This window comes from Rhipicephalus microplus, chromosome 3, assembly GCF_043290135.1.
Source record: "Rhipicephalus microplus isolate Deutch F79 chromosome 3, USDA_Rmic, whole genome shotgun sequence".
NCBI classification, from domain to species: Eukaryota; Metazoa; Arthropoda; class Arachnida; order Ixodida; family Ixodidae; genus Rhipicephalus; species Rhipicephalus microplus.
In genome coordinates, this window is record NC_134702.1 from 31,747,206 (window position 1) to 32,035,563 (window position 288,358).

General features: G+C 45.9%; 7 protein-coding genes across 9 annotated transcripts; 4 read left to right on the forward strand and 3 right to left on the reverse strand.

Annotated features, from left to right (window-relative positions):
• Positions 1-10,499: 10,499 nt before the first annotated feature.
• Plod (procollagen lysyl hydroxylase) lies at positions 10,500-160,598 on the reverse strand. 2 transcript variants are annotated; one of them, XM_037428339.2, is made up of 22 exons: positions 160,457-160,598; positions 159,573-159,692; positions 159,390-159,487; positions 157,951-158,087; positions 152,787-152,901; positions 151,721-151,766; positions 150,576-150,599; positions 145,903-146,015; positions 144,312-144,375; positions 142,483-142,580; positions 141,763-141,861; positions 140,620-140,751; positions 133,431-133,552; positions 130,588-130,689; positions 129,515-129,640; positions 20,871-21,009; positions 17,770-17,883; positions 16,234-16,302; positions 15,562-15,666; positions 14,894-15,040; positions 12,218-12,346; positions 10,500-10,789 (listed from the first exon to the last, which is right to left on the reverse strand). In XM_037428339.2, the coding sequence occupies exons 1-22, from the start codon at positions 160,542-160,544 to the stop codon at positions 10,634-10,636; spliced, it is 2,343 nt and encodes a 780-aa protein (XP_037284236.2). In that variant the 5' UTR covers positions 160,545-160,598; the 3' UTR covers positions 10,500-10,633. The 2 variants fall into 2 exon arrangements, with proteins under 2 accessions (XP_037284236.2, XP_037284247.2); XM_037428350.2 differs by lacking the exon at positions 150,576-150,599.
• On the forward strand, positions 72,651-121,695 carry LOC119177011 (immunoglobulin domain-containing protein oig-4). Its single transcript, XM_037428362.2, has 4 exons — positions 72,651-73,045; positions 108,516-108,789; positions 120,500-120,649; positions 121,441-121,695. The coding sequence occupies exons 2-4, from the start codon at positions 108,604-108,606 to the stop codon at positions 121,609-121,611; spliced, it is 507 nt and encodes a 168-aa protein (XP_037284259.1). The 5' UTR covers positions 72,651-73,045; positions 108,516-108,603; the 3' UTR covers positions 121,612-121,695.
• Positions 160,599-169,350: 8,752 nt separating the features above from the next.
• Positions 169,351-205,705, forward strand: LOC119176984 (guanine nucleotide-binding protein subunit beta-2). 2 transcript variants are annotated; one of them, XM_037428320.2, is made up of 9 exons: positions 169,354-169,649; positions 175,713-175,772; positions 178,441-178,586; positions 180,826-180,889; positions 183,080-183,303; positions 185,207-185,336; positions 186,530-186,601; positions 187,647-187,863; positions 199,583-205,705. In XM_037428320.2, the coding sequence occupies exons 1-9, from the start codon at positions 169,647-169,649 to the stop codon at positions 199,687-199,689; spliced, it is 1,023 nt and encodes a 340-aa protein (XP_037284217.1). In that variant the 5' UTR covers positions 169,354-169,646; the 3' UTR covers positions 199,690-205,705. The 2 variants fall into 2 exon arrangements, with proteins under 2 accessions (XP_075745306.1, XP_037284217.1); XM_075889191.1 differs by lacking the exon at positions 186,530-186,601 and having other exon boundaries at positions 169,351-169,649.
• LOC119176977 (guanine nucleotide-binding protein G(I)/G(S)/G(T) subunit beta-1) lies at positions 201,612-241,981 on the reverse strand. Its single transcript, XM_037428311.2, has 8 exons — positions 241,677-241,981; positions 240,090-240,169; positions 223,461-223,606; positions 220,908-221,201; positions 215,396-215,525; positions 212,431-212,502; positions 210,506-210,722; positions 201,612-207,562 (listed from the first exon to the last, which is right to left on the reverse strand). Exons 2-8 carry the CDS (start codon positions 240,144-240,146, stop codon positions 207,456-207,458), a joined length of 1,023 nt encoding a protein of 340 aa, XP_037284208.1. The 5' UTR covers positions 240,147-240,169; positions 241,677-241,981; the 3' UTR covers positions 201,612-207,455.
• Positions 241,982-243,682: 1,701 nt separating this feature from the next.
• On the forward strand, positions 243,683-243,949 carry Mocs2A (Molybdenum cofactor synthesis 2A). Its single transcript, XM_075889192.1, has one exon. It carries the CDS (start codon positions 243,683-243,685, stop codon positions 243,947-243,949), a length of 267 nt encoding a protein of 88 aa, XP_075745307.1.
• Positions 243,950-244,019: 70 nt separating this feature from the next.
• Mocs2B (Molybdenum cofactor synthesis 2B) lies at positions 244,020-244,899 on the forward strand. The gene has a single exon (XM_037428330.2). The coding sequence runs from the start codon at positions 244,020-244,022 to the stop codon at positions 244,458-244,460; it is 441 nt and encodes a 146-aa protein (XP_037284227.2). The 3' UTR covers positions 244,461-244,899.
• Positions 244,900-250,518: 5,619 nt separating this feature from the next.
• On the reverse strand, positions 250,519-284,125 carry LOC119176968 (beta-hexosaminidase subunit alpha-like). The gene is made up of 13 exons (XM_075889193.1): positions 283,764-284,125; positions 281,796-282,111; positions 280,058-280,126; positions 279,855-279,904; positions 278,588-278,698; positions 277,799-277,897; positions 275,307-275,445; positions 273,032-273,224; positions 271,794-271,950; positions 268,706-268,901; positions 259,715-259,805; positions 252,735-252,839; positions 250,519-250,764 (listed from the first exon to the last, which is right to left on the reverse strand). Exons 1-13 carry the CDS (start codon positions 283,857-283,859, stop codon positions 250,680-250,682), a joined length of 1,707 nt encoding a protein of 568 aa, XP_075745308.1. The 5' UTR covers positions 283,860-284,125; the 3' UTR covers positions 250,519-250,679.
• Between the last annotated feature and the right edge of the window lie 4,233 nt (positions 284,126-288,358).

A 288,358-nucleotide genomic window follows, 5' to 3' on the forward strand; every position in this document is an offset into this window, starting at 1 on the left:
TTGTAAATAACCAAGAATATATCAAGGTGCAAGGATGGCAGACGAAGAGAAAAGAATGTTTACGAGCGCTCACTTCGTAAGTCGTCTTTCCCGCGCTCTAGGATATTTACAACAAATAAATATAAGAATAGATCAATACGAGCAATCCCCCATCATAATATCTCTGTGTGAATAGAGCTACGGAAAACGTCCTTATGTTCGTGATGTGCCTGGAGACGGTATGAGAATAAGGAACACGTACTGTACCCCATGACCATGTTCACTTTTTACGGCGAGCCTTTACGAATGTTTCTCCTGATTGTGTTGACGATGCCCCCTTTTCACCACATTAATTTACGTAAGCTTTGCCACTGGACGCATCTATACCAAAGTGCGGGAACTCCACATACCTCATGGTCACGGACGCCGTTCATTGTCCCGGGGTGTAGACAAAGGATGTGTGTTTAGAAAAAATGTTTAACGATTTCGAGTACGTCGTACTCAACTATGGGAGAGCATCCCGTCCCGCTAAAAGAATACTTCAAAAACAAGCGCCTTCTTGCCATTGTGTAAACGAGGACATGCAAAACAAATAAAACCTTAAGCAGCTTCGCACTATAGAGGACCCAAGCCTGAAGGAAGGCACAGCTGGACGACCGTCTTTTTCTCTCTCTATTTTCTTTTCTTTTTTTTTTAGTCTCATCTCTGTTTTTTTTTCCTTTAGCTTTGTCCCTGTTTACTTCTATTTACTTTTTCACTCATCTATTTCTTGCACGTGCTTTATATCTTCCTATCTCGTTCTTCTCTTTCTTTTCCTCTTTGTTTCGCGCTTCCTGTATTTTTTCTATTTTTTGCTCTCTTTCCTCGATTCTCTTTCTGCTCTTCCTCTTTCTTTCACCCTATTTCTTTTTTATGTTATGCTTTACTCTCCCCATCTTACTACGCTTTCCGACCCCCTTGCTATATTATACTACAAGCTTATGCTGTACTTTACAAGCGTGCCTTGACACCTGAGCAATGTTCTATTGTGTAAAGATAATATTTTCTTCTGGGACGTTCGTCAGCGAACTCTCAAGCAAGGTTTTGCCATTATTTTTCACACTATATATACTTTATCTTTTACATCTGGTGATAAAGTGCTCTTTGACAGGTTCTTCCTCGTGGGTAGGCACATCAACGAAGTTAAAAAAAATTCACTGCATATTCACGGAGTGAGTGATGATGAGTCGAGCGATGCGTCCGTCCATCTGTCCATGCGTCCATCCGCCCATTCGTCCGTCCGTCTGTCTGGAGGGCCGCGGCCCTCCGCTTCGTTTCGTCCACGCCCCACTAACAATTCGACACGTACGGCGGTGATCCAGGAGACTGAAAAAGACACTCGTTTCCCGTGCACCCAGGCACAGCCCGCGCAGCAGCCAATCGGAGAGTTGCGGCACGCGCGCCATCTAAAATATCCGCACTCAACTGCAGTTTGTATGTGGATGGATGGATGGATGGATGGATGGATGGATGGATGGATGGATGGATGGATGGATGGATGGATGGATGGATGGATGGATGGATGGATGGATGGATGGATGGATGGATGGATGGATGGATGGATGGATGGATGGATGGATGGATGGATGGATGGATGGATGGATGGATGGATGGATGGATGGATGTGGCTGTACCCTTTAGATGGGGCGGTGGCTAGCGCCACCAAGCCGTAATACTTGATGAACCGAAAACTAGATTTATTTTTTTTTCTTTAAAAAGTGAGTTTGAGGATTCGTACTTTGCTGTGAAGGGTTTAATTTTCACTCGTGCCTTGACTTTAGCCACCAATCAGATAACCTCCTTCTAGTTAAGTCTACCAGCTTAAAGTCTATTTCGCCCTCCCTGTCCCTAAACACCAGTGCTTTGAAAAACTTTGCGTCTTCATCCAGAACTATAGGTTGAAGCCCTTTACAGAACATTATCAAGTGTTCGGCAGTTTCTTCTTCCTCTCCACACGCACTGCATACTGTGTCTACCACTTCGTATTTGGCCCGATATGTCTTGGTTCGCAGTACTCCCATCCTGGCCTCAAACAGTAGAGAACTACCCCGAGTATTATCATAGATTCTTTCCTTGGCAATTTTCTGCTTAAAAGTTCGATAGATATTTAGTGCGGACTTCTTAACCATGCCCATTCTCCACATGTCAGTCTCCGTTTCCTTCACTTTCTTCTTAACCGATAGTTATTTTTGGTTTGGCCACATGCTGTTTTCTAAGTATTTACCAGTCAATTTCCTGGTTCGCTTCCTCCATTTTGTATCGACATTCTTCATGTACAAGTAGCTGAAAACCTTCCTAAGCCCAACGCTTCTACTTCTGCGAGACAGCGCCATCTATTATACTGTTCGGGAGATACTGCCAGTTACGCCAGAAGCGGGACAAGGTTGGACCAAGAGGAGTTCCACTCCTAAGAAAAATTGAGGCACAGCTTATGAAAGACTATGGAAGACCGTATAGCACATATATGATGAAGTGGACATTAAATCGAGCTGGTACCCATCTTGGTAAAGCACTCGGCCTTACCACTTTTCATGTATAACACTCTCACTGTATTAAGGCGATTTGTGTTAGACGTCGAACGTTTCCTTAGTTTAACGTTTAAGGGCTTATTGTAGTTATTCGATTGTATGTGCCTTGTACTGCTTTTGCCACTTAAATGTATATTAAATAGGCATTTTAATAAGCATTCACGAAACAAAGCTAAACATAAAGTGTCTAGATAGCGGAATGTTAACGACGCTAACCTACGAGTCGTGGGTGCGCGAGTTCAAGCCCCACCTTCCCAAGAATTTTTTATTTTTTCGCCATGAATTTGTATTTCTCCCTCTGCACTCGTTCTCTTGCCTACCTGATTTATTGCATGCCACGCTGGACAAATCGACGCACGCGTTCAGAGAGCAAACCAGATGAGGACAAAGAGTGTGCGTGCCGGTCGAAGACGAGAACCTTCTTCTGCACTTAGCATGGTTTTGCATGGCCTCCATGATCAACCCACCGTTGACCAAGCGACAATGTCATGCAATAACGTCACCATATGACTGATATAACGTTGTGCGAGGTCATGCTGCTGATGTCACAAAATTTGGCAATGGGTGACGTTGCGATGCCGCCGTCATCACGTGATGTTTTTTTTTTGCGTCACTCGTGTTGACGCCGACGGTCGACTTCCGCGTTTGATGAGACGTTAAATCATTTCTCCAAAATAAAGTTAAATCACTGCAAATTATGGTCGTGTTCTTCCTCGAAGCAAAGCAAGCACAACCAATGGCACAACCGAGCTGTCACACTACCACTAAACCTATTTGGTTCAGCGGCGTTCAACCGCGACCGATTCGATAGAGACCAGAACACAGTTTCGGAATATATTTAGTTTATTTTGAATATTTTATATAAAAGAATATGAAGTAATCTCGAAAGTAATTGCCCTGAGTTGCACAAAATTAGGTCGACCACACAGCTTGTTAGTTATGCAGTCAAGATTCTGCCAGGCGAGGCAAAGCACGTGCGAGGGCTTTTCAATGTGGCATGTGCCATGGAGTTATTATTTCGGTAACAAAATATGTTCTCTGTGGTACGTTGCTGCACCATCTCGTACTTGCCCATAGTAGAGTACCTCGTACTCTAAATTGTTAACAACTTTATATAATCGCACTTGCGCCTTGGGGACGGCTTTAAGCTCTCCCATAGTAGAGTACCAAGTACTCTAAATCGTTACCCACTTTTAGATGCGGAAGCATCTTATACTCGCGCCTTGTAGTGCGCCGTCCGCGCCGTCCGCACCGCTTCTCGAACATTCGACAGCTGACGCGCGCGCATGCGCCGTCGCGCCGTCGCCCACTTTTCCACCATCTGTGCATCCCTTCCTCCTCTACACACCGCGCGCGCTTCACTCCTCCACCATCTGTGCACCCTTCCTCCTCTACACACCGCGTTCGACATCTACAATTCTCCTGATTCTCCAGAGAACGCGCATGTGGCGTCGCGCTTCGAGAACATTCAACAGCTGACAGTGCATGCGCCGTCGTGCTGTATATATACTCAAGGTCGGCGCTCGCTCGCTCAGTTGCCGCTCGTCGGTTGGTTTGTACGGCGCGTCGACGTCCAAGGTCGCGGTGAAATGAATTCCAACGAATCACAAACACAATGATCGACGTCCCTTCGACCAGCGCCGCCCTTTCGTATACGTGTGTACGTTTTCACTCATTTAACACCCCCTCCTACAACCACGTTAACCAATTTAGCCATCGACCCAAGTAAGTCGCAATTTAACACCCCATTTCACAACCACGTTAACCAATTTAGCCATCGACCCAAGTAAGTCGCACTTTAACACCCCGTTAACCAATTATATGGTCCGCATCCTCCTCAGTGTTCCCCCGAGGGAAGCTGCGGGCAATTTTTTTCTAACCCCTCCCCTTCCCATGATGTGAACCACTCGTTGTTCGCTCAAGTACCATGGGACGGCTTTTTGCTCTCCAATTATAGAGTAACAAGTATCTCTTATTCGTTAGCAACTCTTTCAAAAACACGTCGCCCATTCCTTCACCAATAGCTGAGTACGAAATACTCGAAATCGTTAATCAATGATTCTAAACACGTTCAAACTTTGAAGAACGTAGGGGCGGCTCACGACTCTCCCATAGTATAGTGTTCTAAAGCATTCACAGTTTCTTCTTAACACGGCTGTCTGCAGCTCCCCTTAGCCATTTAAATGCTTCTTAATGTGAATGCGTGAGTGCACAGTAATTGTCGTAAAGAAGCAAACAGAGGTGCTGAAAATTATTGATGGTTGCTTAGGCACCCTTTAAAAAATAATATTTTGCAAGGGATCTTTTCGATTCACGCTCTACATTCTATGCGCGAAGCATTTCTCCAGGCACTTTTCGCACGCGCGCGCGCGTGTGTGTGTCTGTCCATTTGTCCGTCTGTCCATCCGTCCATCTGTATGTCTGTCCGCCCGTCCGTCCGTCTGTCTGTGTGTCTGTCTGTCTGTGTGTCTGTCTGTCTGTGTGTCTGTCTGTCTGTCTGTCTGTCTGTCTGTCTGTCTGTCTGTCTGTCTGTCTGTCTGTGTTATCCCCCTACGTATGGGTGCTCTGGTGATCACCTCCTCAACTTGGGGTAAACCAAATATAGTATGGAATGGTAAGATCGCATGACGAATAGAACTCATCATGATCATCATCAGCCCGACTAAACCCGCTGTCAGGCAAAGGCCTCTCCCATGATCCGCCAAACAAACCGATCTAGTGCTTTCCGTTGCCACGTTATAGAACTCGCTGGTCATGATATGAATAATGCGGATGTGGACACACACCAACATACCCTCATACCATGGGCGGGTATGTGACACAGCTGATTTACAGTTTATACATACCCCTAAACGTCGAGAACAGACATTGGTCATTTTAACGCGAGAGCGGTAAGAAAAAAGCTGACATCAGCAGCGTTGACATAACGAATGCAAATAACAAATGTCAGGGTCCCAGCAGAAATCGAACACCGGCATTCCACGTGGCAATCAAGAATTCAAATACAGAGCCACGTCAGACGCCGGAACTGCTTTTCAAACAGACCCAAATGTTCATGAATTGTCAACTGTGGTTTCAGGACTCGCCATCACTGCAATTTTATGAAGATTACATAAGTGCTTCTCTGTTACAAGCCGTCACGTTGGGGTAACGTAAATTGCAGTTAAGCCATTCACTGAAGTTGATTTGTGTAGTTGTGTAGAGTAGAGCCTCGGAGAGTGGCCCTCAGCTACCACCCTAGCGAGCGCAAGCGCTACGTTTCAGCTATGTTGCTGTTGACATCGTTACGCAATAAAAATGCGACTGTTGAACATATCAACATTACATCATTTGCACATACCTTTAGCGTCATTTCATAACGTTTCGCTCGAAATAAAAAAAAAACACCATGACCTGCGCGGAAGGCGCAGCACAGTCACAGCGAAAGCTAAAAGAGCGGCTTTTCAGAGCCTTTTCGAAACATTTATTGGATAACTATACTGCAAGCACACTTGCTTGGTGCCCACTAGGGCATTAATAATAATACAAAAATTTGGGTTGTAGGCCGGCATTCGCTATGCTATTGTTCGTTATTTTTCTGGGAAGCGTGGTATCCGCTAAACACTCGCAAGGAATTATGTGCCAATTTTTCATGCAGTGGCTGACGACGATGAGCAATTATGGCTGAAGTGGGTATGCGCCACAGTTAATAGCGGAACAAGAACAAGCTTTTGTAGCCAGTTGGAGCATTGGACGGCCCACTCGTTGCGCTATTCGTATTGTCCGACGACTGGTTGCTCTTTCGCTGTTTTAAAACGCTTTATAGGTCGTAATAACGCGATGGCTTTCGCGACATCAAGCCTGCCTAAGGCGAGTTGTGACAACAAGTCACCAGCACCGGCGTAGCTGAAGGGTAGAATACTAAGCTGGCACCCGGGTTCGAGCCCACTGTGTCATTAGTGTTAATTTTTCGTTTTTCCGATTTCCCGCGATGCGATTACGGACACCAGCGGCACGACAGCGGACTACTGTGCGTGACCCGAGTTGCGATCTCATAGCAGCTTTCGCTGTAAAATTATAGCACAGTCACCGTCATTCTTCACATGACATCGATTCTCATGGTACGTGGTATCTGCCGAATTTTCGAAACTAGATTTTCAATATTCGTTTACGCAATTTTTTGAAACGCCTGGAAACGTTGTCTGATAAGTATAAAATTTTAGTTGTATATTCGCGGTGTGACCAGTCCCAAACTTTTCTTACGGCAAGATCCGTATACGACGGAAACGTTTCATGTCCCCGAAAAAAAATATAAAAACTCCCAAGCATTTCCCCGAGGGTGAACATGGTTAAGTGCGAATACACAGGGTGATGCTATGAGGGGTATTTATTAATTCGCACTATTATATTCATTAATCACACTATGGTGCCTTTATGGTGTAATGGTTCCTGGGAATTGCAATTTGATCACACGGGTCTCACGAGCCCTTCGCAGCGCCGCCTTGTCTTCCAACGTCGGCGAAACCACCGCGGTACCGTCACCTCCAACGACGGGTGCAGTGCTGGCATTCGGTTGTACTGCATTCGTTGTTGATGGTAGCGTTGCCTCCGGGACATCCATCGCACGACCCGCTCTCGACGGGAGACTGAGAGAGAAGGCGGGCGCGCGAGAGAGAGGGGTGCGCGCGCAGCTGCAGCGAGAGAGGAGAGCGGAGGAGCGAGCGAAGGGGGAGGGGGTATAAGGCGCGTTACTGACACCGATATCAGCGTCGCGTCCGTGGCTTATTCGGTAGAGCATCGCACTGCGGCCCGCCAAGTCCTCTTTCTTTTAAAGATAAAAGACTGCGGACGCCGCCGACGGCGGTGGATGGTTTGGGGTCGCTTATAAAGTGTATTCACACTTAATATTTCCGAGAGCTGAAGGAGGGGACCAATAAACGTGGCTGCGAAATGTCATCGGAATGACAGTCAGACCCTTTCATTTGATTGAATGAAGAACGCAAACACCTTGAACGCCTCGTCAAACGGAAATTTTGTCCGTCAGCGGCGATCATCCCACGGCGTCGCGGATGATCGAGTGATGCAAAAAATAATCACGAGCTGACATCATCATTAAAAACAAAAAGCTTTCGCTTTCGCGTCGTCTCAAGAAATTGCCCAACAAACGCTGTGAGTTTTCTTTTTTTTTGTTGTGATTTCAGTTAAACCTAGCTGAAGGGTAGTCTAGGAAAACATGACAACAAAAAAAACAGGCATTCTGGGAAACTGTTTATTTGTACAAAATATCTTTTTTTTTTTAGCCAGTTTTTCAACCACAAATCAGTTCAAGTATTGGCCAGAAATTAAGTCCAAAGAGCCATTCTTAGCAGTAGGGAAAGCTGCACCACTGTAAACTCAACAATGTACTATGTAGGCTTTCGATGGTGGCAGCTGCAACGTCAGGCTTATATACGACCATCAAGTGTTGCTTGGAGTATGAGCTAAACAGAGATTGCAGTTGAGTATTGGCAGCTACAATAAACCACTAGAAGAAAAAACAGCAGGCAGCAGAGACAAACACCAACTTAAAACATTGGCGCAACAAAAACATGCAGCACGTATGACTCTGGATACACCCAAATTTCATAAACTCATTCTTCTACATTGAATACAATTATGAAAACACTTGTCAGTAAACAAAGGCAAAGACACACATGACAACTGTTAACGCAACTATTACAAGGCCAATGCAGCAAAGTTTACCTACTGGGAAGCTTTCGGTCGGTTCTAGGGCATACAATAAACGCAGGGTCCTCCAACCAAGAAGAAAGTGGCCTTTATATTAAACCATCACTTGATGCTTATGCACTATCAGTTTTCGTTTTCCTCTCTGAGAACACTCTCAGCACTGATCATAAGACTAGACTACCAGAAAAAAAAAAAGAAAAAAAATGAAGCCCCGAGAAGCATAGACAGGCAGCTTGAGCAGCTTAAGAACACATAAAACAAAACTGCGATCCAAAAATAGTCCAAAACGTAAATAAGCAACCTAGTGGTTATGACAATTTGGCACTCCTAACACATGCCCATTCGGTGAGCTCAGAAATGGCACCCAGCACAAAGCTAGCATGTGCACATAGAATGACAGGCCATGAAAATCTCTGGGGAACATCATTTGCATAAATGTAGTTTCCTAGCTAACTCACAACTCAGTTATGGCTTCAATAAATTTTGACCCATAATCATATGCACTGACTACAATAATGTTTATTCCGGTCGACTCATGTCCTCTAAGCTACTGTGCTTGATGGCGTGAGTCAAGGAAATAACACTACTGCAAAAAAGACATGTTGTGCAATACAAATTTTGTGCACAAAACTTGATACAACAATTTGCAGTGTCCTTTCCAACAGATAGAAATGCAGCACATGTCATTATGTAGATGTGTGAAGGATTTATAAAATGGCGAAATATACCACGCAGAAATAACTGCATATACTAACGCATTGTTTTGGCTGAAATCAGTGACTGTACTGTGACATGTTATAAAAAAAAGGGTTTAAGTATACTTTACAAACATTTATTATGGCAAAATGACACAAAAGTGCACATATCCTTCACACAATCAAAATTATGGCTCATGCCTCAGCAATCTGTCAAATAAAAGCAAGAAGCAGCACCACAGGACAACGAATTAAGAAACAGTGTAGGAAGTTATGCTGATAAAGTGCAGTGTACAGAAACAAGAACTATAGGTGACTGCGTTGTCACAAGGTCTATAAATATTTGTTATAATATGGTACAATTTATTGCATGCCAAGTGGCAATGAATATGCCAGGCTCATCTCAAGATGACCATTATTTACTGAAAAAATAATTAGGTGCCAAACACAGGTAACAAACGTCCTTATAAAAACCACTACGCTGAAATCAGTCAGATCCTCTTAATACAAAAGCTACTATTGCTGAAATAAAGATGATTTAAAAATATGCAGCAACAATTTAGCAAAATCAGCCCCTACAAGTAAGTAGCATTTGGTCAAGAGAGAACTTAAAACACCTATTAGCCATTGCCGTGATGTACTCATTGTGCTAGGACACAGCGTATACAGTAAAAAATTTGACTAGATGCATAAATGGCAGTAGCAGGAATAAAATTGAGAGACAACTTATTTATAAAAGCAGGAATAAAATAGTACGAGATGGCACCAACTAGGACAAAAAAGTTCCTGTCAATCAATGAGAAAAATCCCACTATAAACTAGTGATCAAGACAGTGAAAACAACAGAGCACAAAATAAAGACTGATGGTTGTTACCCTAACACGTGCAGACATTAGGTGTAGTTAGGCATGTCATGAACTATGTACTGTTCCAAACAATAACAATATTTACTAGATGCAACAACTGCAATTGTATGAAGATAGCAGGTCGACGCAGTAACTTGTCTTGTGGTAATTCATCATCAGAAAAAGAAAGCAACTGCTTAGAGCGAAGATCTTGTGACATGAAAAACATGGCAACTTGAGTAAAATAAAGAATATAATGCACTATAGCATAGCAAATAATGAAAACCTTGCACATTATTTTGAATTTTTGAAAAGGAAGGTAGATGTAAAGGTGATAGTAGCAAAGGCAGTCATATCAGCCTTAAGTAGCATCATGACGCCATATAGCTTATTGCGAGACTGTTAAAGGCACATGTAAAAAAATACTACTCTCATTGTCAGAAACACTGTACCCTTTCACTCAACAGTACTTTCACACCTAGCAACACCTTTTCACATATCCTACAAGTGGTGACACCAGAAAAATGTATAAATTCTCGTCACATGTGAAAAAAGATAACAAGCAACTGTTCCTACACTGAACCTAAACATCCAGAGAGACTTCACAAAAACAGTTTCACTGGGAGCAATTCACTGGAAAACACTGAACCATCAGTTGCCTTCATGAACCTTTCACAGAGTATTATACATTGCAACTGTCACGAAGATTCAAGCATTGAAGCGCAACATATCTTCAACTTCAGATGACTCGTAGAAAATAGAGTAAGAATTTAAAGCTTTCATATCAAATGAACGCAACCTCATAATTGCACTCATGTGTGTAGAAACCAAAGCAGCATTTTTAGGGGTCCACAAAGGAGACCATAATGTACCGTGTTCCTTTCGTGACCGCAAGGCCTTCGTGATAATGTGTCAGGCGTCCGGGGTGCATCAAGCTCCAGCCACGTTTGAGGTCTACGACGCTGCAGTTGTACCTTAGAAAGTGGCAACCACCACCCTGGAATAAGACAGTATACATTAGAGTTTAGGTTAGCATGAAATTTTGCTTTGTTGAGAATCTTGGTTATATAATGCAAGTTACAAAGCACCATTCAGTAAATGTTTTACCATAGGAACTTTTAAAAGAGGCTAAGAAATAGTGGCCTGGGAGATTAAAGATAAGGCAATGACAGGATGATTAACAAGAACATCTTGATATCATCAATGAAGAAGGTAAGAAGAAAAGTAGAAATTATGAAGCGATTGAGGGGAAACACATGCACACTTTTACAACCTATATTTATGCTTACAGACAATCATAAGTCAAGACCATGTGCAGCACGATGGCCATCGATTCAAGCTACAACCAGGCGAGCTGACTTGTGTCCCAAAAATTCAGTGGCACCTACGTCACACATAGCTACTACAGCTTACGCAATCAGCATTACAGATTAGTCTGCCCATGTTATAAGATAGCAGGGATAGAAATAAATGAAATGTGAAGTCAGAGTGTGAGGAGACAGAATACCATCCCATAGCAGGGGTCATCTCTGTTAGCCTGAACCAGCCAAGCTTGGAAGCAGTAACCTTCTCCTGCTTTATCACATATGCCGAGGATCGCAAGCATTCGTATTGCGATTGTTACGATACCTTTGTTAGTTTGTTTTTTCTACATTTTTTATTTTCAGCACAAAGCATTTCTTGCATAAAATGATCTTGCATATGCTTTTCTTGCATAAAATGCACCTTGCATTAAGCAGTATTTCGTTGAAATCACTGCAGCAATGTGATCATATTACTGTTTCGGTTACTTTGGTGTGCTTAGCCTGGCAAAAAGCCGTAAACACTTTTAATTCACCGAGGCTAAAATGATAAGAAAAGTATCGCTGAAATAACAATTGTTATTGCCATACCAAAAACATCACGTATGAATGCAAACAAAACAGACACTCGAAGAAACATGGCGGCATGAATAGGTGAACAGTCATTGAATAGGGAATGCCAATGCAGTCAGTAATTCTAGAAAGGAACTTGTCAGTGACATTTCACCATGACAATAATAATAAAGAAATGTGGCTATCAGCTCTTGCTCAGATGTGAGCATAAATTCTCACAAAACCCATTTTCTCAACAGGACACAGGGAATGTTTTAAAATGGTTAAATATAGCTGTCCAGCCTGCTTTCATCAGCAAAAACCAAAAATATAACACCTAGAGCAGAGCAGTCACTCTGAGATGGATTTTCTGTTAACTATTCAATATAATAGCACTTTCTAAAATTTAGGACATACAGAGTGGATGCTCTAAGTGTGCTTCTGGCTAAAGCACATTGTAACAGCCGAATAACTACAATTGCCAATGAGGGTTTATCAAGTATGGACCAGATCAAGAGGGAATAACACAAACCTGAGCTTCCAAAGAAAGCATATCTCTCCAAATCACTCACCTCATAATCTATATGTGGTCTATTAAGGGCGATATTGATGGTGTATGTCGATGAGTCATGGTGGGGACGAAGGAAGTACTGCTCCTCAGGATGATAGCGAACAACGAAGTTCATGATCGCTTTTGGAGGCTGAAAAGCAGAAAATAGAACTTAAGTGCAAGCAGCAAACATAAAAGATGCAGTTCATGTGATCACTAGAGCTTGAAAACCACCTGGAGAGTCTGGTTGACAAAAAAGTTCACACCACCAATATGAAGGTTTTGAAAAGCCCCATTAGCACACGACAAAGTTATAAACAAAGAAATGTTTCAAGTGTCTCAGCTGTCACTAGAAAGAAGTATTTATGAACTCTAAGCATAGATTTTATGCACAGGGGGCTTATTAAGATGAAGCCTCCTCTTGGGCATGAATATATTCAGACAGCCATACCAAATTCTTCCCAAAGCATGACCTGTTATGAATACCTATAGGTATGTGAAAACGATTTTCACGGTAAGAAAGACAATGCAGTCTTCATGAGTGTTGTCTGAGAGACAGTGTGCATAGTGTGCAAACTGTCATTTCACAGGGCTCTAGTGGTCATAACTGAAGATGCTTCATAAACACATTTGATGTTTGGTTTGATGCAATGGGTGTTTAGTCTATAATTTAACAAAAAAGCTTTCTTACTTCTCTGTTGTAAATGAGCTTGAGTAAGTAGAAAAAACAAAAAATATGCAATAAAAGCTGTGAAGCTATAAAAGGAGGAACCTAAATACCCTTCTTAATTCATTCAAATCACGAATGTTCTAATAAGGATACAAAGATTGAGTAGCGTAGAGATAAGCATTTTTGTGGTGTTACAAGTAACAGTAAACCAGCCAACCTGTGAGCTTAAACTTTCAGGGACAAATCAAATGGGGGGAACAGGCAATAGAATGCTATTTTTGAAGCAAATCTTGCACTCAGTACTCATTTTATGGAGTGCACATACATACTCTATTAAGGCAATTTACTTGTAGAAGCACCACACGAGCAGCAGCAAATCTGAAGCACATAAACTCACAAAGCACATGTTTTTGTTTTTAGATGCCATGTTCCTATCAGCAACAATGAGATTGATAATTTAGTGTAATGACAAGGCTTATAAAAGATATGTTATGTAGGTAATATAATCATAGACAAAACATCTCCATTTCAGACACTTTTAGTAGTTCAGCTTAAAGTACAGCAATATCTGCTTTGATTTTGAGAGAAGTGTTCAAGCACAAGGCTATAAATGCTTCTTATATTGCCAATTTGTAGCAATTTTCATTAGGAACTTTTAGTCAGAATTTCAAACTCATTGAATTCAATTGAAATTTCATTCATATTGATGTAGGTGTTCTCAAAAAGTAGTTCTGCATTTACATATATTTGGCATCGTAATTATAATTTACCCCAAGCAAGGAAATATCCTGTGCATATACGTAAATAAATATAGACTGATAAAACACTCTTTCCACATTAGTACTTACTCATGTAACATATAGGAAAGCTCTGTTTCTGCCTTATAAGTTCTATTTATAAAAAAGAGCGAAAAATGTCACAATTCTGGCATAAGACCGAAGCAATGAATGTTATAGCAACACACTGGGCTGTTCTACAATATAAGGCTAGGATATTTAGGAACCATACGAAATGTAGTGAAGATGGTCGATTGTGGTTGAATTGACAGTGTTGCATTAACCACAACATCTAAAGAGGTGTTGTTGTGAATAGTTGACTGCATGATGTACAACAGGAAGCAAAGTCGAAGTTCAACATCGAGAAATGCCACAAGTCACTAGTTTTCATGTCGAAGTACATTAACATTGAAGTCTACAGTGACTATCACCGGCACATCCTGTAGACACACCGCACCGAAGTTGTGCAGCAAGAAGTTCATGACGCCAGTCAGCAAGGTTACTGGTGAGATGTACACTGTTGAAACGACGAAGCGGTGCAATGTTTTAATGGCAAATCACCACAATTTATCTGGGGCAGTGAGTTCAGTTTGTCCTTATAAAGTGATAGTGGCAGCACCCAGTTCGATGGGAAGAGAATTCACAGGCACGACAAGACCAGCAACTTGATGTGAGCAATTTTTGCTGTTGTTCAGAATGAAAGTGGAGACAGAGAAGTTTTGGAATGTCCCTTTCATCCAACTGCATGTGCTCCAGTGAACCCATCCCTCCTTTGATAAAGCCATGGAACCTGTACAGGCTTTGTTCAAGAATGTTTAAGTTCATTCACAGGAGGCATGTGTTAAATGGTGTATATACATAGCTCGCTGTAAGTGAGATCGACAGTATGAGTGACGTGGTACAGTTGGTTAATGCAGCACACTGAGGAGTGAGGTGTCACTGGTTCCAAACTCCAGTTGGTGCCTTGAAAAAATTTTTTTTTCCTGGTTAATTTTCCTCTCTGCCTTTTATAGCTTTACACAAACATATGTGGGACATGACAGCGACGAAAAAAATAACACAAAAGTGTCCATATTATTGCTATCGCAATAATATTTATGCCATTTTTTAAAACTCATTTGTGGAGCCTTCTTAGAGCGAACGCAAAAATGAAGTGTGCGTAAGATTACATGTTTATATGGCTTAATAGCATGCAGAAATGTTTTCTTCGCAAGTGTAGATCATGAACTCTTTAATGTGAGAAGCTACTCACATCATGGAAGTACCCCAGGAAAACTTTTTCTTGCACAGGTCTGATGTACTCTCTGAGAAAATAGAGCCAGTGCTGTTCTAAGCCAACTTGGTTCATGTGGATGTCCCTGGTTGGGACGTTTTCATAGCCACCAGCAAGACGTTCATCCTGCAAAGTTTCACCAGAAGACACAGTGAGAGGAATATACACAAGACTTGAGCAGAAAAATATGTTTGGCAACACTACAAATTTAGTACAACCTTTTCATTTTCAAAGGAACTTATGAGTGGTCATACTACACTGTGTGAATTCATTATTTCAACCATAGTTAACTCTTCCCACATTTGCTGGTAATAGAAAATAATTAAATTCTGAAACTCACTCTTAACACACAGCCATACAATTCAGATTATGCTCAATGTCCTACACAATAGAATAAAGAATAATTAAACTAGCGAACTTTTCAATCTCACTTTCTACTTACCCAAGTGTGGTGATTCTGTGGAAATTTTTTTTTAATTCTTTGATTAAGTTTTAAATTTGCAACATGTCCTCAATTTCGTTCATGTGTTTGTATGGTCTTTTCCTATTGAAACGGCCAGAGAAACCTCCTGTAACCTCAGGAGGAAGATAAAGAAATGCATATGCATATTTTCACGGTGCCGAAACGTGCTGAAAAACATTCTTACTTCATTTGTGCCACTGGACCACTTTCCGAAATTTTCCATTATCTGAATCAGATGCTCACAGAAGATCTCGGAGACCACTGGGAACCAGTACACATCTGGACAAGGCTGAAATGTTTGGAAATATTGCCAGAATAAGCATACTTTGCAACTAAAGAGCAGTCACTACAATATAACAAAGATTGAAATCATTCTGCAAAATCTTCATTACTGTACAATGGGCCTCATTTTACGACATCATTCCTGTTATGCTATCTGCATAAACGAAAGAAATCCTTAGTCTAACTGATATCATGCAGTCGTGCGCATGCTGTAAGCATTCTTACATCTCCTTTTCTAAATGTTTTCAATATGACAAATCCTGAACAAGACCATTCCTACTCTTCGCACACTATATTTTCATTATGCATGGAATCCATACTTTTCTGCCATATGAGTTTTTAAGCTAGGAAAAGAGTGCAGAGGTATGTTATTTCAACCTCAATCACTCATCACTAAGGTAATATCCAATATATCTGCACACAGTGCACTGGACAATGTTTATTGTCTTTGTACATTTGTTTGTTTTTTGACTGATTTTTTCTACAATCAATTTGAAGTCTTGAAAATATGTGAAATATATCAGACAAATAGAAATAAATAACAAATAGCAACAGGTGTTTTCTTGAACCTCACCATATCAACTTTGTAGCTGGGATCAAGAACTTTGGTGTAATTTTCATGAAGGTAACGTCGTTCCCAGTCCTGGAAAGAAACATGTGTGCACTCAACAGGAAAATATGAAATACTGGTCATGGTAATGGTAAACTGCAGAACATATTAAATGCTCTGACAATTCATAAATTGTTATTGTTCTAACTGGTAAGCTCTGATGTAGTTTCGAGGTTACCAAAACATTATCATAATTGTCACACGTATTACATTAACAACTACAATATGCAAAGACTTGGAAGAATTGGCTAGCTGTAGACTGATGCACTAAATCAAGGAAATAAATGCTAATGAACTTTATGCTGAATTTAAGAAGTCAATGGTAAATTCCAGGTCAGTCTTAACAGCTTGTCTGCACAGTTATATTGACAGCAATCTAACATTTTGGAAAAATCAACACATAGCTACAGCAGCACGGGTGTATGGCATACACTAATTTCAATGTAACAGAAATTTTAGCAACTAAAAAGCCTCAAAATGACAGTACCAAAAGAAGTAATACAAAAAATGTCCCCACCTTTCCGGAGGGAATCGTGAGGAAATGCGAATGCATTTCTTGCGCCGAGAGGGGGCACCGTTGCCATCAGACATTCACCTTCACCCATAGAGTTTCCCAAAATTAACTAGAGGGCACTCTGGCGCTGCGATCGTTCAGCGACCATGGGAATGATGGGTAGTACACATATTTGCCTAGTCTTTGTACTTGCGGGCGGCGTATCGTACTTGCGGCTTCGTTTATTGCTGGTTACGGTTTTGTTTTGAAAGAAAGAATGAACCCTTTTGAACTTAGGGACTTGATTCGAAATAGTAAGCTTAAAAGAACAAGGTTGTGAAGCGCAAACGGTGAACATTTGCTAATTTATGATTTCGCGAAAAAACAACTCCAAGCCACACGAACATACACGGAGCCAGAAGCAGGCCAGAAGTACGAAAATTAGACAAATGTGTGTGCTACCCATCATTCTCATGCTCGCTGAAGCGCCGTGTGTTGTAGCTCCCATAGACACTAGCGCCAGAGTTCCCTCTAGTAAGTATTGTGGGAAACTCTATGCCTTCACCGACTTCAGCCATCGCCACGAGAGGGGCCCAGCCAGCGAACGGTCGAGAGTGAAGCGCGAGTGGACGGGAGAGCGGGGCGCAGAGAGGAGAGAGAGCGAACGGCGAGAAGAGCGGCGAAGCACTGTACCTGCCCTCTCTTACACTCTCTCGCACCACATTCTCCGCTTGCTAGGGGCAAGGATAAGCGCGCACGCCCGCAGCTATTGCTATGGGAGAGGGAGTGAGAGATAACACCTGCCGGCGCGCGGCTGTCGGATGACTGACATAACCCGTCTAAGAAATGCATTCGCATTTGAAATGTTTTGCCATAATTGGAGTGATCACCCCAACCTCTAGAAAAATACTATGTGAGCAGTTCCGAACTTAAAGTAGTATTCATAATGAAGCTTCAGCTTATATTAAGTCGTCACCATTATTGCTTCTAAAAACGTAGTTACATACCTTTTGATTGCTGTAGATTTCATAGAAGTCTGGATTTTTGTGCCTAATGTCAAACGTCTCGGCGTTTATGAGGTGACCGTAGTTGTCCATGTTTGTCATGAACATAAATGTACCCTAAAATAGAAAAGAAAGGTCCAACAATTCACCACGTGAATAATACCAACTAAACGACATGTACAGCAGGCAAAGCATGTGAAACCACGGTCGGACTGGAGATACGAGCGGACGTCCCTTCTTTTTTTTTTTTTTTTGAAGGAACACCCTTCAGCTTCCCCAGCCCCGCAATGGCTAAACTTAGTTTTGACAACACAACGATGCCTCGGCTCTCGGAAAACGTTAAGAAAGAAACATGCAGCTAGCATTCAGTGAGTGGGTTCATCCGCATGGCACTGCTGTCCTGCAGAAAAACTCGCTTGTCGTTTCTCTACCTCGTCTATCAAAGTTGCTTCTCAGTTCAATTTCATTTCCCTTGATCTCATAATTGGTCCGCTTCAACCAAAAACTACAAACAAACGCCACCATTGTTTCCTTGCCTTCATAAACTGCTGCCCTAATACGTTCGTGCCTAATAGGAAAGGCACCCTTTATCATCTATTTTCCGTCTCTCGTTCATCACAACCCCAGTAGGCGCTTCAGCTGGGATGTATTCATACTATTTTAGGGTACACGGCTCAAACCCAAGGAAGCACGAGTCAAGTTTTAAAGGGGTACAGACACAAACATTCCGATATGTCTGTTTTTCCTGCAATGTGTTGCTGCAGGCCTATTAGTCAGAAGACGGCACATCGCTTACTACAGCACGCGAAAAGTAATTGATTACAGTCAGTTCATTACCAACCAGTCTCACTTTCTCTTTGGCAGAGATCCGAGAGTGACAAGCCGCGGCGTGTTTTTAACGGCATCCAGCGTTCGAAACGGCCAACATAACTCTGTCACAATTCGGCACTGCATGCACGCACAGTCTGCTCGCGTTCTTTCCCGTGCGATTGTGCCGCGCGAGTTCATTACAGTCATCGTCGCCATCTGGTGGTAACGACTTTCATGAGGCTTTCACGTGTTTACCGCGGCCACCGACTCGCGAGCAGCCACCGCATGTCAGCTTGCTGGAGCGAGCGCGGAAATGGCGACCATGATGTCATCATCCAGCTGGGCATCTCGGAGCTCGGCTGCACTGCAGCCGTAGCGAGAGTTTGGGGTCACTTCGTAAGATATAAACATCACGAGATTCGGCGTATAGCACTGCATGGTGCACGTGAACTTTATACGTATAAATCACCTTCCAAGTTGTACTGTCTACTGAGATTTGGTATATCCCATACGCACCTTTGGTGAAATAGATTCTGCAGGCAACGCTAACCACAAAATTTCACGTCAGTATTCCTTCATTATTTAATAATAAAGAGTAATTGCGCGGCAGCAACCAGTTGGATGTAACGGAATCGTACAGTATACGTCTATGCGGTAATCAAAGGATGCTGCGAAAGCCTATGACGTCATGTGGATGCAGTGAGCGAATTTCGAAATTGCGTCACCAGTTGAAAAGGAGAGCAGAGAATATTGACCAGTACCCGCCATCATGTACTATAATGGCACTCGACCACACACCCACAGTTTGCGGGAGCGACCTTAATAGAATGTCCCTCAGTGCTAACTAAAGGTCTGCAGTAAGGATGCCGTCCGGCCATGTGCAGCATGGTTATTATTCACCGCTACAGCACTCAATTTTGCAGCAACAGTGGTGTCACGACGAATCCCAGACACTGTGAGAGTTGATTTTACGTGGAACAACGACGACAGATTATCCCGCACAAACTTCAGTTGCCGGCGACAAGTGTACTTAAAAAAAAAAAAAAAGACTAGGAGAAAACGAAAACGATGCCATCGTTACGTCGAAAATATGTTCAATTAACTGCGTTTCAACAACCGGATTGGTTCCTGCGTTCTGTAGGGGCAGCCTAATCTAAGAGCTCCCGGCATCATTTACATGATTTTAACGGCTCAAGCACAATCTCCTAACGATGACCTTGTGTACTGTGCTTGAGCGGCTCTTTCAAACTTAAGAATGCGGTGACGGTTACACGTGTTCGTAGTTCGCTTTATAAAAGCAGAACTGAAAATTCGTTCAACCTGGTAGGATTTCCGGGTGCGAACACAAAGCAGCAAGTTCTCGCCCAGCACAAAGACGAGAGTTCAGCAAACCTGAGCGCAGCTAGGCAACTGCAAGAGCTGCAGTACGCAGTGCACACCATTTTAATGTAAACTCAAGCAACTTCGTATCCCTTACTTTTTGTTATTATTTTTGAACTGACCGAAGAGAAGTTTCCCGAATATCTAAGAAAACTGAACCACAAATTGCCCCTCTCTCTCTCTCTCTCTACGATTAAACTGACTCCTATTACACTTCCACTACCATTAAACCCGAGCATTTCAAACTTCGTGCTCGCTTGAGAAGTAGGCTGCTTCGGTTCCTACAGCCCATCAATAATGTAGTCCCAAACTTATTACTGGAACATACAATCAATCGTTTCAGTCGGTGGTGTCGGGAGCAAAACGCAATTGTCTTCGCCAAGGCGCTATATGTTTTTGCTATTACAAACGTCTGGCCAATGCAATTTCGCGCGCTGCAATATGAAGCCGTCATATTTTTATAGCAAGACGTCGTTTACGTATCGGGAAATATGGTGTTTTTTTTTCTTTCTTTCTTATCTTCCCACTAGGCGATCGAACTTTCGATTAGACAATGAAAACAAACAAGCGGCCGACGCTTTCTGTAGATTGGGTAGAGAATACAAGGCGCTCCGCACGACACTAGAAGATAAAATATCGCGCGCACAATGGACAGGCGACGTTAGGTTTTTTGTTGGACACTCAGTATACTGAAAGGAATGAAATACGAAGAAAGAGAGAGAGCGAGACAGCCTCCATATATAGAGTTACGGCAGGCTTAAATGAATAAAAAATGTATGAAAAGGAGTCAAAACCCAAGAACAGAGAGAAAAGGAGATACGATTTGAGTCGATAAAGGGATTGCAAAAGGAAGAAACAGAAAAGATTGAAAAAAAAAATAGGGACGGAGGAGAACCGGGCGTTCATAAACGTACCTTGTCGCGTATGTTCTTGCAGAAGGCCATGTCGGGATCCAGAAGACCGTTGATGAAGGATGGGAATTTCTCGCGCGACTTGACCAGCGAACCATTGATCAGGTACGCCCCGTTCACGAAAGGCACGTTCCATATGCCCCTGCACAGAACGAAAGAGGAGATGGTTAAAATAAAGGAAACGTCGTGACGGCGAACTTCTCTTCAAGTAAACAGTAACGATGGAGGGGTCCGACAGAGAGGTTGGACGCTGGAAGTGAGCTTTCGTGTACGCTAGGTGAAAGAAAGAAAGAAAGAAAGGAAGAAAGGAAGAAAGGAAGAAAGGAAGAAAGAAAGAAAGTCGTTAATCGAAAGACGGTAAGCGGACAAAGGCATCAGTGTGTAGAACAAGACCCGCGGGTGCTGGCACAATCGGTTCCGCATTGAGAACGAGACAGAGAAAAGAAAACAAGAAGAAATAAAGAGGCAGGTTGAGAGAGGCGTGCAGACGGTGGAAGGGAAGAAGGTCGTATCGGAGGAACACTAAATGTTATCGTTTTCCTCGAGCAAGAGTTTCCTTTCTGTTCAAAAAGTAAATGGTGGGAGCTTGGGAGAGAAAGAAAGAGAGAGAGGTGCCGCGAACGACCAGTGAAAGACGACGCGCTAATTACACGTTGTTTGGGCTCTCGCACATTCGCACGGCCCAATTGCTTTCGAGCAGTCGCGAGAAATGAACTCGAGGCAGCGAATTTGCGACGTGCGCTGGAAAGGACGTGTGATTATTATTGTTTCTTTTTATCGTTATTATATCAATCGTAGCACGACCGAGGCGACAGCGAACACGGAAAAAAGTGAAAAAACATTCCGCAGATTCGGTGCACGTATGAATTGGAAGTTGCAGTTTCTCGCGCTAAGGATAAGAGAAAACGCGATCTCCACGACGTGGTAAAATATTTTTGTCCGCCTCTATGTGTTTCTTTACGGGAATATGAATCAAACATCACTGCCCCTGGACTAGATTGAAAATATAAATACCCAAAATAAAACAACGGATGAATATGAGTAACAAAAGTAAGCGGTGGGATATTGTGAAAGTTCGAACGGTGCGTAGCTGGCTGTGGAGACAACAACAGAGTGTTTTATTAGCGCCGGTTCATGGTACGATAACCACGGTAGTACCGCACCTCAGTGGCCAGTACGTAGCTTTTGCAGGCGTTTAGGTATAGCGCAAGTAAAATCACTGTTAAGGGTATATAGCATGATGAGATTATTAAAACGTTTAAAAGAGGTCTTGAAGACTAAAAAAAAAAAAAAGACGCGAACACCACGAAGGTGGCATGTTATCGTACTTAGCGTATGGGGATACCGACGTTGTCCGCCGCGATGGAGCAGTGGACGAGATACTCGGCTGCTGACCCGGTCACGGGTTAGATCGCGGCCGCGGCTGTAAGATTTCGATGGAGGCAGAATGGCACATAACCATGTACTGTGCGATGTGCAGTGCACGTCGAAGAATACCAAATGGTCGAAATTTCCGAAGCCCTCTACTGTAGCGTCTCTCATTCTCATAGCTTCAGTTTAACATGTAAAAACCGTCGATGTTAGTATTATAACACCGGCGTAGTCGAAACACGCCAATAGTAACGCACATGTGACGTCATCTGAATAGCGTCTGCCTGCAACGTTGCGGAATCCCGGCGAGAAAGCTGCGCGTTATCAGCGTACACGTCTATAAGCTACTGTAAAAGTTGCTCTAAAAATCGCGCGTTTAATACTATGCCATAGTTTTAAATGTAGCGCGACTGAGGTATAAGAAGAAGAAAAAAAAAAAAAAACACCGCACCATCACTCAAACACGCACGCGTGCACTCATCAACGTACAGACACGCACGCAAATACATCGTTCAGCGGAACGAGGAGGTCCACAAATAACGATCTCGTTGCCACGACATCTGTTAACGTTAAGAAGCACACGCAAGAAAAAATCCAAGTTGGCACAAGACGTACAGCGCGTAGCTCAAACGTTGCAGTGCTAAGAACTGCCGTTAAAGAGAAGACAAAAAGAAGCAAGGTGAAATGGGGAGCGAGCATCGAAGCTTACGCAGGCAGAAACAAGTATACGCTCGGCTGAATGTCACAGCTGTTTTGTTTTTTTAAGAGGGGCAAATCAAAGAAATTAAAAGCCCGCACCGTTAGAGTGCTAGGTCGGGAGTAACTAATGGCTCGTGTAGCGGTGGCGCCCGCTATACCCACGCCTCCTTCAAACTCCCTCGAGTCAAACGGTTCGCTTGTTCCACGTCAGCTCACCGCGTCTCCCCTTCCCCTTACCTCCCACACCTTTTTTTTTTTTTTGTTTTCGTCTTCATTTCCGCAGTTACTCGGTCGGGTCTTTCGCTTTGCAGCGCGGATAAAAGATTGCGCCGTCCGCGGTCTTACCGTACGTTTTCACTGAACACTTTTCCTTGCGCTTGCTTTCGCGAAACAATCAGACGCAAGACAGAGATGGATCTAACTCTAACGGCTTCGGGAAGAAAGAGGCATAAAAAGCGAATGAAAACGCTCCTTGAAGCCTTGTTCGCGCGAAGCTCGGCCCTCTCCGTACGCCTAGCGTTCAATGACATGTTCAAGTGATTTCGCTCGGACGCACGCACAAACATGTGTGCGATTCCGGATAGTCTGGCTAATAATTCTCGGCGAAATCGCGCCGGACCTCAGCCGCGCACGCACACTCCCGAAATAAGGAACTTTGAAACGCACTCCGTATCCCACAGAACGAAGTGGCGGACTCGGACTCCGGATTACGTTGACAAATGCGCGTATTTCGCTCGTGGAAGACGAGAAAAGGCTTCGCTGCAAATGGCGATAAAATATTAAAAAAAATGTTCTGTGTGAACGTCGATCGGAGAAAAAAACCCCAAACAGTGTAGTGTTCTGCGCAGATAGGTTCTTTAGGAACGGCTTTGTCAAAATATGTATATAAAAAAGAAAGACATTAAAACGAACGAAGACACAGCGGACTCACAATTTACGCCGCAGTAGAAACATCGGCAAAAGACGCCTTCCAAGGCTCTATGCCATTTCGTTGCGAGTATATAGCAACAGTGAGACGTTCGAAACAATACAACAAAAGCCTACAGAATACAGTGCGGCGGCCGGTTTTGGGTAGGAATGTGCTATCGCATACGTAGCCATAGGCGCTTGTCAAATCGACCTACGCTACTGGCCTGTCACTGAGACTAAACGCAATAGCTGGCCGGTGACGTGATTTCTTCTGAGCCAAAGAAGTTACTTCAGCGAGGGGCGAAAGGAATAGACGCAAGCGCCAACTTGCAACTGAAGTTTTGTGTTTCGGACTCATTTACACCGAGAACCGTGTGCCCGCCAACCGGTTTCCAGAAATCACGACAGCCTTAAGTGATAAGTAGACAAGATAAAGGCACCGGCTGCTTTGAAAACTCGACCAGAATATTTCACTTGTCACCTACGCGTTCTACGCCTAGGTAGCACAAACCTTTTTTGGACAGGACAGTAGAACGAACGTTAGCACACAAAAAATTGTGCTATCCAGCTACAAAATGCGTCAGTTTGATTGATATGTGGGGTTTAACGTTTCAAAACCACTATATGGTTATGAGAGACGCTGTAGTGGAGGGCTCCGGAAATTTCGACCACTTGGGTTTCTTTAACGTGAACCCAAATCTGAGCATGCGCACACGGGCCTACAACATATCCGCTTCCATCGGAAATGCAGCCGGGATTCGAACCCGCGACCTGCGGGTCAGCAGCCGAGTACCTTAGCCACTAGAACACCACGGCGGGGCACAACATGCATCAGTGTCGAGTAAAATGTTATGTACGGGTTTCCATTTTGCAATGCAATAGGTGCGTTGATCTTGTTAGCTGACTATCACGTTAGAGTATAGAAAAGCCATAGTATATATGGACGGTTAGTCGGTTGCATACATTCGACACTTGCGACGCGCTCTTTGAACACGAAGAAATTTTTAGATGTCATGATTTTGCACGAACTAAAATAAGGACGCACGTCCTGGAATAAGATGTAAGAGGGGATAAAATTTTGTTCAGCTGTAGCTCGGGTCACTCTAAGCTTGTGAAAAGAAGTGTCGCGTATGCGTGCATGTTAAACACCTGCCAAAAGTCGTGTGACTTCATGGTAGCACGAAGTTTGATGAAGCAATTGAACAGACTCGGGGACAGCGCTTACCCTGTCGGCTTGACCACTTTCCTGCCTGAGAGGCTCTTAAAAAGTCTCAGCAAGAAGCATAGAACGGAAGTAGGACCAAAGGAGATATCGAAAGAGGAACCTATAGTTATCTCCTACGTCCAGGGTTATTCCGCGAAGACTGAAAAAAAAAATCGCAAGTAGGGGCATCTCCATGACCTTCACGGTACCTAACAAACCGATTTCATTGTGTCACCAAGTTGACGGCTGCAATCACAGGGAAAAGCATTCATGATTTGTTAAGGCTCTTATCAAGTCTGTAGCGTGCGAAAAGGCTGTTGTGTTCCTTTATCGTGCGGAAAACAGTACATTGGGCAAACCGGTAGGTGCCTTGACTGACGTTTACGCAAGCATAATTGCAACAATAAGCACATTGGTCACACTGGTAACCCATTGCGCCTGCTGCAATGGGTTACATTGCGCCTGCAATGGGTCAGCGACATCTCGATAACGTCACAGTTGCATCACGATCTAAAGACAGGAGGCCAACAAAAAATATTGAAGCTTTCACAACGCGCAAGTTTGGCAAATATATGTGTGTTATTGCGCCATCGATACATTTGACCGGCAATGAAGTTTCTTTTTTACGTGTGAATTTAGATAGTTGACAAGGCTAGAATTGATGATACGACGCAGATGCTTGCTCTGCCGTCGTAAATAAATATTCCGTATGAAGTTTGCGTTTGTTGCATTCATTTCATCACCTTTGTAAATAAGCTTTTTTTTTTGCTTTCGCTACGAAGAAATTACGGCAACTATAGGCCGCGAGCATGCACACTGATAACTAGCGTATCGTTGAAGTACCCTTTCCAAAAAAATAAGGGAGAGACAAAGCTGCTGTTTTCTATTACTCCTGCGCCGTGTAAACCAGTGGTGTAGCAAGGGGGTAGACCGCCGGTCCCGTCGGCCCCCCTCCTGAGAAATTGTTGTCGCCATGGCATACATAACGCAAAACGACCATTTGTCTGGCCCACCTCCGCTTCAGAATAGAGTGACCATCCTTTCCTTCAAAAAAAAAAAAAAAAAGAAATCTGCCTACGCCCCTGCTTTGCTGTGCCGTGCTTTTCGCCGACGTACTCGACGGAGCCGTGCCAAAAACGAATTGCATTTACCGAGTCATTGGAATTTTTTTCATGCTTCATTCGCACCTGATCGAATGTCTTTTCTCCGTCGCTTATACGCAGCTGTCGGAATCTGAGCTCATCTGAGTTTCTATTCGAAGGTAAGGCAACCTCAGGCGCTTACCACACAGCTTTTGCACCACGGCGAAGACGGCTGAACTATTCGTCCTGACACTTCACCGAAGTCTTCATGGCGTGGCTCCAATGGCCCCAAATAACGTATACGGCAATGAATAAAACTTAACCGGAGCCTGCTTTGCGTTCTCACGCTTCAATTTTGGCGATTGCTGCACCGAAATGCGGCTCAATTAAACGTCACATCAAATAGAGATTGCAACAACAACAAAAAAGGAAAAACTGTTCAACTTAATATTGCGCAGGGGCACACACAAGGGACAAGGCACTAGACATGGCGGCACAGAAAACCCGGAAGCAGTGCCTTCCCGGCATGCCAAGCGAGAGTGGTATGATATACGAAGGGTTGCACGCGGACGAGTACCACCTGAACGACACAGCCAACAACAGCACGCACTTTTCCTTTTCCGTCCTCGCGCTTGTTATCCGATAGGCAACAGCTGTCTTCGTCTGACTATGCCACAGCTATTAAAATAATGGAATTAATCATGGAAGAGACACCCATAAAAATCCGCCAATTACACACTATTGGCACGGCCGCTGGATAAAAAAAAAAAAAACATTCTTTTTTATCAAGCGGTCGTACTATACTGGTGCCTTTTGCGATCAGCAGATAAAGAGGAAGCGGATCGTACGACTTCTTTCGATGACGTCCGGTACTCGGAGATTACGCGCAACTTTAACGACATCTGTGGATACGCACTTACAATATGGCTCTCCTACATCGTGTCCCGGCGGCGGCGGCCGCATTTCAATCGAGGAGAAGTACTATAAAGGCCTGTCTGCTTAGAGTTCGGTGCACGTTACAGAACTCCGGGCGGTCGAAACCTCCGGAACGTCCATCGCAATCATATCGCGGTTTGCTAACGTAAAAACGCAATAGTTATTATTACTCGCTCTTGTAATCAGTTCACATGGGAAGGGGGACAGGCTGAAACAGTAACAGAATTGAGTCGCATGCCTGCTCGCCCTACGTACCTTTGTTAAGAAAGGAAATCGCGGATCCTGCTTTAATAGCACGCGTAAAATGAGCTTGGTTTCCTGGCAGTTGCAGTGTATACAAAAGAACCAGATCGAAGGTAATGAAATGGACACTTGCGAGTTTAGCGCTGTCTCGGCTCCTCTTCTTGTATGTCGTCTTCCCTTTTTTCTAAGTCGCAATAATTCACGTTGCTGTTAAAAAAAAAAACGCCAACTCAGCCTAATGACAGCATCTATAGAGCTTGCTATACGGCTGTTTATCAGGGACGCATAACAAGGTAAAAAAACTATGCTGTCTGCGCCGACTGCAAAACTGCATCTTACATCGCACCTTAATGTTTGGAAACCTTTCCGTAGCTGCGCGCAATATATATACGCCGCATCCATACAGAGCCGAACATTCCGTCTGTTTTCATGAAAGTGCAATGTCCCGCTGAAATCCTGCTGTTGCCGGTTCACCCCCCCCCCCCCCCTCTCCTCGGGACAATATGCTCGAAAAGCCGCTCTGAAGTATTTTGAAAGCATCCAAGCTGAACTGTCGGCTGCGTGGACAGACGTGAAACTACCTCCTCTTAACATCAACATTTTACAAGAAATATTGGCTTTCTTGACAAGACGCGAAGCAGCAGAAGGTTCTCTCAGACGAGAGTTTCGCGAAGAACCTTGAACAAAGCGCCAGAAAGCCCTTCCGCTTCAACGAAAAGTAGTCAACTTCCTTCAATGGTGTGTTCTCACAACATGCACGAGGAGCGCGCTGTGTAGGCACCAAAGTAACGCGCAAATTAGATAAAATTTCCCGGAAAGGCCGCCTTACAAACGACTAAAGTTCCATCGAACTTCTTGACTGTTTCCGATCGGCCAAGCACGACTTACTGCAAACACACGCGCGGAAAGAAGCTCTCGTAATCTTCTCGACGTACAACGCCAGGCTTGTCGCCGCAGACTGTTAAAATAAACGTGGCGCCAAAGCATATGCGAGACCACAAAAAGGTCCTCCTACGGACCAGAGAGAACACGCGCTACCTGCTATATTATTTCCGTATTTTTAAAATTTTTTGAGCAAAGAAATCTTCACCGCACCCCTTGAAAGGAAGGAATAGGTTGATTGATATGCGGGTTTAACGTCCCAAAACCACCGTATGGTTATGAGAGACGCCGTAGTGGAGGGCTCCGGAAATTTCGACCACCTGGGGTTCTTTACCGTGCACCCAAATCTGAGCACACGGGCCTACAACATTTCCGCCTCCATTTAAAAACGCACCCGCCGCAGCCGAAAGGAGAGAATGGGGACGAATGAGAAAAAAAATATGGACAGACCATAAAGGGCGGCAATGCAGAAAAAGACAGGGAAAAAGAGCCGACAGAAGCTGCACGACCCGGAGTGAATCAAAGGATAAAATTTAATCAAGGCACCGCTGCGCATGTATATGCTACAGGCCCGGTCCTGTCGCGCCTGGAATGCAACAGTTGGCGGAGCGCACGAAGGCACCCGCTGAATTGACTGCCCGTAGCCGGTTTTCTTCCTCTCCACATCTGGCCAATTATGCGCAACCCTTTCCTCCCTCCGCTCTTCTCACGCGCGCACAACTCGGTTAACGGCCTAACTGGCGCGATAAACTCGTTAAAACTGCTCACAAAGGGCGCCGCGGCGTCGTTACTGGGCAACGTCGTTTTTATACTGACAGACCTGCTCTTTCTCGCCCCTCTCTGCGAACAGCCGCCGTTTCCATAGCTACAAAGCCTAAGAGGAATACGAAGAAGCAGCCGAATGAAAACTGGAAACCCGTTTCTTTTTCCTTCGGTGGCGTTGCTTTTTTTCCGAGCCAATTTTTGCGCCCCGGGTTGTCGTATCAGGCGGAAGAATGGAGAAGCAAAAGAAAGTACAGAATCAGGGAGTACGCATCCAATCCAATGGAATTCCCTGCCTGCATCAATAACAAGCATCAATGAACCCATTCAATTTAAGAATGTCCTTAAAACAATGATTACCTAATTACCCCCTGTATGTTTGTTGAACAGTTTATTTGTATTGCTTTGTGCCTTCACCATGTAATAAAAATAAAATTAGTGTTATCATTTACTTTATTATGATGTGAGTTGTTAGGAGTAATAATCCTTGTACCCCAATTAGTGACAACATTTTTATGCCATTTGCTTTGTATTCCTTGTTTTTTTTTCATTGTTGGGCATGCCCTTCCCCTCTGAAATGTACTGTGTACCCTGAGGGTAAAATAAATAAAAAATGAAGAAAGGGAGGCGCGGTTGCGCCACTGCGAAGTGTGTGCAAGGGACGCGGGAGTTGTTGGACAATCGTTGGAGAAGCAAAAAAAAAAAGTGCGAGCTCGTAACGAGGACACAAAGCACGAGAACGGCGAGTCTGGCACAAACGTACCGCAATATATAAAAAAAATCGCGAACGTCGAAATAAAGATAGACACTGAGGGATGATTGTAACGTAGGTCGTAGTAGTTCGGTAGAACGAGACCCCAGGGATCTCACCATCTTCTGACATACACACACGTACGGGCGGACGTATTTCACAAACTAAAAGAACAGGACGACCGAGCGTCGGGACAGCGCGCTATACGACGTTCCACAGTCACTGTCCAGCCTAAACAATAAACATGCTTGAAGCCGTACGTTTATTTTTCCTTTTGACATTACCTCCCGATCTTAGCAAACAAGATGTCGAATAGTAGAGACAATATAATAATATGTCCGCCCGTGGTGTGCATGTTCTCCCGTTATCCGGCCGCATAACATGCCAGACGAAAGATATGAGAGGATGGAGAAGGAACGGGAATGTCTAAATGGAGATAGATAACAGATGTCAGAGGTGAAGCTGGAGAAAAGTACGCAACAGAAAAGAAAAAAAAATCAGAAGCAAGAAAAGCGGGTTGGGTTCTTGGTTTTCTTTTATGAAACACTTCTTATTTGTCCGTCTTGACATGAAAAAAAAAAAAAACCTTCCAGACAGAGAACGGGGGCGAGACGGAAGAATAGCGAGCACAGGAAAAAGATTACGACACGCAATTTGTGGGCAGACCAAAATAAACAGATAAATCTATAACAACGATGAACAAACACAAAAGCGGAGATGGTGCTCACGTATTAATCTCCCTTTTCGCTTATCATAGTTTAGTAAGACAGCGTCGTCAAACACGACACACACACATACAAAAATTCTTGATATTTTCGGCCATTGAAGTACTCCGGCATGTCTATAACGTGTCCAATAACGAAGCATGCCCTAAGTATACTACAACGCTAATGACAAAAGAAATGAATCAAGACAGAGTGCGGCCGTTTCGGTTATTGGGTATAAAAGTAAGCATTGAGAACTCACCCATCGAAACAGGGCCAGCAGGCCGTAGGGGAATAGAGCAAACAAATTGAGGCGAACAAGCCAGCCATGACCGAAACGCGCGGGAACAGGCGCCTCCCGCTCTCTCTCTCTCATACACCGAATCAGCGCTCTCCCTTTATCACTTTCAGTGGACCGCTCCTCCTACGCTTCGACATGCACCACCGGTAGCACCGAGGAGATACCCTCCCGCTCCTCCTACGTGTTCATCCTATCTCTCTTTTAAGGCTCCTATCATGCCCGCAGCGCTACTGGCAGCAGCAGCAGCAGCGCGCGTTTTTAGCCTAAAGTGCGGGGCTAACAAGTCCGCGGCGGCGGCCCTACACCGAAAGGCTTTTCGAGACCTCGTGTAGTGCGCTCCTCATCTCCCCACTGCCTCCTTCCTCCTGCTTCCACTGGTGGCCGCCGCTCCATTCGATTAAGGCCGAGCGAGCCGCTCTGCTCCTTGTATTCACCGCTGCTTTTTGTTTGCTCATCCCTACACTCCTACCGCCATCCCGAGACTTCCTTTTCCGAGCCTTGCGAGCCTTAGGCTTCGCAGTTGCGTGCATTGCACAGCGGAAACAAAAAACTAAACCACCCAAACAAAGAAAGCCGACAACCAGTTCCAAAAGGTCGGCGAAGGTACAGAGCTTGTAACAAAACTCTCATCTCCATATCCGTAAACGCGATAACCTTGTCACGTGTCTCAGACACTAGACGCGTTCCAACGTCCCTACACATTAGAGATGCAGCCAACGTTCAAGAGAAAAGCCACAAGACGCTTTTTTAGGGGACAAGACAGCCGGCTTTAACACCTGTTTTCACCTCATTCGTCCCCCTAACCACACTCCACCAGTGGCAAGAGGCGCTGAAAAGCCGGCACAGTGCATTTAGCGCGACGCGAGGTGCACCGAGTAACGCTGGTGAGCTACCGTGACAAAGGTAAGCCGGACATAAGGCGATAAACTAGTCTTGTTCAATGACGTACTTAACCATTTTACCGTTCCAAACAGACGCGCTCAGAAAGACAACAGACAAACAGACTCACAAATTCAGTTTCAAACACACACCTGAGGCAAAGGCAGGGAGTATAAGCTGACGATAAACAAATGGTTTGAGTTACAGTAGGAGATAATACAAGATGAAAACAGCAGTGGATACATAAAGCAACATAAGTCAACCATGTGAAAGTTGAGAATGTATGCACGTTGTTGAGCCCATGTAGAAAAAAAGTCACAGCTCTGCCACAAAGGCGAAGCAATGAAGGCGATAGCAACAAATTGAAAGGTCACGCGCAGAATGGAAAGCAGATCGAAACGTGCCCTGCGTTTCTCACGCACAAATGACGCACGAAACGTACTCACAGGTGCGGATGCACGCGAATAAGCGTCTCATTTGTTACTTCGCTGTGTCTGAAAAGCGCGAGCTTATCGCGAAAGTAGACTGCAATGATTGCAGTGTGCGCCCGGTAACTACAGTAGAATCGTTTCAGGTAAAGCCCGAGGGAAGCCAAGACGTACGATCCTCCCCTTCTTGCCACGGCGAGATAAGGGCGCGCGAGGGAGCATCGCTCCCCTTCTCTAAGCCGGGCAAAGTACGCGTAGGAGATTAGGCCGTTCGAACAGTTAAGGACGTGCTCCGAAGTGGCTTAGTGATTAACACCTCGCTTTCACGACGCAGAGGTCTCACGTTCGATTCCGCGCACCGGAGTGTTTTTTTTCTTTCTTGCATATTCATATATATATATGGACAGGTATACGATACGGTGAGCGACGCCGGCGGCAAAATCCAGCCGAGACTGTCCATATAATTGTTGCCGTAATAAAAAGAACAACAACAAAAAAGAAACCTACTTGTAGACTAATAGAAATAAAGAATAGGGTACAATTTCTAACATGGCAGATAGACCGTTCTAAAGGATCTCCGTGATCCTCCCAAAGACTGAAGTTGCGTTGCTTTCAGGGCGCTCTGCTAACACAAGCGTCCTCCCCCCCCCCTTTTTTTTCTCTATACTTGAACGAAAATCTATCGCATGCAGCTAACTTCACTGTACAGCACAGGTATACCGCGTAACAGGTAGACTATTTCTTTTTTTTCTTCTTCTTCTTCTTGTTTTGGGAAGCCTACTCATGACTGCAGTTTTCGATCAACCCGGTGTTCGTGTTGGCGCAGAGATTAACCTCTGCACCAACACGAACACGCAGAACGAGTACCCGATAGACCTCGGAGGCGTCGTCGCCAAGGGTGATTTCCTACTGCTGTGGGGTGGACCGAAGGATTGGTGGGAGGGAAGTAGGCAGCGGTGTACTTTACGGCGACGTAAAAGGTTGCGGAGGACGTGATCCTTAATTCGCCGCTTTCTTTCACGCTTCGAAACACTTCGCGACGGCTCGGACTCGCTCGCTGGATTTCGCGCCGACCGATTGTGCACCCGCGATCTCCGACGACAGCGCAGCTCTGGCCGACTGGCTCGCCCTACGCCATCTCCTGACGCCAACAAGAGCTCTCGTTGAGTGGTGCCCCGTCCTCGGACTTCTGCGACCGTGTCCATCTTTCTTATCTTCTCCTTACTTCCGTATGTGGCTGTGTCTGCGCCTCTCTCTCTTCCTGCTCCTCTCTCTATCGCTATACCTTTATTTTCTTCCTATTTTTTTATTCCCTCCTTACCCCCATCCCCTGCGCAGAACTGTGGAGGTGCCCTCCATTGAGGGAGTGAGAGGCAGTAACGGAACTGCGCTTATTTCTCCCTTTTCCCGTTTCAAAAGTCAATTCTTTCGAGACGGCTCGGAAGCTTTCCTTGTTTAGGCGCACCACGAACCCTCACTATTATTCGGTTATCCCAAGCGTCATCCGACTCATTTTGAAAGACTTCAACGATGCGTTCCCCTTTATTCGTATACGCTATATGCTGCGGGCTAACAAAGCTGTTGAGGAAAAAACGCTGGCGCGGTAGTGCCTTAAAATCTTCTAACTTTCGTAACCTCGCTTTTCGTTCCCGCTGGATGATGGTGAGCAGTGTATCCCTCACAAGAGAATGAACGGGGAATGCATGGGACCAGTGCTCGTTGCCTTTGTTGGAGACAACATTATGACAACAACACAAAGTGCTGGCGTGGAAGGGAACATTATTTAGAGTAGTTTAATTGCGGTGTAATAATTGATACATGTGTAAAGAATTTTAAGTAGATAAAGATAGAACTTGCCTACGACAGGGACCAAACCAGCAACCTTCGAATGACGCGTCCAGTACTCCACAAATCGAGCAACGGCGGCGATCGTCGTCCCGTCTAGTCTACCGGGTACTTCTGTGCATGCAAACCTGAGGGTAATAACTATAGCGCCGCTCGTATCCATGACGACAAGAGGAGAATGAACGACAGTCACGTAGCACAAGACAAACGAACGATCCCGATTGGTCAGATTTGAGCACTTCCAACAGCATTACTACAGCGACTGCGTATGCAGCTTCTACGTGGTAGGCATGTAGGGTGGATTATCTAACTCTGTAGTCATGCGACTTGTACGCCCACAGCTAAACTTTGAACATAAGAATAAGGAGCAATTTTAAAGGAGGAACGCGTACGACGCCTAAACTAGAACGAGCAGCTCTTTGCACATTTACCTCACCCGCTATTCTTTCTAATTAGTGAAATAGACGCACGTCCTCAACAAAGCGAAAGCTGTTAGTCTCTCATAATCATATCATTTTGAGACGTTAAAACCCACATATTAATAAAAAAAAAACATGACACATGTGTTAAGTGCAGCAATACATCCGACTCAATATGTTATCTTTCAGCAGAAGTGCTAACTGAACGCCTATACATCGAAACAACAATATTCTCGAAACACCAATAAATTTATGCGTTCATCGACGAAACGAGCTTTGGCAGCCGCTTGCCTAATCAGGGACTCGAAAACGCAGCACAAGACGCGCGTAGCACGAAATTTTTCTTCGGGCCGACGTTTACGACCACAAAGCGATTGACCTCTAATTCTTAAAATGTGTTATGTAAACTTCTTATGCTATTTATGTTTGAATTTTGTGTTTACAATTTCAGGTTGCTTGAAACCAATGTATTGAATATATATATTGTTTGTCAGTGCTGATGTCTAAGCTTTGCACTGTCACGGACTGCGGAGGGACAAGGGCCTTTGTCAGGCTGTTCGCCTTTAGCCCTTTGCCCCTGCAGTGAGCTCTGTATCCGGCTTACTGTAAATAAAAATACTACTACTACTACTACTACTACTACTACTACTACTACTAAAGGACATAGCGCCACCTACGGTTTCAACACACTACAAAAATAAACAAAAAATAACGATTAGACTAGAAGAGGCGGAACCCGAAGCGTCGGGTTTTTTTTACTTTTTTTTTTTTTCAAAAAGGATCGACGTACACACCATCGCAGCGGCCTCACGAAACTTCGCCGCCGTCGAGACTGATTGCACCCGCGATTCGCGAGAACACGAAGACGAAGACTCTCTTCGCGGCCCGATCGTGACAAAGTGCGCTTCGGGACGATGCGTCGCCAGCAGGAACCGAGAAAACGAATGGAAGTATACGCAACGCGTGTCCTTCGATATATGGACTTCAAGAGAGAGAGAGCTCGCGCGCTGCGATGCCAGCCGAAAGCGACGAAGACGCGGGGACGAAGAGCGACGATCATCGCCGCGGACCACGTCGACCTCCTCTTCACCGGGCTTCATCAACGTCGACATCACGACCTCCTTCCCGTCTTCTCTCTCTCTCTCTCTCTCTCTCTCTGCACCGATGGCGAAAACGCTCATCGCGTGCACGCGCCGCAACCTCGTCATCGTCATGAGAGCCGCCGCGACCACGTTGATCTCTCTCTCTCTCTCTCCTCTATCTTTCACACACACACTCATATATATATATATATATATATATATATATATATATATATATATATATATATATATATATATATATATATATATATATATATATATATGCACGAAGCGCACGAGCGAGTGCCCGCAGGATCGCACGCATGGAGGAAGCTATATATGGAAAGAGAGAGAGAGAGATAGGAGAGGAGAGAGTGCGACATAGCCTCGGGCGCTTTTATACCCCGATGCCAGACACTATCGTCCATCATTGACCGCTCGACATTTAGACGATGTCCAGCGCTTTTATGGCCACGCTCGCGATGGACGGTGTATAGGGTCACGGGCCAGACGACGCATCTAGTGGCACGTCAAAAGCGGCCGTATGATAACTTTCTTTTTGTTTTTTGTTTTCCCGGTGGGAATGGAGTTTTTTTTTTTTTTTCAATACGTCGATATTTGAATGCAGCGCGATTATACTACCCAACAAGGATCATTCTGTAAAGTAGATATCATGAGGGAAAAAAACAAAATGCGCAATCAATTATTCACCAAGATGTCGCTAATTATATAGCAAACAATGCATTGCTTTGGGGCACATATTGCACTTTATATAGGGAATACTGTGTATCGGCTTCGTGTCTGTTCTGTCGTCTCTGTTTAGATATGTAGTAGAATATCATACATTAATGATGCAACGCAATTGTTTCAATTTCTATTTCACTTACGACGAGAAACTGGCGAGTGATCTATCAGTAGCATTGCACTTGATTGTCATAAGGTGCGAAAAGCGAAGGCGTGTGTGTGTGTGGCACGTTACAGCGCAAAGCGCGTTATAACCGAGAAAACACGGTATCTGCGGCGTTTCGCGCGTGCTAAACTCTGCGTGACGTGTTTCAATCCTGTAGCCGCGCAGCGCGAGCGAATGTTTCACGAAAAACCTCGCGATGGTCTCGCAAATTGTAAAGCCAGCTTTATTGATTACTTCTTTCCTTTTTCTTCCCCTCCCTCACTTTTTTTTTTCGCGCTGCTGACCACCGTTGCAATGGTATAGTCGTTACGAACGATGTGGAGAAGCTATATGACTGCCTGAGAATACTGGGAATTAATAATAACAAATAATAAAGGTTTGGACACGTGCGTAACTTTTCTCGAGGAAATCTGACAGCTGCCTACATTTTTTTTTCCCCAAGCACGTTTAAAACGTGATTCAAAATAGAAAGCAGCGACACCGATATCAGCGTCGCGTCCGTGGCTTATTCGGTAGAGCGTCGCGCTGCGGCCCGCCAAGTCCTCTTTCTTTTAAAGATAGAGAGAAGACTGCGGACGCCGCCGACGGCGGTGGATGGTTTGGGGTCGCTTATAAAGTGTATTCACACTTAAAAGTTGCTCGCGATGTACCGAAACTCTGCAGCGTGACGCCACAAACTTCGTATCCTGCAATAGGTTTGTGCTCACACATGCCGGTTTCAATGACGTCATGCAAGCGCACCCGAAAGACGCTGGTACTGCGTGCAGACTCCAGACAAAGAAAGAAAGAAAGAAAGAAAGAAAGAAAGAAAGAAAGAAAGAAAAAAAGAAAGAAAGAGCAGCTAGGAAGCTTTCATTCAGAGATATCTGTATGCGTCCACCATATAATATTTTGGTGCTGTGCGATCGAATGGATTATTCTTTTTTCTTTTCAAGTATTTCGGCTCTCGATGAAAATTGCTTTACGCGTGTTGCTTTCGTAGCAGCCTCAACACGGGGCTACAGATCCTCCTGTTTGTAAAACTTTAGACGGACCTTCTATGTTCATTATTTTTGTTTGTGTGTGTGTGCGTGGGTGATTAACGCGAGCGTCGGTAGGCTTTGCCTAGACCTCTAGGCTTTTCGCAACACGAACAAGCTTACTAACTACGTTTAAAACCGTCCGGTAGTAAACGTACAGTTTCCACGCGTTATCCACGCGCTGTCGAGCTCAACCTATAGGCGTCAAGCTAAGCGCAAACCTAGCCAGCCGCGCCACGCAGAGCATACACGTCGCCCTGAAAGCGAGCAAATGTTCGCGCTCACACGAGAACACACTCGATTCAACGAATCGCGCGCTATGTAGAAACGAGAAACACACATACGACAGAAACGACGGTGTTAAGGGACAAACGGCGAAAGCGCAAGGATTTCCGCGGCTGGAATGACACAATCGATAATAACGCCGTCCATGAAACACGGAGACAGAGGCAAAGACGCGTGACACACACACACACACAGAGAGAGAGAGAGAGAGAACGCGTATCAAGAAGTATCTAAAAGTATATCTGAAGTATCAAAGTTCACAGGCAACGAACAGCCCTTCTTTCCACGGCCGAGAAACTTCCGCTCAATAAACACGCCCACGTCCACACGCACAAACAACGAACGCAAGAAATGAAGGACACGAATATCCGGGTTTGAGAAAGGAAGGAAGGGGGCTAGGTTGGAAGCAAAATCGCCCAACAGTGACAAGCCAGCGGCGTTTTTTCGGAACGCTTCGCTCCGCTGCGTCCGCTCATCCGAAACCCTCGGCGATAATGGTCTATGCCTCTCGCCGTCGCCGCCAACAATCTCCCTCTCCCCTCTCCCCCTCCTTCCCCTCTTCCTCAGCCCAGCCCTACTCACAACGGTGGCGAATCACTTGACGTATCCCGCGCAAGCGATCGCAAAAGATGAAGGGGGAAAAAAAGAAGGAAAAATGAGGCGTACAGGACGGAAGGGCAAGGACAGTTTCCGTTTTCTTGTGTTGCCTGCCCTTTCCTTTGGCAAGGGAGCGGCAGGGCACGTCTTAGCGTGACGCTAACGCACACCGTCGCTCGAGGGAATCCGGCTGTGCCCGCGGGCGACGTCGGTTCGTCGGAGCTTGCAGCGTAGCGCTCGGGAGCGTACGTAATCTGACGCGCACGCTCCGACTACCGGTGTGTGTGCTTTCTCCAACCATTATACTCTATCCTTTCCCCCCCTATCTACAGTCCTTGCTTTCGTTCTTCTCTAGCCGACTACGGTGTGAACGCAGCTCCGTGTTTCGCCTTAGTAGTTAGTCATGGCGAAGAGTCGCTTTCGAAACAAAACCACCACCATGCGGATCTCTAATCGTATAACTCTTAGAAAAACGCCGGGAGTTAAAAGTACAGCGAACGCGAAACCCACGCTAATGAAGAAGACACAACTCAACGCCCAGGTAATGCAAGCGAAAAGAAGGCATTCATACACGAGCTGCTGTTCACTCGTTCTTTCACAGCCCACTTATGATATCTAGGGTATCACGCTCTCAGAAAGCGAGCATATGTATGCATTAGCGCCAGGCGATGAGGAAACCAACGACTCGGAAGAAAATACTACTTTTTACCCTTGTGAACATCTTTAAGCTATTCCTGGCAATACAAGGCGTTCTTCGGGATTTGTCAGTTTCGACAGCAGAGGCACGACGTTGGTCTGTTGACAGAATTTCGACAGGACCACTGCTTCAAGATAAAGTAGTACATAAAAAAGTAAAAAAAAATGACCGGATTTGTCCCATCGTTTCCTGGGCCCTTGACATAACGAAATATGTATACAAGAGAAAAAAAAATGTACGAGAAAACCCATAGAAGCTCTGATAGCCTAAAACTTTCACGTGACGGGACACACTATAGGAGTAGGGGAAAAACACGGAAAGCACACAAACGCATCAGCCTAATACCATTAAGGCACAATGTAAACTATCATTACGCGAGCGTCTGCAATGCAATTTGTAGTGCAGCGAACCGATCACGAGATGCATGACACAAATAATCACCTCCTCCGCCTCTTTTAATTGTATGACAGGTTCCCCGGCGATTTAGATTAGCTAAGACGCACATGCGCCTGGCCTAATCACTTAGCCTTTAAAGTCCACGGCAACCCGATCGTAGCGTTACGTATACGTAAGTAATCTCCTTGGGCGCTGTGGGCTACACGGTGTTCTGGCCGCAGCGATCACATTTCGATGGAGGCGAGCTGCTAGAAGCCCGTGTTCCGCAGGATGTCAGTGCAGGTTACGGAACGCCAGAAGGCCGAAATTTTCGGAGCCTTCCACTGCGGCGAGCTTCACAATACCATCGCAGTTCTGACACGTAAAAACAGCACAAAAAGAAAGAGGTCCAGTCAAGGAAGGACACGGACGACGGCAGTGTTGAGACTTCAGTTTTATTTGTAACAATCGCGCCATATATATCGCCGTATATAAAACAAAAAAAGGAGGAACGATAAAAATGGTAAAGAAACACAACCGTGTATCATTATCGTCTGAGAGCACGCTGTGAACATCACGTCTTGAAAACATGGCTAAGAAAAACAACTTCTTTATGTGATAAAGCAATCGATTGCCCGAAGCAATCGAACCCCGCATGTTTGTACACGTGATGTTTGTACAATGATGATGGTGTATGTCTGTGTTTTTACCATTTCTATCATTCCTTCATCTTTATTTTTTCGTTTTTTTAATATACTGCACAAGTACATATTGCGCAATTGTGACATATAAAGCTCTTTGTAAGTAAACGCCAATGTCTGTGTCCTTTTTTTTTTTTCACAGGTCATCTGTATCTCCGCACTGTTTTTTAGTTTAAGTATCACGCAATAACTCACCCAAGCAACCATTTCACTTAGATATTAATACGCAAAGACCTCGCTATTGAAACAGACGTATTGGAACTGAATCGCGCCGACGTCTGTCGCCTAGTGACGCCTCGTTGAAGCAACAATTAGAAAATGGTATGCACCGAAACGGGCTGAAAATGCCCATCTCGTCCAATATCCGTCCTATATTCGAGACTGAGCGAGAGGATAGCATTTGTACTCAACGGCGAAGACGCGTATACTGTTCTAGTGTATCCCGCATGAAAAGAACATCACACGATGAGAGAGAGAAAAAGACAGAGAACGAGACGTCTTTCAACTAAGGAGACGCTGACACGGCGAAAAAAAAAAGAAAGAGAGGAAGTGGGGCACCGAGTGGAGAGAACGTAGGTGAGATGACGAGAGGGCGCGCGAAAACGAGCGCGGGGCGTGTTCGACAACGCCATCTATCGAAGTTTCTTCTGCCCTCCAAAACACATCCGTCTCTCGGTATCAGCCCCGCAGGACTCTCACGATCCTACACTCAACCCTCCTCCCCCCCACCAAAAAAAAAAAAAAACCTCTCCTCTTGTTCCAACACTCCTCTTCTCAGGATCCAACACTTCTCGCACCGCCAACACAGTCGGTCGGACGATGGCACATGCTGCCATTCTTCCTCCGGAACAAAAAAACAAGGAGAAAATATTCGACGACGAATGGAACGGGCGAATGGTCTTGAGACGGGACGAAAGAAAATAGAGGAAGAGGGGGGGGGGAGGGCTAAGCGAGGAGATCGGGATTAGAAAAACTGTAGTAGAGGCGGAGCACAACGAACGGAGAAAGAAAAAAACAAAAGCGCGACGGCGGAGTTTGGGGGGAGAAAAACGACGACGTCGAAGGCGTATATATAGCGAGGCGTCGTCGCGTTGCGGCGGCGGCGACGACAGCGATGCGCCAAAGGGACAATTTTCCGGTCGCCGGCGTCGCGTCGCGAACGGCTAGCACGCGCCCCGGAGCGGAACGAACGCTCGCTAGCCCGCCTCTCCACGTCCCCAAGCTTCTAGAACCCTCGCCCATATCAGCCGGAAAAAGTAACGAATAATAACGCGAATGAAAGAGCCACATATACGAAGGCAAAGCAAGCGGACCCCAAAAAAGAGAGAGTAAAAGAGAGAGTGAAGAGAGAGAGAGAGAGAGAGAGAGAGAGAGAGAGAGAGAGAGAGAGAGAGAGAGAGAGAGAGAGAGAGAGAGAAGCAGGGTGGACAGCGAGAGGACGAAGATGACATCACGCGAGGGAGAAACAATGCGGATTCATCTCTTCTGGAGAGAAAGGGAGGCGTTTTTCGAGCACTAGTTTCCATCGATTTTCTTTTCACGCTTATTTATTTGGGGGGGATGAGGGGGAGTTCTATATACCATCTCTCCTCCTTCTCTTTGGTTCACGGTTGAACGGTCGAAACCATCGTTTCGTTCCAGTGATCGGGCCGCGTTCAGTTAATGTATAGCCTGGCATTCGCCAGCACAGTCACCGGCCCGACAGAGCGCGCCAAAGACCACGCCGTTCGAAATGCTCTTGCCTTTTGCTGCTCCTTTCTGTCTCAATTCCTATCTGTAACTGTCAATAGATTCTTACTTCAAGTACGTTCAAGACGTGACCGAAGTTTGTTTCTCTATCTTTCCTTTTTTCCTTTTTGTATGTTTATTTATTTATTCCTTGTAAAGATAGAAAAGGGGGGGGGGGGGGTCGGAGGAGTTAACGCTTTGCCACTGCAGTCAGCGAGCGCCTGTGAAAAGTTGGCGGCATTCGGAAGACAGAAGCGGCTACAGGGCTATCTGGGTCACGCTGCTGTGCGGGCACCCGTAACGGTGAGCCGCGCTCACCAGCTAAGGCTGCAGCGATAGCGTCGTTTCCTACACTGAACCTCTCCTTCTTGTACGTAAAATATATAAGACTGCGCTACGCTTGAGGACTTTTTCTATTGAAAAAAGAACAAAAACCTTCGCTACAAGTTTCTAGAGGGTTATACTGTGACTTTTAGATAAGATGGGTCGACTTGGATGATGCATGCGTGCCGCCGACACTTTGCGACAGAGGACCCCACTGGCCAGCAGTTAAGAATTTCTCCGATGTATTAACAAATGTGATTAATGAATCACGAACTGATTACGAAACCAGCGACGCAACGCCCTTGCGGTGGGAGGGCGTGTTGGTTTGTTTGGGCTTTAACGTTGCAAATCTATATACAGGCTATAACAGACATCCGGAGAATTTCGACCACCCGGGGTTCTACGGCGTGCACTGGCACAGCACAGTACACGGTTCTGTAGCCTTACACACGCCACCGTCGAGGCTGGTATCGAACCCCCGTCTTTCGGCCTCAGCGGTCAAGCAATTGAACAACTGTTCCACCACCGCGGCGCTTAAGGTGGGTGAGTACATGATTGCCGGCTGTGCAGCCACTTATATACGACGTCCCTCGGACGAGAGGTCTCAGAATGCGTCCAGGCTATTGTTTTGGTTGTGAACGGCGAGTCAACGAAATGCCACGCTCACTTTCGACCATAGACGGGCTTGTCATAAACATTCCTCAGGAACTGCGCATTTGATGCAGCAGCACGACAAGCACACCGAAGAAAGCACGACTTGTACGTTTAACGACGACTACGATACGTTACGTTATAAAATCAGGCTGAACATTGCATTCCAAACAATGACTAATTGTTTTACATTTAATTTAAAAGCACTTACATATTAGTCTAAAGTAGTAATGGTGCTCACTTGTCTCCGTTGAAACATAACGGAAGCACAAACATCACTTCCGGAAGCACTGAAGGTGTTCTATACACATCGTCGCGATCAGGGTATGTCACAAAGGTCACGATTAAAACCGAACCTCGGCAACGCGATCACGCCAGCCAGGGGCTATGTAGGACGACGCATCGAGTTACGATCACGCTTCATTGCTCGTTTCACCTAAATCGTATACCCTGACTGCGAAAACAAATACGCAAAGGATGTTTGCTTCCGCGAGATCACCGGAAGCGAATACCGGAGTCGCGTCAAAGCAGCATGAACACGACGAAAAACAGCCTTACTCCTATGCAGCACAGTCGTACAAACGTGAACAACACGATAGGGCAGCACCGACAGAACAGATTCTGCCTTTGATGCGCATGACTGAAGTAAGGAACATCAGGAGAGGAGTCATCCATCCGCATTGAAAGAAGGCGAAACCTTGGGCACATCAACAAAAGAGAGAGCAGAAAGAAAAAGCCATGGGAAAAAGCACTGCATAAATGCGTTCTCTCTCTCTCTCTCTTTTACTCTCTCTCTCCATGTGTGTGTGTGTGTGTGTGTGTGTGTGTGTGTGTGTGTGTGTGTGTGTGTGTGTGTGTGTGTGTGTGTGTGTGTGTGTGTGTGTGTGTGTGTGCGTGCGTGCGTGCGTGCGTGCGTGCGTGCGTGTAGACCACCATTTCACGTGACTTGCTCGCGACCCGCAACGCAATGCAACAGAAGCACAACCAAGCGCTGCCTCTCCACCGCCTAATCTGCGGGCGTTCGCCGGTAATTAAGCTAATTACACGCCGATTCGGAGCCTCGCTTATCGCGAAACGCTCTTGCTGCGCTCAGCCGTCTCGTCATACGGACTCGACGCGTCGGGCATACCAAGCAGGCGCGCCGCGCCGCTCATATGCCTTATCTCCCACGCGAGCTGCAATGCGGAGGCCTCCTTCCATGTCATAGGCTGCTCCACCACTTCCTACGAAGATTACAACGGATTAGCCGCGCAAAACTGGTAACTGCGCGCGTTGCCGATCAAATCAGGTACCTCCCAAACTTTCCCGCCAGATCGAGAAAGCCGAGAGTTTTACTGCACTAAACTCGTAACAAATTGCGCTATCAGGACACAAACGAACTCGAGCTAAGAGCGTTTAAAATTGTAACTGATCCTCGAAGCCGCCGTGAGTCACAAAATGGTGAAACTACAGACAGAACTAGAAGCCGGGAACGCGCACAACACCGCTATATTTTGTGCAGTGATTTCATTAAAATCTGTTTCACGAGTTCATATTGTTACCGGGTTCGTAAGAGAGGTTTATTTAACTGCACGTCGTTCTTCTTCTCGATCTACCTCTGTTTTTGACCCACTAACAATACATTCAACAGAAAAGCTGCAGCTTTGCAGTTTTGCAAAATTGCACCGCCACGGTGGTCTAGTGCCTAAGGTACTCGGCTGCTGACCCGCAGATCGCGGGATCAAATCCCGGCTACGGCGGCTGCATCTCCGATGGAGGCGGAAATGCTGTAGGCCCGTACGCTCAGATTTGGGTGCACGTTAAAGGACCCCGGGTGGTCGAAATTTCCGGAGCCCTCCACTACAGCGTCTATCATAAGCATATGGTAGTTTTGGGACGTTAAACCCCACATATCAATCAGTTTTGCAAAACTGTCGCGCACGACATCAAAACGTAATTTGGCGATACACCAGAGGGATTGCAGGCCTGCGCAGAGGATGAGCCAGCGAGAAATGTGAGAGCACGTCGGTCGCAAAAGCACTTGGTCAAGCTTATCTATTGGACAAGCACTTGGCCAAGCATTGGTCAAGCACTTGGTCAAGCTTATCTACAAGTGTACTTGGTCAAGCTTATCTATTGCAGCAAATTTCGCTTTTTTTTCATGTGGGCAAGCAACGAAGAACTCATTAAGTAGAGAGAACCAAATGCACGAGTTTCAGTGCACGTGCGCGGGCCACCACGCCTAACCAGCCACCCATACCGACCTTAACGTTTACTATACACTGCTTCACAAGCCCTCTATCACTTCACCACACCTTTCGCCCTTCTGGATAGCGTTTTCCCACCAAAGCTGTGCACAGGAAGCAACTCTTCCTTCTTTTGCGATAGGTCGGAAAACCCGCAGAAAATCAGCGACCCAGCCACTGACAAATTGCGTGCATGGCTGCGAAAACGCAGGACGCGCTACGTGTCGTGCATTGCGGGGGCTATACTTTACCAGATGGCGCTTTCGTGCGGTAAACAGCGTGCATGGGCAAACTGCAAACTGATGTCTCAACAACGTGTTCACGCAGTACTGTCAACAGAGGACGAGATGGCTGTCAACAAAGAGACGGTGTACACAAAGGACGTGACAGCTAGTCATACGCTGACCACACTGACACACGTTGCAGTTGCTATAGGTTGCGCGCTGCATGCACCCAATTACTCTGTCATGCGCACGTGAAAACGAATTGGCCTGCATGTTAATAGAATCTGCCGCAAGTGATGGGTCCTGCCAAGATCGTGCCATTAAGTATACGCGTTGAAGAAAGACTTGAGTTGTGATTTCTCGCCGTCTCACAGTTTGAGCATCATCGGTATTTATCGTTCACTATATAAATATGTGACGTAGTTATTAGTAAACCCATTGTTGACTGCAACGTTTTCGTGTGTTTCTAATTATGTCTGTTTGTTCTGAGCTTCTTGAACATAAGCACCACTGGCTCGTAGTAAACGCCCAAAGCAACCAACAATATGTTAACAAGGTGGCAGATAATCCGTAGCAAAGTTTACTAGCGAACTGTGTCCTTTATACCGCTGGTTTCGACGGGTTTACATACAAACACTCTCCACAAACCCTGATGCACCTGTGTATTAATTTTGTCGAGCTTTGGTAGTTCATACATCATTGAGAACGCAAAAGATCCCACCAGGTGCAAAGTGAACATGTAGATACATTCCACTAGTTCTGTTCTCCGATTTGACGTTTCATTTAATTAAACCGTAAAAAAAATTACTCGTCTGAACTATGCGCCGTTTCGGAGAGTTAATTCAAGTCGGCTTTCACTGGACGGGGTGTCGGCTTCCCTGCTGAAACAACGCGCACTGGGGGAAGAAGCATTCGGTGAATAAAACTGCCCATCACAGGCATGCCGTCCTTTGCGCTCGTCTCGTCCGATAACGCTATTGGCTGCAGTGCGGTCTTATCCAACCGTTTCGAGTTCAAATGAGGACCTTCGAATGTAAATAAAATTTGTACACACTTTTTTCTGTCCCTTATCACGACAAAAAAAAAATACATATTAAACAACGCTTCATTCGAGTTAAGACACATTTCGAGACAGCGCAGCAGCCTACAAACGCGCTATTTCTGCAGGCATTTAATTCTTTCCCGCCTTTAAACGATGAACACCGCGGGCGAAATTATTTAAGCGCGAGCAATCACTACGTCATATTAAATACAAGGCGGCCACAGTTTCCGACGTCTTTCCGCGTAGCTGCCAATCCAGAGGCGCGAACAGCCCTCCGGGCTAGGCACGAAAGCCTCTCCTCCGTCGAGACAATCAATTCTTCGATTGAACCTGTCGACATTCGTCGCTCCGATAGAGCGCACGCTCTGGCCAAATGCCCCGATCGTTATTTACTCTTGCACTTACACGTTTAAAAAGACAAACGGCAAAAAAGAGAAAAAAAAAAGCCCTCGCCGCCAATTTCAATCCCGTCTTTATTTAGGTATACGCGGCGGCCCGGGAACCTCCTATACCAAGTCTCTTTCACCTCCCAGAGACGTCCCTCGTCCCTGTGGGGCATTTATTCCTATCCCTCCAATCTTTTCTCGTTATCTCCTGTCGTCATCTACCCCCCTGCCACCCCCCACCCCCCCCATTCCCGCTGCGAAGCCACATTACAAGTACAGGCAATGGATAGACACGCGGAGGCGTTGGCCTGCCCTCTTTTGTCCGCCTGAGGGCTTCTTCTTAGCTCCATGTCGGAGGGAGCTGTCAAAGCATCCGCTCTACCCCCCCCCCCCCCCCATGCCCACCGAGTCTATGTTCCATCTCTCTTTAATACCACGCAGCAGCTAACTGAATAAATAAAACACAAATATTTTTCAAAACGCAAAAAGACAACGAAAAATTTCCTGCTGAACCCGCCTAAGATGATCATTTTTTTATTAAGGGCCAGTACTACTTTTTCACTGCCTATTTTTTATTTTATATGACACGTGCAGAAGTAATAACAGCGTGAATAAGCAGTGGACGTTAAAAGTGTGGACAATAAAACAAGAAAAAAAAACTTGTTTCTTCTGTAGCTGCCAGAAATGTATTCAGTAGCTTGGTTATGGTATGACATATGAAAACTTTATTTAGGTCCATCGGGGCGTCATGAGATAAAATACTGCATCGCAGGGTATCGCTTGAGTCCACGTTCTGAAAACCACAATTGTCTTTTTCAAGTTGCTGCCCTGACAATTACAAGTCAGCTCGTCGAAACGTTATCTCAAGCGAATATCCGCGTCCCAAGAATTGTTCATCTCATCGAGCTTCCATATTCTCTTGAACTTCTTTATTTAAATTTGCTTAGTCATGAACAAAATGGTATCAGGGTGTTATTCAAGTTCTACGTTCTATACGTGCCACGCATATTTGATGATGAACATATGTAGAATTTAACGTCCCAAAATCACCATTGATCATGAGAGATGCCGTAGTGAAAAGCTCCGGAAATTTTCACCACTTGGGGTTCTTTATCGTGCACCGAAATGTGAGCCCACAGGCCTACAACTTTTCCGCCTCCATCGGAAATGCAGCAGCCGCAGCCGGGATTCGATCCCGCGATCTGCGGGTCAACAGCCGAGTATTTTAGCCACAAGACCACCGCGGCGAAGCTGAGCCCTGTACGTTGTACGCTTGATCCATTAAATAGCTAAAAAGCAGATGGTGCTCAGCTTGTAAGGCAACAGTTTCTTATGTCGTATCAATTGATAAAAAAAAGCTTACTTGCTAACTACACCCCATATAGACACCTCTCTATGTTCCACGGAACATTCGTACGACGCACGCGCGTAATTCCGGCACAATTACGTCGCCCTGGACAACATATCTCCTCTCCAGGACAACCAACATGGTGTGACATGCGCGCTAACTATGATGCCAACGGTTCCGTGCGAATCGTCCCCTCCAATGAGGACAGTTACACACTAATCATGTTGCAATCATGGAGTTATATGTTACAAGCATTCCATCGACGAACTTTCTTTTAGGCGGCGCTAACTTAAATTCCCACGCGAAGTGACGCAGAGACAAGGATGAAAGAACGCGTAAGAGGTTACAGCCAATCACTAATAAAGCTCGTCATCATAAGCGCTGTCTGTCGTAAAAAAGTGGGCCACACGAGGCGCGATTGTCACCGAGTGCCGAATGTGTATTGTAGCGCCTGTTTTACAACCCCCGCCACCCGGCTTAGGGGTGCATTAGGAAAGCGAGGCAGGCTTGTGTTCGAGAGTTGAGGCCTACCGATCACCTCCTTTTCCTTTCTCTCTCTCTCTCTCTCTCTCTCTCTCTCTCTCTCTCTCTCTATATATATATATATATATATATATATATATATATATATATATATCGAACAGTGCTGACGCTGACGTTGAAGATATATGAGATATATGAGGCTGATTAAGGGCCTACAGGGATGTTAGTCGAGATGCGCACCGCAACTTGGCCCTTCCCCTGTCTGATAAAAAAAAAAACCACACTCGCGTGTATGCACGACGACAGCACCAGGAAAGGACCTGAGTTCGCCACCGGGTTCTCGCGTCAATATCGGCGCGGAAAACACGAGATTACTCAGCAGCCCATCCGCTTTCAAGTCCCGTCGACTATAAAGGCTCGCGCCGTCCGATTCGGCGCCGCGCTAATGCACGCGATGCATTCTCACGAATGGGCGGACGCATTGTCCGGCCTGCTTGAAGCAAGCAGGCGGCAGCGGCGGCGGCTGTAAAAGATCAGCGTATCGCAAGACATCAAAGCGCCTTCATTAGTGCTTCAATTAGTATACTCTAGTAAGTGAGCATGCTTTGAGATAGTAACGATCACGCCACTGCAACGTGGTACTATCGGCAACCCGGATAAGTCTTTTGTCGGCACCGCCACGCAGGCTGCCGCAAGTACAATTAGTACAGATCCCCATTATGATGAACCGTTCTACAGCGATCGCCTCGGAGTGACCCGAACGCCGTCCTCTCCTCACGCTCGCACTCGCCTCTTCTATAGAGCGGGAAGAAGAGGAAAACGAGACCTCAGCACGGCCCGTGGGGAGACGCGAATACGCGGAGCACATACCCAACACAGGCGGTAGCCTAGACGCGATTCAATAGTAAGGAAAAGACGATCCGAAGATCGCCGACTGGTGGCGAAAGTTACGCGACGGAAGCCACCGCATAAGATAACTGAAAGAAAGACATACAAAAGGACTGGGTGAACCAAACACGTAGGGAGAATCTGATGCTGGTCAAACGTGCACGGACAGACGCACGCAAAGCACGTACGTGAGCGTGCGCGCATGCGCACACACTCGTCTATACAGTACAGACAGCCCAAGGAAAATAACGGAACCGATCGAAGCGGCGGTGCTGGTTCGCAGACCTATATGTATACGCTATAGAGTGTGCGGTGGGATAAGATCTGGCAAAGGAGCAAATTGGAAGCCCGGCAAATCTGGCCACCGGCTTCCTATACGACCCTACGGGGAACAGTGAAGAGGGAGCGGGAAAGATGAGGACGCTGGAGAACCCTCGTACTTCTACGTAGCCCCCCACCCCCTTTTTTTTTCTTATTTCTTCCCGCCCTACCCAAGAACCGTCAACGGTCAACAACGTACGTCCTTGGCGGCCCACTGTGCACGCACGCACGTCATACTAAACACTACGACCATTAGGAGTTCGAATATAAATAGCAAGAAGGAAAGGCAGGGAAATGAAGACAATACCACAACCACCTCTTCTTTCCTCGCCATCCTCGCGCGACGGCACTCCACCACTCTCGCCCACAGCACTCTCCGGCAGCAGCAGCAGCAGCAGTAGTAGTACCATAGCAGCAGCCAGTGACGAGATTTGAATTGCAGATGGCGGCGACCACCGCTACCCCTATTGTGCATGCGTACACATCTACTGAGCAAACGCGATTTCTTCCACCACCTTTTTTTTTTTTTACTGGTGAGCGCGTTTGTATAGTCTGCGGCTCGCAGTCGCCAGTTCTGCGTAATAAGGGAGCGGGCTAAAACTAGTCGTCGTATATAGATGTATACACACACACCCACACTCGCGGACGGCAAATTACCTCCCAACTCGCGATGCTCGGGTCGAGCTGTGTGTCCTGAGAACGGCGTGGATATGAGGTACATGCGCGCGTCGACACGCCGAAATAGTGCGCCGGGCACGGCATTGACAAGTGCACGGTGTATAATAAGCGGGCATTTGTTTTGTTTTTTTTCGATACCGTATACAGCAAGAAAATATACACGTAGCAAAAAAGGAAAGGAATCGCATATATGATCAGTGAAATATTATTACGAGAGGACACAGAAACAGAAAGGCCTCGCGCGCTGCATATATCTTTTAAGTAGGTGCGGTATACCACGACTGAACAAAAAAAAAAAAAAAGAAAAGGAGGGAAGGCCGAGGAACAGAAAACCGAGTACTTCAATTGATGAAGTGGGACACGATTACTGGGCACTTTGATGGAATACTTTACTGTTTTTTTTACTTCTCAGAATCAAATCAGATTTATTTATTTATTTATCTATCTATTTATTTACTTATCGCAATCTATGCTGCTGGCTTGCTTGCGAAAAGATGCGAACGTTATTTCAGAGCCTTGGTTATACTTTTCTGGATGATATATTTCCCAGCAACGTTGCTTAAAATCGATCCTCGCGGCCCTTAAACGACTCGAAAAGAGAAAATCTCGCTCTCCCCCCCCGCCCCCCTCTATCTATGACTCGGGCTGCGAACAACACGGGCGTGATTAATACGTCCTTCAAACGTCCGTCCGTTTCCTTTCTTATTCTCTTTTCTCCGTGACCTGCTTTAGCCGAGCAAGTTTACGAATAAAGCACTTGCTAAGACTCAGCATGGACGCACTCGTTAGTTGCCCTGCCCACTAACGAAAGTAACTTTCCGAATGCCTAGGGGCTCCATGATAACAGATCACACTAAGCAATGCTTCGATTGATTCGGGAACTACAAGTCGCCAAGAGGCTGCTTAATGAAATAACATCCATTACAGATCAAAAACACAGACGAGTAGTAGCTGTAGTTCGATGAAAATGCGCATTGATTTATCTTTTCATGTCTATACAGTCTATTTTATTTCTTTTAGTAATCTTGAAGAAAGAGAGAAAGAAAGAAAGTTAGAAAGAAAGAAAGAAAGTTAGAAAGAAAGAAAGAAAGAAAGAAAGAAAGAAAGAAAGAAAGAAAGAAAGAAAGAAAGAAAGAAAGAAAGAAAGAAAGAAAGAACGTCGATACTCACAGCCTTCGTTCTACGACACTTAGGCTAGAAAGTAATATTTACAATACCCAATACTTGGGTGAATGATACCTATGTGACTTGGTGTAGAACGCTCAAGGTTAACATGGTGTTTTTTTTGTCCCCTCTCCCTTAACGCGTATGTGTTTTGAAGCGCGTCTTGCCCAGCTGAATCACTCTGTCGAAAATTCAACAAGTACCACTTTTGAAAAGCCCACATTGAAAAAAAAAAGCTTTCTTGCACATACTTCTAGCATTTCGTTTTATTCCTTGCCGAGACTAACGCTGACCTTCCTTCAATCATACGTTTGTGTAAATAAGAGAAAAAACTTCGATCTTCTTAACTGTGCATATAGTTTAGCTGTCCGAAGTAATTAACGCGTGTTAATTAACCTACATATACTGTAGCTCACAGATATTGAGCAGTGACAGTCTCAGTTCTAGATTTCCTACCCGTACATGGAGATGGATAAAAGACATGCGCAAGGCTGGAAGGCTAACCGGAAGTATCCAGTTCGCCACCCTGTACTGACGAAGAGGCCGCGGGAGACCGAAAGGCAAGGAAAGCATAAATGAAAGGATGACTGCAGGATCACCCCGCCGCAGTGGTCTAGTGGCTAAGGTACTCGGCTGCTGACCCGCAGGTCGCGGGATCGAATCCCGGCTGCGGCGGCTGCATTTCCGATGGAGGCGGAAATGTTGTAGGCCCGTGTTCTCCGATTTGGCTGCACGTTAAAGAACCCCAGGTGGTCAAAATTTCTTGGGCCCTTCACTACGGCGTCTCTCGTAATCATATCGTGGTTTTGAGACGTTAAAACACCACATATCAATCAATCAATCAATCAATGTAGGATGCCCATCACCCCCCTCCTCCTCTTCCTCCACACACACACGCTCTAAATGCGCTTGACTGATATGTGGGGTTTAACGTTCCAAAACCACCATATCATTATGAGAGACGCCGTAGTGGAGGGCTCCGTAAATTTCGACCACCTGGGGTTCTTTAACGTGCACCCATACCTTAGCACACGGGCCTACAGCATTTCCGCCTCCATCGTAAATGCAGCCGCCGCAGCCGGGATTCGATTCCGCGACCTGCAGGTCAGCAGCCGAGTACCTTAGCCACTAGACCGCCGCGGCAGGGCCTCTATAAAACGAGCGACAAACATAGTCGGGCATGCATAAATCCACAATAAAGTGTTTCAAAGAAACAAGGGAACCTGTACGAGGCGACGAATAACGCACCCTAGCTACTTCTTCTGGCTTCACTATCCGTTATTAATAAAAGTTTATTCTATCTCTCTCACTATCCGTTAGTTTCACGCAAGAGATGTATCCGAAAACGGCGGCGCCATAATTTCACTTTAGGGGTCGAAAACATGGGCTCACTTCCCACATGGGACTAGTGTTTTTTTTTTTTTCGTTCATTTTACCCCCACCCCCACCCTCCCCCGTTCTTTATTCCCACCATTTCCACACCTCTAATAAAGCGAACAATAAAAAATATTTATGCTAAACTTTCATTCATTCTATCGTCTGGTGGCTGCTTCGGGTGATGATTTTTACTAGAGTATAACGTTTAAGACAATTACCGGAAAACCTTTCCCGAGAAGTTACTCCAAGTCAACTTCACGTACACTCTTTCACTTTTTTTCTCTCTCTCTTGCGCGGGACCTCGGTGGATGTGCTCGCGACTTCGACCGGAAAGTGGTCGATATACTAAAGGAAGGCCGCGCCTGTGTACGGAGGCAGGCAGGCAGGCAGGCGGCGATCGCTATATTCCGGCCAGAATGTGTTATGGGCCGAAAACTTAGTCGTTTATCTCAGACTGGCCGCCTCCGCTATATCAGAGAGTGCGGAACCGCGCGTGAGCACTGTCCGGCCGGCACGGCTGAGATACGAGCCGCGCTAATGACCAGAGATCCTCTAGTTCGATCAATTAACGACGATGCTTAGAGGCCGGCGGACGACGAGAAAAGTAAAAAGAAAAGTAACGAGAAAAGCGTCGAGGAAGCATAACGCAACCACTGGGACGGTCAGAGAACTCAATTACTGAGGTCCTTCTGCAGATTTCTTCGAGGCCTGTGTGAAAGGCGGAGGAGAACGCACGAAGCGCCAGAAATATATTTAAAAAAAAAAGACGAGGACCCCTATCTTACACGGGTCCCGTCAAGTAATGTCACCCTCGGTTGTGGGTTGAGTGGTAATGCTTTTGAGAGGATGTGCGTTGCACAATTCCGTCGCGGCTTAGGTCACGCAAGAGTGATGGGACACAATATAGCGACGAAGCAAATTACTGACGTAGCTGAAGAAGATGATAATATCCAGGGTTTCACGTGCCGAAACCGCGATGCTAATATGAGGCACGCCGCAGTGTTGGGTGCCGCAAATTTCTATACCAACCATCTCGTGTTCTTTGACGTGCTCTGAGATCTTAGTTGACGGGCCTCTCACGGCTGGGCTGCCTCGAAATGCCACCACCGCTGCCAGAATCGAACCGGTGAGACGCTCTGGTCAGGGGCTGAGCACCATCACCGCTGCAATCACCGCGGCGGGGGACAAGGTAAAGAGAAACATATGTAAAACGCGATCGTTTCGGACGGCTGTTGACAATCTTAAAGGTAAAGCCTTTCTATATGCGCGAAACATTTTAGCAGGAAGGTCACATTGAACAGAGCATACAGCTTTATCTGAAATTCTTTACTCATTCGTTCTGTGCCCGACAAACAAAAAAAAAGGGGTGGGGGCGGGCGGTATTTCAAGAATGCAGTATCAACCAGCCCAAGGAGTCACCCATGTTGCTGTTTACAACTTCACAGTTTTCGCACGCTGACAGAAGATTACCGCAGATCACAAGTCGTATCTTGTAGTGATAAAGACAAAAGCACAAAAGTGACCAAGCAAGGACGCATGCAAGCGTTATCACTGTGAGGACAGCGTTTGGGGGCGCTAGCGCACGGAAATAAATACGGAACGCTTTTAATAGACCCATCAACTACAGGCAACTAATGTAGCGCTGCACACTGTACCGACATTAGCGCGCCCCATCTTGTCGCAGTCGCACACTGCTGATTTTTTTTATGGAACTATAGTTAAACAAAACGAAATAATCATTGCGAAGGTGCTGACACTCCCTGTAAAGTTGTTTGCGCTGCGTGGCGCACATGTCTAGCCCAAAAGCCGCATTTCGGGTTACAACTACCGGGCGGTAGGTGGCATTGCGTCACCACTATCATCATCACCACTATCAGAAATTAAGCAACGTGGATTAGAGAGGCTTGCCTTAGGAGCTCATGGGAATACACCAAATCAGGGAGTACAAGGTGATATGGGATGGACATCATTTGAGGGCAGGGAAGCTAGCAGCAAGATAAAATTTGAGAAGCGATTGAGGGAAATGGGGGAGGAGCGTTGGGCTAGGAAGGTATTCAGCTACTTGTACATGAATAATGTCGATACAAAATGGAGGAAGCGAATCAGAAAATTGACTGGTAAATACTTAGAAAACAGCAGGGAGCCAAACCAAAAAGAATTATCGGTTAAGAAGAAGGTGAAGGAAGCTGAGACCGATATGTGGAGAATTGGCGTGATTAAGAAATCCGCACTAGAGATCTATCGAACTTTTAAGCAGGAAATTGCCAAGGAAAGGATCTATGATAATACTCGGGGTAGTTCTCTACTGTTTGAGGCCAGGGCGGGAGTATTGCGAACCAAGACATATCGGGCCAAATACGAAGGGGTAGACACGGTATGCAGTGCGTGTGGAGAAGAAGAGGAAAGTGCCGAACACTTGATAATGTTCTGTAAAGGGGTTCACCCTATAGTTCAGGATGATGGCGCAGAGTTTTTCAAAGCACTGGGGTTTAGTGACAGGGAGGGCAAAATAGACTTTAAGCGGGTAGAATTAACTAGAAGGAGGTTATCTCATTGGTGGCTAAAGTCAAGACACGAGTGAAAATTAAACCCTCCACTGCAAAGTACGCATCCTAAACCTCACTATTTAAAGGAAAAAAAAATCTAGTTTTTGGTTCATTAAAAATTACAGCTTGGTGGCGCTAGCCACCGCCCGATCTAAAGGGTACAGCCATATCCATCCATCCATCATCATGGTATAACGCCAGCGGCAACAAGCCTTGGTAGCGGCGAGCGAGAAATAAGCTGGTCTCTTCTGCGCGTGGCGGTTGCCGCGAACGGTTGTCTCTAGCGTGGGTCCCCGGTGCGTGGCACCGCGGGTTGCGCGTCGGGGGCCCTCTTGGTAAGTCAAGCGTTGGCGACGCCGCCTTGGGTGTGTTATTTTTTGTTTGGCATGTTTTGGAGTGTATGGTAATATTGTGTTAGGATGGCCTAGCGTGCTGATCACGATTGATGTAATAATTCGGCTGACAATATCGTCGTTCTAAAATTAGTTAAATAAATGTGTCAGTGTATTGTTTAGTTTGTTCCGACCGCGTCTACTGAGACCGTTCACTCCAAGAGCGTGGTGGTGGCGCTCGTCCGCGACAACAACCCACATAATAAAAAAAACGCTCTCATCCTACACGCAGTTTTTCACACTATTGAAACGTTCTTTGCCGAACGTTTCAGTCACCGAGAGGAAAACCAGCGGCGTGTGTTTTCTGGGCATACAGCAGACTGTATACTGTATAAAGCTTGTATTTTTGGTAGGCGGCACGGAGGTATACCAAAACCTTGACTATCAATGCGGTGATCTTTTGTAACCCGTTCGACCAGATAACCGCAAACTACAACAACAGGCGATCGGGCGCGCTGCCACTGTTACGAGGCTTCCGCGCTATAGCAGGTTCTCACCGTGGTCGTGGTAAAGAAAAAAAGTTTTAAAAATTAAAAGCAAATAAAACAATGCCGCAACTTTGTTGTAACACCTGCGCACACGAAGTAAGCGTGCTCATAAACACATTGCCTTTCATAAAGTTCGCTAAACAATGCGTAAAGCAAAGAAGAGATAACGAGAGTGAGAGATAGAAAAGGACACTTTATCGTTCAGCCGACTAGAAGCTTACCCCAGAAGCAAGCGCGCCCAAAGTATTTCGAAAAGTCTTGAAGCGAACGCTAACTCCAGCTGTGTATTGGACGCCATTCGATGCTGAGGCATGACATACATTTATACCGATAAGAAAAAGCTGATAAGGAAATCGAAGTTCTGATGTTGCGAAAGTTCGGGGAAATATGGAACCCTGATGAGACGGAAAATCATTAAAAACGAGGCGCTGTCGGAGCCAACGATTGGATAAGCGGTCTTGTATTCTTCCAAAAACACCCACCACCACCCTTCAATCGTCGTTTTTTTTATGTGTTTCTTTACTCATGTGCTTCGTGTCTCCCCTACCAGATTCGAAATGCACAGATGCAACCGATAAAGCGGCAGAAGGACGACCGTCCGTTGTCAGTCGAACTACCAGGGGTAATTGATTGATATATGGGGTTTAACGTCCCAAAACCACTATATGATTATGAGAGACGCCGTAGTGGAGGGCTCCGGAAATTTAGACCACCTGGGGTTCTTTAACGTGCACCCAAATCTGAGCACACGGGCCTACAACATTTCCGCCTCCATCGGAAATGCAGCCGCCGCAGCCGGGATTCGAACCCGCGCCCTGCGAGTCAGCAGCCGAGTACCTTAGCCACTAGACCACCGCGGCGGGGCACTACCAGGGGTAATTCAACTGCTACAAGAACGGACGCGTCGTTCGAAAAGTCCGGGTTCTACAATAATAATTGTTAAGGTTTAACGTCGCAAAACCGCGACATGATTATAAAAGAAGCCGTATAGGCGAGGGCTCCCGAAATTTAGGCCACCTGTGTTTTTTTTTAATGTGAACCTAAATCTAAGTACACGGGCCTAGAGCTCTTTCGCCTCCAACGAAAATTTGGCCCCGCGACCTGCGGGCCGCATTTCGTTGCAAATGCGATCCCGATTCGGCCGCAAATTTGATCCCGCGGGTCAGCAGTCGAGCGCGATAACCGCTAGGCAACTGTGTCGGGTCGAAAGTTGCAGGTACGGTTCCCGCCAATGGCAAGCGATCATTTCGTCCATTTCACAGTTCGTCGAACTTACATGATAAATACCACCAACAACGCGGCCGATACATTCCTCGAATGGAGTGTCAGTTGATTCTCGTGAAGGCTGCGTCTAATAAAGTAAAAAGAACCCTTAAATTTTTCCTTATTTCGCTATAGTTTTTATTTTGTTCGCTCAAACCGGCACACCAGTTTACCTCTATAGACCTTTTTCCTTCTCCCCCCCCCCTGCCTGTTTTCGTATACTTGCCCTGTACTCCCCCTCTGTTTTGGTTGGTGGAGAGAGTACGAATGATAAACGTACACGGGCTAAAGTAGGCAGTCACTGCCTAGACGAAGGCAAAAAGAACTCGTCAAAATGATTCGTACAACGACACCCCGTATTCAAGAATTTTTATCAATGTTCGAATGAGTTACTAGAGGGGGGCGGGGGTGAGTGTAGAGAGAAAAAAAAAAGTATGGACTGTGAGCGACCACAATTGTGCACTTCTGCATATGGCGAACTCCTGTTTGATACATCGAAATGAACGGGGCGAAGACGGACCGCTGGAAAAAAAAATCAACAACGGAACTGGGGGGGGGGGGGGGGCACTTTCGTTAACTGTGCTTCGCGCGAGACGAGCCTTTACATATTTTTATTGTTTCACGTTGAAACCAGGCAGCGCGACGCTTCTATCTCGGGAACCTTTCTTTTTTTTTCTGTACACTCACTTAACCACACGCGGCCAGAAACCGGCTTTGTAAAGAATAAAGAAAGGAAGAAAAGAACAACGAGAGAAAACCTGACGCTGGGGGCAAAAAAAAAAAATGAAGAACTAGAGACACCGGCCTTGCGTGCGAAGAAAACGCTTGCACGAACGTCGGAAGTGAGAAAGTTACACGGCTCCTCCGCCCGGTCTCTCATTTCTCTGGCCGCCACTCTTTTTTTACTTTTCTTGCGTTTGGCGAGAAAGTGAGGCGGCAGCTAATTAAAAAGGTCCAGATAAAGCAACAAGGCGGGAGTCGGAAGAAGAAGAAGCAGGAGAGGCGCGTGCGCGGGATGACCGGTTAATCTTGCACACTTTGCTGTTTCGTTAATTACGCTTCTTAAGGACTCCAGCGGCCGCTTCGAAGGGGCCTGCTTTCCGGGTTTCTGGAGAAGCGAGCCAGAGTGAGTATAAGTGAAAGAAAAGAAAAAAAAAACTGAATAAAAAAACCTTAATTTTAAAGAAAGGAATAATTGGAACCGGACTCATTAGCGCTCACGACTTGTGTTTGCTCGGCGCCTTCCATCTCGCAACTTCTTTCCCGCCCATCCCCCCCATCGCCAAACTCAAAACTTAGCCGTCACCGATATCCACCACTCGCGCGTGCATAAGCGTACATATACTTTCTGCCTTTTGCTGCAGCTTTCCTGCTTGAACAGTCAGTGACGGACGACTTATACGGCAGCTAGCGGCAGCCGCTCGTTGCGTGTTTCTTCTCGAACTAGCCGTTTTCTTTCTTCCCGCACTTGATTTCCTAAGGAAGCTGAGCGGGGCACGTACGGCAGTTGAAACGGGAAAAGAAACTCGGCAAATTGAAGGCGCGCCGCTGCCCGCCGCACTCAAAAGCAGACGACGCAAAGAGCGCATGCGCGGAAACCAAACAGAATCGAAGAATAGCACCGAACAAAGCGGAACTTCTCGACAGAGTTGTTCCAGGACCAGCGGCTGAGCTGCGCGGATGCGAGCCGCGAGAGAAGCGTCAAAAGTGCGCGTAAGGAACTGCAGACCACATCGAGGCAAAGGGCACAAAAAAAATTAATAAAAAAACAGCTTTCGGGACGTCAATTAAAAACCTGGCGCTTTGTTGACTCGGGACCACTTCATATTCCCCTTCCCCACCCCCACCCCTTCTTTTTTTTTATTTCTGTCGTTACGCGTAATGCTTTGTTTACTGGCCAAACTCGTGGAAGACAGCAATGTGCCCTGCCGAACGAACGGCTGAGAAACTTCCTCTTTAAGTGGGTATCGCGATACATCACTCGGTGCAGCAGTCCACTTCTAACTATACGGGTGCGCTTTAAATATCATTGACCGGCTAAGAAAAAGCAGGGATCAACACACTTGTCTGACGTACCAATATCTAAATCGGATGTTGATTTATATGTGGAATTTAACGTCTCAAAACCAGCATATGATTATGAGACAGGTCGTAGTGGAGGGCTGCGGAACTATCGACTAAAAGCACAAGCGGTCAATACTGGGAACGCTAGGTCACGGGAACCATACGCTGACGGTAGAGCTAAGTGCGATACGGCGCAGCGCTACGAACAGAGATACAGCGTGATTACAAACACAACAAGAAATGATGTAGGGATGTTAATCAGAGCAACAACCTGTTCCCTACTCCTAGAAAAAAAGAATAGACATGTCAGAGATACAGACCAACGACACATAAAAAAAAGAACTTGGTCGTTACGAACGCTTATACACGAAACACAACGCAGCTACCCCCCTCCCTCCCCCCTCTCCCCCGCGCGGATCACGTCGACCTGAACGCTTCCTAACGAAATGTACTCTGTCAACTCAGCCTATCACCGATCCATGCGATGAATATAGAAATGCGCTGCTTTTAATCAGTTCGTCCACCTTCGATCTGTGCACGGAGTGATTGCCACCAGTGGCGAAAAAGAAAAGCACAGTGAGGCTGCATTCACACTGAGCTTTCCGGCCGCCGAAAGTGCTCCGAATCCGGTTCGGCGGCGGCGAGATCCGCCGAAAGGGCCCTCTCCGCGCCGATCGCTCTAGGACCGATTTTTGCGGCATCTGCCGCCGAATTGGTCACCGCGGACCAATAGGAGCGCTAGTCAAGGAATTTTGAAAAATGGCGGCCAAGCCCTACTCACTTTTTATGCCGCATTGCACGTAACTGAATGTTGAAACCAACGGGAGTTTAACCTACTCTGTGCCTACTTCACCTCCGTATTTTGTGAAAGAGGTGACCGAGCTTGTTGCGGTCTTGCAGAGCAAAACGAACCCACCAACGCCGCTGGCGTCGGTGGTTTTTCTGCTCTTCGTGCATTACAAGACAGCCACTTGCCAGCAAAGTAAGCAGTACTGTCTTTTCTTGCGTACGAGAATCGTCGAAGTATACACCACCGGATAGCGTAGTGGCGTTTGCGAGCCGCGACAACAACCGGGTGACAGCGCATCCATCCCACGTTCGCCCCGTAGTAGATGGCATATTCGGCGGCGCGGGGCGCGTACAGTGCGAACGACGCTGCGTTTCGGCGGCAGGGGAATTTCGGTCGCTGTAGAAAGCGGATGTTTCAGTGTGAACTAGGCATTAAAGCAGGCTCGTCCACAAGAACGCGCGGCAGTTTGTTTCATTCTATAGAATGTCAGGCTTCGGAGCGCCGCCAGCCGCGGTGTTGCGGCGGCCACAGCGCTCGACTACTGACCCGGAGGTCGTGGGTTCGATTCCGGCCGTGGCGGTCTCGTTTCGATGGAGGCGAAATGATATAGGGGCCCTGTACTGAGCCATGTCGGCGCACGCTAAAGAACACCAGAGGGCCGAAATTTCCGAAGCCCTCTGCTGTGGTGTCTCTCAATATCAAATCGTGGTTTTGGGACGTTTATTATTATTATTATTATTATTATTATTATTATTATTATTATTATTATTATTATTATTATTATAAAACCAACAATAAAAGTAGAATATAAGGAGAACTTCTTGTTTTCAAATTGGCTGAAAGGTCACCATGAGCTACAGACAGCTGTGGCGAGATACTTTACACTGGATAGGGGAAGCGGGTAAGGAAATTGGCGCTGAATGCCGATGGTCAGGAGGTGCGTACATACACGTCTGTCACTAAGTCGGGTGGCTTGTTAGACTGGCTCACGATTCGTGACAGGTATAGAGTGGAGACGAATACAGAAACGACGATAAAGACACCTGTTAAGCCCGAGTACATATGAATGATGTGTTAATAATAAACCGTCATTTGGTAGTGTATACGCTCGTCTCAGACTTTATCGCCATCCGCGTGTTAATTTACGCGGCACTCAAAAGGTTAAAAAAAAAAAAAGGTCTCCACGCTTGTAACGCTACAGGCGCACGCCTAGTGGGATTGGCTTGTGAAAAAAACCAAGGCCGACCATGTAACGAATGAATTGCTGGCAGCAGGCCAGGAAACTGAGATAGATTAACTCGAGTGCAAACTAACTAAAAAAATGCGTCACGCTGTGAATCTATGGAGCGCAAACTAGTAATAAAAGAACCAAAAAAAAATAGACAAAAACATTCGAATGCTTAAAATGCCAGCTACACGGCTGCGTGCTATAAAGACGACCTTTATAATGATGCCAGCGCCAACATGAGCGCACAAAGAAAGGCACTTCTTAAATGGCCCTCGTGAGGCACTAGCTATACGATTCGAGGAACCATATATTCCGGCCCGTAACAGGTCCTCGGGGAGCACATCGCAACTTGCTCATCACACGTATACCCACATATAACGAAAACACAACAGCAACTTGCATGCAGGCCGCGCTCCTCAAATTTATGGCCAGATAAAAATGGGAGGGTGCGCGGTCGGCTCTCGCGTTATCCACGGACAGCCGAACGCTGCAGGCCGCGTTTATCAAAGGTTCGTTCCTAACGACGCAGTCCGTCCCGACTTGGAGGGCAGCGCAGCGCTGCCCATGTGTACGGTTGAACCGATGTGTTACCGGAACGTATATAGCGAGACGATAAGGAAACGGCGTGGCAGTTCCTCAACGCCTTTCAGTAATGGAGTGATACCAGACTGCGTATCGCCGCTTCGGAATAAACGCAGTTTCAAGGACATCTACAACGCACAGCCTAAGAAAAAAAAAGTAAGAGTATATGTTGGTATTTTGGGTGAGGTCCGACAGGCCACGCAAATGACTCTCTATAAAGAGACACGTTAGCCCTCATTTGAATCCTCCCGACATCGTCTAAGGGTGTGTTCCAATACTCACCGTAGACGGCTAAATAGACAGCTAAGTGGACGGCGGTCATGTTAAGTCTAGTTCCCATTCTCAAGTAGCCGGCAAAATAGACCACTTCGGGAAGACCACATCGTAGACAAGTACGATGCAGGCTACTTTGCTGTCTAAACAAGATGGCGGCTAAGGGAACTGCTCGGAAAGCTCGGATATCGACCCCTCTTCACGCAAGCAGACGTTTTTCCAGACGCCCAATGTCGGCAATATTCAATTTCTTTTTAGATATTAAGAAATCATAAGCTAAAAATAATAGGTTTGTTTACTTTAGCTTTCTTTTCTCGACGCAAGGTGGCGCCTCGTCAAAAATCCGTCTTAGACGTGTTCCATTTCTCAGACGCCATGGGCTCAATGCCATCTTCTAAGCTGTCCGCGTAGACTGTCTACAATGCTGTCTTAGAAGTGGAACACAGCCTAAGAGAGTTATCGTGTCTCTTGCAGGAGACTCAAGTAAATGGTAAGTACGCAAAAAGACCACTCTATTTTAGGAACGAAGCTCCTTAAGGTCGAGACTTGTCCTCGGGCATCGGCGCTGTAAACCGCAGCCTCCGCTGACAATGATGCTGATGACGACGAAGAACAAGCGCGTTCCAGACCACGCATTCTCTTTCTGCCATCGCGACACAGCACAAGCAAGGTACTCACTATACGTCATGACGACGACGCTGATGACGGTGAGGATGCGGACGATGATGACCACGGACAAAGACGAGTTCGCGCAGTAGATGTCGTCTCGATGTGCGCTTCGATGCGTTCCGTATGACTGGAAACAACCAGCAACCACCGGGGGAACGTGCCCGGCCACACCTCGTATTTGCCGACTTCAGACTAGATCCGATACCACAAAGCAGTAATAACGAAGGAAAAACGAAATTCGCAACTAAACATAACAAACAGACAAGTTATGACCAATAAACATTGCGTATAACTTTACACCGCTAGGCACTCATTAACATGAGTGAGTGGTCAATATCACGGGTGATCGACGGTAACATCGAATGATCCCACTGCTTCGCCCACTCATCATCATTCGCTTCGCGGATATGCCACAATTTCTTTAGTGTGTATTCTGCAGATATCAATCCGATTACGGTCATCTTACATGGTGACATGCCGTCATTACCCGAATCCCCGAACATGAAAGTGAAACATCATCACCGCTTCGCACAGATGCAATACGTATCTCCTGGTAAAGCGAAGTCGTTCGCTTTACCAGGAGATACTGGTAAAGCGAACGACTGGTCGACTTCGCTCAGTTCGTTCGGCAAGAACCCAGCCGATGCGTCAACGCCACGGAACTTACAAGCGGGGAGTAATGGCGATATACATAAAGACAACCAAACAGATGGAGCAATGAAGCGGTCCCGACAGGCCGACAGAAAACTATGGAAAGATGATGGACATAACAGAACGGCTAAAAGTGACGAATCGAACACCGGGAAAGAAAACTAAAAAGAGAGATCGCGGGAAGCGTAGCATATAGCAACAACTACGCTCTAACGGAAGACCAGAAGAGAAGTAAAAGAGTTTCGGGGAAGAAAAAACATACAGAAAAAGAATCTTCTTATTCCCTTGGCAGGTCGCCACCACAAATCGTGATCAATGCGCGTACGAACAGCCGATGGCGCTGCTACGGTTCGAAGACGCCACGTCTCGCCTGAAGATCTCTCGCCCGCGGCAAGACAGCATTTTCACCCAGTCGACGCCACAACACGCCCCGCCCCCGCAGCACCCTCTCTTTTTTTTGTTCCAGCTCCCAGATCTCTTTCATCTCCCCGTACGATTGTGCCCACACGCTGTGTGCTGTACCCTTTGTCGGCGCCTACAGGACTCGAAGCACAGACACCCCCCCCCCCCCCTCCTTCCCCCCTCATCTTACGATGCCGGGTCACGGAGCCGAAAGATCAATGCTCCGGCGGCATTTGTTGCGGCGCGCGCTTTCAGTGGAGCATTGTCGTCGCAGAATGACAAAGAGGCAAGCAATAGCGAGCGCCTGCGGTCTGACTCCTGCCTCGCCCCTTACAGCGTCGAGGGAAATGTCGGTAGTAAGTACAGCGTGAGTGGCACGGCAGCCGAGCATGAGATGCTGTCGCCGGGACGGATTCTGTTGCGAAAGCAACACGACGCCAGTTGCACGCCATTATTATCGCAACGATGACTCTCCCTTTGCGAACCTTATAGAAGGAGCGGTAAGTAAACGTTAATTTACAACGGTGTACCTTCGGAAGATACCTGCCGAATGTGCGCTCACCCACTAAGCTTGACTTGCAGAGCATCGCAACGAAAGAATTGATCATTTCTCTTGTCTTCCGAACGAAAACTACGATATGATTATGAGCCCCGCAATTTTTTTCGCGCATGGACTGTACGAACATGTACTTTGTGTAAGGCTTAGTTCAAAGCTAAAGTTTTTCCTCTCTGAGTGCCTTGTCCAGCTTTTTTTTTCTTTTTCAGCTGCTCTTTGCGATGGCATCAGCAGTCGCAGCGGTATCACGGTTCGGCGACAAGCTGAACTTCAGCTCCAGAACAGCCACCACTCAATCTGGTTACTTTTCTTATCCAAATCTGCTTAGCTGCGCGGGCACAATACGGACCCACCCACGGTGCAGGCGACCTTTCATTCAACTACCACGTCTGACGAAAAACGAGAGGCAGTCAGGCGCACGCAACGCAGCAGGTTCTTTCGGAGAAGGGGAGAGGGTTTGCCACGGAACGCTATCTATCTAGAAGGAAGACAATTCGAGCGTGCAGCACGCAGTGGAGGGATCGAAGAGTCCGCGGCGCGAGGCACGTATACAAAGACTGCGTCGGCCTATCGCGACCTGCAAAGCGGAACGCGCTCCGGAGGTTTCGGGGAAAGGGGTAGAGCTCGTGATGCGGGCGAAGGGCGCGCGAGTTGAAAGAAGCCGTGAGCAGTCCTCGGGGAGGAAGAGAGCGGCGAAGTCTTCAATGGAGACAGGCAATAAAAAAAAGGAATAAAGGGTGAAAGCGGACTATAGGGGAAGGAGCGGTGGACCTGCAGAGTTTCAAAACAATGGGGGAGGGGAAAAAATGGCAGGAATGAGGAAGGAAAAGGGCCCGCGACGATCATAAGCGTCAACTGCAGAGGGAAACGTGGACGCTTATAGTAATGGAAGAGAGAGGACGAAAAAAAAAAGACCGTGCTACAAAGAACAAAAATTAAAGGAGGGCCGACGTTCGCTAAGGTTTAAACAGTGAACAATGCGAGCCCGAATCGGGGCAAATGGGGTAATGTGGCAAGCCGCGTGGCTTTTTCAGGAAAGGGCGAAGCGAATGCAGGCGCGGTAGCACGAATCGGTGTAAACAAACGTCCATTTTTCAAGGCAGTTTTCTCAACAAACGCACACTAAGGATTCCAATAAGAGATGACAAAACAGAAATCGATGTTTTTTTTTTGTGTGTGCTCGCGCTTGTATGCGCGGCTGCTCTCTTTTTATGTGTGTGTCCCACGTCTACCCCCCCCCCCCCAAAAAAAATATTTAAATAACAAAAGAAGCACGAACGTTCCTCGGTCCTTACGCCACAGATTCATTGCCTCGGCGCACCACCCTCTATTATTTGTTTTCATTTCATGTAGCAACGCCGGTTTTCTGGCTATCTGCGCTCGTGTAGAACAAAAGGGGCCAGCTCACGTCTCGGGATAATATCAGAGTAAGGGAAAAAAAAATGCCGCGAGACGACTGCCCAGATGACGACACAGCTATGCTTATGGATTTCTCTTACACTGTTTTCCTCTCCCCATAAAGAAAGCCTCGGTGTTTTGCAGTGGCCGCTGTTTGGGCTGCTTCAGTTCCAAAGCTGACAGTTTGGAATGGGCAGAGCGAATCGTGCGCGGACTCTGTACAAAAACCGGGAAAAAATGTACGTGGCTTCGAGTTGTTCTTTCGTTGGCGTTTTGTTTCTAGCTTGCTAGAAGATTGTCGGGGTGGAGTTGTTGAAAGTGTGCGTGTATGTGTGTGTGTGTGTGTGTGTATGTGTGTGTGTGTGTGTGTGTGTGTGTGTGTGTGTGTGTGTGTGTGTGTGTGTGCGTGTGTGTGTGTGCGTGTGCGCATGCGTGTGTGTGTGTGTGTGTGAGAGAGAGAGAGAGAGAGAGAGAAAGACAAAAACTAGCGAAGAACACTCAAACCACACTACAATACAAAACCCTGCCGAGTGAACCCGACAATGTAAGCGAGGAGGCAAAGTTGTACGCTAAAAAAAAGACGCTGAGGCAAAGCACGACGTAGGTTTTCTCCAGTCAGCTGAATTGTACAGATGGTAAAAAAAACTGTGATAAGAAATAAATTTCAGTCTACGAGAACGGAAAAAAGAGATAACGCACATTATGGGCACATGTACATTTCACTCAGAGGCCCGGTAGATTACGTTTAGGGAATCGATCGTAGGCTAGAGGGTCTTAATGGTCCACTTACAGCCACGGCGAGGATCCCATTCGAAGACATCTGGCAACAATTAGTTGTTGAGGTGAGAAATACAAGTAAATATCTGACTACCTTCCATTTGAACGGGGCAGTCACAAAGCGTAAATCTTACACGTTTATTTGTATGGCCGACAATGTGCGACACGGCGTAACTGTACGACGTCAAGAGTTCCCTCTAAACCAGCCGACATAAGTTTACGTTTGCCTATTTATTCATAACCCAACCATCGGTTAAACTGAACGCTGTGCAGTTCAGAAATTAATCGTGTATTTTTAATACGATTCTGTAGTTCCAATGCTCTCCTGAATTTACTGCGCGTCCAAAGTAACACGAGACGTCTAAGGCATCCTTTTATAAATTTTGCTTCGGTGACACCACGGTTAGAAAACGTAAACGTGAACATATCAGCAACTGTGATGTACATATTTTGCAGAAATTCGACGTGCCCTGCTTGAGTAATAATACATTCAAGCACGCAAAACGAAAACCTTATATTCAGCATAAGACGGCAAAAGTGACCGACTGCGCAGTCAGCGTCGTCTTCAACACGAATGGCAACAAAAGTCATCATCACCACCATCACCCCTGCCACTACTACTACTACAACCACCACCGCCACCACCTTGACTGTTGCTCTGATCATGCAACTCTTCCTCTCGAAGGAGTCGAAGGCTTAAGCCACCCGGTGCGGTCATGATCAAAGAAGTAGATGATGATGACCGCAGCGGATGGCTTTTGCTATGGAATCTTCTTAAACAAATGCACTAAAGGCCCTGGCACGGGGGGAGGGGATTTTTTATCCTCATTTTTCGATTCAAGCCCCCCTGAAGTGCGGGCGCAGAGGCCACGCAACGCACTATTTGCGTTTTCTTCGATAACCTTGTTTTCTCCTTCGAACCCAGTTACGTACATCACTATCTCTTCCTTTTCATGACAGTATTTATCTATTACTTATTTATTTGATCTACATACACGGCTGCACAAATACACAGAGAAAAGAAGAAGAAAGCAACCTCGCAACTGCCACATGGGAGGGGGGGGGGGGGTGATTTTTTAAAAAATACCGCGGTTGACTCCAGTTTGAAACTTCGCTTTCCTGTAAAGAGTGCACCGCCGCATAAACACCCATAGTGAGGGGAAACCAACGCTCGGGCACACAAGGTGAGGCAAAGCCAAGAGAAGGAGACCGGAGAAACTTCGAAGCTGCGCTTCTGAAGCAATGCGTCGGCAGGCCTCACAAAGGGTAAGGCATGGCAAACTTACGCACGCAGACTGAGACAAGTAGCGAAGGACGGGGGCAGGTCGAGATTTATAGGTCTAACATACATTCGGCACCCGCAGTAAGCGTCGACCGGATCTACGCGCCGTCGAGTTCCCGCTAGGCTCAGCTCAAAACGTACGCCCCGTGCCACAAACGGGGTGCTTCTTCGGCCCCTATTCGCATCGTCACCGAGGCAGAAAACATTGAAATGGGGAGAAATAAAATGAAAATGAAGGACGAAACTGACAGGAGAGGCGAAGAGGCGGCGAAATCCCGTTGCCTACGCATCCATCCATCCGGGCAGCCGAGCGTGCATCCATTCGCCGTTGCCGTAGCCACCCAGCGTTTCACATCTGATCTTGCCGCTGCTTCGGTGCCCGGCCAGCGTTAGGAGGAGAAGCCTTCCCCGCTTCGGCGAGCCAGGGTTATCTATCCAGAAGATTCGCTTCTCCCTTCTACAGTGGGGAAAACTGCCAACCCGCCGAGATCGTCTTTCCCGCACTTTTCTTCGTCTTCTTCGTAGCATCGCGAATCCTTTCTTTGCCACTTGTTCGCGCCCGGGCGTGCTCACAGCTCCTTCTCTAACTTTCCCTTAGACGTACTTTGCGTCGACGGTGCTCAGAATCACGAGAGGTCGTTTTGCATTCCTCCGTTTTGGGTGGCCTCGAATCGACAGACACCGGAGACGAGGAACGTTAGAAAAGAAAAGAAAAGAAAGAAAGAAAGAAAGAAAGAAAGAAAGAAAGAAAGAAAGAAAGAAAGAAAGAAAGAAAGAAAGAAAGAAAGAAAGAAAGAAAGAAACGGTGTCTGTGCCGTCTGATGAATAAAGCCCAGCGCCAAGCCCCGCGTGCCCGGACGGCGAGAAATTCTTAACCTTGCAACGCGCATATATTGGATGCAAGAAGACGGTGACTTCGCTTTGCCTCACAGGGGGGACCGACCACGTCAGGCTGAAAGCAGAGTAACAGAGGGGATAAAAAAACACACACAAACGGCAAAGCAATTAAAGGTGAACCTGGCGACGTGAGTGAAATTACCAACAACACTTGGTGTCCACCCACACTCTCCCCTAACGCCAGCAGGGAAGACAAGTACAACAGGACAATTGTAGAAGAGACGTTTGAACAGCAGCACGCCTCAGAATCTTACTCGTGGGCACGAGGCAAGAGAGGTCAGCTAGATTGAAAACCAAAGTACAAAAAAATACAATATAAAGGTAGACCACGAAACCGGAAGCCGACTTCGAAACTTGCCGGCATTAGTGGGTTGGTCGTTAGACAAAACCAGAAGCCGACTTCAGATTGTAGCGGAATCAAGTCCCGGACAACTCGGCCGCATTTTCGATGGAGGCAAGAATGCGAGAAGCCCGGGTGCTTCAATTTAAGAGCTCGTTAAGGACCTGTAGGTAGACTAAATTTCCGAAGATCTTCACTACGGAGTCTCATATAATGATATCGTGGTTTTCGAAGGTAAAACCCTCTCCAGTTATTAGTGTTAGAAGCCAACTTTGAAACAGTTCGTCAGTGGTCGGTTAGCGGTAACGACACGAAGTTGTGAAAGAACAACTAACCGCGCTTCAGGTGTAATTCGAGCGTTCAAAAAATGCACCCCAAACCGCAAGCTGTAAAAAACAACTCCTCAACTGCCCAGTTTATCGTTAAACTAATATAATTAGGCACAACTTCATCTTATTGTGGCACATTTATTCACGAACATTGTGCTGTGCCCGGCAGCACTCGAACACTTCAATCCCACCTTCTACGCCAGCTGCTCACCCTGTGGGGAGAAGTCTTCGGACATATATCACAAGGTGTGGGCGCGCCCCCGCAACCCCGTTATACCTCCTATCCCCAAGCTAACCCGGGAGTTGTCGGAGTTCAGTTCAGTTCAGTTCAGTTTATTACCTTAAAGGCCCCCCTTTCTAGGAGGGGCATTACATAAGGGGTGGGGTTTTATTTATATTAACAATAAGCAGTAAAAGTTGTTTTAGTATTGAAGATGATCAATAACACGGTCTTGAAAGGCAGATGATGAGGCGATGTTGGCGATGTCCCGGGGGAGGCCGTTCCAGTCCGTGGCTGCTCGAAAAAAGAACGAGGCAGAAAAAGCAGTGGTGCGCGAAGAAGGGCGGGAAACCTGAAATGGATGACTGGTTCGATGAGATATGCGTGCTGCGGCTACTATATAAGGTGGCTGATTGAGGGAAGAATGAAATAACTTGTGATAAAACACGAGAGTTGCAGTGCGGCGGCGCAAAGAAAGGAGTGGCAGTCCAGATTTCGCTTTCAAAGATGAAATACTGATATCGTATGAGTAAGATGAGTGAATGAATCTGGCAGCACGGTTTTGTACCGCTTCTAATGCTTTGATTAAATACGCTTGATGAGGGCTCCATATGGCAGATGCATATTCTAATTTCGGTCTGATTAAAGATTTGTACGCAAGTAATTTTACATGTGGGGGGGCTAGGTGGAGATGGCGTTTGAGAAAACCAAGTGCTTTATTAGATGCTGAAACTACATTAGCGATGTGTGTATGCCATGATAAATCATAAGACAAGGTTATTCCAAGATATTTATAAGACGTTACTGATTCAATTGCGGTGTTAACGATGGAATAGTGGAAGCGATATGGGCTATGGCGACGAGAAAAAGACACGAGTTTACATTTAGAAGGATTAAGGGTCATTAACCATGTGTTACACCAATTAAGCACGTTGTTAAGGTTGGTTTGGAGATACACGTGATCATGCTGGTTACTGATAGTGTGATAGATGGCACAGTCGTCCGCGAACATGCGGATGCTGCAGGCGACTGTACTTGGCTGTCCTGACACTCAGGCCCGAAAGGCCTTGGTTCGACCAGCCCAGGCAGCAGCCGACGCCAATGGGGTCCCGCACGCACTAGGAATTCCACCCCCCCCCTACTAGTTGTGGGTGCCGCTCTTTTATAAGGCGCTCCCTGCATACCTTGTTTGCTTCTAATGAATGTTTTCACGACCACCAACCTCCACCCCCCCCCAAAAAAAAACAAAAAATAACTAAGACTAGTGTGTATATGGCTGGCAAGTGTGCGATGTGGAGAAAGGACAGGCACTAGCTTGGAGAGAGGTGGATAGGGAGAAGAAAAAAAAGCTTTAATGGTAGAAAAATATTCAATGAAGAGGAAAATGTAGGATGAGAGGAAGAAGCGTGTCTAAGGCCCGGCGTTGGATCGCCTACGGCAAATCCAGTGGAAGCGAAGAGAATCATAACGCGCCAAGATACAGTAGCAAAAGTGAAAGAAGGTACACGGCTAGGACAGAGCAGGGGGTCGGAAAGAAGAGTTAAACAAGTTTGCTTTTCTTCGGCAACACATGAGCGTGGGCTTGTGCGAAGAAGCGTAGCTGAGAGGCTCCAGGGATTAAAATGTGGTGGAACGAGAAAGAAGCGGCGTTAGGCAACGCATTTGCAAGAGAGCTCGACACGGTCCCAACGTGTCGCAGGTATAAAATGCAAATGCTAGCCTCGAGTTCATATATTTTAAATAAAGAAATAATAAGAAAAATGAATCATGTTTAGCGTGAAACAGGATTGGGGAAAAAGTTTAAGACAATAAAGCGGAACCGAGTTGAAAAGCAAGCCAAATGTATAAAAAAAAGAACGTTGCAGATCACGGACAAAAAAAAAACAGTGTTAATATAAACCTGCAAAGTAAGGAACAGCGGGAGACAAACAGTTTCCATAAAAGTAAACTTAAGAAAGCCCAGGGAATCGATGCAAGAGCAATGTGAGAAAAGGGGCGTGTTAGCGGAAAGATAGATAGAAAAAACAGCGAGAAAAAAAAAACTGATTTCAATTGAATAACCGGACCGTGCATAGCGGATACACTTCGACAAGCAAGGAACAAGCTGCATCTAGAACGGCACAAAAGAGGGGAAGAAGGGCGGAAAGGTGATAAAAACAAAAGAGAACAAGAAGCAGAAAGGGGCGAATAAGAAAATGAAAACGTTAATTGTAGAAGACAATAAGATAGGCGGCCGCGTATTGAAACAAAAGTAGTGAGAGAAAGACACGGCGGGAAAGAATCGGGATGCACGCGGAGGAGCTTTGCCAAAGTGGAAGAGCAGGGAGGAGGAGGAGGGGGGTGGGATGGCTTGGGGCAAAATATTGAAAGAAGGCGACGGCAGCTGAGCCGCCGGCTTTGGCGCATGCGTGATTCGGCGGCGAGGAGGGAGGCAGCTAAGGGAAATCGGGATGGGGAAAGGGGGAAAGCGCGGCGCGGCTTCTACCCTTAGGGGAAAGGTGAGAAGGGAGCGCGTACTCGACTCGACGAAAAACAGGCCGAACCGGCCCGGCCTGTGAGATCACGAGACGGCCAGAGAGAGTTCGGCGCCCGGCGGCGAAGGCGGCGCTGCTTCGTCCCAAAGCGCTCGACGCAACAACCGCGCTCGCCCTTTCCTTAGCACGCCTTGTCATCGGCGCTGGCCTGAAAACACGTCGTCATTCGAAAGAGACGTGACAGCTTTGCGGCCGAAGCCCTGCCAAAGTGCTCGCTTCTGTTATTCCTGTCCCTAGCGTACGCTCGCGCTTCGACAGGGTAGCTAGACTAGTCGGCGTTTCCATCTTTCTCGCATAGCCTGTTGGGGAGTCGACGCACGCTGTGACATAGTTGTGAGATAGAGAGCTCGGAGGTAACGGTAAGGTCGTAGGGCTGCCCGAAAAAAAGAGGGGGGAAAAAGTTATTGGAAGTAGGTGCCGGTAGGTGAAAAGTTTGAATTTGGTCAATCAGAAGCGATAGGCCGGTAGGATCCTGTGGTAATATACGGAAAGCAGCGGCACTTTAGACAGTCAAGACAAGTGCATCGAGAAGCCTCGGACGACGTAAGGTTGCAAGCAGTCGACGAACCGAGATCAAGTGAGTAGCATCGTCTCTACGATTTTCCCGTATTGTAATCAACAATTTTTTGCTATACCTGCCACTATTTTCCCAAATATATTTTCCCACGTAAAATGTCAGCGATTTCTCAAGGCTTCTATCAAGCTGTAGAGAACGAACAAATTATGAAGATTGTAGGTGAAACAAGATATATTAGTTCTCTGTGTATGACAATGGCGTGTCAGAATAACTTGGAAAATGTTTATCTTGTTTAAAACACGTGTACTCTTAAACGCGGTGCTAATTTACATGCCTTATATTTGATAGAAAAAATATTTTTGAATGGTTACCAATCGTTTGCTGCTGTATACAATATTGTTGTGAGTGACACTGACACACGCTTGCATTACGATTGAACCAATAAGACACTTATACTACAAAACGCAATACTCGCTTTATAAAACACAGTGAACAATAACGACGTCACACGGGCACCTTCGACCGCGATCATGGCCAATCCAGATCAGATTTTTCGGTCTTCTATCTTCGTCACTACACGAGCCGAACTAATCAGAAGCAAGTTCGGCGCGTACGTCAGTCACATTGTGACCTGGGAGCCACATCGCGATCGTCTTGATCTCGATCGGGTCTTCCGACGAATAAAGTTGACCCTGCATTATCAACTGATCCAGATCGATCCTAATCCGGATCACGGCCTTGAGCGCGACTAAATTGCCTGTGTGACACCTTTATCAACACAATGAAAACTACCATCCGTAGTGGCGACTGTTATCTTCATGACACCGTAATTTTACGAGCGACGCTGCCAAAGTTTCATGCGACGAAACTTCAAGCATATATCAGGCCAGCGAAATTGGGGCATGGAAAACACGGCAGGACGTATCGACTACGTCATAGTGGCCCGGTAATCACGCTATATCGCTGCAGTAATCCAGACTGCAGCTCTAAATACCGGGGCGTCATAGCCACTAGTTAACGATCCAAGCCTAACAATTTTCGTGCCTTTGTGGAAGCACGGAGCATTTCCAGCAGTTATTTCGCAGCACAATAATTGGGGAAGCAAAGATTGACAAAAACCAGGACACGAACTCAAGAAATGCCAAAGTGTACGACGATCAACGATAAATTATTGATAAGCGATGTGCAATTGTGAATCTACCTGGCAGGGGAGGGGGCAATGCAACAATGTTATTCTCATACACAGTAAAATACCAATGGAACAAACAACAGTTAAGCGAACTATTCAGTTGTACGACCTTCATTTCCCACCGAAGCATGTGTGACACCGTCAAATGTATACCACGTCACATTTATCAGAAATAGTCTGAAGGACTGCGTAAGAACAGCGCTGCGGAAAAAAACAGGGGGACCCTTAAGATTTGCCTTTAAAAGTTGAACGTATAATAGCCAAATTCTGTCTCTAGTGCGTACTGAGTTGAAAATGGCTTTGGTCAGTGAAACTTTCGCATACGGCTGCATTTTGTGTAATGGGTAGGTGCTTCAAACCACGGGCAAGTGTGCGCGCAAAATCTTTTCGAACTCGCCATGCACCCACTACGTAGCCTTGAGAGAAAGGGCGCAGTAACACGTGTGCCTTTCGTAGAGGGAGGTGCGCTTTCAATCACGAAATCGCGATAATCGCACGTTTTGACGCCCGATGGCACTGTACGCTTGTACGACGCATTATTACTGCGATATTACATGTTGCACTGTGAAGCGTGTATACAGGACGCGTGTGTTTGTCAAGCGTTCAAGTTACTTTCACTGCATTTCCAAACAGAGGAAGTTATTTTCACTGTACTTCCAAGCAACATTTATTGAAAGGAAGCATTTAATGAAAGAGTTGATTGATTGATTGGTTGATTGATTGATTGATTGATTGATATGTTGGGTTTACCGCCCCAAAACCACCATATGATTATGAGAGACACCGTAGTGGAGGTCTCCGGAAATTTCGACCACTTGGGGTTCTTTGACATGCACCCAAATCTGCCCACACGGGCAATGAAAGGGTGGAGTGCCATTCCCTGACAGCGGACGTCCCCGAGACCGCAGACTGCGGGACGTTCAGTAGCATCCCTGCATGTCGCATTCGTGAAACTAGAAATTTCGGAACAGTTGGGCGAAATTACGCTCGTGACTTGCTGACGTCGAAGACAGGGTGTCAAGAGTCAAGCCGGTGATGAGAGTTCGCGTGACAGCGCAATTTTGGACATTTAAAGTCACAGAATGGGATAAACGCTTCAATGTGACAGAAGCATAGGGCAGTTACAACATGCCAAAAACAGACGATAAATACGTGTAAGCTGAATAAGACTACGCGGATAATGGAACTAATTTTCCGAGAATGAAAGCACATCGCGTACCACACAACTACAATTTCTATCTACCAGCGCGCACATCAACGCCATTTTAGGAGCACCACTTCGTTTACCCGCCACGGGGCTGTACTGGTTACAGTACTCGACATCTTGACCGGCAGGTCACGGGATCAAATTCGGCCGCCGCGGTGGACCCAAAAGTGCTTGATGCCCTTGCACTTAAGATATGTTGCGTTAAAAAATTCCAGGTGGTCAAAACTTCCAGAGCTCTTCACTGCGGCTTCCCTCACCATTTGGGGCGTAAAACCCAAATTTTGGGGCGTGAAAACCCAGAAATGAAAGAAAAAACTTTTCCGTTTTGTTTGACTTCTTTTACCTCTGGCGCGATTGCGAATGCTTGTCGTCTGGTGGCACAGTCCCACACGCCACGAAAAATTTATTGCATAAATTTGGTTTCCTCTCTCTATCTTATTTATTCTTATTTCCCGTTCCCTCAGCGTGCAAGGCAGTCAACTAAACACATTTCTGGTAAACCTAAATGTCTTTCTGTTTCCTTATTTTCTTAACGTATCGGTCAATTTTCATTCAAACGCAAACTGCACTTTACATAGCACCACCTCAATAGCCTTAGTGTGCGACGTAGACGGTACTGTATGTTTGCTTCAGCAAACGATAACTGATCAAGTTTGTGAAGCTGCCTTGCACGGAAAAGGCAGAAAGCGATTTTGGCATCCACTAAATTCCTTGAGGTGCCCAAATCACCATCGCTTGCGTCGTTTCTGTTAAGGCAAAAACCTCAGACGCTTCATCAAACGCGAAATTTGAACATCGGCGTCTCGCGTACCGCCGGGTCGGGTTCCGAGTGATGCAAGAAATCATCATCACGAGATGACGTCCCAGATCGTCAAAATCTGTTGCGCTATTACTACGTCATCGTGGCGGCACGTGACGTAATGTCACATGCTAATGTCATCACATCGCACGCTATAGAGCTTGATAAAAGGTGCTCTGATCACGGAGGCAATGCAGAGCCAATTAAGATGTTTCCGATTACGGATGCAATGGAAAGCCAGATGAGACGCTTTCGATCATGGAGGCAATAAAAAAAACCACATTACGCGCAGAACGCTTTCGAAGGTTGGCAGTGCGGCATCCAATACATCCGCTGAGATAAAAATAATAAGGTGGTTTTCACCCTATAGTCGTCTTAAGTGAGTGCACCAGGAGCCAAGCAAGCTTTTTATATATATATACATATAATGACGATTGTCACGCGGCTGCGAAAGTGACGAATTCAGGTTGCAGCAAGAACCAGGAAACACGCAACTACTTATTCGGCGAACCTGTGCCCGGCATATAAAGAGTCGAGGTAGTACAAGCAATTTCGCAATGTACAGGTGCGACCAAAAGTGCGTAGACCACGGGATCGCGTGGCAGAATGCATCGACGCGCCAGCTAGCGACGAGACACGACGAGACACCTGCTGCAGGGCGCATGCGCGTCCCTACTTATCACTTGGCTTCTCATGTCACTCTGTTGGACGCGCTTGCGGCGCTCGTAGCCAAAACGACCACCAGGTGTCGCTTTCTTTGCTCCATCGAATCTGTGCCGTTCTTTTAGGCAGCGGCTGCGACGGGGCCGGTTCGAGCGCCGGCTCGCGTTGTTATTCACACCGGTTGATTAGAATAAGTAAGCATAGCGAGCATCGCACAACCCGACGAAGCCAAACGCACAAAATTAGGTTTTCTCAGGCCAGCTCGCCTGTGTAGAGCTAATCCAAGTTGCACTGAAACGATCTTAGTTAAGACACAGTTAATGTAGCCGAAATTAATGAAATGTAGCCTAGTACATTATGACCTAAATAAGTCAGGCATAAGAAGGTTAATTTGAGCCCAGTCCAGCTTGGCGTTTTCAAGTTGAGCGAAGTTAAGCTTAAATGAGCTCATAAGAGTCGAAATAAGTACAGCCAAATCTAATTAGGCAAAGTTCATCATGCTCATTTTTGACCTAGCCATGTAAAATAAGCCTCTACAAGGCAAACCTTATCGCGGCCAATTAATCTATGTCGACTTTTCCCATGAGCCCACAGAAGTCAAGGCCAGGAAGATTAAGTATACTCTTTACCGAATTCATACTGATTAAGATAATAATGCCTAATTATTGCTAATTATTATGAATGGTAATTTGACTGAATATTAGCGTGAAATCAAACTAAAGTCCCTTTTATAATGGAATTTCACGTATCATAACTAGGCTAAATATGCATTACTAAGCTAATTAGACAAGCACCAAGGTAACTATAAAAACCTGATTAAGCTTGGTTGGTCATACGATCATCAAATCAATTGGATTATAATAACATTTAATGAAGCAAAATCTCAGTAAAACACAAATAATTAATGTAATTGCAATCGAATTCTTATGAATTCAGAGAATCCAAGCTCAGCAAGATGCTGATTACTCCTGAACGAGTCGAGTCTCATTTACTTAATTATAAATCTAATTAGCCTGAACATTATTTATAAATATTACTGAATATAGTTCTTGACATCCTAGCCCACCCGAAGTACTCGAGTTTTATGTCGCAGAATTATGCAAATCACGCCTCAATCCGTCTAATATAGACATCTGTTGCTACATAGGACGCTTTTGAGAGTAAACGTGTTTAATGGAGTGTAATTATTCACGTTTCATTAATTTCGGCTACATTAACTTTGACCTAACTATGTTCATTCAAGTGCAACTTAAAGAAGCCCGACAAAGGCAAGCTGGCCAGAGAAAACCTAATTTTGCGCGTTTGGCTTCATCAGGTTGTGCGATGCTCGCTAGGCTTACTTATCCTAATCAACCGGTGTGAATAACAACGCGAGCCGACGCTCGAACCGGGCCCGTCACAGCCGCTGCGTAAAAGAACGGCACAGATTCGATGGAGCAAAGAAAGCGACACCCAGTTGTCGTTTTGGCTACGAGCGCCGTAACTGCGTCCAACAGAGCGACATGAGAAGCCAAGTGATAAGACGGGAGGCGCATGCGCCCTGCAGCAGGTGTCTCGTCGTGTCTCGTCGCTATAGCTGGCGCGTCGACGCATTCTGCCACGCGATCCCGTGGTCTGCACACTTTTGATCGCCCCTGTACATATAGCGGCCAGGACAGCCGGCAGTCGTCTACAAATCTCATCAGCGATAAGGAGCGCACACATGCGGCATCGAAGATTGATTGATTGATTGATTGATTGATTGATTGATTGATTGATATGTGGGGTTTAACGCCCCAAAACCACCATACGGTTATGAGAGACGCCGTAGTGGAGGGCTCCGGAAATTTCGACCACCAGCGGTTCTTTAACGCGCACCCAAATCTGAGCACACGGGCCTACAACATTTCCGCCTCCATCGGAAATGCAGCCGCCGCAGCCGGGAATCGAGCCCGCGACCTGCGGGTTAGCAGACGAGTATACCTTAGCCACTAGACCACCGCGGCGGGGCAACGGCATCGAAGATTCCAGCCTTATTGCGAACGGCCTCGTTCGTTTCAGACCGAACCGAACTGTTGACTGCGCGCGCATAGCAATATATGTATCGTCACATCCTACTAAGAAGGAAGAAGTGCATCACATCACTTCGCTCTTTACTATTCACACGGAATAAACGTGGCGCTTTCCATTCATTCAGCGCTTCATTGCTTCCCCAACGTCCATAGGCCCAACCAGTTCCATCGTCACGAGCCTTCGGAAGGTTTGCAATACACACACATCGCAGATCCCACGAGAAAGCAGCGGCCGCGCAAGCCCACGCCAAATCCGCGCCGGCTCCGCCGACCTCGTTATTTACATTTTACACGCGCAGCCCCGCAGCCGGCCGGGTGTGTGTGCACGCTTAAGACGCAAGCACGTCGCAGGCGTTAGTTAGCAGCCACACGAGGAATGAAAGACAGAGCCAGTTCTCGAAGTAGGAAAAGGGGTGGGATAAGCGAACTGCCAGCAAACAAGGAGCCGTATAGGGAAGGAAGGGTGAGGGGCGACAGACAGTTGAAAAGGAGGGGGAGCGAGCGAAGCTGCAGTTTGCAAACGACGCATTTTTCCTTCCACACACACGGGGTTCCAGCGCGAGCACTTGGGTCGCAGGTCCCGCGGCGCTAAGCACTTCCTTATCTCGCCGACGCGAAAAAAGATCGCGGGCTTTGAGAAACACTGGCCGCCACGTTGATTGGAGAAGGACGGGGAAATTTCGGGAAGGACGGGAAACAGAGGAGGAGGAGATGGCTCTCGTGCATCCGGGGTACGGGCGGCCCGACGTTCTGAGGAGGAGAGTAGAGAAAAGGATGAGGAGGAAAGCGAGAGTCCGAAGCACATCTCTCCTCGGGGACGGTAATTATTCAGTCGTGCCGTCAATTAATCCGACGGGAAACGCTCTTTTTTTTGTTATTATTCGCTCGACCAGAGGAGACGGTCAACCCTTCCTTCTTCCGCCACTCCCGTTTCACTGCCTTCCTCCTCACTCAAACCTCCCTCTTCCCTCTCCTTCAACTTCCATCACCGGAGCTGTCCGCTCGTCCGGTAGATGTATGGCGGTCTACACGTGTCCGCGTACACCGACGCTCCCGTTAAAAACGTGCAGCGTCCCCGAAGGTTCGAGCTCGTTTGGAATGCGTCGAAAGCTCGCTAAACGCGGCGCGGGCCCGTTTAATTTCGCCGTGGCGCCGCTAAAGCTTGCCGACAGCCAATGCGATATCGATCGTCCGATTACTCCGTTTTTTAAGCAGGTGGTAACGCTAACTTCCGCAAACTCGCCCAGCCCCACCAGCGCTCGCGGCACACGTATATATAGTCTAAACCTACAGGTCTTGCGAACACTGCACGGTTTTTTGCTCGCGTATAGAGCGAATGGGCGGCGCGCTCGTTCGGAACGCCTGCTTGTACTGCGCGTTGTCTACACTATAAATGCCGGGAAACTGCATCCCGACGTTCTTGGTAACGCCGAGAGAGAGAGGGGGGAGGGGATACGGGGGTTAGCGGCTAATCTTGATTGAGTGCCGGCGCAAATTGCGAAAAGCCCCGCGAAAACCGACGCGCGCGCCCGCGCCACCGACTCTATACACACACACAGTCGTGCATATTTGTCCACGTTATTTATTTCTTTTAAACTTCCCGCGTCCGCATGAGCCAGACGCTTTGTGAGCCGATTTTCGGGGGCGCCTATACGTAGGCCGCCGTCGGCGATTCGCGCCATGCACGCTCGGCGGAGGATAAAGCCGCCAATGCACGCAGCGGCCGACGAGGGTTGTCGGAAATTCGCGACAGTTGGCGCGCGAGCGGGAGGAACATTAATTTACCGGGCGGCGGCGGCGACAGCATTCCCGCGGGAGCGGAAGTCGCGTATATAGGTGTCACGTTATGCCCCTCTATACTCCGCCGCGCAAAAGGGGGACCGCCGTTCATTTGTCTGGACTACAAGCGTTCCTTTTTTTTTTGTCCACGAAATGACTGCTTTATGACGCCTTACCATTTGTTTTTGTTCTTTTTTTCATTCAAGCGAATCTTCTACTGGTTATAGATTCCTTCTATGAGTTACAGTCCTTACGAGTTATAGATTTCAGTGGTGGAAGCGGCGGCACAGTTCTCGAGAAACCCGGCAACGCCGAGCGCACAGATTTGCGCCGGGCGTACACACAACAGCAGCCCTTTAAGGTCAGCGGATCGAATGAATAAGAACCATAATGTACAATTTTACTGCTTCGATAGTAGTGCGAACAATCAACAAACTAGCAGTAGCCCAAAAATAAACATTACATGCAGCGTGCCGGCCGAATAAAACAGCCCAACAAACGGATCACGTGAATCGGATCACGTGACCCGGCCGGATCAAAACGGATCACGTGAAACGGATCACGTGACCCGGCCTTCACACATCCACGAAGTGAGCTGCGTTGAATCAGTTATATTACTGATCATCTGTCGCGTTTGATAAATTTAAACCACGATTTGATTACGAAGTACAAAATATATAGTAGAGGGCTCCGAATAACGACGACCATCTTGTGTTCCTCAATGTGAAGCAGCATCGCACAGTAAACAGACGTTTAGCATTTCGCCTAAGTACTGAATAGTTATGCCAACACCAAAACCTAGACAGTACAAAATGATGACGTCACAGTAAACTGTTGTGGAAGCTTGACAGCGGCGTCACCGTCAATATTTTCTTGCGTCATTCCACCCTAATCCAGTATCTGGTCATTAAAACAAAAAAAAAACCTTTTCGCCATATCTGAGATGTAATGTAATAACATATTTCTATTTGGTATTCTTCCAAGGTGCCATTTCTAAAAAAAAAATTCAATCGAAAGAAAACCATCAAATGACGTTCGTTAAAGCCGAGTTACTCGGTCTAAAGCTTTTACGTAAGAAGAACAAGAATAAAAGTTTGGATTTATTATGATCGAAGTTCCAAAGAGCGTAAGTTTAACTATTACGTTAGTTTTGAACCTATATATAAGTCAACCTCCGAGAATAGTACCCCGAACGCATAGTCAATGCTTCCTCCTGTACTTCGAATATACGAATACTAACAACACATCAAGAATGTGACAAGCATGATAAAACGAAGAAATTGGCAGTCCCGCCGCTTCTTGTAAAACACCACCAGCATACCCCCGACGCTCTTGAGGTGCAGCATCATTATACGTCACATTCGCGCCGACTCAGCGGTCAACGTATACGCCCGTGTAAGCCTTTTGACAATGAGCCATCGCTCACATCCGCTGAAAAAAGCGCTTCTCCCGCCGCTGCCCGAATGGCCCGGAATTCCACTCGCGTCATAGCCGGCCATTTCGGTCAATAACTTACAATCTATACAGCCGAAGAACCAAACGAGTACCTAAATAAAAAGCAAAGATATATATGCGGTTAAGAGAAAGAGCTGACGGAACGCTTTAGCACCCCCGGGCCAGGCAAGACAGGCATTGGAAAAGAGGACCATTCATAAGACAGCGGTTATATACAGCGGGGGGGGGGGGAGTGCCAAGTGAAGAACGATCCACTGAAGGAGCGTGGGCAAGCGGCTCTACACTACACCATATATCGGCGCTGCAACGCAAGAGTAATGGCGCAATACCGCCCCTGTCTTCGAGCAATAACACCCGCGCGCGCCTGGCACACCTCCGCGGCTGCCGTTCACGTATACGCGCAAGCTGCATTTCGCGCGGGAATCTTTAAAAAAAATGAAGAAAAGCCACCGCACGGTTGCAAAACTAAACCGTTTCGCTTTTCTATAATTTACAACCGATACTTTTGTTCGCGACGGAAAGGTGTGACCGTTCGGTTTTGAAGTGCACGCAATGCTTCCAGATTTTTTTTTTTCAGTTTTATGCTTTCTTTTGCAGAGAATAACCATTCGTTCTGCGCTATACCTGTCCCAAATAGTATGAAACTCCATAACTTGTTCTTTGCCTCAATTTTTTTTTCTTCTTTGAAACGTGGCTCTGTGCAAGATATAAGGAGACGTCTCATTCTACCCATGACATGTACCCGGGTCAGCTGCACTGAATACGTGGCAGCTGAAACTCCAGCATGCAGGCAGTTATGACACCGATAAAATCAGCGGGCATACAGATGCAGTAATGTCACATGCAAAAATCGCTGGAGGCTCGTTCCAAGCGTTCTACACAGCTCCAATACGCCTTACTAACATTACACGTGACGAGGAGAAGCAGAATAAACAAGCATCCAATGCAAGATGGAAAACGGAGCGAGTTTGTGCAGATTCACTGTGACTAATAGAGTGTCACAAACGACTCCAATTTTCGGAGCATCCGCGGGCCCCACCTTCCAAGGAAGGGCGCTTTTGTGTTGGGGGGGACAACATCCGGTGACTATAACGACCCAGCATGGCGCCGGCTCGTCTTCCCTGCACCGGTACCGGAAGGGGCACCGGTACCGGAAGGGGCACCGGCGATCTAAACAAGGAAAATTACTCCCAGATGAGACGGGAGGAGCACGTGTACGCCACTGAGGAGGTTTGAACTGCATCGCAAGAGCAGTTGACGTACAGCCAGCAACAAGTGCGGTCGTCGGTGTCGCGAGTCTCGCGTAGGCGACGAGCATGGAGTGACCCGCGCAACGTATTGAGACGGCTGCAATTCCGGGCACCCTCTTCGTCTACCGAGCCGGCGAGACCTTCAGCGGCACCCGTCAACTCCCCTACGTGCACCAAGAGCTGGCCTGGTCCGTATGGAACTTTTTATTGTGACTTTTTTTTAAACTGTTAAATTATTATAACCAGCCTTTGTTTTTAATATTTGTAGGGTGCGCTGCGTCGCACGTTGAAATTCAAAAGCGCCACCATGATCATTCTGTAATTATTTCCTTGTAACCCTCTTTTACGATTTCCATCTTGTTGTTATTTTATTAATGTTCCGCGTATTTGTTTTCGTCTGTACCTATTGTAGCGTTCTTTTAGTGCATAGTTTGTTACATAGCCGTCCTTTCTCATCGCGTATCAGTTTTCTTCCTCTGTTATTTTTGTTACCTCCTGCATTTGCCCTTGTTTCAATTAAATGCTAGTTCGTTTTGCATAAAGTCTCCGTGTCTGCTTATGAGTGCGTCGGTCAGGCCCACACATCACCACACGTGCAAACCCGCACGGGTCGACCAAACCACAAATAAATTCGAAATGTGCCACTTCGAGGTCTTTCAGGCGTCGCAGGCCGAAGCGTAAAGTGGAAGCCTGCGAGTCTGCCGCACGTCGGTGTTGGATCGGCGGGGCCTCACCCGAAGTGCGTGACATAGAGGTATCTTCGTTACGTTCCAATTGGTGTTTTTTATCGTTTTTTTTTATTTTGTCAGTACTTTGTCATCTTGACAATGGCTTTGATGCGCAGTGTATACTTTTCTGGTCGAATAAAAAGGCCGGCTAAGTCCCGAGGTGTTCTATTCGTAAGTCCCGAGGTGTTCTATTCGTATGTTGTATATGTTCCTATTTTGCAATAAAAATCTCGCTTGAGAGACAGCGCTGTTCCGCGTCCGCTCCTATATAAATTATGTCTGGGTCTCCACGCTGTTAGGCACAATGAATCTTCTAATGCATCAAACAAAACGGGCCGTGCAGGGCTCTGCTATATAGAGCACCGCCGATGGCGCAGCATCAGCTTCAGTAAAAGCTCTATCGCGATCAAGGCAAGGCACGGCGGCAGAAATGCGAGCAATTTAATTAAATGCTGAATGTATGCGCAGATCAAGGAAGTGTTTTCTGTTGGTACTATTTCTCATATGCCTCTCGACTGTCAACGCTCGCGCGGCCTACAAACAAGTAGCAAAGAGACAAGCCTACCTGAAAAGCAGTGGCGCATGAGATACCTCGCGTACCTACACAACTAGTGACGAGGTCGCTATTATCCAAATACGCTTCGCTCATTCTGGAACCACGGCCTCTCCCACATTATACTGACTGGCAACTTATCTGATCCACCACAACAGGTGGTTCCACCACAAAATGCACCTTAGATTAAGTGCCTTTCATTTCGGTATTCTTTTAGGGGCGAAGTTCCTCAAGGCGCGTGTCTGTACATCCTCCGATGTATGTAGTAGTAGTAGATAGCCACCGGTGGCACATACCCGCTCTAGAGCGGGTATGTGCCAAAAGGGATGCGAGATTGAAGATGGAGGTACTTGGAGTGTTCACTAAAAGGACGCACGGACGGATGGACAGACAGACTAGCAGACAGACGGATGGATGGATAGACGCGCGGACGTACGGACAGATGGACGCACGAACAATCAGACAGATGGATGGACGGACTCCCGGACGGGCGCACGCACGGACGGACGGACAGACAGACGGACGGACGCATGAATAAACGCACGAATGGTCGCGCGGACGGACGGAAGCAAGAACGAACTGACGGACGGAAGCAAGGACGGGGCTGACGGACGCTTCACCCCACTCATCATCATTCACTCCGTCGATATGCTGTGATTTTTCTTGAATCAGTCACTTATCTTAGCAGGCTCCGAGACATCTACATACACGAAGCCTGCTTCAATAAGGATCCTTATGTGTGATTTCAATGCAGGTGTGTGACTTCCCCACCGAGCACACTTTCGTCTAAAACTGCTACCAACACAAAATAGGGACAACCAGTACCACATTACGACATTCGGAAGCAAGCGGCGTATTTCTTGCTCTTCCTCGCCTGTAGTATATCGTTCCGAGCTTTTTCGCGCGGCCCGCACAGAGCAATCGGTTACACACGAATGCCGAAAACGTGGCACGTTCTAAGAACGCCTACGTACGTCTCCCTGTAACTTCTCGCGACCTGATTCTATAAACCTGCTCGACCACGAAATACGTCGTCTTTCGAATTGATGCGTGCCAACACTTTCGGCAGTTTTGCTGAAGGATTGCTTCCTGTCTATACTAGCCGACGTATCAGTCCTCGCAATCACCTAGACACTACATGCACGTACTACGCCTACGCTTCACAGCTCCCCCAAAACCGTCGTTATTATCTCTTTCCGACATCGCAATCCGCAGTTCTAGTCAAACCAGGCTTATCTCGTAACCGGCACGACGCTTTGCCACCAAGCCGTCATAAGAACGACTCATCTCTGAGCCTTCCTTCCCTCTAACTTTCAAGATATCTCTCTCTCACTCTCAACTCATCGAAGATGCTGCGGCACGTCGATCACACCCGCACGGCTCTAGAGAGATTCCTCCTCGCCCGTTTCCGCGTGTTTCCACCACCGCTCGCCCTCCTTCGATACACACGCGAGCGGCGGATCGTAAGGAGGCCTTCAATATTTATAGGCTCGGTCTCCGTCTGACGAGATTACGCCAACGCGCGTTCACGCCGCGAGAGTCTCTCCCTCTCTCTCCCTCTCCTCTCCCTCCCACATACACGCGCAGCAACCTTCAATTCCATCCGACGATGACGATGTCGCGATTTCTCGTCGCGCGTCGGTTCCCCTCTTTTCCTTCCTCGAATCGTCATCTTCGTCCAAGCTCCTCCTCCTCCTCCCAACTTCCTTATTTCCTTCTCACTACCCTACTTCCCGGGCGACTCGTACTTCCACCTCTTCGATTGCATCCTGATTCAACATATATTTCTTCATCTTCTTTTTCTCGTCTTCATCTATCGTTCGCCACGTCCCCGCGTATTCGGCGTTGATAAGTAGACGTTAGATGTATCGCGATATTTTTCTTCTTCATTCTCTCACTCTATTCCCCCTCCCCTCTTCATAGACGACCTTTCTGGCAACGTAAACAAGCTCATACGAGGCCCGGGCTTCCTCATTTGCCACTCAACGTTTTCTTCATCATCTTCTCCTTATTTCATGCTATACTTCATCCTGCAGCAACGCAGTCGTGTTTCTTTTCGCGTTACAAGCTCGTATATAATAGAGTTCGGTGGCGCCTTCTAATTGGAAGAGAGGCGAAAAACGAGAACGACCAGGAAGAAGAGGAGCTGCGGAGATCGCTGTCGCGATGCGCTCCCAGGAGCGTAATAAAATAAAACACAACCGGCATCATCGTGTCTCTCTCTCTGAAACGCGACGACAAGCGAGCTGCTTCTCCCTTTTCGGATCTGCCCGTTTTTTTTTTTTTTTCGCGCGTCGCGTCCACTCAGAACCGCATCGTCGCTGACTGCGCGATTTCATTGGTACGTTCGTTTACTCGATGGTTCGTTCCTTCCTGTATATTTCAATTCATTTCAAAAGTTTTTTTTTTCCTTTGTGCATCGTTTTCAGAGCTGCTGCAACTTCGTTCTACGTAATGGTTTCAGCAAGGCGGCCAGAATCATGGCAACCATATAACTTCCGTGTCGGGTTTCCCGTCTCAGCGTCCTTGAATTCCATCAGCGTTATCCTTTTTTTTTTTTTTGCGTGTTCCCGCTTAGCAACGACGAGCTTACAGAAAGCAACTACAGAAAACGCGCGTCGTTATAGATGACGCGGGTCAATTCATTTCAAGCTCACCTTTCTCGTTTCCGCGTCGGCACATGTATACGCTAACTCGGACGAGACTTTTTTGAACTGGTGCCTTTGATCGTCTATCGGGTGCAGCTATATCTGACGCGCACTTCGCGGGACGCGATTCTAATGGGGCGAAATTGTTAAGCACAATCGCTGCACATAAATTCTCTCTGAAAAGAAGACGAGTCGGCTGCAACGTCGCCAGGTTACGTTGCGAAATCGATACGGTACACATAGGCCCGCGAGAGCGCAATTAAACTCGGTTAGTACGCGGGCATGCGATACTGTAGCGCTGCGCCGTAAACACCAGCGTTGTTATAAGCACTAACGAGAGGGATGACGTCAACAACGTTCACCAGTATCGGTTGACCTGCATCACGAAATAAGTAAAATAAAATAAAATACAAGACAGTTTCCGGAAGAAGTAGTGACGAGAATGCAATCAGAGAAGTGCTGAACCTTGCAACCCAACCTCCAACTTTTTTCATCTGTATTTTTTTAACGCAGCGCCTCTGCGCCCGCCAATTAGATGAGGTATTGTCACAGCTATGGGAAAATTTGAAGATTTACTTTCGGCCTACTCCTTTCTTTGTAGTTTTTTTGTTGGAATAGAACGGCTTTGTACTCTAAGTAGTGCACACAATCGGTATTTCAAACGTTTTTCCGTACACGTGGCCGATTCGCGGATGGTGTACCAGCATCGGCAAGCACGGAAAGTTATCAAAACGTCACAATCATCATCATAACTCCCCGTCACATAAAGGCCATAACCATCGGCGCAAGCGAACGCTGAATCCGTCTGCAGTGCAACATCGTCTACACTATAACGTCGGCGCACCCTATATACAGCCTTCCTTCGCACTCACCCATCCAAATCTCCCCGGGCGTACTACCACATTCGCGCAGCTGATCCCCATCCTGATCCCCATCTTTTCCCGTTGATCGCGGAAGCTGGCGGAACGCGTCGCGTTAAACCCTGCACACGTATACACGCCACGAGGCGGCGCAGCAAGGTCGGCAAACCGCCTATTACTCGAATGCGGCGGCGCTGCCAAGTGCCATTCCCTTCAAACCACCCGAGCGCTTCCGCCCACAGCCTCCTTCCTCCTTCGGTAAACATCGGTTTTCCTGGGCGCGGCAGCACCCTTTGGCTGGCAGGCGAGCCTGCTTGGCGAGCATTATAAGCCAATAAGCGAAGCACCGCGCGACGCCTCTCCGATGTTGCTGTTGCGGCTGCCTCGATCGCGTGTATGTGGCAAGGCCGCTGGAGACCTCCGATGCTGACGGCTGCAGCATCGATGCACACGCTGGGAGGAAAAGACGAGAGCCGAAGGCAGCTCGTTACCACAGGAACGCCCGCGTGCTTCGGGAGATTACCCGGCCGCGCCGGTGAACAAAAAGGAGGGGGGCAAAACCGCGAGATTGCCTTCGGTCAGGAGCGAGTGAACCACGTAGATAAGACGAAGAGATGCAAAGGAATGCACGCCCTATAAGCCCCAAGCACGCGACCTCAAATACTCGGTCAGCGAGGTGCCTTCGGCGTCGTCCCATCCCCATCCTTTATTCCCTCTCCCATGCTTCCCCGTGTTCGATGGAATGGACAGATGAAACAAGGAACAACCGAAAGAGACGCCACGTGGGAGCAACTACCACGCTGCTCGTTCATTTTCCTTTCAACTCACACTGACTTTTTTTACCTAACCAAACGTCTTACTCCGAGACAACCTTGTTTCCCTCGCTTTCTTAATATGTCGGGATCTTCGAAATGTAAGAGCGATTCGACGTGACTTGGGAGCGTATAACGGCCGTATAATGTTTCGTTTGTTCCTTTCACTTGTTGCCATGAATTGAATAATATCCGCCACTTTCGGAGAAGTTTTCAAATTCGGTAAGCACTCGCTGTAGAGCACGGTGAGTCCTAGCAACGCACACGATGTAGTCGTATATCTGGATCCTGCGCGGTACATACTAAACTTCCAACAGAAAGAAAAATATATATGCGACGGTGGCTCTACAGCAGATGCGAGCTTAGGCTCTATTAGTACGCGATGATTTTACTCGCTGGTGGCTGTATATGTTGCAGTACCAACAACAGGCTTGAACATTTATTTGGAGGATATGTTCCCGGACAAAGAGAGAATATAGATTTCTAGAATGTTTTGAGAACCGCAAGTTCTTGCAGTTGGGTGTACCCATCTATGTGGTATCTCCCCCTACGTATGGATCTCACGCCATCTCTCTTTCTGTGCCATGACTCGTTCTCTCCCTCTCTTTGTTTATTGCGTGTACCAGCTTTCTTTCTTTCTTTCTATCTATCTCTATACATACATACATACATACATACATACATACATACATACGTACGTACGTACGTACATACATACATACATACATACATACATACATACATACATACATACATACATACATACATACATACATACATACATACATACATACATACATACATACACCTTTAATGGCAATAAGGTCATCATCCCACGTAAACGACTGTATCTCCGTTTACTTCGAATCCCAAATTCCTTTCTTTTCCTCTCGTCCTTTTTTTCTAAACATTTTTCTCGCAACTACACTTTTTTCCACATTCAGAAGAACGCACCGAAGTTTTCCAAGTGATTTTTTTCCCCTGTGTTCTTTAAAGGAGACCGCTCGATACTTATGCGCGCAATCTCAGCGCGGCTTTCTCGCATCGATCACGCGCAGCTGCTCTGAAATTCAGATCTGAGCGACAAACAAAAGACAAAACTCCCGACTATAGCCGGCCGGCATCGTCAGCTTGGCTTTCTACACGCGGGAAGCCCCTGAAACAGCCACGCTCGCGCGACTTTTTTCCCGACGCTTGCGACAGAGCCAGTTCTCGCCTCCGGGAAAGTTTAGCAAGCCGCGGCGGGACCAAGGGGCCGCGAGCGTGCAGCCGGCGCACACACATGAATGCATCCACTCGAGAAAGAGTAAATACAGCGCAGAGATTAGCGAGCGTACGTCTCTTCATTGAGCCGCAATATATGCACATCGCTAACGCTAAATGGCTTCGGCAAACAGGGGAAGACAAGAAAACAAACAGGGAGTTGGGTACCCAGCTGGACAGCGCGAGTCTGCTTATTTTAGTGCATGCGTTCGCTTTCCGAGTGCTCTTACATTTTTTTTCTTTACGTACGTTCAAGTCATCGTGTGCAGCAAGGAGGATGTCCACACGTGCGAGCGCATGTGCGAGATAGAAGTGCATGTGTGATTGGAGTGAATGAGTGGAGTGAGTGAGTGACTGACTGAGTGAGTGAGTGATAAGTGACTGACTGAGTGAGTGAATGAGTGGAGTGAGTGAATTAGTGAGTGGATTGAGTGAATTAGTGAGTGGGTGAGTGACTGACTGACTGAGTGAGTGAACGAGTGGAATGAGTGAATGAGTGACTGATTGAGTGGAGTGAGTGAGTGAGTGATAAGTGACTGACTGAGTGAGTGAATGAGTGGAGTGAGTGAATTAGTGAGTGGAGTGAGTGAATTAGTGAGTGGGTGAGTGAATGACTGACTGAGTGAGTGAACGAGTGGAATGAGTGAATGAGTGACTGATTGAGTGGAGTGAGTCAGTGACTGACTGAGTGACTGAATGAGTGAAGTAAGTAAGTAAGCGCGCGCGCGCGCGTGTGTGTGTGTGCGTGTGTGTGTGTGTGTGTGTGTGTGTGTGTGTGCGTGTGTGTGCGTGTGTGTGTGTGCGTGTGTGTGCGTGTGTGTGTGTGTGCGTGTGTGTGTGTGTTTGTGTGTGCGTGTGCGTGTTTGTGTGTGCGTGTGCGTGTGTGTGCGTGTGTGTGTGTGCGTGTGCGTGCGTGCGCACTTCCGCTAGCTTACGCTATCTGTTTGCATGCATGCCTTTCCACTGAACTGAACACGACCAAACCAACAACAAAGCGCACACTAAAGCGTTGCCCTTCTCAGAAACACCCATGTAACGTCCGTAATTATTTTTTGAGCAAACAAAAAAAAAAAGGAAAGCAGGGTGCACGTGTGATATACGGCGAGAAACGGGACCGATACAAAGGCAAGAAAAAAGGTTAGGAGGAAGGATGATGCGGGCTGAGAGGGCTGGGGGGAGGAACCTTCGGTCTCATTTCCGGTTCCGGGTCGGCGGCTTCACGGCCCCCCGAAATTGCCTTTTCCATTTCATTGCTCACCGCCCGCAAGGACGCCCTGTGCGCGTTGGAATTTTTCCATCACGCTGTATAGTGCTCTTCATATAGTGTCAAGCTTCGTGGTGTATTTCCTTTTCTCCTTCTTCTTGTTCTTTGTCTCTTGCTCTCCGTTTTCAATTTCGCGCGCGCTCTTTTGAGACGCCGAACCTAGAACCGTTACACCCGCCGAGTGTGTCTAACGCAGCGTGTTAATGCACGCATGTATACGCATGCCTTCGAACGACGTCGCCTGTGCATTCCAGTTCTAAGCCATTTCGCGTATACGCCGCCGCTCCCTCCTTTCAACCACTTTCGCTCACTTTCGCTGCTTTCTATTATTATTATTACTTCTCTTGTCCCTTCGCTCTTTGTTCTCTGATGTGTCACTTCGTTCACCATTGTGCTGTCCCTCTCTTGCTGCCGTTCCCGACGCTTATGTGTGTTTGGCTGCGCTTTTCATGTTCCGCGCTATAGACGCGGAGGAATCGCGCGGTCCGCTGCGTTTCTGCGCGTATGCTATATAAGCTTAGTTTTGGCTGTTTCGTGCGTATCGCGCGGCACGCAATATCCGGCACCAACCCGAACCTTACGCGCCTTCTTCGTCTTCACGATTTAAAAAGAAATGAAGAAGAAGGATCAAACGCATTCTGATTAAGTTTCGAAAATCTCATCCCGAAGCGCCCCAATTCTCTCTCTTTCTCTCTCTGTTCCCTCGACACCGTAAGTACAACAACGTGAAGAGCGCCACCGCATTCTGTATTTTCATCGTTGCGCGAAACTAATACAGGCCGGAAAAATAAGACACGACAGTGTTTGTTCCTCTGTGTCTACTTCTACTCTTCCACCGTACAGCTACGTGCCGTATCCTGTAGAATCCATCTATACATAGATTGCCAACACGCCCAGCTCTCTCGTATCATCGATGCACCGAGTTCATTCGTCGGTTTTTTTGCCGTTCCTCCAACAACGCGCACTGTATACATGAAAGCGGAACGAACCGTCTTTTTTTTTTTCTCGATCTTTGTTTAACTTTCGACCATTCGAGGAGGGACTTCGCGCAATTCCTCCGCCGTAGCGGGCAGCGAACGATGCGCCTTGCTTGCTGCCCTTCCATATCGCCAACGTCGGTGTTTACTGCGGTCCAAACGACGACCATCCGAACCGAACTGCGCCTCGTAACACAAAGTAAGCAATCTATAGCGCGCAGCAACCAACGCCGGCGAAGAGTCCCAACTAAGTTTTTTTTTTTTCTTCTTCGCCGGGCCAACAGCGGGGCCGAGTCCAACGCGAAAAGAAAACAAGAACCATTGCGGCAAAGGCCATCGAACGGCTGTTCGGCGCCCACCGAGTATATAACGTACATATAGCGGAGGCCGATGGCCAATTCCGCGGAGAGCCGAAACGCGGTTAAACTTAATCCCTTCTTATGGCGCTCACCATCGACGAAAGCTTCTGCAAGGCTTTTTCGATGGTCGCGCGGAAGAAAGCGGATAGACGAAAGGAAGTCACGCACATAAAGGGTGCCGAACGAAACGAACGAAACGACGTTGAACAACTGACTGTGTGAACCATGTGTCGATGTTCCGCGAAATCTCGTCGAGGTTCCCCGACCCTCGAGCGCTCGAACGGCGTACCGCAATCATTCGTACAAGAGCAGCGCCGTATATCTTCGTTAAAATTCAGTGCGAATCCCCCTTCGCCTCTTTCGTGGTTTCCTCCCTTGTACGTCATTGGATGCGTCTTTTTCAAACGCGTGGCAATCAAATTACTAACGTGTATACCGATTTGTGGGCCTCACTTCGTGCCTGCGAACGCATCTCATTAGCCGGTTTTCTTCCCTTCTGCGAACGTCACGGTTAAGGATCACGAAGCTATAACCGACGAGGTTGCGATCCTTTCATCCGATAACTTTCGCTATACCTCGCCATTTCTCGAACAAAGTTGGACCCGTTAAGACTTCAACTATGCGCCAGATCTTCTTTCTTTAACGAAGACACGGCAAATGAATGTAGAGCTCGCGTAGTGCAGAAATCACAATCATCTTACGCAATCTCCGCATATATTAGCAATATTAGAAGCTAGAAAAACACTTGTGATTACGTGATTAAAAGGTAACGTTTTATCGATGTTTACCACCACCAAAGTCCCCAAATTATTTGCGAACGAAAGAAGTAGAATCCTACACGAAATAACGTGACAAAGTGGGACCAGAACAACTTTGTAGAATATATAAAACTGCAACACTTTATCGTCGATTGTTTAGATGCTTACTGTCTGCACGAAAATTGAAATTTCATCACGAAATGATAAGTAAAGCATGCATGAAATACTATAAAAACAAAGAAAAAGGTACACCTAAACACGAACACCCATACGGCCCGGATGCAGAAAAGCTGCATAGATTTCCCTTTTGTCACACGACTCGGAGACAGGTGTCATTTTATGCCACGCGAGTAGGGAGATCACTTCATTCGCAACTACTGGGGCTGCTACACTGTGTAACGCGTGCGGCTACCGTACGGATTCATACGGTACTTTTTTTTCTCGCCACTTGCGCCCTCCGCGGTCAGGCTCTTTAAAGAGTGGGGCGCTAAGTCCGTCGTTGGAGTTTGTTTAAGAGCACTCAAAGCCCCGCGCCACTGTACAAATGTCGGAAAGTTGTCGCGCTCTCGAAGGTTGCCTTAAACGCTGAAGACCAATTGTAAGAACCCCTTTTCGATGGCCGGGTACTTTCGGAAGAAACAAAGAAAAAAAAACTGAAGTGCTTGCGGGTGCAGCAAAGGTGACCAAAATCTGGCACTTCGAGTTCAGCCGGAAGAAGTCGGTGGAAACAAAAAAAAAAAATAAAACGGTAAAATCTACGCTGCAGCAAAACGTGGGGAGAAAGAACGGTAAATGGACAAAATTAAGTCGTTCAGAAAAGAAAAAAAAACATAAAGTACACTTTCGCACGGCGCAATCAAATCCCGGGAGATCCGTGCTTTGCTTTCTGCTGCCCCGTTTTCCGCTATTCGGTGCAGGCATCCAAGACACAGTCGGGCCGGGCCGTTTCATCGATTTAAACGAGTTCCTCGGTTGAATTAACGCCCTCCTTTGGGGAGAGCGACAGCGTTTACTGAGGACCACCCAGAATCAGACATCCTCGAATTCTCGCCCCATAGCCGTTGTCCATCACCACAACGCTTGACAGAGAAGAAAAGAAAACGACAGAGAGAGAGAAAGAAAAAAAAAGTTCCTTTAATATCGGAACAGGAAACACTAACCCACAATGGCCGAAGGAAGAATTGATGCAATGTTTTGCAGAGAAAAAAGCGACATTACGGCGTTTAAAAAAATGAGACAGAAAAGAAGTCAATCAAATTAAGAGTACAACAAGGCGGCGTAAATATTGATTTAAGTTGGCACTTATTTCTGCTACTGAAAAATTTCGCTCCTCCAAAATTCAACAAAGCAGTACATGCAGGCTTTTTTTTTTAATGGAATAAAAAGGCAGCGCTGCAAAGTTCACAAAGATGGCAGACAAGAACGACAGAGACGTAGCGCATCTAACAATCCATTTCATGAAACCAAAAGACACGAAGGGGTGCGTTTAAATACATAAAATATAACGCACTGTGGACAAACCACGCATGACCAAACATGAGTGCTAACAATGGTAAAAACACGCGCCTTTATCTCTAGGAAATTTTAGTTTACAAAATGCCTTGTCGGAATCTAAGAAGTTTGTTTGTTTGATGCACTTCATCGTGATGAGCCCATCGTGATGCAGCACGGAATCGAACCCGCGACCTCGCTCGCACTCGACTAGGCGAAAAAATGCTCTATCCGCAAGAACCCATGCTGCGGGGACACTAGCGTGCGGTACCACCTACGTGATTTTAATACATTCCCGCAACATCAGTGGCTTCCCTCTGATTGCGCTGTCTTGCAGCGTTAAGTATAGCAGACGCCTCAAGAGACGCGGACGAAGCGCAAGAGACAACTTTTATTGTTTCTTTTTACTCAAGCGTGACAAAAACAAGAAAAAAAAAGAGGTGGAAAGACAAGCAATATAACGAGACCTTCTCATCAGGGACCGGACACCTCACTCGGAAGGCGCGGCCTGGCAGCCGATAACAAAGAAAAAAGGCCGTAAACTACCGTCACTTGCTACACGTTTGGGGACCGGAGATAAGAAGCAGAACATATACACTTATCATCCCATGGTACGCAGGGACGAGTCCACGAACTAAGGTCACACTCGAAGCTTCGCAGGCGCGCAGAAGCACCCATTGTAGGTGTCCTCCTCGGTTTCCGATTAGGGACACCTACAAGTGCGTTCTGACGCCGACTCTAGAAAGAAAGAGAGAGAGAGAGAGACGAGAAAGGGAGGGACTTCTTCCGTAGCCTTACGAGGGTGAACGATTGGTCGTCACGCGCGGCTGACAGACGGATGAACGCTGGCTTCGATCTCGTCCCCTCTCCGCCTCAAAGGAGGGCGAGCGAAGTAAAGAGAAAGGGTTGCAGGGAACGCCCGGCCTGCGCTTTCTTTTATTTAACGATCGCCTTTCCCCACCAGAACCTTACAGCGATGGCGAACTGCGGTACTACCCACGTTAGGTTCCCTTATTACTTCAACCTTTCGTCTTTTTTTCGTTCTATTTTTATCGCAAAAGTTCAAGATGCCGACGTGAGAGCGCCATAAATCAGCCCCGGGCAGAGAAGACGGAACGGGCGCGCCCTCGGGAAGATGGGGAAAACGCCGAACTATATACACGGGGACGTCGCCTGCGCAATGTTTCTTTCGGGCCATTTCTGCGATAGAAGCTCTGTCAAACTGGAGGCTTGGCTCACGAGAAATGTGCGTTTTTTTTTTTTTGACACGCAGAACATAGATGGCTGTGGATGAATATATCTGGCTATAACATAATATAGTTGGCTAAAACAGTGTACGGTTGGCTGCGAGAGCCGGTTCGATAGGGTCGCGTTAAACACTGCGTGTTCGATACAGATCGCGCCAGTACCATTTTCGTGCAGGCGAAATGGTGGAGGCCCGTGTACCGTGCCATGTCGGCGCTCGTAAGACAAGACCAGGTGGTCAACATTTCCGCGGCGCACGTGTCCCATTCACACGTAGTGGCTCTGGCAAGTAAAACCGCGCAGATATGTCTATGTGACTGTGTACAAATGTATGTTGACGTGTGACTATGCAACTATGTGGCAGCGTACACTTATTGTTGCCCAACAGGTTAATGCCATCTGTTTTGCTTGCGCTTACGTTTTTTAAAGCTTGACGCTGCCGCCATTCATTACACTATGACGTCACGCTCACAAGGTCACTCGCGCCGTTCATGACCCGAAACCATTGATTGATTGATTTATTGATTGATTGATTGATTGGATATGTGGGGTTTAACGTCCCAAAACCACCATATGATTATGAGAGACGCCGTAGTGGAAGGCTCCGGAAATTTCAACCACCTGGGGTTCTTCAACGTGCACCCATATCTGAGCACACGGGCCTTCAGCATTTCCGCCTCCATCGGAAATGCTGAAGCCGCCGCAGCTGGGATTCGATCCCGCGACCTGCAGGTCAGCAGCCGAGTACCTTTAGCCAAAAGACCACCACGGCGCGGCATGACATGAAAGCAACGAGCTCGCGACATTGAAACAAAAGTGGAAGTCACGCAAGATGAATGAAGAGTATCGTTCTCGGACCAAAAGAAACGGCCCGAAGAGATCAAATGTGGCGCCGGGTTGTCATCCATTCATGCATCTCACGTCGCGAGTTCACGCTCACAGTGAAGCGATAAATAACAGAAAAAAACTAGAAGTAATTGCAACAATTAACTCAAGATCGCTAAAAAACTTTCGGGAAACCTGCGACTGCTGACTCCGGTATGGCGCAAGGAACGACGCCTCACCGAGCGAGCGAATGCCCTTCACCGAACGCTTCACCGTCACTGCATCTGCTAATCTGCCGGGCGTAACAACCTGCTGTGACTCGCTGCAGACCACACGCGTCTCAACTTGCCGTAAGAAGCCGTAAATCGATAAGCGCGCAGCAAAAAAGTAAGCACCCGTGTCGTACACAGAGTATGCGAATGCATACCTAACAAGATTCTACACGTACCGGAGAAAGCCTACATGCTTACCTCAAATATTACCGTCATGGACAGTTCGGTAAACGGAGTGATGGGATTTCTACGAACGGAAATCGCTAGGTGCGCGCACTACGTACTTCCACAAGTTTCACAGGAATAGATATCACTTGGAGTTCCAAAGCAATAGTCGCTCAATCTGTAGGTCAATGACCCCTCGTAACAGAACAGAAGAAAAACTTGAACGAAACATGGCATCTTCGTGGGCAGAGCTTTAGTTCAGGGCTTAAATGCTCTTGTCACCCGTTCAACCTAGTCGATTAGCGCTAGATAGTCAGCTGGTTCAGAGCTGGACACTCACGCCTCCCACTGCCCCCCCCACCCCCCAACGTGTGTGTTAGTGCCGTGCCTGTGTCTGCTCAGAGCAGCCCCAGATGATCTGGAGTAACTTAAGGCTACCACCCAACCAGGGCAGGAACCTCGGGAGCACGTCGGGAACATGACGAGTAAACTCTTTTAAAGATAGTTCAACCCAGGTTTGAATTCTAGTGATGGCCTCAACGTATGCACATCATAACGAGTCCCTTTACACAGCGAAAGGCAGCAGATTACGCATTCAGCCTGGAGTAACTACTAGGACGCTTAAGAAACGCATACATTCAATTAGAGAACACGCCGGAGGTATAAAGCGCATTTAGAGTCAGTATAATCGCACCTACGCAGCCTTTCCACATTAAACGAAACAACGCCGAAGTCTCGGTCCAATTAAAGGACATTCCGCGAAGGGGAAGCCCAAAGTACCAGTCGCATAGGGCACAGCGCGAAATGTAACGATACTATCAGACCGGTCTGCGGGCGCTCGCAATTAAAACGAAGCGTTGCGAAAGGGCGTAATAGCGGCACCGCCGTCTCATATCCGGCGACGAATTCGGGCGGAGCTTAGGCCTAAATGGCCCACGTTGCAGTTAAACTATACTCTACTGCGCAAAGCTATCGGACGAGTTGCGCAAGGGCACGAACAGTGCTACATTCCGTCTTCTCGTTTCTATACGAAGTTCGTCCGGAGTTTCGAAAAGGGGGCGGAGTCTAACAACGTAGCAACGTCGGTTGCGTAACGCTTTCGCAGGACAACTACGAGCCTTCAAACGCTGGGCGCATCTCACACTTTCTTTTATTCTCCGAAACATATTCGTAATACCCCCCCCCCCCCCCCCCAAGTGATTGGGGACGCTCTTGCGAGAGCTTCGCAACCGCACCGCCCACCGCACTACTGAGAGATGGAAGTACGTCTCAAAAAAAAAAATAAGCGAATCGAACACCACGTTGCATTTGCCGATGATCGTTAGAACCAGATCACGTTGAGAACAATGCCATTTCGTACAAGAAAGCAGCGCACAATGAAACGCCGACCTTTTTTCCCCCCTTCAGGTTGTTAATACGCATCAACACAGAAACCGGACAGCGCCACGTCTCCGGGAGAATAAAAATCATGAACAAAAAAACAACGAAATCCGAAATAATTTTCTGCGCATGCATTTATAGACCCAAAGCAGCCAAGAAATGGCAGTTTATAGTTTCGCGTTCGGGTCGACAATGCTGAATTCATTCTTGCGTTCGTTTCTTGTGTAACACAAATGTGTTAACGGTGGTACCAATTATAGTAATAAAAATAAAAATATAATTTGCTGCGAAAAACAAAGCAGCCAACCATGCGTGTTTTCCTAGTAGTACCGAAACTTTTCACTAAGGCTATCCGTATTGGAACAGCCGAGCACAAACAACTAAAAAAATGCAAGAGGCGCATTGTTGTAAACTTCCTACAAGAGCGCAATTCGTTTTCAATAATAAAAAGAACGGCACGCGACAGAAGCTCCAATAAAAAAACACTAACACATTTCTAAATCACGCACCAATAATCTAATTTTACTGCACTGGCTTACCTCCTACGATTTACAGTCGAGAATAAAGCAAAATTCTTCCAGGTGTAAACGAAACAAATCATTTACATTTTATAGATGTAATCACAGCACATTATTTCTGAGTGGCGCAACATTGTTCTGGCGCGAAGTCCAATTCAGAACAAAATCCTTGACCTTCGTTATTGCTTTTAACAACATTCCTGTAATGACGAAAAGATAGAAAAAAGAAATGAGCGTTTCGAAACGACAGATTACAAAACTCAACTGATTTGAGCATTTCTCTTCAGCCTACCAAGGTCACATTCGAAAGCCGCGCAGCGAATCCAGCTGGCCGCGACTAGCAACAATGGCCGTGTCGCAATGACCCAATTACACACGCGCGACCGACATGTGCGTTTTCCATTATCATCTTTTCTTTCCTTAACGCCGGGAGGCCCATTCTCGACTTTTACGAACCCAGACACCCACGTGACTGCTTTATAGGCGCGCAAAAAAAAAGCAAATAAAGCAGGAAAAAAAAGGACCGTAAACGCGTCCGGGAGTGAATAAACTCACAAAGAAGTGAAAAAGTGCGCGTACAGTGCTGAGCAGGAAGAGCTCAGAGTATATAGTACCAGCGAAGGACACGGCTCACAGAAAGAGGGAGAAAGAGAGAAAGGAAAGACACGGGCGATAATTGCCAGTGAAAATCGCCCCTGCGAACCCAGGGTCCAGCGCTCTGGGCAGGGCACGCGTCCAGCGTCGTTGGCGGCGATCAATGCAGGGTGCCCAGACTACTACACCGCCGCGGCTAAGACCGCGCGATCGAAGGACGTGAACTGCGGCTGCTCTTTTCTACGTGGTTGGGGACGGAGCCACGGGATGCGGGGCTACGCGTGGGAAGATTGTATTCCCACGAGGAAAGGCTTCGCATCATGTATACGAACCAAAGGGAAGCGAACCGAGACGAAAAGAAAAAAAAAAAGACTGCAAGAGACTGCAAGCTTGACTGCGTTGCTCCGGGGTCTCGCCGTCAAACATCGTTTCCCTTCCAAGCTCTGACTGACGTGGAGACGGGCAGGTTACGAAAGCCACTGGCCCACGCCAAGTCTGTATAGTACTGCTGGAGATAAAAGAGCCAAGAGACGGGAGCAAAGGGCAAGGAGCGAGTGGAAAGACCGAAGTGGACGGACCTGGAGGCGGACGCCTCGGGCGGGGCGACGGGATTCGAGCTGACGGGCATCGCGAACGAGCTGGCGGCTGCAATTAGGTATAGGGAGCGCCGTTGCGGCCGCCGAATGACAGGGGCCGGGGGTCTGCGATCCCATCTCGCAGTGATGAGAAAGAGAGAGAGATGTCAGTAGAGCGAGTCACCGATGCCGCGAGTCGCGCACGACAGGAAATGAACAAAGACGTCGTTCGAGCGCCGGCGTATGGTTGTGTGGCAGGCGTTTCGGCGGGGATAACTTACGAAAGCGACTCAGAAACGATGTTCGACGAGGACATTTCCTCGAATTAAATTATGGTCCGTCTGCATCACGAGGGTGGGTGGGGGGGGGGATACATGGCGCAACTGTACAGCATGGCATAGCAAAGAAAGAAAGAAAGAAAGAAAGAAAGAGAGAGAGAAAGAAAGAAAGAAAGAAAGAAAGAAAGAACGAAAGAAAGAAAGAAAGACATTCTGTTACTAAATGAAGCGGGTACGACAACATAAAGGTCAGAAAGACTACTGCGTGATTACGCATGTAGTACGCACGGTCCCGCACAAGAATAGCTCCATCTCAGGTACGCAGCTCCTAATGCGTTTCAGTTGAGACTTACCCACTCTTTAAAGGAGTGCAAACGACGCGGTCGTTAAGTCAGAGGGGAGAGTAACGCAAAGCCGTTATAGCATACTGGGTCAGGAATGCATTATTCCGGCGATGCGAATTATGCGAGGATCGCGTAAGTGGTACACGGACCAACCTTTCGCATTTGCACGCACTCAGACCACTGTTTTGAGGCATACCACGCCTGATAAAACCGAGAATTGAGTCAATCTGAGCCGAGATTTTTTCGATTGAGAGAAAGGGAGCTTGAAGGATTACTCTTGATTAGCAAGCTGTTTTTAACGCGATCGGCATTGTAACAACATTCATGGGGTCACTGCTTATGTGCAAATAATACCTGCCGCCGTTTTGTGTAATAATCATCGGAACACGTAAAGCAGATCATCATTATTTACGAGCTTATCATAAGACAGTACCAATGATCGCATTATAGCTACCAAACGTGCGTGACGTATTGTTGCCCAGTTGATTTTTATCGTCAGAGCTGATGTTGTAACACGCCATGCCTTGCTTTAATGTTGACGCCATCTCTGCGCGAGTTGGAAACGCCTCTGCCCCTTCCACACGACACTTTATATTGTTCTGGTTTTGTTTTCTCTTTAGCGGTGACAAAAGCCTTCGTCTTCTATCTGCTATCTGAAAATCTTATACCCTACCGATAAACTAGGACAACGTTTTTCTTAATGCTGGCAAAGTGTGTTTAAAAGTCCCTGTCGATACAGGGCACGGCAAAAAACATCCCTTTTATCCTTCCGAAAGAAAAAAAAAGAAGAAATATCGCTACACAATGAACAAAAAAATAATCAAAACGACCACGAAGTGGAAGCAGCCGAGTTGGACAAGGAACGAAAATATTTTTTTTTTACAAAGGCAGGTCTTAGTGCAAAGCAGCATCTTCCCTCTCTTTCTCTCTTTAATATAACACCCGCCCTGGAACCTTACGCACGCTGAAGGAAACATTTCAACACGTCAGATACGTACATATACAAATATAATTTTGTTTGAAATTCTACGAAGGAAAAAAAAACATACTAAACGACAAAAAAGAAACGATTCCTACGATCCTGTTTTCTCGACCAACATTCTTCGGCGCCCATTTCGCTTCCGCACCTTTATCAAACAAAGCAAAAAAAAGAAACTTGTCCCCGGTACACTCCAGGCACAAAGGTGAAAAAGTTGGGATGCTACAAACAAGGCCGCAGGAGTTCGACACGCAATAAAAACACGTCCCCCTCGACGCGTTTCGCGGTGCCGATAAGCATTTTCCACCACGCATACAGCAGACCACGTGCGACTGACAACCAATCGAGCCCACGGTCACGGGTCAGAGCGCGAAAAACCAAGCAAACAACCGTTATAAGAAGAGAACTCACTAAAGAAAGCAGTATCGATGGAATACTTCGAATCAGGGTTTAAGTAGGGGGGGGTGGCACTAAATAAAAACCTAGAAGATCATTTTGGTTCAAAGGAGGAGCAGCAACACAAAGAATTCCCGTTGTAACGCTTTACTTTACGAGTACTTTATGTCTTCGCTTTCACCGAAATTTTTAATAACAAGAGCACCCCCGATAGACGGCGCGTTCGTACACGCATTGTTCGGATTCACATTAGGTTCTTTGAAACGGACGAGGCAATGCACTCCGAGCTCGCGAGACTATCATACATATACTTGCGACGTCATATCAAAGGTCGAGTCAGTCGAGTCACAAAAGATTTGGAGAATTTCAAATCACAGTTCGAGAATCGAGCCGAAACTCGATTGCTGATGGTTCGAGAGACAATAGAATATGGGTCCTCCACCCCCTGCCCAAAAAATGATTACGGTAATGACAATTGAAAGCACCGCAAGAAATTACAATGGTTACGAAAACGGGATGTCTTGATTACCGTTGTTTAACAAGCGCCGTTTCGTTCTTAGATCTCAAATCACCGTCACGACGGAGAACAGGCAATAAAAAAAATATATGTAAAGCGAGTTCACTTTAGAGCAAAAAAAAAAAACGAACCTCGAAGAGTGGGCAGCTTTCATCAAACTTAACACTAATTTGCCACCCCGAATTCTCTTTTGAACGTTATAAAGTTCGAAAGGTCGTCTTTCAAACAGCCGCCACGATCATTCATACCACTCTTGAAAAAATATATATATCGTTACCGAGCTCTTCAGGACACCCCTATTGTGTTGACAGTGCGGCAGCAAAGATTCAACAAAAAATTTTTGTTTCCTATGATTCCCAGAGATTGCCCTCAATCGCCAAGTAATAATAGGCCAAGCGCGATTTTTTTTTTTTGCGTTAATGTGCGCATAAATCTATGATAATAAAGTTTAGCTGCGAAGAACAGTGGGACATCCACGTGCCTACGCTCTTTCACTTGCTTTTCTCTCAACGCAAGCACCTAAGCAATGACGTCCATTTATGTCACAACTGCATAGAAACAGAGTCGAATTTGCAGAGCACTCAGTGTGTAGTACACGCTTGCCACTGAGCGACAGCGCTCACTGATAACGTATAACACAAATGCTTCACATGCACTTTTACACAAACCATTCAGCATATAGTTTAATGACCTTGTATAGTATTGGTACCGGGCTTCATAGCATTTGGGTGTTTTCTAACCAGAAGCCAACTCGCGAATATAAAAACACAAAGAGAGTACAAACGAACGCAAAGGTTATCGGTTTTGATCGCCAAGAGACCTGAATATCGATACTCTATTCGTGTGAACACAGCTTTTTTTCTTTTCAGGCCAATGGCGACAGCGACGCCCAACATAATGACGGCACACTAGAAGTGTCCAAGGCTTTTAATTAGTTACGATACTTTAGCTTCCAACACCATCACAGCGTTTGCATTGGCGTGAACTCGTGTTGACGAACACGGAGAAGAGACTCGAAACGTATACATCGGAGTACAGGCTCACTACACCAAGGTCGGTTTGTCATTCTTTCTCTTTGTTTCGCGTTGCTCAATGCTCCCTTCTAACTGGTACTTTTCTCCATGAACGGAATCGGACCGTCATCCACGTGTACGGCAGGGTAACGCTTATATTTCTGCAGGCGACGAAACAACTTGGAAACAATGCATGGTTGCTACGTGAAATGATGAGTCACCCCGATAAAGTGATCCGATTGACAGGCAACAAAACACTAGCAGTGGATTAGCTCTGCCATGCCAGGATATACGTAGCGTGAGCTACGAACTCCCGGACAGAAAAACAGGTGGACAGAAAAACAGGACAGAAAAACAGGACAGAAAAACAGACACCTACAGGTGGACGGACGGACAGTTAGATGGACGGACCGATAGATGTACGGACAAACGGAAGGACTAACGAGTGCGTTCACTCGAGTCAAGCACCAGCCCTTTAGTGACACGTCATTCCAGGAGCTTCCAGGCCAGCTGTGCACCGTCTGATGTCACTGCTCCTCGCCCATACGCAGCACGCCTCTCAGTAAGCCACGCGAAACTGCTCAAACTCGGTCGGCGTACCTTCCGCTACATAACGGTTTATCACCGTCAAGCCTATCGAGAGAGCGTCAATTATTGCACAACGGCGCATACAAACGCCCATTCGGTTGGCGCACTTTCGAGGGCTAGATTTGTGTGCGCTCGCAGGCGGCATGTTTTTAGCGTACGATGACGTTGTGACCGAAATCTAAGAGCTTAAAAGCTGCGCACAATACGCCAAAATTTCGTTTTGCAAAAGCAATGATTAAGCGGCCAAACTTCTTCCACACACAAAAACGAACTGAAAAGCTTCACCGCAAAGCGAATCTCAATGTGGCGGTGCACCCTTTACAGGATTAAACTGGACGCGGCGAAATGGAACGATGCTTGCATTCCGCGGTGCGGAGCTTACACGCGGGAAACTAACAGTGTGCTGTGCTGACAACGGAGTTATCAATTTAGATGCGGGAGAGCTGAAGTTTACTGTTCGAGCTTGCCTGAAGCGATCTCTGAGAGGATTATGCAGCTGATATGACAGTCGTACTTCGTATCAGTCTCGAAAAAGTGTTTTCATCAGCGATGTTTAGATTTTGTGTACTTTTGGTGCTTTTTGTTTGAGCAGAAAGCTGTTCTAAAAGAATAAGCCCGAGAAACGATCATAGTGCTGCTCTACGATGTCTTGTTGTGGGGCTTCCAAGGACGTTGTCCCGCGTAACAGCACGAGACCTGATGAGGACTTGCGTGATGAGGTGGTGAAAGCAGTTAGAAGCGCACTATTTTACAGCGAGCCTGTCTAAGTCTACCCTGTGTTGCTGTCGTCGTCGTCGTCGTCGTAGTAGTAGTAGTAGTAGTAGTAGTAGTAGTAGTAGTAGTAGTAGTAGTAGTAGTAGTAGTAGTAGTAGTACGCACTACACGGGTCACGTGGCCAGGCGAGGAATGAATAAAACAAAAATGATGATGATGATGATGATGATAATGATGATGATGCACGTGATATGACACGCTTGCAGCTTCGCTGTGCGACGGTTTTTGGCTGTAGACCTCGCTGAATTTCATTGCATTACAATGAACAGCGCGAAATAAACAAGAGTCCACTTTACTATCACTTTTTCGCACTGTTTATCATAATGCATTCCTACCAACTTGCCCAGCTAACCACTCTTGTGAATTTTATTTTATTTTGTTCGGCGATACAGGTTATGCCAGTCTATTAAGTAGAAGGCAAAAAAAAAAAATGGGTGAATTCTATCAGATCTATTTCGCAAGTGACAGATCACACCATTTCAAGACTACGCTTGTGCAGGGTTCGCACACAGGGCCAATCCGCTCTCTCGTGCCACAGACCAAGAGCGTGACGTGGCTAAAGTGCAGGCAGCTGTGACATGTCATTCTGGTATCATTGCTGTCGCATTGTACAACGCTGTCACTGCGCAATACCGCCACGTAGTCGTAAAATTGGTGCCGAACTTACTACCTCGGAACAAAGTAGTACAAGAGTGATACCACTGATACTAGTAATGAGAGGAGAGCTTTCGCGCTTTTTTTTCTTTGTTCCTACCCACAGACAGAGCTGCCAGTCGCAGTCGGTGCGATGCTGCACAGCTCTAAGACGAAGACAGTGTCGTTTGAGACGCTGCCTGCGACGCTCACAACAAACGACGCATACGCCATCTCCACGGCAGGCTCACTCACGAAGGCGTTGATGTTCTGCGACTTCAACTTGAATCTCAGACTCACTCCAACGTTTTTTTTGTTTGTTTGTTTTTCCTCGGGAGTGAAAACTCGCCCACTCGAAGACAATTTCCCGAAGAGTTACTCAGCTTACCCTTTCCACACGCCACTTTCGCGATTCCGTAAAGTTCGGCGTTTATACGTAATCTGAAAGCTCAAGTCACGTTCTCCGAAGCTTGCCCCGATAGCACCGAAATAAATGTCTGCGCTCCAAAATGCTCAGCAAAAATTCGCTCTCTACAACGTAACGCCTAGCACCACGCCGAACTTGTAGTCTTCCAGGGCAAAAAAATAAAACAAAACACGCTACAGGCTGCCCGTTTTCTACACTATAAGCAGACACTTTCGCGTGCGAGGAAAAAAAAAGACGAGTGGAGTTTGTTCTTCTCGGGGAGTTCACATCTGGCGAAAAACGGCGACGAGCGCAGCGATTTCTCGGAAAATGCGCACCACGAGGTCGGCTCGCCCAGAAAACTCAAGTAGTACAATCGCCTCCAGAAACGGATAGGAGGTGGAAGAATAGGGGCAATAAAAATAGAGAAGATCACTATATATCTACAATATATGTATGTACGTCGAGGCCAACATACTCGAGAAAGCTCTTCCTTCGTTCTTAAGAACAATTCTCTCTCCGTGTCTTCTTCTTCTTCTTCTTCTTAGTCTTCCGAGAACAATCCTTGTTCCTCCTATGTAGGGAACACTCTATAGGGGCGGCGGCGCCGCCTTAAGTGTTATAGAGACGGAATTCTCAAGTGCTGTCAAAACAAGGCCGGTTCACGGGATCGAAAAAAAAAAGGCATCGACGTAGTCCTACTACACATCAGTGCACAGCAGCCGCGGGGGGCAACACACGAAAAACGGCGGGCGAGAAATCTCCATTAGCGAGAGCGAGCAACCCCGGGATCGAAGAGGAATTGAAAATAATTGCGCCAAGCGTCGGTCCGATTCGAGCCTATCAATCTTCATCCGGGTCGGTCTCGGCCACGACGACGACGGTATGGGACAAAGGTTGGTTGAAGGGCGCGCACCAGCTCTCTCGATCGGGATGCTGCCGGATTTGCCCGGAAGAGAGCTTCAGTTTGCGCGCCGCGGACTTATCGCTTTCTCGTTGAAGATGATGTGCCGACGACGTACAGAGAAGACGAACGGCGGGCAAACCGTACGCGGAAACCTTTAACCTCAAAGAGAGAGAGAGAGAGTGTGTGTGTGCGTGTGAGAGAGAGAGAGAGAGAGAGAGAGACGACCTTTCGAAAGTGTTTTGCGCGGTGTATCGATTCGAGGTTTAAACCGAACAACGAGAATAACGGCGGTGTGGCAGGAAAGCACTTCAGGGTGAAAATTGAAACGGACAATTCAGACTTTTTTTTCCCCTCACGATGTCTCCGCAGATAGAACAAGCTGTCGTCCTTCACCCAAATAACTTTGTTAAACACACGTGCTGGGAAAATGTCGCGCTGAACGTCAGAATACAATAGCCTATAGCTATTCTGGTAAATAGATATAGGCTGTGTTCCAATTCTCAGACAGCACGTATACAGTCTACGCAGACTGCTTAGAAGACAGCACCGAGCTGTCCGAGTATTGGAACACGTCTGGACGACTTTTACGCCACGATGCGCCACCTCGCGTCTGGAAAAACAAAGCCAAAGTAAACAACCGTAACAGTTGTATTTTCTGGCTCATTTCACGTTCAAAATCTAAAAAAAACATTAAACGTTACTCAGATTGAGCGTCTGGAGAAGCGTCAGCTTGTGTGCAGATGACCATTCCGACGAGATCCGATCTACCTGGGCGATTCGCTGAGCCCCCATCGTGTTTTGACAGCGAAGTAGCCTGCATCGTATTTGTCTACGATGCGGTCTTCTCGAATCTGTCTATGTTACCGGCTACGTCAGAACTAGAATGAGACATAAGATGGCCGCCATCCATGTAGCTGTCTATTTAATTGGAACACACCCATAGTTAAATTCGAATGTGTCTAGTGGAAACTCGACCATTGAAATCCCTGGCACGGATTACGCCTCCCTGGCGCAGGTGCAGCGGCGGCGGCCGAACAAAGGATCCGATCTACCCGGGGTCGCCGCACTGCGTAGGAACAAGCAAGGAACCAAAGGGGGGGTCCATGTCCTCGCGGCTCCTGGCGTGCTGGTTGGCCCTGGCGGTGGCGCTGACGCTGCTGCTGTCCGAGGCGCAGGGCGCCAAAGGCCGCGGAGGCAAACGCGGCCGCGGCCGCATGCGGTCCTCCGGCTCGGCCAGGTACATCTTCTACACGCACCCGAAGAGGAAGGAGTACTACGACAACCCCAACGTGAGTGGCCTCTCCGAAGACGTAACCCTCCTTCCCTTCCCTGACGTGGACATGGCATATGGGTCACAGACTAATCTGTCCGATATAAACGGCGACATAACGGATCCTATACCGCCTGTGCAAGAGACACCACGTGTTACCAGATCTTAACCAAGCATTCTGTCGCCAGCTACAGAAGATTCGTAGAGAGGTTAACCAGGTCAGCAATCCGGTTGACCATTATGTATACACTGCAGAAAACGTTAAGTGCAGAAAAGACGAAGCTAAAACCAGAGAAAATTGATACCGTCCCCAGTTTTTCGATTTTAAAGCTTCTCTCTTTTTTTTTCAGGCAAATTAGCGTTCTAAGAGTAGTTCAGGAAGCGGATGGCCGGAACGAACGTCCATAAGGGTTTCGGCCGTAACGGTGGACTAACATTGTTATCTAATATGATTCCAACGATTCAATCCATTTATGTACACCGCTTTTCATTCGTTTATTGTTAAATCAATTCGCTGATCGTCTCTTGCTTATCCCTGCAGCTCACCACTTGACGTCACACACGCCACACCACCAGACCTTAAGGCCGCGTAGTTTCTAGAAGGTGGCCCTTCCTTGAAGTTATGGATGTTTTTATATAGTGACGTTCTATAATGGCACGCTCAGTAGCACCCGGATCATTCTGACACGGACAGTACTCTCAACAGGTTGCGAATAGAGTGATCGAAAAATATCGAACGCCTGAACGATCACCATCAGCCTAGAGAAAGGGAGGGGGGGGGGGGAGAATGTTAACTACACTTTATCCAGTTTGCTGTATACAGAACGAGGGTGCAGACGATCTACAATACTCGCGCACAGTGCAGCGTAGCTACTATAGCGAATCGCCTAAGTCAGCTGCCTTCAAGAACTCTAGATGAGGTGGTGGCTTTTCTAGGCTTATGAGCTGCGAGACCATCTACGACATGAGGTAGAATGAGAATTTCCGAGGCCTTCCGACAGTAGTGAATTAATGTTAGCACCTGTTTGTCGATTCACCACATTCGTTAGCCGGCACTTCCGCCAATAATGTTAAATGTCCGCGCATTGCCGCGGTAATACTATAACACGGGAGACAAAAAAAATACGATAAAAATAATAAATTAACGCCAAAACATTCCGAATAAGGCGTCGAGATTGCGTGGTTGTGCTCGACGTAATTGACGAACTGCCCCGCTCAACCAGAACATTAATGAGCGTCCGCTGTCCGCTAAAGTAAATATATATATATATATATATATATATATATATATATATATATATATATATATATATATATATATATATATATATATATATATATATATCCGTCAAATTATCTCGCACTTTTGCAGTTTTCGCGTTTCAATACCCCATTCGCGCTCGAACGGTGTTGGCGCTCGCGTTTCGTTTGCTCGCTACTGGTCAATTCTCTCTGCTCGGTCTTCGTACGTTCACTTATTGCTGTTATACGACTTGGAGCTTTGCGCGCAAGGTGGATAAAGCTTTAAACAACCCAGCAGAAATCTTTCCTCCGTGTAAGTCCAATTAAGTACGGTGAGCGGACACGTATGTGTGTTCTTGCCTTCTGATTCGATTGATTGATTTGTGGGGTTTAACGTCCAAAAACCACTATTTGATTATGAGAGACGCCGTAGTGGAGGGCGCCGGAAATTTTGACCACCTGGTGTTCTTGCCTTCTCTCACTTCATCTATTCATAAAGAAAACATGCTTTCTACAACTATCGATTCACCTCCTACTCCTTAGATTTTGATATATATATATATATATATATATATATATATATATATATATATATATATATATATATATATATATATATATATTTATAATTTAAATTTAACAGACAAGGAAGACATCCGGTTGGCTACCCTACACTGGGGGATTAGGGAAGGCGACAATAATGCCAAGAAAAGTATAGGGGAGGTTATTTGACCGAATTGTAAGGTAGTTGTGGAGAAAGAAAAGTGGGTGAAAAGATAACTTGCCGTGCGCAGGAACCGAACCCCTGCGACCTTCGAATAAAACACGGAAACACGACCCCTTAAGTATACACTTATATATATATATATATATATATATATATATATATATATATATATATATATATATATATATATATATATATATATATAGATATATATATATATATATGAGATCTGGCATACAATCATTCCAAGGCAGGTATATGGGAAGTTATTAGGCAATTGTAATGTAAATGAGAAGAACGAAAAGTGGCTGAAAAGATAACTTGCCGTGGGCAGGATCCCACTTTTTTTTCTCTCTCTCTCTCTCTCCATATATATATATATATATATATATATATATATATATATATATATATATATATATATATATTCACTGCTAGTGCACCTATACACAATCTTATTGTAAATCTCGTGCAGCATGCCGACATTATGGTTGGCTCGTTCGTACGGTACGCAAGCTTTGTTCCTTCTCAAATTGTGATCATGAAACGTCACGCGGTTCCTTATGCATTTGCATGAATCGAAGGCGATAGGTCATCATCGTTTTCTTGATTGTATTGATCGTGTGTATTGATTTCTGCACCTCACGGGCTTCCGCGGTGCCTCCGAGATCGGAGGCACCGCAGCGCCATGTGCCAACGTCGTGTCAAGACGTCGCCGTGTAACATCACGTTAAATCAGGGCACAAATTTCGGCGATCGAGTGATTTCCTTGCATCACCGACGACGGCCACCTATCGCGTTTGATGAGGCATCTGAGGTTTTCGTCCTAAATAATGTTCGGCGCCTCGGCAGCTCTCGCTCCGATTCACAAACGTAGCCGCCACGAAGACGACAGAAACAGGCGCGCTCCACAAATAGGCGCGCTGGCCCGGGGGAGCGATTGGACGCTGCTATAACGCCTCGGTGCCTGCTAAAAAATATAAAAAAAGAAATGAAGACGTGAAAGTCTGTTGAAAGCGAGAACGGTCAGCAAGGGCCAACGGACGTTTCTGACAGATCCCGTCGCGAGGGCTTCTTATTAAAGCGTCGAAAGGCGTACAGTCCAGAAAGTTACGTCATTTACTCCCCCTTCTCCTCTACCATTCTTGGTCATCTAAGAAACACAGATTGAACTAATAAGGACACAGAGGAGAAAAAATGAGGTCTATGCGTTCAGCGAGGAGGGGCAATGATCAGTACAGGATATATATATATATATATATATATATATATATATATATATATATATATATATATATATATATATATATATATATATCATTACGACAACCGTTCCCGTTTCACTGAGGCTGATAAAAAGGGGAGTATAAGCGTAATGAAGGAAATCTGGGACGGAGAAATAATGGCTTAATAGGGTCATCGCCCTCCCACTCCCCTCACTCCACTTCCCTCCACTCCTCCTCAACCGCTCTACTGACACCGCGCCGGCCCTTTCATGGAAGAGCGCGAATAAAATGTTTTACTCGCCGCAAAGTACACCCACACGCCAAAAGCGAAATTCCGGTCAACGGAAAAAAAAACGAGGGCAGAGAACAAAGAAATTGATGAAACCAACACGCGAGAATGCATTTAAGCAAACAAAAATAAAAAAATAAAGCGGGAAACCAAGTGCTTCAACGTTTTTCTAACGGGCGCAATAAAAATCGTAAAACAGCGCGCAAGCTTCGCGCGAAAATGGCTGAAATTACGACGTCGCCCGTCTCCCACTAGCTTTCTATCTTCATTTCTCTCTCTGTCTTCCTTTCTTGCTTTCTTTTTTTTTTCCTCAGCTGCCTTCGGCGTGTCAGGCCGTCCACTCTGATACCCCCCGGCATAGGTCTGCTGTCATCGCGACCGTTCAGTTCCCCCGGAGAGTCCGGCTCTCCAAACAGTTACCTCACTCGCCACTATGATCACGAATAATAAAGGGGGGGAGGAGGGAAAGGAAAAGCGAAAACAAAAAGAAAAAAAAAGGACAGCAGAAGAAGACAAAACAGAAACCGAAACTACCACGAAAGGATATACAAGAAAGAGGAGGCAGGAGCAAAAACGAACTGTCTCATTAGGGAAGCGTAGTATACGCGTAGCAGAGAGAAAACGGGACCTTTACGGCAGGAGTGCGGCATCGATGAAACGACGGGATAGAAAGGGAAGTGGGGATCAAAAGAGAAAAAAAAAAGATCAAAGCAAGAGAAACGCTTACGCATCGGCAAGCGATCACAATAAAACCGGAAGTCGAGCAAAGCGAGATAAATAAAGGAAATAAGAAATTAAAGAAAAAAAGCAAAAAAAAGGTGAGACAGTGAAAGAGACTAAGTATACGGTCATTCCCGTAAAACACTACGCCCAGATGTCGCACCTCCGGCAGGAACCATCTTTCATGGAAGCGGGAAGAGAAGTGCTCCCCAAGTTCCCCCCTCCCTTTTCTTTCGTTCTTTTTATCCCTAGAAGTCCTCCATCCTCTTCCCTCGTTCGAGGGGCAATCGAGCCGAAAGCAGGTACACGCCACTGGCGTACCGACAAAGCAGGGAAGCTATACAGGGAGGGCCGGCATAAAAACACGAACACCGTCGTGTGTGGAGGGAAACTACAGGGAAAAGAAGAAAACAATAGGGAGAGAGGGAGCTCTTTTGTTACGCAGCGGGAGGCGACGAACGAACTAGTGAGTGACGCGCCCAGAACTCAGCCGGATCCACTAAATACGGGCCCTGATCACCGCTGGGCCAGCCGGGGCGCCGAGATTGGCCCCCACCTATTTTTCCTGCTCGTACCCAGGGGTGCAATGGTATATCGCCGCTTTCCGCGCCGCCTTCTCCAATGACCCGGGCACTGCGCGGCTCGTCGTCCGGACCCTCGGCTGTATGCACGTTAGTCGTCCGTGGGCCGACGCAATATCAGCACCCGACGGACCGATCAACCTCCGGCTTCGTCTCTTCTCTCGCCGTCTCACGCACTCCCGGCTCGAGTGCTTCTGGCTGCGCTATTGTTCCGCAGGCCTATTTATATATGCTGCGGAACCCCATGGGCCGTCACGAACCACTTGGGAGGCAACTATACTCCATTCATATCGTCATCTCTCTCTCTTTCTCTCTGATGAGAGAAGGTTAACTGTGGTAGATCCGTCTCAATACTAAAAGAAATGATTACGGAACGTATAGACCGAACGTCAGTATACATTATGTGGCGTGAATTGGACTTGCATGTCGAAATGCGCCTGCGCTCTTACTTGTATTATATTGTTACGGTGCATCGTCTTGTATTGTTCATTGCACCATAGAGGCTTACAGGGACCGACCATCTTTATGGTATAGGTGTTACGTTAGAGCGTCTAGGCGCCTATATGAAGAAACACAGAAAAAATGTTTAATGAGATGACTCATTAAATTATATCCGCCTACAATGTTCAGTCATTTTTTTTCTTCCTCTTATCTATGACACGCAGGAGACTGAGACATTTCCCTTTTAGTTCAGTGGGCCGATGACTCTATATAGAAACCGGAAGGCAGTGATTGATTGATTGATTGATCGATTGATTGATTTATTGATATGTGCGGTTTAACGTCCCAAAACCACCATATGATTATGAGAGACGCCGTAGTGGAGGGCTCCGAAAATTTCGACCACCTGGGGTTCTTTAACGTGCACCCAAATCTGAGCACATGGGCCTTCAACATTTCCGCCTCCATCGGAAATGCAGCCGCTGCAGCCGGGATTCGATCCCGCGACCTGCGGGTCAGCAGCCGAGTACCTCAGCTACTAGACCACCGCGGTGGAGCCCAGCGAGTGATAGCTTATTTCGAATAGGTGCCCGAAAATCTAATCCACCAAGCGCAACGTATTCCTCTTTCCTAAACATTACGCATACACGGCGTCAACCATCCCGAAAGTGCACATTCGTGGCGCCCCATAGCGGCACCTGGATCATCATGCTGCTCGCTTTGGTGCAGACTTGGTGAACTGTCCTCGCGTCGAAAACTACACGGATATTCAGTTTGGGACGAACGCCTACGCCCTCAACAGCGTTTTGTGTTTAATGTGACGGGCTGAATCATACAACGTACGCCATTACTTATCTCGCGGGACTGCCGTTTTGAATGATGACGCTTTCAAGGCGAGCGAAGGGGAACGTAGGTGCACATATTTCCCTTGCAAAGCCGTAAAAGCCATTATGCAAATGTATGGTCTTACTAAAGAGGTTCCTACGCCGTTTAGCATGTAGCCCTCTCCACTTCAAAAAAAAAAAATGAGACAGTGGAAGGCGGGAACCTTCGTTGTGCGGAGCTTTCAAAGGCCTTCGCATATTCTTCTTGTTGGCGTGTGCCTTTCTAATTTTCCCGTACCTTTCCAAGAGTGATATTACGATCAGTCATTGTTGCTAGTATTGCTACTCTCAACTAAGCTTAACTGAGCTGACTTAAAACGGGATCTCTTAAAGTTCGCTACTTTTCCACTGCATCAGTGCCGTGTGTTGAACGACAGCAACCAATTAGACTGCAGCGAATATTTAGGCGTAAACATTGACAGTAACGTTTCACTTCCGCACATACTGTGAATGATACGATCCCGAATAACCGCAGAGGCTGATTTACTAACCGCGACTTACTGTTGTGAACGTAATCATCCCGACGTTTGCCACCAGACTTTATCTTACAAATTTATGAAGTAACGTCGCATGAGCACATAAGTTTGGTGTGACGACAGAGCAATGGTGTTGTTAACTTCGAACATTTCAAGGTTGCCGACAGTAAACCACGACGAGATCATTTCCTTGCTTTAAAAAGAAGAAATGAAAAGACTTATCTTTTCTTTTTACGTTAAGCATCAGTTCCCTAACATCTTCAGTACAATATCTTTATGCCAGAGCTACGTTAACCAAATGGCGGGTACTTGAAATGTAATTTTAATAACTTTAGATGTTCTCTAATCTCAATATTGGCTTACACACCGAAAATCGCAGTTACTCTGATCTCTCCCTTTTCCCTTCCTCTTCGATAACCACCTTTACTCCACACCAGAAAATGCCAGCGCAACCCTGCAGATTTCAGTAGGCTATAGAAAGAGTATGAGAGGGAGAGAAAGAAAGTTCTACTACAACTATAAACCTATTCTTCGAAGTCAGCCAACCACATAACACGCACAACAAGCGGTACAGCCTCAAGAGGAAAAGGGGGAAACAATACAAAAATAAAATACGTGAAACGCTGAAAGCAAGCTCTGCATTCTGGGTACAGTACATTCGATTGATTGATTGATATGTGGGGTTTAACGTCCCAAAACCACTATATGATTATGAGAGACGCCGTATAGTGGAGGGCTCCGGAAATTTAGACCACCTGGGGTTCTTTAACGTGCACCCAAATCTGAGCACACGGGCCTACAACATTTCCGCCTCCATCGGAAATGCAGCCGCCGCCGCCGGGATTCGAACCCGCGCCCTGCGGGTCAGCAGCCGAGTACCTTAGCCACTAGACCACCGCGGCGGGGCGGGTACAGTACATTCGGACGCACCACAGCAGCCACAGCAACAGAACGGAAAACAAATATATACATGGTATACTACATGGTATACAATAACATCGACGGAAAGAAGACCTTCGGCAAGCGAAAGAAACGTTCATTTCCGGCCCTTAATTCATTGCCCAGTACTCTTCATTCTTCTTAATTTCCCCGCGGAGTACATCGCTTTATATATTTTTATATATATATTTCCATGTTACAGCTGAACAAGTTATACTTCTACAAAACCGTATAAAAGGCGGACCTTATAGGTGGGAAGAAAAGCGAAAACGCGGCGCGCAGCAAAAGCGCAATCTTACGAGCGCCTTCGTATACTGCGGTCGCTAATGGGTGCACCGTTCCTTTTCCCGCGTCGGCCGCGTAGCGCTGTGGAGACACCCAAGAGAATAAAAAAAATGAAAACACAACATACAAAAATAACTGCGAGGCGGAGTTAGAGGCTTACAAATTGCGGATGTTTCCCGCCCTCTGCAGCTGCGGAAGAGTGCACCTATGAGAGCAACCTGGCAAAAAAAAAAAAAAAAACCGCGCGCCGCGGGAATTAAGGGTTAACGGTGCCGCTGAGTGACAACGCGTCGGCGAAACGCCAACAACTTGAGGCGCGATGGGCGCGGCTAATACCGAAAAAAAAAGAACAATGTTTAATTTTGATTTCTCGGCAGATATGCGTTAGTCTTGCACTCTGATTAGAGCCTCGGCACGAAATGCAACGCTGCAGAGTCACTATATAGACTGCAGGTGCGGAACGAAAAACACAGACCACAACAGGAGGAAAGTTACGCTAATTCAAAATATGCCCCCCAAATCTTCTTCGCTCTCGTTTCCTTTCTTTGTACGTGCGCGCACATATGATATGGTATTCAGAGAAGGCTAGCTATACCGTCAGCACAAGGACATAGAGCTTACATGCGCTCAAAGAAAATATAAGGACACAGACACATACATCAACGTCTCAACACTCGTTTCCAATAGGTTTAGTACGTCACACACTATATCTGAGTGGCAACGTTGATTAATTACGGCGTTTCAAAGCAACGCATGAGGCTATGATTTGCTTCAAAATGTAGGCCTTCTAATTACGACCACTCACATATGCACTAATTGATTGATTGCATTCCACGCTTGTCAAAGCCTAGATGTCACGGCTGGTAATTGAACGCGCGACCTCGCGCCCCGCAGTTTAATTAATGCCTTAGACAGAGGCATCTGGCGGACGCTTCATACTTCGACCCAGAATAGCGTTATATCTACAGACAGACAGACAGACAAAAAAAGCAATAACAAGAAGCAACAAAACAAAATAGCCATAAAGATTCGATTTCGAGATCAGAGTCCGGCAACCTGCTGAGCGCGCCACATTTTGCCTCAGGATGTAGACGCGCTGTGCGCGGATGTTAACCTTTACGGTCACCCCTCCTCTTCCTCGGGGCGAATGCCAAATTTCTTACGCTCTCATAGACGCACACCGTTTTTTTTTTTTTTGTGGGGAGAATTTGAGCGTGCACGCAACGTACGCGACGCAATGTGCGAGTTTCCTAACTGAGTTATAGGAGACGGGACATGTGCGCTGCTTGTTAGCCAACATTTCCATCCCGCGTACTTATCTAATAACCAAGAGACGAAAAAAGACAGAAAAAAATAGACAGCGAGAGAGACTGAAGTGCGTAGACCAAAAACCTAGTTAAAGCATGTCTGCATTATGCGTCGACTCGGGGAAAAAGGCGCGGAGCTAGAAAGCATTTTAGGGTAGGCTCGCGAGGAGAGAAAAAAAAGATAGAAAAGAAAAAGAAATTCACGGAGCGAATTACGAAAGGCGGCTTGAACGAGAAACGATGGCAGCAACAAAACCGTCAGGAGCGAGAATGGCGACAAACGAGGCCGTAAAAGAAGTAAGGCATTGCGAGCAACCGAGACTAACGCGCCGAGAAATGTAACAAACGTGCACGGGCATCTGTGTAGAAAAAAAAAAAGGAGTGATAAAGAAAGAGAGAGGACAGAGACGAAGGAAGTGACGACTAACCGAGCTCTCTCTCTCCCTCTCTCTCTCTGTGCATGCGTGTTTGTGTATGTGTGTGTGTACGCGCGTGGAGAGAGAGAGATACAAATACACCAAGAATAGTGTACGAAAGAAGCACGCACCAAGAAGACAAAACATACCGTACACATGCGCACTCGCACACCGATTTCGAATCACCACGGCTTCTCGACATATCGTGAGAGTCGTAAGAAATGCGCGATAAATAAAAAAAAAGGACAGAAGACGAGACAACACCAAGTCACCGAGGAAACGGTCGGCTAGCTTGCAAGAGAGTTGTTTATGAACCGTGACAGACGACGACACTCGAGGACCTATCGATGACGAAACTCGAGGTGCCGCCGCCGCGGGAAGGGTAGGCGAAAGGTAAAAAAAAAAGGGGGCGTGGAGTAAAGATTTCGGGAGTTGGGAAACACACTTCGGCGGGAGACCCGAACTATAATGTAACAGAGCGGAGCGAAGGGAAGAACAAAGAAAACGAAAACCGCGCAAGATATCAGTGAGAGTGCGAGACGCCGCGGGTCTCCAGATAATGGGCGAAGAAAGGCGATGCCCCGCCATTCCCTGTCAGCCAACTTCCTTTCGGGAAAAGAGGCGCGCGCGCGTGACGGCCGGGGAATAAAAGGCTCTCTTTTGGGGATAAGAAAAGGGATAAAGCAAGAAAGATGCCGTCGCGTGTACGTGGTATGCAGTATTCGCGTCTAAGAAAAAACTCCCCCCCCCCCCACCCGCGTGCACGCACAGCGAGGGGCGAACGAACGCGCGGCTTTAGGGAGAGCAGCGCTGATTAGGCCCAGAGAGAGGAAGACACGAAATGGCGAGGGCGGGTCACGCCCGCAGGCAGAACACGTATACACGACGGCTCCGGTTTCGATTCGGCCACGGTTGCGACGGCACGCACAACCTCCACCTCCTTCCCTCACTCGCCCCCCCCCCCCACCCCCGCGGGTCACTCGGAGATACTACTACGCCTTCCGGAGAGGGCGGTAGAGATAGACGGAAGCGTACTTCAATGTTCCACCTCCTTCTCTATCTCCCTGGGTGCTGTGATGTAAAGAAGAATTTCGCGACACCATCTCTTCGAACTCGGCCCGCAGCAGTGCCTCCAGAACTTATAAAACGAGGCGAATACACCCGAGGACGCAAATTAATTAGTTGCCGCGCCCGTTGGACGCAACAGGATGTGTAACACAAAGGTATGCTCCAAAAGGCTGTCAATTATGAGTACACCAGAGCACCTTTTGCGGCGCAACAGCGTTCCTGTCTATCTGTTCAGTCCAGTAAGACTGAAAAATTAGGGGCATGTGCACAGCAAGACATTTTCAAAAACCGAAAGAAAACGAAAAAGTGAATATGCTTTACATCCCAGCTATCCTTCCTACCTAATCAACCAAAAAAAAGTGCAATTATATTTCTTCAAGGCACTCTCAAAGCCAGTTAGACATCATTCGTGATTGAATTTCTAGGTTTGTAGAAAACATTTTTCATGAACCTCCCATATTATCGGCAGAATAGAAAAAAATATTTTCTATTTCATAAATTCATATGACAGGTAATCAGAATGGTGCATCACCATAGGCATGCATGGGGGGGGGGGGGCAATGGGCCGGGCACCTCCCCCCTCCCAAGTCACATAAAGTGGGGGCGGGGTGCAAAGTCTGCCCCATACAATGACTAAATAGAGAGGGTGCATTGCAATGAACTTTCAACTTTATGAAGGGGAACACTGCACATTCTTATGTTAACCACACAAGAATTTACTGCACACCAAAGTTTATTGGAGTAGAGTTTCACACAAAGGAAGGGGCGTGGAGCGAAATTACATGAGGAGAAGAGAAGAGGGAGTTCCGACCCACTTTTTTGTATGCATACATCTTTCCATATGTGTGAGTGAACATATATTAAATATAGAAACAAAATGTAAGAATTCGAAGCAGACTGGTAACGGCGCACTATGACACACGCGGCCGCAAACTAGCTTGCATATGCAGCTGCCAGCTAATAAACCATACCTCGCTCACTCTTCAAACCAGACCAAAATAATCTGACTTTGCAGAAATTTAACGAAGTAGAATGCAGATGTGACATGTTACCATCATAACAATGAAAACATCACTTCAAGTTACGATGCATTCACTGCAGAGCTCTGTGTGTGTGGAACATATGCAGGGAGCCCAGATTGAGAAGGCATCACACTTCGACTACGAGTTCTTTCTGGGCCACAAGATCGTATTCATCTGCGTGGCGCGTGGCGTGCCTCGGCCCCGCATCACCTGGTACAAGGACGGCATCGAGATATTCGCTCACCCGTACATGCAGGTACACCAAAAGTTAGGCTACTGCATGTAATTGAAGGTATTTTTGCTACACGCCATTAAACTTCGTTGGAAAGCGCAAGGTAACAGGCAAAAGCCTCCCCAACATTTCTTACGCATACATGAATGTCTCCGTATCTACACTAATTCAAAAAAGTGATCAGCAGTGCCACATTAGGTCAGCATGATTTTGAATTTTACGTGAATGGGACCACCACGTAACTCGCAGGAAACGTTTTCTGGTCCAGTGCATGTTGGTGTATTCACTGATCTGATTGCTCATTTAACATCCGTGACTGGAACGGGACAGTTGCAACACAACATGTGACATACTTGCACAGCTTTGTTCAGGCTTTTGCACAAGAGGTCTGCATCTAGGCAAAAACATACCTTTCGCACGCATCACAGCAAAGCAACAGCCTCCATTAGTACCTTGAGTGACTCCCAGTGACTACGAGAAATGTGTACGGTCACAGACGTTCCTGTATTCCAACCATATTAATATAATTCGACCAGGTTCCCTATAATGTAATATTCAGAGCTTCCACGCCAATCGTGACTGTAGTGGAATAACTCGTACCGGGAATCTTTTCATGAGGAGGCACATTTTTCAACAGCCATGCCACGTAGTGATCGATTGCCAACATGTAATCTGTACCATATGACCTAGTGTACAATATGCAATTACTGGATTATTATCAAGACAGTCATGTAGAATGCTTTTCTGTGAACTTACGTAGATCCCTCCCTGTTGTAAAACCTTTCCTCAACTTCCGATTTCTTTAAAACTTGCAGTCCATCCTGCAAATATCCGAGTGGCAGCTAGAAGGAGACCGAATCAAGAGCAAGCTTGAAATCGACCCGGCAAGACAGATGGACTCCGGAAACTATGAATGCCAGGCTGACAACAAGTACGCCATCGACAGCCGAACCTTCAAAGCCGACTTCAGCTCCTTGGGGAGCTAGGCTGCAGCAGGTTCCTTGAAACTAGTGCGACGGCAGGTATCACATCCAACTGACACATGCACCCATTAAAAATGCCTACGTTAATCAGGCCTTAAACAGTGTTGAGTGACAGCAACACACATCGTTCAATGTGGCACGGCGGATGATTACGCACGTGAAAGGTTAGACTCTACCAACAACCGCCAGAAACTCGGAAAGAAATTCAAGCGATTCAGTTTTTATTTGACTTTAGTGTTACAAGTTTATACAAAAGGGAAAAGTAGAAACTCACCGAAAGGTAAATCATTGCACCAATTAACTAACCGGAGTCCGGTCTGTCGCAAACCTAATAGCGATATTGTTTTGGCTAAAATACCTCCACCATTCACTGATCTCGTTCCTTTAGCAATTATTAGCAAGTGAGACACGCAATCTGCTGACATAACAATGCAGAGAAAGGACAAACGTTAACTTGCTCTTGTGTACATCAAAAGAAGTAAGAACAATACTTAATGCTTCAAGGTTCTTTTTTTCTTTTTCTATCATTATGCTTTGAACTTACAGAGTTCTGCATTTTGCTCATCTAGCTCTCAAATCATATAGCTACTCAAATCCTAGAGACGTGCCTGCACTGTAAATAGTCCAATTCTAATCAGCTTCATTCCATCCACTTACAGTAAAGCCAATCATAACACTAAATACCAACAAAAATGACACTCATAGAGCTTACTACACCCGAACACCTGCTGTACTGTAGCATGTTATTTCCTATTCTGAAACAGACTACAAGGTAGCGAAAACAAGAACAGTACTATCAAAAAGAAGTAGCACACAGTTCCTTCGGGCAATCAATTCAACATAAATGCTTATTTCGTTCTAAAATGTCTAAATTTATGACTGATCATGTGGCAAAATTACTCATACAGTGAAATAGATGAATACGAAACAAGCTCGCATAAACAAGCCAGTGAAACACTACATCTAGCAAATACCAACTTCAAATGCATGTGGAAATTCTTTTTATTCAAATTTAATTAAATTTAAGACATTTGAGATAAACTTTCTACGCTGAATACTTCTAATCCAAGCTCACCACCATGTTAAGATTGCAAGGCCTGACATACTACATTAAACAGAAGTATGTGGAAAATACAGATGTCACACACGCCCTATTCACTCACCATTAACTCACATTAACATTAATGGTGTTATTGTGAGTGTTTCACCATTAACACCATTACTGTGTAGTGCGTACTGCCCGCAAGACTGTGGACAGAACAGGTATACTTGTTTCCTGTTTAAATCTAACACAATCAAGACATGTACCACCCAGTGATCACCCGTTTCCCAGTACCTGTCAGTGCCAAACTCTTTTGTCATGTTGAAGACAATACAGGTGTCTCATGCTTGGTACAAAACGCCGAACACAAAACCGCGTGTGCATTACAGTTTCTCTCATTGCGCATCCTGTGTGTAGCTCACTAGTGGCTCAGCTCGTGTGTCCCTGATTGTTAAAAATAAAGCAGAGTTCAGTCAGCTGTTCTCAAGTTGTTGCTGTGCATCTGATGTGTATGTATCACAGACTCTTCATTTGGGTTGCTTAGATCAATGTCACTACGCTTCCCTAGTAAACGATATCTTCGAGACACAAATTTTGCACAAATGCAAAGACAGTGTATGCCTTTCGTCCACTCAAAACTTGCCTAAACGATAAATGAAGCGTTATATGCCCTGCTGTTTATTTGCTTGGCACGAAGGCATTAGTGCTTCAAACTTTGTGTGTGTCCATGTTCCTTCCAGTGCATCAGAAGTTCAGTTAAGGTAACAGCGGCTGCTAATGCTTCATTGATGCTTCATTAGTAGAATCTTGAAATGGCACAAGTACTTATGTGGTTGGTAGCTGCTACTCAAATACCTGTTTGCACCAACAGATAGTGCCAAAGAGCGATCCATCCCTGTTGACAAGTGGCTTTTGATTTCAATTCCTACTTTGTATGCTGATAACAATCAGGTAGAGTAGAATTATTAGGCAGTATACTAGGACAGTATGCTACGTTATTCAGACAACACACATGGATTACGATAAATTCAAAGAGTGACGAGATGCCCAGTGAATGCGTGAACTACCAAAGAACCAACACGTCACTTCTTGTATGGGAAAAAGGTTAGCGAATAAGTGCAGAGGGCAGTGCACAGACATGTACCAGAGTATTCCCAAAGACAACTTGTCTTGCCAAATAGCATTCCAAAAGTTACCCTATGTACAAAATCTAAATTGCTCTGGCAAAGCCAAAGATGTGGTGAAGTACTAACGTAGCTGTAGTTTTGCTTGAAGGGCAAGACATTGCCAGTGATGGCAAGACATACTATTTTACCCTTACAGAGAAGGAAGGGCTAATGGTTTTATAGGGAGCACAAATTTCATAAATACATTAGTTGGCTAACGCATGCTTAAAGCCATGCATTAACAGGCTTCACTCAATCACCACCACAAGCATTTGTGGTCACAACACTGGTGTGGTATCTGTACTTGTGTTGCGCTCCTTCTCTGTCTTCCATCTAGGTCATTCTCGGTCTTTCATCTAGGTCATACTGACCACTTCGTACAATGGGGAGCATCATCAGCACAGACTGCACATTCTCGTTACAAAAATACCGCTGCCTCTTTTACCATTTCAAGAAAACGACATCATTCAGGCTTACAAGATCACACGGCTTCCAACTTCGGGCATGTGGAAACGCGGTGCACGTCATCGTCAGGCTTCTTTGCTCATTTGTAAAACGGCACCAAGCAGATCAAGCAACCTCCGACATTCATCGTGTGAACTAAGCGGGAGTGGCGAGAGTGTGCTCATGCACTGAGACTGCCAAATGGCTGCAGCGATAACATAACTCAAGTGTCCGTATAATTCTTATAGCAATAATATTTAAAGGAAAAAAAGGATGGAAGTGTTAGGGTTCCAATAGCCTCATAGTATCACTATCCCATTGATTAGCAGACCAATACAGCAAACATGGAGTCAAACAAAAAGAGGGAAAAATAGGGCTTGACTGAGCAAAAACACACCTATTGACACTCACCAATGTGTAAGTATATCAACAGCTCTTTGAAGCTTCATCTAGCTTGAAACATAGTCACAGTATTCTGTGAGCTCAAGAGCATGAGTTAGGCTGGGCTTAGAAATTTGTGAAATCACACCTAACCAGGTTTGTGCGAATATTCGAATGCTTCCAATATTTGAGCAAATATTACAGTATTCGAATTCATTTTAATTCAAATTTAAATTATTGAAAGTCTCGAAGCATTCGAAATGAACAGATAGATGTGTATTAGTGCAAATGTAGACCCTGATTGATTGACTTGTGGTGTTTAACTTCCCAAAACCATGATATGATTATGAGACACGCCGTAGTGGAGGGCTCCGGAAATTTTGACCATATGGGGTTCTTTAACGTGCACCCAAATCTTAGCACACGTGTCTACAACATTTCCACCTTCATCGTAAATGCAGCCGCCGCAGCTGGGATTCGATCCCGCGACCTGCGGGTCAGTAGCCAAGTACCTTAGTCACTAGACCACCGTGGCGCGGCCACATGTAGACCCTCTAATGGTGGTTTCACTAGAGCAGAGGGGTGCTAAGCCGTAAAAACACCTAATCAAATGTATAGTGATTTGCATGTAATACCCTGTACAGGTGGTTTCACCACAGTTAGAATGTATTAAGCCAAGAAAACATCTACCCAGGGAAATCCAGGCTGCTGCAAAGCTTTATTTCAGGGTTAAATGAACATATTACCTTCACATTGATTCATCATTTTTTAAGTTTAAAAGTTTGCTATACTGGCTGATATGCTTTGAGTATAGTTAATTTTAAAACATAATACACTGTACAAGTTTTCATTAGCATTCTACTGAAATTGAAATCCTGCTACTATTCGAAGTTCTTTACACTTCCTTTGAACCGAAAAAATGGCAACTGCACAGGCCTTGTTTCAACTTTTAAAAAATAATGTATAGTGAGCAGGTTTGTTAGGTAATGATATAATATGCCTATTTTTCTTTATAATATACGATATACACTATTTTAGTTCAATTCAAAATTGCTCAACCAAAATTACTATTCGCTTCTAACCTAAATGTGGCTATTTTCACAAGCCTACACTGTACCTTTTTAAAAATTGCCTTTACTTCATACAATCAATTACCTCTAAGCTACTTTTAACACTGAAACATTCGTAGAACTTAACTAACAAACATTTCCTGGGTCAGCCAGCACAACATCCCTACCACCGCGCATTTTTGCGGCTCTACGCTAGCTGTTTTTTCATCCTTTCTTTTTTACTGGCACTATGCAGAACTTCGGTATTTTGTAGTCATCAATCTGCAGTCTCTGCTACTGTCACAATGGCACTTATAGCACACTAGCTACCTACTCAAAGAGACTGATAAATTTAAAGAGAAAATGCCTCAAAATCTACACTCTCTACTGCACAGCAAGGGGGTAATGTACTGCCAGAAGCCTCATTTAATACCTTTCCAAAATGAGCTCTTCGCTCACCATCATGCTGCGGCAACGAAGCAAGTACATGAGTGCTTCCAGGAAATTCTGAAATATTATTTGCTCACTGAAGCGGCTTGCACACATGTTCATCACAAAAATCCAATGCATCACTAATTTTGGCTCTACTCAAAAGGTAAGTGGCACAGCCAACGTAATCTAGCCCTTGGCATGTGTGTAATTGCCGTTTCCATTTTCAGCTTTGAAAGTGAGTGTTTAAAATGTTCTCGCATTAAAGCTATGAACCCAGCCCTATAAATACCAAATGGTCAAGCAGTACCTCTCCATGAAGGTGCTGATGGTCCAAGATCTACCTATTTCTAATGAATTGCCACTAAGCAATAGGTAGACAGTAACACCTCCATGAAATATTCTGCCGCAATTTCTACAGTTACATTAGGCCTGGACGTATAAAAATCTTCACTTAACAAGTTGGTATGACATCTTGAAAATGTCATGCAAAACTGGTGTACTGTATTTTGCAATCAAACTGCCATTCAACTCTATCTTTAATATGCGGTATTTGAATGCCTTTTTGTGAGCTGTTCAAGTGCAATTTCGCCAATGTCATTTATTTTATGGAGATGAAGTTAAAACACTTTCGAGGTAAGATGAGCAAGATGTGCGTGCACTAAAATATGAACGGCTTGTGCACCAAAAAATTTTATTTACACTAAGTAATGACGTATTCACTTAAGAAAATTTCACTTCAACATAGTCATCTTATGAGGTAAAGCCTACCAAAGAAAAATCATTGCAGTGAAGTGATTGCAGCTCTATCAGGAGAAGTACCACTGTAATGGTACAAAGCAGCACAGCATTTAATGTTGAAAGTGGCTGTGAACATTTCTAATATTACACATAGAACAGTGCTACAAATATGAGTTGCCTAAAGGGACGTTATGTTACAACTGCTCAATCTATATGTCTAGTTTTCGATATGTCTGGTTTTCACTGTAGCTAGCTTTCTTAAATAAACTAGTAGAAACTACTTGCAAAGCAACAAATTCTACATGGTATGAGAGCTACATTTTTACTTCTCCAATTAACAAACTAGCAAGACCTGTCGTACCTAGAACTATAGATGTTTTCACACCATGGACATGCCAAATGCATCCTTTATATAAGGTATCATAACAGCATATGCTAGTGTTATCTGGCCGTTCTACACGTTTTTATCTTCCTGCACGGGTGGCACAGCTCTGGGAAGTCAAATATGTAAGTATGTTCACAGATGCATGCAATGGCATTTGGCAAGATGTGTTCAAAGAAAGAAATTTAACGTTCGAACAAACGAAGACAATAGGTGGCGATATTTTACAGGCCGGCAACCATACATATTGTGCCATCAAATCACTGTGCCAACGGCCAGTGCCATAGAACATAGCCAGCGCCAAAAGAAAGGTTGTGCTTGAGAAAGATTAGAACAGGCATACTCCGATCTCCTAAATAAGTGCCACAACGTTGAAGTCCATTCTAACTCGTGCATAAATGACACAAGAAGGCATTCTGCAATGACACTCGCAATTACATACAATAAAACCATGTCTAATCTTAAATAAATGCACCAACTTCTATTGATTTCATCTACTGGATCTATAAATTAACAAAAAAAAGGATGTTTCACTATATTCATTTGTAATCTGCAAGTGGTTGTCTTGCAAATTGCCACTGGCTACATTCAAGAATGCAAGATCATTTATCAACATTACGCAGCACACATTGCGTACTCTTTGCAATTATAAAACCGTTACTGAACCATATCACCCTTTACGCCAGCTGGGCATCTGCAGGTCCACACACTAATCAACGGCAAGTTATTGGGATCACCACACAAGCAGTGCGGCGTGCACCAACGTTCATTCTTGTTTCCAGGACCAATACGAACTGGCGAGCACAGCCGACAAATAGATGGTCCCAATTCTATACTAGCCTGTCAAAATCCCTCAGTCATCCAACTGTCTCCAAAATTTTCTATATTGCACGGAACCGCATGGGGACTGTCGCACTTGACCCAATCTAGCGTAGAATTTCACAAACAATAAAAATGTCCGGGACATCTCTATGCTAGTAGGAGTTGTTTTGGTGCAATCACAATGTTTGATAGAACATCTACGCTGACCCCATAATTATTAATTGATTGATATGTGGGGTTTAACGTCCCAAAACCACCATAAGATTATGAGAGACGCTGTAGTGGAGGGCTCCGGAAATTTCGACCACCTGGGGTTCTTTAATGTGCACCCAAATCAGAGCACACGGGCCTACAACATTTCCGCCTCCATCGGAAATGCAGCCACCGCAGCCGGGACCCATAATATTTAGGGTTGCTCAGTTCCTGTCATGTACTGTCACCACTGACGTAAGTTAACATGCTACAAGCATCACTACAAAGTAAACAGAAGATATTTTGCAGAGAGAAACTTTATGGCTTAAAATTTCCAAGCATTTTCTTGGTGATCTGCTGCCAAGGATACTTCAGACAGTAGGCTTTGCATTATGCCCCCTAAAAAAAAAGAAGTCGTTCTACAAAATCGATTGTCTGTCAATTTATTATATAAGGTTGTACTGAGAGGGAACACAAACAAAAGAAAGGGCTAGTGATGATGAGGACTGCTTTTCAAATAAAAAGTACCAAGAAATGAGTTCGTTGAGCAATTTCCAAACAGACAGTAGAAATAAAAAAATTGGGTTCAGCTAATTTTTTGAAGTTTTTTGTTACAACCTTTATCCAACATGATTTCACTTGTACTACACTCAAACCTCATAATAACAAAGTTGCATCTTACACGAAAGTAAGTTCGTTATATCCAAAAATTTGCTATAAAGGTTTGTCTCTAACACTATGTCTATCGCAAAACTATTTTTCATATAGTACTTCGTTATAACCAGTATCTCGTTAAATCCAGGTTCGTTATACCGAGGTTTAAGTGTATAGCCATGAATAGACCAATCGTAATGAGCAGACCAATGTTTACTAACTGCCTTCCTCCATCCTTCACCCCCCCCCCCCCCCCATTGCCTTGTGAGAGTTAAGAGAAGTTTTTCGGCATCAACAGAAGAATTCTGTTGCACAACCTGTCCCAGAGATCCCGAACTAAATGGAAGCGCTGCAATATAATTTGTGCAGAGCTAAAGCTACGTTAACAAAACTTATGTTAACAGAACTTCTCTTCTCTTAAACTCTTCTCACACTCGTTCTCTGAAAATTAAACCACTTGCATTTCGATGTCATAACCACGCACTCAGCTAGAATAAATTATTAAGCTCAACGAGTATCCACGTTGTCGGACAGTACGCTCATCAGTTTCCCACGAGCGTGCCATGAGCGGCACATTTCTGAGATGGCAATAAATATTACTCACTTGCGCTCCCGTTTTACGAGAGAGACGTAGTCGTGGGACCGTGCATAGTAGCCGTCTGTAGAGAGGGTACCCCAGAAGTTGGACCACAAGCTTTTATGTCTTGACAGCAGTGGTGCTACAATGGTCCTGTAATAAAACAAACGTGGGCCATCTTTATTTCCGATTTATGCTGTATGTCCTTCATACCTCTTATAAATCACTTATAAATCTGGCCACATTTATACTAACACAGTCTTTCTTTTTAAAAGGCCTTCTGATATATTGTGGGAATCTGTACGAGCAAGCAAAAAGGAGATAATAGACAGTGTTCCTTTTCTGCGGTGATACCAACTTATACGACAAATCACTTATTTGAGATCACTTACAATAAACGCTCTATTAATGTGATAACAGACAGCACAACAGTGCATTGATGAATTCGCACTGATACTGCCTCTCCATTTTGTCACAAAAGCAGGCTCAGTACAGCACTGAGCCTGCTTTCACTAAGTTCCCATGCTCTTTTCTCAACATCCGACAAGCCCAACGCAATGCAAGTCATTATGTACAATATCCAATTTTAGCAAACAAAGTGAAATCTGCATTTCCATAAGAAATAAGATGTTTAAATTTATAGTGAAATGTAGAATACTTGGCCAGAAAATAAAAGGACCGAGCCAGCTGTTCTACAATCAAGGAAGTTACGAGTAGGAAAAACAAAGGCATAAACTATGTATAGTGGCCAATGGCTGGCAGCATGAGCATAAAAGTAGCAAAGCTCACTGTCATGCCGCCTAGAGCCTACACTCTAGATCTTCACAACATAAAAAATATAGTAAGAAATATTGTAAAAAATTAAAACAGTCACGTGCGTCTAGAAACTGGCGGGTGCTCAATACATCTCTTTTCTACCAATCTTAGTGGTTGGCTGAATTGCTTTTAAAGTAAGCCTCCGTCAGAAGAAAAAAAAACAAGAAAATCTTTTTCTTCTCAAGAACAAATGCAAATGTTTCCTAAAGTCTTGTGCGTTAAGACATCTTTCTGGCATCAACAATGACAAGTTCGAAGAGCAAGAAGCAAAACACAGTGCACACCTGTTTGTCTCTATGAGAAGCCTTAAAGTGTCGGGATTGTCAAGGTGGGCTTCACTGTCCACAAAGAAGGCATAATCACAGTTGATCTTCAAACACTCCTCCCTAGAAAAAGATGGGATCGGCAAACAACCAGCAGTTACACACGAGTTTTCGCTTCCCAATCAAATTGAAAATCTAACATTGCATGGCAAAATACTGCTGTGGAGCCACAAATAATTGGTCAGGTACTTCATATAGCAGTTCCCTCTGAAGTAGATCCGCACATATGGTACAATGCCGAGTCTGACGTTTACATTGAATTTCTGGCCATCTTTGCATCATTTAAATAGAATGATATTACAGAAATCCTAGTACATTGAGAAGTGAGTACATTTTACAGCAACCCCAAGTAGTCAAAATTATTCTTGAATCATTCACAATCATGCTGACATTGTATGTGTGTCAACATCTCACACGTAATCATCCGAAACCTCCAGTAACACTTATCGATGTAGTGACTATACCAGTTATAACTACCTTACAATGTAGTTAATGCATCCATGATTGCATAAATGGTAAAATTCATACGGCAAACCAGAGGTTACGTATGAATCATTAGACTTGGCATTGGGCGCACGCACTCACAATCACATTGAAAGAAAGCCGCCAATCCGAAGGGAGGGAAGAAATGCTGCCAGTTTACACTAAGTCGCACAAAGCTTGGCACAGCAAAAAGCGGGCCTATTACCACTTGCATGTCCCGTCAACCAACATGTCTACCTTCGAGATGCATGGCTTCCTCCTTGAGAGTACGCACTTATGCACTTTCTTAGAACACCTCATTACTCACTGGATGCAATTGGGCATAGCCGGACTATGCACTACAGAGCCAGGGTAGCACGCGATGCCCCCGTCGGAGGGCGTGGCTTAGCTACTGCGCATGTGCGCCTTAGCCGGGTGGTGCGGTATCTGGTCGCTAAACGACGCGATGCTTGCTTACTTTTATTTTCCTTTGTTTTAATTGTGATAGCATTAAAGAGCTCGTTTCACAAAAATTCTGGCGCCGGCATTGGTGTTGGTGTCATTGGTTGCGACCGAAAAATCAACATCTTGTGCGTGACAGAAAAGTCAAGAAAGATGCAAATAAAATAAATATTTAAAAAATTACACCATATCCACAGAGGGAATGATGATGAGTGGGGTGAAGCGTCCATCCATCTGTCTGTCCATCTCTACAGGACAGCGCCATCTATTGCATGATAAGGGGAGACTACTGGGTATGCTGGACAGACGAGAGATTGCCCTAAACCATAAGGAACTTCACCACTAAAATTCTGCGTCCGAGTGGGGATCGACCCTGGGTCACTTGCGTGAGTGTCCTACCGAACAGCCTTGTGAATGCAGTGAAAGTAACTTGCATACTTTACAAAGACACACGTTCTGTATACATGCTTCAGAATACAACATAAAATATTGCACCTCATCACACACTAATAATGCGTGATACAAGCACACATTGCAAGTGGGCATGAGAACATGTGATTATCATAATGACTTCATGGTTTAAAGCCTGTCAGCCAGTACAAAAAACACACACGTTACTGTGCCTATTCCCTTAAGGCCACACAGTGGGTGGATAGCAAGTTCGAAAATATTTCACTCACTAAGTGCTTGAAGTACGCAGTACAGACAGAATACGGCTATCGCGTTGAACTCCAAGAGCCGAAGCTTAAGGGTGCCCAATTTTTTCTCTCTCTCCTTATCTTTTCGTATTTCTTTCTCTTTATCATTTTCTAATTTTTTTTATGTGCTAAACTTGACCCGCTCCTCTCCAGCTCATCATTGCACCTCTCTTGCTCACGCTCACTTCCTTTCGTACACCGTTGCTACACTATACTATACAAGGCTATGCTATGCCCTGATAGCGAGCCTGGATAGCTGAGTGGTTAGGACGCTCACCTTCGGAATAAGGGTACGTGGTATTGAATCCCACCTTGTGAAGAACATTGTTTCTTTAGGCATGAGCCTTTTTTTTTTCGTTATATCTTTCTTTCCTTCTCTTTGTTTGTTTCTCTTTCTTTCTACCCCTCCCTGTCTTTGTTCTCTAAGCATCAGGGCTAATACAGGCCAGCTACGCCGTAGCAGTGAGCAGCGAGATTTGCCCAAATCCTGTGACACGCACTCGCTCATGATGGCAATAGTTTTCCAGTACAATCACACAGTTTATGCCAAGTTAGAGCAGCTTCGCTGTTAGAAGGGCTCAAAGTCAAGATGTGCGCGTGACTTAACTTTTTTACTCCATTCTATCTCTCCCTGCTTGTCTTCCAGCACACTCGTTGAGACGAGAGAAGAGCGAAAGTAATTACGAAGTGCAAAAAATCTCTGTACCTCTCCTCACACTCGAAAGATACTAGAAATTTTCGTGACTGTGTTTGTGAGGCAATAAACTGCTTTAATGCAGCCTTCCGATGGTTACTTCAAAAAGTGTAGGAGGGCCCTTTTCATGCAGCCCATATCCACAAAAGATTGTTTCCAATTAGACAAAAAATTTATCTAATTGTAGTTCGCAATAAAGCACCTAATAAAGCCAGCATTAGACAATTGTGAAATGCGAGTTCTGCAAAAAAGTTGAACTTCAGTCTGCTTGCAGTTCGTGGCCAGTAAAACATTACTACGTACACTATATTTCCACAATGCTTTACTACAATTAGCAAATCTCAAATACAGGCTGCTTACCCTGGCTCAGTATATTTCTTGCTTCTTCTCAAGTTTGCATCCCGGGGAGTTTTTATGCTTATCGTACATTGTGCTCACTTCCGCAACATAAAGAACAATATGGTAGAGGGAAGAAGATAGCAACTTACAGAGCCAGATTACGCGCATGCCATTCCTTTTTGGCCTCGGACACACCCAGATACTTCACAGAGTGGTAGGCCGGCCCGTCCTCCTCCACAAACTTGGTCACTTCAGCATCGTGGAACTCCTCCTAAAGGTTTAAGTGCCGAATGCAAAATATTAGATTTAATGGCACAACAAATACATCAAGATATGTGCTGAGTCGTGGATAACAATAAATTTCTGCTTTAAGCAGTACACTTTTGATGTTAAAGTGCACAGACAGACTAAGTTAAGGTGGTGGCTTTCTGTGGTGACTGTTGCCAAACTTAGACTATTGATGTACAAGGGTCTTCTTTAAAGTTCCGAGCAAAAAAGATTTTTGTACGAATATTTTTTCTCTGCATTTGTTTTCTGATGAGCAACGAGTCAAACAAGCAATACTGGCTGGCACCAGCCACACCTGAGACAAGAAACTGACTATCAGCGTGGCGCACTTGTAAATCTGCAAGATTTTCCATGGAGCTTTCTCGAAGCGTTCTGCGTCCTAGTGACCTTCTCCATCTATGCTGAAAGAGCCCTTTCTGTAATCTGCATTGTCTTTTAGCAGAAGCACCCAGCATTTTAAGATATTCTTGGGATCATAAGGTTTCCTAAAATAAACTAGAGGGGCCTCTGGCGCTGCGATCGTTCAGCGACCATGGGAATGATGAATAGTACACGGATTTGCCTAGTCTTCGTACTTCCGGGCAGTGAATCACACTTGTGGCTTCGTTGATTGCTGGGTTTTGGTTTTGTTTCGAGGAGAAGAACGAACCTTTCCCCCTGAACTTCGTGAGCCGACTTGAAATGGTAAGCCTAAAATAATAAAGTGGTGGAGCGCAACCACTGATCATTTGCTATTTCTGTTTCGTGAGAAAACAGCTCCAAGCCACACGAACACACACGGAGCCAGAAGTACGAAGATGAGACAAATCCGTGTACTGCCCATCATTCCCACGCTCGCTGAAGTGCCGTGTGTTGCAGGTCCCATAGACACTAGCACCAGAGTTCCCTCTAGTGTATATTTCGGAAACTCTATGCTTGGGATGGACTAACACAGTATGTAGAGCAAATCACTGCAATCATCTTCAACCAACCATACCAAGGTTAGAGAAGCACCCTTTTCAAAGTACATGCCAACTTTATCATAAATCAATATCCTTAGTAGTTATTGTCCGTTTTGTCCTAACTCATTAAGTTTGATGAGTGGTTAACAAATAATTATTCTTTGCATTGTCATCTGGTTGCGTGCCGGTCAGCTAACTAAATAGAACATACACAGACAAGTGACAGTGCTGTTTTTTATCTCCCTGCCAAGATTAATGCTATATACATATAAAAAACTTCCCTGTGTTCATTTATTTGAGAACCTTCCCAAATTTTCTTCTAAACAAATTTGTAATTCTATCTGCATGACTATGAAGAAATGTGAGCACTACTGGAAAAAGCAAATGAATAATTGAATGATTGGTTGAGCACAATCATGCACAGAAGGGAAGGCAACACTCAAAGGACCATAGTAAAAAGTATTATCAATGGTCGTTAAATCTAGCCTCATTGGAAAAAAGTGCCCGTTATCCGCACATGCACCACTATCAATTTCTTTGCAAGCATTGCCGCTCACATATTAAAAAGTACTTCTACATATAAGACAATAGTAATTTGCACCTAAGTATAGACAACGAAAGGGGGTCGCAAAAGAAGCCCTTGCTTTTAACACAATCACCAACGCAATGAGTGAGTGTGCTTTGAGTGCCCGCCAGCTTTGAGTGCCATGCTGACAAGTTTTCTTGCATCTTCTCTTTTTGGCAAAAATATGAGTTCTCGGGATGAATCAAGAAAGATACTAAGCATATGTGCTTTTCTGCCTCTCGCTGTCATTAAAGCTGCAGTGCATGCTGCATGTAAACTCGGCAAGTGACCATCGTCAAGTATGAATGAAAGTAGATTCATTTAGAAAAAAACTATATGTACACAACAGTTTCTGATACGAAGACTGCAAAATCAAAGACTAACAGCAACAAAAACGGCATACTATAACTGCTATGCCCTACACAGAACTTTCATGGCGAAGTGACCAAGCAAGACAACTCATGATATCCACTGTATCTGATTCCACATGTTTGCCCAGTGCCAAAAAAGAAAAATACGTAGTCATCCTACGGACAGCCAACAACCCTCCCTGCCCATCTTCGCTTCATTATATTCCCTCTCTTAAATGGAAGAAAAACCAAGTGATCCTGCGAACACTGTAGACTATGGAGACACACGTCACTATGGGGAGTTTGGAGGGCTACTAGTCCTGACACGGCAGCCTCCACCATGACTAGAGGCTATGGAGGAATAAACATTTAGGAGGTGCAACTCCCCCCCCTTTAAGTGACCAGACTTGTTGGACCAGAAATTGTTGGAGAGCCATTTCATGCTGGCGGTGTCTTGCAGCAGAAAAGGGAATCGCCACCGTTTCGGTTTCCAAGGGAACCGGTCACATGCGTTGCTCATATTCTGCCGCAGTCACCAAGCATGGATGTGGAGCGCGTTCGGCCATGCTCGTTTCTTGCTCTGTAGTCGCGCTTGGCCGGTAGCGTTTATTTTTTTCATGATTCCGGCTTTGTCCCACAAGGCGTAACCAACTGAAATGTTACCGTAGGAGCATGTTATTTCTGTATTTTTGAAGACGTTATCTGGAAAGCTGCGGATACATATTTTAACGGGAGTTTCACCTCCTAAATATTTTCTCGTCCGTGCTGAAAGCTAAGTCTGGACTATCCAATTTCCCAAATTAATCAAGCTCGAACTAATGAGACTTTACTATTTGTCACTGGGGAAGAGGTAACTTTTTAGAAATTGAAGTTCACTTTGTGGGGATCTGAGGCACGCCCGCGACCATTTCACGGGCATTCCGCCACACGGCCACACCCTTTTGCTTTTCTGCTCTGTTAACACCACGTGGCGACAGATGGCGCCACGTGCGGGCACGGCACGCGGTACGTGCGCGCCGAGGGAGCGCTCTTTCCTCCGTGGTTGGCGCCAAGTAAGCACGTGTTTTCCTCCGTCCGCGTCCCCTTTGGGAATCGCCGGACTGTAGCCTGCCTGGGGTGGCCTTGGGCACCTCGGCAGGCGTGTTTACTTGAGTGCTAGCTTTGGTAGCGTACGCTAAGCCCACAGCGGTGCCTAGTGCTTGAAGTGGTCGTACCACACCGAGCTGCACTTGCCGTAGGCCTACGCGTACGAGGTTTGCCCTAACACTCGCAACCAGGCCCAGTGGCCAGCGTGAGAGTGCGCAGCATAGCCGCGAGGGACCTTTTCCCGACCGGCGTGTCAAAGCTCGCCATTGCCAGCTGCGACGTGCTCGCGGTTTTCCCCTTATTGTGAACGTCCGCGTGCGGGTGCCTTTGCTACCCACGCCCCTGGAGCGGACGTTGTACTGTTTGTTCGGGGTGCCGCCAGAGGCAATAAAGTGTTGTGTATTTTTGAATTAGAACACTGTCTGTTTGCCGAGCCGCGCTAAACGCCTTATTAGTTGAGCGCGCGCGGAGCGGTGCGCTACACGCGAGTAAACGGAGTAGCGGCCCTGTGGCTCGCTAAGCGTGAACCCGCGGTGATCGTCCGCTGCAGTTAGTAGCGGGGTCACCATAACTTCTTCTGCATACTGATTTGCAACCTTTTGCAAAATCTGTGAGGTCACAAATAAAGACTATGCCATTCAAAAAGCAGTAAAACTCTGGTTTTAACCATAGAGCTGTCTAAGCCAACTGTAAGTTTGTGCAGAACCAACAGAAAAAAAATTGGCAGATTCAACATAAAGTGAGAATCAATGATATGTGAAGCACGAATGAAAAATGTTGATATGTCACTTTAAAATCAGCACAACGTTACAAGGTGAAGGTAAATGATGCCGTATATGACTTCCGTGTCATGATTATCAGGTTTGGATGTGTCATTCACCTTCATCATCTATTCACGTCACGTGATACCAAATTTAGTACATGTGGAGCTAGCAAAACGGCCGCAAGAACGCTATGAGTGTGGTATGTTGTCATGTTCCTACATGACACGCGTGTAAGGATTATCATCTTTGCACCTGTCATATATTTCGTCATCCATTGACATCACGTAACACCAAATTTTGCATATGTGGAGCTAGCAAAACGGCCGCGAGCGCATCATAAAGGGCCCAATATACTCCGATGTAGCGTGGGCACAGTAACGCTATGTCAGCAAAACGCGATTATCTATAGTGGGACGCCAGGCACAACCAGCGTCCATCGACGTGAAATGCGACATGCTGCATTTCACACCGATGCCTTACCCAAACAACACTGCGTCTCCCTTTTTTCGTGAAGGAGGGACGCCGGACACGCTGAAACGCGCATGCATCAAAGCAACGCAACGCTGCGCGCGCCTGCGAGTATATGGCAGGACAGCACCTGGCGTGAGAACGCCGGCGCTGGTCCGACATGATGCGCACCGCATCATGTCGAAATGTATTGGCACCTTGACTGTGGCGTGTAGTCATGTTCTCACATGACACGCATCTCATGATTATCAAGTTTTCACCAGTCACATACTTCCGTCATCTATTGGCGTCGTGTAATACCGAGTTTGGTACATCTGAAGCTAGCGAAACGGCCGTGAGCGTAGCATGTAGTTATGTTAATACATGACACGCATCTCATGATTATCATGTTTGCACCAGTCACATACCTTCCTCATACATTCAAGTACCGCAATACCAAATTTGGTATATGTTACGCTAGCAAAACGGTCACGAGTGCATCATGAGCGTAGCATGTAGTCATGTTATTACATGACACGCATCTCATGATCATGTTTGCACCAGTCGCATACCTTCGTTATCCATTCACGTACCGTAATACCAAATTTGGTATAGGTGACGCTAGCGAAACGGCCGCGAGTGCATGATGAAGGTGGAACGTAGTCATGTTGCTACATGACACGCATGTCATGATTTTCATGTTAAGGTGTGTCGCTTGTGTTCGCCATGCATTCATGTCATACCATACCAGTTTTGCAACATGCCATGTGAACGAAACCACTGCAAGAGCTGCAGGACCATGAAATGTAAATCATGACATTCATGACATACATGTCATGATTTTCATGCTTTGACTAGTCAAATATGTTCTTCATACAGTCATGTTATGCCATACCAAGTTTCGTATCGATGCCATAACCTAAACGGCCAGGAGAGCTAAAAGTCATAGGCGGTTAGATGGATAGATAGATACGCTCAAAGTCGCCGAAGTTCACCAAGAAATGCTTCGCATTTAAAAATGCAAGACCTGTGTGGAAGGCACAGCACAGTCACAGCGAAAGCTAGAAGAGCGACCTTTCAGAGCCTTTTCATTACACTGATTGGGTAACTACAGCGAAAACATTTGCTTGATACCCACTAGGGCATTAATAATAAACTTTTGGGTCAACATTTGCTATGCTATTTTTCGTCATTCTTCTGAGAAGCATGGTATCCACTGAACACTTGCAAGGAATTTGGTGCCAATTGTTCATGCAGTGGCTGACGACGATGAGGAATTATGGCTGAAGTGGGTATGCACCACAGTTAATAGGAAACAAGAACAAGCTTTTGTAATGGGTTGGAGCGTTGGACGGCCTACTCATTACGCTATTTGAATTGTGCGACGACTGGTTGTTCTTTCGCTGTCTTAAAATGCTTTACAAGTCGTATTAACGCGATTGCTTTCCCAACATCAAGCCTGCGTAGGGCCAACAAGCTTAGAACAAGGGAAAGCTTGACAACAAGTCACAAGCACCAGCCTAGCTCAGTGGTAGAATACTGGGCTGGCACCCAGCGGACCCTGGTTCGAGCCCCACTGTGTATTTGGTGCTAGGTTTGCCAACAAGTCACAATCACCAGCATAGCTCAGTGGTAGAATTGGGGCGGCACCCAGCAGACCTGCACTTCCAGCCCCATTGTGTTTATGGTGCTAAGTTATTTTTCTACATTCGCGCGATGTGGTTACGGACACTGGCACCGGCAGACAACTGAGCGTGACCCAAGTTATGATCTCATAACAGCTTTCGCTGTAAAACTATTATAATCATAAACTGGCACACGCACTGTTCATGATTCCTTATCTTGTGCTTCACTCCCAGAACATGTGCACTGATTTGTCCAGCATGGAATGCAATAACCTTCATAGGAGAGAGAATGAAGAGACAGAAAGAGAACAAGGAGAGAGAGATAATTTTTTTGGCAAGATACCATTTGAACTTGTGTACACGCGATCTAAAGGTGAGAGTTGTTAAGCTCCCGGCAATGCAGGCGTGCAAGCAGAGCATAACATAGCCTAGCATAGGATATACCAAGAGGCTGGGAAAGGGAAGTGAGAGTGAGAAAGAGGTGAGAGAGAAAAGTATATAACAGAAAAATGATATGCTTCACTCTCTCCCCTCTTCCTCACCCTCATATTACAGAAAGATGAAGAGACGATCAATAAAAGAAAAATCAATGAAGAGAAAAAATAGAAAGAAGAGTAAGTGAAAAAGAGAGAGAGACAAAAAAGAGAAAAGAAGAGAAAGAAATACACAAAGGGAAATATAAAACTTCAAAATAAAAAAGCAGAAAGATGATAGAGAGATAGGGCAAGAAAGAAAAACGAAGCGCCCCACTCCACACCTTCTTCAAGCTTAGCACCACAAGTGCAAAGCTTGTTAGAAAGAATCGTAGCAAGCTTGAGCTATTACTTCACGCCAGCCAAACACAGATTAATATTTTACATGAGAATTTAGCACGTTCGCTGTGGTGTGTGTCAACGGTGGCTCACGGGCTGTGCTCCTCCTATGCGGCCACGATGTTACAACTATGAATCTTTTCTCCGATGCCATTATCTCATGAAACATGAGCGCAGAGATAGAATTCTTGTTGCAATGGGTTACAAACAATGAGAAGAAATTTTTTCTGGTTTTCGATGCCATGACCCACTGGTTACTCGCCTGTGGGTCACAGGGAACCTGAAAAATATGCCAAATAGGCCCACCAATGGGTCACGGCGCACCTGGAAGATATGCCGAATAGGCCTACCAGTGGGCCCCTCTGCACTTAAAACAAGACCTCAGGAAAGCTTTTCGCAGTGAACGTGTTAACTGTCTGCATCAGCGGCAAAAGAAAAGAGGTTCGACTCATCCACTCACAGCATTATGCACAAAGAGATGTATTTTCTCCTTGGGGTAGTTCAGATTGTAGACTTTCTGCAAGGCCTCTTTCAAGAAAGGGGTAGGGTGCTCCACAAAGATTCCAATCAGAACTTTAGGAAGTTCAGAGTCCTGAAAAAGCAGCACCAGCAAGTAATCACTTATGAGAACCTTATAATGAGATACAGTCGAACTACCAATAATGAAATCACTGGGGAGCAACTTCGTTGTCACTCAACAGAAAAATATGCACACCAAGCACTTTGCACAACCAAATTCTTTAATAAATTACTTATCTAGCTCTATTTCGCACTGCTTTGAAAGAGCTTGACGATTTGAGACTCATAGTATAATAAACTTTGCATTGCTTCGTATTGTACAAGATATGCATGCACTGTGTGTACTACAGCGCCGTCCCTCATGAGCTGCTGACGTCATTGCTTACACTGGCTTGCACGTGCCTGCCACAACAAAAGCCAACAGCTGCTTTCAATACACATTCTTTCGGTTCCTGCTTCAGCTGACTGTTACAGTCGTCGCTACTAGCACTGAGGAAAGTGCGAATAATGTCAAAAGCATTAAGAACTTCACAGGAACTTATGTGCCCTTCTTAACAGGAGGAAGTATCTTTTCAAAAGGCGAAACAACGCTGCACATAAGCAGAGCATGGAAAATACAGGTGCGCACATGGAGAGACACACATGAATAGGCATCAAGAAGTTAGGCTGTCTACACAATGTCTGTCGGCATTACATTCCTTTCGTGGGTGTTGCCACTTGAAACATCATGTCAGAAGAGCCAGGGTAGGAGCCAGTTGGTTGTACATCAGTTTCCAGCACTTGTGATTCTATAATTAACATCTAAATCTAAGTAAATTATGCTTTCGCATCAACCCCCCATTATATAGCAGTTGCCAGGGTCGGTAATCTGATCTACATCCTCAGGCTTAGCAGTACAACATCTTAGCCAACAAGCTGCCCGGCACGCAGCAAGTACATGCAGCAAGTTCTATGAATCTGTATCATGAAATGTTACCAATCAACGTGTATGCCGTACTAAATAAAGGAAAAGGCAACCAAGTAACTATCGTTTATGCCTACAGAATGCAGGGTTGAGGAAGCAGAGCTGAGAATTGGCACTTACCTGCTTGTCTGAAAGGCTGAAGGTATCGTAGCAGATGCGGCAACCAGCCATGTCATTCCAAGACTTGGCGAGGTAGTTTCCGAGATTGTTCAATACAACCTGCCCCAGCAAAGAAAAGGAAAAATATTTAATGATTCTCGAGGCATGATATTTGCGCTTCATAGTTTGAAACCGAATCCACAAGTGCACATGTCATTACGAGCAAAACTTCAAAACGCATATTTACTTAACTAGCCGCTTTATTTCACAAATTGTAGTATTTCTTATTAATGTGCCACACTCTTCAGAGTATCTCCTCTACACAGTATCTTACCCAGTAATTTATACTCTGTATTCAAACATGTCCCCAAGTAAGAAGAAAATTTGCCTCACAATTGTTGTATTCTTTAGCTGATAAGTACAGTATCTACTAAATGCACAACTCGTATTAGCACCTGTACACTTACGCTGCCTGCCTAAAATGTCAGGCCATCGCTTCTTTCCATAAACTTGCATAATAGACCAGCTCTCCAAGAATACGTCATATGGGGACATGTTTGATGTACTAGTGGCAATTAATGTAAACACAAATTGATTTCGTTTGTGTGTGCAGTGGTATGACTGTAATGTAAACGTTATAAATTTATTTCCTACCCTATACTGTGCTACCACTGTACTGACCGCAGGAAGATTAGTTGCAACACAAACGAGGAGATCAATAACAAAATGTGTTTTGCGTACTTTGCTGGGCCCATTGCCATGTATAACCAAAGGAGTCGTTCCATATGCAGAATTGTGCAGGTATGGCTCAGAGTCTAAGCCCAGTAGCTCAACGTCACCTGCAGAGGAGTTGTAGTGCATTATTGGCAACCACAATTAAAAATACAAAAATACTAGAACAAAGAAATAAATTACCAAAGAGCAGGCTGCTGGCCCAACCATGCCTTACAAAGCTCGCTAGCAATTTTCCTGAATGAGCACTAATGTGGTAAAGGTAAAAAACTGCTAGTAAATCCGCATTTTTCACGATGTTAAAGTGCATGCACCCTTCCCCAAGCAAAATGCCATGGATCGCCTGCTGATCTCTTCATTCTAGCAATGCCATTTCTCCCGGCTCCCACTCAAACCATACATATGAATAGCACAGGAAAATGAAAAAAGGTGAATTCTCGTACTCTTCGGAGGCCTTGAGAGTATGCATACTGTTGTTCAAAAACTGCCAGAGTTTACCCATTCTACCACGCTGTTCCCACAGTCTCGACCTTACAGTATTGGTTAATCATTAATAAGTTATTACATTATCCTTAATGTATTATGCTAAAGAAGCCATGTGATGCTCCCTGAATGAGGCAAATAGACATCCATGGTATTGGGCCCTAAAGCTTGAGAACATTCTTGCTCGATCTTTCTTTATTACATGCATCATTTTTAATACAGAAAACAGCACGAGCGAAACTAAATGAAGACAAAAAGGTTTTGACAAAAGGAAAGCCAGCAGTTCAGACCTGTAGGTCCCTGTATGCCATTGTGCCTGCCTTGTGCCATTATCTACATTGCAAAACTTTTTTATGGCCTCTACCAACATGACATTTGTAGTAGGGTATGCATTTGGGGTGGTAAGTTCATGATTAATAGAAAAACAGTGCTGAAATGACCGGGTGAAGAGAGGACACAGACCATGGCTCTGACTAACATCCAAATGTGTTTGTTCTTTCAATAAGCACATATATACTCCCCCACTATCTCAGTTAAACAACAAAAATTAGAGAAATAGATGAAGACACGGCATGCGCAGAGGCAACAAATTGAACAATGGAACAGAAATGCGATTTGCTTCACAAGGAGGGAAATTGAAAATTAAGGGGAGGCTCACACATTCCTTGCCACTATTGTGGATATGATAAGCTTCAGAAATGTTACATGTGCATTGATCATTTAGATATTTGTCGTACCATGGGAAGTTCTAGATTTGCGTAACCGAAGATTATGTGGCATGATGGTAGTGGCATACCCCATGAGTTCTTTTGCATACTTATTATTCGTAAACCTGGCTGTTCTATCTTCAATTTTTGGTGCACTGAGCCCTACACTCTCTAACATGCACCTCAGTAGACTTAAGGCAAATAATTAAAAGAGGCCTAGTTTCATATCGCAACCCCACTTCCCAAAAATTTATTACAGATATTTACGATAACTCGAAAGAAACTTGAACTGACTACATTAATTGAAGTTGGTTCTTGAGCAACTTATCTTGTCAACCTGTTTTTAAACAGCTTTTTTGCCTGGGGAACCCCCAACTTTTTGTGTTGGAAATAAATAAACTAACTAAAACTAAACTAATAAACATACCATAATCAACAAAAGCAAGCTCGAAATATGATAATTAAGATAAAAATCAGTTGATAGAGTCAATCTTTTGTACAAACAAAACAACGTTCTAAAAAGTTGTCTTGGTTAATTATATGCACTGCTATTCTTGATGAGAAATTCATATTCAACAAGTCTCAATGTTACCACAACTGCTACACTAAAGACCCAGTCAGCCTCAAGCAAATGTATATTTTTCTCACCTACTGCTCCGTTCAGATTCTGAAAAATTTCAGCTTTGTGGTCAAGCTTGATGCCCCATTTTCTCTGCGATAAGAATAATCGTGCAAAGATAAGAAAACAGCAACTCACACCTCTTGTTTTCAGAGATAGTATGAACGTAAGCGTAGCAAGCATGTCACAATATCGAAAAGAAGAACTTTTTTCAAGTTCGCGCGGTGGCTTTAATTTCATATCCACGAGTATGGACACTCCCCTTTGGCATATTCACACATGTTTGTGACAAGGAGGAATGAGGCAGTATGACTGTTAAAAATGAAACTCCTTTTTGCACGAACTTGTGCCCAGAAAATCAAGTAACACGTGCTGTACAGGCAAGTAACAGAAGGAAACAATAACATCGAGCGCATTCGTCAATTGCAGAGTGATCTGATCATCGGTGAAACACATACACTATCAAGCATGAATGATGAAAAATTCCTGCATTGTCGTTGGGACTCAAGCTAGCTCTAAAGGAAACTCAACTACTGCGCAGTTTTATCAGAATAGTGTGACAAATCTTAGACGTTTCCTGATCATTGTGGCATGGTTTGGTACCAGTTTATGAGGGTGAAACTCGATCAAATAAAAAAATTATTAAATGTGCATAGCAATACAAGCATGTGCAAATGCACAGACGTCAACTTTAATCTCATATTCAACATGCATAAAAATTTGCAGTGATGTAAAGATATTACACTGCCCTTGAACCTCACAGATGGCATTAAGACAACATGCAGTTTCGAGATGGCGCGATGCTGTACGCAAGGCAACTTTTAGACGGAATGAATGGCACCCTGGCCGCTACTAGAGGCACCCTACTATACGGGTGACATGAGGAGTATCAACAGTCATGCAACAAGTGTTGCACTTCAATGATGCATGAGATGAAACCAGCAGGACACTGTCTCCACGAATCGGTGCCAAATGAAATATATTTGATGAAGAGAGCATGACACTCATTGTTCACTCATGTGTGATCAATGAATATCGGTAGTTACTCAGAAGGCACACTAGTTTGTAGTGTCACCATCATCATCACCAGGCTGACTACACCCGTTGCAGGGCAAAGGCCCAATCAAACCAGTTTTGTGCATTTATGTTATTCCAGCAAACATCTTTATCTTATCTGCCCTTCTAACTTTCTGTCTTCCCCTAGCGGGTTTGCCTTCCTTTGGAATCCAGTCTGTTACACTGATGTCCAATGGTTAGCTTGCCTTTTTGCCACATACACTGTCCATGCCTGTTTTTATTTCGACTAAGGTGTGCTTAACATCGATTCATTCCCTGACACACTCTGCTTCCTTCTCATCCCTTAAGTTTTGTCATGAGTAAGGAGCTAGTGTATATTAGTAAGTGTATATTAGTATTAGTAGTATTAGTAGTATATTAGTATATTAGTAGTAAAGAGCTAGTGTATATTAGTATTAGTAAGGCACTAGTGTATAGCTAGTGTAAGGAGCTAGTGCCTGCTTCCTGCAACCCATTACTAATACGTAACAATATTTCTATTTCGTGCATAGTTTGCACGCTAGAAAGCAGCGTAAACAGTCAGAAGTTGAGAAGGTCACTCACCCTAAGTTCCTCGTTGAGGTAAATTTTCGTGTAGAACAACTGGTCATCCGCACTGTCTTCGAGATCGGAGCTAGAAACAATGCTATATAACTGAGGCGCATAACCGATGAAACCTGGAAATAAAAATAAAATAAAAATTACCGTATTTTAAACGCACAACAAAACTACAAGCAGAAAGAAAACGCTCAACGCTGAGCAACCGTTCTAGCTACAGCACAGTGCAATAAGTCGCAAAGCCAATAATTTTCATTCACAACATGCGAAAGACCACTCTTACATGCACTAACTGTACTCTCCAGAGCCCCAGTAAGTTAACAAAGATTTTTTTTTATATTCACGAGGGAAAGCAGCTGGAACAAGACAGTACACTAGTACACAGACAAAGGACCCGTAGGAAGTTAATTGGCAATCAATCAGCGCACAAAATGGCCATACGATTATAGTAAGCATCATGTGCTAAAGCAGTAATGAATACCGTATATACTCGTGTAAGGGCCGCCCTCGTGTAAGGGCCGCACCCCAACTTTGAAAGCGGATATTTCGAAAAAAAAAAAAAACAAAAGTTCAAAATGTCCCGCCAGAAAAGTGTAGTTAGTTCATTTACAGCCAGATGGCGCTGCACGCTTTTCCGCTTTTATTCTACTTCCGCCGACGCGCCGACCACGCTGTTGACAGCGCGCCGCCATATTTGCCTTGTGCGGCCTCTTTGTTGGCATCGTTCCTAGCATCGTGTCGATACGTTGGCAGCGCGACTTCAGATCGGTGTCGTCGGTGTCACTTTGTTGGTTGTAGTGAACCCTGCAGAAGCCAGCGCACGTGACGGACGATGGGCCGGCATCTGAGATCATTCACTGCAGCATTTAAGCTGCAAGTGATTGACTATGCCGAGGAGCACGGGAAGCGGGAAGCTGGACGAAAGTACGACGTCGATGAGAAGCGCGTGCGTTACTGGATGAATCAGAAAGATGCCCTCGCCGCTACTAACAGGAGCCGAAAGGCGTTTCGCGGGAAAAAGTGCAAGTACCCGCAACTCGAAAGCGAGCTCGTCAACTACGTCGTCGACACACGAAGGGACGGCTACGCCGTATCGACTGACATGATACGCGTCAAAGCCCTCAGCATCGCTCGCCACATGGAAATACCCCCGGCACAATTCAAGGCAAGTCGGGGCTGGGCTACGCGGTTTATGAACCGTAACCAGCTTTCTATTCGGCGCCGAACGACGATTTGCCAAAAACTGCCGCGCGAGTACGAAGACCACGTCATTAAGTTTCATCGCTTCGTGAATGCTCTCAGGAGGGAGCATGAATACGACCTGTCCCAAATTGGGAATGCGGACCAGACACCTGTGTGGTTCGATGCACCGGAAAGCACCACAGTGGATTTAAAAGGTGCGAAAAGTGTGTCTGTGCGCACGACTGGTGCAGAACGCCAAAGGTGCACTGTGATGTTGTGCATCACGGCAGACGGCAGGAGGCTTCCGCCGTACGTCGTATTTAAAAGGAAGACTCTCCCAAAAGAGAAGTTCCCTCAGGGAATCGTCGTACGTGCGCAAGAGAAGGGCTGGATGTCCGAGGAACTGGTCGTTGACTGGATTAAGACCGTCTGGGCAAACAGACCTGGAGGGCTGTTACAACGGAAAGCCCTCCTTGTTTTGGACAGCTTTAGGGGCCACTTGACCGACCGCGTCAAGAACCGAGTTGCCGCAACTCGTACGGACTTGGCCGTCATTCCCGGTGGCCTGACGAGTGTGCTGCAGCCGCTCGACGTATGCGTCAACAGACCATTCAAAGTGGAATTTCGCCGATGTTACTCTGAATGGATGGCTGGAGGCGTCCACGAGAAGACCCCTACAGGACGGCTGAAGCGGGCGTCGCTCCAACAGGTGTGTGAATGGATTTTGAATGCGTGGCGTGCCATGTCAGTAGAAGTAGTTGCTAAAAGCTTCAAGGTAACGGGAATTTCGAACTCCATGAACGGCACCGAAGATGACCGTCTCTGGGAAGACGCGGACGCCGAGGCGAGCTCCTCCGAGAACGAGGACAGCGAAATGGAATCCGAATAAAAACATTTCTGGCATGTCATTTGTGACTCTTGCACTCTGCTACTGTTGCATAAACAGTACAGACCTTTGGCCTGTACTGCCTGTACTAAATCGGCCTGATTCGTGTAAGGGCCGCACCTAGCAAAATTTTCGAAAAAAAAGTGCGGCCCTTACACGAGTATATACGGTATCTCACACTGCTTAGCTTTACTATTACAGTCTGCACAAAGCATTCACACAGGCAATGTGATACATAGGAAATTCTTACAACATATTGAAAACAAAAATTGTGAGGTTTAGTGACAGACAGTACAATGTCGATGTTACATACAGTCTCAGTTCAGCATATTAACAAAATTAGTCAATACCAAGTTCGTCTTAAGAGATCGTAGATTTGCAAACACGAACACAAGAAAAAGATCAGGGCAATACAAATGTTTTAATAATAATAATAATAATAATAATAATAATAATAATAATAAGTGGCATTTTATGTCCCAAACCTACGGTACGATTATGAGAGCTGCCGTAGTGGAGGGCTGCGGAAATTGATATTTTGACCAACCAGTGTCCTTTGACGTGGAATTACATCGCACAATACACAAGCTTATATAGTATACCATTTCGCCTACATCGAGATGCGACCGCCGCAGCTGGGATCGAACTCACTGCCTTCGGGTCAGCAGCCGAGCACCATAACTGCAACAACACTGCCGCAGACAACACCAATGTTTCAATTTCTTTCTTGTGCATATGCTTCCCCTTCTTTCTTTCTTTTTTATTGTGAATTCTAACCAACTATTTCTACTTCATTCGTACAAAGATCAAGTTGTCTCAAATTTATCGTCGCACCACTGTCTCATTTATGAGCATAAAAAATCTAACAAATAGGAAAACCATACTTAAATTCTAAAAGCATTTCCAACCTGCACAACGATGACAGTGTAACAAAAATGACAGTGTAAAACAAAATGACACTACTGGATTGCTTATTCATGCATATGGACAGACCTTACATGATGACTTGGCAACACAGGAATCAATGACAGACATTACGAAATGCCTGAGCACCAATTCTAGGGGACATGAAACAAAATTTAAGCAAACTGTAAAACAAAGCCTAATAGCGAAATTGCCGACATCTCTACTTGAGAAGCAACAGTTTAAAAAGAAAAGTCACAGTTTCACCACTAGCCCCAAGCAATGGATGCGATAGCAAGAAATTAGAATCTCACATGAAGAGCGACAAGCAGCTCGATGCTTTCAGCTCACCGCTGCAGCACAAAGTAGGACGCTCGAACAAAACACATAGGTACACACAGGACAGGTGCAAACGAACAACTCTTATAGTTGTTACGTGTTTGTAATTGAAGAATGCACTGAAAATATCCAAAATAAAGAAACCGACACTGTTTGATACTTTTTTTTTTTTTTTTCAGCGACACATGAAATGACCCCTCTGCGTGTCCTGCCACGCGGTCGTGCCCGACACCTAGTGTGTCCTGCGTTCTTTTTTTTTCCTCTTCCCCAAAATGAGTGGTGACGAAAGGGGCCACTTTTTCTTGTGGGTTTCAAGGGCAGTTTTTAATTTAAGGAAAAATGTAAAAGCGTTGGTGATGGAAAATATACTCAAGCTGTTCCAAGACCTGCATACCGCGAGCGGTAAATGGTGCGTATGAATAGCTCGCCGTTGTATCACCAGCACCAGGCGACGGCAACAGCAGAAATCAGCCAAGAGTGTCCACATAATTTCTATCATAATAGTATTATATTCACGGTAATTGAATGTATAAGGCCTCTGACAAAAATTAATGAAGCTATAAGAATTTCACTGCTGCTGAAGCCTGAATGCGTAGTCTCAAGCCTGTGAAGATACTGCTGCTGCATAGCTTTTGAAAAGAGGGTTGTGGTCACAGTTACGGCAGCTTCTCTTCTATCGGTAAAGGCTGTACATCAAAACATCTATATATTCAAGCGCTGCACTTCCTTTCGAACTAACAAAAAGATTTTATGTTACAAATTTCAGCCTCCAAGTTTCCTGTGCGCTCGATATGGACACTGGCAATATGCGATTCCACCAGCTTGAAGCACTGAACCGTGGCTGTCCAGGAATAATATACGTACTATGCAATACATCACTGTTGTCTGCAAAATAGGTGGGAGCTGTTGCAAGTTCCAAGAAGCCACAGTAAATAAATCATAGCCATCTAGAAATAAATCACTGTAGCGTGCAAAACATCTGTGAGCTCTTGCAAGATTGTACATAAACTTAGATTCGAAAATAAGTTATATTCCTAGTACAAAACAATAAACATAGTTTATGGGTAGAACAGACAAAACACAGCATCACATAGTTTTCAGCAGGTTCAAACAAAGCAACATGCCACAGCACAAAGCCATGCTAGCACGATGCTCAGCAAGATGCGACATGCCTTCACAGCAAAACATAGATCACTCAAGACGATGGAATCTCAAAGCACGAAACAAGAGCCTCCGCGTCACTTTGCAGGTGGCTGCTTCAACCACATCACAAGTTTGAATAAGGTTTATTTGTGCCCTTTAGACTAGTGCTAAATTATAGTACTTTGAGATAGATCTCGTAAGTATGCATGCTCAGCGCATTACTCACCTGCAAATGAGAAATCGGGGCAAGCTAGGGAGTTAGGGCCATTCGCACCAAAGAACAGCACAAAATAAGAATAAGCAATGTGAGCAAAGCAAAATGTTCTGGTACCTAAACCGTTTCATGGATACACTGATGCACATATTCACAATCAACTACATCACTTCTACTTTGCGCTACATAGGCTCGCATAAAGTAGTTGTATTGTTAACTCAGAAGAAAACATTGACAGAGCCGTCAAGGATGCAACATGTTGTGCAAAAAGCCCATCTCTAAACTATATTTGCTGCCAAAATCGTCAACTATGAGTAACTAACTTGGAACATGTTATAACTGTGTTGACAAGCCTATCTTTCAATACATTCCCACTAACATCACGATTGCCTAAGATATTTTACTCGGACCTCCATAAAACTAAACACAAGAAGAGTGTTTCACCTGTTTCGATGTGCGCCAGAGTAAATCCATGCTTTTATCTTAAATTTGATACCAAACAATTCAACCAGATGAATCCAGTCCCATGAAGTTAAAAATGATAAATCCTATAATCATTCGGGGAGAAATATCTCACTTTCACACGGGCCAGATTTCATAATCTCTTTACACATAGCCTTGTTGTCCTATTACACATTGCTACAAGTAAAAAACTTTAGCTACTTTAAGCTACGTTGAGTTAGTACTTCCTTTGCACAGAGAAATCTACTTAAACAGTTATTTACCCTTTACCTTTCATCGAAAACGTTTGCAGGTAACCCTAACATATACTGGACAACTTCAGTACACCTGTGATGACATTCCCTTAAACTGAAAACGCAATATGCGGACAGTGGTTATTGAAAACATTGATGGCCTTCACTTGTTATAAGAAAATTTCATGTAAATAACTACCCAGACACTTGTAGTTTAGTTTCACAGTGAAATATATAGGATAGCACTTTGGTGAGAAGAAACTGGAGAAATTAGACTAGAAAGCGAAATTACAATGCACATGTATTCTGTTGTCATGAAGTACTTATGCTTTAAAAAATGCTAACAACCAATGCAACATGTAGTGAAAAGCATAATGAAATAGTAGTTCACAAACTCCTCCACATTACGAAATGAGTACAAGCTGTAGTTACTATTTAAATACAATGGAAACAAACTCTCACCTCCTGAATTCAGGAAACGTTCCCCATTTGCTTGAGGATAAGCTTCCTAAACCCCAAAAAAGAAACAGAAATCAATCATTCAGACATAACGCCGTGTGCTGACAAAATGAGTTGGAATACTTATTTCCTCCTTGATACACGGAAGTTCTGGAACACTTCCGAGCATTGCTGCTTAAATAACAACATTCTGCTTTGTTGTAGCACCGTTAATGACAATGTCAACAACCCCACCTTCACCCCCCACACACACACAAGTACTTGACCCAAAGATCGCACATTCGATGCCGGCCATGGCAATGATATTTTCATATTTTGGTGGAGGAGAAATGTTAGAGATCCCTGTCGTGCGCAATGTCAGCGCACGTTGAAGAACATCAGCTGGTCACAATTTCTGAAGATGGTAAGTCCCTCATAATGTTATTGTGGTTTCGGGACATAAAACCCTAGATATTATAGTAAGATTAGAGTGAGTTCCCTATTTGATCTTCTTAGAAATAATAATAATAATAATAATAATAATAATAACAATAATAACAATAACAATAATATCTGGCGCTTAACATTCCAAACTCACAATATGATTATGAGAGACGCTGTAGTGGGGGGCTCCGGAAATTTCAAACACCTGGGGTTCTTTAACGTGCATCTAAATCTAGGTAAGTAAATGGGCCTCAAACATTTTTAGCCTCCATCGAAAAGGCAGTCGCAGCAGTTGGGATTCGATCCCGCGACCTGCGGGTTGTCTTTAACAGAAAAAATTCAAATTTATTGCTTGTTTCTTCTAGTTCAGTTTGTGCCCTCATTCTTCTGCTGTGATCTTCAACTGCATTTAAAAAGATCAAAGCCCCAGTGCTCCCAAAGAAATAAACCTGGCACTACCCCTCGCCATCCCCGAACATACTATACATACACCAAAAATTAACAAAAGCAGTCACAACAGTATACCATCTGGTCATCTTGCAGACACTCAATGAACAGCAACATCGCCCTTATGGCTACGAAGGTTTTCCCGAAGATTAACAAGGTGAGAGGCACTCACAAGCATGCCATCACATTATGCACTCACCGCAAGACTTTTGTCCGGCCAGCAGAAGCCCTCGGCAGAAAACAGAACATTGGAGTTGAACTTGTAGAACTTCCGGAGTATTTCATCTTCGCCGGCACTGAATACAACGTCGTAACTAGAAAGAGGGCATTTATTGCATTACTAGAAGTTTCCACAAACAAAGCACGTAAAATGTGCAATCAACATCGAAATATTTAGAGTTAGAGGCCATGAATCACAAGAGAAAAACGGAGTTTAGCCACTGCTGTCAGCAGGCAGCCTTGAATTGAGATATCTGCCCTGTTTGAACATGCACTAACAACATGTCCAGTGCAGTTAGATCGAACACAGTGGCAAATCGCTGAGAAATTCTATCTTTTCTCAGACCTGGTAGTCACTAAACTTTCGATGCCAACTGCATATTGCAGGAAGCCCTGAACCACCTCTATTCAAAGTACAAAAAGCACCTCAGAACAAGTGGAAGGCATTTAAAAAATCAATCACACAAATAATTTCTTAAAGGACCCCAAACCACCCAGCGGTGGAAATTCAGTTGAGGAGAGGACGTTGTGCTCGAGTTTACAACGAACACATAGCCGTGAGAATTTTTTGAAACGGTGCCGTAATAGGGGAGCTACAGGCGTTTGATGATCGAAACGCGACGATCGCTTCTTTCCGTCTTTCCTACGCAACGCTCTTCCAAAACCGCTTGGCCCCTCCTCGCTGAGTGCCCCTCCTCATCTCACGTAGCATACGTCACCACTAACGTGCTGTTCAAGACAGCGTCTACTTCCAGTTGGCGCGATCTGCCACTCCGACGCCCCAGCTCGCCGTCAACTGTGTTGTGTGTGTCATCTGAGTGCACTGATCGTTGACTAACCGCTGTTGCGGTTGTGCCGGCCCGTACCCCTACGCTAGCGACTTGGCGGTTGCGTTACCGGCTGCAACACGACCAAGAACAGCAATGTGCATGCGAACAGCTGTTTGCAGAGTGACCAGAAGTAGTCTGTTGTCGTTCGGCCAATCGAAAGCATCGAAATTGATGGCGTCATCGAGTTTCACTGATGATGTCAGACATGTCAATGGCAGCAATTGGGGAGACCGGAAAGGAGAAGCTATTGTTTTTTCAAAATTGTGGCGCGCCCGCTACCTGTAGCGCTGCGGCATGTGGCATCGTTGATCACGACGGCATTCTGCATGCATTGCGCTTGTTTACTTGAAATGTTTGGGAAAATATCGGAGGGGGTTTAGGGGCCCTTTAAATAGACCTAGCACTAGTGGAGATACCATGAGTATCATGTTCCCTTCTGCATTCATGCTGAATTTCCCATGCTTTGAGGAGACTGACATTGCTGTGTAATTGCCGCTGGGTAGGCATGGCCGTTTGTGAGATGACACTCAGTTTCTCCCGCAAATGTGCAACTTCAATGAAAATATTAAGACTCACATTTTCAGTAATTATAGCCTGTTGAGTAAAAAGACTCAGTTAGCAGTGTATAAAACAATAAACCAGAGTAGATGACATCCTAGTAGATATAAATAAAAAAAAAGCACCAGGCCTGTGCAGAATGTGTAGCACAGTCACAGCGAAAACTGGAAGAGAGGCCTTTCAGAGCCTTTGTTAACACTCTTTGGGTAACTGCTATGAGAACACTTGCTGGGTACCCACTACACCACTAATCATAATTTTTGTGTAGCACAGAAACATTCACTATGCCATCCTCCTTCATTCTTCAGCAAAGCTTAGTATCCGCTACACACTTGTAAGGAACTCTGAGCAATTTTTCAATGCTGCGGCAGATGACGAAGAATTGTGCCTGAAGCTTTTTTAATGGGTTGGAGCATTTGAAAACCCACTTGTTACACAATTCCCATTGTGTGAAGCCTGGTTGTTCCTTTGCTGTTCAAAAAAGCTTTGTTACTCATGTTAACGCGGTTTCTTTCCCAACATCAAGCTTGCCTAAGGCCAGGTTGCGACGTAGTTCAAAGCACCGGCGTGGCTCTGTGGTAGAATGCTGGGCTGGCATGCAGGGGACCCGGATTCAAATCCAACTGTGTCTTTGTTTTTACTTAGTTTTTTTTATTATTTTACGGGATAGTGGTTATGGACACTGGCGGCGGCGGCGGCAAACAACTACGGCGCACGTGACCCTTGTTGCGATCTCATAACAGCTTTCACTGTAATTATGAACCTGGGCAGGTCATATTATGAAAAGGACACAATACCAATGGTCAGTTAGGGCCTCAGGATGGATACCAAGAGATAGATAACATGTCTGAAGATGGCAGACAGTAGGGTGGAGTGATGAAATTAAGAAATTGGGAAGTGTAAAATGGAATCAACTTTCACAGAACAGGGTAGGTTGGTAATCAATGCGAGAGTAAATCACTAGGAAATGCTCCAGCAGAGGACATAGGCTAGCATAATGGTTATGATGAATTAGTACATCACGCCTTAACACTAAATCTCTATTGTTCAATGAAACTCTGCAGAAATTTGCTAGCTGATGTTGGGTGAAAGCCGCCGACGGTTTTCCCACTATTCTGTTTCAAAAGAGGATGTTCAAGTTTGCCATCCTCTTAAAAAACTCCATGTATACAGCACATTACTAAAATATGACATGTTCATGGCTACGTCCAGGGAGTGTGTTATGTGATCAAGTCTAAGATCTGTTCAAGATGCTCCAAGTTCAATATAACGGCTTCTGTCCTGGAAGTCCAAAATTGAAATTCCATTTTGAGAACATTCCTATTTATGCTTATTTATTTACTCACTCACAAATGTTGCCTCACTGACGTTGCCCTGTCCCCCTTTCACCTATTCTTACCATCAAGCCTTGGTAGTTCGCAGCTGCACACACGCTGAAACGACCACAAATCAATGACATCACAAAGTAGAAGGACCTCATTATAAGGTATATCATATTGGGCAGTCCATATATAAAAAATCTAAGGAAGTAAGAGATGCCATTGGTCATTATGTTCTATTTAATAAAAAAATCTGTGAGATTGAGAGGTATGTGTGAGCTTAAGTTATATGAACGCATCCTATACACCACATTTCCCGACCGCCTGCAAGGACGAGAGATTCGGTGCTGGGCTCGGTCCCGTTTCGCTCGCAGCTACTAGGGGAATTTCTGTTGGTTTTTTTTTCCTCCGCTTAGTGATATGCTTAAATGCAGCGGGTTGTCTTTAAATGAGTTTCATGTGATGTTAAATGCAAGAACATTTCAGCAGCGTTTCCCACCCCCTAAGGCCAGTCTATCTGCCAGAACTTGATATCACTACCGCATAAATGGAATTCAGAAAATCTAGCCCCTCTGAAGAATGAAACAAGAGTCTACAGCAAAGTCAGCAAATACCTATGCTTGTTTAATGCCGTTTCAGAAGTTGGCACCCATTAGAGAGCTTTACAAAAAGGGTAACAAATGTTTCGGGCCCCAAAGAGCTTAGTTTGCACTGGTTTTGAGTCACACAGGAGCTGTGAGAATTAGAGTTGACTTTTGCATTACTGTTTGCATCTTGCAATTGGAGCACTATCGCTGCTAGCAGGACAAGATAAGGTGGATAATTAGAAGCAGGTACATAAAATGTTTTTGGCACATGCATTCTCCTAAAGACAAATTTCCAGCTAATAAGTTTTCCTGTAAACACCAACACTTCGTTGTGTTTAACTTCATCAGCATCATCAGCCAAGGCTGTCCAAATTTGTGTTTTGCCAGTCTCAAGTACTGAAGCACCCATAAATTCTCAAATCAAACATCAACCTCAAAAACAGAGGCAATTTACTATTCAATCTTTGTCATGAGCATGAGGTGTGAGAAAATGAGAGCCTGCAACAATATTTATTTGACAAGACCATCACGAGGCAGCACGAAAATTGGACTATTTTAGCCATAAACGACAGCTGTCACTTCTTGAGTTGAAGCAAAAAATTTTGGAGCAAGTGTGGGGCTCCCCACTAAACATGAGAAATAGCAAGCATGCTCAAAGTAAAACCCGAACATTACTCCTCGCAAATGTTTGTATAGTGGCGTCTATGCTATGATTTTGGGGTCTCTATTAACAAAAACTTTCCTTCCTACCCTCTTTCTCTCCTTTTAAGTGAATGGTGGCAGACCAGAAGTTTCAATTCCAATTAATGTTCCTGCCTTTCCCTCACTTGTATCCCTCTCTCTCTTTCTCTGACATGTGACAGTAAACAGGAAAGACACTGCCACTGTTGTTCTGCCACAATATAAACACATTTGTCTGAGCCTCATGAACGTTTTCGAACACCTTCAAGCTGTTTTTACATAACAAGGCAATGGTACCTCGTCAAACACTATTAAATCAACTGTAATGGAACTTACATAAAGCATATGAGCCCTGCAAATGTGTCTTGCATATCCAAGACAATTGGAGTAAATGAGTTCTTAAACATTTAATTATGCATAACACAGCTGCACTCACCGGCATTATACTGTGGGCCATACTATAATGGGTCCTACTCCACGCGACAGCATGCAAGAAAGGAAAGCCTATGATACTAAGCAAAAAAAGAAGACTTATGTAGTCTGCAAGTTCATCTCTATTACACCCATGTTAAGTTCAGGGCAGCTTACCGCTCTCCCATAGCAAAATACACGGTACTTTGAGTCTTCGACCATCTTTTTCTAAACATACAGTAGACTCTCAGTAAACCTAACCTGAAGGGACCGGTAAATGTGTTTCATTTAACAGGAGTTTCGTTTACTGAGAGATGAACATGGGTGCAGAGTACAAGACCGTAACCAAGCATTGCAGAGGCAATGGTTACGTTTAAGCAGTAGTTCCGTTTAACAGATTTTCATTTATTGAGAGTCTACTGTAGTTCAAAAGGGCAACTGCAATAAGGTGCCACACCTACAATGCCTGGCCTTTCACAAGACCTACAAAATAACCAGTATAGAATTGATTTTGTGACTTATAAATAGTACTGCATTCTTTAAGATTGGTTATACACCCTGTTTAATGAAATTAGGGCAACAGTCATGCCCTGACAAAGTAGTTTCCTTAGCACAGTTTTGGCTCCTGTGACTATTCGTGTCTGATCCCTTCTTTTTTGATGTTATTAGAGAGCTGTACTTCACGCAGAATATCTAACTGTTGTCGTAATGTTTTTACCTTCCCTGTCGCAGTGTCAAGTCGGCGATTGTTGTCTCACCTGTCTACAAACATGATTATTGTTGCCATGTCATCCTTGTAATCTTCTAGTGCCTTCTTCAGAAGCCTGACTTTGTAGCCACCTCCCATGCCTTTTGCCATGTCCCCACCAAGCCACTCTTCGTGCATTCCAAGGATCTGGAAGTTATAACAAGTGAAATATTCTTTTTTCATCATATAAGCACTAACAAACATGTGCACATGTCATTTGGACCTGATGTATCTTCTGATTCATGCATACTAAGTCATTGACCACATAAACAACAAAACATGAACATTAGACCAGTATACCTATGACTTAATGTATGATTTGTTTTAATAAACATGGAAAATAAAAGTTGTCAAAGCTCGCACTAAACTTCGCAAGGCATGAAACAGCAAAACAAGATGATTCTAAAGACTAACATGGCGGCTATGCAGCCTCATTATTAGAAAATTATAGTTTGACATAATCAGAACATTTGCACATCTAGTAGAAGGTGGCAAGGAGTGCGAAACTTGTGCCACATTAAACTTGTATGTAATAAATTATAATGAATTACTTGTAATCAAGCACACTTTTTTTCAATTTTTTTAATGCATTCATTACTCCTTTTACTCTGTTAATTGAAACTATTTACCCTATTGACCAGATATACAAGGAGATGCAGTTTAAAGCACTTCATTTTTATGAAGACTATAGAACACTTACAGCTGCGTCATGCAACTCCCTTGGAAATACGAATATCCAAGTGGCCGACCCTAGCAATGAGCCATTGCTTTCTAACGTTAAAACAACCCATCAAATGTTCCCAAACAGAATGAATTGGTGGTCTTACACGTCTAAATGGTTACTCTATTTTTGGCCGTCGATGCCAAGAGATTGCCTCTGGGTCAATTTTCGTACCTTTATGCTGGCTCGGTGAGCACTACTTTCTAAGAGCGCTCAGCTTCAAAAAGGACCCAAACACAAGCATTGTTGCATCAGGCAGCAGTCACATTGAGCAAATGTATACTGTTCGTACACTATAAAAACACATGTGCCCATTCAGTCTGCACTGAGTGAGTCTTCAGTGGTGTTATTGATGTTTTCACAGGAAAATGGGGAAAAACGACCAGCAAGGACTTTATGAAGCAATTGTTTTTGAAGATAAACATGTGCAAGCTGCAGAGGACACATGCAAGAGCCAGACCAACTATTTTCTGCACTGTCAATAAAATTTTTCTACAGCGTCAATAAAAATTTATATGAAGTAATGCGGAAGTAAGTTTCCGCAAATATAATAAATTCTTTTTTTTTTCAAATGAAGTAATTGTAGAATAAACGTGGTGTGCAAGCATTGCAGAGAAAAATTAAGATTCAAAGTAGTATATTCTTATCATATGAATATGTCAATCCACGTTGATTAAATGAATGCATGATCCGAGCCCGACAGAAAGACAACTGCCAGTGGAACTTACCTTTGGTTCGAGGCCATATATCTTTGCAGAGCGTGCGAAGCGCTTAAAGCCATCCGTTTCGTCACTAGCGACAGTGAATATAACTAGCCTGTGAGTGCCTGGAACGCAAAATCAAACGTGCTATTTAGTGACACGGCGTCAAAAGCCGTTTCTTCCAATTATACAAGAAAGTCGGCTGCTCACCGGGTTTAACTGGTTCAGAATCATTTGCTACGTAAACTGACTTGACACGCTGGTTGGCATCCACAGGAGGTTGGCAGGCAACGCCTTGGCCCTCGCTGTCGGCAGCGACATTGCAGAAACCTGGCGTACGTAAACGTGCGAGCAACTCTTGTTTTCTTCCTTGCGTTTTTTGGCCCGCTTCGGGGAGCGCTTCACATAAAACCGTCACCAACATGAAAGTAACGAAACTCACACAAACGAAACTCATTGCGCTCTCCTCCAGCGGTTGAGCGTACGTTTTTCTATTTTACCTATTTGCCCAACCATCAGCACAAGGCACTGCGTACTAGATTAAAGCTCAAAACTTTCACAAAAGAAAGCTCCGCGTAGTTGCAATCACTCTGTACGGGCCCGGGATGAACCCAGAACCGTGCGGCATACACAGAGTTAAGTAAAGTGTGTTTTAGCGCAAAGGTGCCCAGTAAATAACTTTAAAAGTATTCGTCCCACTGACGCTTTCGCCAGCACAAAAAAAATATCGATGACACGATCGCACGAAGAGCTTCGTTGAAGCTACATCCACGCAGCGATACAGTGCGTACGTGCGCTCTTCTTTTGAACTACGTCGAATAGGAACAAGCGCCAGTAGCAATTAATTTATCGCTTTTAACCGTCGAATAATGGCTCAAGAATTCAGTGCTAGTTAAATCTCACAAGTTGTGCCAGTTAAGCAAGCCGCGAAGAATAAACAACCGCCTCCGCACGCTCTATCCGTCCGCCGGACACGCCAAGTGTCGCACTCTATTCGAGCGAAATATGCGTTCCGTTCGACGTGTTAGAAGGCTCCAAGAGAAGCCGTATTGATCGAAGAGCGAGCGAGTTTCATTGCCAGTCGATTCACGTACCTGTTTTACCTTGAGAATCCTCATCAGCTACTGCGTGACCCGAGAAAGTTGCTAAGAAGGCGATCACCACCAACCGTAGCGCGGCCATTTTGAAACGGGGTAGGCGAGGCGGCGGTCTCTTCCCTTCAGCGCGATGCGAGCGAAAGCGGCGCGCTTTCTCTCTCCCTCTCTTATCCATCCCCTTTCTTCCGCAGACTCCCAAGGCGGCACTCCCCTCCTCAGCTTCTTTTTAGCTGCCCGTCAACTTTCGCTGCTGGCGGTGTCGCGATCTGTCTTATTTTATTTTGCTTCGGGCCTTGTACGGCTTCGATTCAAGCCGCTCTCTCCAAGCCTCCTACCCTGTTCCGTCTCTCACATCTTCCTAGACGGCCCCGTCTAGAACGAGGCGTGTTGAAAGGGTGCGGCGCGCGCCTGCGTCCCACATCACCGCTCAAGTTGGCATTCTGTCGTGGCAACGTCGTGGCGCATATGTTTGCGCTCGGAGCACTCAATGAGACTCGCGCAATTTTCAAAAGTCACGCCTCACCATCAACAGGAGGCAAACGCAACTGTAGTTACTCAGTTTGTCTTTATTTCGCAACAGTACCGTTGCTTTCTATTCTCCAAGTCCAGGGACGCGGAAGGCTAGCTGACAAGTGTCACACGTGGAAGAAAGTGTACGTACATACCTCCTTGTACAACTTTTTCGTTCACAGCAAGTCGGACACCAAAATAATTGGCGACAAACTTTGGACAAATAGGAAAAGAACAGAAAAACAAGAACGCAATGAAGTACAATGGGCGATATTTGACGGTACTGCTTTGTCGTCAAATTGAATTACATTTAGTTTGCAGGGCTTTTCATATAAGTGCATATTTAATGCTAAATGAAAGAAAAGGCAGCGCCAGCTAGGATTCTTTTACCAGAGGAGAAGGGCAGAAGCGTAGTCGGCCATTTTTTTCGGCGAAGGGGGGGGGGGAGGTTACTTAACAATGAATTCCTTCGAGAAGGCGGAAAACTTTTTTTGCGTTCTTTCACTTTTTTCTGAGGGGGGGGGGGGGGGCAAAAAGAAATGAAGGAGCCTTGAACCCCGCCCCCAGCCACCCCTGAATGAGAGCCACGTTGCACAGATACGAGGCATGCGGATGTGAGTTCTCGAAAGAGAAGGCAAACTGCGCAACTTCTTGTCAGTTGTTACGTGACCCGGCGATAGACCTAGCTCTTTGAAACAAAAACCCAAAAGCAAGGACGCGCGCTGCGAAATAAAAAAAAGATTGCAATCCCAGCGGCCAACGGACTGAACTCAAACGTCTCTCGTTACACTTGACGGTTCGCGAGCGGCGATGGCAATTAAGTGCCGTGTTTTCACGAATGTAACCCGCTTGCCTTCGATATATCAACCAAGGTTGGAGGCCAAACAAGTTATGAAGCACTTAGCTGGTCAACTGTCCAGTGCGGCGTTTTATTTGTTTGTTTATTGCATCTGTACGGTATGTTTTCGTCTAAATGGAATGAACGCGAGCTACTATAGCAAGAACTTTTTGCTGCTTTTTTTTAGAGTTTGTCTTTTCAGAGCTGGTGTTCATTCGTTGCATCAATATGCAGAAGAGTAGACAGAAGGAATCAGCATCTCCTTGCGTATTAAAGGACAAAAAAAAAAGGAAATTGCAATTGTTCGAAGCAGCTGGAATTTACTTTTAACTATTTTGCCACGTGTCCACGAGTTCACACGGGGTCTCGATCGTAAGACTAAATGGGCCAGAACCACTGGCATAGCCAGAGAGCCAGATGGTGGGGAAGGGGGGTATAGGGAGAATGACCTTCCTGAGCCTGCCCCCCTATTTCTTTTTAATTTTGCATTTGTACGTGTACACACAAACATACAAACGCACGCACAAGCATGCTTAAATATAGTTGAACCCACTGCCCCCCCCCCCGTACACATTTGAAAATCATGACTGGCTACGCTGCTGGTCAGGACGTCTTATAATTCATCACTACAGTGCAACAGGATATACAAGCTCCATGCGATGTCTTGTTTTTTTTTTTGCGTCCTACCTTTGAACATGAACTGCATAGGGTGTTTGTAACTGGAGTGTATTTTCAGTATGCAAGAGACAGAAAAGACAGTGCGTTATGATTGTACGCTGATCAAGTTGGTTAATGTTTATGACAAATTTTTCGTACAGAATTCACGGGTGCGATGAGCGTTGCTCGAGAAAAAAAAATTGACCACGAAGACAGCAAGAAGATGGATTCGGATCTATGCAAGTGCCACACCAGAACTGTTTCCACGAGGCCCAATTTCTTTCAAGGGGGGGGGGGGGTATTCCAAATGTTTCAAGTAAACATGACACATCACCCATACAACACGAATAATATATCTTATCAAGCACAGCATAATAATGTAAAAATATAATTATACAATTATATCACTCAGTTTTCGATAACGTATAGGTGGATGAACAAGCACCGTTTGCTCATTCCTCTGGGAGCACACATTCTATAACTTGCAGACACGGACACATGAAAAAAAATCAAGACACCACGAACGCCACAATATGCGTCCAATTTGAATCTATTTCTTGAGAAGGAAGGGATCTAAGATGGTGTATACCGTAAAACGAGCAGAAAAGAAGAGCATTTTTAAGTGCTGAGCACTTTAGTGGGCAGGGCTGTAGTATGCTGTCGTGTGCTCTGAGCGTATGCTGTCGTCGTCGCTTGGCGTATAGCGGGTGAGACCACATATAGTACGCCTCTCCTCGTGAATTCGTATTAATCTTTCGTGGGGAGGGGCACTCCAATTAGTCTATTGGCCAAATATTGGGGCGCTTTTCCTCGTCAATTTGTATTGATTTGTCGCATAGCTATCCGACGTAGCATAACAAAAGAGTCTTCTTCCTCTTAAGAGAGAGAGAGAGATGTAGACTTTATTAATTCCCGGCAGATCGCTGGGATGGGCTCCCCCCTTAGGGGCCAACGAAGAGACCGTGTCTCCCGGCAGCTTCCTTGGCCTGCTCGATCGCCCAAAGTTGCTTGTCCAGGCCCGAACTGAGCAGCGCAGTCCGCCAACGCGCCCGAAGGTCTTCATTGGAGGCCGCGACCCCAAAATTTCTGACTAATGCTGGACATTCCCATAGGATATGGTCAAGAGTGGCTCTGGTGGTACAGTACTGGCATAGATTAGAACTCTAGACGTCGGGATATATGTGGCGCATGATGACGGGGTTCGTGTATGTGCGTGTCTGTAGCTGCCGCCACTGAACGGACTGGGCCTGATTTTTTTTGGTGTGAAGCGGAGGGTACTCCCGCCTTTGCAGTCGATAGTGTTGAATTATATCATTGTTCCTCGAGCATTTCAGGGGTTTGGGTGGTCGTATGATGTCGTATAGCGAGAAATATAAAGAGAGAGAAAGGAAAAATATAATAAAAGTAGAAATAAAGAGAAAACATTCGCAGTATATCCACGCAGTTAATTATGATGAGAGGGGCGAAGCGTCCGTCTGTCTATCCGCCCGTGCATGCGTCCGATCGCGTTCGAGAATACAGACGGCACGCGGGTAAGACCGCCGAGACGCGAGCCAAGGAAGCCGAGCGCAAGCGTCTTAACGCACCCGCCGCTCTGCTTTGTCCATGCTCCAACAACGATCCGGCACGTACAGCGACTAACAGAGAGACTGAGAGAGACACTCGTTCTCCGAGTACTCAAGTACAGCCCACGCAGCAGCCAATTGGAGAGTAGCGGTGCAGTGCCATCTAGGGTATTCTTACTCAACTGCAGTTTGTATGTACTTCTACGAGACAGCGCCGTCTATTACTCTGTTCGGGAGATACTGCGTTCTTTTCTTTCTCGTCTCTTCTTCTCTTGGTTACGCGTTACGCATGACAAGGTTAGACTAAGAGGAGCTTCGCTCCTAAAAAAGACAAATATTCACGAAGGGTACAATGGTGAGTGGGCGAAGCAGTGGGATCATTCGGTGTTACCGTCAAGTCACCCTTGACATTGGGCACTCGCCCGTGTAAACGAGTGAGAAAGCTGCGTACAGAGACATACAATGTCTATCAATCATAACTGGTACATGTTGTGTTGAGTTGTGAATTTCGTTTTGCCTCCATTATTACTGCCTTTTGTGGTATAGGATCTGGCCTGAAGTTGTCAAATACGAGGTCTGCGCACGTTCCCCCGCGATGGTTGTTGGATGTTTCCAGTCATACGAAAGGCATCGCAGAGAATATCGAGACGTCATACACTGCACAAGTCAAATATTGTCCGTAATCATGATCGTCATCACGGATCCACACTTTTTCCAGGCTTGGCACCACTGATGCGAAGCTGCGTTAACTTCTTTTTTTTTTTTTAGCCTTCAATGGAAGAACAAGAAAACGCTGCTGACAGTCCAGAATGATGCGTTTTTTTGCCCAGAGGGACGATTCACTCTACAAGTCTGGTCATCGCTTTTACACCAATCCACAATTAAATAACTATCCTAACAGAAGCACAAATAGTGTTATGTTATCGATCATTCGCTGCGATTTACGCTTATATTGCGAGCTATGGTTCAAACTTAAACGAACATTATAGCGCGACAAAAACGAGGACGAGAATAAAAAAGACAGAATTCAGCGCTGAAGTCTTGTCTTTTTCTATTCTCGTCCCCGTTTTCGTCGCACTGATATTCGTTCAATATGAAAGCACACCAACTCGTCCAATCGACCGTTGTGATGCTATAGTTCAAGCCCAAATCGAATGTTTCATTCTACGAGAGACAAATCCAAATTTTATTCATAAATACAGGTGATAATAGCAAGCTATATAGATTTTAGCCGTAATGTATATTTGTCATATTTTGGTGACATGAATAATGACAAATTATTGTTGGAACATGCCTAACTATACTGTCAGTGGCAAAAAAACTGAGGTTTTTTTTTCAGTTTAAGTTAATGTGAACTTTTCTCATAACGAAAAAAAAAACGCAACACATACACATGCAAATAAACTCAAGTCGTCACGTGGTTGATATGGTGAAGGATATAATGATCAAGTTGGTAAGCTTACCTTAATTTCCTAGGTGAGCTTGTGCCAAGCAGCACACGCTACAAGTAATTAAAGTAGCACCCAATGTACAATTTCTCACTGGCGAGCATGATCATATCGGTTGTTGATAGTGGGAAACATAGCACGAAACCTTGCGGCTGAGCCTACCCTGATTTCTGCCGGGCCAGCGCTCCCAGAGATGCACTATATAAGAGCGGTGACAACACGAAAGTAGTTTTTCGAATTATCCAGGTTCATTGGCACCCCTGTTAAAACACTTAGCTCTTCCTAATCCGCACAGCTCTTCCAGCTCTTCCTACGTAAACACAGCTCTTCCTAATCCGCACTGACGGATTAGGAAGAGCTGTTGGCCGTCGGGGCGGCTTGCTTTGAACGTCAAGGTGCCTCGGACAATGAGCCAAGCGACCCGAGATCCGTGTTCCTGCGCATTTCCCACGTTCTCCGTGGTTCACTCACGTCCCCGTTTCCATAAACCGTAGTCGGCCCGGTGCCGCAGACTACAGAGTTTATTTGCACGTGGGACTCAACGTATTCGCGCTGTGCTGTGTCGTGAAGGTTGTGTAGTATTGTCTGCCTCGCCATGAGACGAACTGGGCGTGCCTCTTTGCCCTTTGTTGGGTTGCGAATGACGTGGCGTTTCACCTTACCCTTTGGGGGGCGGAGGTGGAGATGGCAATTTGATTGGACTGTCCTGGCCTCCATTGTTTTTTCTGCAAAGAATCCTGGGAAGGCCAGGGTATAAAATGCGAGCGTTGAGTCGCTCCCAACAAGCTCCAAGAAGCTTCCATCGAGAGCTTCCTTGATGCTACCACCATCATGCAACACGCTATACCTGTAAATAATGTAAATAAACGCTCCTGTTAACCGCACCGGCTCCTCCTCTCGACATCTTCCCGGGACTTTGGCTGGCTCCGATCTTATGGGCAGACACAGACTACATCAACTGGATGGCAGCGATGGGATGCCGCTGACAATCGGAACAAATCAATAGTCTGATCAGCTGGGGTAGACGAGTCAGCATTTATACACATGGCATCGTGCATCCCAGCGCTATCGCTGCTGCTTGCGTCGATCATTTCCAGAATACAACCACGCCCTCTTCGTGGGTGCAACCTTGTAGGAACGTTCAAAAGCGCTCTTGAAGCACTCGTGTACCGTCTCGCGTGGCCTACACCATGCAATAGAATTTGTGACAGTTTTATCCATGAATGCAGTTATATTATTTATAGGGGTAAGAAGACTGAAACGAAGTGTGGAAGGTTCCGCACTTTATAACAAACTTTAGAACGAAGAGATTGCGTAGAAAGGGCACGCATGGCAATATGGTCATACGATCGAGGCATCGAAATGAACTATTTTAAAACGATCTACTATAGCGTTCATCTCGTGTTCCCATCCAGTTCAGGTGTCAAGCGCATATAGCGTATCAGCTTGTCGGCGTCCAATGTCGTTATGGTGTGTCATATAGTCACGGTTCATCATGAGAGGGTACGCGCCACAAAAAATGGGAAGTTGGGCAAAAAATGGACAATATTAAGAAGGCAACAGTTAGCTCGACAAATAGCCGACGACGTTAATAACACTCTTTCATAGCTGCCTTGGGGAACTGAAACCAGGCATATGATGATTATTATTATTATTATTATTATTATTATTATTATTATTATTATGATAAATGATTGATTGATATGTGGGGTTTAACGTCCCAAAACCACCATATGATTATGAGAGACGCCATAGTGGAGTGCCCCAGACATTTCGACCATGGGGTTCTTTAGCGTGCACCAATATCTGAGCACACGTGCCTACAGCATTTTCGCCTCCATCGAAAATGCAGTCGCCGCAGCCGGGATTTGATCCCACGACCTGCGGGTCAGCAGCCGTGCACCTTAACCACTAGAGCACCATGGCGGGGCAAGAAGAAGAAGAAAAAGGCAAGAAGAAGAATAACAAGGAGAAGTTGATTCTTGGCACAGCGGGTATGCGCCACAGTTACTAGGTGAATAAGAACAAGGGGGAGGAGGAAGCAGAGGGTAACTCAGACGCAGTTTCTTGATGACATAAGAGCCAGAATACCCTTGTGTCCGGTTTCAGGCTTGGGCCTGCTTCTTAAAAGAAATCTCTAGAAATCGTCGAAATTTGGAGGAACCTAGCTTTTGACCTATGGCATCCCGTCCCCATAATGATCGTTTAAAGCAGCCACAAATTCACTGATGTCTTAAGCCATAGCAAAGCATTTCTCACACTCCATTGAATCAATCATAATTAATGTCCACCAAAGTTGCTCCTCGAGGCTATAATAGTATATCGTCAGTACAATGATCTTCCTTCAACATCATGTTGTATATTATATGTATATCATAATTTGCATGTCACCTTATGATTTACGTTTGTCTTACAGTCACGTCATGAATACCAAATTTGGATATATGTCAAGCCAGCGAAACCATGAACGTTGATCGTTTTGTGGGGTGCCCGGAAAGCGGCCCAGGATGAAGGGCATGCAAGACGGTACCATAGCGGACGCACACACTCCCGAAGATTAAACATGGAATTCTTGAAAATTTTGTACCCTTTGTCGTTTTCGCGTTTTGATTTCTCTCTCACAGACAAGTTCGCGAAGTGGATCTGTAGTTAGCACGCTCGGTCGTCTCTGCACAGCGTTGTCGCACGCCCGAAAGTGCCCTTTCGCTCCAAGACGGTATATTTGAAACACAAGACAACGGGAATGAAGTCAGATCTGTCTTCTAGAATGAATTCTTACTAACTGTCTCTTAGTACCTGCCTATACACAACCGTATATCCTTAAGCGTGCCTTTTAGAAGGAATTCCATTAGCTACTGGGCGAAAATGCTCGAGGTCGGTATGCTTAGATTTAGGCGCTCGTTAAAAAATCCCAGGACGTAAAAATTTCCGGACCCCCTCCACTATGGTGTTTCATAATCATACCGTGGTTTTGTGACGTTGAACCCTACAATTATTACAGTTAGCAACTAGCTAAAATATCTCTCATTCTATTTCAGATTCGTGTGTGTAAAGTGCATAGGCATGCAGCTTGTTCAATGTTCGCTCAAAGCTACAAAAAAAAATAATAGTAACTGCTGCTGAAAGGGTAGAGCTTAGTCAAGCTGCGTGAAAAGCGTTTTTTTTTTTTCCTCTGGCCTTCTACTTCTCGCTGTAAGATTCTGTATTGTTTATGATGAAAATAATTGATTGAACAATTGATTGATTGATTGATTGATTGATTGATTGATTGATTGATTGATCGAGTCGTTCAAGCACTACCCAGGTTAGTCGGTCAAACTAACACCGTCAAACGTAAAACAAGCGGTGGCGTTGCAGTTACAGAATGAAACTCAGAAGGGGACCTTCCCCATTAACCAACAATGCTAACTCAGTTTTGAGTTGACGCTTCAGTCATCTACACGCTTCCTCGTGTAACCTCTTTAGCGCTTCCACAAGCACGAGTCGACGGCCGCGCACGTGGCACTACTACCGTTCTTGCGCCTAAACATAACATTGGCCCCGGGGCTTTGGCAGTCCACTGGTGGGCAACCTTGATCCGCTTAAGCCTGTTAGCGCCGCTCACGAGGTGTGTCGCGCGCCGCGTCTGAGTCGATTCGTCGTCGCCAAGGCCTCGGGGAACCGGATTGATGTCTCACCAGGAGGGGGAAGCCCCGCAGCTCGGGCCCGCTTTGTCCTTAATTGCATTACATTCGAAGGATGCGCGTGAGCCGCTGAAGCGCGTCGGGAGACCACGCAACGCCGAGCACAATTCAACGGCTTCGCGACGCCAACACCACCTTCTCGCCCGACACGAACACACCAAGAGCAAAAAAGAGAGGCGCGCCCGGCGGTACCCGTCACACGCGTGCAGATATGTTGTGAATGCGCGTCGCACCTGACTGACTTGCCTCCGTTGCGTCGGTGCCGTATACCGATACAGGCTAGTTCGTTCGGTACAAAGAGCTTACACCGGTGTACATAGCTGACAGGCTGTGTATTGTTTTGAACTGCGTGCAGTGCGTGCCTTCCTGTGAACCTTTTGTTGTCGTGAGGCGAGGAACTCGAAGGCCGGCGATACTTTTGGGTGATCGAATAGGAGTGCGGTGGCTTTGTGCGCTGAGTGAGGAAGGAAACAGCCACCATCGATAATGGTGAGTGTGCACATATAACCTTGGGCCGCCTTGTTGATTTGTTTTCGTGAAGAAGCAGGAAATGAGCGTGCCCGTGGAACGATCGCTTTCATCAACTGCCGTAAAAGTTTGTTTTTTTTTGTCTTCTTTTTTTTGCTTTCTTTTTCGCCGCTTGAAGAGAATCAGTGTCATTCACGGCTCGTTTGCAGAACTTGCGTGTAAAGGAAGAGTGGACATAAGAGCTGCAAGTTTAGCTCAATATTTGCCTGATGGTGCATAAATTTACTAGACTGTATGCAAGACGACTCAGCTTTGGGAACAGCATGTTCAAACGGTATAGCTTGCTTGAAGAGATTGCAAGAATGAAATAGAATATACCCTTATTCTTTGAATTACAATGTAAACAATTGAATGCACGGCAGCGCTTCAGCGCTTTAGTCACATAAATATGTTGCATCAGAACAGTTAACTGGGCAAGCTGGTGTCCTTTCATCTTAAACGAATGAACAACTTCGTTCTGGTTCTTTTCAAAATAATTTTTAGTTGCGAAACGCGCCTAAATTTGGTATCGTAGGCACCTCTACAAGCGACTCTTGCGGATCTGAAGAGACCATCAAACTCGTCTTGTGCAGCTGCGCTTGCTATACGACACTCAGCGTCCAGCTCCAGATGGTTCTGAACCAATTGGACTCTAGACCATTTTTCGCGCAGAATTAAGATTCAGGGACCTTAGGTATGCGCTTCAATAGCGCAGAAAGCGACTAAATCGCTACTACAGTAATTGAATACAACAAATCGGAGTCACCACCTGCAGACTGCTTGTGCTCTCCCGAGTGTGCTTGTAATTATGTGTATCTTCGATCTACTTTACCCCTTTATTCCTTCCCCCAGTGCAGGGTAGCAAAATGGACGTGTGTCTGGTTAACCTCTGTGCCTTTCCTTGCATTTTTTAGCTCTATTTATCTATCGTGACTAGTAAGCGCTGTTGTCTGTCGTTCCTCTTCTGGTCCCACTTTTCTGCCGCTCTGCTTATTCGTTCAAGATAGTCACAGAAAGCCTCCAATAGATTTCACGTTGATTACGTGGCCTTAGTACACATTTGGATAAACTACGTTTCATGGACAACCCAAATTACCTAAATGAACGGCTAATTGAACTCGACAGGGGATACATTGTGTTTAAAACAGCCAATACGCCCGAGTACTTCTTGAACGCAAGCAGATCGTGATTTTACGCTCAGCAGATGCTCACAAATACGCATAAAAGGTGTGTGCGGATAGTCCATACTGAATTTTAATTTGAGGAGCCAATTGCAGGCTTGAAATAAAGATTTTTCGCTTTTCGTCAATGTCATTTACTTTTCCGAGAGAGCTTCGTGAACCAGACTGGCTACGTTGTACGAGATTACATTTGTCCGTATATTTCACCGCATATGGCAATTCTCGCTGTGTTGCCATTTTTAGCCACAGAGTCAGTGGGGTTTCGGTAGACCCGTAAGCCAATCAAAATGAAAAGAGGGAGAAATTGGCTATACAGTGACGCTTTACAGAGTCAAAAATGACCCACTGTAAGCCTCAATAAGCTAGCATTTTGATATTAAAAAATTAGTGGCGAGGGTTTAAATTTGTTTCACCATCCTACCGACTTAAGACAATTTCGTTATTATTCAGGCCAGAACTTTAAGAGTTAAAAATAAATATGTATCAAAGGAAGCGCTGTTGAATCGCACCCACGCAAGCGCTCATAAGACAGCCGGTCGGATAAGCATTTCAAGTGAAATCGTGCAGACTTAAAACCCGCTGTGGCTTAATATATGAATGGATGAATTGAAAAACTTTGACTGCGGCTTTATTGCAAAGTATTAGTGAGTGATACTCTTTCTTTTGTTCTTTTTGGTTAATGACATCAGCCCGTCAGTTACGCGTTATTAAACTGTATTATGTCCACTATTTTTCATGCATAAAGACATCGAAAGAGCGATGTTTCTTTTATCCCGATAAAACGCATAATCCCGCTAAAAAAGAAACGTATGAGCCTGGAAACTCTATACTAATGTAAAAGAAGTATGTTGGTACTTTGGTGCGCAAAACATACAAAATGCAAGAGAAGAACTAGATAATATAACAGGACGAGCATTCTCCTGTTGAGTGAGCGCTCGTTCTGTTAAGTCCTTCTCTTGCATCCTGTCTAGCTGTTTAGTCCTTCTGTTGCATGTATCCTGCCTAGACGTTTAGTCCTTCTCTTGTATCCTGTCTAGCTGTTTAGTCCTCTTCTTGTACACTGTCTAGCTGTTTAGTCCTCCTCTTGTATGCTGTCTATGGCTGTTTAGTCCTTCTCTTGTATACTGCCTAGCTGCTTAGTCCCCTTCTTGTATCCTGTCTAGCTGTTTAGTCCTCCTCTTGTATGCTGTCTATAGCTGTTTAGTCCTTCTCTTGTATCCTGTCTAGCTGTTTAGTCCTCTTCTTGTACACTGTCTAGCTGTTTAGTCCTCCTCTTGTATGCTGTCTATAGCTGTTTAGTCCTTCTCTTGTATACTGCCTAGCTGCTTAGTCCCCTTCTTGTATCCTGTCTAGCTGTTTAGTCCTCCTCTTGTATGCTGTCTATAGCAGTTTAGTCCTTCTCTTGTGTTTTGCGCTCCCAAGTACCTACATGAATAATTTCAAACTCGCCCAAATAGCTGTGTTTGTTTGTAAAAGTGAAGCACAGACTTATTTAAGCTTGGATGTAAAAACAGCGCAAAAATGAGGACAAAGACGAAAGAAGCGACGGCGTCTCTTCTACCGTCATTGTCTCTATCCTTGCGCTGTTTTTTTTTTTACATCTAAGCATGAACTACCAATTATAGCCAAACTTTCTCTTCTAGGATGCGTTTGATTTAATATAGCCTCTTTCGTGAACTTCAGCTCTAAGAAATGTGTTATAGGTATTATCTTTGCCATCAATCATAATGATACGTTTGTGGCTTTTGCGAGAGCTATAGTATATATATATACTACTGTACTACAGCGGCTCGATGAAAACGTGGCACCATGCGCTTTTTCAATCAGCGGCCGTGACTGTACTTTCAATGGTACTGTATCATGTTCAACGTTGTTCAGTATCCTTTGACAGCATCCTCAGCGACACCCCGAGCTTGCCGAAAGCTCGTGTGCTGTCAATTAAACTCGTGCCAGACAATTTATATGAGAGCATATGCACATCACATTGCAACGTTATATCAAGTCCACCAGCAGGGACGGCGCCAGAGGAGAGGGGGGGGGAGGGGGGTTCTGCAGACCGGCACAATTTTCGCATGCCCCTCCCCATTGCTCTCCCCCCCCCCCAATAAAAAAAGCAAACATTGTAAAAACACCAAGCACAAACGCCCCACCTGAACCCCTGATTGATATGTGGGGTTTAACGTCCCAAAACCACCATATGATTATGAGAGACGCCGTAGTGGAGGGCTCCGGAAATTTAGACCACCTGGGGTTCTTTAACGTGCACCCAAATCTGAGCACACGGGCCTACAACATTTCCGCCTCCATCGGAAATGCAGCCGCCGCAGCCGGGATACGAACCCGCGCCCTGCGGGTCAGCAGCCGAGTACCTTAGCCACTAGACCACCGCGGCGGGGCCCCACCTGAACCCCTCCCCCACAGACATGGGTACGGTTACCCTTCAACGGGGAGGGTTGGGATGAAGGGCGAAGGCTCGTCGCGTACACCTCCTCCCTATGATGTTAATGTATGTGGCTGACTTTGCGTCGCCCCTCCTCTTAGGGGATTAGGGAGGCGCTGCCCCAATGAGCAGGCCTATGTATCCCCCCTAGAAAATAGAGAATCGCCTTGCTGTGGGTACCCCATGAATTACCTTCTTCAACAGCATTGCTCTTAAAATAATCACTTAAATAGTGGTAGCGGATATGGCTATACTTTGTTTTCGAAGCATATAGCACGAATAAGTGGTGCAGCGTGAGACACGACAAAGAAGAAACAAGAAAAAGTGCTTTGAGCCATAAAAAAAAAAACGAGTCCGAACGACCAGAAATGCGCGAAGTCTGTTCTGTTCCGTTCTAAATGGCTTGTTGTGAAAAAGCTGAGTTTATATAGCATTGGCTGATCCATTTCTGTAACTTCTGCAAGTAAACAGGCTACGAAACTGTTGAGATACAAAACTAGCTTTTCTTCGTTTCTTTTCTTTTTTTTTCTTTCTTTCTTTGAATGCCGCCTAGTTTGACGTTTCAGTAAGAACTTCGCCACTGAGTCCAAAGAAGCAGCCATGAACTTGTAAATGTTTTCGTATGTATGACATTGTGCTGGTTTGTTCGATGCCGCTGTCATAGCTGGTCAGCACCCATTCACCCTCAAACGGCTCCATATAACTAAAAAAAGCAAGAATCGTATCAAAGTATGGATTAACGAGTGGTTTTGATTATTACATTGAGCAGTATTAGAGTCCGGTTTGAAAAGCGACTCTTTTTGCTCCATGATGTTAGAATATCTGTATTACAGTGATTTTATTTATTATTATTTGGCGTTTAACGCCTCAAAACCACCATATGAGTATGAGAGACGCCGTAGTGGAGGACTCCGGAAATTTCGACCACCTGGGGTTCTTTAACGTGCACCCAAATCTGAGCACACGGGCCTACAACATTTCATCTGTCTTACAGTGTGCATTCAGTTTAGTTGACTTGTTAGTCGACTTGTCTATTACAATTAAATAGCTACAAACTTGGTCAATTTTTTATGTTTTAATGTTACACAACGGCTTCTACTTTGCGCCTCACTTGCTATTTTACAGAAACAGGCTTCCCAAACAGGCTTTAATCAGGCACACGCGAACGAAATATTGCAAGCTAGATTTAATTAGGACAAGGGCGAGCGACATATTATGTAGAAGCGTTCAGCTGCTTTCTTGGTGGGTGTTCTGTAGCATCGAAGCACCACGCTAACCTCGCACATTGCGTGAATGCATGTTTAAGCCAACTAATCATCGCCGTCATCACCGCCATCAAAATGAACGCCGTCACCACGCCGGCATCACTTCACTTTCGTTCATTCAGCTGTCATCATGTCATCGCCACCACGACATTGTCACTTATGTTCTTTCGTCATAGCGTCCTTACCACCCGGTTGCGCTGTGTTCACATACAGTCACACGCACGCATTGAACTTAATAGGACACATTAGCAGGTTTACTAGACCACCAAAAATCACTTCAATGAAGCAACTCATCAATAAATCGTTTCCGCCAGTAAAGGAAAAAAAAACGCTTTGATTGGGCTTGGTTGGCGCGTACACCAAGATTAGAAGGCAAAGAAGTTTAACTATTTAGACGTCTATATCTTTAATTTTTATTTGTCAATTTTCAATATTTATTTTTTTCTCTTGCTACGTCTCATCATTTTAAAAGACGTATATAAGCTATGTAAAAGCATTTCTTGGCCAACCCCCCAGCGTGGGTGTTTGCTACATATTCCAGGCTCTTTCTCTATACTTCTTCAAGGACGACGTGTCTCCTTCATTCGGTACCTTCAAGCCTCTTATTTCGTTTTAATCATAAGTCATTTATTAGTTGTTTCTTTATCAAAACCAAGGTAGGTCTTCAGTTCATCGACGGCTCTGGTGAGCCTGGGTCAATTTACCCCAGACACTTGTTCCTTATGCTGAGTCTCTTCCTGTCACCCCCAGTCTACCCTTCTGCCATTTCTGGAGCAACAGCTCTACCTGAATTCGTTTTTTTACACCACACGCCTTACATATAAGCTCCATTACGTTACTACCCCCCCCCCCCTCCCTTTCGGTCCACTCTTTAAATCGTCCGACTTACGCAAGCTTCACAACGTGATTCCCTGTCCCTCCACTCTTCTCATCAGGCCGCCTCCTGTCCACCCAGATTCCGTGACCTTTCTTTAGCGTGACCATTGAGCAGGTCCCTCCGAAACAGCTTCGCTAAAACATTTATAAAAGACAGAGGATGCAATATAATGCCAGATCTTACAGGCATTTACTTGACACGTTCGCCAAACTTCGTTAAGGCTTGTGTGCGCAAATGACTGCACAATGCCTCGTCTTCATTTTGCTATCGCTCGATTTACAGGAACAGGACGAGCTGGAAGAACTCAAGAGCGAGTTGCAAGTACTAAACATCAAGATCAAGGTAAGAAGTATTGGTTGTTTTTGTTTCGTATGCGGTGGTCCACCTATCATTTGTCCAGGACGTACATTCTGACTTAATTACAGTACATTTAAACACATCCACCACGTCTGTGATATTTTCGTTTTTACATATTAACGCAATCTTTTGAATATTTCAAGTCGCGCATGAGTGCCAACAGCTTATAGCTGTATTTGTTTCTGTACCTCGTGTATCTGCGCTTGTTAAATAGCGATGGCTTGCGCATGCGATGGATTACCGCGTAAAAAACTGCAGGAGGAAATTCCCAAATAATTCATACGTATCTATCTATCTATCTATCTATCTATCTATCTATCTATCTATCTATCTATCTATCTATCTATCTATCTATCTATCTATCTATCTATCTATCTATCTATCTATCTATCTATCTATCTATCTATCTATCTATCTATCTATCTATCTATCTATCTATTTATCTATCTATCTATCTATCTATCTATCTATCTATCTATCTATCTATCTATCTAATATAATCTACTGAAGTGTTTGGACACCGACCTTGTACTAACAGACAGAAATCGGCTCGCAAAAATGGGCGCGATTTTCCCGTGGCGTGATCAGTTCTGTCCCGGACAGTATTTTACGCACTTATTTAGAAAAGTGCATTCGGGACGTGATCGTGTTCGTAATTCTCAAATACTTATAGTCTGTTTTTTTTTTTTTCAATTTCCGTTTTATCCGTCATTCATAGACTTGTCTCCGTTCCATCGGGAGTTCCGTACTTTTCTTCTTTGTTGCTTTTCCAAGGAAAGATGTTGATCTTTCAGTGACCAACCTTTCCGCGTTTTTTTTTTTTGTACTAATGAATACCAGATCTTGCTCATTAAAGCATGCTCCGAACGCGAGGGCAGTCTCTCTTCCATACTCGTGACGTCACAGTCTAGGGAATACGTGGTGGATGGCTCTTATTCCGGACGAGACCTCAAAGAGAGTTACGGGTCCAAAGGTGAGTGCGTGCTTGTGCTGATGCTGCGGGACCGAAAAGATGGCCCTGTTAAGAACGACTGGTGGGAAGGGCTGTTCGAAGGGAGAGACCACATCGACTTACGTCACAGTACTTTTTGGGCGTCCGTTCAAATAACGCCCTCTCCCCGCAACTGCGGGCTCAACGGGATTTCTGAGCGGAGAGGCGTATACCCAGTCTAAACATACGCTACGGTAAACAAAAGACGGCCGGGGCGGAGAAAGCACGCGGTGGTGTTCGCAGAGGATAGGCAAAAAATAGCCGCCGGAGGGTTCAGGCATCGTAGAAAACAGAGGTGCCCTCTCTGTAAAAAACTGCCCAGCACGTTCTACAGAAGCTTGTTTCGATGTAGTATTTTATGTAAAGATTAAAGACGAAGCAGCGTTCGATAAGTATGTCCCGATCAACGAGGAACGTATCTAACCGAAAGGGCACATTTATGTATACCAGTTGGTCTCTCGTGCTACCAGGGTGCTCAGAGAAGGTGCACAGAGAAAAGGAAGACAATGCCCGGAAGAACTACCAAGTATTACTAAGAATGAAAGAAAATCACAGCATATCCACGGAGCGAATGATGATGAATGGGGCGATGCGCTGGAGGGTTTCATCGCTAAACTGTGAACCATCCGCGAATGTCGCCCACTACATCATCAAAGACGTCACAAACACTGTATGTATTTATACAAGAAATTTTATTATTGGTAAGTGGTAGCTGGTAAGTGGTAGCATTTCCCCTTCATTATAACGGCTCTATGGTCGGTGAAGTGATGGATAGGTGACGGGGCGTGGCGTGATGTTTGCGAGGACGAAGTAGAGGACAGTTTGCAAACCGGGTGGAACTATAGACGGTCACGTAAAATCAAGGGATGGACACAGCGGGAAAATATGTGGTTCTTTAGCGCGCACCTGGATACAAGTACACGACCATCTTGCATTTATTATTGGCTACTTCTCAACAGTAATGGCCGTATGGTCACTGAAGTGGTGTAGTGGTGGCTATTGCACCATCGGAGGAAGGACACACCCACACCCCAAGGAGCTACCAGAAATACCGGGGCACACTCCAGGCAGTTCCAACCTTCTTGTGCATGCGGGCAAATTACGCTTGTTCCAAAACATCTCGGGCTTGGTCGTCACTTTGCATTCGCATTGCGCTTTCGGCATTGAAATAATCGTATTTGTCGACCAGATTTGTTGAACGGTAGAAAATACTGAGCATGCTTTGTAATAATGGCAAGGAGATCTACGTTTAAAAGGCACACACGTTTGGCCTATATAGCAAGTGTCTCAAAACTAAGAACTTCATTTTCTTTTTCTATTAAAGTATTTGGTGAGCCATAAGTATGACGAGCACGAGCTGTGATGTCACATTCTGATTCTGTAGACTTCACGTGTGACATCAAATACTGCGGCAACAGCCTCCTTTTGAAGAAAAAAAAAACAGTGCGCTGCTGTGCAAAGCATGAAACAGGCAACTTTCATGCATGCGGTATACTTCCCGTGACAGGAAAGTGCTGTCAGTGAAGACGTACTGCGAAAAAAATTGAACGTCACTAATAACGCCATTTCTTTCACAATATTGGTGCAATAGAAACCAATTGAAAGGACAATGACACGTCACCCCGGCTCGAATGTCCTTGTATAATTCCCGCTCGATCGCAGGAAGGACAACAGATGGCCGCTGACAAGACATTCCAGGAAGCACTCAAGGACATCGAGAAAGAGGCCAAGTTCCGGGTCAAGCAACGCCGCGTCCTCAAAGGACACATCTCGAAAGTGACCTCAGCGCACTTCTGTGGAGACAGCAAGTACGCTTGTTATACCGCGCTGGAATACGACGATCGCATTACACTTGTACACGCATGGTGAAGCCAAAGTTTCGATTGATTGATATGTGGGGCTTAACGTCCCAAAACCACCATATGATTATGAGAGACGCCGTAGTGGAGGGCTCCGGTAATTTCGACCACCTGGGGTTCCTTAACGTGCACCTAAGTCTGCGCACACGGGCCTACAACCTTTCCGCCTCCATCGGAAATGCAGCAGCCGCAGCCGGGATTCGATCCCGCAACCTGCGGGTCAGCAGCCGAGTACCTTAGCCACTAGACTACCGCGGCGGGGCAAACCAAAGTTTCGACAAGTGGTCTTCAATCAATCAATCAATCAATCAATCAATCAATCAATCAATCAATCAGCTCTTCATTTCAGACAAAACGTTTCTTGAATACATGGGCAAAAGGCCGTAAACACTCAGAATTTTCTAAAAATGGTCAGCTCTTCATTTCAGACAAAACGTTTCTTGAATACATGGGCAAAAGGCCGTAAACACTCAGAATTTTCTAAAAATGGTGCGCGTGTGAACGCCAGCAATACCCACGTGCTGATGTCATTATGCAGCCCATGTAATTCCGTATACATTATGTAAAACCTCGTTGCCCTAGCTTGGCATAACCTCGCTCTAATATCTATAAGTGCTAGAGGCAAAGTGTGCAGTCACCGTCAAAGGTTCGAATAGCACGAGACACAAGAGAAAGCTTAATATTCACACTTCTTCGGCAGGCGCGGCCTTGAATGGAAATTTCGGGCCTGCTCTAAAACGCGCCCACAACGTATACGCTGTGCTGTTCGACAGAATACGGACACTGGTTGCTGGGAAATCAAGAATTTTCTCAGATCCGGTAGTGTCTAAACTTTGACGTCACACCTATACGTGTCTGTACCGTTTTCGGCGCTGTTTCATTTCCCACTGCTTCCCCCCCCCCCTAATAGTATTCCGCAGATAGCCGATTATTTACGTTTACTCCATCTTTCGACACCATGAAGTTCCAGAATCGGCTGCTGAACCCCGAAGTCACGGATTCAGCAGCTGTCACGGGTTCACACCGAAGTCACGGGTTCAGCAATACCCGTGTATTGTGTGATGTCACGGAACGTTCAACAACAGATGGGTGAAATTTCCGGAGGGCTCCACAACGGCGTCTCTCGTAATCGTATCTTAGTTTCGGGAACGTAAAACCCCAGGTATTATTATTATTATTATTGTTGTTATTATTATTATTATTATTATTATTATTATTATTATTATTATTATTATTATTATTATTATTATTATTATTATTATTATTATTATTATTATTATTATTATTATTATTATTATTATTATTATTATTATTATTATTATTATTATTATTATTATTATTAAGGTCCCTGAAGCACTAGAAGCGTACGCGAAAGCTCACAGCTTGCAATAGCTATTCTCCAACTGCTGGGCTTTTCAGTCGAGAGCATGCAGTGCGTGTTAGAACAGAGCAGCTCTCGCACCGAGGCATGCGGGCTCGCTGTAGGCGGCCTGTTTTGCCCAGCCGCGCAGGGAGAACAAAGCACGCGGGAGGCACGCTCCGCTGCGCGCGCACGCCGACTCACGCGCGTCTCGCTTCGAGTGCGCTGTAACCGAAGTGAACGCGCGTCGCGCCCGCCCGGAAATGGAAAACGGCACTGACGAGAAACAGAAGCCCGACGCGGTATTTATAGTGCATCCCAATGCAGTAAGAGTACCCGCAACGAGCTGGTAGCAATTTTGTATGGGAGTTCGAAGGCAACAGGGTCATATATAATCATTATCACCACTTCTATAGCTATAGTGCATATCGAATAACATAGACGGATCACTCCTAAACACCTAGCGAAGACATAGCCGACAGTTATTGAGGGCACCACAGTGAGAATGGAACCGGGTAAAGCGTCTCGTGTGTTTACTTGATTCTAAAAACGAAATAGTATTGTGTTTGCTAGGGTCTCTCGTCTGAAACTCCCATATTTGTTATTCAAAAACAAAACAAAAGCAGAACAGCCTGTGCGTCGGGTGCACTGCAAACTGGTTCCCCAAGTACGCTGCTCAATTATATCTATCATGACGTCAGTTTTATTCGCGTCAACCATCATGCCAATCAATCGTGTCAACTTATCCGCCACGTTCGTCATACACTCACGTCATACTCTGCCGCTTTCTTGTTCTTCCTTTTTTTCTGATTCGTTTAATTTTTTCAGGAAGGCGGTGTCGGGATCGCTAGACGGCAAACTCATCATCTGGGATGTATTTTCGGGAAACAAGGTAAGTGAAGCTTTGTTCAGTCTGATTCAGAACCGATGCCGCTGTCATTCTGTAGGAATTCTGCTCATGCTGGTTTCATCCTTGCTCGTTGTTCTGTTCTTTTCCAAATTTGGTTCAGCATATATGCTGTGCCTGAAATAATAACCACATGGTCTTTAGCCAGTGCGGCTTCCTACTTTGTTTCATTTCTTCCCGCCTTAAAGCTATTTTCTGTGTGTAATCATGAATCAACCATCCCATATGCATATCCTTCTACCTTACATGCGTGAAACAGATTGGTGCGAAAAGGAGTATGAATGAAGGGTCATTTAATCAAGAGCGCGCACAAAATTGAACCTTGTAACCCTTTTTATCCTGAAATCTGCGCATTGACGCTCATTACTGCACTCGACATGACGACGAGAGTGTTGAAAACTTCATGTAACTGCAGCTGGTCTTTCAGAGCCAAGAGTGTTAATTGAAACGAACGTTTCAGCGGAAATAAACCATGGAGTTTCAGAAATGAGCTCTCCGTCATGTGCGTGTGTGTGTGTGTGTGTGTGTGTGTGTGTGTGTGTGTGTGTGTGTGTGTGTGTGTGTGTGTGTGTGTGTGTGTGTGTGTGTGTGTGTGTGTGTGTGTGTGTGTGTGTGTGTGTGTGTGTGTGTGTGTGTGTGTGTGTGTCCAGAGCTGCGTACGGGGTGGCACACCAAGACCATGCCCTTCTTCCCTCCTCACGACACGACACCGTGTGTCGACCGGATCTGCCTGCCTGCCCCCGCCCCGCCACATCGGATCAAAATGCCCCCCTCCCCACCCCGAAAAAGAACGGCATACCCACGAAGTAGATGATGATGAGTGGGCGAAGCAGTGGGATCATTCGGTGTTACCGTAAATCCTTCGTGACATTAATCATTCACGCATGTAAATGAGTGACAAAGCGGTGTACAGGTATATAAAGTGTTTATTGGTGCAAAGCATAAATGGTATGTTGTGTTGACTTGTGAATTTCGTTTTGCCTTCCCGAATAATGAGAGAGAGAACTAAAGGAAAGAGAGGGAGATTAACCAGAAGAAGGCTTCGGTTTGCTACCCTGTACTTGTGAAGGAAAAAAATGCTTTGTGGTAGTGTATCCAGCCTGAAGTTGGCAAAGGCGAGATCTGAGCACGTTCCCCTGGTGGTTGTCGGTTGTATCCAGTCCCACAAAATGCATCGTAGAGCATATCGAGACGTCATCGATTGCACAAGCCAGTCATTGTCCGTGATCATCATCGTCATCAGCGTCATCGTCATCAAGGCTAAGGCGCACGCCAACGCCGCCAACGGACAAGCCTCGACCTTAAAGTGCTTCGCCCCTAAGAAATTATGCCTGCGCCCCTGGCCCTTCCTAATTCGAGACCTTGCGCACACCTTTTAAGGTATAGGTGCCTTATAAAACACAAAAATTGACCGGCGTTCCGCGTCGGAGGCGTCAACGCAAGTGATGAAAAAATTTAAAATTTAATTTAAAGTGATGAAAAAAATTTAATGACGTCCTCACATGGCAGCCCCGATCACCACATTTATGACGTCATCACATCATCGCTTGGTCAAAGGTGAGTTAATCACGGAAGAAATGTAAAACTGGGTGAAATGCCTGTATTTCTGCAGGCAGCACGAAGCCCCGTTAGGTGCGGAAAGCTTTTGGTGGGTGCCGGAGTAGGATCAGTACGTCGACTGGGAAGAAAGAAAAGATGGCGCTCGCCTTCTAGTCGTCTTGGGTGAATGCATAAAGAACCCACATTTCTTTTTTTTTTTCCCTTCCTTAGGACGAAGCTTCTTAGTGTCGAGCGATGTCCGCCGTCGTTCCTCGATGACGATGAGGCTGATGACGAGATGAAGAACAAGCGCGTTCCAGACTACATATTCTCTTTCTGCCATGAAAAAAAAATAATCGTGAAAGCCCCCTCACCCGCGAAGGGTCCTCGCGGAGTCGACCCTTGTGACGACCAATAAAACAACATTGCATATACTGTACACACGTGTTTCCACTCATTTGCATGTCCGAGTGGGCACTGTACGGGGCATTCACGGTTACCCGAATGAACCCTTGCCCACTCATCATCTCATTCCCTTTGTGGATATTCTGTGATTTTTTAAAACACATTTTCGACCTCTTTTAAATCACGCTCAAACTAATCCAAAACACGGTTGCTGTGTTTCTAACTGTGCAGATGCGCGTCATTCCACTCCGCTCCAGCTGGGTGATGGCGTGCGCGTACGACGAGCTGGGCAATTACGTGGCCGTCGGGGGCATGGACAACATGTGCACCGTCTACGACCTGCGCGGCACCAACGCCAAAGTGCAACGAGAGCTCGCCGGCATGGATGGATACCTGTCCAGCGTGCGTTTTCTCGGAGACTCGCAGGTCATCACCGGCTCGGGAGACACGAATGTGTAAGCGTCGGGGGTCAAGATTTCCGCGCCAGAGTTTGCACGAAGTCAGGCAAGCGTGTGTCCGCGCGTAGACTGTGTGCACTTTTAAAGCTGGCTTCACAGCACTAACAACCTTTGTAAGGTAAAGCCTACTTTAGTGCTGTTCTTCACAAGCATTCGATCGGTTTCGTCATTGCAAAGCTTGAGTTCCCGCAATCAGGGGCCACGCCAGAATTCCCCCCCCCCCCCACACACACACACAGGATGGTTGTGGGGAGACTTGCTTTACCGAGAAATATTCTCCGTGGGGACAGTGGCGTTTATGAAGTCGGGTTTCTGGCGCTTCAGGGAATCCGTCGGAGAGAACGGCGAAGCATACATGGCTTTCGTGATGCCCAGGGGCACCGCCAGAATTTTTTTACCAGTTAGACACTCACGACAGGTATGTTCCTACAGGATGATGCTGGGAAGGGGCGGGGGTTAGAAAGTTAGGACAGGCGAAAATTTTAGAGGTGAAGCACGCTCCCCTCTGGCGTCGCTCCTGTGTGATGCACTTATGCATGCGCATGAAGCAAACTTCCAGGATGTGCCCAGCCAGCTTTTGTTCTGAGCCATGACGTAGTGCACAGCTAGCTGGGTAAACGTGCAATGCAAAGAAACGCACCTGGAAGTAATAAGCGTGGCCTACTGCCGGTATTTAGGAGTGCTCATTTTCGTTTCCATTCACGTCCACGTTACTACAACCGAACCTATTTTCAGCGAAAATTTCGTCGGTATCGTTAAGTACATATAAAAGTTTCAAATAATTATCCACAAGGCTTAATCACTGCTAAAACTTTTGGAGCTGAAATGATAGGATCGTTAAAGTTTCAATCACACGTATGCACTTTCGACAATCAGTCACGTAAATGTACCCACAGTTACGCTGTCGCAGTACCACTGTCTCTTGACAGTTGATGGCGTAAAAACTAGCATGTGCTCTTCGGGCTGCACTGTGCGGGTACGTGCCAGTGGTGATTGACAGTTCATATGTACCCGTGAACGACGAGGGAAGACATCATTAATTTTAATGCGAGAGTGTTAGGAATAAGCTGTCATCGGCAACGTTGGCCCGACGAACGCAAAGAATAATTGTTACAATCCCAGAAGTAATTAAACTCATGCATTCTGCGTGGCAATCCAGTATTCTACCACATAGACACACCAGGTCCCGAAACCGCTTTGAAAAAAGACCTCACACAGGCTTAATTTCGGTGAAACATCGATTGAGGTTGCAGTGCTGGCGATGTAATCTTTTAAACATCACATATTTACTCCTATGATACAAGCGTCACGTTTGGTTAGCGTCAGTTGTAGTTAAACACCATTCACTGAAGTCTACGTAGCACTAGTCCGGGCAAACATCCTCGCAAGCGCAAGCGCTGCATATCAACTTACCGCTTCTCGTGTTGATAATACCTATATTTTTATGGCATTGTTACGCAAGTGCAGTGAAATGCTTGTAAAAAACATAGGCTACCATTCAACGTGTGTCTGTGCGTACAGAATTTGCGCATATCTTTAGTGTCATTTCGTAACGTTTCACTGAATTAAAAAAAAAAATCACACCACGTTCACCTCCCCTCCGCATGCTTCGCATAACATCGATTCCCGTGGTACGTGGGACCTGCAAGACTTTTTATGGTGTACATTTGCAATTTTTAGCGTACTTTAGCAGTCAAGGCACCCTTCCGCTTTGCGCCTCGAATTTGCTGCTATGGCAACAGTTCTAACAACACAGAAATGATTCAGCCATCACATGCGCCGCATGTAAGCTTTAATTGCTTTGAGTCAAAACGCTGTTTTTTGTTTCATTTTTTTTTCTCACAAACTTGGTGCACTACATTTGATAATACCTTGTTTCAGCATTATTTTGCTCACGCAGTGTCCTGTGGGACTTGGAAAGAGGGCAGAAAGTCGTGACGTTCGAAGCTCACGAGGGTGACGTCATAACTCTGTCCTTGAGTCCCGACAAAAAGACCTTCGTTACCGGATCTGTGGACAACACAGCACGGGTAACGCACATCCCCACTTCGAAATTAATCTTCATGTTACTTAGCGCAAACTGATAAGTGGCACCCATTGCATTGCTAGCAGACCCACTGAATTAGAGAACAGGAAGAGATGTAAACAAGACATGCGCTGAGAAATCAACATGTGCCCTGTTGTGCATCTATAATTGTCCTTCTCGGAGTCATCGCCATTCTTTTGCTCAATGTTGCTGCTTGAATCGTGTCGTTGTCAACTAAACCTCTTTGACCACCTAAGTACGGTGATCATTTGGCTGGATTGAATGCGTTAAAATGTGTCACTTGTTATCACTGAAGCCAGGCATATGCTACGCGATACGCCCCTTACGAGTGTGTCTGCGACAGGGCTTTAGAACATCAATATATAAACAGCACAACGGTAAGCATTTCCAAAACTTATCGCCCGCATACATGCAATAAGCTCCATGTAAGAAAATCCATATGTTTGAGCATGTTGATAGCTCATGTGGCCTTTTTTGGCGCACAAAACAAACAAGAACTAAAAAGAATGACGCGTATCCGTGTCGTTCTTCTCGGTGGTCGTCCATTTTGCGCGCTAAAGTGGTGTCCATGCGGGAGTTATCTTTACGTGCCACATATGCCGAAACAATGCTTTGTAACACCAGGATTGGTTAACCGTTCGCGGGTTCGATTCCCGGCTGCGGCGGCTGCATTTACGATGGAGGCGGAAATGTTGTAGGCCCTTGTGCTCAGATTTGGGCGCACGTTAAAGAAACCCAGGTGGTCGAAATTTCCGTAGCCCTCCACTACGGCGTCTCTCATAATCATATGGTGGTTTTGGGACGTTAAACACCACACATCAATCAATTGGTTAACCGTTTTCTCCTAGAGTAGTTATCTAATAAAAGAGTGAATAGATACAGCACCGAGCTTGGTCAATTCAGCATGATTCTGCGCCGAGACAAGAGAGAGAATAAGCGCCTTTATAATTTGAAAAGAGAAGTCAGGAGAGGCGCCCTTAGACTCGCGAGCCTCAAGCTCGGGTAGCGTCCTGGGCCCTCGCGGCCAATCATCGTGAGCGAAGCTCTCGGATTACCTTACTCTTCACCTCGGCCTCCGCGGAAACGAACAGTCACGTTAACTGAATGCGTTCGCGTGTACTTGTCCGGGCTAACACGGGTGTTCTTGCAGCGACGCTCTCGCCTTGTTCGATGCAGCTCTGGGACATCCGCCAGAAGGAATGCCGCCAGACGTTTCGGGAACACGAAGGTGACGTCAGCTCAGTCTGCGTAAGTATGCGCGTCACCCACCATCTTGTGGTCGAGATTATAATTTAGCAAGTCGGGATTAAGATTAGGATGTTGTATAGGTAGCTGGCGTATCTATACGTACCTTGCGAAATTTGCAGGCAATTGCACCTCCCAGCAAGTCGACGGCTTGTACAAGCTGTTGCTCTCGACTAGATTATCAGCGTATAACGGTAGTGCGCAGAAAAAACGATTACACGGAGAAATGAGCACGAAACACGGCGAAGATGCGTTCCAAGATTAGTTACATACCAACTCTCCCAGCACTCCGCACTTTTAAAGTGTAGTTTTTAGCCGTTTCGGTGCCAATGTTAAGCCTTTGATCATGGAACAGACACGCAGCTTGATTAGGGATGATGGCAATTACAGGAGACGCCCAATCAGCTTCGTTTACGGCAATATCACGGCAAATAGACATACGGCCATTCAAATGCGGATGCGGGACTCGATGGACGCACGTGCTTCTGTTGTAGGCTTCTATATTCAAACAAGACGCGAAAGGGATGGGCCTCATGTATTATCCTACAACTGCAATATACTAGTTCTTAGACACGGTGCTGCGCTAGTTCAGTAGAGTAATGATTGTCTGACTATACGTTAGGCTGTTTAACTCTTTATTGTACTATTTACACATGGCTGCGTTGTGTGAGCTTGCAGGAACGCGTCTCACCCTCTGCAACGTCTGGTGTGCTTTCTCGACACCGAGTGTAACGTGAGACAATGTTTATATTAACCGCGCGTTCCAGCAGCATACCAGGGTCGCTAGTTGCTATAGACACAGGCGGTGGATGCAAAACTAGTCAAATAGCAACTGTTTTTGCATGTACTACTTCAACAGCTCCCTGTGTTGTTCGTATTATTTTCACAGAAACACTTTCAGGGAGGGGGGGGGGGGAGTCCCTGACAAGTACACAGCAACATTTACGACGACTTTGGTACGAATTTCGCGTAGATGAAATGGCCGCGGTAACGTGCGCAGCGGGGCTTGCCTGCCATCTACTTAGTGCTCAACCTTCTTAACGCGCAGTTCCACACCGGAGGTAACGTGTTCGCGACGGCCTCGGAAGACAAGTCGTGCAGGCTGTTCGACGTGCGCAGCGACCAGCAGCTGAGCCGCTACCAGAACCCGCGCGAGTCGTCCGCCTTCACGAGCTGCGGCTTGTCGCTCTCCGGAAGGCTGCTCTTCGCCGGCGCCGACGACCACGACGTCCACGTCTGGGACACCCTGTCCACGCGTAGAGTCGGTGAGCGCCTTGAACTCGCTATGGCGTCCAACGCTAATCCCATATACGGGCGTAGCGAGGGTGTTAAAGGGGTCCTGAACAATCCCATCACGCATGGTGAAAAAAAACTCCCAAGCATTTCCCCGAGGGTGAACATGGTTAAGTGCGAATACACGGGGTGATGCTATGAGGGGTATTTATTAATTCGCACTATTATATTTATTAACCACACTATGGTGCCTTTATGGTGTAATGGTTCCTGGGAATCGCAATTTGATCACACGGGGGAGTTTACGTTAACTCACTGGCGAATGCCAACGGATTTTAACTTTACTCCCCCTCACGACCCGCTCTCGACGGGAGACTGAGAGAGAAGGCGGGCGCAGCTGCAGCGAGCGAGGAGAGCGGAGGAGCGAGCGAAGGGGGAGGGGGTATAAGGCGCGTTACTGACACCGATACCAGCGTCGCGTCCGTGGCTTCTTCGGTAGAGCGTCACGCTGCGGCCCGCCAAGTCCTCTTTCTTTTAAAGATGGAGAGAAGACTGCGGACGCCGCCGACGGCGGTGGATGGTTTGGGGTCGCTTATAAAGTGTATTCACACTTAAAAAACCCCGCATACAGCGGATAGCAGACACCACTATGAACAGCTCAGCCGAATCTGTCAGTCGTGCACGGCTATAGGAGGGTTCACAAGCGCAGCGCTAAGTTGCCACTTCATCAAGCGCCCTCTCTTAATACAGAGGCCCATACAGAGGTCCCGTACTCCTCGGAGCAGTGGCGTAGCCAGGGTGTAGCACGCGGGCACGTGTAATGTCAAAGCCGGAGACGAAGCCGCCATTGCTTACTTAGCAGTGCACAATCACAACAGCTATGGCACTGTGGCAGGTTACAAGTCAATTAAAATTTGGTTTTGACACGACTTATTCGCTGAGTAACTTTAGTCCTGCTGTTCATGGTCTCTTGTTATAACCTCCATTGTATTTCAGAAGTGGGAAAGGTCGCGCGTAACGATGGAGTACGAAGACGAAAATCGTCTGTTCAGTTTTACAGCGAAAGCTGTTATGAACACCACAACAATTAAGGGTCGTTGCACCGTAGTTGTCCACCACCGCCAGTGTCCGTAACCACTATCGCGTGGAATAAGAAAAAAGAATTAATAAATAAAAACACCGACGACGGACTGGAACTTGAGCCCGGGTACCATGCGTGCCAGCCCAGTATTCTACCACAGAGCCAGGCCAATGCTTGAACCTCGATAACCTCGATTGCAATCTGGCCTTGTAGACAGGCTTGATATCGGGAAAGGACTCGGGTTAACGTGAGTAATAAAGCTTTAGAAAAGCAAGTGAGCAACCAGGCGTCACACATTGCGAATTGCGTAACGAATGATTCAACCCATTACAACAGCGTTAAGCATAATTCTTTTTCGTGGTCAGCCACAGCATCGAAAGAGTGCACAAAATTCCTTGCAAGTGTGTAGCTGGTACCACGCTTCTCCGAATAGGGACGAATGTATGGCATAGTGCATGTCTCCCTACTACAAAAAAAAACATTATTGATCGCGTAGTGGGTACCCTGCAAGCGTGGTTGTAGCAGCTACTCGGAGAGTTTTGAAAAAAAGAAAATGGCTCTAGAAAGGCCGCTCTTCCAGCTTTCCCTGTGACAGTATTGCGCGTTCCACGCAGGCCATGGTGGGTTTTTTATTGTTTTTACTTTTTTTTGCTAGCACGAGGCGCGTTCTCAGTGAAGTTCACGAGCCCAGCACCACGCGTCACCGCACCACATGCACTACAACATGGAAGCAATTGACGAGCACGGTACAACGCAAGATCACGAAGGACCGAAGTCATGAAGTCCCGCTCTGATCAACGTGGGTATAGAGAAAGCCCCTTGAGAACGCGATCGATTGCTCTTCCAAATGAAGTGTATAAATAATAATGCAGTTGGTCGAATAACCAACTTGCCGTATGTGGGAGCCAACCCAGATTTTGAACCTTGCCTACACCAAAACAATCTACCACCTTAGTGGCCTTGTTTCTATTAGAAACAGCCTAAAAAGGTCATTTACGCGGACTAAAACACCCATACAGTGGATGCTTTCAGTAACCTTACACTCTTTTCCGCATAAAACACTCAAAGAAGGGCGTCTTTGGGAAATATATATGACACAATAATCTCGCAAGCACTTACTAGCTAAACGAGTGTCTTGCCGCCGCTCTACTGCTCACCTATGACGAGTGAAACAAGCCCGCAGTCCCACCGGCAGTATAGTAGCATCCATAAGTGCGAATGTATATGCCACAATCACCTTAAAGTGCTGCACAATGGCACCCATGTTGGTACTATAGGGCGTCGTTGCGTTGTAGGTTCGAATCCAGGAAAACGGTTGTGTAACCAACCCTGCACTTGCGCTATCGTCGCGCGGCTGGTACGTCTGAAGTCGTGTACAGCGTGCGGAAAAATATTATTTTTGAACATTCTTGATAAAAAGAAAAAACAAATCACGCACTGATGTACAGTTCTTATGTATGCGCCCTGGGGCAGTTCTAAATTTTCAGCTTGATGCAGCTCCACTATACCAAGAAACCCGAGGTAGTGCGTATAGCCCGGGCATTCGCGTTTTTTGCCGAGGCGGTAGCGCATGCAGTCTCTTGCACGGCGCGGGAGTAGTTCGATGTACCAAGTGTTTTTCGTGATTTTAGGTCAATTATCGAGATTAATAATTTGTTATCTCACAAGTAAGTTATTTTAAAGTGATTTATTTTTGCGCCAGTTTCAAGCACTGCTATAGCAGTGTCTCAAGCCTGTGTTAATCATTGCGTGGCCATGCGACATGAAACAATGTGTGCACAAGCCGAGCTTTTAAGCGCTACGATATTTAAATTTAAAAAAAAAACGTGCCAGCGCAATTTTGTGCACGGTAGATTAAAAAAAACAACTACACGAGATAACTGTATGACGGACGAACTCACCAATTACTCCCTTTCGTTTTGCGATGAAGACAATAAGCGCTAGCCCCGCCGCGGTGGTCTAGTGGCTAAGGTACTCGGCTGCTGACCCGCAGGGCGCGGGTTCGAATCCCGGCTGCGGCGGCTGCATTTCCGATGGAGGCGGAAATGTTGTAGGCCCGTGTACTCAGATTTGGGTGCACGTTAAATAACACCAGGTGGTCTAAATTTCCGGAGCCCTCCACTACGGCGTCTCTCATAACCTTTTGGGACGTTAAACCCCACATATCAGTCAATCAATAAGCGCTATTCAGAACACCGCGTCTTGCGGTTGCACATCCAGCCTGCGCAGATGACAAAGCAGAACCCCAGTTTACTTTTGCACAAGCAGTGTGTGTTTTCCAACCACAGTTAGTAAAAAGGCGAAGATAAATGGCGACGATTTCAAGCTTGCAACCGCGAAGCTCGACAATAGTTCCTAGGGCGCTATAGCTCGACGATCCTGGTCTAACCTGGTCGCTTCTATAGGCTGTTGTTGCTATAGGCTTTAGCTAGAAGATGCTACACTGTTTATGGTGGCCTCTAGGTTGTTAGTAGGGGTGTAGCCAGAACTTAATTTCGGGGTGGGGGTTCAACCATACCTTGTGCATATTCGTGCGTGCATTTGTATGTGCGCGTATATGTATACGCAAGCAAAATCGAAAATTACGAAAAAGTTAGCCCCCCCCCCCCCCAGATCCTCTTTGGCTATGCCATTGAATTCAAGCTTGTTTCGAGGTTGATTCTCAGCGCAGAGGTTCGAAACCACAGTCACAGCAGATACGACACGTACGTCCGAGCTCTAAAGACAGAAACTCGCTCTGAAAATTGGCTTTCGCGCCTCACACACACACACACACACACACACACACACACACACACACACACACACACACACACACACACACACACACACACACACACACACGTGTGTGTGTGTGTGTGTGTGTGTCCATCGTCCGCTGCTCCGGTGAGTGTGCGAGGAGTGCCCTCCTCGAGATATACAATGACTCGTGGCGAGAGGGCACCCTCCCAGTTAACTGGAAGACCAGCCGTTCGGTTCCATTACTGAATTCTGGCAAGTCACCATTGGTGCTCACATCATACCACCCGATCGCACTGGCTAGTTGCTTGGGCAAAGTGATGGAGAGGATGGTACTTGGACGGCTAGAATGGTTCCTGGAGCATCACAACATCTACCCGGACGCTATGACGGGATTTCGCCGTGGCCGGTCATCAATTGATAGCGTCATAGACCTGGTCAGCTACGTGCAACACGAAAAAGGCCGTAAACGTCTCTACGCTTCTTTATTTCTTGATGTTAAAGGGGCGTACGATAACGTCACACATGAAGCTGTCCTCACCGCTCTCAAGGAGGTAGGAGTGGGTGGTCGGATGTTTCAGTGGCTACGCAGCTATCTCTCTGAGCGATCCTTTTTCGTGAGAACCGAGGATGGTGACACTTCGCTACATTACAGCCACCGTGGTGTTCCCCAGGGTGGCATACTTAGCCCTGTACTATTCAACCTGACGCTAATAGCTCTCAATGAGCATCTGCCAAGTACTGTCAGATTGTCAATGTACGCGTACAACATCTGCGTTTGGACGTCTGCAGTAAACGTCTACAGCTGCGAGCGCGAATTCAGAGAGCTGCCACTCAAGTTGCTATTTACCTCCCTCAACGAGATCTGGAAATTTCCTCTAAGAAATGTGCACTAGTGGCATTTACGCGCAAACCAACACATAACTGATTGATTGATTGATTTGTGGGGTTTAATGTCCCAAAACCACCATTTGATTATGAGAGACGCCGTAGTGGAGGGCTCCAGAAATTTTGACCACCTGGGGTTCTTTAACGTGCACCCAAATCTGAGTACACGGGCCTACAACATTTCCAAAAACCAATACATAACTACAGCGTTCTGATAAACAGCGAAAGAATACGTCACCTTCGATCATACAAGTTCCTATGTGTTATAATTGACAGAGACCTCTCATGGAGCTCACATGTATCATACATGAAAAGGCGATTGACAGGCATCTGTCATTTGTTCAAGTTCTTCGCTGGAAAGAACTGGGGAATGTCCACAACTGCTATGTTGCGACTACACAGGATTCTTTTCCTTGAATTCCTTCGGTACAGCCTACCTGTGTTAACCAACGCAAGTAAAACAAGCATACGAATGCTTCAAAGTGTCCAGGCTCAAGCACTCCGGATATGTTTAGGCTTGCCCCAAAGTGCGTCAACAGCGGCAACTATCGCCATCACAAGGGACAACCTCATCAAGACCCACATTAATGTGGAAGTGCTGAGGACACATATACGACACCTTGCTCGAACCCCTCGACATCACCTAGCCTCTCTACCAATGGTCCAACCATGCACATCTTACCATCTTACTGCAAAACAGTGACCGCACATGGTGAGTCGATCCCAACTTCGTTCCCTCCTGCCGCTAGACCTGTGACTCCGCCATGGTGCCTCGCTCAACCAATGATTAATATTAACATACCTGGCGTCCAGAAAAAGGCCAATTTGTCGTCACCGGCCCTTAAACAGCTCACACTACTTCTCTTGTATGAGAAATATCAAGACTCCACACATATCTACACTGACGGATCGGTTCAGCCGGACAGCTTCAGGAGCAGTAGTGATACCAAGGCTGGCCACGACAATTAAATTCAACACATCTCACGCATCAACATCAACGGCAGCACAATTGGCAGCACTTCGTGCCGCGTTGCAATTTGCAGTTGATCAACCTACACGCAAGTGGACTATTTTCTGCGACTCGAAGGTGGCACTGCAGTCTCTACTATCAGCCTTACGCCGTGGACCACACGAGCAGCTGGTACTAGAGATAGCAGAGGTTACACACCACCTGACTGAGAAAGGGCACCAAATTACATTTCAGTGGTTGCACCGTCACTGCGAAATCATCGGCAATGAACGGGCCGATCAAGCTGCCCGCTCAGCCCACACAGAAGATCATAAACTGCGACTACCACTTTCTAGGACAGATGCTGCACGAAACCTCCACAGACTTGCTCGCCAGCAAACCACATCGCAATGGAATCAGCCACACTTCAAGCATGCCCGACTGTACTCGCTTGACCCTACGCTAAGTCTTCAAGTCCCGTCGAGGCTTTGCCGAGCAGACCAGACCCTGTTATGTAGGCTGTGGTTGGGCGTTGCGTTTACAAACGCCTACGCTTCCCGCATTGGGATGGCCGACACCGCAGCCTGTGGCCACTGTGGCAAAGAGGAAACAATCCAACATATTCTTTGTGACTGCCAAGCGTATAGTAAACAATGACTATGCCTTCGCAAGGAACTCAACAAATTAGATGATCAACCTCTGTCGGAGCAGGGAATTCTGCAGTATCATCAGGATGCGACTTCACAGAAGAGGGTCCTGAAAGCGCTACTACACTTTTTGCGATCGACCGGCCTTACTGAACGGTTGTAGCTAGGACACCCTTCCTGTGTGTGCTTTCGTTTTTTTTATGAGTGCGCGTGCGTTTTTTTTTTTTCTCTATCTAACCCCTCTTTCTTGCCCCTACTTCCCCGCCCCCAGCGCTGGGTAGCAAACCATATGCCAATATCTGGTTAACCTCCCGGCCTTTCCTTTCTCACTCTCTCGCTCTCTCTCTTCCCCGTACTCTCATTTAAATCGCCTGCGATTGTATGGAACTTAAATATTAGAAATGATTCGCTCACTTCCCTGTCATGATGTATTCGGAAGCCAGACTCCAGAATCGTGGCTCTAATGTTGTCAAATGAGTGGCCCATTGCGTTAGCATTCTTTGATATTGGAAGGTGAGGAAGTGAAGACATATGAGCCTTGTGATTGTAAAACGGATATCAGAAGGGTGTTTCGGTTTCGCCTACGTACGGTATTCCTCAGATCGAGCATTCCAGGAGGTAAATTTTATTACGCGTGTCGCAGTTATAGTCACCATTTATTTTCACGCTGAAGTTAGATGCGGTGCTGTTTGCGATAAGTGAAGTGGTCATATGCTCGCAGACTTTGCAACGAGGTTTGTTGCAAGGACGGCAGCCAGTAGGTTTACTGCGAACGCTTTTTGACGACATGAGTAGGTCACGCAGATTTCGCGCTCTTCTGTACGTCACACGCGGTGGTTCTGGGAAAATTGATTTAAGTCGTTCGCTTTGTAGAAGTATGTTATGGTGCTTTCTTAAAACGGCATTTAAGTGTTGCGCAGGCGCGGAAAATGTTAGAACAAGGTTAGTGCAGGAGAAGACCGGCGGTTTATTTTTGGTGTTTAAAAGCGTTTTGCGGTCCTTGTTACTTGTCCTTTTTATGGCGTCATCTATAATCTTGGAAGGGTATTTCTGTTTTGATAAAGCACTCCGTAGCTGCGCACAATTGGAATTAAAATCAGTTTCTTTGGAGCATATTTTTTTAAAACGAAGGGCCTGGCTATAGGGTATGCTGGTTTTAGAGTGCTTGATATGGTTGCTATTAGGTGGTGGTAGTGGTTAGAAGATGAGAAAAGGCACCTAATTTCTGCAACCCAGTCGGTAGCACGGCGCAGTGCCTGGTAAACTAAAGGTACTGTTGAGTATCAGTTGGCTTTCTGTAAACTTTAGTGGCAAGCTTGCCGTCACACATTGTCACTGTTACGTCAAGAAAGTTGATAGCTTGTCCTGAGTAGGTATGGGAGAATGAAATGGACGGATGAGCGTTGTTGAAATCGTGAATGAACGATAAGAGATGAGGTTCACCGTGCTGCCAAATCATGAATATATCGTCAATGTACCTCTTGTAGTACAATGGTTTAAGTGAACGGCTTGTCAGAAATTCTTTTTCGAGTATGCCCATGAAGATATTGGCATAATTAGGGCCTATGGGTGTGCCCATCGAGGTGCCATTAACTTGAAGGTAATGAGTGCCGTCCAATTCAAAGTTGTTAGATTCCGAGACGAATTTTAAAAGGGTCATTATAGTCGAGCTGTCAATTATTTTGTCACAGACAGACTCGTATGAGTGAAGTACTGCTCGTATTCCATCTGCATGAGGAATGTTCGTGCATCCTCATGCACGAACAGAGAGACGCTACGTCAAGGGTAACCAGGAGTGAATCAGGGGGGACAGAGAGGTCAACGATGTCGGACAAGAAGTGGTTTGTGTCTTTGATTTACGATGGAAAAAAAGACGGAATTCGGTTAATTACTGTATCTACAAATTGCGAGACCAGTGCCGTAACTGTACCAATGCCGGAAACGATGTGTCAACCAGGGTTTCCTGACTTATGTATTTTTGGCAGGAGGTAAAAGCGACCCGCGACTGGACTTTGTAGAACGAGGGTATGCAGAGCCGAATTGGGAATTTTTTGCTTTTCAATGAGGTTAGTTAGCGTGCGTATAAGGATAGATTTGAGCTGCTCAGTGGCGTCTTCGTCTAGCCGCCTGTAAAAAGTGCTGTTGGAAAGCTGTCTCGAAGCTTCGCTGTCATAATCGTGTTTGTTTAGTAGTACCACAGCTCCACCTTCATCAGCTTGTTTAATTATGATATCACCACGAACTTTCAGTTGCTGCATTGCTGCGGTTTCGTTCATCAAAAGGTTTCTCTTAAAGGGAACCTGTTTGCGGTAAATATGTAGCACATCGCGTTGAACGGCAGCGATATAGAGGTCTAAGCACTTATCTCGTTGGGTAGGTGGGGTCCAATGTTTGTAAGATGGCAAAATAATGATTGATTGATTGATTGATTGATTGATTGATTTGTGGGGTTTAACGTCCCGAAATTACTATTTGATTGTGAGGGACGCCGTAGTGGAGGCTCCGGAAATTTTTCCACCTGGGGTTCTTTAACGTGCACCCAAATCTGAGTACACGGGCCTACAACATTTCCGCCTCCATCGGAAATGCAGCCGCCACAGCCGGGATTTGATCCCGCGACCTGCGGGTCAGCAGCCGAGTACCTTAGCCACTAGACCACCGTGGCGGGGCAAGATGGCAAAATAGAGGTAGGGGCATTAGCAGGGCTTTTCTCAAGGAAGTATTCACTCAGTCTTAAATTTCTGGCAAAAGTGTCCAAATCCTTCATCAGCTTGAATTCACTAAAACCTCCTGTCCCTGGGCAAAAATGAGTCCTCGTGACAATAGCGAAATTTCATCAGCGGAAAGTTCATACGAAGACAGGTTGACTACCTTACCTGATGATAGGGGGTCACCTACAGGTCTGGAGTTAATAGATTGCGAAGAAATTTCAGCGGTATGCCTTATCGGGGGAGTATGAGGCGTAATAACTTTGTCACTGGCAAGCTTCTGTCTTTTAGCTGCATATATTTAATCTGATTTTTTTTCGCTGGTATGCTGCCAGCAGCGCGCATTCATGGATGGCGAGTTTATGATGGGAAAGTAATTGGCTTTCTTGGTTACGAATGGCTTTGAGCGATGTTTCGTAATGGCGAATGGCAATGCGCACCAAATCAAAAGAAGCTTTCGAGAGCACCTCGTTCCGCGCGACAACCTCAGAACCAGACATGCTAGCTGTGGCGGGATTTATGACAATGCGGAGGCCTCTAAGTACAATGCTAGCTTTTAAATAAGTTTTTAACGTAGAGATATGCAATTCGCACCGAATTCACTTTTCTATCACTTTGCGAATTTTCAAGAATATTCTAGATACAGTACTAGTTGTCGGAAGAATTTTTACCAGGACGTGTAGATGCTAGTCACGGGGCCTTGCCTTTTAGAGGGCCATCGGTGCGATGAGTTCACAGTAAGTAGCGGGAGGCTTGAGCAGTAGGGGCACCAGAAGTCGAAACACTGACAGTATTGGACGTAGTAGGCATCGGCTGTTGTAGACATGGCGGTTTCGAAAGGGAATTGTCCGTCGTCGACTGTACTACTGCAGGAATCGTGTCGTTGGGCTGGCTAGAGGGTAGCTGGTTGTCCGATGCTCGAGGCAAGTGATTGTTGCACGTCACGGGTGATTTCGACAACACTAGAATCGGCTGAACGTGATCGTCCGAGGTTGACTTCATAGTAGATTGTGAAGGTGAACGATGGACGCTCGGTACTTGGCAAACCGACGAGCCGTTCTCCGAGAGGCAATTAGTTCGACAGGATTCAAGGACTGGTCCGCTGGGTACAGATTCATCCTTACTGCCTTCACTAGTCCGCTCATGCGCGGAGGCACCGCATGTCGGGCGACCACTAGTTGTAGGTAAGCTCGATGAGTATTCGTTTGCATGAATAGAGCTGGAAGGGCTCCCGGAACCCAATAGACGGTTTACAGAAGGACAGTTCAATGGGGGCCAGCTGGTCAGGTCAAGTGTCGAAGGGAGGTGGCCGTCAGCGGCGTCATTTGTTGTCTCAGAGTTTTCCTTAGCTGGAGCACGGAAATCAGTCGGTGCACAAGTACGCCAAGACGAGGCAGAGTCGCTGAACCTCGTCACGAAAAGTTGACGCTGGTGACTAGCTAGAATTGCCGTTCCGTCGAAACTGAGGTGTAAGCCATCAGCAGCCAAGGCGCGTGTGGGGGGCAGCTCGTAGAAGCCGTGGTCGAGGAAATAAACGAGCCAAGAATGGCGGCAGTAGTCTTGTAGGAGCCTGTTGAACTGGTCAGCCTCTAGGTTGAACCTTTCGACGAAAAACGGATTGTTGCAGAAACGACGTCGGTTAGTAGATCTAGGCAACACAAAGCTCACATATATCCTCCTGATTTCGGGATGTACTTTTGGAATGGCTTCTAGCAGTTTGAGAAGGCTCTGGAAGGCGGCGTGAGCGGTGCGGAACGCCAGGTCGTTGGTACCAGCATGAATGACAAGAGTTGTTGCGGTGGAAGGAACGAAGTCCAGTAGAATGGCCATATCCTTGATAAGGGCGCTGGACCGCGAAAAAAACGCGGGCGTGCCCGCCACATTTGGGTCAAAATGCTGGAAGACGTACTTGGTTTGGGAGTCGCCCGGAACTACTGTGGAAACAGTGGTGTTCGGGTACTTCCATGTGATCCTTTTCGACGTGGTTGTTCCAGTGTCCATTGTAGGCATAATTGCAGGGAATAAATTCTTGGACACCGGTAAATAGTATGAATAAAAAGAAGACACACGTCGAAAAACAGAAAGGTTTCTTTACGTTTCGGCCGTGGGACCGGCCTTCGTCAGAATAACAGATGTAACAGTGGTGCAACAGCATATAAGTGCATACGTTTCGCTTGCAATAATCACGTGAGTGCAAACATCATAAAAGCAAGTGCAACAATCAGACATGCGTGCTACCCATTACACCTAATGCAGTCTTATGCGAAAGCTTCACTGACACTAGCCGCTTTCTATCTTAATGGTTATATTGTAGTAATCCACAACTTAAGCTCCTGGACTGGCATCGCACAATAAAAAGTAAGCACTAGGTGGTTGAAGTACGTGGATATCGCTATCGCGTTCAACTCTTAAAAGGCGAGCCTTGTAAGGTTCCCCCAGTCTTTTTTTTTTTTTTTTTGTACACACAAGTTTTTACGGCTGGCTTAAGTTAAAATGTCCTCATTGCATAATCCCAGGCCGTCAGCCAGGAATTGGGGTGGGGCACTAGAGAAGAACACCATTTTCTATTTGTTCTCGGTAAAACACCCCCTCGATCCGAAGTGTGGGGAAAGGAGGGGGGGGGGGGGCTTCCTTTTTGGCTGCAGGCCTGCATAATCCTCATGTGAGGCTAAGCCACAGCAGTTTGAGCAAACAACGTTTCAAGAGTACGTAAGTGTGCCAACCTCGTGTCTGCCGCAGGTGCCCTGACCGGCCACGAGAACAAGGTGACGGCCCTCACCATCAGCCCCGACGGTGCGGTGGTGGTGACTGGTTCCTGGGACTCGAGCGTCCGTGTGTGGGGCTGAACGACAGCGTTACTCGAACAGAAACACCCTGCTACACAACGTCACGAGGCGGGCAGCTCTGTGAACGCGTACGTTCATACAACACAGTACTCGGGGTGTTTCCATACGGTCTTGAAAAGTTGCATTAGGATACTCGCTGGCAGCCATGACATGCAGACCCAGCTCGTTTTACGCTTCGAGGTGTAACGGCATGTCCGACGAATCTATTTCGATTCTTAAGCAATTAACTTCCTGCTTCGAGAAAGAATTCAGACCACGGTCCAGTTCGTGAGACAGCTGCCCCATTTACAGTCACCATCTGGCTGCTAGGGGAGAGATGTAATGCTCAATAGTCTGGCGAATGAGAAAGGGTTTACGATTGGCCACCAACCTAAGTCTACATAGGAGTACGCACCAACAGGGAGCCTGCTCGTGAAAAGAAAATTGATCGAAATCCTAAGTTTAAGATATTTCCTCCAGCTGGGGCAGAAAAACTGGTAACTTGTGCATTCGCTTTTGACTATGTTCACTCCTGGGCTGGCACAGCGAGGGGGCCAGGGAGCCTCCTCGTACGTAGCCACCACTAGCGCGGGTCCTGTGAATGCCGTAAAGATGGGCCGGCCGCCGGAGCACACACGTACAGCAGGCATTGCGAAATTGATCGTAAATCCGCCGCAGCGGTCAACAAAGCGAGAGAGTGCACACTGAATGGTCACTTTTAAAGGAGCCCTTCAACACGTTCTGCGCATGGTCAGAAAACGCTGCCGTCTAGGCTCCGGAGAACATGCGATCCGAACACTGCAGAACAGTTCGCCGCCTGGACTTCGAAGTTGATTTTCCCAAGTCAGCTACACACAGCTTACTCGCAAATGATGGCACTTGCCGAAATTACCCATGTCCACGACCGTTAGCCGATTTAAGCATCGTGAGCTGCATGGTTACCGCGTCCGCCGCGAATGCCGCCACGTGCCCGCACCAACTGAAAATAGGCTGCGCGTTCGCAGATAAAAATGTGCTCACGATCGTGACGCGCGCTGACGAATTCCTTCAGCTCAGCTTGTACTTGACAGATTCCATTTTTTTTTTTTTTTTTTTGCGGCGTGCGGTTCGTGAAGTGTCAGGTGCTAATGGTGATCCTATTCCATTATAACTCGGAGTACTGCAGGGCCCCTTTAACATGTGGAGCTGAAACTGACAACACTCGAGAACTTGGGAAAATACAACTTGCAGTGAGACAGGAAAAGATAGCTGTAACTTAAGAAAGCGGGGAGACAGCGGAATCAGTTTAGATAGTGGTGGCCGATGCTATAGCTAACATTACCAAATAAACCTGGGAAGGCCACATAATGCACGAGACAGAACACAGGTGATCAGTTAGAGCAACAGAATGGATAACAAGGGATGGGAAATGCAGGCTACGACAGCAACAAGTAAGATGGAGCGACAAAATAAACAAGCTACAAGACATAAAACGAAGCCACCTCACTTAAGGATCATTGGGAGAGGTGTTCAACATAACTTGAGGACGACGATCTGTCTTGTCCAAGAAGTTGCGTGCTGGGTTCAAACAAGATACCTCCAACCCGATATTGAAGCACTCATCCAGGTTCATTAGCTTTGCTAGTGTATGAAAGCTACTTCAATAAGAGAACTGCAATCCATTCTTGGTACAGCATGCCCTTCACTGTACTTAGTTCATTTCACTTTGTGTTCCTGAATAGTGAATGCCTTCTTGTGGTCTTCATACAACATCTCATAAGTATAACTGTGCAGTTAAAGATGCAGTGACAGGAGGTAATATTGCTGCAGTACAGTTCAGCTAAATAAAGACACATGGAAACACTTAACTGTTACCCGAAATGTATACCACGCAGCTGCAAGATCATTTAGTGGAACCCCAACACATTTGCGGACTGCGGCAAGTGAGACATGCGACACTGAAGGATGGTGTTTTGTACGTAAAGACAAACAGCTTTATTGGACAAGTTAAATAACATACACAAGGAAACTGGTTTCACAAACAAGACTGAAAGCTACATACTGAAATAAGACACACAGGCTGACCAGGTGTCCAAATAAAACACCCGGCAACATCTTTCCAGCCCATTCTCCACAATTGTTTTTTTATGCCCCTCCCTTTTGCGTCCATGTGTATGTGATGGTTTGTCAAACAACGGCTTGTAAGGGCCGTTCCAAACCCTTGTCCTATTTGTGTGTAGCTGATGAAAAAAAAAAAACTTTTTTTTGAGTCCCTGGAGCAACAGAAAAGAAAGACAAAACAGAAAAGGCGCAGGGAGTTTTTTCCTGTGCTTGTCCACAGCACTCGGAGACAAGCAGGGAATAAGAAAAAACTGAACGTGGCAGCGCACGAAATACCGAGGGCCTAATGAAACCTCGGTGACTGCCAGGAAACAAAAAGTTGTCGAGAGCATGGCCTTTTCATCGTCGTCACTCATTCCTCTACTGCGAGTGTGGCTGTGTGCTCAAAATCGCGACGGCGCGGCGGGAAGGTGAAATCTTCGGTATAGGGAAGGTCGAGAAGACTCGACTACCTTTGGGGACATCAAGGGCTCGCCCAGAATCCTCATCGGCCCTCTTGTTTTGTTTTCGGAAAGGCGACAGAGTTTGGAGCAGTTGCGCGTGCAAGCAACAATTCAGATCTGACAAAAGTTCTCCGATGAGAGAAAAAAGCGCGCCCACATGGAACTTTTATTAAAACAAATCTGTTGCGCACTTGCACCACGGGAAGGACAGCACCACTCTTCGGGTGGCACCGCTGGCAGGGCCTATGAGTGCTCTGTTACTATAGCAACGTGGAGTTTTGTTACCAAGCCAGCAAAAGGCAGAGAGAGAAGCTCTGCGCACACAGTACGCAAAGAAACTGCTCTGTGGGGGAGCGAGAGAGACTTGGGCACTGACCGGAGTCTTTTTTTTTTAATCACTTGCTTGGTCTCCCCGAGTTTCCATTTCATTGTACGCGCATAAACATACGAAGATACATAACCGCTTGTATGCATATATCTATACAAAGTCGTGGAGGGGGGCAATTTGTTCGCTCTTTATACATTCTCGGCACATGCGTGCGGCAAAGGCTAACTTGCGGGAGAAAAGAATATTATGTACAACCAAAAGCATACAAATCAGAAATCAGCATTGCCCGCTGTCAGGAAAAGAAAAAAAAAAGAGCGAAAAAAAAAGTAGCATAACGACTGAAGTGCGGCACCTAGCTTCGTTTGCAAGTGTTCACTAATTCACAGTTTGTGAGCACAAATGATACGATTTCTGTGTGCATGTGTGTTTGCTTCAACAGGACCCTGTGCGTTGAGGCACATGAAACGAACAAGTTATTTTGTCCAGTGAAGAAAATGGAAGAAAACTAAAGCTGCACCTACGTCTCATTTATGCTTTAATCGCTTTAAACTGGTCAGACCTTTCGACTGTTTCGCCCGATCCAACTTCGGAAAAACTCGGCTTCCCTACACAGCCTCCGTCGCACGCGCACGTCTCCTACAAACCGCAGTGAGAGAAGAGTGCCAATGTCTATTTTGCAGAATGGTGCATCGGTCGGTCTCCTTTCTTTACCGCACCGGGGAAAAAAAACAGACAAAAGCAATCGGCTTGTCAGCACTGTCGTCGTCTCTCAAGGTATGGCAGTTCTGGCGCCCGGAAGGCAGACTTGACGGGGCAGACCCGACTGCCTCCCTAGCAATGTCCTATAGTTGTCTGTGTGTGTGTGTGTGGCATGTATTTGTATATATATATATAATATATATATAATGTGTATTTATATTTATATACGAGCGACGACGCAGACGTGTCTGCAAGTATACATATTTATAATATATGTATAGGTTCTCGTTTTCTCAAAATCCTCGTCCAGAGAAGACTGCCGCTGCACTTTTGTTTGAAACAGTAGCTCCCTCAGGTGGAGCGTGGGTGCTAAAACCCTCTTCCCTATGACTTTTGTGTCCCCCCCAACTCACGTCATGTATAATAATACTCCTTTGATAGCACAACACAAGAAAAATTGGCAGCACAGAATATTTAAAAAAAAAAGGCAATACAGGGCAGAGAATGATCAATAGTGTTGACACGAAGACGAAAGGAAAAAATACAACAAAGGCCCAGCTCTAACACCAGTGACACAAGCGCTGTACACACATCTCACAGTCCAGTCTCTCCTGGGCACTAGTGGCAAACAGCGGGGCAGGCAGGAAGCCATGTGGCATTGTCTGCACTCTGACGTGGCGCGCCCAGGGCCAAGCAAGGCCAGCGGGTGGGCAGGATGACACAGCGTACGAAACGAAACGGCAGTGGTTTTCACAATGCCGAGCCTTTTGAAAGGTTTGGTGGTCCAGGTGCAGTGAATGAGCTGGGGCTCGTGCCCAAACACTGTCCCTCCCACTACCGTTAACACAACCGTGTACGAGAATGCTTCAATGCCAAATCGTGTCCATTGCCCAAAACTAATTTTTCCCCAATAACTCCCTCGTGACCGCCAATAACCGCAATACGGCAGAGTGTGAACATGCCCTAGGTGCCCAAGAAGAGAAGCTTGAGAGGCAGTGCACAGACATGTCAACTCCAATGTCCAGCTCTCAGTGCAACAACCAAGACTTTTTATCACTGACTGGTATAAGGTAAAAAAAAAAGAAGTAAAACAAGGAAGCAGGCCAGGCCATACACGAGAGAAAGTCATGAGGCAGTTTCGTACGCACGAATCAAGCGCATGTGCATTCAGAAAGCCTGCTTGCTTGGCTTGGCACGGCCTGCTACACACTCCGTTGCATCCTGTGCACGGAGGATGTCCAAGTAAAAGTTGGTCTGGTACAGGCTGTACGGGTTCTTGCGGTATGCTTACATGTGCCTGTGGCAATGTGCTGGGCCGCAAAAAACACACGCTCTCGTTGCCCAAAGACCAGTGCATGCCGGGCTGGCTACAAGTGCAACACTACCATTCCAAGTGCAGAGGACAGCGCACACGCTAACGTCCTCTCTGCAAAAGGAACCAAAATGAAAGCAATTAAAGATATCATAATAAATAAAAAAACAGGCCCATAGAGAGAGACAGAATAGACAAAATCAGAGCCGAAGTACGATGTGAAAACTGCACAACAGTTCAGATGCAAACGGCAGCGGTCATCGCACGAGTCAGCACACATACGCGCGCACACTTTCACGGCATCACCACACAATTTTGTCCAGTTGTTTGTCACCGTGATGGGCGCAGAGAAGTAAAAACTGAAGTTTTCAGAGAGGTGGTGGTGGTGCTCAGGGGGAAGCCACAGGAGATAGCGGCGTAGGTAGGGTATGGCAGGTAGAAAGCTTGGCCTGGGGCGGTTGGGTCTGACGAAAGCTCAGCTCAAGGGTGTTTGTGTGTGTGCTGTACGTGTTTAGGATAGGGATCAAGGTGGTGGTGGAAAAGACTCAAGTAGGCCGAAAAGGCAGAGGGAGGGAAAAGGCAGCGAGCGACATGCCGAGGTGCTTGCAGAAAAGTAACGACCCAGAAAAAGGCAGAAGACAGCACCCTGGCACACAGGCTTGAAAAAGGTCCGAGAGAGAGCGGAGAGTACACACAGCTGTTCCAGCTTAGCGCAGGCCTATATGCGAGCCTCGCATCACACACAAGTCACACGGCACTCTGTACAGATGAGCGCACGGAAATCTTTAAGGCGGGGGAAAAAAAAGCAATCGCTAATATGCAGCAAGAGACTGCATAGTAGACAAGACAAAGAAAGTAAAGAACCTGCCAGTACAAACTGCCCCTGTCATGCACACTTTCTGAGAAAAACCATCGTCTCTCACCAGGGGTTGGCTGACAACGTCAATTTACCTGTTCAGTCTAACCATCAAATGCAACATAACTAACAACACAAATCCAAGCCACTTTTTGCTTTTTTTTTTTCAAGGTGCAGGGCCGGTCTAACAGAAGAGGAGGCTCAGCGCCCAAACAAACGTTTATACAAAGCTATGTACAATGTGGAAGGAAACAAATGCCTTCTAGAACAATCGCTTTGGAGGCTAAAAAAAAAGATAATGTAGAGGAAGACTCAGCATATGGCAACGCAAAAACAATGCCTTCATATACACATCTTTTTCCCCCAAGTCTTCCCTACCAGACTTTTTCACACTGGCAGCTCGTATTTAATGCAAGCCGGCTGCATTTGAACTTCTGGCAGCCCCCCCAGAGAGGCTCTCAATGGAGGTACCAAATAAGAACAAATTTAAGCTGAGTAATCAACTGTGGACGAAACAATCTAACAAAACAAGGAATAGTGCAAAAAGTTGCAACTTGCAGCAAAGTCAAGGTGTGGGGGTTCGGTTGTGCGAAGAAGAAGGGAGATTTAAAAAAAAAAAAGTACGCAGACGGGGGTTCCACATGAAACCCTGCGTTTCTCTGTGCTTGAGCACGCACGAGACAGATGCTCACACACCTGTGACTAGAGAATTGACAAAAACTGGCGCGCCCAACAGAAAAAAACACGAATAGAAACCAAAACTCGCACTCTCCTTCCATCCACATTCTAAAAAGAAAAAGATGCATGCCAGAGAACCTCCCCACGTCAGCAAGCACTACTGTACTCAGTATAAGAAAACAACTGCAGGGGTGTCTGGGAGGCTGATTAGACATTGCGATTCGCTTAGTCGACTCGGAGTCCAGAAGCCCCGTACCCCGTGCAGAACACATTCGCACCCACTCGCACACAGCAGCATATTTGTTCCATTGACGCTGTTCAATCACACAATACTTGCAAAACACATACACACTCGTTTGCATGCACACAATTCAAAACGGAAGGGGGAGGAGGCCTCGACCTGCTCCCAAATGCCACTCCACGAAGGATGGCTTTGCAAGGACCGTGAAGAGAGAGAGAGAAATCCAAGATGGCTAGAATTCCAAGCAACCACTCCCCACCAGTTGGGGGTGGGAGAAGGAAGAGAAGGCATCTCTCTTTTTTTTTTTCTTAAGGAGTCCCAGGGAGGAGAGGGGGGAAGCCTTGTAATAGGTGAAGTGAAAACTGTCCATTCCTCATGTCAAAATGCCGGAGCTAACCTGGAAGAGTCACTCCTCCAGTGTTCCGATGGAAAAGGAGGAGGACAAGGGCAGAGGGGCAGCGGGGGAAGCGAGGAATTTTTAAGGGGGAAGAAAAATGCACGGAGTGTGTGGTTGTACATGGAAAGAAAGAGCGTCTTGGTCCAGTGCAATACGAAGCAGCACACGACTCTTCCACCCATTCACTGTATCCTCCTCCCCACTGCGAAGAAAAGCTTAATGAGAATGGCTGGTACATGAACGAGCCACTACACTTTCCTCCGTTCACTAACCCACCTGCATTCCCTCAAGTCTGCGCGTGTGTGTTAAGTGGCGGGATAATGCAGTGGTTGTGGAAAACTCTCGCGCGCCGGGTGGTTGCGCAGAGGCAGCGAACGTTGCCCGGAAAATCTGCTTCCAGTGGTTGTCCGCGGGAGGAGAGCATGACTGGTTGACGAACTTTTTTTGTGGGCCGACCGACCAAAGAAGAGAGTCGACCAAGGGGGAACGTGTGCAGCAAAGGGCTGGGTGGAGAGGGAGAGAAAGAAAAAAAAAAAACGGTAGTTGTCATACACCTTGTGTGGAGAGATAGAGAGGTGTGTCTGTTTGGTGGAAAAGGAGAAGGAGGAGCAGCATCCGTAAAAACAGAGCCAGGGCAGAATAACTGAGCGGGGGTGGGGCTGGGGGGGTGATCCAGTCTTCTTTCTCTTCCTTTCGTCGTCTCCCATCCCTTGGTGCTGCTGCTGTCTTCACCCTAGTTCCATATCTTGAGGAAACTGTCCCAGGAGCCGGTGGCGACTGCCATGCCGTCTTCAGTGACTCCCAGGCAACTCACACGGTTGTCGTGACCAGCCAAGACACCTACGTACGTCAAAGAAAAAGAAAACATTCGTCGGGACAGGGACGACCTATCAGCGAAAGTGCCACGTCAACTTTTTCAAACTTGCACAAAAGACAACACCACTATAGGAACTGTAACCTTTCAGACAGAGTTGTTTTAACATCTAAGCTATCAACTTTCTTCATGACAGCACGAAACTTTCAATTATCCTAACATATTGGAACACCTCCAATTTTGAAGGAAGTTTATACCCATAATTTAAACGTCACCGGTTTAAGAGAAAGTCCTGGCATTGCTTGGTGTGCAACGAACAGATTCCCATTCCAAAACGCAACCACACATTTGGTGACAAGCAAAATACACAAATATTGCAGCCGAAAACATTTCAGTGCTCTTACTTCAGGGTGCTTTAATTGAAGAAAAAGGGGGGAAAAGAGGGAGGTGGGGGTGGAAACAAGCTTTTTGAAGCCCAATGGGGAACTCTGCAAACGTCAAGGTGAATCGCTCTGTAACACCAACATTGAGATGAGAAACTCATGATGAATACAGTAAAAATACTGAAGCTTTTCGTACCGCCGTCTTACGTGACCTAGCGCGTGCAATACAATAACTTGGCCGGCAAACCTCTTTTCAACTGTTCATTAGAATTGAGAACAAATAAGGAAATAACAGTTTGCACTTGGCAATGTACATTCAAGAAATGAGAAGAGCTACAGTACAGTGTTCGGTATAGCACAGTAATGTGGTGAATATTAAGGCCTGTGGCGAGCATATAGTAACATCTGACACGACAGATAAGCAGTGTAGGCATTTTATCAATAAATGTGCTCTTTGAAGAAAACACGAAGCATGGAACAGATAAACAAAAGAGAAACTATAGAAAGACACAGGAATAGATAGAGAGATGATGTTAAGGTCATGCTAATTATTATCATAATACCATGTTAATTATTACCACATAGTCAAGACCTTGCTAATTAATACTTTGCTAATAATTTTGGGTTGGCCTCAAATTCATATGTTAGGCTTTGCACCACAGGTGCAGTTTGCCCACATTTCATTGATTTATACGTATTCTTTTTCAGAAAAACAAATAGCCCAGTGCTTTGCAGGCAGTCCATTTTTCTTAACAAAAGAGTGCTTCCTACACTATGCACCGAAGTCTTTCACAACTGGACGAGACTGGTTGCAACGTAGACGCTTAATCTGAGAATACAGCACTGCAGTAGAGTTAAGAATTCGTCCAACCTTTCTGAAATGCTGCTTTACATAGTCACACGGTTGTGTCACCACACCTAGATGCCCTGTGATAGTGATGATGAAGCATGCAGAACAAAATCTGGTACAGAGAAAACCATTATTGGGCTTTAAAATTGCAAAAACTTGTTGGCATGAATTCATAGTGAAAATAACAGCATGGGTCTACGACAGATGACAACAGCACAGAGTGCTGTTCTATTGTTTTCTCCCCTGTACCAAAGCTGTTTTTCATGAGATATTATTGGGCTATCTTGCGCCCTCTGAAAGATAAACTCAAAGTACAAGAAATACTCCTTTGCACAGTGACAACTGTGAGCATGGCTGTCAGGCGCCCGCTGATCTAATCATTGGTAGAATACCTGAAACTTTTACACATTAGTGATTGACCCTACCAGCTTGCATAAGCTCCCGTAAAAACTCGACTAAGGTCGAGCCCCTTTATAAGAGACACTAATACAGTCGAATCACGATAATTCGAACTCGAAGGGGCCTGTAAACTTGTTCAAATTAAAAGAAGTTCGAATTAATGAAGGCAAAGTAAATGGAGGGCTCCCTATGCAATGGCGCACGTGCTTTGAGCTAACACACGAGGGAAAAGTTTCAGAAGAGTTACATTTATTTACTAATTACAGGACATCCGCCAGTAATTGAAGTATTCGGTGATGCGCGTCTGCACACGTTTGCTTAGCAGTGAGTCAATCAATTTTGCACGCAGCTTGCAAAGCATGTCTGCTTCGACTCCAGCATTCTCCTGGCAAGAGAAGTTGCGTGAGGCAATGTCCAGCCCTGACACTCTCTAAAGACGACCACAACGACTGCATCTCCACAACATGGCCAGCACGTGACGAGAAAGGAGGAGCGTCTCCACACGGAGAGAAGCAGATCGACATTTTTTTTTTTGCTCTTGTCGCACGCATCGTTGAAAGGAGAAGGGTTATGTGGCAGGGACGGGAAAGGGAGATGCGGGGCACCGGCGCGTGAGAGAGAGCCACACTCCGTGACAGCTTCCCCCCCCCTCCCCTTGTCTCTTTGCTCGCAGTGTTGGAAGGAAAAGGGTCTTTACGTGGCAGGGGCGGAAAAGGGAGAAGCGTGTCACAGGCCCATCGCAGATCGGCATTTCAGAGAGTGCAAACATTTTACCGCAGCCTTTTCTTTCCTTTCCTTCGCGCACAGCGTTGAGGTGTCAGAGGTGCCGCCGCGGGATCGGGCGGGGTGCTGAGAGCATTTTCGGAGCGTGGCATGTTCGAATTAGCCGTTGTAAGTGCTTGTGCATTTGAATTACTGGGCATTTTCTCTCATTGGAATACACATAGGTTTGACGGGACTTCATCGTGAGTTCGAATTAACAGGAAGTCCAAATTAAGCATGTTCGAATTAATGAGATTCGACTGTATAAAAGACAAATGGGTATAAAAGACATCAGCGTGCCTACAGTAAAATACAGGTTTATAAGAAAATGCATATGTGGTACCCTACTTATAAGAGACATCTCATATACAAGACAATAACTACTGCCTGGAGCATGCCTCTTATAAAGGGGTTTAACTGCAATTCTGTATTGTGCATAATCTTAACAGAAAAAGCTGAAACAATCATGACGTTTCTCAAACATTACGGCGCACCCTGCACCATGCAGTGTGAGTTAAACCCGATCGCATCGAACTAAAGAGATGTGGCAGTGACAAACAGTGCGCGACACCCACCTGCCCGTTCAGCCTTCATAGAGTCCCAAACGTTGCAGTTGAAGTCGTCATAGCCAGCCAAGAGCAAGCGGCCCGACTTGGAGAAGGCCACCGAGGTGATGCCGCAGATGATGTTGTCGTGCGAGTACATGGCCAGCTCCTGGTCCGCCCGGATATCGAACAGGCGGCAGGTTGCATCATCCGACCCCGTCGCAAATGCATATCCATTGGGGAAGAACTGCAAAACCCATACGAAAGGGATATCAACCTCTGCTCTGGTGCAGTGCACATTTTGTTAGGCAAGATTCTTACTTATTTGAATTTTTTAAGCATTTGAAATGCAAGAAATTCATTGAAAGAGGCATTTGCAAGAAAGCAACATGAAATATGGGTATACAAAACGGCTGCCTTCAAATAATAGAATTCTGATCATTGAGACTTGGGGAAGAACCCAGGGGGTTTCTCAAACTGCGTCCCACGGAATGACGGGTTTCTGCAAGTGGTCATAACGAATGTGGCCTATGCTTAAACTCCTTATTTATTATTTAGAGAAGAAAATTTGCATTGCATTTGACAGTGACATCACAAGCTGCATCTACACATAAAAAGAGAGTGAGTTAACAAGAGAGTTTTGCAGCAACACTAGTGATACTTGACCTGTAGGCATTGTGTGCACCATAAACTTTTTGCAATGTGTGGACCAGCTGCGATACTGCTTGTGGAGCACTGGTAGTTCACGCTCGCACGTCCAGCTTGACACATGTGCGGCAATCAGGAAATTCAGCAAGCTGAGAGACCGGAGTTACTCTTCAAAAGTTTTGTGAGTAGCGTTATCTGCAGCTCGTGGTGCATTGGGGCTTGCATGCCACAGTTTCAATGCACAAAGAATCACCACGAATTACATCGTTCTTGTAATCATAATGTGCAATGAGCACTTATGATGTGCACGAAAGGCATTGCTGGGTGCCAGCTGTAGGCAACCCGTGCATTTAGGCTTAGCCTTGTGACTGTTGTATTAATGGTTATGCGACAAATATAAGAATGTAAAACATGCTTTTGTTTGTTCTTAGCTTCATTTTGCATGGAGAGAGAGTTCACTGCACAAAGCAGGGAAAACAAGGGTAGAGGGGGGAGGGCCTGTGCATTAACAAATGAACAGCAATGACCTTGATGATTAAAGATAACAGGCCAATGTGGCAGAGTTGATGTCAATACTTTGGTGACACGGTGACACAGATGTAGAAGCACTAGCACTCCTAAATTTTCATTATGCTTAAAGGGGCCCTGCAACATTTTTTTAGCATGGCCAGAAAACGCTGCCGATTACTCGAAAACACACCAGCCAAATATAACGCAGCAAGTGGCCTGGAATCCACAATAAATTATCAGTCATCTAAAAATAGCTTTCTCGTCTTTCGAGAAACGACGGATGACTCTGAAAAATCGCGCGCAAAAGGCCATCTATCAGCCATCGGCTGATTTGAACACAGTGCGAGCAGTCGTTACAGAGGTCGCCGCGTATTATATGAAAAAAAAAAAAAAAGTGCCTAAGGTCACAGGCGCGTGTGACATATTTTCTTTGCCCTGGCCATCCCTCTCTGCTTAGCCTCCAGCGCTTTCGCCAGGACGAGAGAAGAGCGAACGCGATTGCAGTGTGCCACAATTCTTTGCAACCCTGCTCGTACTAGACAAATTCCTAAAATTTTTGCGACGTTGAATGCATGAGGCAACAAGCTCTTTTAGTGATTCCATTTCATGGTTACTTGAAAAAGTGTTTCAGGGCCCCTTTTAAGCACATCTGTGTAATGTGGGAACCAAGAGGTTCTGCGGCACTCCAGAGAAGATGCAAGGGTTCCAAGGCCAGAAGTTTTAGAATCTTTTTAGAAACCTATGCCAACATGCCAGTGTTCTAAACTATGTTACAAATGTGAGCAGATTTAACTCACCGTCACTGCATTGATGTCAGATTCATGCCCTGGAAACGTCTGCTTGCACATGCCATCACGGACATCCCATAACTGTAACACCAACAGAAAAACCATGAATGAGAAAAAGAAAAAAAAGCACAGTGCACACATGAAACAGAACAGGGATGCCAACCAGCTCATAGAAATGCTAAACAGTATTGAGCTACGAGACAGTGCCCAGAAATAACCGTAATTAAAAAGGCTTCAGCACAGTACGCCTGGGGAGCTCTTCTCAAGGTGTCCACCTAGTGGCCATAACCACTTCAGCAAAGTGCACCCAGTTACTTGAAAAAGTCGCGAGCCGTGACGTCACCACAGTCTTGATCACGTCGAAGCACTTAACCCGCCAGCACATTGCCAGCATAGAGAACGAAAGTGGACGAAATGTACAGTAACAGGACTCTTACACAACCTTGACAAGTCTGAACTTTAGTAAGAACGTGTTGGGATGTGTGATGAATAAAGCAGATAATGCGTACCGACCTTCGAAGAGTGTCAGATGGGCGCTCCAGTCAAGCCTAGTTCAAAAGCTAACGTATTCAGAGTTCGTGCACGGCCTCTGAGATACGCATCTGAAAGCGGATCTCTGGGGCCAGCATTTGTTGCAGCGAAGCGCTTTCTGCCTTTCTCGTTTGTGTGAAGAGTTGTGGAAACTTCGCGACGTCAAAATGACGTTGCGGAAGAAAGACCATAAACAGGTGGTGTGCTGCTCGCTGAGCTCCAGCCAATCAGTGGAGGCCGCAGCGGACACCCTCAACAACCATTTTAGCAAGCTGATGTATTGGTAACTAGAGGCATTATGCGGATACGCATGAAATTAATGCCTCTCCTATTAGTTCTGTTGATATAGCAGTTGAGATGCTATCGGCGTTTCCCCAAAATGCGATGCGGAGCGCGCCCGCCATTGGCTACTGCGCTGGAAGCGGGGGTGGTCCCTCCCGTTTATAGCACATTCAGCGCGCTTCATCTTGCTGTTGCTCTCTGCTCCGTCCGCTTCGATAGACATTTGCTTGCGGGCTGCTTTTTGCCTTGCACTGTATTTTCGATCAGTTTCTCTTATTTTTTTTTCTTTTCGCTCAAGTTCTGTGCCCTTAATCTTTGTTGCTGTGCGTGATGCCAACAACGAAGCTAGAGTGTACTGTACTAGAAGTGTTGAGTGCGGTGACCGCGCCTCGCTGCCTGAACCTTTCCGTGCTGCCCGTAGCGGCGGCGCTGCAGTCGAATAGTACTGAAAGAGCCGCGCGCCGCGTGCAGGAACTGCTATGCGCTTCGGCTCCTCCATTGCACTTTCTTGATGCAAATTTCTTTGTACCTGCCCATCATTCATGTCTAGCACACAATGCCATAGGTTTTGAAGTATGACATGCCAATCTAGTGAATTTGAGCTCCATAAAAGCCCTTGTGAGAGATCGAAAATAATTCAGAAAGGCTGTGTCTTATACTGATTCTCCTCTCTTAACTCTCTCTTCGTTGGTTAGGCTTCCACAATATTCAGAATAACTGAGCTGATATATTGGAAGCTAGCTGTGCTCTGAAAGCTGTGATATTACTCTGAATCGGTACCGCTGAGCGTGACACCGAGTGTTGCTAAGATCGCCATACCTAGCACTTCGTCTGCATCGGGGCCAATAACGTGCATGGGTCATCAATCCATCTGCGGACTCATTTCCGAAGGAAGAAATCGATACGAATGCAAGACGGCGTTCACACTTAACTCGAATCTACGCCAGCGACCCAGAAAGAATTTGAACTGGCGCAGCCGGCTCTTGAAAAAGACGCCCTATGTCTGAAAAAAATTCTAAACAGCACTTAGAGAAAATGGAGGGAAGACAACAGAGGAAAAAAGTGCACAAAGACACTTCAAGCTACTCTGCTGTGGAGCTTTTTGAGGAAAACACATGTGTTGAACTTCCAAAGCTAGTTTTCCCAAAACGGATTTTTTAGCTAGTTGTGGTGCTCAGGAAAACAATTTCTCAAGAACTGCTCATCAGATTTGTGTGCCATTTCTTTTATTCTGCTCCAGGATGATTTTTGCAGGGTGTAACAAGCTTCTTCTTTTTTTTTTTTTTTGAAAAGTCGTGCCATTAATTATTAATAAACAATTTTTGATAAACGTCATACCTACTGCCTACATCAAATTCAAAGTTGCATAAAAACTTTTTTGGAGGGGAAAATGAAAAAAAGAACGGCTCTCTAGCTCCCTAGCATATCTATCCAGGGATGACCACAAATAATTTCAGCCTTCTGGTATGTCCTGGAATTTCTTCCGGCTCTTCCCCAGGCACACAAGTAAACCACCCAGTTACTCTAGAACCCCTGTACAGAACTTCATGAAACTCTGCAGTTTTTCTAGTTTTAATGCAGTGAACATACCCTGAAAGTTTCATTAAGATAGCTTAAAAAATAAAAAAGTTGGGTTTCCGGGGTAGCCTCCCCCTTTAAGTGATGGCGCAATGCTGTCGTGCGCTATGAACATCAGCGGTTGGAACGAGCAGACAACATTACCGCTGAAGTTTTTGTAGGTGTGATAATTACCAGCACGAAAAAAAATCTTTGTTTTTTTGCTGGGCGATGTGGTGGCTGTAAGAATTATGCGAGTGCAAGGATAACACGAGTAAATGCGGTAGTAGCTAGGATTATACGATTCCATGTTAGAAACTTCCAAACATTCGCATTGGACTGGTGAAGTGATTAGCAAGCACAGAAAATTCTAGACTGATTTGACGCTGCTGTAAGGGCCACTCAAAACTTAGTCAAACTGTGAAGAGCAGCTTAAAAAAAGACCATCTGGAATTTTGCGGCGAAATAAAGTTTTCCACTGATTGACCGATTCATTTTCTACACGAAGGAAGTCATTTTCATATGTTGAATGCATTGGCAAATTTGAATTAACACACTTCGTTTGATATAGCCCTGACTTTAATAGACAAGCATGTCGACTGACCTTGGCAGAGGCGTCGCAGGCCCCAGAAACAAATGTCCGCATGTCCGGTGACAGGGAGAGCGACATGACGTCGCCAGTGTGTCCTGTGAATGATGTACACTGCTGGCCCGTTTCAATGTCCCAGAGTGCACTGCACGGTACACAGAAGAAAAGCACCTCAGTATGCATTTAGGGAGAGACCAAAATACTACATGCGAGACGCGGTAAGTGGGGCTGGAAAGCTGTTTCGTCTTATTTTTGTGATTGTGGAAATACCATTTGCAGGTGTAAACATTACAGAACATGCTTCCATCCTTCATGTCTACTCGATAGACACTAGTAGGGTTGCCACCTGTCCGGCTTTAGACTAGCTTGGCCAGTTTTTAAAAAAAAAACGGACTGGTTGCCGGTCCGCACCCGCTGCCGTGGGCCACTGCATTCCTAAGGCATGACACAGCGTCTATTGCTCAACACTATTTTAATCTCCTGGTAGCTCATTTCTCCTCCTCCATCACGAGGAGCAGTCGGTTTTCTTGTTCGAAAAAAGGTGGCAACCCTGGACACTTGCAAAAGCAACTGATGATGCTGTAGTGTCTTGTTATCACACACTAAGATGCAACCATTCATTGTATGTACTGCATTGAAAGGCATTCAATACATTGATTTATTGGCTTTCACAGTGCAGAATGATGTCAATAAATATCACAATAAAAAATGCCATTGCCTCTACATTGAGAAAAACAGCAGAGTGGTGATGGACTTCACTACATGGTGGAATTTATTTTTCATTACGATGCTTAGGTTAACACTTATCAGCTTGCTGGCACACAATTTTAAGGCTAGAATTTGTTTTATAGTTAAACATGGATATAACGAAATTGACAAATTCCTGAAAAAAAAAAAAACTTTATAAAGGGGATTTCATTATATGCAGGTTTGATACTGAAATCAGAAAAACAATCAAATTAAACAAAAAGGGAACTGAAGCCAGAGCTAACCGAAAACACTTATTTATCGGTAAAGTACTGCGGTATTATTGCGATAGCAATTATATGGACACTCTCGGCAGGCTTTTGCGGTTTCCGCCGTGTTCTGTAACAAAGCTAAATCGATAACTTGCTCCTGCGCATCGTAACATTTATGAGAAAGTAAAAGCGTGCGAGCGCTGCTGAAGCAGAGATCAAATCAGCCAGCCGATATCTATCGCCTGGAGGGAGGGCTCATACAACATCCCCCGGCGTGTCAGAACTGCCATCGAGTGCTCAAACAGAAAGGAACCTACCTGTCTTGAATGAGCAGCAAGAACGCGAGGGAAGAGGGAGGGAGGCTCGAGTAGCAGCGGTGAACCTTTAATTTAAGGGCGCAGTCGCGATCGATCACTGGCGCGCGTGCTTTCTCAGCAAGCATCAGTGCGCTTTCAACGCGACGAAGCTGTGTGAAAAGAGCACTTCTCCTTGGAGTGGCCTTACTTGCTTACACGAGCGTAAATCCGATCCAAAAAGGTTGGCTGTCAGCCCTACTTTGTATAAGAGCACAATTTGTTACTATCGTATTCATTACATTGCATTCACCTCGTGTCGTGTCGTTGCCAGCATAATCGACTAACTGCGAAGGCTATGGTCACGCGAAGTTGCGGCGCAAGACAGAAGCATGCGACTAATCGACCTACGAAGATCCGTTGTCACTACGGTATGGGAGAGTTTCCATCAGCGCCTAACCTGACATTCCCTCGGTGACGACGGCACGGTTTTCCGCATAACAATAAATAAATAAAGGAAAACTAAACATTGTCAGGGGTGTCAATTCATGCACACGCAGTGACACCATGCATGCGCACACAGAGTCGAGATGAAGAGCGAACGACATGGATACCGCGGAAAACTATTTGGTGAAGCGCCCTTCATATGCAGCGCGGCCCCACATATGTGACCATAACTCAAAGCGTGGCATTGCTAATGCAAAATCGATTTTCTGTTTTTTTTTATTCTGATTTGAAGGGACCTGGGAGGGGAAGGGCACATCTGAGCATGCACCCATGGCAGGAAGAATGGAGGCAAGGCCGACTCGTGGGGAGCAGGCCCGCCTGCCTGCCTCGCGCGCAGTTACGAGTGTTCCCTCTTGTCTGGTAGTCCCCGGCGGCGGTGGGGCAGCTACGAAAGATACACGCTCGTGCCAAAATGACAAAATCTGGGGCAAAATTCTTGGATTGTTCGTGGCAAAAATTCGTTATATCAAGGATGTCTTCCGCTGTTACATTATTACATAGAGGTCACAAATACATGTACTTCTATGGAGGAACGGCAAGGAATAGAAAAAAAAAACTTCGTTAGAGGAATTCCCTATACGGAGGTTTTTTTATAAGCAGGTTATACTATCTCTTTATGAGTTTTGATTATGCATATATAGTGTTTTGCGGAGAGCAGTAATTATAATATAAATATGAAAAAATTAAAGTGGTCAAGAACGACCCACCGCTGGCACGGACCAAACCTTATAATCTTTGATTGACACATCCAGTGCTCTACCAAGATCAGCTAAAACAGCACTCTACAAAAAGTACATTTTATCCTGTACACTGTGCATTGATAGAGCATCCAAGACATTATTCAAAGGCTGCAAGATCAATTCCATCAAGTGGCATGTCCTCTCCCCCCCCCCCCCTAATTTCTTCTTATTGACATCTTCATTACTACAAATGAGTCCCCTACACTTTCTCTGGCGTTAATGTCTGTTGGTTGTCATTATTGTTATTGTTTAATAAAGAAAACAAGCTCTAAAGGTCCCCTTTTTATGAGCAGTTTTTCAATGAATTAGGACAGGTTTTGTTACAGTAACAGTTTGCTGTTCAGATGTGTACACATACAGAGAAAATCCAAACCATCCGTCCTAGTCGTCCGTACACTCACCGCCATGCCGGGCTCTGCGTGTTTTTCTGTCAATTTCAGAATCTAATAGCTTCTTGGCACCATCATAGAGAGAGCCAGAATTTACATAATTTTTGGCAACATATACCATAGCATCATATCTATCTCTTTATTGGTGGCGGCAGTGCACATAGAGAGGTTATGTATATTGATGTAACTGTGTAGTACCGTTCAGTGCGTAGTTATGCTGAGATTGAAGTCTGCAGGTTATATTTTGGTTCACAGTAAACTGCAGCATCTCAACCCAGTAAAGCTCGAACCACACGTACACCGTGCATACTCTGCCCAAGCGAGCGCTGTACACGCTGCAAGGACCGAGCATGTGCAGTTGTCGTAAGCGCGCCTGTACGTTCTGCGTACACGAGTGTCTGCAGCAATCCGATTTAGGCCTTGAGCTGGCGCGTATCTAGCCACGCTGGCCGCTTGGACCCCTGCAGATACGAAGCCACACACTGGCTATACTACGACATCAACCTAGCTGGCGTGTAGAAACCAATTTATATTACCTTTTTTTTTCTTTTCGTGCATATTTTACATCTTTACATGCAAGACAAGTACACTCACAGCCACATGTATTCATTCACAAGCTCTATTCATGGTTTTGCCACAATATATGACTGCATGAAACCACTTAGCTCTATTTCGCACGACGCCTCATGCACATCGTATACCGGTGCATATCATGCACTCTAGTGTGTTCTTGTGATCACGTGGCCATGCTTTGTAGTGCTGAATAGTTTTAGCCAGCTGCACTGGTTGGGCTCAATCACCTCGCGGTTGATTTGGCATAGCTGCGATGTGCAGTGCACTCGTGTGCGCACTCATGTTTGCCTGGCCATGCTAAGTGGCGCGGTATGGCTCTGTACGGCACTACCAGGACTTATGGAGAGTGGTCAAATTCATATAAATCAGTTCGAAGCTTACAAACAGCTCAGTATGTGATGACACCAACCTATTCCCGCCTGCCTGGGGCAAGTGCATGCCGCCACACACCTGCGCGCGTAGTGTGTCGGTGATATCGCCTTTTCTCGCGAGTCACGCCCAGGGTACGCGCGTTGACGTGCTCCTGCTCACTCTCAGGCAGCATACGTGTGGTTCAGGCTTAAGACAGCAAATTTTTTTTCAGAACTTTAATGAATTTGTAGCATTCACCAAGTTCGTTTGAGGGTACCAACTTGCATGTGAAATGCAAAAAAAAAAAAACAAGTTCAGGGTTTCAGGGCAGGCCACCCTTTATGTTTCAGGGCAGGCCACCTCAGTTTCCTTTGTCCCCTTGTCCTAGAGTACCAGGTGGACATCAATTTCTCTCTTTTGTAAACTTTTTTTTCACGATGCAAGCTCTGACAGACCTGAAGTAAAACAAGCTGTGTGCATTTGGCTTAGATGACATTCCCTCTGAAGTTTCAGTCTAAGCCTCTTACCGTATTTACTCGCATAATCGGTGCACTCGCATAATAGGTGCACCCCTAGTTTGGTCGCCGAAAATTCCATTTTTTTTAATTCCGCGCAAAATAGGCGCACCCCGAACTTGGCCGTGATCAGAAACGATTCTACCCCCCAGCGGTACAGTTGGAACGCGGTCCCCGTACCCTGAAGAAAAATAGGCAAATCGAGGAGCAAATAAAAAAATTCGAAGTGCAACGACCTAACCAACGTGTTTGTCGAAATAAAACTTGAAAAAAAAAAAAAAGCGTCCATGAGCGAGGAAAAAAAAAAAGGCTGTTCCATCAATTACTGATACCTCCCAAATCGCCGCGCTTTTTGGAGGTCACGTGTACAACGCCGGGGGCTCGATCGCCATCACCACCATCAGAGAAAAAGAAAGAAACGCCATTTTGCAAGCGGTGTGCGTATGTTGTGGTCGTGTATTGAACTTTGGTTCCACCATGGGGAAGTACGCGAGCTACACAGCTGGGTTTAAACTGAAGGCAGTGCAGTACGCGCTGGAGCACGGCAACCGGGCTGCAAGCAGGCATTTCGGCGTTGGAGAAACCAGTATTCGGTACTGGAGGGACCAAGAAGAAAAAGGAGGAACAGCTACGACTTTTGTGTAAATAAATTTTACGTGTGTGTGTGTGCAGTTGACGGCTCTCGCTTGTTCATTAAAAGGTACGTAGGTATGTTTGTTTTATGCTGAATTAATTGGTAAACGATAAAGTCGCCTTTTACTTGAGAAGTGTGCAGATTTAAAGCGCGAGAACCGAGTTGAAAAATTTTTCGAAAATTTTACCCCGCGTAATTGGTGCACCCCTAACTTCTTTTTTTTTTTTTGAATTTGAATTTTATTCATCAAGCGTGAACATGGAAAAGTGCATGGGTACAGATTCACTGGGAGGTCCCAAGGTAAGAACCGCAGGCGGGACCTCCCATGATGAAAAAAAAAAAAAAAAAAAGTAATCATCAAGCAACACTGAAATACATTGCAACATTTCTGAAATACATTGCAAATACATTCGAGCCGGATTTTCTGAAAAAAGTGCGCCTATTATGCGAGTAAATACGGTATTTCTATAGCTATTCCTCATTATACCACCAACATAGCATAACCATCAAATTAGGTTTAAAACGAAGATTCGCCATGATGCAAGGAACAGAAGCTACGCACTCACCATGTCATGTCCCCAGAGCTAGTGACGATTTGAGAGTCATCCACAAAGCGGCAGCATGAAAGGTAGCCTGTGTGGCCGGGAAGCTCTCTGCTGACCCGCACATTTCCTTCGCGCGTCTTTAAACTGTAGATGGAACAGATGTTGTCCAGACCCCCGCAAGCCACATAGCTCCCAGAAGGAGCGTACGCGCACGTCATCACCCAGCTTGACCTGAGCGGGATAGCATGCACCTTGTTGGTGGTGTATGCATCCCACACGATCAACTTGCCATCCTGAGACGCCGACACCAGGTAGCTGTAAAAAAACAATCCCAGAGAGTCAACATCGTGACACACTTTGCCAGTACGCCATGTGCTGTGCAATGAATTTCAAATGTTTCAAGCAGTAGTAGACGTCAAACCCGTTTATAAGAGACACTTATGTAAGAGACAAATGGGTATAAGAGACAAGTGTTAATAGAGAAGCACATGTGGTACCCTCAGGGGTGCAACAGCCAAAATAGAATTTGGAGCAATTTATGGAGTAATAAAACCCAAATTTAGAGTAGGCTACGAGAAAAAAAAAATTTTTATTGTGAAAGACCAAATTTGGACGAGTATAAAAAAGAAGGCTTACATTTAATATGAAAATTATGTACAAAGCAATCAGCCCACCTAAATCATGCATAGTGAACACAAGCACTGGTATTTCAATAAAAAGTAGTGTTCTGAATTACCCCACTGGGATTAGCATTTGCCACCCCTGTCGAATTCTTTGACAGGATCTGCGAATTCATATGAGGCTCTGCCTAGCTGGTGGCCTTAAAATTCAGGAGATTCTTAAAACCCAGGAGTAGGGGTGACAGAAGGAAAAAAAAATGGAGCAAAAAAGATTTTTTTTAGGGCAGAAGAAATGTTATATGGAGCTCCAAATGAGTGCCAGTAACTTTTTTAGACGTCAGCGATCATATTAGTACTCAAAAGTTATGCAGCGCATACATGCACGAGTAATTGAACAAAACGTGCTATGGCCACGTGACTAGCGCTAACAGCCCCTTCAAAATCATATTGTACTTTTCCTTGGAACGCTGGTGTACTGCAACAAAGGTGGCTTAGGTAGCGATCTACACGCATTAGAACAAGGCCAAGCAATTTTCGAACTGCATTGCCCTAACTCTCGTTTTTTTCCTTTCACAGGGTTAGGTTTAGAGCACAGTTTCTTGGCTCGCTTGCAAGGCACGTAAAACCAGATGAAGTAACAACGGCGTGTGCCCGTTGGCCCAGCGACGGCGCCAGGTGTCTGCTGCTGGGTTGATGCAACTTTGAGCTAGAAAAATGGTTAATGTGTCGCTGCTAGGCAACCAATGTGGTGGCTGGCAACGGTGACTTTAGCAGCACGTCTACAATGTTAGAGCATGGAAAACCTGACATACGTTTTTAACGTGCCCTAACCACGCTGCCGGACTCGCAAATTCACATTTCTCGTGAAGTAATAATGGCTAAGGCAACACATTTTTCTTTGGCTTGAAAGTTCTTTCATCCAGCCGCCAGGTGTCAGCTGTGGTCAGTGGATCGATGGGTGAGTGGCGTTGTTTCTTCGTATACTTTACCTGGTTGTTCACGTCTCGTGAGGGTCCTCACCTAACGAGTGTATAACTTGTACCATGGTTTAGGGTTACGGTCTGTGCGCTTAGTTTGATTAGTGACGCGAAGTTCAGATGGCCAATGTGGTCTACATTTCTCGCTGACATTAGGGCAACTGAGAAAATTTTGAGGCTTCTCAGGCATTTTGGCACAGTGCAGCACAACAATGAAGTATCAAATTGGCACAATTGTCGCAGCTGTTGCGTCTCTAGGTACCCTACCCTGCTGCGCAGACTGCCCTTTTAAGCTTTTTTACTATGGTGACTTTCCTTTCCAGCGAAACAGCAAGCTGTTCGCTGACACCTGCAGATATGAATGAATCCGGCAAAGCCATCCAAAACATGTGGTCATAAGAAAAAATAGGCCCAGCAAACGATCGATCTGAAGAAGCAGGACAAGGGACAAGGGGGCAAGGCTTACAAGCTGACTGTGCATACCAGATGACCGCCTGTTCAACCGGTTCAACAACATAACGTAATGTGAAATGCGACAGCTTAATGATGAGAACACCGATAGGCTCTAAAACGCTGCACTGTTTGGAAGATCACCCAATAGAGTGCTTTGTGCAAGCATGCATGCGTCTTCGCTGCACCTGCTCCTTGCTCATTTGCTCTGCACGCCCTTTTACTCCACTTAATGACCTCGTCTCTCTCTCTCTCCTATCAGCACTCCTTGAAGCACCTGCCGCACCCCATTGAAGCGGGTGTTCACTGTCACGATTGTCTGCCAAACTCCGGGGCATCCGCACAGTAACCGGGACATAGCCTCACACAACTGCACTATAAGCAATATGCATATACAGAGTTCTACAGGAGAATCATCTGAGTGAAAAGGCTGTATTACATCCTGTCCCACACTATAACATGCCATGAAGTCCTGCAGCATTGTAAGAATGTGGCAAATGTTAAGAAAACAAAATGGCAGTGCTCACCGGGAGTCTGAACCCCAATGCATTGCGTAGATCTTGGCCAAATGTCCCCGTAGCGTCCGCCGCGTCCGCATCTGGATGCGACCCACTGGTTCCATGTTGGCCGTCGCTTGTACCAACGTGGTATCACATGCAGCTTTCCGTGCATCCTAAAAAAAAAGTCAAATCACACCCATGAGTGCCGATAATCACAGCCTACCAAACAGCAGTGTCAAGCAACTGCCTCATAAGACTTATAATTCCTTGGCTGGAAAAGTGGTACTTTAGTGGACAGTGCCCTCATTAAATTTTGAGCTTGGGTCTAGTATTGTGCAACTTTACAGAGTGTTTATGAGGGAAACCACAGTGAATGGCTTTGACTGATTTTAACACCTGCGATGCGATCTTGTACGCATGCTAAATAAAACGGAGGCGTTCCATTTTATCAAGCAGCATGCGATTGGTGAGCCGTGGTCGTATCTAATCAATCGCGTGCGGCTCAATAGAGCAGAACTCTTCCGACTCGTTTGGAATGAATACAAAATCATGCCACTCGGCTTCTAAATGTGTATCGAATACACAGGATATGAGTGTCCTCGCCTTTTGCCACCATCAATTAGCAGTCGCCTCCAGAAACCAAACATATGCATGATCTCATACACAGTATGGCAACAGTTATCAGTCAATACTCGTCAACAATGGCAGAAGAGCGTGAGAAGGCAGAAGACACTCAGACTGCCGAATTCCCTGTGTTCAACAGTAAACTACGATATCGTTTGTATGCAATGCTGCTGGTAACGAAGCTAGCAAGCCATATTGAAAATATTTCCTTTTCTTCATTTTTCCTTTGGATCATGCTACATAGGCCTCCTCCCACTTTCTCTCCAGTGCCTCACACTTCGCTCAGCCAACCATGGATGCAAAAGAAACCAAGTTTCTTTAAGATTTATTCACTCTTTATTTACAGTAGCTGCATTAACTGCATGCAGAAACATATAGTTGGCCGTATTGGGGAGCACAAGTCAAATCACACCACCTATAATGTTGACATAACACGTGGGACTTTACAGGCACTACTGAGGAGGAAGGAGGAGGGGCTGGAGATTAATTACAACCATCTGGAGCTAAACAATGCACACCTCAACGTGACAATGCTAGTAATCCCCCTTGCCCCATTGCAATGAAGCTACCATGTCCCAGAGATGAGTGAGCACTCTCACATTAGTAGCAGAACTCAATGTGTGCTGAGACCAGCTTTCTCATAGGTGCGGATAAACGGAAATCCAGTTGCAAACGTACTGAACTGATAAACAAAACACGTGCACAGGAAACAATATGTGCAACACCAGCTTTTATCCAAAGGGAACGGAAAGCGCCAGCTTCATGCGAGCATTTCTATGTTTTTTTGGCAGAAATATGGAAAGAAAACATACTGTAGCATAAATGTAGCCCATATTTTTCTTCCAGCCATTCACTAAAGCTAAGCCATGTTTGTGCAAGTGCTTATGGAACAGTGCCCCCCTCCCCTTCCCGTCTTCACATTGTGCAACCACTTTCTCAAATTTCAGGAAGGCAACAAAAGAACTCCGATGTAGATCCAGTCAGAGCAGCATTTAAACTCGACCCGGAAGCCGCATCGCGAGGTTGGTGCCCCAGCGACCGATTCCCAGTTTACCAACGGCAGGAACGGGAACTGCCAGTTGGAGGGGGGGGGGGGGGGTACAGGCACGAATGTGCCCTCCTTTCCTTCGCCCCCACTGCCTCCATGCGTGCCTACTCCGGCTTTTGAAGAGCCACACGAGTGACACCCGTGACCTTCGAGGCCCGCGCTGGGCGAATGACGTCAGACTGACGTCAAGACCGAAATCCAGGGCTCGCGGGTGGGGGAGGCGCTGACCGCGGCGAGGGAGAAGGGAGGCTTGTGCCTCTCCCTCCCGCTTCTCGGCGCAGCTTCCTCCTCCCACTCCTACCCATCATCATCACCGGCAGAGCGGGCCGCGGGTCGCTCGCAGAGTTCTCCGCCCCGAAAAGGAAAGAAAGGCGGGTGCTACTCGCACACCGCGTGCGCGGAGGCACGTCCGCCAACCGGCTTTGGAAAGAGCGTACTTCGCTCCATCACCCGCGCGCTCCTAATGGGCGCGTTCTAATCGCGCACCATCGCGATTAGAAGTCCGAAAGATGCCGAGCAGTGTACAATGATGCCGACGTCATTCCCTACGCCCTCCTCGTGTACTCCTAGAACGGCTCATTGACTTACCTTCGACGACATCAGCAAATTTGTGGGAGGGCTAATCATATCTGCAAGTGTAATGCTTGATAGTGCATCCCGACGCCATATGTCTCGCGCTATGTCGGTCGCGGACCTTCGACTTGGCTAGCACGATGGCACGCACTACCGCCGCGCTGCAGGAGGCATCGACAGACTGTGCGCACCGACGGCCGAAAATACAGCAAATGAGGAAAGTAGGGTTTTGTAAAACAGCGATGTTAAAGCTTCATTTCATTCTGTCCGGCAACCTCTATCCTTGGGGCAAAATACAAGATATGCAGAGAAAAATAAAACGCCGCTCGGCACCGCCAGCAAGTATCCCGAAAGTTCCCCAGAACGTCCAATATTTTGGTGCGCCAAACTATTAGAACGCTTACACATTTAAACACATTTTAAAAATGGGCCGCAGATGATCCTTCAATGTGTAGTAAGGTTGCTATGGCGCTAGCGTCGTCAAGGATATATGACACCAACGCAAGCTGGCAGACGGTTCCGACATTAGCCGGCCTTTGGAATAAAAGGAATCCTGCTACAACCCCGTTAAACAAGATGGGTTGCTACCCCCCCCCCCCCCCCCCGGGGTCATTTTACTACGACCCAGAGAGAAAGCGCCCTTTGCGCACGTCAAGATCCACGCAACATTGCAAGATCAGTTAAATAAAAAAAAAGGCAATATAACGCAAAGCGTGTCTACGACGGCAGAGCGATAGTTCCGCCACAACGATGACCGGAAGGAGCAAGACCGATGAAGACGACGTGCAACGACGCAATGGCGAATTCACGTAAGCTCTCGTTCATCCGAACTTTCCTCGCGGATCGGAGATGCGTGCGCTGCGCCATACACGTCACCATGTGCGGGGCCGGGAAAAATACACAGGCACTACAGGGCGTACAAAGCTGCCTGGAGAACGCCGCCGCCGCAGCTGCGTCCGACAGCGATCCCGATACGGGAGAGCTCCCCACGCCGTGCCAGAGAGGACGCCAGCGAAGAAAGAGAAAAACAAGTAAAGGCTGCTGCAGTCGCCACAAGAACTGCATTACGGGTAGTCAACTTCACTGGCTTCATTACGAGAATGGACCGCAACTGACGATTGTGGCTGCAACGCGCGCGTCTGCGGTCGCGTTTTCAGTGCGGGACGTCGGCGGCGTACAAAAGGGGTCCGTACGGCGCAGCGGCTGTGCGAGATGAAGTAGAAAAACAGTATGAAGATTGCCACGTGACCCATTCGGTCAGTCAGTGTTCGCATTTCGGAACGGCTACCAAGCCATTACAAACACCGATGCGATCGCTGCCACGAGCGCGTGCCGGGAAAGGAAAAACAACAAGCATTAGGCCAACGTCTGCTCTATTTTATCAACGCCAGCCAGATGCGCCCGATCCAGCCGTTCACCACCCTCTCCCCTCGCCCTTTCCTGCTCCCTCCGATCGCCTAGCCTTCGCGTGTGCTTTGCGGTCACGGGGGAGAGAGCCCCTCATGCAGTGTCTCAAGACGGAAATCAAATGAAGTAATTTCTTGTTTAGTTGTGTACAGATCCGTGGGGCGGCGTCTTGCATTGCTCGCGTTCACAATATTGGCGGTCAGGCTGGCTCTGTGAAAGATACGGTGTTTTGAGATAGCGTGTCGCCGTTCGTGGAGCTATGCGGGCAACCAATGGCAAAGCGTTACTGCAACGCTTTTGCGTGCGCTGCTCTGTGACGCGAGGGCAGCATTGCTTCGAGCCACAAAAAAAAAAAAAAAAAAAGCAGCGTGAAGGAACAAATCTGATAGACGTATGACAAGGGAGTGGGAAACACGTATATCACATCCACGGGGGAAAGCACTCGGAAGCACGTGTGACGCAAGCAGCACTGCCAATCATGTAGCGTCACATCACGACCATTCTTCGAGCTAAGGTGGGCCGACGGCACCCGTTATGTGCACTGGCAAAGAAACATAGGAGGCGTTGGTTGGGCACACACCGCGGACGCATGCGAGAGAATGGGGGAAAAAATAAAACAAGGAGAGGTCCGAGGCTTGAAAAGAAAAAAAAAAGGAATACAGCAGAACCACCACGACGGACGAAAAAGATCGAAGGAGACGGCGGCGGACCGCACGCACACCACGGCGGAGAACGTCACTCCCGGGGCAGCAGCGACGGGCAAGCAGAACCAACGCTGCCTTTTCCAGTGACGTCATTAGGCGAGGAGGAACACAACTCGTTCCTCCTCTCCATTGCAAGGCACCAGCGCCGTTTTCGAAAATCGATCAACTTGAGCCCGCGGCACAACGCCCGGCAGGAAAGCCGAACGAGCGAGCGCCGGCTTTCAGGAGGCAGAGGGGAGGGCGCCGCACACGTCACAGGCCGGACGCTCAAAGAGAGAAAGAAAAAAAGAGGAAAGAAAAGAGGGCACCAGAAAGGTTCCAAAAGCCAGCACGCCGTGCAGGGGAAACGAACTGAGGCCCGCCGAGACGGGGACGCGAAAGGCGCCGTGTTCGGGTGGGGTTGGGTAGAGGGAGTCATGGTATTAACTCATTGCAGTGGCCTGCTAGCCGGCCTGCTTCAAATGCCATGTGCACGCTCCTTCCACGAAAGAATGCCTTCTTTGCACCGCCAAGTGCCACACCTGTACCGAACACGGGATCGTGTGCAGTTTTACACTACAGTGCGCGACAGAGCACAGGCAAGGAAGAACGGTAACCACGGTCGCCGACATAGCCAGAATGGTGTCTGTGTCGGGGAGGTGTTCCTACCCCCCCCCCCCCCCCCGTTTTCAAATTTTGCATGCAAAACACACACAGGTATGACTGAACTCCACCACGATATTTCTGGCAACGGCCACTGCTGTGCAAGCACTCGCACCAAGCAATGCTGCTTTGGCACATAAGGTTCCATTTCATCGAACAAATGATTCTTTTACAAGCAGCGAGAAAAGCGGTCGAATTCCTGCTCTGCTGCAGATAGGTACATAAAAGTTTCGAATAAAAGCAACTAAGTACAAGAATAGCTGCATCAGACTAAGTTTTTGCAAGGATGTACTCAGTAAAACAACCTGCGGGGGGGGGGCAACTTAGCTTGAGGCTACCAACAGCCATGTGAACAAGTGGCTTGATATTACTGTTTATTCGAGCAAAATTTCCTACCACAACAAAAACAAAATTATGCTGCAACATTGTACACTGACCAAATTTGTTTCAAACAAACTGATGCAATAGAAAGAAAATGTGACTGGAATGAGTGCACCAGAATATGCATGCTGACAAGTGATGTGAACCTGACATACTAAAGTGAAAATACATGCTTTGCATTTAAATCTGCACTGAACAAGAAACTACGGTGGTTCAGTAAATGAAGCAAAATGACAGGTGCACAGTCATAACTTACGTGGTGCATAATGTGTGATTAAATACTACGACCACCATTTTTTGCGTTACATTTATTTCACAATTTTTTTGAACAACAAAGAACTGGGCCAAGAACGAATCGTACTGTAATGGCAGGAAAATGTCTTATATTCACTCCTCCTGAAAAGTTGACTGGAAAAAAATCATTTGAAGTGGACATGGACAAACGGATTGAAAATGCGTGCAGGCTGTGCAGTGCGAATTTGATGTATTTCACCTTTCCAGCCACTGCTCTTATGCTTTTCAAGAATATTCAATCACATTCAAGTGAAAAAGCTAAATTTAAGTGAACCTGTTTCCTTTCACATTGCTGTTCCTCAGAGATGCAGATGCGCTTCCATACACTTAACTGGCCTTTCCACAGCTGCAAGACAAGTCCTGAGCTTATGAGTCGTGATGCATGATTTGTGTGACATCCATCAACAGAGGAGTATGCTGTCTAAAAATTGCAACTGTTATAATAAACAAGGACCCCTCAAGTTTCCGTAAAATTTAATTCACAAGTAGCAGAAAGGACGCAACAAGCAAGGCAGGCGCTGCACTGTGTCCTCCAAGTATTTAATATATCAAGAATGCAGACCAACTATTGATGAAAAATACTCAAGCGGTACTGTTACTATGCTCAATGCTAACAAATTCACTGATGTCAACTTTACCATGACTCCACGAATGGAAAACAATTCAGTAGAAAGATGGAGAACCAAGGAAAGGCAGGATGGTTAACCAGACACACGGTTTTTGTATATTTTTTTTTGCAAAGACTAGCATTGAATGCAGGGCCTATAACAAGTACGTAGGTCTATAGTGAACAGAACTTATAATCCTGGAATTCTTAAGTGCATTTTTGCACTGCCTGGTGAGCTAAATATTAAAGGAATCTAAACATTCAGCCACTGCTGCCTTTACAGCAATAAATCAACAAAAGGACCATGCAGAAATAAAACAACCGTGCAGTAAATATGGAGGACATAAGAAACGTCTTTGAGAATAAATCTAACTCCTCTATCGATGACTCATTTCAAAAAAAAAAAAAAAACTTCAGGCACAGGTGCCTAAGCAGCCCTGGATTGGATTCATGCAGGCCAGTGCTGTCTGGACGCACTGTGTGTGATCGGGGTGCGTAGTGGGAGGGGGGCGTTTTCCCAGAACCACGTGGAAATTTTAAATAGGCAGTGCAATTTGAAGGGGCACCTGCTTGGATTGAAAGGGGCACCTGCTATTCGGAGATGGAAAAATTGAAGCACGACAGGGTGACTATAAGGCTAACATATTTCAGTGCATACAATAATAGGTGCCGATTACCATTGTCAATGCACACAATACACCAGTCAAAAACTGGCCATTAAACTGCCAAAAATTGGGTTCTTTAAAAGCCCCCCACCCTACCTTGCCATCCGGCCTCATCATACCTCAGTCTTCTGCCTCAAAAGGTTGCCGACTCATGACATAATGAAAAGAATTAACGGCTGCAAACCTTTTGGGCAAACAGTGCAAAGAATATCTACTTATAGAAAAGTATACCTTTTACGTGATGTACTAAACACAGCTCGAAAAACTCATGAGGATGCTAGAGCTTCACATTTAAGAGTAAATCACAATAGCCTAATCGGACCCCACGCGCATTGCCTCAACCATGTCACAAGAAAACAAACGTCTGTACATGTAACATCAGTGGTTTAGAGCCGTTTCACGCGCTTTTCACACAGCCGCAACGCATGTGGCGGGACTCCTGCCGCACTGCACGCAAGCGGGAGACGAATAAGCCAATTGGCGACGCTCTTTCACCCTCTGCTTGGGTGCGGCAGGTGTGCGGGCACGCGCATTGCAGCTGTGTGAGAAGCGCGTGGAACAGCCCTTAATCCGTTTCACAATCCTAGAATGCTAACTGCAAACACAGTTGTACAGTGCCCCCAACGCCATAAGCACTTTGCAAAACAGCACACAAAGTGACGCAGTTGCTCACTTTGTTGATGCCTTCGACGAAGATGATGATAAAATGTCTGACCACTTCGTAATGGGGTGGTGCCTTTCAAACACTCGCTCGTTGCACGATTTTCATGTTTTGACACCTGGCACGACTCCTGCTGCTGCTTTTACAACGAAAGGTGTTATGAGATCGCAACACAGGCCACGTGCAGCAGCTTAGTTGTCTGCCACGGCTGCCGGTGTCCGTAACCACTATCGCACGAAATAAGAAAAAAACCTAGTAAATAAAGAACAAAAGGGACACAGTGGGATTCGAACCCGGCTCCCCTGCGTGCCAGCCAGCCCAGTATTCTACCATTGAGCCATGCCGGTGCTTGGAACTCACTTGCATAATTGCCTTAAGCAGGCGTGATGTCGGGAAAGGAATCGTGTCATAACGACTTATAAAGCGTTTCAAAACAGCGAAACAACAACCATGTGTGGCACAATGCGAATTGCGTAACGTTAGGTCGCCCAATGCTCCATCCCATTACAAAAGCTTGTTCTTGATCACTTATTAACTGTAGTGCATGACCACTTCAGGCCTAACTCTTTGTCATTAGCTACTGCATAAAACATTAGCATGAAATTCCTTGCAAGTGTGGAGAAGATACCAAGCTTCTCCAAAAGATAGCGAAGGATTGCATAGTGAATGCCGCACTACTACACAGCAACTATGATTATTTATGGTGTAGCTGCTAACGAGCAAGCGTGCTTGCATCAATTACCCAAAGAATGTTCAAAAAAAGGCTCTGAAAGGCCACTCTTCAAGCTTACGCTGTGACTGTGCTGTGTGGTTTGCGCAGGCCTGGCTTTTTTTTTTTTTCCGACAGTGAATCGTTTCTCATCCAAGTTCTCTCTGCTGATCACTCAGTGCGAGACTTGCCTAGTATGTTCCTTACCTACACAGCCATTTGGCATGCTAGTAGTTAAGATGGGGATGACATCAATGCCAAAACAACTTGCCATAAACTTGTTGAATCTAGCGTTCCTATCCAAATTCGTGCTATGTGGACAAATCCTGAGCAATTGCTTCATGTTACATAATTACAACAAATGCCTTCAAGCTTCAAATGTTACTTATGTTTCATAAGGGTGTCACACAGTGCACTTTCGAACAAATATATCCTGATAAAGATGAAACTTCTTGTTAGTGATAGGTCAATTAGCGCAAACAGCAGAAAGAAGCCAATCGCAATCGAAACTGCACCATGGGAAAACCGCACGTAATTATTGTTATTCGAGAAGTCAGTCTTGCACCAATTCGCATGAGCACACCTCCAATGTATCTAAAGAATCCTTTCACCTTGACTGAATTGACCGTTATCAATGTCAGTAAAAAATTCTCCAGTGCCAAGACCATGACATAATTCTGAGCCACACCATAATAGAGGACTGCAAATTATTTTGACCACCAGGGGTGCTTTGGCATCACAAAAGTGTACGGACATGAGTGCTCGTGAATTTAAAACTCCAAATATGGTTACAATGTCTGGAAATCAAGCCCACGTACAGCTTGGCAGCGTGACATGTTTCCGGCACCGAGAGACTGCCTCAGCTGAAACTTGCAGGGCTCTCTAATTCTACAATTACGTACAGCGCCACATGTCACCTGCTACTGAAAAGAAAAACTAGCTGTTTCAGGCCATTATCTCATAAGAGAGCACAAACAGGGGTGTGTTCCATAACCACCGTAGACAGCTAAGTGGACGGCGGCCATCTTAAGTACCATTCCAACTGTCACGTAGCAGACAAAAGGACAGCTTCGAGAAAACGGCAGCTCAGCGAATTGCTCGGATCTACCCGGAAAGGTCATCTGCACAGAAGCAGACACTCAATTTGTGTAACGTTCAATTTTTCTTAGATTAAAACACAAAATAAGTTTAAAAATTAACAGTTGCATATAATTATCTTAGCTTTCTCTTTTCGACGCGAGGTCGCGTCTCGCCGTGTAGAAGCCGTCCAGACATGTTCCATCTCTCGAACAACATGGGCTTGATGCTGTCTTCTAAGCTGTCAGCTTAGATTGTCTATGATGCTGTATAGAATAGGAACACAGCCTGAATTGGTGCTAGTTGCTTTAAACTGCTGCAGGAGCTTTCAGTTGAGGTGACTCTTCCCCACTTAAAACTTCCACACACACAAGCAAGCAATTGCATTGTGCCCCTCCAATTCACACAACATGGCTGAGCAATATATCCATGCCAACCCTTCCCTGTTTAAAATTCTCCGAACCATAAAGCAGAGGAGCTGAACATGATGACCCACAAATATGCGAAGAACAGCACGAAGGGAAAAATGAAACGAAAGCAGGCTGAGCAGCCGGTGATGCTCAGCAATGAAAAAGCACGACCAGCAAAAGGCAAGCCATTATTATACACAGCGAGAAACAGCAAGCATTAGAGGTGAATGTCCTGTTACTCTTCAAAGCTGCCCTCAGCGTTTCGCACCACTCGCTATTTTACGAGACGAATGATCGCCTAGCAGCAAAACACAAGATTCCACACAAGCGACCGAGCTGTGCTCTAGCAGATTTTCCCCATAGCCAAACAAAACCCAGTCAAATGCATTTCTTTCCAAACCGAACTTTATACTATCTAAGGTTTTATATCCCCAAACCAAAATATGATTATGAGAACGCCATAGTGAAGGGCTCCGGAAATTTCGATCATCTGGTGCTCAACATGCACTGACATTGCACAGTACACGGGCATCGGCCATTTCGCCTACATAAAAATGCGACCTGTCGAACCCACGACCTTTGGGTCAGCAGCTGAGCACAGTAGCCACTGTTCCACCATTATGGACTTTCCAAACCAAACTTGAATCACTTCTTACTATTATGCATATACTGCGTTCTGGTGCAACGGCACAGAAATGAGTGCTTTGTGCAAAACACGCCGGACACATAACAACTGCATTCTTGAATAGCATTCAAATACTCCAGCCAGGATTGCTTCTTTAAAGGGTGCAATTAATATGCCAGTAGCATCACAACAATCAATGAGGCAGCAATTTTTTTTCCTCGATTGACTGGGCACCAAGTCATTCGTGTCATGTTCCTTTGAAATGTATGCGTCTTATTCATTCACAGTAAAGCAAAATCTGCAAACCCAAGGACAAAACAGAGCTCATGTATAGCAATGTTATATGTGTCTAGTTGTTCAAGAAATTATTATTGTTACTATTTCTGTTTGAGGAAGCACTGAAAATGAGTCCCTTTTTCTCCTTATCAAAAGATTATTATAGTAGATTTTGCTTTCAACATGCCGAAAAATAGGAACATTGTTGCAGTTTCAGATGCAACTGATCCAAATGTTCGAATGCACAGGTGCATACAAATATCTAATTGGATGTAAACACACTACAATCAAGCCCTCATATATTAAAATCATAAAACAATTGAAATTTTGGTGTATCGTGTAGTTCGATCTTAAGTTGAAAAAAATTCCAAATTTGGTGCACAAGTTCTCTTCTCACCATTAACTCACAATATTGGGTAAGGATGGCGATTTCAAGGCAATGTGCAAAACCTTTTTGTTATTTTACTGCAGTTTTTAGTTCAGAGTAACTATAATAACTGTTCGGGTTTAACGTTCCAAAACCACCATATGAGTACAAGGGACACCGCAGCGGAGAGCTCCAGAAATTTCGACCACCTGGGGTTTCTTAACGTGCACCTAAATTTAAGCACACAGGCCTCAAGCAGTTTCACCTCCATAGAAAATGTGGCAGCCGCGACCGAGATTTCATCTCGCAACCTGCGGGTCAGCATCCAAGTGTGTGGCGAGTCATAGTTCGTGGTGAGGGTTATAAAAAAAAAAAATAGGGTATCGATGTAAATACCACCTTCCGTCTTTGCATGCAGTCGTGTGTACTTGATGGGTGCCAGAATGCTTTAATGTCAATCTTGTTTTTCTATATTATTTTCAGCCTTTGTCTTGGGATGCTGTACTGAACAACGAAATCAGACATATATTTTTTTTTCACGTTCAACTGTTGATCATCACCACGTTTTTGGAAAATAGTTGGATGTTCGGTTTAACAGCAGCCATTAGATTAAAAAAGAGAGCAGAGATGCGTGGAGAAGCGACCGGTGAAGGCGCGCAATGGGCTGGCAAGTAAAGTGACCTTTATAATGGGAGAAAGCAGGCAAGGGCAGGCGGTAGTTTCTATACTTGGGAACAACTTTTCTCCGCTGAACGGAAAGCTATGATGCCGAAGCTTCTGCACATGTACCCATAAGCAATGTATTCCGCTGTGGCATGGGTCTCATGATGCTGTGGAAAGCGATGGCTATGTGCAATCAGCATTGCCTTTCGATGCAGTCACCGCTTTGAATTTGAGGAACAAATGAAAAGTGCAACTTTCTCGCACATTCAAATACGTAAAATGGCACCATATAAGGTATAACAAATACAAGTATCTTACTAGTGTCAGCTGTATGCTGTTTGAAAAAGCTACATGAAAAAAAAAAACAAAAACGACACTTGGCAGATTCCATTAGCAGTCGGATACATGCAACTTGGCTCGCTGACCATCACTTCATTGCCAAGATAAGTCATGTGTGAATACACTTGCTCTGTGTGGCATACATCATAACCACTGCTTGCCTTCCCTATTGCATGCAAGAAAGTCTCCCCTTCCATGTGGAAAAGCCAATTGCTTGTGAAAGAGAGCAATCTATTCTGACAAGAGAAAAATTTCATGCGCTGCTCTATCCAGGCCTATCCATCCAGGCCTGCATCATCCATTACATTTGCTTTATTTTGCACGTTTTTTTTTAAAACAACCTACACGATTACAGTGAAAATAACTGTACATTTGTCAGTTTTACTGCAGTTACATTTCCTGGTGAGAGAGCACCAAAGTGGCACAGGCTTAGCCTGCTGCCGCCACATATTTCCTAAAGAGACCTCATGACCAGGCTTCGATACAAGCTTTGGTTTATAAAGGGAAGCTGCAATGTGTTTCGAGATTATTGCACCAAAAGTATTTTTCAAATGGATTCATTGCTGTGAATTGGCAATGATTCCAGACCGTTCTACACATGGCAGAGTCACGTGACTGCAAGCTCGCTAGTGGTTCGGCAACTTGTGCCATATACACGTGCTGACCAAAATGAAAGGGAGGAAGCACATGCCAGGGCCAGTTAAAACCATACATGAAATTGCATGCATCTTTTTGAAATGAAACTGCACGTTTTAAAAGAGTGGCCACTGCGTCTGGATACCAACAGGAACCAAAACCCTGGGCACCAGTAGCAACAGCTGCTAAACAAATAGCTTATTCCAATCCAATTCAAACCTCGTTGACAAGCCACCCCTCTGTGCGGGCAGCTCGCAACAATGGATGAGGACGGGAAGCCCACAAATATGTCTCCAGCATTGTTAGTCCACATGCCCCACGAGTCGTCCGCAGATTCCCTCAAGCCAGTAGTGGAAGTTGACGTGATGGCGAGTCCGCAGGCGAAAAGCGCCATTTGTCGCACCATCGGAATCCACCATTACCAGTCTGACTGAATGCATGTCCCTGCCAAGATCCGCAACAGAAGCTCAAACAGGCGCGGCTGATGTAGATGTGTGTGTGTTATCAGTCCCCATCAAAGCACGGATCCCGGAAGTGGTAAGACTTCTAGCATTCCATTTTCCCAGTAGCAGGAGCTACATAATTAAATAACAAGATAACTACGGAATTATTCACCCACTTGACAAGTTTGTTTACAATTTCGTCTAAACTTGATGAGGGAACCTCGCATGAAACAATGTGTGCAGTGAACTTTCTAAAAAAGGAAGCGCTAGTGCAGTGAAAATTTGCAAGTGTGATACGACACATGGTAAACCCACAAAGAATTATAGATCAGACAATTATGGCCCCCTGTGTATTTCTCAGATATGTGTTTATATATACTTTTTCCTATTTGCTATGCAGTATGTAAAGTGCTGAAATTCTTCTGTAGCACTCATATGCATATAAGCTGCATTTACTGCAGCTTTTACCCACAGATTCCTTCACTAATATAACTGCATTGATTAACAATCCAAAACTGCAAGGATTCAATAAGCAGACAGGTGCAGATCAATTCTAACTACCTGGATTGCCTCAACATGAGCTCAGAGCATGGTAAACAACTGCTTTTGCATGTCGCTCTGAACGGTATGTGAAGTAATTGGACCCGCGCAACGTTATAATCAGCAAGCCATCCTAAAGAATTAGTGTGAATTCAAACACCACATTACAAGTAACGCATGCAGCAAATTTTTGCTGGAATACCACATTCAGACAAGGCGACCTTTTCATTCGCACATGCTCAACTTCCGTTGGTGGTAAGAGTGCGAAATGCATGTAAGCCACTGATTTATGTGCATGCAAGGAAGAACTTCCCGAGCACATTTAATCACTGGCTAGGGTTATCTAGCACTACAGTGCATCCACAGGAGGCAATTACATCATGCCTCCTGGGCTTCGAGAGTAGTGCACGTGTGTTATTGTAGCAGACGACTTGTGTGACAAAAAACACACTGCGAATCTCCATGGAGACATGACTGCGTGTTGCTTATTCGGGAAAAGTTACAAAAGATTTGGACCCATAAGCTGTCCCGGTTAAAGAAGTCCTGCATTAAAAAAAGGGGGTATGAGCGGATGAAAACATTATTCTCCCAATTTAATGCCTACACACTGTTTAGTGTGCTCAGTGAAGGCGTTGGATAACAAAATGGCATGCACAACTTCAGAACATCGTAAGTGAACATGGCCTCATATATAGGCACTACAGAAATTACAAAAAGTATGTCTGTGTTCAAGCCAAAGACGCAGCGGTGTTGGTAATTCTTACTGCTGTCTGCAATCATGTAGTGAGAGTAAGTATAGCTTATTGCAGATCTCTCAGTGAAATTGGTCCACACCCCCTTGTCCAAGGCAAACTTGCACTCACAAGATTTGAGGAATAGGAGACTAATGGTGCAAAGAAGAATATCAGCTCCATTCGGATACAACTTGAAGGGGTACTGACTTTTTTTTTGGAGAAAAGTTTCCTCTGCCATACAAATCTTCTATTTGGCTAGACAGCTCTGGGCAAGTGTGCAGCTCAGCAAATTCTGATAACATGTTTTATTTTGATATTGAAGTCAATTTTTCCATGGCACACCTACTAGAATCGACACTAGCTTGACATGAAGACAACAGCACTAATTCTGGTGACTTCACTTGTCAGTCTGGCTCCTTGAAATGATGTTGGGAATGTTGGGCGTCGCCAACGGAGCCACGGTGTGAAGCAGCCGTGGCAACGTCACTGTGTATTGTGTGAGCATGTTGCAAGAAGCTCATACTAGCTTCTAATACCATATTCAAATTACTGTTACAAGAAGCACCTGCCCTTAGCGCTATCTTTCTTACGCTCATGAGGGCTAGGCCTTTCGTTTGACAAAAAAAAAAAGAGCAATAAACTTCTTCCTGTCAGTAACCCTTCAATGCAGGTGAGGGTCCACCCAGATGACTGAAGTTCAGCAGTCGATTGCCACCCCAACTAAATAGTTGTGTTCGCGCATTCCGTCATGATCTCCAAAGATAGCATCACTTGACTGTGTGGCATATGCCATCAGCCTGAAGTGCAAACTGGATGATGCAGGCCTGCGTGTCCGCCTTCTAAAACTGTACCGGACTATAGTGTGGTGTACCTTGGCCTTCGTTCGTTGGCCTATACAGCCGCCTCACATATGTTGTCTGATGAGTAGCAAGCGAAGTCTATATATTCAAGGTAATGGGTGGTGTGGTGCACATCGAGTAGTCATGCACTGCAGCAAAGTAATATCAATAGTGGCGCAAGATGGAGACACTGCTCCGACTCCCGTGATTGTGGTTAGATCACCCTTGACGTAGCAAGTTGCGATCACGAAATGTCAAGAGTCGCATACAAGCGTGAGAACTGCTGTAAAACTGTGGCAGTACTATCACGAATAGTTGGTAACAACCATAATAGTTTGTACTAACCGTAAGCCAGTTTGATATGTCCACCACTTACAAGATCGGGTAAATCAAGTTTTTCAGGAATATGCCTCTAATGTTGAAGCAAAAAACATATAGAAATAAACTTGTGCAGTATTGCCCCAAAAGCCAAACACGTGGCAAATTATTATCAAACAATGTACGACTCTGGTCTTATCTGCGAACTACAAAAAGCTTGCAAATTGTATTCCACGCTGTGGTGCTGAGTGTCTTAACACATCTAAATGCAGTCTTTGGAAAACTCAAAGGGGTCTGTAAAACGCACAGTTTTGAGGCTGGCATACTTCCACCAAATCGCTAGGGCAAATGTATATATAGCGAGGAAAAAACAAAACAAAATAATTTTGTAGGTATTGCAACATAAGCTTAGTGTCAAATCCGTGTTTTTAAGTAGAAAGGCATGCAGGCAATGAGTGGTTTTAAAGGGGCACTGACACAAAATTTCGTGGCAGAGATAGCCTGTGGGGTCGATTCCCAAGAACATGTGCAGAATATCAACAGTGAATATAGCTGGGAAAGTATTTTAAAAGAATTTTGAAGTTTGCGTGAGCCTTCCCTCACGTCACCGCGCTGCAGCCAACAAAAATTATAACCCCATAGCTGCCATTTATTTATTTTTTGCTGCGTTTGTTCCCGTAGTCTAAATTTTGTGGCAACAGGTTGCGAGTGCGTGGCCATGGCACACACTTAGAAATATTTGTGTTTGGTGACACTGCAGTCCCGTTTCCTATTCGAAAGTAATTCATGATGTGGACCGTGCGGAAGTTTGTCACAGTTCTGTGTGGTGACGTGGTCAAGATCTGCACGCGCTAGGTGGCAACAGTTTCACCCAGTTTTTGGAGCTCTCTCAAACCGAAATTGATCGATAATGAGGGGCCTGTAGTTAATCATCTGTTGCATGTTGCAGCAAACGATTTGTCGTGTCATGACTAAGAGGCTTCCAGCAACACATTGCAGCGGAAAAACGCGAGGCCAAAGTTTTTGTGTCAGTACCGCTTTAAAGGCACCTCCAGCTGTGAAATGACAACTTACTCGTATTGTGTTCTTTAATGTCTCCGCTTCTTGACGTAGACTCTCCACTTCATTCATTTTGCTAGCTGAGGCTCCTCAACCTGCAAAACAGACAATCACATCAATTGCATTCGAGAAAATGCCAAACTGAAAAGAATGATTGCACGTGTCAGCCGTAATTCCCCCGAGTGCACGGAAAGAATTGCCAGCACACCCAAAACGAATCACAGGCTAGTTTCATCTAGCACTACGGTACATCCTCGAGAGGAATTGGTCACACTCGGGTTGTCAATAGTAGTGCGCAATCACTGCAAGTATAAAAATAATGACTAGCAGTTAAAAGGTTCGTTCAAAAGCAAGAAAACTATCCGGCCACTTCTGGGCCAAGACAAACAATTCCGTACATGGTCGAGAACAGGATTATCGCAACTTGAGACACATCTTCTAAGCTTTGCAGCAACACAAGGCACATTTCAATACATCGTTTAGTATCTTGATGTTTCATCGTTTAGTCCCCTGATGTGCACAGCTTAAACAAGCACGATAATCTTGAAGTATAGCCCAACGCGTTCCCGATAATAAATTAGCATTATAAGCAGGTTGACGTTCGGCAAAAGCACCAGAAAAGATGTCCGCGCCCACATACAAGTCGCAATACACTCCCGGCGGAAACAAGTTTGCACGCCCCACACGCAACGCCTTCGCAGTTCCAATGAGCCGGAACAAGCGCACGGAGAAGGGGTTGGGTCACTCAGAAGAGGCTCGAGCACCACTGCTGCGTTGCCCCCGGATGTGTTGTGCGCCGAGCTCGCCTAGTTCGCCACTGCACGTACGTTTATAGGTTAGCTTAAATCCGCAAGTTGTCACTAGCGCGATAGTTAGGCCTAGAACTCCTAGTTGAAACTGCAATCGCTCAAGGCGGAGTGAGTGCTACACCCGTGCAAAGTGAAAAAGGTCAATCACCAGCGCTTGCGAACCAAACATGTACTACCCTAGCCGCGGATGGGTCACATAACGAACAAATGCGCGAACGAAATGCAAGCCGCCAATGGGCACCGGTCCAGTTTAGGGTTATCGTGATCACCGCATCGGGAGGTTTCCGAATCTAGCGACCACGTACTGATCGCACGAACCGTTAAAGCGGCCATGCAAAGACGCACAGCGTCAGCGAGCGCGAGCGGGCGTAACCCCTCGCAAGGCGAGACGCCACGTTGTTTTTGCAAACAAGCCAAGTATGTCACACCACTTCGAGCACACCGTGCGACGGGTGTGCACCCACTTCCGTGAGCAGAGTCGACACAGCGATGCTACGGCCCAAAGCAAAGTCCAGGATGAAGCACAGCCACTAGCACGACGTTTGCGATCGCAACGTCCAGCAGATTGGTCACAGATGAGCGAAACTTGAGCTCATCGGAACATAATATCCGCCATTTTACGGCGCTGGGAGGAGCAACGCTAGCCCTAACTCAAGAATAATTGTCAATGTTTCCGCTGAACTGGCGCCTCGAAAGTATTTTCGAACGCCCAAGCGAACGCACGCGATTCTCGATCCGTGCGGCACAGCCGGAGACTTGGCACGGAATAAAGCGAAACATGAAGGAACCATACCTTCCGAGAGTTACTTCCCTCTAATAATAGGCCTAACGCTGAAACAATTCGCCGGGTGTCCCAGGCTTGCCGTGGGGCGAATGGTGTCCCAGCGTGCCGTCACAGCAGTTCGTTGAGCAGCATGGAAGAATGTCCGACTACGTATGTCCAACAAACCTCACAAACCACACTTCAGCATCTACCGCACTTCGATATCCGGCGAGTGCACGAGAAAACCTCGAGCGTGTTCGTAAATTTTTTTTCCCGACCGCTTTGAGCAGGGTGCGGCTCCCGTGCACAAACCGGCTAAGACCCCGTACTGAATTTAATAGCGAGCCGCTCGGCGCATGCGTCGAATGCAATCCCACAGCGGCTGCGCGGAGCATGACCTACTACACTCCTGACCTGTTCAGATAGCGGGGTTCCTATGGGAGCGCGTGTCCCCGCTCTCGTTCAATCGCTCGCCGTAGGTGGCGCTACCTATAACCTGTTCGTCTGCTACTTTACGGCTGTTTGGACGGCGCTAGAGTAAGAACGGCTGCATTCCGTGATGAACAGCCGGCATATATGTGACTATTTTTTCACTTAGATGACTGGTCAAGTAAGCTGTTCAGTGTGACGAAAAATTTATTGCACACTGGTGGACAAATGCGAGAATCCGTAGACTTACATAGTGTAGGACAGCATATGTGATGTTGCGTCCATTTAATTGCAAAGAATTTGTGAATGACTTTTGAAATATTTGTTTCAAAATTATTTTTCATTAGTGCATAATAATTACGCAATATGAGTGCTCTGTTGGCCGAAATATGACCACGAACACTCAAGCTGACGTCAGCGAACAGGTGCTGACTAGCGCCACAGTGCTCCTAAGTTACGGCCCTAGCGGCAGAAGGTATGAACTAGAACGTGGGCGCTGGAAGAGGTGCTCTCTGGGCAGGTCAGGAGTGTAGTAGGTCATGGCGCGGAGGACTACGCACTACCGGAAATGACGCACGGATATTACTTGTTCCGGGGAAGCCTTCGGTCCAGGGGCGGGTGACGGCATTTCGCTTTTGCTTGTTTTGTTGCCTCCGGTATTTCGCGCGGTTCTTTTGCTAAATCTCGAGATATCAACTGCGAGGGCACGCCTATTACAACATAATAAATGCTGTAGCCAGTGGAATTTTTTTAACCTATTTGCGGAAGCTACGCGGTCACTGCACACGCACTTAGGTCAGCTTGTTCTCAGCTTTAAAAATACCAGTGAGCCAGTGCATGCAATGATAATATGCTTTATACTTAATATAGACTAAATGTGATAGGTCGACTCAATCACTGAGCAAAAATGTAAACCCCTCAATCGTGACGCCCATATCAGAAACAGTGCTGAAGTTGTTTCACTGCATTACATTGTGCACATGTGGCAAAGCCCACCTTTAAAATTGCAGGATTGGTGCTCCGCAAATGCGCGCTCGCAGATTGCAACTGTAATTTTTCCAATATCTCTCAGTTAGTTTTCGTTAGCATTAAGATACGGACGGTTGGTAATGGTGCAATGTTACGACATGCTTCAAACATGTTAATGCTCTTTTCATTTCTTCACTTGCAACCTGTAGAGACGAAATATCTATGTCTGATTTGAATTGTGAATTAAGATCACCTGTCTAGTACAACGTGCATCTGTCAAATAAGAACACTAAACCAGAAAAAAAAGAGCAAAAGGAAAAGGTTAACTTTTTATCACCAAAATTTAGAACACTTCCTGTCACCTATGGCATTCTACGCAAACTAGCTACCGATTGTTGCCAACGCCATCGCGAGAGGCCCCTGCTATCGCGTCAGCCGCGACGCGTTGCGGCCTTAATCGTAAATAGCACAGCCGGCTTTTTTTCCTCCACATGTGCGCAGCCAACTGCGTCTGCTACGCGCCTTGTTTCGCTACTTTCGCTCTGACCTTGCTGCTCGATGTTGCTCGACGGAAACCGTCGGGCGGCACTTGATAAAACGCTTTAAGTGGAGCCACATTCGAACAGCTGTTGAGTGCTATGCGGCCGGAAGTGCCCGTGCGATTGCTGCTTTTCGCCAAGGCCCGAGAACTAGCCGGCGCCTCGGAGGCTTCGCTCGTCGTGCCAGCCGTGCTTCGAGACGTCGAGGAGCTGAAAGCGGTCATCTTCGACGCCTTTCCGAAGCTCGTGGCTCTGCAACGGAGTGCCGTGATCGCCGTGAACGAGTCTTACGTCGATTCGGGAGTCGAGGTGACGCTCAGACAAGGAGACGAGGTCGCATTTATACCTCCTATCAGCGGCGGCTGATCACGGGGGCGCGTGCGGTGCGTACCCATTCGTTCCCGCCACTACCCGTTCCTACCCGCCTGCTTCGGATATGGATTACGTAGAACTGTCGGCCGGCAAGCTCGACGTCGACTCGGTGTTGACCAAGGTCGGATCGCCGGACTGTGGTGCCATTTCGCTTTTCCTCGGCACGACGCGAAACCATTTCGAGGGAAAGCGCGTTTGCAAGCTGAGCTACGAGGCGTACTCTCCCATGGCGAAACGCGAGATGATCCGCATCTGTGGCTCTGTGCGGCGACAATGGCGCGTCAAGAATGTCGCGCTCATTCACAGGCTTGGCGACGTGCCTGTGGGCGAGGCGAGCGTTGTTATCGCCATCTCCTCCGAACACAGGCAGGAGGCTCAAGAGGCTGTGAAATACGCCATCGACGAGGTCAAACGTCGCGTGCCCGTGTGGAAGAAAGAACACTACGACGATGGTGACCAGGAGTGGAAGGAGAATAAGGAGTGCTTCTGGATCGCGCGTCGGTGACGCAGCGTTTTTTTTTTTTTTCTCGTGGGAAATAAGAACGGAAAGGGACAGCGAGGCCCGCGCATTGTTGCACCGATAGCGATTTTTCCAAATGTTTTGAACGTTTTGTCGTCTTTCTGAATAATGTTTTAATATATAATCATTTTATACTGTTTCAGCTAGCTGCTATTGACGTTGAACTGAGACGCGAGCGACCATAAGTTGTAGGATGGGAAATATTTCTAGATTGCGCGACGTTCATGCGGCGATTTTCCCGATCGGATGGACTGCAGCGACCTTGCAGTGTTGCATCGTTCGCGAGTTGTTGAAGCGTGTTGGCACGTGTTTTGTTTTGCGCCTTTGAAAATTATGCATCTACTCTATGATCATCTCAGCCCTTTTCAGCTATGTTCCATTGATGTTGACAATAAATTTATTAATGTGTCGTCGATGAAACGTATCTCGATGTGTGGCTGTAAATGCATCCAGCAGGCATGACACGTGCAGAAATTGTATTGGAAGCCACCGTGGACGGTCGTTCTTGCCTAAAACATACTAAATGCAACCAGTGGATTTTCCAACATTAAGAATGTCGAACAGCGATGACCTATCATACTTTTTTCCCTTCCTTCATAAAACGTGCGCTTAGCATGTACGATTGGGTCGCCTTATTGTCTTCGGTAGCTCTGTTCCTGCTGACTAAGCGTTCAGAATTCTCAGCAAAGTTATCTAGTCAAGTTATCCAGATTTCTTTTAATTGATGTGTCATCCGACTCGGGCAGCCACTTTTTTTTCGCCTTCCTTTGTTTCAAATAAAACGCAAGAGAAAAAGTTACACATGGAACGTTCATATAATCCGAATTTATTTAGGTTTCGAACGACAAGTGTACATACAGAAAGAGCGCTTCGCTTGCTGACAGCTCCGGCACACTTGCAAGACATCTGTTCTCATTCCTTGCCGAGCGTATATATACGCAATAACGTAACGTTGATAACAACCACTATCACGACGCGTCGCACTAGAGACGGCGACAGCTGCGGTTTTGCCCCCAAGTGCGCCACCAGGCCGTATCTCGTCTGCGCAGTCAGATTAGATACTCGGCACACCCCCAGTTCTTGTCACTACTCACAAGAGCGTGCGTCTTGTAAATGAATCCTCCCAAGGAAAAAGCTGGAAATGCTGTGGCAACATCCGAGTAAAATCCAACGTTTGACCGTAAACGCCGACCAGTCATACGCGATTGTGAGACGTGCGATGCCAGTCAAGGCTTGAACGGACGCTAAAATTAAGAAGTTTAGATCGATAAGTTGTGCACCGAGAACTCCAATGTCGTCAATTTCACCATCGTAGCTTTATTAGCGCAGAAGAAAAGTCAGGGCACATTCTTCATTTTTAAATTTCGCGCCCAAGTCACCGCGCCTGACATCACGGATTTCAGAGTATTTCTCGTATTTGGGGGACATTGGCTCGACGCAAGTTCCTGAAACTTGGCAAGATAAGTCTACGGCTCCCTCAAAGGACAATTTACTTGATTTCTACTGATTAGATTAGGACCTAGCAGGTGCCGTTAAAATCTATGACGTCACAGCTTGTAGTGAGGGAATTTAGAGATGGCGTCGCCACCAGTGTTTTTTATTGCACGTTTTCTCGCTTCCCAAGCGTCTTTTCATGGCTAGAGTGATAATTTCCGAATTGTGAAAGAGTATTTACTAATCTGACAAAAATCGTTCTGCTATTTAGTGCGCCTTCAAAGGGCGTGAACAGATGTTACCCGACATATTTCGTAAACGTTCAGCCTAAATGGCGGGAATTCGAAGAAGAAAAAAAAATACCGATTTCAGGAAGAAACTTCATAGCTGGAAAAACTTGGTTCGGAGAAACTGGCGAAACTCAACTTCGCAGCGCTGCCTTTTCTTTATCTAGTATGTTCCAACTCCACCCCCCCCCCCCCCACGAGCTCTTCTCAGGAAAAAAAGTGACCTGAATTTTCTCCAGGTATAACAAACGTATGTTCACTAAGTAAACATACATATAGTTTTCAAATAATCACTGGCCAGGCAATTTCATTTAATACTCCTCTGCAGTGTCCCATTAACACCGCAGGCAGCCAACATTATTACAGAGAAAGCCCTACGGTGCCCTTCTAATCCAAATATTGGTTCGGGACAAAGATAACACCATTGAATGAATGAATTAACCTAAAATATCTTGCCTCATACCCACAAGGGGGATTGATCACACTGTTCGTACAATGCATGGAACTCTATGGTATGTATAAAAAAAAAACTTGAACTGATCATTTTGCTTGTGTGTTTCTTGCCTGTCAACTCTGGCACACACTCACTCTGGGGTATTGGCCAAGAAAGCTAGTAGTAGCCTGTATATGAAAACTACACAATGATTGTAATCTTATTACTAAAATTTACAATGAAAGAAAAAAAGCAAATTGCAAATTACAAGTATGACCTCATCTCCATCTTTACTTCTTTGTCCCCACTTCTGTTTCAGTGATACGTAGATACAGTGACATAGCGCAATCTCATTCCATGCCCGTGGCAATGAACCATGATCAATATTTATGAGTTGACTTCTGGGAAACAAAACGAACGCCAGCATAGTGAGAACTGCACAAATTAAGCACTCAGGTCACACGAAGAAATCCTAAACGGTGTAGCACAATTGTGAACAAATAACTCAGGTGCCAGCTCTCGGATTTCATAAGTCCGGCTTTGAGAGCAAAGTCGATGATGCGGGAGACAGCTGACCTGCAACAGGACACGTCCTTTCTATGCGGCCCCACTAAACCAGGCTGCGGGAAACCAGAACGAAACTACGGCATCGTCTATTATTAACCACGGCGCGAAATAGCCGGATGCGGAGCCGCGGCCTTTTGAAGCATATTTGTGTCGTTGCGACACTCGCGGAAACCGCAGCGGACCCATTTTGCTCTCGCTTCACAAATGGTTCATTGGTCATTCCGCATGTCCCCACGCAGGTACATTCTAACCATGGTGGATTTTGCAACGAGATATCCAGACGCCATCGCACTTCCTTCGAGTGAAAGCAAGGTCGTGGCAGAAGGACTAATGGAAATGCTGTCGCGAGTTGGTCTACCACGCGAAATTGTAAGCGACCGCGGGACAAGCTTCATGTCGTCGGTTATGAAGGAGTTCAGCCGGCTACTATCTATCAGGCAATTACCGACAACCCCTTACCATCCGATGGCAAACGGGTTGGTCGAACGATTCAACGGCACGTTGAAGCAAATGCTCCGCCGAATGAGTCGGGAAAGCCCGAAAAATTGGGACCGCTACCTCGGCCCCCTCCTTTTCGCGTATCGGGAGATGCCACAAAAGAGTACGGGATACTCACCATTCGAGTTGCTTTATGGCCGGTATGTTCGCGGCCCAATGACGATTTTGAGAGACTTGTGGACTAACCCAAAGTTGGATGACGCGACCAAGTCAACCTATGAATACATCGTAGAACTGCGGAAACGTCTGCAACGAACCTGTGAAATAGCATCTCAGGAACTTGCGAAGGCACATGTTCGTCAGAAGACTTACTATGATCGCAAGGCGAACAAGCGGGACTTAAGCGTGGGTGACAAAGTTCTCGTGCTGCTACCCACCGATCACAACAAATTGATACTAACATGGAAGGGCCCCTTTACTGTGACAGACAAGAAAAGCCCAGTGGATTATGCTGTGGACCTTGGTCACAGAACAACTGTCTTCCACATCAACATGCTCAAAAAGTACGAGCTGCGGAATGCCTCGCCATCGTGTGGGGTGTCCAGAAAGTTCATGTGTTCGCCGCAACGGCATGAGTGAGTGGTCGTTGGCCTAAGCATCGGGTCACGAGCGTGCGGTGCCGTGCATTCCGTGTGTGGACGCCCTTGGTACATCGTCAAAGACAAAACATTATCATCGTTGAATGTGTTCAGTTTATGCGTATTGTGTCAGTTGTCTATGTCTTTCAGTTGTGCTCCGTCTTACTTGATAATGTATTTTCTGTGTTCACGGTCACGGCTCTGCGCGTCCGAGTTCCTGGGTCCACGAACAATCACAGTCACCTAGAATGATTGTCAGCTAAGTGAAACCAGCTGTGCGCTTTTAATATGGCAACCTAAGAGCTGAAATGTTATTTCAAGGCACATGAAGTCGAGTTACACTTGAAAAGTGTACAGATTCCTTTAGGTGTGGCACAATCTTGTCACATATTTTTGCCTTTTTTATTATTATTTATTTTTTTCACTGTCATCCGTCCATGTGGATGGGCGATGATAAAGAATACCGCTGCCAAAGTGCGCTTTTATGCCGGTAAATCTTTGAGTGGATATTACAGTGCCCTATGGTGCCGGCGAGACACTTGGACATTCCAGTCTACTCTGTGAACATGCCTACCCTTTTAACCCCACCGTTTCGCTGTTCTTGAACTGGGGGGAAGATGTGGTAAAAAAACGCTGCCCTGGAGAGTGTGCGTCATTCTTTGACGTAGAAAATAGGTGTGCGGGGCCGATTTAGTATTTCAAGGTGCGCGGGAATCATCATGATGGTGATAGCGGTAAAACTATGAGCGCGCCTATGCGCGTGCTCGTGCGCGTACCACGTGAAAAAGCTCCCGAGCCACGGGGACAGCTCGGCTAACCCCAGAGAGCAAGGACAAGTTCGGGCCACGCCCCAGCTGCTCGTTCTGACCCTCCGTGTCCGGGCCTCGTCCCGGCGTTGAAGTCCTCGGGTGCGTCCTGGACTTCACCCCTTGTCCTATACCCCTTGTCCCTATACCTTGTCACCCCTTGTCCTATACCTTCGATCGTATATATATATATATATATATATTCACCCCTTGTCCTATACCTTCGATCGTATATATATATATATATATATATATATATATATATATATATATATATTATATATATATATATATATATATAAGGGGAAGTTATTAGAACCTATGGAATGTAAATAAGAAGAAAGAAAAGTGGATGAAAAAATAACCAGCCGTGAGCAGTCCTGCTCACGGCTGGTTATTTTTTTATCCACTTTTCTTTCTTCTTATTTACATTCCATTGGTTCTAATAACTTCCCCTGTACATTCCTTGGCATTACTGTCTGTTAGATCTCATTATATATATATATATATATATATATATATATATATATATATATATATATATATATATATATATATATATATATATATATATATATATATATATATATATATATATATATATATATATATATATTACAGCGTATAGCGAGCCGCTGACCCGCTGGTCGCGGTTTCGAATCCCGGCTGCAGCGGCTGCATTTCCGATGGAGGCGGAAATGTTGTAGGCCCGTGTGCTCAGATATGGGTGCACGTTAAAGAACCCCAGGTGGTCGAAATTTCCGGAGCCCTCCACTACGGCGTCTCTTATAATCATATGGTGGTTTTGGGACGTTAAACCCCACATATCAATCAATCATCAGCGTATAGCGAGCAGCAGTAGCCTACGAATCGGGTAGAAAAAGCATCCTCGAAACGCGACGGTGTGTTGGGAGGCTGCTCTGCTCAGCCATGACCTCGCCGATAAGCTGTGGACCGTCCGGCAAGCTTCCCGTAATAAAGGACTCGAGCCTGTCACCTATTATTATTATTATTATTATTATTATTATTATTATTATTATTATTATTATTATTATTATTATTATTATTATTATTATTATTATTATTATTATTATTATCGTATAAGTATCATGTGCACCACATATTGGAAGCACACAGGCGCACAACTCATACGTGATTTGGTTCAGCTTAAGGTCCATGAATCAAATGATGGTTGTAGCAACACCACTCATCTCTGCACTGCCTCGTTTGTGTATACGTTGCACCGACATCAGAAATCACGTGTCGTCATTAAATCAATATAAACCGATCTTAGTAAAGAAAGCGCTGGCATTCACCAATACAAGAAGCTTAAGTAAAGAGCCTATTTAAATTAAGAGTTCGATTCAATAAATTCGTTTTTCGCGTTTTTTTTTCGTACATAATTAGATAGTCAGGTGTGAAGAAAAATCTCTAAAAACATCCTTCGAATTTCGTTTATTCTCCTTCTGGAATTTTCTTTCCGCCGGGAGATGACCTTTGTCTTCATAACACAAACAACCACACCTGAGACGTGCCCTTCAATTGTGACGCTGCCCCGAGACATTTAGCGACATTTCGCGTTCTTTCGCAGCCGCTGCGTGCTAGTCGATGTGATACGGAGTGTCCATATCCCACTCGTAGTCGCCGCAGTAGCCGTTCGAAATTGGCTGTGCTGGTATGCCGCGCCTGTAAAAAATACAATATAATATAATGAAATATAGTTTAAAATGTCCGTAAATATAGTTAGAATTCCAGAGTCTAATTGTATTTACTTAGTAAGTAAGCACTTAGCGCTAAGTTTACTTAATTGCACGATATGTATTTGCTTACTTACTAAGTAAGTAAGCAAATAAATATCTTTAATACTATAAGTGGTTGACAAAACCAAATTCACTTAAAGTTGCGTAATATACATACCGTTATTCTACACGAACCTGTAACAGCTTCAAACCGGTGGTGTTGGTAAAGTTAGTTAATTAAGCAGCATACGAGCGACTCTGTGCAACTGCAATAATTACTGCTTCACTTGTGTGCACACCCACTTTTTGTTTCTTTCTCTGGGCAGACTGGTGGTTTTCTTCTCATCGACTGTCTCGTAATCGATTTAACGGTGCGTTCCCTCCGTCCACCTCCCACTACCGCCCGTTTCGGTCCCGAATTCGTCCACTTGCCCACGCGTGGCTTTCGTCACCATGTCGTGTGGGTCTGCCAAAACAACACACGCAGCCATTATTCTTCACTCAAACCCCACACGAGGGAACTGGGAGGCTCCGGCTGTTCAGACCTTCAAGCCCAACAGGTCTTGGTATATGGAACCAGAGTGACGACTTCAACCAATTGGATGCCGGAATGAAGACACCACATAATCAATAGAAACTTCTATAGACGTCCCACACCTATCTTTTGTTATTAATGTTTTTCACCACTACGTACCTCGGTGGATGGCGTACATGCATGAGCAACGTCTTTCATAGCCAAGAAGCTGGATTTTGTCCTAAGTAGTATATACACACTGATATAAAACAGATATAAGTGCACCTTCAAATGGTAATGGGCTAGAGAATTGGGCGAGCCGGAGAATACTCATGGTGAGCCCACCTATATATTTGGCGTGTTTTTTAGTAAACTTTCATTCCTTTCTTCGTACTCTATATAGCTCTTCTCTTCGTGCTGGCCATCGTGAATGCACATCCGAATTTTCCTCATTACAATGGCGGATTTATTTTCTGTGCCTCTGGCCATAGACCTCTGCCAATACAATTAAGCTGACGCTTATTCCAGATGCAGAAAGAAAGTGAGATATTAATACCGCCCTCCAGGACTGACGCTGCATGGAAGCACCGCGTACTTGCTCGCCGACGCACCGCGTCGCAGCGGAACGCGCCGCACTGAATTCACGCACGCACGGCTTTATTCCTTGGATCCAACCCCCAGCGTTCGAATTCCTCCAGGACTTCGCCAATGTGACGGTACATCCTTTTGTGTGTAAGTCGTGGTTGGTTGTGACATTTACGCAAGCGTAAACGCGTTCCGAATCGGGATGGCCGACGCCACAGGTGGCCGTGTTGAAACGATTCGACGCATTCTGTGTGTGTGTGTCCACAGTACTGTCTACAGAGACAGAGGCTTTGCAATACGTTTGATAAACTTGACGACCGAGTTTTTTTTCGAAAGAATGAATCCCGCGCCTTCGATCGGACTTCGCTCTTTCATACACAGAACTCCATTTTTGGCTGGAAACGGAGTTTTATTGGAAAAAAGAAACAAAATGGCGAAATTTCTTGCAGAAAATGATTTTCTGGCAACCTGCGTTCAAGCGGCCTCTCAGAACGAATTTGATCGGAACGTGCTGCGTGTGTCTCCACGTGTGCGTGTTTCTTTTTAATTTTTATTTATCTCTCTCTCTCTGTATTCTGTACAAGCGATATTTTCTCACCCTACGCAGCGTACCGAACCTGTTTCTTTTACCAGGCTAACTTCCCAGCGTTTTCTTTTAATCTATTTCTCCCTCTCTCTTATGCCAGACAGAATCTTTAGCTTAGTTACTTATCGCCACGTGAGAAAAAGAAAAAAACTAAAGAAAGAAAATTCTTTTTACTGAGGCGTTCGTGGCTCGATTCGAGGGTCGCGGTGATAATTGCAGGTGCGAATCTTACCTGAGCATACGGCAGCGTTGTTGGTCCAGCCGGAAAGTGGCGTCGTCCGTGTTGTTCACATCGGCGCTGCTCCACAAACGCTCCGCAACGGCCGACGCGCGGGGCCTGCACGCGAAAGGAAAAGAAGCGAGATTCGAAGGCACCCTTCCACCCTTTGCGACCGGCCCGGTCCTGATCCTGTGATGCAAACATCGTAGCACAGCACGCTGCAAGGAATTTACCATTACGATTCAAAGAGAGCTAGAAATCGCTCATTCTTCTCTCGGCGAACCGTGGCAGACACGGGCCCGCTATAGGCAAAAGAACACGGTCATTGGCTAATTTTGAGAATTCACATGCTGCGCATCTGTCGCGGCCGCCAAGAGGTGGCACCACGTCACCATGCCGCGAGGCACATAGGGAAAGGTCGAGTTTGGGCGCGACAGTCGTGTGGCCGATCCTATGCGTTATTGGGGATAGACGCTGTTATGCCAGCGAGTCCTCGTCAAACGTCCGTGCCTCTGAAAAAGGCAATCTGGGTCAAGGCCAGCCCGCAGTCCGCCTGACGCGAACAACTCAACGGCGTGAACACGCGCGGCGCCTCTCTGGCCCACGTGCATTGAGTCAGCAGCGCACGTGACAGCGAGCCGGCGTCCTCGTGTCTGGGGGTCTGACGTGGCCCAGCGGCGACCCCATTGGAGGAATCTGCCCTGACGACCAGCGGCGCTTCTGATTGGACATTTTGGTTGGACCCGGTGCAAATAAAAGAAGCCCTGCGGCGCGTCGCGATCGGCGGTCCTATGTGAGAGGAGTCCCCGTGTCGGAGAGCCGACATGTGTGTGAGTCAGCGGTCTTAGGCGAAAAGCTGACCTATGTGTTAGAGAGGAGAGCTCGGCTCTTCGAGTCTCTGTCGGCCCCAGTGCCGAAATTGTAACGCCTCTGTAGATATGCTGTACATAAACCTTATTTAACTCACCGTCGTCTCGTCCGCTCGTCTTATCAGCTCTGCGCAGAAGCAGTCGCGAGCTGAGAAACATACGCTACCAAACGGCTGGTGACCTTCCCGGCGGAGTTGAAAGCAGTGGCGCCTTCGGGACCGTGTTGGCGTCGCCGTCTTTCGCAACAGTGGTGGCAGCGGTGGGATTTCGGAGGTGGCTTCGCAACAGTGGTTGGCAGCTGCGGGATCGGCCGGCGTCAGCGACATCGATGCGGTGAGTGCCTGATGTTTTCCCCTCAGTTCACCAGACTACTCTAGCTCAGGTTGTAGTAGTTTAGAGAAGGGCTGTGTGAAGCATTAGAGTGAGCTTTGATCGTTTCAAGCAAAGTCAAAGTGCTTTGAAACCAAAGTTAATGCGGAGGGGGTAAACACGGGAGAGTGAAAAATTGCTTGCGCGTCTTGCTAGTTGACTTATAGTGGGTACGGCAAGTAAATTGTTAACAGGGGCAAACAGCAAGAGGCTAGTGTGAACGATGGAGAACCTTAAAGTGAAGGAACTCATCGAAATTTGTGAGGAACTCGGCATTACTTTGGGCCGTGCGAAACGAAAGCAAGCGATCCTTGAGATCATGAAGGATGAGGGAGTGTCGGCTGAGGAAGTCGATGAGGCCTGGGTGGATATTAAAGCACGCCGTGAGGAGGCTGAAAGGCGAGAAGTAGAAGCTCGCGAAGAAGCTGAAAGGCGCGAAGCTCGCGAAGAAGCTGAAAGGCGCGAAGCTCGCGAAGAAGCTGAAAGGCGCGAAGCTCGCGAAGAAGCTGAAAGGCGCGAACGTCGCGAGGAGGCCGAGAGACAGGAGCGTCTCGAGTTGAAACGACTAGAATTGGCAATCCTACAGTGTTCGCAGGCGCCTAGCGTAGCTTCTCCAACAGTTCAGGTCAGCGGTTTTAGAATTCGGGACCAACTGCCACCGTTCGTAGTAGGCGAGGACATGGCGAAGTATCTCGTCAAGTTTGAACACGTCTGTGAGCGAAACGCTTTGGAGCGGCCTCTTTGGGCGCGGAACCTGCTAGCTCTTCTTCCCGGCGAAGTGTCCGACGCGATAACTTGCTTGTCGAGGGAAGCGTTTGAGAGCTATGACGAGGTTAAGGAAGTGCTCTTGAGACGTTATAAGTTGTCACCCGAGGCTTTCAGGCAAAGGTTCCGGTATGCTAAAAAGGGGAATGAGTCACACGTTGACTTCGCGTTTCGTCTTAAAGCCGATTTGATTGAATGGCTCAAGGGCGAAGGTGTTTATGACGACCGCGATAAAGTGGGGGAATGCGTTGCATTGGAGCAATTCTACCGCTGCATCGAGGAGGATGTCAAACTTTGGCTGCAGGACAAACTTGGTGAAGTACAGCTAAACAAGGCAGCAGAGTTAGCTGAGGAGTATTATACTCGCCGAAAGTTGCATAGCAGGGCAGTGCGCGTTGAAAAGGATGAAAGAAAAGAGGGCTTTTCAAAGAAACCTGATCAACGGAAACCCGCTCCGCACCGTAATTTCAAAAAGGACCCGTCTCTTACAAAGAACACTGTAGAGGAAGGGAAAACAGAAGCGGAAAAATCGAGTGAGGTTTCTAAACAACGCACTGATACCACACGGGCGTTTGAATCACGGAAGCCACTAATCTGCTACAACTGCAAAAAGGAAGGGCACATCGCGAGAAACTGTCAGGAAAAGTTTGCTTTCGCAACGATCCGAGAATCAGAAAAAAAACATTCGGTTGTTGGAACCGTATCTCCAAGAAATTAGGGTGAATGAGAAAACGTGCCGAGCACTTAGAGACTCAGCGGCAACCATGGACGTTGTCCATCCTTCATTGGTGTCTCCGGATGACTTCACAGGAGAATGCGCGTGGATCAGGCAGGTCGCCGAGGAGCAGAGTGTTCGCTTACCAATCGCCACGGTTGTCATTAAAGGCCCGTTCAGTGAGCTTCGCACCGAAGCGGCTGTGTCTGCCGCGCTAAATGATCGTTTTCCTTATCTTTTCTACAACAACTCAGAGCAGCTTCTCAAAGAGCAGGGCAAATCGTTCTTCCCCAACTTAGCGTGCATGGCTCTCACGCGATCGCAAGCGCGGAAGCTATCGCGGCAGCTTGATCTGGTTCAATGCGGTGAACTCTCAAGTGACCTTGTCGGCGGGTCGACGGAACGCCAGAAAGGAAAGTTTCCGCATGAGTCATGTGAGCAGTCACGCGAGCGGCCCGTCGCCGAACCGACCGGCGCGTTTCCCGTAGAAAGGGGAGGCGACATGGCGCCATTGAGTCAGAGCGAGAGGGTTGCAACGCCCTCGCCTGTAGCGGAAAGTTGGAGCGAGCTGCCGAGAGTTGATCGAGAGACGCTCATTCGAGAGCAGCGTGAGGATCTCTCGATTGAAGCGCTAGTGGAAAGCCAAATTGAAGCGCTAGTGGAAAGCCAGAAAAACGCGGCAAAAGTGCTGTCGAAGGAGCACTACGAGGAATCGGTGAAGAAGCGTGTTTTTGAAGTAGGGAGTCAGGTAATGCTGCTGCAGCCGTTCAAAAAGAACAAGCTTGAGGTTGATTGGGAAGGGCCCGCCAAAGTATTATCGAAGCCTTGCGATACAAATTATGAAGTGAAATTAGGAAGGCGGCCGGACAAAATTTACAACTTGATGAAACCATACGTTCAACATCAAGCGGTCGTAAATCTGTTGTTGAATGCTTCAAAGGAAGAGGAAGCAGAAATTTTGAGTTCTAGTGAGGTAATTGAAGGGGGATCGAAAGTAATCCGGGAGCAGATAAACCTAGAGCCTAGCTTAAGTGAAGGAGGACCTGAGAAAGAGGACCTGAGAAAGATTGGTTCCGAGTTTGAAGACGTGTTTTCGGACCGCCCCGGAAACACGAGGGTGATCGAACACGATATCGAGCTAAGCGGTGAGGAGTCAATCCGTAGCAAGCCGTATCGTTGTTCCCCTGTGCAACGTCGAAAGTGTGAGCCGCTCTTGGTGCCGCATAGGTATCGTCGCCTAAAAGTGGCCGGTTACTGAAGTGGAGCATGTTGCTCCACAGCGCAACTTTGACGTTCGCTATCAAAAAAAAAATAAATAAATAAAGGAAAGGTATACGCTAATGCAGGTGCATTGAGCAGTGCGTCCCAGCTAGTAACTTCTCAACCTTTCGGTTTCTCGCTGGCGATTCGGGGCCAAATTTTGACCTCATCACGACCTGGGCTGAGCGCTCTCGTTCAGAGTGATCTCAAGGGGCCAACTTTATGTGGTATTCTAATTCGTTGCGTTGTTGTAATTGTGAAAAATTCAAGTTCTTACTTTAGGAGTCTTGTGTCCCACATGTGCCTCTTGATGTAGAGGGAACAAAATTCCGATAGACACGTAGATAGGTGTATGTTGTACTATACTTTGTCTGGTGTTCTGTCGGGTGACCGAAGGCACTTGCGTGTGTCGTGTGTTGTCTGTTGTCGATCCGTTCTTGGCAAGTTGCAGAACCATCGACAAGTGCTGAAACCGAAGATGGTCAGAAGAGACGAGAGAAGCTGGTCGACAAGTTGTGGCGACAAGCCAGTGGAGCTGGGATCCGTCGTCAAAATGGGATGTGTTCCCGGAACAGTCTGGAGCTGTATTCTCCCCATGGCCCTGGAGGCGAACCTGGAGGGACCTGGCGAACGAGCGCACCTGACATCCGAGCCCCGTGGAAGCAGCTCGTCTTTCCGGTGCATTGTCTGGCGGCGGGGGTGCTGTTATGCCAGCGAGTCCTCGTCAAACGTCCGTGCCTCTGAAAAAGGCAATCTGGGTCAAGGCCAGCCCGCAGTCCGCCTGACGCGAACAACTCGACGACGTGAACACGCGCGGCGCCTCTCTGGCCCACGTGCATTGAGTCAGCGGCGCACGTGACAGCGAGCCGGCGCCCTCGTGTCTGGTGGTCTGACGCATATCGCGGCGACCCCATTGGAGGAATCTGCCCTGACGACCAGCGGCGCTTCTAATTGGACATTTTTGGTTGGACCCGGTGCCTATAAAAGAAGCCCTGCGGTGCGTCGCGATCGGCGGTCCTATGTGAGAGGAGTCCCCGTGTCGGAGAGCCGACATGTGTGTGAGTCGGCGGTCTTAGGCGAACAGTTGACCTATGTGTTAGAGAGGAGAGCTCGGCTCTTCGAGTCTCTGTCGGCCCCAGTGCCGAAATTGTAACGCCTCTGTATATACGCTGTACATAAACCTTGTTTAACTCACCGTCGTCTCGTCCGCTCGTCTTATCAGCTCTGCGCAGAAGCAGTCGCGAGCTGAGAAACATACGCTACCAAACGGCTGGTGACCTTCCCGGCGGAGTTGAAAGCAGTGGCGCCTTCGGGACCGTGTTGGCGTCGCCGTCTTTCGCAACAACGCTGCCGGTGACGGTCTGTCGCCGGCCTTGGCAGCGGTGGCGGTAAGAAGACGTGCGAGCATGCGCACCATTCGACCCGGACCACTGCTAGTCAGTTACATTGCGACGCGCTACATGTATACAAATGATCAGGTTTCTGCGAGTAGGTGGAAGTGGACGCGGCCGTGTTCTGGCGAAAGGAGCGCCGCAGATATTCCCAGTAGAGATAAGTGCAGTGGCGCTGCTCGACGTTGATTTAGTAGTACCATAATTACGCAGTACAGAATTACATGAGTGTGCTCGCGATCACGTCTTAAGTATACGCCGATGTGGTCAAACAAACAAACAAAAAACGAGAAAAAAAGTATGCTAAAAGTGATAATGCGCACTGACGTAGCTTCTTGCCCTTTTGTCATCTACCCTCCTCCCCCCCAACGACTATTGGATAGCTTTTAGCATGCTCGTATGAACGAAACGAGAGACCAAGCGCGGGCGACAAATTTATGAAGTGATCTCCTGCTATACTTTACGAATACGAAAAAAATTTTAGCGGCAATATATTCGTGAGGCTATAAACTCCGATACTGAGATAATTCAAGGATTACTATAGGAAAGTTGTTGCACGACCCTTCTCAAGGTGCATGAAGAGAAATATTCTAGCAGTATCTTGAATTGAGCTCGCTCGTCTGACACCGCGAAAACACTTGACGAACGTGATTATATAGTGTGTGGCGAGACAAGTACAACGACATGGACGTCATGCAGCAACGAGTCGGTCCATATTCGCTGTGGTAAAGCCAGGTCTATTAGGAACATCCGCGTCGCCAAGGGGACACGCAATCACCGCAATATACATATGTAAAGGAGAGAAGGAATGCTGGCACGAGTTGTTGTACATAACGAGGACGACAACACCTGAGAGGTTGACTGCAGAGCAGCAGACATACAGAAAAGCTTGTGTGGGGGCTAGTGGGACCATACTGCAGGAAAACGATGCGCTGCAAAGTTGAGAACGAAAAGCTGGACTGACACAGGGAAAGCGTGCCAGTTTTTCGTCCTCAACTTCGCAACGCGGCCTTTTCCTGTGGCAGACATAGTTTCCGCCATTTGTATTCTAAGAGAAACCAGCCTTGCGCCTGATGAGATATGCGTTTTTGTCAATACCTCTTTCGATTAACAAAGCCTTCGCTGGGAAGTGGATGGTACATATATTTCTTGAAGTTAGTTTTCACGAGACAACGTACTCGTTTGTTATTCTGATCTGATCACACAAAAAAGAAAAAAAAAACAGGTACTACAGGTGGATTTTTTTTTGTATGTCGCGATGATTACGTGGACCGTGCCAACATAACTCACAAAGATGTGTGTGCAATGCCTTCCTATCTATAAATCGGTATCAGTTAAATAGTGATGCTGTCTCTCCCCGCGTGTGTGTTTGCGTCTATGTTTGCCTGTGTGTGTGTGTGTGTGCGTGTGCGTGTGTGTAACACATGATAAGGTATTTTTCATAATTAAGGGATCAAGTGCAGTACTCAGTGCTACTTTAATTGAATTTCATTGCCTCTTTCGCTTCTGCACTCACATCAGTTTGCATTTGCAAGTGCCGAAGGATCACTGCGTGCGTCGCGAGTCTATACAACAGTGAAAAGTTATTACAAGCGTACCGTATAATCCAAGTGACGTGCTTACCAGAGCCTGGGGATCAAATTGGTGCCGTCTACGTACTCGGCCCACATGCAAGCCTCACCGCCGACGACCATGTTCTTCTCTTGTTCAGTCCCTGCAAGACAAGAAGCAATTGGATACTTATAGACACCACTCCCTCATCCAAATCTTAATAGGCCACAGGCCCTTACGCTAAGACTACTGCAGACCGACACGTACCCTAACCTCAGATCCCTTCACGCTATTTATCCTGACGTGTTTCCCAATGACGCTTGCCCCGCATGTGGGGATGTATCCACGCTGGCGCACATGCTCTGGGAGTGCAAGGCAATGTACACTAACCCCAACACTACATCGGTCAGGTGGGAGGCGGCCCTGCGCAGCTCCCTTTTGGCCGACCAACTTTGGGCCGTCCAGCAGGCCCGCGGAGCGGCCGATAGGCTTGGCCTTACGGTCCCGACGTGGGAGTCGCCCGCTGCGTGCTGACGCACGCCTTGCAGGACCTCACTAAAGTTTCGCAACCAACCAACCAACCGGCGACAAGCGTCGCGATGGTGTCCCTTTTACACAAAGAATACCGAGAGAATGGCGTCGGGTTAGCGTTTCCGTCGGTGCTGAATATATCCACATTTGACAATATGACTACAGATATAATGAAAATGACACAGCCCTCTCTCTATCGGGGAAATGAGGGCGAGCGTTCCTGCATGGTCTACTACTTTTCTTTCTGTTTCTTCCTCTCGAGCATTTGTTTTTGTCTTTATCCCTATCTCCGGCGGAAACGAAACGATTTTGATTGGTAGCGGGCGAGATATGAGGGCACGCCTACGCAGGCGGTATTGTGTCCCAATAGCTCACGTTCGGGCGCCGGAACACGATGTCACGTGTTTATATCCAACACTAAAATCTAGGAACGTAAAATGACCAGTTACCTGTATATAAAAGATCATCATGCCGTATCAGAAACGACTTACCGCTGACAACCCACCCCACAATGAAGAGCTCTAAGTATTGGAAAGCAGCGCATACAAATAATCCCGTGACCGGCACACTGTTGAGGGCCGCATATCTGCGCCTGGCCGGCACCGTGTTTTTCGCGTACGCCAACGCCACTACCAAAACCTCCTAACAAGCTTCACTTACAAAACGCTTGCGCGTTATAGCTCGGAACCGGTGTTGAGACGTATATTTTGCTGCATATGCAGAATAATATAATACCTGCGGTTTCATTTGAGAAAACCTGGATAAGATTACGAGGCACGCCCAAAGGCATGGACACTATAGGGAGTGCGAGCCCTGCGACTACGGTAGGGTGGGGGGGGGGGCGCAAAGTTAGCTTATTCATACGGTAGGGTGGGGGGGGGGGCGCAAAGTTAGCTTATTCATACGTTGACATAATAGGGAGGGAGAGCAGAAACCTGGAGGCTTACAAAGAAGGTTCAGCTTAAATTTGGAACGACGCAGTGATCGATGGAAAGGAATATGATGGGTGCAAACCAAAGACACAAGAACAGAGCAGAGTATATCAGGGAACGAACCGGTGTTGAAAACATCATAGTTGAAATCAAGAAGAATAAATGGTCATCCATGGGCAGGGCGCGTAGCGCGAAGGCAGGACAACCGCTGGTCATTAAGGATCACAGGCTGAATTCCAAGAGAAGACAAGCGGGTGAAGGGGAGACAGAAATGTAGGTGGGCCGATGAGATTAAAAAGGATGCAGGTATCAACGTTACTAGATACTTTTTTCAGTTTGCAAACTGCGGCGCCGCGAGTGTCACCCTTCCCTGTACCGGTCAAAAAGCCGCAAGCGCGCCCCCTCTCGGCGGTGCCGTCTCACAACGGCACCGACGCTGTCAGCGTTGGCGTGATCTGCATGGTGCCGGGTGTTTTTTAATGTCTTCAACTCAGTCATCGATTTCCCTGTGAGCTACACAGCTCACATGTGTCATGTGACGGTTCTTGAATGTGAGAAAACATGCCTCGCTGCTTTGTGACTGGTTGCCGAAGTGGGTACGATTCGACGAAATCCGCGGCCGAAAAGAGACATTTTTTCAAGCCTCCCGCTTACGAGGTGCGCCTTCAGAGATTTCAACCATAAATTAGAAAGCAAGGAAAAGGTGGCTGTAGCAAACCAAAAAGCACGTCTCCTGTAACTCTGGCTCTTGCCTTTGAAGAAAAGTGGCTTCCAGTTTGTTTGTTTCAGTGTTCAGTAAATTGTGTTTAATTTGACTTTGTTCAGTGTTCAATAAATTGTGTTTAATTTGACTTTGTGTTCTCGTCATCTCGCGCATTTTATAGCCTTAAAAAGGCCAAATTTTTATTGAAGTAGTTCGGTATCTTTCTTCTAAAATAATGCGAATCATACGATTCAGTTATCTGGAACGAACAAGTCGTTCTGGGCTTTACACTTTAACATATCCGGCGTCATTAGATGGCTGTAGTGCGTGGCTTATCGTACAATAATATCGAAGGTTCTACGGGCCAAAACCACGATATGATTATGAGGCACGTCGTAGTGAAGGGCTTTGGAAATTTTAACCACCTGGGGTTTCTCTAACGTGCACCTGAATCGAAGTGCATAGCATAGGAAGATCAAATGGTCCCCTTAGGCGACAAAAGGGGTTTACTTCAAAGTACTTTACTTTTGCCCGTGTGTCACAGGTATTACCTCGGTTGCTGAGGAAGGGCACTTGGACAGGTAGACAGACGAGCCGATGAACGCGTTCCCTGTAGGCACTTGTCTTGCACAGTTGCTGCAACGCAACTAACTTTTTGTGTGGCTTGCCATAAGGTATTCGTTCTCCGCTTCAATGACACGCGCAATCACACCGAAACTCGCTCAATAATTGCAAACAGGACTTCTCTTTGATGACATAGAATACGACAGATTTACTGTTCGTGTCCGTCCATCCTTCTGTCTATCTGTCGGTCCTGAACGGAGCAGTATATGTTCTCTAAGCAAGTCGGTTGTCAGCCCATAACTCAAATATGCCCTACGTGGTGCATCGTTATTTGTGTCGTCCTTTTGTTTCATAACCAGACACACAGATGATTTGATATCGTAAACTCTGCTTTTATTTAGTGCTTGTAGAGAAAATGTGTATGAACTCCGTATATGTGGTCGGAGCCGTGTATGATTTTTTGTCTTATTGCTTTACTCTAGGCCCACTGCGAGGACACAAGCTTCCAGCAACGGAGGCAGGATGGTTTGAAGACACAAGGCCAGATGCAGTTTGGATGCTGTTTGCAATAAAATCTGACCTGGAAAAACTTGATTTGTCCCTCGTTGCTCCACTTTGCTTTTCTTCTAGCCTAATATGCAGGCTTGTGGGCATAGGGGGAGGGCAGTGTAATGTGATTGAATGCCCTACTTTTTCGGGCAATGCTTACAGCTTATAAGGTTTTTAAGCAGTCATTGTATAGATTCGTTCGCAGGAACTAAGCTTGCTGTAGGAAATTATATTTCGGAGAAACGCAATGTTTGGGGTATGAGAAGCAGGCTAGCTGAGCTATTCGGTTTACAGAGAACATCGCGAGCTACCCGGTTGTTTGTTCTGCCTTCCCTGTCGTTACGAGTTCTATCATATGAACAGCGCGGTTTCGAGCCTTGCACTAAGAGGCCTTTGAGGTATTTGCAGTGCTAAGGTGAATATGCTTCATGAATGGCGCGCAGACATTGAAGTCCATTCATAGTGACATCGAGGTTCTCCCCCTCGCAAATATAGGCTCCCTAAATAACCTCACTCCGCCAATGCGGTGGGTCTACCAAGTGGGAGAAACGAACTGTTTTAACGGTATTTTATACAAACTCGAGTCACGAACATGTCTTTCCTGTTCTACCAAACCACGGCTAACTTCAGAAAACAACCCTTCAGACTTCAGCCCTTGCTATACAAAAAAAAAAAATCCCTCTTCTCGTTGAAACCGACGCTGCCGTCAATGTAAATGAGCGACCACTCAGAACCAACATGGAGACCCGTCAAGTATGGGGGCCCTTTTAGCCAGTTCTAAGCAACCATAATCGGAGTTGTCACCACCCTAAAACACGAAGACGCGCGCACATGAAGGCTCCCTAAGTATATGGCAGGACGGGCGCCTGGCGTCGCAACGCCGGCGAGCACGCGCACCACGGCACGCCGAATGCATTGGCGTCTTGACTGTGGCATGTAGTCACGTTTTCACATGACACACATCTCATGATTACCATTTTTGCACCAGTCACATGCTTTTGTCATTCATTGATGTCACGTAATACCAAATTTGGAATGTGTGAAGCTAGCGAAACGGCCGCGAGTGCATCATGAGTGTGGCATGCAGTCATGTTGTCACATGACAAGCATGTCGTGATTATTATGTTTGTATGTATCATTTGTTTATGTCGTCCATTCGCGTCACGTAATAGCGAGTTTGGTACATGTGAAGCTAGCGAAACGGCCGCGAGCGCATCATGAGCGAAGCATGTAGCCATGTTGGGCATGACACGCATCTCATGTTTATCGTGTTTGCACCAGCAACATACCTTCGTCATCTATTCACGTCTCGTAATACCAAATATGGTATAAGTGAAGCTAGCGAAACGGCCGCTTGCGCATCACGAGCTTGGCATGTAGTCATGTTTTTACATGACACACATGTCATAATTTTCATGTTAGAATCTGTCGCTTGTGTTCGCCATGTAATCATGTCATACCATACCAGTTTTGCAACATGCCATGTGAATGAAACCACCGCAAAAGCTGCAGGACCATGAAATGTAAATCATAACATTCATGACATCCATGTCATGATTTTCATGTTCATCATCATCATCATCAGCCTGACTACGTCCACTGCAGGACAAAAGCCTCTCCCATGTTCCGCCAGTTAACCCGGTCCTGTGCTTGCTGCTGCCAATTTATACCCGCAAACTTCTTAATCTCATCTGCCCACCTAACCTTTTGTCTCCCCCTTACCCGCTTTCCTTCTCTGGGAATCCAGTTAGTTACCCTTAACGACCAGCGGTTATCCTGTCTACGTGCTACATGCCCAGCCCATGTCCATTTCTTCTTCTTGATTTCAGCTATGATATCCTTAACCCCCGTTTGTTCCCTAATCCACTCTGCTCTCTTCTTGTCTCTTAAGGTTACACCTACCATTTTTCTTTCCATTGCTCGCTGCGTCGTCCTCAATTTAAGCTGAACCCTCTTTGTAAGTCTCCAGGTTTCTGCTCCGTAGCTAAGTACCGGCAAGATACAGCTGTTATATACCTTTCTGTTGAGGGATAGTGGCAATCTACCTGTCATAATTTGAGAGTGCTTGCCAAATGTGCTTCACCTCATTCTTATTCTTCTAGTTACTTCAATCTCGTGGTTCAGCTCCGCGGTTATTACCTGCCCTATGTAGACTTGGTCTTTTACAACTTGAAGTGCACTATTACCTATCTCGAAGCGCTGCTCTTTTCCGTGGTTGTTGTACATTACTTTCATTTTCTGCAGATTCATTTTAAGACCTACCTTTCTGCTCTCCTTGTCTAACTCTGTAATCATTAGTTGAAATTCGTCCCCTGAGTTACTCAGCAATGCAATGTCATCGGTGAAGCGCAGGTTACTAAGGTACTGTCCATTAACTCTTATCCCTAACTGTTCCCATTCTAGGCTTCTGAAAACCTCCTGTAAGCACGTGGTAAATAGCATTGGGGAGATTGGGTCCCCCTGCCTTACACCCTTCTTGACTGGTATTCTGTTGCTTTCTTTATGAAGCACTATGGTAGCTGTTGGTCCCCTGTAGATTTCTTGCATGATGTTTATATATACTTCATCGACGCCCTGATTCCGCAGTGTCTTCATGACGGCTGATATTTCTACTGAATCAAACGCCTTCTCGTAATCTATGAAGGCTATGTATAGTGGTTGGTTATATTCTGAGCATTTCTCTATTACCTGATTGATAGTATGAATGTGGTCGATTGTTGAGTAGCCTGTTCGAAATCCTGCTTGTTCCTTTGGTTGATTGAATTCTAATGTTTTCTTTACTCTGTTAGCAATTACTTTTGTAAATAGCTTGTATACTACAGAGAGCAAGCTAATCAGTCTGTAATTCTTCAAGTCCTTGTCATCTCCTTTCTTATGTATTAAGATGATGTTAGCGTTCTTCCAAGACTCTGGTACTCTTCCCGTCAGGAGACACCTCGTAAACAGGGTGGCTAGTTTTTCTAACACAATCTGTCCTCCATCTTTCAGCAGATCTGATGTTACCTGATTCTCACCAGCAGCTTTTCCTCTTTGCATGCTCTCCAAAGCTTTTCTGACTTCTATCATTACTGTTGGGGTGTCATCTGGGTTACTGCTAGTTCTAATAGTATTAAAGTCGTGGGTGTCCCGGCTACTGTACAAATCTCTGTAAAACTCCTCCACTATTTTAACTATCCTATCCATATTGGTAGTTATTTTGCTTTCTTTGTCCCTTAGTGCATACATCCGATTTTTGCCTATCCCAAGTTTCCTCTTCACTGCTTTGACGCTTCCTCCGTTTTTCAGAGCGTGTTCAATTCTCTCCATGTTATACCTTCTTACGTCGGATACCTTACGCCTATTAATCAACTTCGAAAGCTCTGCCAGTTCTATTTTGTCTGTTGTACTTGAGACTTTCATGATTTGACGCTTCTTAATGAGATTCTTCGTTTCCTGGGAAAGCTTGCCAGTGTCCTGTCTAACTACCCTTCCTCCAACTTCCACTGCACACTCCGTAATGATACTCGTCAGATTATCATTCATTGTATCTATGCTAAGGTTGGTTTCCTCACTAAGAGACAAGTACCTGTTCTGAAGCGAGACTCTCAATTCCTGTACTTTCCCTCTCAGTTCTAGCTGATTGATTGGCTTCTTGCGTATTAGTTTCTGTCGTTCCTTTCTCAAGTCTAGGCGAATTCGAGACCGTACCATTCTGCATCACTGCGTCACTGCATCGTACCTTGCCAACCACTTCCACATCCTGCACGATGCCTGGGTGTGCACTCATTATAAAGTCTATTTCGTTTTTATTTTCGCCATTAGGGCTCCTCCATGTCCAGTTGCGGCTTCTTCGTTTTCGGTAGAGAGTATTCAAAATCCGCAAATTATTGTGCTCTGCGAATTATACTAGTAGCTCTCCTCTGGCGTTTCTAGTACCAATGCCATAATCTCCTACTGCCTGGTCTCCAGCCTGCTCCTTCTCTACCTTTGCATTAAAGTCTCCCATCAGTATTGTATACTGTGTTTTTACCTTACTCATTGCCCATTGCCCATTGCCAATTCTCCAGAGAAGGATTGGCCACCCTGGTGCAGTATCTGGCCACTACCTCCCACATGCATACGGCAATGATTTTCATGTTACGACTAGTCAAATATGTTCTTCATACAGTTATGTTATTCCATACCAAGTTTGGTATTGATACCATTATCGAAACGGCCAGAAAGGCTAAAAGTCGTAGGTGGCTAGACAGACAGACAGACAGACAGACAGACAGACAGACAGACAGACAGACAGACAGACAGACAGACAGACAGACAGACAGACAGACAGACAGACAGACAGACAGACAGACAGACAGACAGACAGACAGACAGACAGACAGACAGACAGACAGACAGACAGACAGACAGACAGACAGACAGACAGACAGACAGACAGATAGATAGATAGATAGATAGATAGATAGATAGATAGATAGATAGATAGATAGATAGATAGATAGATAGATAGATAGATAGATAGATAGATAGATAGATAGATAGATAGATAGATAGATAGATAGATAGATAGATAGATAGATACGCTCAAAGTCGCCGAAGTTCGCCAAGAAATACTTCGCATTTAATAAAGAACCGCCGCCTAGGCGTCTCTCATATCCTGAATAGCTTCGGGACGTTGAGCCCCACAAACCAGGCCCCGCTGTGCTCTTTCCTGTCTCCCTTGTGTTTTTTTTTCTTCAATTTTGTGCAGCAATTCAATTTTTTCAGACCCCCCAACCCAACTACGCCCTCATTAGGAGAAACTCCGTGATGACGTAGAGAACTGGACAGAAAATAACACAAGAAATAACAATAAGCAATCGTATCTTTGGCAGCGTGCACTTGTTCAGCACTAGACAATCTCGGTGTCGACTCGAGGTACCATTGCAAGGAACAAGTAGTGTACTTATGTTAAAATAAACGGTGTAAAAGCAAATTTGGTTTGAAACAGGTGAAGAAAAAAGCGCTCATTTTGATTAAATATCACGCACAAAAATCGCGAGACTGTAACCACGGCACAGATTGCCATTTTTATACCTTTTATAAGCGGCAGTCGCCTTTGACCAGGGGAACTGAGGATCAAGTGGCATGAGCGACAATATATATATCATAGTCCATTCCCTGTGCAGGCCACGCCGACTGGTGATAACTGGGGTTATGTAAGCTCGTTTTAATCGCAGGCATGAGGACAAAACCATTTGCTCGCCTACAGCTTCTTGCTAGATTTAAGTCCAAGACTGCCCATGCTAGTGTGTCACCTGACGGCGCATGTCATCTGTGAAAGTGTACAGATTCACAGCAGAGAAATAAAAGCAAGCACGCCAAATATTGATGATTTGCGGGATAATCCTAGTATTTAGGTGGGGACGACGGACATTGCACTATTAATATGTCTAGTAGTTACATCCAACGCTCTGAAATAGTTTTCTAAGAGCATTGGCCACGTCAACAAAGAAAAAAGTACTTGTCCGAGCATGAACCTCTCGCAGAATAATGGCGACCCCCCTCTCCCTCCCCTGTACTTCTTTGGGGAGAGTTTGTATTTATGAGTATGCTCTAAGCGACTACAGTTTGCGGCAAACTTAAAAGACGTCGTAGGTTGTGACGCTATCTGCGTCACATAACGCACAAGGACGTGAAGAGGAGCCTACAGCAAAATTTTTTTCCCCTTCCATTCACGTAACGACACTGTGCGGCCGCGACACATATATTTTGGAAGCCGTCATTATCCGGTCTCTAAACGAAACAGGAGACACACAAGCTCACCATTGAAACCACGAGGATCACACTGGTAGAGGTCCTTCCAGTCTGGGCCAGTCTCGATGTGGTTCAGGTACCAGCAAGCCGATACAACCATCTGGTAGCCCTTACGTGCGATAGTCCTGGCGTGGGTCTGCCACGGCGTCGCATATTTATATCGTGGTCCTCCCTTCCAGATTACAACAAGAGTATCGTCTGCCGCCTGCGCAAATCACAAATATGAGAGTGAAATCAAATTCAGTTCAGCCATGACGTTTTTTTCTTTCGTACAGCTGTGTAATCAATACGTACGTATCTTCACTTTGTCTCACTTCATGACACTCTTCATTTTGTGACGCTCGGACATCGTATGTACATATGTCACAAAACGAGCGCTCAAAAAGGGCGCGCCGCCAAATTCTCGCGACGAAACGCCGGAGTGTCGCCGTGAGGTCAACGATTAAAAAAAAGAAAACAAACATCCAAAGACTCCCGGGCGCGCGACTCTCTCCCTCGGAAGCGTGGGTTCGCCGACGAACCTCCTCACCCCACATCGGCACCCGAGCAAGCCCTCGAACGTTCCAGATGGAAGGGGCGGGGTGATGCCGGGTTGAGTCATCCGTCGCGGACGTCATTCGAACCGTCTCGCCCTCTCCCTAGCCTTCGTTGCGTATCGCGCCGACGAAATCACGAGAACTTTCTGGAATCTCGCGCAGAAGGTATTTAATCGAGCAGCCGAGATGGGAAAGCAGGAGAAGACGGAAGTTATCGCCAGAGCGCGTAGGGATTCCGCCGTGTAGTCGGCGAAGGTTTTGTCCATAGAGACAAAGCAGGAGAAGAAGAGGATTTCCACCCGAGGGGTGACGACTCGAGCTACAGGCAAGAGTGTGTGTTTACCGCTATCGAGCGAAGACGCGTGGCAAAAGCTGCGTGTGTGAAGCCGACGTGTTTCCGGCGAAGAAGTTTGAAGCTTGGAGAGTGGCCAATTGAAGACGCGAGGTTTGCAGCAAGAGAAACTTCGGCGAGGTTTCCTGGAAGCGAAACTTCGGGGGCAGCGGAACGACAACAACGCTGGACTTTGAGTGAGTGATTCTCGGAAGAGTATCATCGTACTTTTGTTCCAAGAACTTTGGACTGAATAGGTTTTCTATCTCTTAGTCTTAAAGTGTCTTGGTTGTTCAATGCATGCGACTGCATTGTAGAGCGTATTGTTGTCTGTGTCTGTTGTTTCGAGCGTGGCTGATTGTACTGTGTAGTACGTTGTTTGATTGGTGACATATTGTATTCAACGATTGTTGAGTGCGCATATTTGTGTATCGTTTTTATCTGCCATTATTGAGAATATAATTTTGTTGTGTTTATCAACTCTCGGCTCTGACTTGTTCTTTGGGCCACAGCCGGCGTCCGCTGGCGCGCCAAAAAGGACCACTTCTAAATTGTCCACGCTTTCGTGGTGCGGTTCGGGGGGCCGATACTTCGGCCTTTTGAATTAGCCCGGCGATTGCCTCTCGAATTAATGGGACCCGTGACAACATACAATAACTACAGCTGCCAAAAGTTAGGCCAGAGTTCTGAAGATCTGTGGCTAGGCGAACCAGTAACCACGCATACCATCATGATGATTATGAAAAATGGTTGTTAAAACGGCAGGGGCATCGGGGAAAAAGATGAAGCAATATTAGCGTGCGACAATTATCTGTAACTCGGCTCATGATTGACGGATTCCACATAAAAGAACTTACAATCAGATTGGGTGAGTTGGCGAGGTTCCATGATAAAAATACTAAACAGCGCTTAGACACAAAACGCAGGGGAAAAAGACACACACGGCGCTGCAGTTCAGCGCCGTGTGTGTTTATTCTTTCCCGTGTCCTGTGTCTAAGCGCGGTTCCAAGTTCTTATCATGAATTTTAAACACTTTTGTGGCTGTCGGTTCGTGAGGTGATAAACTTATTTAATTAATCTTTTCAATGATTACTTAGAAAAGTACTACAGGGCCCCTTTAAAAAGACTGTTCCGACCTGAACCACGCGAGTTTACATTCTATTGCATGATTCCAGTAGCGTAGAAGTACGCTGATAACCGCCAACTTAAGCTTCCTCATAGGCCCTTATGAGCACCTCGTACTTCGAGAAAAGTAGGATTGGTATCTCGTATCACACACACTGTACTAGTACAAGCATTATTGAACAAATCAATGAGCCCATCATAACTGACGAATATGGACATCTATAGTTGGCAAATCTTTTTAACAGCGGAGCTGTTTAAGTTATGAGAACTCGTGTTTCATGTTCGCGAAAACTATAGCACCGTCATGAACGGCCTCTGCTCTGCGACGTTCGCCTGCATACCAAGTTCCCCGCTTACGATCACCCCACGAGATATCACAGTTGAGCTAGAGCGAAGGCTGGGCGTGGGTCGCGTTTTCCCATGACCCGGTTTCGGTGTTAGAGCCGCTTTCCTCGTTAGCTTCGTAAAATGGCGCGGTAGGGTTAGAGGGAAGACATCTGTCGCGTTTGATTCAGTCCCTGTTGCGGTGCGATTTTAACAAGGGATAGAAATAAATATAGAATAAAGGGTATAGATAGAACAATAAAGAGATAGAAAGAAAGTGATAGCAAGAAATAAAGCGACAGAGGGTGAGAAAGAAAGCGAACAAAGAGGAAAAAGATAGAAAGAGCAAGAAAGAGAAGGCAACAAAAAGAAAAAAGATGGAAAGAGAGATTCAGAAATAGATATAGAGAAAAAGAAAGAAATGAAAATAAATAGAGACGAAGAAGATATAGAAAATCGGCGACAAAGAGAAAGACAAAACAAAAGATAAACAAAGGATAAAAAGAAAAAAAAACAAAAAAGGCTGCCCAGTTACGTTGTTGGTTGTACTGCCTTGCGTAAATGTAATAAGTTGCGTGTGTTTGCTCTTTCTCTCTTTTTTCTTTCTTTCTTTCTTTCTTTCTTTCTTTCTTTCTTTCTTTCTTTCTCTTTTGTAATCGCGACAGTACGAAATCACGGTCGTGTACTGTACGCCGATTCTACGTCTGGCCAATTACAAGTTCCGCGAAGTGGCGCACTGCAGGCGATTCGCCAAGAAGTACAGAACTCGTGACAAGCTTACGTTGACGTTGTTGCCGATGGGGTCTTGCCAGACCATGTACTTCGCGCCCAGTTCTCGAACGTTCGCCAGTGTCCTCTGGACATAGTACTGTTCCAATTGGCTCACTGTACGGAAACCGTGCTCCTTCATGAACTCCGCAATCTCGGGACTTGATTCCCTGTGCAAAGTAATGAGCGACTTTCAGCAGGCGTCATGTCCAACCAACAACGCCAGTTTTCGTTTCCCAAGAGCGTGGGTTGCTTCTAAAATGCTTCAATGTCACTGTGTGCATCCGCTGTATATCAACCCTGTACTGTGGCAAAGAACATTGCCTGCGGGCAAAGTGCTTTTGAAGCACATTGTCTGTATAAAATGTATTTATTATATACGCGGATCAAATACATTAATGTTCGCTTCAACATAAATACTGGGATTACGATCCCGAATTAAGCTATGCGTGATTGAAGCATGGATTTAAGCGCGCAGTGTAACATGATGACGGCCATCATGATGATTATGATGCTCAATGGCTTATGATATTGCGCTTGTCCGTGCATATGACAGGCATCACAACAAAGGGGATGCAGAGGAAGCTGACATATTAACGAAAAAAAAAAATGTTTGCCCTGTCGTGTGCACGAAGCAAGCGTTTTCGTACACGGTTTTCATGAGCGAACGTTTTAATCAATGCTATCGCCGAACCAGTTTTTATGTCAAAACACCTCAGAGCTTGTATATCCTTCAATCAAAGGTATATGCGTGATATTTGAGCGCCCATTATGATTTTTCATAAGGCACATAGACACCAAACGAACGTTTTCTAACTTTTGTTCATCACGACGTGAAATCAACAATGTCATGAAACATCGAACGCAACAGCCCATACCAGTTATCACGCGCATACGTCTACGGTAGTACTGTTCGTTGAGCTGTTAAACATGCAAAATAACAAGGTTAACAGACCAATGCGGCTGCACCGAAACCCACCCTCAAAACAATGTATGCATGAGCTTAAGAATTACCTCTCATAGATTGATGCCACGAATTCAGTTAAGGTATTAAGAGGTACTTTGTGAGAACGGAAGAAAATTCTTTGATGCTTGAATACGCGTGATCAAATGTTGAAAGCATTTTCTTTTTTTACGTTTTGCTTCTGTTTTGACAGGTCTGCAGGAATGGAACAGATTAGGAAGGAAGACGTTCAGTGTTTTTGGGTGAATGAGAACGAAAGCGTGCTAACTGCAGCGTCATATACGTACCAGCAGGAATAGTACACTTCATCCATGCCTAGGTGAATGTAACGGTCTTTAAAGACTTCAATGACTTCTCGAAATATATTTCTCATCACATCGTAGGTGTAGTTCCGGGTTGGGTCTAGCATCTCGAATGCTGCATGCTTCGTGTAGTGTGGATTTCCACGAATACGATTGAAGTAGCATGCTGTCAGAATATCTGGAAGAGACCAAAGATTTTGAGAGCTAAGTGGCACTTTACCGTAGTCGATATAAAGCTTATTGCGTGACTAGATTAACAGATAAAAAAGAGCATTTGCAGTGCTTATCCTATACGTAAGATTGTTCTACTTTTAATTGTACCGCAAGGTGTTTATAGAACTGCGTTCCCAAAACATGAAGGTGGTCCGTGGATCAGCTGTACAGAATCGTCCATCGTGCATGAATGAACAAAGCAACTCGGCATGCATTTGCAGTAGTGGCGTAGCCAGGAGTAATACCCCCCCCCCCCCCCCCCGCCTCCGAACTTTTTCTTCGCTGTGGTATAAAGGGAGAAAAATTACCATTTAAAGCATGCCCCCCCTCCCCCTCAAAATCAAGTGGGTGCCCCTCCCTCCAATTTCTGCTAACGCCCCTGATTTGTAGATACCTTTCATTTTGAAAGGATCTTCCGGGCGTGTATTCATGTCAGACAAAAAAAAAATAATCAAACGCGTCAACTTCGAGTGTGTTGTGTATGACAAAATTATTGAAGCTGGCTCACTATACGCGAGAAAAAGAGTTCAGTGAATTTGTAAACTCGAAAATGAAAGAAAATTGAGAGACAGAAGCAGAAATCGTGAATACAATGGTGGGAACTAACAACTAAAGTTTGTTTGAGAAAAAAAAAAAACGTATCCTCCAAAGTCCGTGCAGAGCCTTCGCCAAAGCACCCTATACTGCATCACTGCGTCGGTGCTATCTATGCAAATCACCTCCGTTTCAAGAATATCACACTTTTTCTAGGTCAAAAACACATAGGCTGCGCTTACACATTTTTTTTCCGGGCCAAGTTTCCAAATACGGTATATACAACTCAAGTAACTCTGGCGCAGCATTCTAGCCTTATCAAAACAGATACATTTCCAAATAGGGGTGTACAACTGCACAGCCTACAATGTAGTGGAAGGTTAACACCAGAGCCACGAAGGGTAGAAGATTTGCATGCTCCCGCAAACGAACCTTGATACACCGACCAGATTGTCTAATGTATAACTGATCACAACTAAGCAAAATGCTATATACACCACACATGTGCCACATGCGCGTGAATGGTGTATGTCGCAAGGTTCACGTTACATATGAATGGATGAATGAATGTTCATTCCAGCGAAATACAGGACGACGAAGGAAAAAGAAAGAGCCACGTTTATGCATTACAAATGCGATGAAAAATGCATCGGCGGCGGTTTCGTGACTTCGTTGCTGAACTTCCGTGGTGATTACATTTAAAGGTTCACGCAGTCGTGACTAATCAACAAGTGCCGACACTTGCGCTTGAAAGAACAGGCCACCTCGGCCTTCGCTTTGCGTTGGGACATACGCAAGCACGACACACTCGCGGCACCTGCATCTCCAATCAGCCACGTCGTCTAACTATACGATGGTTGAAACTCCTTTGGCATTTGCCGGCCACGGCTTGTGAAACCGTAGAGAGAGAATGGGCGTCGCTCTACAGGTATAATGCAGGTAAAAGAGCCATGTACACGTCACTTCCTGTCAACCACTATAAACGGACCGATAGTCTCATATCCTTACAGATTCTTTTGTTCTAAGGTTGGAGGCTGGTCGTTTTGATATGACATCACCGTATAGATTGTATAGCGCAACGAAAGACAGAACACAAGGAAGGTACACACACAACAAAGAGTTATCAGGAAAAAAAAATGAGCTGCGATCTTCCACCAATGCCAACCCCCTAGTGACATACCCCCGTATTCACAAACGCTCCTGGACTCGACTTTCACCTTTCACTTGTCAGAGTTCAGCTCTGCGTCACCGCTCGGCTGAAAATGACGCTGCGTTATTCAAGAATTGCAGCAGACTTTTGCTGATATGCAGTGACATGCCATGCCTATAGATGGCGCTCCTGTCGGTTTTCTTAAGTGAAGGAGAAGCGTCGAGTGAAGGGAGGTTCTAGAATACGGGGGATAGTCACTCTACTGAGGTCAGGCGGAGATATGAAGGATGATGCAGAATTTCCGGTTATCACGCCGGGAAATACGTTTCCTCGGTGCTTTTGTACAAACTTGACGGGCCTTACCGGGGAATATCTTTCCCAAGGCTTGCGTGTGTCCCGGAGTGTCGATCTCGGGTATAACGCGAATTCCACGCAATCGAGCGTACTCGATGACGTCCTGGACGTCTTTTCGACTGTACACGTGCCTCGGGGAATAAGCACTCTGCGCATAACACGAAAACGAGAGGTATGTGCCACGCTCAATGATAGCGAAAGAATAAAGCCCAGATTCAGGCGTGACATGCTATGCTCCAGTGCAGACGTGCTACTTCATTGAAAACAAGTGAAATGGGCGCGAATTAAGACGGATACACAAAGGCGGGGCAGACAAGGACATGGACGAGGTCCTTGTTTGGTTCGTCATTGTGTGCCCGCCTTCATTTGTGCTAGTTTTATATTGTCGCAAGACGCAAGACCCAATAGCCCAACAGTCTGCCCAACATTGTTATCTCAGCTGAAGTTCCCAGTCAGTTATCAATAGACACGTACGCACAAAAAATATTAACACGCTAACGTCTAAGTTCGCGCGAAAACACCGTAACAAGCTGAATGTTAGTTTAATAAAGCATGGGCTGGCGCTTTGTTCCGTATAAGTCACGGAAGTACTACAGCAGCACCTTACAAAGATATAGGCATATATATTATCCGCGTCAAATGAAACACGAACATCGGCAAGCCTGGTATAGTGCACAGCGTCAGCTTATGACCATGAACAGGGCACGCTGTCGTGAATACCCGCTCTGTTCGACGCGTAGTCGATTCGAATCCCAGCGCTGATCACCAGTTGTCGCGGATCTCTGTGCTGTTCACCAGTAGCAGCTTCGTATCCCAGCGCTGAGCACCCGTTGTTGCCGACCGGGGTCTACCCGGTCTCTTGTGGTAGCGTGGCGTAACTTCGGGTGGAGGAAACGAACGCTGACAAGGTGGGGATATGAAAAACAAAGAGGTTTATGGCACTATTTACAATTATTTACAGCATGAGGTTAGAAGTTTCACAAACCACGAGCGTGGTGGTTGAACCGTTATATAGTTCATAGCGACGTCCTATACACTCTGCACAGACGTTTTAAACCCTGTTGGCCTTCTCCTCCTTGATTGGAACGTCAATCACTCACACACAAGACACCGTCCACAGGGCATAATTCAGTAGCACATGGTCCGCCGAATAGTTATTGCCCCTCTTGACGCAATGCTCTGAGGATAGGGGAAATGGGGTTCTCTCCCGGAACAATTTCGCGGTTGGGTCGCTTCTTCCGCCTTTCCCTGGAAGGGCAGCCAAGGAGTAGACACTTGAATCGCGGAGACACGACCTGTGCGGTCGGTCTGCTTCTCCGTCTCGCTAAACAAGCCGGCTCGGAGGAACTGCTTGTGGGGACATTGGCTCGCGAACCGTCTTCTAATCTCTTCGTCGCTCCCCGCCACGGGACGCTGGTTTCAAGAGAACTGGTGTTCCAGGCGTGGGAGCGCTGCCCGGCTACGTTTCTCAGCGACAGCCTGGCGCCTACTGACGACGGTCATAACAACGCATAGATGCGCTGAGTTGCCCAACAGGATGCGCGCGCCTGTCAATGGTAATAAATGGATGGTGCACACTATATCATCACGAAGCCTTGCCGCAATGCGAGTTTCATTTCACGCGGATAGTACATTTTACTCGCGCTACGCTCTAGCTCTTCCCAGTTATAACTATAGCCGCGAAAGAACCACTGTGCAAATATTTGCAAAATGCAGCGTTTTGTTTTGGTGAATACAGGTGTTGCATGCCACAACTTTTACGTGTCAAGTAAACTTCTGAAAAATGAATTCACAGATATGTGATCGAGTACAGTGCGGTACGGTCACTCTCGTGCAGTTAGAGCAAAGAACCTAATAATGGGAACATTCCAGGCGCTTAGATTAAGAACTGCATAAAAAAAAGTGCCGCCATATCCACGAAGTGAATGATGATGAGTGGGCGAAGCTCCGGAGGTAAACCTGGTAAACCATGAATCCTCCGTACATTTTGCCCACTCGATTTTATTACAACGCTCCCCCTAGCGTACGTCGCCGCACTAAATCGAACGATTGCCTTCCACTAATGACACGCGCCATATGTGACATCCTTCCTATTTTATAACATCTCGCATCTTTCATCATCAACTACAAGTAACGCCATCTAGTTTATAACATCTTACATCTTTTCATCATCAGTAGAGCATACACAGCATATACAGTAACTCTAATCATCAGCTACAAGTATCCCCATCTAGTGAACACTGCAAGAACTAAACGAGAGGTGGCTACATACAGGGGACGTACGGGCCACGCCTTAAGGAGCTTCGCCCCTAAAATATTTAGATGCCCTACAGCTTACTTTTGCGAACCTCTGCGAACAGATAATACTAAGGAAGGAGATAAGGACTAGCTTCCTGGTGAAGTCTGTCAGCTTCTTCGCGTTATTATATAAAACCAGACATTTATGCATAATTAATTTATGGCCGCGTTGAACAAGCAGTGCGTGAGGCGAGCTTCTATACCTGCGTCAAGTTTGGGTAAGTGGCCATTTCCAGTGGCCACGACTGGTCGTCGACAAGGTGCCAGTGGAAGGCGTTGAACTTGTTGTACGCCATGGCGTCCTGTGAAGCGGAGACGAGGCACAAAACTCAAGCTGTAACACTGATACACTGCAAATGACAGTTCATAAGGCATGATGCGTATGCGGTGTTAAGGAGGATATAGCTTATACGCCGTTCGTAAGAGCTTAAGAAGTTTTCCATTAGGCACCATCAGTGTTAAGCTTTGCCGCGTTTCGAAGATTCGGCGTCATTTATCATGTTTTGCAGATAAGGTTCGGCTGGTCCATGGTATATGTATGCATAAAATAAAACTTCGAGATCGTACTAAGCACTGAAGGAGCTCTCTATTAAGAGCCAACAGTGTAAGTTCTGCCGTGTTTTAAAAATAATAAATCATTTACTATAGATAATTCTTCACAGATAAGGTTGTGCTTATCCATGGCATATGTATGAAATAAAAGCACAGAGTACACACGTTAGTTCGCGAAATTAGATGATGCAATTCCGGTTATTTTCGCACCCTTGGGAACTTTCTCAGCTAAATTTATGAATGTTGCGCTTATACCCTAGTCGCGTCGAATGTTGATGCAACGTTGCTGGAACATTAAAAAAGTTGCTTCAACGCTGTGGCAGTATTGCGTGCTATGAGGTATACGTGTGTGTGCGTGCGTGCGTTTTTTGTTTGGTAGCTTCCTGAAAACATGCGGCAACAAACAGATGATAACCGGCTTCAGGTTTGCAATCACTTACCAAATTTTGCTTGATAATCTTGAGAGGTTGAAAATGTCTTGATGAATCAAGCAGTATACCTCTGTAGGAGAACCTCGGGAAGTCGTCAATCATGGTTACATTGAGGAGAAACTGAAGAAAAAGCAAACAAATACAAACGATATTGAAGAACTGTGCGCTGCAATTTCGCTATGGAAAGGGCTAAACTTAGGAGGGCAAGTATTCAGCAGGTCATTTAGATTTGCAGCTGAAGAAGCTGTTCACAGTGTTTCTAAATAACAACGATTTCCGTGCAGCTTCCCGTAGGCATTCTCACTTGAACGCCGTCACGTGGTTACCAATGTAAAAGCGGTGGTCAAAATTTCCGGAGCCCTCCACTACGGCGTCTCTCATAATCATATGGTGGTTTTGGGACGTTAAACCCCACATATCAATAAATTAATCAACCAATGTAAAAGCGCTGCGTTACATTAAACATTAAACTGAGTCCGAAGGGGGACTGAAATAACTTTCAGTGTCATTGTAGACCCAGATGCATTATAATAAATAATAATCGTTGCGGTACTGCAACAACAACAAAAAAAAAACGAAGTGATTATGAGAGACGGCTCCGGAAATTTCGACCACCTGGTGTTCTCTCTTTTTTTTTTTTTTTGAACACGCGCTAAAATCTAAGCTCACGGGCCTCTAGAATTTTGCCTCCGCCAAAATGCGGCCATCGCGAGCAGGATTCGATCCCGCGACCTGCGGGGTCAGCAATCTTATGACAACTAATAGACCACCGCGGTGGGCCTGTATTAATGTTAAAAAACACACAAAAAAGATAAAGCCAAGATTTATGCGGTAGTGTGGTCCTTTATTATGCCCCGAAAGTTTCGGTATTTATTACCGCCTATATATGTGTATAGTTATCAGCTTAGTGCCTTTTTAATCGTTTTGATCTCCTATAATCAACCAGCCCACCCACGCGGTCTTTGTCTATGTAGCTACGGTAATCAATAAGGTACAATCAATAAGGTACGCAGCCGGCACTACTTTAGCTGTGATAAAATAGAGCCCGTAAGCTCACATGACGAAATCACAGACCTATAACCATAGGCTTGCGCCCTGGGGAGGAGGGTGCAGGGGGGAGGTCGCCTCCCCCTCCTCCCATAATAGGAGAGATGAAGTCTGCCCCGTACACTAAATATGGAGAAGAGGCGCTCCGAAGACCCCCCCCCCCCCCCCCTCCTGAAGAGGATCCCCGCGAACATCTATGAACCTACATAAGACAATTGATTTAACTCACCGCTTTGCTGACAGAATTCTGGTGAACGAGCTGGCTGAACGTCTCGAGTCCTGCAAAAAGTTGATTGATATGTGGGGTTTAACGTCCCAAAACCACCATATTCCATAGTCCTGCAAAAAGTTACGTCATTGTCAATGCATTCGCTGCACACATTAACTATTTTCACAGTGAGCACAGGTGAGTGCAACAGTTTAGGGACTTACCACGCAACGCACCCCAGACACTTTTAGACTTCAATACAGCGTCTCCTTGTTCAGGTACGACAAGGGAGTCTTGGAGGAAAAAGAAGAATTAAGAGTCGTAAATATCACTTTTTCAGCATTGAAAAAAAAAAAGCTGTCACTTTTGACGACAACTTGCCGTCAAAAGTGATTGCACATCAGTTCATGCAAGCCGCGCAAGTTGCGTAGCTTGCATGGATTGATGTGGGGAATCTGTAGCTTTCCCGCATTAAAGGGCCCCTGAAACAGTTTTTCAACATTTTGTTTTTGATTAGACTACTACTGGTGCAAATCATTGGCACCAGAGTTCAATCGAAACACCCATTATTAACGGAGCTACGAATACTAAAAAAAGTCCCCTCCTCCTCCGCTCCGCCTTTCACCCTCAACTGCCCTCAACTCTTCCTTCGAGCGCTCGGGGCTAAGCTCCGCCTTCAAGGCTGCTGCGTCACGATGTGGCGTGAGACCGCATACGCGTAAATCCCGCCACCGATACGATACCGGCAGTCTGTGCTGCGCATTCCACAGCCAATCAGATCAGCTGCAAACGATGACGTCAGTGGGGCAGAGCGTGTCGCTTGTTGTACGGGCGGTTGAAAACGCGTTTGGCCGAGTCGCAGCGATCTGCAGTGATCTGGAGCGATTTGCAGCTGTAAAGCGTTGTAATAAGTTACATAGTTTGCGCAGAGAGCTCAAATCAGTCTCTGTTACCATTCGTACTTGGTCTACCGGCTTAATTTTTTTGTTAAAAATCGTCAAAACCATTTCAGGGTCTCTTTAAAGCTATAGCACTCACAGGTACCCGTGTATACTGGCATAACAATCAGAGGTGGACATAGTGAATTGTAAGGGGCAGCTTTTGGACGAATACAAGAACGAGAAAAGTCGGCAAAAGTGCTGCACTCGCAACTAAAATTTTATTGAAAAAAAAACGGCACTCATATACCCAGCATCATCCAAATCATTGTCATCAAATGTGCCACGTGAACAACGTCAGGGTGATACCAGCTCCAAAACAGCCTCACGGAAAACACAGAGAACATAAGAGTACACAGTAGCCAAAGCAGTACGAAGTAGCAATCAGAGACGGAATTTACAATATTCGTCCGGGGGATATCTGCCCGCAGATAGGCTCTTACGATAACACGGTGAATATAAAAATAGTCGGCATTTGCTTACGAAACGTTCAGGCGTTCGTTTTAACGCCCGACTATTTGCAGGCCCAGAAAATTACGAGAGGGTGCATGCGGTGACCATACAAGGTTGACGGTGCGTGCTGTGCCATGCAGCTTCTGCCTACGTAAGCTATGGTCCAACTAAACTTTGGCGACACAGCGCGACCAGGCGCTGCTGATCATCAGGGGACATGTTTTGGCTCAAACGAAATAATTTGTTGAGTAATCCATGCAAAAAGTTGTTACGGGTACCTTTTTACCTGTGCCCCCTTCCCTCTCATCTTGTTTGTTGAAAATAAAGTGGATTCTGATTTCCGCTCTGAAAATGGCCGATCGAAATGAATGCACACTATTCAATATTCAGGAATTCCAGACATAGTACTAAAGCAGAAATTATAATCGTAACGTGAACCGTGAACAAAGTAAAAGGCACCAGTTCAGTCCTGGTTTCATTCGGTTTGCGGAATATCGACAACTGAATGGCCCATCACACTGTCGGCAGCCATACACGATACAAATACGAACTCACAATCGAAATAACTCACAGCTTTCATCATCCTTGTGCTGCGGGTAGCCGCAGTGTTCCTCTCCCTGGTAGTGAGTCACCTCGACCCTAAGCGCGGGCAGCAGTCTGTGGTCGACGACACCCGATATGTCGTCTTCTGCTACAGCAGAACCTCTTCTCATGTCTCCCAGAAAGACGAGTTTACGGTAGCGCGCCACAGCTTTGGCTATCACGTCGCACGATTCGGCTGCCTCAGAGATTAGCGCGAACGTGTCCGGGTCCAGGCTCCGCTGCAGGGGCAACGATTTCCAACGTTGGGGAGCAGGCCATGGTGATCCCGGAGGAAGCCCCGTGCCCTGCGAGTATGTAGTATAGACATTGCACATCGAGCGAATGACCGAGTAAGTTCTGTTTACATTTAGTGGTCTATTCTAGACCACAGTAGTAATCAAATTGGTCAAGAGAGGGAATCATTCTACAAAGCTTCTTCAAAAGACATAGGTGAAAGTGTGCAGCTAGAAATCCAACTCACATTAACTGGCATTAGCTAGAATCAACTAGTTCCAGTTCGCAAATAACTGGGCCCATTTGGGACCAGCTGCTTTCCAGTTGGGAATTAACCGGGATGCAACCGGTTCCAGTTACAAGCCAACAGCATGGGCACCCATGACCAGTTGAAACCTATAACTAACTCCATCTGTCACTCCCCATTAATATTCCTAAGTGATTTGAAGAGGTTCTGGAGAACCGTTGTAGCTTATGAACTGATTTGCAGATTACGCGTTTAGATTGTCGCTGGTAAAAATAATATAAAGAAACATGTAAATACCGCACAGAGAAACATACAAATGATCATGTAATAATTCCCCTGAATAATTTTCTGCACTAATAAAGCTCCCCATACCGATGATCAGTCACTTAAGACGAGATTTACTAAACAATTCGTATGCAAAAGCTAGTTATAGGGCTGAAGGCCGAGCTAACTATGTGCCATTGGTTCGTGAGAGCCGCTTGCCGTAGACCAATCACCTCTTCAAGTATAGTGCGCCCACTTTATCGATTGGGTGTCGTCAGCTCTTGCGAACGAGTTAAGCGTAAAATTTGTTCTCTAAATACGACTTTATATTCTAACCAAATACAGGGAATTAAATTTATTTTGCATTTTACAATGTTTTTAACTGAAAAAAAATTCAGCTTCAAAAATATACACTACTCAGTACTTAGAGCGCTATAGGCCCACGGAAAGTACTCCCCGCTCTATTGACCATTAGTCAAGGTAAACTAAGTAGTCGTGGAGATATCAAATACTATTAAGGAATTTCCAACATAACAAAGTGGTGTTACGTTGAGGATTTACTTGTATTGATGACATATATATTCACAAGCATGCATGTAATACAGGACATACTTTTATACTTTGTTACAACGTGCACTATACTATCTGAAGGTAGCCGTCCGAAATAAAATTTAAAAACTCACCTTGTTTACTCAATTGCATTGTAATATTTAACAGACATTCACCGTACATGTTGAAACTTTCAGTACTGATTAAGTACATGTGTTTCTCAGTATTCATGTTATTGCGGTGACGTGCGTCAACTTTCACTTTTTTTTTCTTTTTCTTACAAGGCGTGCATAGTTCTTTTTCAGCCTCACTCTCGCATGTTGACACAGTATCCAAGATTTTTCGAACCATCCATTGCACCGGTTTCTTTCTCACCTTCTTTTGCAGCAAGAGAATAAAAAAATATTTGATTGGTGTAAAAATGTATTGATTACTATTTTTGCAGAGTTACTAGCGTGTGCTCGTAACAATGAACACCTGAAGTTTCCATTAAGCAATGCATCTCTTTGTTATGCCATTAAACTGACCAGAGATAAGTCACATACCGTAAATAGGTAAAGTATGAGAGGTTAAGGACAGCTTATGAAGGTGCTATACAACGAAAAGTGAGCCGAAAGAGAAAGTGAATGTTTACAGAAGAACAAGAACATCTCCAAAGCTCACCGGAAGCGGATCGCGGACTTCTAGGTAGGTTACGAAGGCGTCCGTCAGAACCCCTGGTGCCAGGACCAGTAGGACCCTTAGCAGGGACGATGCCATGACTATTCCGTAATAGCGTCTTCCCTCTGTTTAGGCGACCATGGCTCAAATAGGAAGCTGAAAGCTAACAGTAACGTAATAACTCTCCCAGAAACGTCTCTTCGAGAAGACTCCCGAAAAGAACTCCGAGGAAGTCCTCGAGCGCTGCTTGATATGACCGCAGGCCACTCCACTGATGACCGACTGCTTACGCGCGCGTCTTCGTGACACAGTCGACCGCCGCCACTGAAGTCGTCTCCCAACGCGAACCAATCAGTCCGACGCTCGCCGTCGTTTTGATTGTCGCTACTCGAGTGAAACGCTGCGACCGCAAACCAGTTCGGGTGACAAGTCCCCCCTCCTCCACAGCGGACGCATGCTAGTGAAGGCCCTTGACGAGACCGACTCTGCGCCTAGTGGCTCGACCAACGACAAATCGCGGAACACGAGACACTCTTGGGGGAAAAGCGCGTCCAAAGGCCCAGAGGATATCGGGGCACTTCTCCAGATAACGCTTCTTGCGCGAACCCAAAGAGAACGCGATGCCCGTGGTTGATGTGGCAATCAACGCGACAGGGCGTGGACGCTGTTCCAGCAGCTGGAAACGCATCACTGGGCTCGGCGAGGGCAGCACGAGTGTTACTCACTTTTGGAAGTCGCCATCGCGGAAAGTGATAAGAGCGTGGAAAAATAGGGCTGAATTGAGACAGAATGAACATAATCGCGGACGCAAAGAGAATAATTATGCAACATCAGACGCGTACTTATATGCAGATAAAGCCTTTCTGTGACAACCGCTATATGCGCGTACCATCGATGTTTAGAGTTATGACAGGTTGAGCTGAATCTATAGGTTAGAGCCACTGTTCTTGTTCTATAGTTGGCACCACGAATTTCGTTGAATATTGCGCGAAAGCCTTGTATGTTGGAACGCGATTTTGACACAAATGTACGTCAACTACGACAGAGAGTGCCCTCTGAATAAACTAATTAACAATCGGAGACTATCCACACACTAGTAATGCTCAAAAACCATCTGATACACAAATACCAATTGAGTTTTTTGACACATTCTTGCATTCAATGTGTGTCTATATATTACATTACATTCCCAAGGTCACGCCAAGTTTCCAGAAAGTGGTCAACGATGCAAACGACAGGAGCTTTCAAGCGTCCCATTAGAAGCTGAGCAGCTATAGTACTTTATGCAAGCATGTGGGAGACTTTTGCATCACGTACATTCTTCATGTCCAGACTTTCAGTGGCCAGGCTGCGATGAGGTTCTTGTTGACTATTTCAAGGTTTTTGTTGAGTATCAGGACCTCATACACTTTTGCACGAAAAGAACTGAACTTGTTCGCTCAAACATAGTATTACTGGATTCAAGTTATGCGTAAGCTATTTGCGAAGATTGCTGCCTTGCGGATAAAACAGGGCCGTAACTATATGTGTGTGGGGGGGAGGGGGGGTTCTGACACTTTCCGAAATATTTTCATGCTCTAACTTTTCGGGCGATACGAACACATTTACACACTTCCACAGTGGTCACCACTTGCTTAAGCTAGCCGTTCTGCACACAAACCACCCTAGAAAAAAACACTTCCGGGAACGGCTCTGGAATCGAAGTATGATTCTTTGCACAGCCTATGTGGCATATCCTGAATTATACATTGAATATTGATCAATTCATGCCAAATTCAGCCATGCTCTAAATAAGGTATTGCAAAGTGTTGCTATACCTATAGCGATTGTACTTTTGCTTTTGGTAGCGGAGGTGTTACAGGGCTGTTCGATGTGTCAACTTGTCGGGGATGATGGAACATTTTTTTTAAAGTTAACAATGTAGGAAAAAGTAAAACAAAAAGGTGGGGCAAATTTCTAGGCTTGTTCTCGCACCTGCTGGAGGGCACGAAATGCTTCAATGTTTCAGTAACTTTGATTGTCGGCTGAAGTCTACGTCAGTGCACTTCTAGATTGTGTGTTTTGCAGCGAAGAGTGAGTGAGTGAGTGAGTGAGTGAGTTATTGATATAACTAGTAACTACAGGAACTTTCTACGGCTGCTGGGCGTGGGTGGAGTTCTACGTTTTGGACACTCCTAGCCACGGCCACCCAGTACCACCCTGCGACCAGATTTAGCTGGTCGCGGAAGTTTAAGCTAGTCAGTGATGCTTCCAACTGCTGTGGGGTCGGGAGTAGAACGTCGGTGATATCACGGAAACAGGCGGCGTGCCACGGGAACTTTTGCGACGAACGCTGCCACCTTCCGGCGCAGTCTCGTGCAAGAGATTGTGCAATGTAATAATGCGGGTTCCCTGATAAGACCCGAAACCGTCGTGGCCACTGTAGTCTCGGCTGTATCGTTCATTCCGTCTTGTAAATGGGTCGTCCTGAAGATTCCATGACATCAGAGACCCCTGCGCAACGAATGAAAACTACTAGACGCATCATAATTGCATGTCAGAATACTTATATCAAGATCCGTCAATGGCGTGCATCTTTCAGAGTCTCTGGGCGTCAAAGTGGGTGCGAATATTAACTGGCCAGTGATTTGTGTGGGAACGATGCGTTTGTAATGTTCTAGACGAAACAAAAAGCTGCTCATGACACGAGGGCACTGTCAATGACAAATTGGTGCAGCTGTGAGCCCGCTATGTGGAGGTTCGTGAATGGGAAATTTTCGCGCACTTGTAGCATAAAAGTATACGAGACGATCTACACGAGATTTTTGGTAAGGAAGCTGTCACGATGACCCAGAGAGAATTTAGGGTCACGGATAAATAAGTAAGCAAACAAACAAACAAACAAACAAACAAACAAACAAATAAATAAATAAATAAATAAATAAATAAATAAATAAATAAATAAATAAATAAATAAATAAATAAAGTAGTACCTCAGACAGGTGCAAAAAATCCACCTCGTCCGGGATGGGTTTCTCGCGTGGGTTTTCTTATTCCTCGCGGCATCATGCAACAAAGGGATTAACAATTTTTTTAGCGAAGCATGGTATGACCCCTTGGTTACGGTGGCGGCGTCGCAGAGAGAAAATCTGGTGACGGCGAGCTTAAAGAAATGCGGTTTTCAGTAATGCGCCGTTCGCATATACGTATTCGTAAGCGCCGTTTTCCAATAATCAGTGCTCTCTTGATCATGGGCTTGTCGACGATCAGCCGTTTCTAACATATGACATTTGATCGAAGTGACTCGCCATTTGAGGTTACCACATTTCATTGCTGTCTGGGTATGAACGCATGGCAGTCGTTGCTGGTAGCAACTGAACTATCATGCCGCTAAGCACGTGTATGAAGGTAAAATTCCCAGCATGGAGTAAGGGAAAATACAGAAGGGAGCACTGCGCAATGCAAATATATAAATTAACTAACCAACCAACCAACCACTTGACTAACCTACTAACTAACCACTTGACTAACCGACTAACCAACTGACTAACCGACTGACCGTTTGACTAAATAAATAAATAAATAAATAAATAAATAAATAAATAAATAAATAAATAAATAAATAAATAAATAAATAGAGAAAGGTGGTACCTACGGCATGCGCACGTCAAGCCCCGCACGCTCCGTGCTACTGAAAGGGTGAGAACTATTTATTTCGTTTTCTTTCCAAGATCGTTTTTATCATCTTGCGGGCATGCGCCGAAGTGGTTTTGACAAACGGAATAATTTTTCTCGGTGATTGCATTTGCATTTAGGAAAGTAGAAAGTGTTATCTCTTTTCACTTGCATGCTTCATGTAGTTGCCATTCGTGCTGTGGTGGTAGCATGCAGTGTACACGCACAGAAACACCCGCGTACCTCGACGTTCCGATATGGCAGATGTCTTCATCGACCATAACCTGTGGAGCGCATCCTCATTGCGTAGCGCTGACACACACGGAGCGACTCCTGATCGATGGCTTTTCTACCGCTGTGACAGGCCGCGAAGGAGCTGTTCCCACCCTGGCATTTGGGGGCCACCGAAGTGTGGCTAGCACGGTATACATACACGCGCTTATAAGTGGCGCAGTCGACGGATGGCGAGTCCGACCGATTGATATATTGGATCCCGGTGAAGGTTGCGCCACAGCGCCAGTGGCGGTGCATGTGTTCTCTCGCAGTGGCTCAAGGACGGCTCGACCTGATTGATGGGTGCAGAGTGAGAGACAATATAGGCGTTTGAAATGCACGTACCTCTGACGCACGAAGGCCGGTATTGCTCTTTAGGCGAACGTATACGCTGTCAATCTCGTTAAATCACCTGTGAAGTAGTCAGCTGCATTTTTTTCTCTGTAGTTCTCATGCGGGAGAAAAGTATACCACAGGGGTGCGCAGGAATCTTCTTTAGGGGGGGCGGGGGAGCAAGTTAAACTATACTGCCCACTCGCCCCCCCCCTCCTTCATAGTTATCTTTTTTTCGCGAGGAAGTATTTTGTTTTCCCTTTTATCTCATTATCTCTCTCTCTCTCTCTCTCTCTCAGTACTCGCTGTCTCGCCCGCCAGTTATTGAATAGCACGCT

Excerpts from the sequence above, each read along its gene's own strand:
- LOC119177011 (XM_037428362.2), top strand. The coding sequence starts at position 108,604 with ATGTCCTCGCGGCTCCTGGCGTGCTGGTTGGCCCTGGCGGTGGCGCTG. Across the intron at positions 108,790-120,499 it reads AGTACTACGACAACCCCAAC|GGAGCCCAGATTGAGAAGGC; the intron begins GTGAGTGGCCTC and ends GAACATATGCAG. Across the intron at positions 120,650-121,440 it reads TCGCTCACCCGTACATGCAG|TCCATCCTGCAAATATCCGA; the intron begins GTACACCAAAAG and ends TAAAACTTGCAG.
- Plod (XM_037428339.2), bottom strand. The coding sequence starts at position 160,544 with ATGGCCGCGCTACGGTTGGTGGTGATCGCCTTCTTAGCAACTTTCTCG. Across the intron at positions 159,488-159,572 it reads TTCTGAACCAGTTAAACCCG|GCACTCACAGGCTAGTTATA; the intron begins GTGAGCAGCCGA and ends TTTGCGTTCCAG. Across the intron at positions 151,767-152,786 it reads GGCCGGACAAAAGTCTTGCG|GAAGCTTATCCTCAAGCAAA; the intron begins GTGAGTGCATAA and ends TTTGGGGTTTAG.
- LOC119176984 (XM_037428320.2), top strand. Across the intron at positions 180,890-183,079 it reads ATGTATTTTCGGGAAACAAG|ATGCGCGTCATTCCACTCCG; the intron begins GTAAGTGAAGCT and ends CTAACTGTGCAG. Across the intron at positions 186,602-187,646 it reads GTGACGTCAGCTCAGTCTGC|TTCCACACCGGAGGTAACGT; the intron begins GTAAGTATGCGC and ends CTTAACGCGCAG.
- LOC119176977 (XM_037428311.2), bottom strand. The coding sequence starts at position 240,146 with ATGAATGAAGTGGAGAGTCTACGTCAAGAAGCGGAGACATTAAAGAAC. Across the intron at positions 223,607-240,089 it reads CATTAAAGAACACAATACGA|GATGCACGGAAAGCTGCATG; the intron begins GTAAGTTGTCAT and ends CTTTTTTTTTAG. Across the intron at positions 215,526-220,907 it reads AGCTCTGGGGACATGACATG|TGCACTCTGGGACATTGAAA; the intron begins GTGAGTGCGTAG and ends TGTACCGTGCAG.
- Mocs2A (XM_075889192.1), top strand. The coding sequence starts at position 243,683 with ATGCGGCCGGAAGTGCCCGTGCGATTGCTGCTTTTCGCCAAGGCCCGA.
- Mocs2B (XM_037428330.2), top strand. The coding sequence starts at position 244,020 with ATGGATTACGTAGAACTGTCGGCCGGCAAGCTCGACGTCGACTCGGTG.
- LOC119176968 (XM_075889193.1), bottom strand. The coding sequence starts at position 283,859 with ATGGCATCGTCCCTGCTAAGGGTCCTACTGGTCCTGGCACCAGGGGTT. Across the intron at positions 259,806-268,705 it reads TGATCCTCGTGGTTTCAATG|GGACTGAACAAGAGAAGAAC; the intron begins GTGAGCTTGTGT and ends CTTGTCTTGCAG. Across the intron at positions 250,765-252,734 it reads CAACGCTGCCGTATGCTCAG|GCGCGGCATACCAGCACAGC; the intron begins GTAAGATTCGCA and ends TATTTTTTACAG.